Source organism: Tachyglossus aculeatus, chromosome X3, assembly GCF_015852505.1.
Source record: "Tachyglossus aculeatus isolate mTacAcu1 chromosome X3, mTacAcu1.pri, whole genome shotgun sequence".
Lineage (NCBI taxonomy): Eukaryota > Metazoa > Chordata > Mammalia > Monotremata > Tachyglossidae > Tachyglossus > Tachyglossus aculeatus.
Window position 1 is genome coordinate 11,617,011 of NC_052099.1, and position 243,793 is coordinate 11,860,803.

The window sequence follows — 243,793 nt, forward strand, 5'->3', positions numbered from 1 at the left end:
TCCAGCTCCTGGCCCTGCCCTCCCTCCCGGGAGCCATCTCTTGTCCCTTCGGAGCCCTTGGAGGTAGTGATTCTACTTCCACTTTCAAAGCCTCATTGAAGGCACATCTCTTCCAAGAGGCCTTCCCTGACAAAGTCCTCATTTCTCCCACTCCCTTCTGTGTCACCCTTGCACTTGAATTTGCTCTTTTTAGTCACCCCTTCTTCAGCCCCATGGCACTTATGTACATATCTGCAATTGAATTTTTTATGTTAATGTCTGTCTCCTCCTCTAGACTGTCAGCTCGTTGTGGGCAGGGAACATGTCTACCGATTCCATTATATTGTGCTCTCCCAAGCACACAGCAAGCCCTCAATAAATTTGATTGATGGATCGACTGACCCAGTGAGACACTATATGTTGCCTGATCATCTTCACCATATCAATCAGTCAATCAGTGGTATTTATTGAGTGCTTACTGTGTGCGGAGCACTATACCTAATGCTTGGGAGAGTACAATACAACAGAGTTGGTAGACCCATTCCCTTTCCACAAGGAGCTTATGGCTAGTTTTTCTGACGCCGTTCATATGTCATACAAACTCTGGAAGACGGTCTGCAGCCTTACCCCTTTCTGGGATTTCTCCTCTCTCTGATTTGCCATTCACAACGCCTTATTTTCTTGGCTCTTTTTATGTTCAGGTTCATCTGTTCAACTGGCCCTCGGCCTACTCCCAGAGCGATAAGCCAGTTTCAAGCGACTGGTGGCTCACAGGACTCTCCGAGAGCCATGTTTTCTGCAGGGAATCCCAATGTCACAGGAAGGCCTCATGGAACACTCCAGTACTTCTGTGCCATCCGGTCACATCAGAGGAAAGGAGGATACAGGAAGCTTGGAGATGCCAAGCGGACAGATCGCATAATGGTAGGAAATGAGAAATTTTGTTACAATAACATGTGAGTGCCAACAGGGTACATCAGAGTTCAACTGACCTGCACTGCAGGTGAAAAAGCAGCTTAACTCTAGGCTCGATGGGCTTTTTCTCTGGTTCTGGGACAGTGAAGAGCAAGTCAAGGAAAACTATATTAGTTATTGATAATGATTATGATACTTGTCAAGTGCTTCCTAAACTAAGCTCGTTGTGGGCAGGGAATGTGTCCACCATCTCTGTTATGTGGTGAGATTGTACTTTCCCAAGCGCATAGTACAGAGCTCTGAACACAGTAACTGCTCAATAAATGTGATTGATGTTTCAAGCACTATTCTTAGCTCTGGGATAGGTACAAGTTTAAACAGGTCGGACACAGTCCCTGTCCTACGGGGGCTCACAGTTTAAGTAGGAGTGCTTAGTACAGTGCTCTGCACACAGTAAGCGCTCAATAAAAATGATTGAATGAAGTAGGAGGGAGAACACATATTGAATCCCTGTTGTACAGCTGAGGAAACTGGCAGGCTGCTGTGTGACCTTAGGCAAGTCACTTCACTTCTCCGTGCCTTCAGTTACCTCATCTGTAAAATGGAGTTTATGATGTGAGCCCTATGTGGGACATACACTATGTCCAACCTGATTATATATCATAAATAACTTTTTTATTCTTATTAATGTCCGTCTCCCCCTCTAGACTGTAGGTTTGTTACGGGCAATCAATCAATCAATCAATCAATCATATTTATTGAGTGCTTACTGTGTGCAGAGCACTGTACTGAGCGCTTAAAAAAAATAAGCGCTTACTATGTGCAAAGCACTGTTCTAAGTGCTGGGGGGAATACAAGGAGATGAGGTTGTCCCACGTGGGGCTCACAGTCTTAATCCCCATTTTCCAGATGAGGGAACTGAGGCCCAGAGAAGTGAAGTGACTTGCCCAAGGTCACACAGCAGACATGTGGGGGATCAGGATTTGAACCCGTGACCTCTGACTCCCGAGCCTGCACTCTTTCCACTGAGCCATGCTGGGCAGGGAGCGTGTCTGCTAATTCTGTTCAATCGTACCGTCCTAAGCACTTAGTACAGTACTCTGCACATATTAAGCGCTCAGCAAATACCACTGATTGATTGATTAACTTGTATCTAACCCAGCATTAGAACAGTGTCTGGCGCATAGAAGCACTTAACAAGTACCGAAAAAAAAAAAAGTGGCAAATCCAGGATTAGAACCCAGGTCGTCTAACTCTCAGGCCCATGCTCTTTTCACTAGGCCATGCTGCTTCATGGCCTAGTGGAAAAGACTCAGATTCATTATTCTTACTAGAAATCATGAGCCACCTCCTCAAAATTAAGTTTGGAACACATAAAGCGATGTTTATTGACCTCCATCGGTCTGCCATATCGACAGTTATCAGTACTTTGGGGTTCAGGCAGTATCACCTATGGAGAAGCAATGTAGCCTAGTGGATGGACCTGAATTCTAATTCAGGTTCCACCACTTACCTGCTGTGTGAGCCCACTGTTGGGTAGGGACTGTCTCTATATGTTGCCAGCTTGTACATCCCAAGCGCTTAGTACAGTGCTCTGCACACAGTAAGCGCTCAATAAATACGATTGATCAATTGATTGTGTGACCTTGGTCAAGTCACTTAACTTCTCTGAGCCTCAGTTCCCTCAGCTGCAAAATGGAGATTCAATACCTATTCTATCTCCTACTTAGACTGTGAACCCCACTTGGGAGCAGATGATCTTGTATCTAGCCCAGTGCTTGGCGCATAATAGGCACTTAACAATCATCACAATTATTATCACCTACTGATTGAACTCATGCTTCAAATTCAGGAATTCCTTTACAATGCAATAATGGATGCTGACATGTTCACTAAATCTCTGGACAAAGGTGCAAAATCAATCAACCAATGGTACATATTGATCCTTACTGTGTACAGCGCATTGTACTAAGCATTTGGGGAGAGTACAAAGCAATAGAGTTGATAGACATGATCCCTGCCCTCAAGGAGTTTACAATCAGCAAGCCCAGAATTGCCTATTCTGGTTGGGAAGGACCATGTCTGTCTTTGGCCAACAAGGAAGCAGTTGGCAGCAAAAGATCTTCCCCAAAAGATTTGAACATCCCTTCCTTAGTGCATTATTTTCTGAAAATGTTTATTTAAGTTGTCATCAGGGGTATTTATTGAGCACTTACTGTGTGCAGAGCACTGTACTAAGCTCGTGGGAGAGTACAGTATAACAATAAACAGACACATTCCCTGCCCATAATGAGCTTACAGTCTAGAAGGGGAGACAGATTTTAATATAAAGAAATAAATGACAGATATGTACATAAGTGCTGTGGGACTGGGAGGGGAGGATGAATAAAGGGAGCAAGTCAGGGTGATGCAAGGGGGACTGGGAAAAAAGGAGGCACAGTCAGGGAAGGCCTCTTGGAGGAGACATGCCTTCAATAAGGTAATGATTGATCTGTATCTACCCCAGCACTTAGAACAGTTCTTGACATACTAAGCACTTAATAAATGCCACTAAAAAAAATAAAAAATAAATAAACATATCTGGGTCTTTGCTCTCCCCATGTGTAAAGCTCGCTTGTTCAAAAAGGATATAGAGATGTACAGATGAAAGAGGCCGTGAAAGTGATGATTTTTGCCTCGCATCGACTTGGGGATGCTGGTCAACGGACACTCCCTGAAAAAAGGATTCATAAAGAGAGTGGCCATCATTACCACGGCAATATTAAGTATTCATTTGACAGACTTTGGTTGCCATGATTCACTAGCATTTCCAGTTGTTTCAGTCATGAGACTCATGATTGCTTCTGGGCACTGGCTAATACTTTCTAATCATCATGGGGTATGCACGCTTTGGGTCTTTTGGATTTTTTTGGTTTTTTTTAAATGAGCATAGCACGAACTCAATTAGATAATTGAACGGTTTTAAGAAGGTATTGAATTTTGCCATGTGTAAATCGGCTCATAATTGCTTTCAGGATGACGGACTGTACATTCACCCTGGCCTCTGCCTCAGAGCAGGTGGAACAGAATTTCTTGGGGCCATTTTCTAATTAACCTGGTTGTGCAGTCTAAACAGAATAGGAAAACTAGCTGTGAAGATCCCTTGAAAACTTTCATTTGGACTTGGGACACACCATCCAATCAGAGCCCAGATGAATAAATAGGAGGGTGATTGGAGCAGTTTGCTGCACTTCATAATAATGCAGTATTTACTTTTCACCCCAAAAATACTTCGAAGAAGATTCTATTCCTAAAAGGACAAAGTCAGAATGGGCAGGGACTGTACATCATCTGGAATGTAATGGAAACTTACTATTAATTGAGGAAGAGAAGCCATCTAGGCATTTTTGCACCAAAAGTAAAGTTTGTCTAACTTGTGCTCAAAGTGTCCAGCTTGGCAGGGAGGGCAGGGTGCTGATTTATTCATTCATTCATTCGATTGTATTTATTAATAATAATAATAATGATGGCATTTGTTAAGCACTTACTATGTGCGAAGCACTGTTCTAAGTGCTGGGGAGGGTACAAGGTGATCATGTTGTCCCACGTGGGGCTCACAGTCTTAATCCCCATTTTACAGATGAGGTAACTGAGGCTCCGAGAAGTTAAGTGACTTGCCCAAGGTCACACAGCAGACATGTGGGGGAGCTGGGATTAGAACCCATGACCTCTGATTCCCAAGCCCATGCTCTTTCCACTGAGCCACACTGCTTTGAGTGCTTACCATGTGCAGAGCACTGTACTAAGCGCTTGGGAGAGTACAATACAACAGTAAACAGACACATTCCCTGCCCACACAAGCTTACAATCCAGATGGAGGAACACGGACATCAAAACAAGGGACATCAAAACAAATAAAATTACAGATATGTACATGAGTGCTATGGAGCTGGGAAGAGGGAAGAGCAAAAGGAGCAAGTCAAGGGAGTGGGAGAAGAGGAAAAGAGGGACTTAGTCTGGGAAGGCCTCACGGAGGAGATGGGCCTTCAATAAGGCTTTGAAGTGGGGGAGAGTCATTCTCAGACTTGAGGAGGGAGGGCGTTCCAGGCCAGAGGCAGGACGTGGGTGAGGGGTGGGTGGTGAGACACGCGAGATGGAGGTCCAGTGAGAGGGTTAGCACTAGAGAAGGGAAGTGTGTCAGCTGGGTTGTAGAAGGAGAGAAGAGAAGCGAAGTTGGAGGGGGAAAGGTGGTGGAGTGCTTTTTAAAGCCAATGGTGAGGAATTTTTTATTTGATGCAGAGGTGGATGGGCAACCACTGGTGTTTTTTAAGGAGCGGGGTGATATGTCCTGAATGTTTTTGTAGAAAAATGATCTGGGCAGCAGAGTGAAGTATGGCCTGAAGTGGGGAGAGATAGGAGGCTGGGAGGTCAGCAAGGAGGCTGATGAAGTAATCCAGGCAGGATAGGATGAGTGATTGCATTAACGTGGTAGCAGGATTCGCTCCTCCCCTGCTCCTTCCTGGAACAATCAATCGGCAGTGTGGGTACTGCCCCCAAACTCCTAGACTTCCTTGGACATGAGTTCTGGCAGCTTGGCTATTTCTGAGTGCCAGGCCTCTATGTTCCACATGTAAATGGGACTTTATTGCCACAGCTTCCTGATAGCCCAACATTGTGCTCTCTTGACACTGGGGAGGGGAGACCCCAAGCCTATATCCTGCCCTCGAGCCTATGGAGGGGTTGTTCCTTCACAATGCAATTTGGCAGAGCTAATCCAAAAATAAGGCTGAGCCAAACCAATTCAACTTTACCCACCCAATTAGCATCCCAGGTGGCCAGGCTAAGTAAAACAAGCTCTTGGTCCATAATAAGCTTGAGCCTTCATTTCCTCCCTCCCCCACCTTTACCCTAGGGATCCCTCCCCCAGGGAAACTTATGTTTGGTGGCCAATGACTAGCAATTAAGACACCCTCAGGAGGCAGGCCAGATGGAGGTGAGCGGCAGGAAACCTAACGCAACAATGGGGGAAGAGGTGCCAGGACACAAATGTCAACATGAGTCAAAAACCGGTAGGCTAGGAAGAGGCTCACCTCTTGCAAAAAATAAAAATAAAAATACCTGTTCTCCCTTCATCTTAGATTGTGGGGCCCATGAGGGACAAGGGCCTGTGTAGAATCCATATATCTTGTACCGGCCCCATTGTTTAGCATAGTGCTTGGAGCATTGTCAGAGCTTAATAAATATCACTATTATCATTGTGATTAATGGCAGAGGGAGCTGATTTGTGCCAGAAGGAGATGCTTTGAAAAATCAGTATAATCAATATAATATGATCAATAATAATTATAGTATTATATTATATATAATATATTGTATATATAATGATTATAATATAATCAATCCCCAGCTTGATTTCAAGATGCCTGGGCTATGCCCCAAAGCCAAGCCTAGAGTAAAAGGCAGAGGTGGGGATTTAACAATAACAATAACAACTGTGGTATTTGTCAAGCATTTACTGTGTGCCTGGCACTGTACTAAGCGCTGAGAAGGATACCAGCAAATCTGGTTGGACACAGTCCCTCTCCCATGTGGGGCTCACAGTCTCAATCCCCATTTTATGGATGAGGTAACTGAGGCCCAGAGAAGTGAAGAGATTTGACCGAGGTCACACAGCAGACAAGTGGCAGAACTGGGATTAGAACACATGACCTTCTAACTCCCAGGCCTGTGCTCTATCCACTATGGCATACTGCTTTGCCTAACTCCACTCTTGGCACCAAAATATTGTCATCGATAGTAGTAATAATAATGATGGCATTTATTAAGCACTTACTATGTGCAAAGCACTGTTCTAAGTGCTGGGAAGGTTACAGGGTGATCAGGTTGTCCCACGGGGGGCTCACAGTCTTAATCCCCATTTTACAGATGAGGTAACTGAGGCACAGAGAAGTTAAGTGACTTGCCCAAAGTCACACAACTGCCAAGTGGTGGAGCCGGATTTGAACTCATGACCTCCGACTCCAAAGCCCATGCTCTTTTCACTGACCCACGCTGCTTCTCTGAGTAGTAGTAGTAATAATATTAAGCACTTACTGTGTGCAGGGCATTGTACTGAGAGAATGCACAAGAGGGAATTAGATATAATAATACAAATAACTGTGGTATTATTACAATACAAGCACTGGGGGGAAACAAGCAAATTGGGTTGAACATATTCCCTGTCCCACTTTGGGCTCACAGTCTTAATCCCCATTTTGCAGATGAGGTAACTGAGGCACAGAGAAGTGAAGCAACTCGCCCAAGGTCACACAATAGTCAAGTGGCGGAGCCAGGATTAGAGCCCATGTTCTTCTGCCTCTCAGGCCATGCTACTTCTCATGGCCTCCCTCCATCTGGGGGCTCACAGTCCAAGGCAATTTGATGGCACCCAGCTTGATTAGGATGCTTAGTATGGGATAAGCAGGGATTTTTTATTACTCTATTTTATTTGTGCAAATTTATTACTCTAATTTATGATGTGTATATAGCTATAATTCTATTTATTCTGATGGTACTGACACCCATCTAATTGTTTTGTTTTGTTGTCGGTCTCCCCCTTCTAGACTGTAAACCCATTGTTGGGTAGGGACCGTCTCTGTATGTTGCCGATTTGTACTTCCCAAGCACTTAGTACAGTGCTCTGCACACAGTAAGCACTCAATAAATATGACTGAATGAATGAATGAATTTTAGAGGCCAGTATATACTGCAAAGGCTGAATTTACATTTGGCTTCCTCACCAATTTAGAGTAGTGACACAGGTGCATAGGAAGCTGCTGTGGTGTCCCAGTCTGCCTTGGAGTTACCCAGAAGAGACTTCAGGTCCCAACAAGTTGGTTTTTTTAATGGTATTTGTAAAGTGCTCACTATATGCCAGGCACTGTATGGGGTAGATACAAGCTAGTCAGGTTGGATACAGATCCTATCCCGCATAGGGCTCACAGTCTTAATCCCTATTTTACAGGTGAGAAGAAGACAGAGCCAATGACTGAGGCACCTGCTACTACTTTTTTTTTGTAGTGGCATTTGTTAAGCGCTTACTATGTGCCAGACACTGAACTAAGCACTGGTGTAGATAGAAGCGCGTCAGGTTGGACACAGTCCATGTCCCACATGGGCCCCACAGTCTTAATCTCCATTTTACAGATGAGGTAGCTGAGGCCTAGAGAAATTAAATGCCTTGCCCAAGGTCACAATGCAGACAAGTGGTAGAGCCAAGATTAAAACCCAATAATAATAAGTAATAGCAATTCTTTCACTAAGGTTCGCTACTCAGTGTAAGGTTCTACACTCACTCCCTTGGTGACCTCATTCGCTCCCACGGCTTCAACTATCATCTCTACGCTGATGACACCCAAATCTACATCTCTGCCCCTGCTCTCTCCCTCTCCCTCCAGGCTCGCATCTCCTCCTGCCTTCGGGACATATCCATCTGGATGTCTGCCCGTCACCTAAAACTCAACATGTCCAAGACTGAACTCCTTGTCTTCCCTCCCAAACCCTGCCCTCTCCCTGACTTGCCCATCACTGTTGACGGCACTACCATCCTTCCCGTCTCACAAGCCCGCAACCTCGGTGTCATCCTCGACTCCGCTCTCTCATTCACCCCTCACATCCAAGCCGTCACCATAACCTGCCGGTCTCAGCTCCGCAACATTGCCAAGATCCGCCCTTTCCTCTCCATCCAAACCGCTACCCTGCTCGTTCAAGCTCTCATCCTATCCCGTCTGGACTACTGCATCAGCCTTCTCTCTGATCTCCCATCCTCGTGTCTCTCCCCACTTCAATCCATACTTCATACTGCTGCCCGGATTGTCTTTGTCCAGAAACGCTCTGGGCATGTTACTCCCCTCCTCAAAAATCTCCAGTGGCTACCAATCAATCTGCGCATCAGGCAGAAACTCCTCACCCTCGGCTTCAAGGCTCTCCATCACCTCGCCCCCTCCTACCTCACCTCCCTTCTCTCCTTCTACAGCTCAGCCCGCACCCTCCGCTCCTCTGCTGCTAATCTCCTCACCGCCCCTCGTTCTCGCCTGTCCCGCTGTCGACCCCCGGCCCACGTCATCCCCCTGGCCTGGAATGCCCTCCCTCTGCCCATCCGCCAAGCTAGCTCTCTTCCTCCCTTCAAGGCCCTACTGAGAGCTCACCTCCTCCAGGAGGCCTTCCCAGACTGAGCCCCCTCCTTCCTCTCCCCATCGTCCCCCTCTCCATCCCCCCGTCTTACCTCCTTCCCTTCCCCACAGCACCTGTATATATGTATATATGTTTGTACATATTTATTACTCTATTTATTTTACTTGTACATATCTATTCTATTTATTTTATTTTGTTAATATGTTTTGTTTTGTTCTCTGTCTCCCCCTTCTAGACTGTGAGCCCACTGTTGGGTAGGGACTGTCTCTATATGTTGCCAACTTGTATTTCCCAAGCGCTTAGTACAGTGCTCTGCACACAGTAAGTGCTCAATAAATATGATTGATTGATTGATTACTCAGCAGTGGTTTTCCAGGAAATAAAGAAAAGGAAGGGCGTTTCATCCCTAACTTGTCACTGCTTAGGAGCTCAAGGCCTAGAGACAGACAGTGAACAACAGCTGGTGCCTGCCCAGCTTGGATGCCTCTAATCCCTACCTCACTTTCATCTGCACTGAAATCACACTTGCCCATATAATTTCAGGTCACAAAACTGCTGAAAGAAATGGTTCGCCCGGCCAGCACTTTCTGATTTTGCAGAACCTTTGACAAGCCTTTTCAGATAATTACATTGCCTCTGCCAACAATTGGAGTGTTTTTACAAAGAGGCACTGATAAATCCAGGACAATTATAATACATCCCTAGGAGCCAAACTCTTGTCACCTTTGCTTTGGGGGGGTTTTTTTTTTGAGAAAGTGTGATCACTCAGGGCTTTATCATGATGGCCAAAAGGAAAGGAATGTGTATAGCGATTAGAACCGAGGCAGGGAAAGGAATTCTGGGTGTTTCTATTTTATTGCCAGCTCTTTTTATGGCCAGAATACTTCATTTCACTATGGAGGCTTCATTACCTATAAAATAGGAAGGATATTTTCAGACTCTCCTGGGAAGACTAGGGTTAATATTTCTAAATCTGTTTTTATCAGAAAGGAAGCAAACAGAGAAAGGAAACAATTGGCAGTCAACCAAAGTTCCAGCCTTAGAAAATGCAGCACATTGTTGGGGTTATTGGCAGGAATTAGCAGTCAGAGGCAAGGTGCCTTGGGGAAGATGCATTTCTTGTTTTTTCAAATGTGTTGAGTTACTTAATAGTGGTGCTAATAATTGTTAGTCCAGTAGCAAAGACAAAAATAAAAAAGAAACAATGCACTAACAACAATCTCAAATTTCCTATTTTTTTCTGGTGGAGTGGCTTTAATGACTGTTTCATTTGGTTTCCCCATAGGAGGCTCAGTCCTTACAAATTTCCACAAAATATTGTACGCTCCTACAGAACAGGGCACCAGTACCACCTCAAAGTAGAAAAGCTAAAATTTCTCAAAAGAGCCTTGGAAGAGAGAGAGAGAGAGAGAGAGAGAGAGAGAGAGAGAGAGAGAGAAAGAGAGAGAGAGAGAGAGAGAGAGAGAGAGTGTGTGTGTGTGTGTGTGTGTGTACGTACACATTTATTGTAACGCATCACAGCTGTGAAGTATCTGAAAAACTTTTCTCCAGTCATAGGGGCTGTGTGATTAATCACTGCTATCAAGTCAGTGCTGACAAAAAAAAAAACGAGGCTTTATTGAGCTGTTCCCTCCCCCACATCCCTCCCCCCCACCTTGCTCAAAGAGATTTCTATTAATAATTCAGTAGATGTTCTGGCATTCTGGGAGCCAGCCTAAAGCGCCAAGGTTACTTTTCTGGTTCCTAAGGATATTCAAGTGCAAAGCACAAGGGAATTTAAATTCAGCACATATTGACTGGATTAATAGATTAGTAGTACTAATCATTTCATTTTTGTCTCTGACTGGATAATAATAATAATAATAACAATAATGATATTTGTTAAGCACTATGTGCCAAGCACTGTTCTAAGTGCTGGGTGGGATGTACAAGGTAATCAGGTTGTCCCTCTTGGGGCTCACAGTCAATCTCCATTTTACAGATGAGGTAACAGGCACAGAGAAGTTAAGTGATTTGCCTAAAGTCACACCGCTGACAAGTGGCAGGGCCGGTATTAAAACCCATGACCCATGCTCTTTCCACTGCGCCACGCTGCTCCTCTGCTTCACTGGATATGCTGGGAGTCCACTGGTGGCACCGAATCAGAAAAACACTACTCCCAAATAGTACATTTTTGTCTGTGCAATCAATAACTTTGGAGCAGGATCCCCTCCGCTGCAGAAAACCCAAGTCACAGATTGGTAACCTCCTCTCTCTTCATGGATACCAAACACAGGGAGCGAATAAAAACAAGAAATCCTCTGCCTGAGCCAATGGACTGAAAAGGGAGAGACTGGCTGCGGGGAGGAGGTGGGGGGAAGGGTGACACCAAAAATCTTTGGGAACTTGAAGGAATGTCCAAAAAGAAATAAAACTAGCCTGCACTGACCAAACCGAATGCGGTAACTTGCACTTCGAAGTCAATGATTCGAAGGCCTACAACTATTTGATAGTGTGCTGGTCTTATACTGCCCCCTGGTGGCTGTAGCCACACCTTCCCACCCTGCCGGAGAGGGTCTTTTTTAGATTAGTATTCATTCAGGAATCTCTTTGCAGCACTAGTTTTAGGGGTTGGATTTTCTGTCAGAACTCCAAAACGTCAGTCATTCCATGGCAGAAACCAGCTCTGACACAAGGCCTGGGTTATTCGCAGTAAATCTCCCTGTAGTCTGTCTATCCATATGGCGTAGTTGCACAAACCATCTTATTCATTAATAATTTTCCTTCTTTTAGCCAAACTTACATTCAAGGAAACGTGAAGGCAAAAATCAGTGAACTAGACACAGAAGGCCAACTCGAGAGAAAAAGAAAATAGCTTCGAAGAGAATGAAAATGAGTTGCTTCACCCCAGAAAGACACAGGATTTTCAAGGAACGTTCTTTAAGGTCAGAGCTACTTTAATCAATGGGCAGTGGTCTCGAGTCCAATGCTGTCTTTATGGTCCACCATAACCCTGACAGTATCATGCCTCCCCAATCCCATTTGGACCCCTGGCGAGGCTGCTAGCACAGCTGAGTTCTTGTAAAATGGGGGAGAGCCAGACTGTAAGCTCCTTGTGGGCAGGGAACGCGTCTACCAACTCTATTGTACTGTATTCATTCAATCGTATTTATTGAACACTTAATGTGGTCATATCACAGTACTAAGCACTTGGGGGAGTACAATACAACCATAAATACTAGAAAAATAACTGGATAATTCAACCAAAAAATACCAAAAAAGTAGCCAGAATATATATGGAAACTTAATTTTTCAGGAGAATTGGTGAGATGAATCCCCACAGTATTCTTTGTTCATGGGTTCGAATCCTGTGTGACTTTGTGTGTCAGCTGTAAGAGAAGCAGTGTGGCTCAGTGGAGAGAGCAAGGGCTTGGTAGCCAGAGGTCATGGGTTCTAATCCCGACTCCACCATTTGTCAGCTGTGTGACTTTGAGGCCCAGAGAAGTTAAGTGACTTGCTCAGTTACCTCATCTGTAAAATAGGAATTAAAACTGTGAGCCCCACGTGGGACAGCCTGATCACCTTGTATCCCCCCCAGCACTTAGAACAGTGCTTTGCACATAGTAAGTGCATTAACAAATGCCATTATTATTAGTAGTAGTATGTGGTTATTATTATTACCTGATTACCTTGTATCTACCCCAGCGCTTAGAACAGTGCTTGGCATATAGTAAGTACTTAACAAATACCATCATTCTTCTTATTATTTGACAGATGAGAGACCTGAGGCCCAGAGAAGTGAAGTGACTTGCCCAAGGTCACACAGCAGACAAGTGGAGCAGAATTAGAACCCACGTCCTCTGCTGGGGGCCCCATGTGGGATAGGGACTGTGTCCAACCCCATTCGCTTGTATCTACCCCAGCGCTTACTACAGTGCCTGGTACAAAGTAAGCCCTTAACGAATACCGTAACAATAATGGTGATTCCTGTTCGAAGTTCGGGTCCTGCCCCAAGACGCCGCCGGTGCCGAGCGACTAGAAGGGCTGTGTTGCCCCCCGGCCACGAGGGGGCAGCAGAGGAAGGCTCTTGGGGCTAGAAGCTTTGGTACAGTCCGACCGTGCACCGCCCCCCTCCCCCCGGATTTGAAAGCAATGGATCGTCCCGGTCCGATAGAAAAGCATTGTGAGACACCCCCACCCTTCTTTTGCGGGCGGGCGAGTGCGCTTGCCGCTCAGCGGGGCTGTTCGCTCCGTCTCCGCCGGTAGGTCTCCGGGAAGACGGGGACGCGTCGGAAGTTGCGCCGATCGCGTAGTGATCGCGTACGCGGGGCGGTTGGGGAATGGGGGGTGGGACCGAATCGAGGCACGTGGGGAAAGTATTCGAGCGGTTGCGCCCCTTTTAATGGTATTTGTAAGCGTAGCGTGGCTCAGTGGAAAGAGCATGGGCTTGGGAGTCAGGTCGTGCATTCGAATTCCGACTCAGCTATTCGTCAGCTGTGTGATCTTGGGTAAGCCATCTGAACCAGTTACCTCATCTGGAAAATGGGGGTTAAGACTGAGCCCCACGTGGGACAACCTGATCGCCTTGTATCCCCCCCAGCGCCTAGAACAGTGTTTCGCACATAGTATGCGTTTAACAAATACCACTATTATCATTATTAGGTGCCAGGCACTGTACCAAGCGCTGGGTGGATCCAAGCAAATCAGGTTGGACGCAGTCTCTGTCCCACGTGGGCTCACCGCCTCACTCCCCGTTTTACAGATGAGGGAAGCGAGGCCCAGAGAAGTGACTTGTCCAAGGTCACACGGCAGACAAAGGAGGCGGGGTTAGAACCCAGGACCTTCTGACTCGCAGGCCTGGGCTCTACCCATTACGCCATTATGCTTCTCGCTACTACTCTGGGGTAGCTAGCTAGGCGTCTAGTTACGGTCAGTCTTAACCTTAGGGAAGTGAGCCAACTTTCCGAGAAGTTGCACCTGCAGCTCCGAGAAGCAGCGGGGTCTGAAGGGGAGAGCACGGGCCTGGTGGGGCAGAGGACCTAGGTAATAATAATGATGGCATTTATTAAGTGCTTACTACGTGCAAAGCACTGTTCCAAGTGCTCGGCTCTGCCAGTGGCCGCAGTATGACCTTGGGCAGCTCACTTGACAAATCTGTGCCGCAGTTACCATGTCTGGAAAATGGGGATTAAATGCTGCTCCCTCATACCTATTTGCTGAGCCCCATGTTGGGCAGAGATGCTATCCAATGTGATTGCCTTCTATCTACCCCAGTCTTTGGCATAGTTAGCGCTTAAGTGTGGTCATTAATTATTTTATTGTTTAACTTCCGTTCCTCAGTTACTCCATCTGCAAAACGGAGTCCCATGTGGGACAGGATCTCTGTCCACCCTAATTAACTTGAATCTACCCAGTGCTTAGTACAGCTTCCCACACATAGTAAGTGCTTAACAAATGCCCTTAAATCCCTGGGACTTCCCGGTGCCGTATGGCATTCATTAAGCACTTCTTTTGTGCCAGACACCGTGCAAACCAAAAAGGTCGGACTCAGTGTAAGCAGGAAAACAGGCACTGAATCCCCAGGCACAGAGAAGTCATTTCGCTTTCCCGAGTGCCAGCTCCCGTTGCGATTCGTCACCGTGAAGCAGTCTGCTAACCCGCGCGTTGCCTTTTGTGTTGCCCGTTCACTTTTGGCTGCTAGTGAATGTGGTGTCAAAAAAGGCGCAAATTAAACTTTTGGCAGCCGTATTTTCACTCTGGAGTCTATTCCTGTGGTGTACTTGCTGCACAGGAACATCACATGTCAGGTGTGGGGTGCTGGGTACAAAGCTGCCCCACGTGGGTGTGGTTATATTTGATTATCAAAATAAGGTTTCCCCATTTGTCTTTCTAGTTATCGAAAATGGACAGAAGGTGAAGGTATACTTGCCCAGGATGACTCAAGGTAGGTGTTGTGACTTTCTCCAGAGACATTGTTCTGGGTTGGATTTGTGCTGACTCTGGGTGTGCAAGTGGAAAAGTAGCCTTTGCTTATGTGGGTGTTTTGTCAGTTTGCTTGAAAAGCCACAAAGCCTTTGGGATTTCATTGTATCAAGTGCTCAGTACAGTGCTCAATGCATTATCAACCATTGATAGATTGGTTATTAATTTGCCTTTGTGTTGCCCATTCATTTGTTATGGTAATGACTGGGGTGTCAAAAGAGGCATAAATTATATGCTCTGCAGCATGTTTGATTTTTAGGAGTTGCTTCCTTTCTTCTCTTGCTGCTTTTGAGGGACATTGCTGTGGCTTGTGTAGGTAGTTTATCACTGAAATAGCTATCCAGCATCCCCAAGGGGAATCTGAAAATGGCTCTTCCCTGTGGCTCTTTCTCCATCACCATCTATGTTTGGTCTGGACCCCTTGCTGATTCCTACAGATTGGGCCTACTTGTGTCCTGCCAGCCCCAGCTTTGGAGTGCACAGTGGGAGGTGGGGGAGGGCTGCTTCACTTAGCACAACTGGAGAATTCAGGAAGTGGTTAGGAATGCTAAACTGCTCAAACTGAATATCTCCTTTTCTCTCTAGGATCCGATCGACTCCTGTGAAGAGATCTGCAAGAACTTGTAGTCACAGTGGTAGGTGTGTTATGCTTCCCTCCAGCAGAGTAGGGGGAAACAGTGAGGTATCTTTTAGGACCTGGTGGGCTTTGTAGGTGGGGGTGGTTTTCTGGAATAGTGCTGTGTTGCATAAGTGAAGGGTTTGCTTCCCTCTTGTATGCATTGGATTTTTTTCTGCCATCAGTGACCAACTCATTGCCCCTGTGGCTTCAACTGCCATAATAGTAATAAATGATGATGGCATTTATGAAGCGCTTACTATGTGCAGTGCACTCTTCTAAGTGCTGGGGAGGTTACGAGGTGATCAGGTTATCCCAAGAGGGGGGGCTCACAGTTTTAGTCCCCATTTTACAGATGAAGTAACTGAGGCCCAGAGAAGTTAAGTGACTTGCCCAAAGTCACACAGGTGACAATTGGCAGTCAGAATTTGAACCCATGACCTCTGACTCCAAAGCCCATGCTCTTTTCCACTGAGCCACTCTGCTTCTCTGTCTTTATGCAGATGATTCCCAAATCCTGATCTCCTCTCCTATAGTCTAATCACATTTAGAGAAGCAGCATGGTTTAGTGGAAAGAGCACAGGCTTGGGAGTCTTAGGTCATGGGTTCGAATCCTGCCTCCACTGCTCAACTGTGTGACTTTGGGCAAGTCACTTAACTTCTGTGCCTCAGTTACCAAATCTGTAAAATGGGGATTAAGACAGCCCCATGTGGGACATCCTGATTACCCCTAGAGCTTAGAACAGTACTCAAGTCCATAGTAAGCGCTTAACAAATGCCACTATTGTCTAGTTCCAAAGGCTTTCCCCATGCTATTCCCTCTCCCTTTATTATCACTAGTGCATTTGGACCTTTTACCTTTGATAGCCGCTCCACCCTCACCACTTCATCTTTATGCTGATGACACCCAAATCTACATCTCTGCTCCTGCTCTCTCCCCCTCCCTCCAGGCTTGCATCTCCTCATGCCTTCAGGACATCTCCATCTGGATGTCTGCCTGCCACCTAAAACTCAACATGTCCAAGACTGAACTCCTTGTCTTCCCTCCCAAACCCTGCCCTCTCCCTGACTTTCCCATCACTGTTGACGGCACTACCATCCTTCCCATCTCACAAGCCCGCAACCTTGGTGTCATCCTCGACTCCACTCTCTCATTCACCCCTCACATCTAAGCCGTCACCAAAACCTGCTGGTCCAAGATCCACCCATTCCTCTCCATCCAAACTGCTACCCTGCTCGTTCAAGCTCTCATCCTATCCCGTCTGGACTACTGCATCAGCCTTCTCTGATCTCCCATCCTTGTGTCTCCCCACTTCAATCCATACTTCATGCTGCTGCCCGGATTGTCTTTGTCCAGAAATGCTCTGGGCATGTTACTCCCCTCCTCAAAAATCTCCAGTGGCTACCAATCAATCTGCACATCAGGCAGAAACCCCTCACCCTCGGCTTCAAGGCTCTCCATCACCTCGCCCCCTCCTACCTCACCTCCCTTCTCTCCTTCTACAGCCCAGCCCGCACCCTCCACTCCTCTGCTGCTAATCTCCTCACCATGCCTCATTCTCCCCTGTCTCGCCATTGACCCCCCCCCGGCCCACATCATCCCCCTGGCCTGGAATGCCCTTCCTCCAAGGCCCTACTGAGAGCTCACCTCCTCCAGGAGGCCTTTCCAGACTGAGTCCCCTCCTTCCTCTCCCCCTCGTCCCCCTCTCCATCTCCCCCACCTCACCTCCTTCCCTTCCCCACAGCACCTGTATATATGTTTGTACATATTTTTAACTCTATTTTACTTGTACATATCTATTCTATTTATTTTATTTTGTTAATATGTTTGGTTTTGTTCTCTGTCTCCCCCTTCTAGACTGTGAGCCCACTGTTGGGTAGGGACTGTTGCTATATGTCGCCCACTTGTACTTCCCAAGCGCTTAGTACAGTGTTCTGTACACAGTAAGCGCTCAATAAATACGATTGATTGATTTACCTAGATACAATATATGAGTTCTGGATGTCTCCTTTGTATTGTACTCTCCTAAGCACTTAGTACAGTGCTGTGCACATTGTAAGCACTCAATAAATTTTTCCTTTCAAAACAAAGCTGTTGTGAGCATTATTGATCCTTTTTGCTTTTTCAGTAGAAGCTGAATGCCCAAGGGTCCCACAGATTCTGAGGGGGGGGAAAAAGCCAAGCAGTAACTAGCTGTGAGTCATTTTTACCTTTATCAAACACAAAGAGAAGGGCACTTGAAATTAAAAGGTAATACATTTAAAAAACGTTCTTTACAACATTTGTAAATGACCTGCAGAATGCACTACCATAAGGTAGATTTTTAAAGAGACTTAACATTTATAGGAACAAACATCTAGACCAAGTGACAGGAGGTTTCCATCTGTCCTCAAGCAGCAGGCAGGGGTTGAGCACCAGCTGGGATGTCAAGGTTGCCTGTTGCAGATTCGGGGGGGGGCGGGGGTTTACACTTCTGAAGCACTAACTGCCAGTGGACACAGGACATTCAAGGCAATATTCAAAGTTGAACCTGAAGATTCCAGTAGGGTAGCACCAAGTTGATGGGATGTCAAAACTGCCAATTTCAAGCAACTGGTGCCAGCGGGGGGGACACCGCAGTTTTTAAATATCAAGAGGAAATTAATGACTGATACTTATCAGACTTTTGACACTTGATTTGTTACATAATTCACAGTTTCAAAGGAATCGTGGCATCTGTCATAGGAATCAAGTCTCTATCTTGAGGCGGGGTACTTGTATAGTCTTTATTGTCTTTGCACTGTGCTTCCCATCCAGTGTAGTTGTAGACGTTCGAGATTTTTCTTCTATCAGGCTGTCTTTAGACCCATTTCTTTTCTAAAATGAGAACAGGACATTAATCTGCTGAAACACTCTACTGCCAGTTCAGCTGTTGCTGGCCAAGTAGCAATGACATAAAGCCATAATGAGGAAACGTGTTGACGCTTGAATTCCAGAAGAAAGCTCTTCTAGAGATTTGAACTAATGGGCATCTCGCCAAAGCCTCAGTGGCTGGCTGGTGAAGAAGCCATAGCCCTGGCTCACCACTCACTAACCTGATGAGAGGTAGGCGCATTGGCACACTGAGCATCTGCAGAGCGAGTCACAGGGAGAGGAGGCACAAGGTCAGTTTTTGCACTGCGGAACAAAGGCATGGTTAGATCCTAAGCTGGGGGGACAAGGAGGCATAGCTGTGGTAGGTCTGAATTTCAACTCGAGTCAAACGATTGGCTAAACTAAACCTCATGCAACAGCTCATAGGAAGATTGGCCTTGTTATTCTCTTGTCACACTGGCTCCTTCCCTCTTGGGCTTGTTTCCCAGTTTCCCTCCCGTTCTGTGTTTTTTCACTTCCTTTATTCAGAGTCTCACTACCCGCCTCAGCGTCACAGAATGATGGTAGAAACAAGCAGAAACTTGAAGCCAGCTGTAGAGCTTGAGAACTTTCCAGAGTCAGGTTCTTTGACCCTCCCTGCAGGAAACAGCTTCTGGGTGGGGATCATGTCTACTAAAACCAGTACTCACCCAGGTGCTAAATACAGGATTCTGCACACAATAAGCACTCAAAAAGATACCATTCTGATTCAACAGCTGCTGCTGCTGACCGTGACTTCATTCAATCGTATTTATTGAGCACTTACTGCATACAGAGCACTGTACTAAGCGCTTGGGAGAGTACAGTACAATGGACACATTCCTTGCCCACAAGGAGAATCTGGGGAAACAGTGTGGCTTAGTGAATGATGCACGGACCTGGGAATCAAAAGGAATTAGGTTCTAATCCCTGCTCCACCATTTGTCTGCTCTGTGACCTGAGCAGACAGCTGCCCAGTTACCTCAATTTACTAAGTGCCCAGCACTGTTCTAAGCACAGGTGTAAATACAAGGTAATCAGGTTGTCCCACGTGGGGCTCAATCTTAATCCCCATTTTACAGATGAGGTAACAGGCACAGAGAAGTTAAGTGACTTGCCCAAAGTCACACAGCCAATAAGTGGCGGAGCAGGGATTAGAACCCATGACCTCTGACTCCCAAGCCGGAGCTTTCTTTCCACTAAGCTACACAGTGTGTACAAATACCATACTACCACGAAGGGTCTCCAGACTCTTCCCAGTGTAGATGGGGTTTCTTCCTCCATGGCTAGCCAGAGGGCAAGGAAGTGTGGGAAAAACAACCCAATTTGGGTCTAATGACTTACTTCACTTCAGACAGAACGGACCTCTCCCCATCAGAACACTGGGACCGGCGATATTGGCGGTAGCTTCGTGGGGAGTGAGAGTGCCTGATGCGGATCGGGTCTCCTTGAGTCCTAAACAAGCAATTAAAAATGAGTCAAACAAGATCTAGGGTATCCTGATCCAGTGGTCAGGCCAGAAAAACTTATTTCCAGGAGGAGTCTCCCAAGATGGGCATTCTCGGAGCTGGACCTGAACATAGCACTTTTCTATAGCTGGAAAAAATTAGGGGAAAACAATTGCAAAAGACTTGCATTTTGGGGGGGTGGAGCTGATGTAAGTAGACAGCCTCTTCTACATGCTTGATGCCCATGGGCAACAGCCTGGCAGTGAACCTAGTCAAGTCTGCTTTACAAGCTTTACAGTCAATGAAAAACAGGGCAGGGATTTGTACTGTCCCTTCCTAGTGCCCGAGGGTGAAGTGGAACATCCCAGAAGGCATCAGAACCGCCGACTGAAAGTTCTAGGAGTTAAGGGAAAAAAACAATCCAGTTTTCTAACAAGGGGAGGGGCTTGCTAGAAAAACAAAGATGCTTTCTATGTCTCTCTCCACTTCAGATCCAAAGTTCAAATTAGAAAGGATGTCCAGCATCCTGCCCGGGGGAGGAAAAAAGGATTTGCAATAGGTGATAAACTTACTCTATTTTGGTATAAGGAATCTCTTTCAGTTGTTCTTCCGACAGGCCTGATGGATCCACTAGTTCCTTCCTAGAAAGAAATAGACAAGGCCTGGGTATTGGTGATGACATGGGCCAGGAAATAAGCCAAATGCTCCATCTTGGTTTCTCCCCACCACTGGCTCAGTGTGGAGTTACAGATGTGACATGTTGGCCATATTAAAGTAAGTACCAGGAGACACTCACTATTTAGGCACTTTACTTGGGACACTGGCCCCACCGCCCTCTTTCCCCTGCACCTCCCTGTCTCTGTATCGGGATTTTGTACAGCCACGGCAGGTTGTGGAGGTTTTATAAATGCCAAGCATTGAATCAAGAGGATAACCTGATTCTTCATTTTCCCAAGGCTGATTCATATTCGTACTTGCATGTTTCACCCCATTCTCTGGGATTATAATTTATAATCTGTTTTAATAACAATACTCACTGAATGTGTTTCCATAACTCTTCCTTTGCTTGAATATCTGGGCTTCTCCTTTAAAGACAGTAAACAAGATTCAACTTCACAGATTTCACCTAAAGCACCACTGTTGAGCACTTCATCAGAAGCCCGGATAAAGTGGTAATGCCAAATGATTACTAAAGTGTCCAAGCTGGGGAAGGATACCTGACACTTCATTCCCATCAGTCAATGGTATTTACTGAGCACTTATATGCAGAGCACTCTACTAAGCACTTGGAAGAGAACAATACAAGGGAGTTAGCAGACAAGTTCCCTGCCCAGAACGAGCTTACGGTCTAGATCCCATCACTACAGATTGTTAACGGCTGAAGCCATGATAAAAATGAGGGTGAGCTGTATCGAAGGGGAAATGAGGCATGCTTAAACTGGCTATGAGCAGGATTATGTAATCTTGTGCTCACAAGCTGGTAGAGGCAGAGGTTTTGTGTTTCATGAAAATGATCCTAAACCTGCCTGCCAGGGAGCTAGCCTCTATTTACCCCCGTCTCCTTTAGCGAGAAGCAATGTGGCCTAGTGGATAGAGCATGGGCCTGGGAGTCAGAACCTGGGTTCTAATCTCGGCTCTGCCACTTGTCAGCTGTTTGACTTTGGGCAAGCCACTTCATTTACCTGGGCTTCAGTTACCTCATCTATAAAACAGGGATTGAGACTGAACCCCATGTGCATGTGGGTCAGGCACTGTGTCCAATCCGATTTGCATGTATCCATCCCAGCGCTTAAAACAGCACCAGGCACATAGTGAGAGCTTAACAAATGCCACTATTATTATTTGCCCCCTACCCCCTGCCAAGTTTCCTGGCTGGTTCAGGGGGCTTGTCTGGACAACCAGGTGGACTGGGAATCAAATTAGAACTGCACTGCTTTTGCTGCAGCCCAATTTTTCCCCACCCCCAGCAGGGAAATAGTGCTGAGCCTTAAGCGTAGGGGGAAAAGTATGACTTCCTGGAAGCCGCTTGGGACTGAAATTTCCCATTCCTGAGCCAATCGGTGGCCCAAAACCTTAGAAGACAGAACTGTAGAGCTGTCTTAACAATGGGCCATGTGATTGTATTATATATGTAGGCCCTGTTACAGCTGATTTTCGCCCTCAACGAGTGCTATTTATTTCAAGATTTCACCTATATCTGCAACTGAAAAGACTTCATAAACTCTAGGACAACAAACCCTATCTGGTTGTTCTTCTACAGCTCTCCACAGGATCCAAGTACAGAGCTCTGGGTACAGTGGGCACTTAGATGCTGTTGATTATCAGGCAATTTTTACTAAACAATTCATTTTATGACTATCTAGGAATTACTCTTCTGAAATACCTGTATCCCCAGATTATTCCTATTTCAGTACAACCAGTAGCAAATATTTGGAGAGTTCTTAGGCAAGGGACAAAGCTAAGGAAATCAGATACAAATTTCCATCAATGTGTAGACCACCTGTGTTTTACAAACTTAAACTGCCTCCGGTGCTAATAAGGAATATGACTTTTATGCCTGCATCTGCACCCATTAATAATCTGTGTGAATTCATGATTTGATGCTCAGTAACATTTTTTTACTTAAAAACAGCTGTGCAATTTTAATAACCATTCTTAGTTTGAAAAAAGGGTTCTTTAAAAGAGCTGCTATGCTTTATTTGTGCCCATAGAAAAAAAAACCTATGAAATCAGGGCTTGGAGCCTTCTTCATTCATTCATTCATTCAATCATATTTATTGAGCGCTTACTGTGTGCACAGCACCGTACTAAGCACTTGGGAAGTACAAGTTGGCAACATATAGAGATGGTCCCTACCCAACAGCGGGCTCACAGTCTAGAAGGGGGAGACAGACAACAAAACAAAACATTAACAAAATAAAATAAATAGAATAGTAAATATGTACAAGTAAAATAGAGTAATAAATCTGTACAAACATATATACAGGTGCTGTGGGGAGGGGAAGGAGGTAGGGCAGGGGGGATGGGGAGGGGGAGAGGAATAGGGGGGCTCAGTCTGGGAAGGCCTCTTGGAGGAGGTGAGCTCTCAGTAGGGCTTTGAAGGGAGGAAGAGAGCTAGCTTGGCGGATGTGTGGAGGGAGGGCATTCCAGGCCAGGGGGAGGACGTGGGCCGGGGGTCGATGGCAGGACAGGCAAGAATGAGGCACAGTGAGGAGGTTAGCAGCAGAGGAGCGGAGGGTGCAGGCGGGGCTGTAGAAGGAAAGAAGGGAGGTGAGGTAGGAGGGGGCGAGGTGATGGAGAGCCTTGAAGCCGAAAGTGAGGAGTTTTTGCCTGAATAAACCTCTTCATTTACTATTGCTATAACACTCCCCTCCCTCCCCCCACAACACATACATAGAGCTGTGCTTTGAATCAAAACACGTATGAACAGAAGCAATATCATTACTGGGTCAGGCCATCCAAGCCCAGGATCAAAAATGATGCCATAAAGAGAAATGCATGATCCAATACATTATTCAAAAACTCTTCTGATCCCCCACACCAAACCACCTCTTCCCCACCACACCCTCTGTTGTTCAGTTTCCCAGAAATTGGGTGAGTGACCATTAGGGCTGAAGTTTGTGATCGATCAGCAATCCCAACAGAGTCTCATAAATGTTACTTTACTGTGTCTCCTTAAATGCTCCCCAAACTCCCAACCTGAAACATCCATATAGAGATTCAACTTTTTTCCTGGAAGGGCCTGCCCCCATTTTGATCAATCAATGGTATTTATTATTTGCCCATCCACCTCCGCATCAAACTCCTTACCATTGACTTTAAAGCACTTAATCTCCTTGAACCATCCTATCTTACCTCACTGATTTCCTACTACAACCCAGCACGCTCACCTCCTCCTCTAACACCAACCTACTCACCATAACTCAATCTCATCTTGGTCACTGCTGACCCCTCTCCCACATTCTGCCTCTGGCCTGGAACACCTTCTCCCGAGTGCTTTGCACAGTGCTCTGCACACAGTAGGTACTCAATAAATACTACTGATTGCTTACTTTGTACCCATAGAAAAAAACCTATGAAATCAGGGCTTGGAGCCTTCTTCATTTACAGAGTTGGTAGACACGATCCCTGCCCTCAAAGAGTTTACAGTCCAGTGGAGGCTCATGATGTCAGAAGAGCCAAGTTGCATGGTGGAAATACCAGGGAAGGGTTAGGGAGTTGGAAGGAGGGGAGTTCCCTCAGTTTCCCTGGCTCTCAGTTGTAGAGGCAGTAACAACCAGGCCTGCCACCACCCCTGACCCAACTATCCACCGCCCCTGCTGTTCTCTGAGGGGCGGCTGCTACCTGCAGCCATTTAGGGGGCTCCAACACAGGCCAAAGCCCCCCAGAGGCTGAACAGCTATGAATAAGAACACTAAAGACCTGGATGACTGCCCTCACAACTATCTTTATATCAAACAATCTACAGTCAAGCCTCACTTTTTCAATTTGTACTTGCCTGCTTGCCCTCCTTGCATTTAATTAGCCCCAAAGGAGGCAACACTATTTACTTGAAAGAGGGCTGGGAGTCAAACCATGGGTTCTATCCCCTACTCTGTCACTGATCTGCAGTGTGACCATGGGTAAACTGATAATACCTGTGTTTCCCTACCTCTTAGGGTTGTTGTGAAGATAAATTGAGATAATGGTTGGGAAAATGCTTTGGAAAAAAAAAACCACTAAATACTAAAACCTTCGTACGGTACTATTATTATTTTTCGGTTCCTCGAAAGAGAAGTGCTATAAGGTATGTTATTAATGAGAGTCTAGGTTGCCAAAGTAGTCCAAGATGGCTTTACAGCCATTTCCCTAACCTTCCCTCTCTCCTTTTGACCAACTGGGGACAAGCCCTGGGGTCGGGGGGGAACTGGGCCCACCTGGGTCCCAATGTGGGTCCCTGACAGGGCTGAGACTGGTGCTCAATTTCAGTGGCTCTGCCTGCTGAAGCCCATCTTGAGGCGCCAGAGGCTCTCTCCGGTCTGTGTCTTTAATCCCACCATCCCAAAATGGGGGAGCAGCCTTAGGGAAAACAGAAAAGGAAACGGCCTGCATGTATGGCAAGGGCTATGTCTTCTCACCAGAGGGCGCCCCTGCCATCTCCTGAATGCAACAGAAATAAATACTCTGCTCCTCTTTCCTCAAGCAGTCCAAATAGATAGCCTCCTGGAAAACAACATGCACCAGAAAGCAGGCCTTTCTCCCCATGGTTGGAACCAGAAGAACAGCACCTGTGTGTGGCCTATTATGCAATGAGGATCCTGGGTGGGGCTCTCTATTCAATAGAGAGCCACACATTTTTATGCATCGCCACCTGGAATGCAAGCCTCACATTTCAACAGTACTTTCTCCAGAAAGGGATTCCTCCCACTCGCTCCCTTAACTCATTGTGGGGGCTTAATAAGTGTCACAGGAATAACAATAATCAAGATCTTGTCATTTTTCTTTTTAGTTTAGAGAGAAAGAATGGGCACATGATTCCCAGTGGCTGTTTTTTCACACTCTACAGGAATACAAGAGTACAAGTAAAGGAGAGGAGGGCGGGGCCCATATAAAACAAGATACATTTGTAGCTAATAAAATGACATATGTGCGTAATTCAGGAAAATCTGGTAATCATTTCCCTCAAGCGTAGCCTCAACCACATCATTCCCATCCCCAAATCCCTGAAAAGGGTAATAATAATAACAGTATTTGTTAAGCGCTTACTATGATCCAAGCACTGTACTAAGCGCAGGGGTAGATACAAGTTAATCGGGTCAGACACAGTCTGTCCCACATGGGGCTCACAGTCTAAGAAGGAAGGGTGATCCTCTCTGGTCTAGAACACCTTCCCTCTTCATATCCACAGACCACCACTCTCCCCACCTTCAAAGCCTTATTAAAACACATCTCCAAGAGGCCTTCCATGACTAAGCCCTCGTTTCCTCTGCTCCCACTCCCTTCATCATCATCATCAATCGTATTTATTGAGCGCTTACTGTGTGCAGAGCACTGTACTAAGCGCTTGGGAAGTACAAGTTGGCAACATATAGAGACAGTCCCTACCCAACAGTGGGCTCACAGTCTAAAAGGGGGAGACAGAGAACAAAACCAAACATACTAACAAAATAAAATAAATAGAATAGATATGTACCTTCCTTCTGTGTCACCCTTGCACTTGGATTTGCACCCCTTTATTCACCCCTCCCTCAGCCCTCTAGACTGTAAAATCGTGGGCAGGGAATGTGTCTACCAACTCTGTTTTACTGTATTCTCCCAATCGCTTACTACAGTGCTCTACACACAATAGGTGCTCAATAAATACAATTGATTGAATCAAAGGTATACTGTGCTTTATTGCTTTACTTTCATTTTACTTTTCCAACCAGCTAGTTATTCTCCTTAGGAACCCTGTAAAGCAGGGAGGGACAGTTTTTATTATCCTTATTTTACAAAGGAAGAAACTAAGACCAAAATAGTTAAGTAACGGAGCTAAGGTCAGTTGTAGAGAATTCATTTAGCTCACCGGTCAAATATATTCCTAAATGAGTTTTTCCTTTAGGACAGCTTACAACACCAATTATTTTAATTCTGTTAGGCAGCTTTAGATATAGTTTTTTTTTTACCTCAAACTCACATTTCTGATTTGCCAGAATTCTACTTTTAATTCCCGTTTCTCTAAGAGGATAAGGAAAAAAGCACTGACGAGCAAAATCCCTCATCATGTGGGACAGGGACAGTTTCTGACCTGCTTATCTTGTGTCTACCCCAGCACTTAGAAGAGTGCTTGGCACACAGTAAATGCTTAACAAATAATAATAATGATACCAATTATGGTACTTATTAAGCACTTACTGTGTGCCAAGCAGTGTTCTAAGTGCTAGGGATAGATACAAGTTAGGCTAATCAAGTTAAAAATACCATTATTATTATTATTATCATTGTTATTATGGTACAAAATTATTCTCTCAAAAATGGTGATGAAGTGAAACTAAAAAAGTGTCTGTGGCAAGAGATTCACACAAAATTGATTTCAATTATGAAAGCGTTATGAGGTTAAAAACTTTGACAATAATGACAAGAAATATACCTGACAGCACCTATAAATCTTCTAGCCTAAAGGGAATATACATGCCTCAGGATGAATACCTGTCAACATAAAGGATAACCTGTTTGGTTATATTTTTTTTTTCGTCTCACACCATAAAGGTTCTGGTACACAGAGGCATGGAGGGCAGTGGTTTCATTTCTTGATGATCAGATTACTGCTCTCAACTCTACCCTTTCTACTCAGCTAGAATCACTCGCTCCCCTTTCCCTTCGCCGCTCTCGTACCACTAACCCACAGCCCTGGATCACTGCCACTGTCCGCCTCCTTCACTCTTATGCTCGAGCTGCCGAACGCTGCTGGCAAAAGTCTAAACACCATGCCAACCTCGTTCACTTCAAGTTTATCCTTTCCTGCCTTAACTCAGCCCTCTCCTCTGTCAGACAAAACTATTTCTCCTCCCTTATTGACACCCATGCCCATCATCCCCGTCAGCTCTTCCGTACATTCAACTCCCTTCTTGGGCCCCCGGTTCCTCCCCCTCCTCTTTCCCTCACCCCCAACAATCTGGCCTCCTACTTCATTAATAAAATTAAATCCATCAGGTCTGACCTCCCCAAAGTCACCCCCGCCCCTTCTCCAAGCCCCCGGCTCTCAACACTCTCTGCTACTCTCCCATCCTTCCCAGCAGTCTCCTCAGAGGAGCTCTCCTCCCTCCTCTCAAGTGCTACTCCGGCCACCTGTGCTTCTGACCCCATTCCCTCTCATCTCATGAAATCTCTCGCTCCGTCCCTTCTCCCCTCCTTAACTTCCATCTTCAACCGCTCACTCTCCACTGGTCCCTTCCCCTCTGCCTTCAAACATGCCCATGTCTCTCCCATCCTAAAAAAACCCTCTCTTGACCCCACCTCACCTTCTAGTTATCGCCCCATCTCCCTCCTACCATTCCTTTCCAAACTCCTTGAACGAGTCATCTACACGCACTGCCTCGAATTCCTCAACACCAACTCTCTCCTCGACCCCCTCCAGTCTGGCTTCCGTCCCCTACATTCCACGGAAACTGCCCTCTCAAAGGTCACCAATGACCTCCTGCTTGCCAAATCCAACGGCTCATACTCTATCCTAATCCTCCTCGACCTCTCAGCTGCCTTCGACACTGTGGACCACCCCCTTCTCCTCTACACGCAATCCAACCTTGGCTTCACAGACTCCATCCTCTCCTGGTTCTCCTCTTATCTCTCCAGTCGTTCATTCTCAATCTCTTTTGCAGGCTCCTCCTCCCCCTCCCATCCCCTTACTGTGGGGGTTCCCCAAGGTTCAGCTCTTGGTCCCCTTCTGTTCTCGATCTACATTCACTCCCTTGGTGACCTCATTCACTCCCACGGCTTCAACTATCATCTCTACGCTGATGACACCCAAATCTACATCTCTGCCCCTGCTCTCTCCCCCTTCCTCCAGGCTTGCATCTCCTCCTGCCTACAGGACATCTCCATCTGGATGTCTACCCGCCACCTAAAACTCAACATGTCCAAGACTGAACTCCTTGTCTTCCCTCCCAAACCCTGCCCTCTCCCTGACTTTCCCATCTCTGTTGACGGCACTACCATCCTTCCCGTCTTACAAGCCCGCAACCCTGGTGTCATCCTCAACTCCGCTCTCTCATTCACCCCTCACATCCAATCCATCACCAAAACCTGCCGGTCTCAGCTCCGCAACATTGCCAAGATCCGCCCTTTCCTCTCCATCCAAACCGCTACCCTGCTCGTTCAAGCTCTCATCCTATCCCGTCTGGACTACTGCATCAGCCTCCTCTCCGATCTCCCATCCTCGTGTCTCTCCCCACTCCAATCCATACTTCATGCCGCTGCCCGGATTGTCTTTGTCCAGAAACGCTCTGGGCATGTTACTCCCCTCCTCAAAAATCTCCAGTGGCTACCAATCAATCTGCACCTCAGGCAGAAACTCCTCACCCTCGGCTTCAAGGCTCTCCATCACCTCGCTCCCTCCTACCTCACCTCCCTTCTCTCCTTCTACAGCCCAGCCCGCACCCTCCGCTCCTCTGCTGCCAATCTCCTCACCGTGCCTCGTTCTCCCGTCTCGCCGTCGACCCCCAGCCCACATCATCCCCCTGGCCTGGAATGCCCTCCCTTCCCACATCTGCCAAGCTAGCTCTCTTCCTCCCTTCAAGGCCCTACTGAGAGCTCACCTCCTCCAGGAGGCCTTCCCAGACTGAGCCCCCTCCTTCCTCTCCCCCTCGTCCCCCCTCTGCATCCCCACCGTCTTACCTCCTTCCCTTCCCCACAGCACCTGTATTTATGTATATATGTTTGTACATATTTATTACTCTATTTATTTTACTTGTACATATCTATTCTATTTATTTTATTTTGTTAATATGTTTGGTTTTGTTCTCTGTCTCCCCCTTCTAGGCTGTGAGCCCACTGTTGGGTAGGGACTGTCTCTATATGTTGCCAACTTGTGCTTCCCCAGTGTTTAGTACAGTGCTCTGCACACAGTAAGCGCTCAATAAAATACGATTGATTGATTGATTTCATTCAATAGCATCCTTTCTGCCCAGATCCTCTCCAACTCCCACCATCAGCCTTCCTCTGTGGGCTACTTGCTCTCCCCTTAACGGCCCCCTCCATGAGTAATGCCAGACCTCCAGCCACTTCAGGGACACAGAGAAATCACCAGTTTTCCGAGTTCTCTTCAAAGAACTCTCTGCTCCCTGGGCCCCAGAGCCCAGATGGGGCACAGATTAAGAAAAAAAAACCCTATTTTTATCAGCTCAAGGACAATTAATTTTGGGAACTGGCAATCTCCCTGGGCAAGGGTACAGACCTAGGGCATTGCTTAGCAACCCCATGAGCACTCAAACACTGGAGTGTAATGAATCATTCACTGACAACTGCTTACAAATGGTAATTTGATGGGAAGATATTAGCATCTGGTTCAATCTGGAAGAACATTTGATAGGTTCTGCTGTCGGAAATGGAGTTATGCCGCTATTTTCCCAGTAACACCCACCTAGCACAAAGGAAACAATTCCTAGAAGTGCTTAGTACAGTACTCTACATGCAGTAAGTGCTCAATAAATATAAGTGATTGATTGATTTGTAGAATATGCTCTGGGGAAAAAATTCAAGTTGGGGGGTGGGGGGGAGTGAGGGCATTGGGGTTGGTGTGCTTTGATTGTGCTGTAACCCAGAAATTATGTCCAACACAGTAAAATAAGCAGGATTTATGAGTGGATTTGGGGTTGTCACTAAAATAATAATAATAATGATGGCATTTATTAAGCACATACTATGTGCAAAGCACTGTTCTAAGTGCTGGGAAGGTTACAAGGTGATCAGGTTGTCCCACGGGGGGGCTCACAGTTTTAATCCCCATTTTACAGATGAGGTAACTGAGGCACAGAGAAGTTAAGTGCCTTGCCCAAAGTCACACAGTTGACAATTGGCAGAGCCAGGATTTGAGCCCCTGACCTCTGACTCCAAAGCCTGTGCTCTTTCCACTGAGCCACCCAGAGACAGCTCGTTGCGGGCAGGGAACACGTCTACCAACTCTGTTATATTATGTCATACTTTCCCAAGCACTCAGTTCTGTGCTCTGCACACAGTAAGCGCGAAACAGACACGATTGATTGATGGAACTGCCTGTTGAACTACAATCTCAGTTTTTATAAACATGATATAGGAATAATTCACGTACGAGCGAGATCTGTGTCTGGATCTTCTGTTGTTGGGATCAGCTTGGTTTTTTTCCTTCTGCCGCCTCAAAACTGCTTCCCACTGAGGAGCTGAATCAACCATATCATTCTCCTGCCGGATTCTGAAAGAAAAGCGTATCGCCCAAAGTTACATCACCTTGAGACCTTGTTCTTAGATTCATGATATACTTGTTTCGTAAGTAATTTCTAAAGGAGGAATCCCAACATTATTATTGTGGTATTTGTTAAGCATGTGTCGAGTACTATTCTAAGCACTGGGACAGATACAGGTTAATCAGGTTCTGGAGGAGATATCTCTCTGTCTCTCTCTCTCTGTGTCACATGCAGCATGACATCTTTACACCACACATCACATGGGATCCCTGCAAAATCAACCGGCCCTGGGCCCATGTGGAGCTTAATCCAGGTCAACACACACCTCTTTGCCAAACCTCCCTCCACCCCTCTCCCTCAGTACTAGACAGGGGACAGACTATCTGAAAACTGCATGAATGGGCAAAAAAAATGGGACCCAAGCAGTCCCTGATTTTCAGACACCCAAACAAATCAATGGTATTTATCGGGCACTTACTTTGTGCAGAGCATTGTACAAAGCACTTGGGAGACTACAACAGAATTAGCAGACACATTCCTTGCCCATAATGAACAAATCTGGTATCCTTAGTAAAGTCGGCCATAATCATTTGCGCTACCTGATCATTTACTCTATTTCCAATAATTCAGCTGTGTGGATAATATAGTGCATTAAAATGTAGTGGAAAATGACCCAAGTGCCTGTTATTTATTAGGTTCATTTGAACACAATTTGTTTAACTGCTTCAAAAAGCAGAGTGACAGTGGTTTTCATTCCATGAACTAAAACCCAAATTCTCTAGGACACTATCTTTCAGCAGCCTTTTGTGTTGACCAAATCACTGTCCACAGTTATGTAATCATCATCATCATCAATCGTATTTATTGAGCGCTTACTATGTGCAGAGCACTGTACTAAGCGCTTGGGAAGTACAAATTGGCAACATATAGAGACAGTCCCTACCCAACAGTGGGATCACAGTCTAAAAGTGGGCTCACAGTCTAAAAATGTAATGTGATTTGGTCAGCACAAAAGGCAAAGCTAAAAAAGAACAACTCCAAAGACTTCATCTTCTGAGTAAGGTCTGTTTGGATTGCCCTGTTTTAGCCTTTAGACAACACTCAGGGTGATGTGTGTTTAAACTGGCTCACATCCCCAAGTCAGTGAACCAAAGGCAATGATTCATTTCATATACTAGTCCAAGTAGCCTTTGGTTGGCTATTGAAACAGACAAAACTACAGGAAAATTAATGATGAAAAAGACGCTATCTGACTGAAGTGAGAGGGAGGGAGTAAGAGGGGGGAAGGAGAGGAACTATTTAAATCTGTCTGGATTAAAAGGGGAAATGCATTAAGTGTAAAAAAAACTGTGAGACCCATTTCAAGTCTTTGAATTGTGTCTATTTCCTCCTTTGGGTTTCATTTTTTAAAGAGCTATTATTTGGTGATTAACGGGACAGTGTCACGGTATTTTTCATAGATTCAACAATATCTTTTTCTCTTTCATGGTGATTTCCCCCTCGTCAAGCATGGAGGGACTGGAAATCACATTTATAGCACGAAGAGTCAAACTAGAAATGCTCCAAGAGGGAAAAGTTATTATACAAATGAGGAGATGCACCACTTAGAGTCACATGAATAGATCCTCCCACAGACTGGGCCTACACTCTCCTGTTGAAAATAAGGCACTATACATGTCTGTGTCTCTCTGTGGCCAATATGCTTTAGAAAGAAAAAAAAATCTTGACAGATTTGATTCTCTCATTCTTGAAACCAATGTGGACGACTGATGCAATTTCAACTGGGAAACACTTTCCCTACAATACTGAAAAGACAGCAGAAACAGAAATATGTCCCTTTCCTGCGAACCCTATTTCTAGGGCTACTTTCACTTGGAGATGGCTATAGCAGGAGGGAAAGGCCCTGGGGTGGTTATTATTATTATAATTATTACATCATTAATCGTGGTATTTCGTTCATTCATTCAATTATATTTATTAAGTGCTTACTGTGCGCAGAGCATTGTACTAAGTGGTTGGGAAAGTACCATACAACAATAAACAGTGACAATCCCTGCCTACAACAACCTCACAGTCTAGAAGCAGCGAGGCGTAGTGGATAGAGCACGGGCCTGGGAGTCAGAAGGTCGTGGGTTCTAATCCCGGCTCTGCCATGTGACCTTGGGCAAGTCACTTTACTTCTCTGGGCCTCAGTTACTTCACCTGCAAAATGGGGATTGAGACTGTGAACCCCACATGGACAGGGACTGTGTCCAACTCAATTTGCCTGTATCCACCCCACTGCTTAGTACAGTGTCTGGCTCATAATAAGCACTTAATAAATATCATTATTACTATTATTATTATTATTATTATTTTTACAGGGAGTATTTGTTAGGCATGTGCTATGTGCCAGTTACTGTTCGATGGGCTGTGAATACAAGCAAATCAGGTTGGACACAGTCCCTGTCCCACATGGGGCTCACAATCTTAACCCCTATTTTGAAGTAACTGATTAGATAAAGTAATGAAGCATTGAGAAGGTAAGTGACTTGCCCAAGGCTACAAAGCAGACACGTGGTGGAGCTGAATTAGAACTGAGTTCCTTCTGACTCCCAGGCCCATGCACCATGCACTAGACCACTAGAAACCAGGATGATTTACATGTCCCATGCCAAAAAGAACAGGCTAAAGTGGATAATTTTGCTTTTCTCATATTTAAGCACAAACCCAGAGAATCTGAAGGATTTCCTCTTAATACTACACACCTTAATTGACATTGTCTGAAAGGTCAAGAAGTCTCAGTTGTAATACCTGTTCCCTCTAGGCAGAAATAAACAGAATCACTCACAATTGAGACTATTCTTGTGCTCAATTCGCACCACATAAGCTGTGTCTGCAGGTTGTGTATATCCATAAACACCTAAATTGGCATTCCTGTTTTTCAAAATTCAAGATGCAGACACTCTTGAGAGACAACTGATTAGGTTAATTAGCCCTGTGACCTGCAGATAGATAGGGCTGAGGGGGAAGCAGTTTAATAGCAAACCTTTCACAGACAAACTGTGGTTTTCAGCTCAAACAGGTCTCAGCCACACCTCTGTGAGATTCCCAGCCGCACTCAAACAATGGTATTTGTTGAGTGCTTACTGTGTGCAGAGCACTGCTAAGCGCTTGGGAAAGTACACTACTACAGAGTTGGGAGATGCAGTTGACAGTCTGCAGCAAAGGACTGCTCCTTTCTCAGGGAAACATGTAACTGCAGTGCAGGCCCAGCTTCTCCAGGCACTCCCACCGTGAAATCAATAGAGGGTGTGTCATGATGATGATGGTATTTGCTGAGCGTTTACTATGAGTCAGGCACTGGACTAAGCACTGGGGTGGATACAAGCAAATGGAGCTGGACACAGTCCGTTCCATGTGGGGACTCGCAGTATCTTAAAGTATTTTACAGGTGAGGCACAGAGAAGTGAATTAACTTGCCCAAGGTCACATAGCAGACAAGTGGCGGAGCCAGGATTAGAACCCATAACCTCTGACTCCCAGATCCAACTTCACCACCTCCTCAGGGCCTCAACACTGACCAGGCCCCCACTACAAGCCATTCAATCTTGAATTGCATTTATCCTATAATTAAGGTTTGCAACGGGCTTTGAAGGTGGTGATGGGCTGGGTAATAGTTTAATAGCAATAATAATAATGATGGTAATTAATAAGACCATCCCAAGTCTCCCAATTATTGTTTTATTTCATCAGCAAAACTGCACCATGTTACTAAATGGATCATCCTAGACAGCCCTTGGGATTCACCTTATCTCCTCCTTCCACCTGGGCTTTTTTTAAAAAATGATATTTGTTAAGCACTTACTATGTGCCAGGCACTGTACTAAGTTCTGGGGTAGATACAACATGATCAGGTTGGACACAGGCCCTGTCCCACAAAGGGCTCACAGTCTTACACCCCGTTTTACAGATGGGTTTGGTTTTGCTCATAAATTGCTTCCTTAAGATAGCCTGGCAAATTCTTTAGTCACAGATCATTAACTCATATTAAGAAGTAGCAGTATGGCCTAGTGGAGAGAATACGGGCCTGAAAATCAGAAGCACCTGTATTCTAATCCCGGCTCTGCCACTTGTCTTCCGTGTGACCTTGGACAAGTCACTTAACTTCTCTGGGCCTCAGTTACCCCATCTGTAAAATGGGAATTAAGACTGTGAGCCCCATGTGGGACATGGACTCTGTCCATCCTGGTTATCTTGTATCTACCCCAATGCTTAGAACAGTGCCTGGCACATAGTAAGCGCTTAACAAATGCACTGGGGCAAAAAAAAAATCATGTTCAATATCAATGCCATTGGAGCAGTCTTTGGCAGGGGGAAGAGCAAAATAAATCTTTCTCAAAGTCTGTGAGCTCTACCATTCTGCTTCCTAAACCTGGCCGATCTGTGGAGCACACATTCAGACTTGAAATGTTTCCCTAGTCTTTCCCAGCCCATTCTTTCTCTGGTCTTCACACTGCTCAATGTGAAATTCCAGGTCCCATCAGACTCCAGATTTCAGTTTCTCTTCGACAGTTCTGATTTTCGGATTACCTGTTCAATGGAAACCTGATTTCTTTCTGTTTTTTTTCTTCTCGTGGGAAATTTATGCTGGCTTCAGGCATCTGTCCACATGCTCCCCTGAGAACACTAAGGCAAAGAATTCATTTGCCTTTCCTACTCCCCCAACCTCCACCATAAATAAATTATTTTAGCTTTCTCTTTAAGGTGCCACTGTCTCTTTCCCTTGTTCCTCGATCCTTCCATACTAACGGCGCCATTATTTGTTGCCACCCTTGGTGCAATTTTCCTTTCATACTATATCTCTGCTTCTGCCTCTTTAAAAGTAGATTTGAAATGCTTTTTAACCTGCTTTTGCTCTCATTCAACCAGCAATCTGCCAGCATTCCTCCATTCCTGAGACTTTGTACTTCACATTCATTTCTTTGTTAACTCAGATTCCTCTTTGTGCCTCCTGACTCATCAAGAGCATCAGTTTTTTCTGAGACTGAATACGTGGGATAGAGGCTTTCCCCAATTAAGCCATCCTTTCTCTGGCTCCCTCTCCCTTCTGTGTCATCTAATACACTAGGACCTTTAGGCAATTGGTATTCACCTCACCCTCAGCCCCAAAGCAGTTATGTACATATCTATAAATTATATAGTATCAGTTATCAGGCATTTATATTAATTTCTACATAGCCCTCTAGACTATAAGCATGTTGTAGGCAGAGAATGTGTCTTTCAACTCTGTTCTATTGTACTCTCCCAAGCACTCAGTACACTGCTCTGCACCCAGTAAGTGCGCAGTAAATACCACTAAATGTTTGACTGTGGGATTTTCTTGGGTTCACAATGGCTCTTCTCAACCCTCTCCCTCCCCATCATCTGCCCCTCCACTGATCTTGCATCCGATTTCCTTCACTACATCCCACAACCGTTACATGTCCACTCTCTTTGGAAGGGAAAAACCCGGCATAGAGCATTCCAGGAGGCATGAAACTAAAACAGGTTTTTAGTGTGCAGCTAAAAACAACACACCACTACAGCTTCCCACAGGATAATCTCTACCCACATCTCTTAATGCATAAGCTTTGAAAAGATCCATCATAATTCTGCACATCCCTTTCCTGAAAAACATTCTCTTTACCTGGAGTATGGTCTCCCCCTGTGGAATGATGGAATGATGAGAGATGAGCCTGGGTCCTGATAATTCAGGATGGAGAACCGGCACAAAGGAATAGCCAGTAATGTTCCCAGTGGCGCCTGGAGTGCCGCAGGCGAGTAGGTAGGCAGGGATGCTGCACACTGTGAAATGCACGCCAAGGTTTTTTTACAAGCAGAACCCATTTATGGCTGAAGTAACCGCAGCATAGTGACACTGCTGTGCTGAAGCAACAGAGCCTGGCAGACGCCGCTGCCGTGTTTGCTGTCCATACCAGACAAGGTCAGTATCAGGTTTCTCGCTGGACCCGTCCACTTCAAAGAATGCCCCAACTGGTTCTTCAGTCAGAAACCCTCACCACTGTTGGCACAACTGGTTCTAGAACCAGGTCTCCCGATTCCCAGAACGGTGCTCTTTCCACTGGACCCATAGCAGGGCTATTATCAAAGGGTTATAATGGTGTTCTCACACATTTAAGGGTACCCAACGCAGCCAATATGCTGTTATCCAAATGTCACTCCAAGAGGCCTCCAAAACAGAAACAAATTTTAATCTTGGAGGCAATCAAATTAAGAGCTGCAAAGCCCGTGTTGTTGGAAAATACTGATTTCCTTTCAGTTCACAAAATGAATCAATAAACAGTCTCTCACTCTTTCAGCTGCTGTGTTCTCATTGATCTGAATATTCTGGGCACATGGGCCACATTTATTTAAAATTCACACTTCATAAAAGAAAAGCACGATGAAGTTCAAACTGCTAAATCATTCACCCCGCTCACCAGTCTATGTTGCAGAACATCCTTCTCTGGGGTTCAAAACAACGGCCAGTTTATGACCTCGACAGGCCAGCTGACCAACAGCTGGCATCACAGAAATCCACCCGAGTTCAGATTTTAAATGTGGATTCCCAAAAGTTATTGGTTCACAAGACTAACCCTCCACAACAGTGCTTCATTTGGGCCTCGGCACCTCAGTTTTGGCAGTTGCATTGTCACTGCTAATCATAAAACCTAACACCCCCACCGCCTTCCTGTCTCTCAAGCCCACATCCTTGGCAATATCCTTGACTCCTCCCTCTCTATAAATCCGCAACTCAGTCAGTCACCAAATCCTGTCCATTGTACCTTCACAAGATCTCTAGATTCTGCAGTCAAGGTGGTCCAGGAACCTGTCACAACCCAACTTGACTAAAGCATCAAACTCTTTGCCAACTTCCTTGGCTCCAGCCGCTCCCCTCTCCATCCCATACATCATTCCGGTATCAGGAGGCCTTCCCTGATTGATTTACTAAACACCCCACTTTATATCCCCCAACTGCCACTTTTGGCATTTGGCACTTACATGCCATCTTGCCCATAACACTTATGTACCTAATTTCCAAACTCTGTTACTTCCTTCTATCTGTAACAGTGTCTGTTCGCCCACAAGAATGTAAGCTCCTTGAGGGCAGGAGTCATGTATACTAATTTCTACTGTACTCTCCCCAATGCAGAACAGCGCCCTGCACAGTAGAAACTCAATAAATATTATCGACTGAAGGGAATGTGTCTGTCATATCGTTCTTTCTCCCTCCATCGCTTAATACAGTGCTCTGCACACAGCAAGTGCACAACGAATACAATTGGCTGACTCACTGCACAGTCCAAGTCATTACAACCGTACTGTACTTTCCAAGGCAATTAGTACAGTGCTCTGCACCCAGTGAGTGCTCGATAAATGCCAATCAATCAATCATATTTATTGAGCGCTTACTGTGTGGAGAGTACTGTACTAAGCACTTGGGAGAGCACAATACAATAGGGTTGGTAATAATGTTCCCTGCCCACAAGGAGAAATAGAACTTGAAAATGTAAAATTCTGTATCACTTGGGCCTCAGCACCTCTTTCATCACAAAGTATGCACTGTTCAACAGGTTAGGTTTACCCAACCCCATCTTACTTCTTTCCCTCCTAATACAGAAGAAGGAAGTAGGCTATTTCTGGCTAGTCTTCTCCTATGAGACTAAAACTGCATGGAGCCCATGGTCTCTCAGGATCACTGATCAAGCTCAGGCGGTCTTGGAGGCAAATTAGGTCAAAAATTCCCATCAGAAAACTGACCTGTCACTTTCCTGACCTATCGGCAAGCTGAGTTTGGATATTGGGAATCTGTTGCCTCTAGGCTCTTCTCTCCTTCTTTTAATCATGCCAGCATTATATTCACTTTCACTAAACATACACAAGGCTGCTTTTAACTTGATTTCCCAGTTCCAAATAGCACAGCAGATCAAAGCTAACGATAAGCAATCCAGAGTCTGATTTCCAGAGACAGAGGATATTCTACAGGCAGGGCTCTCTGAAGGTGAAGACTGGTTTCAAAACACATTTTTTTTTTCATTCAAAGCTTGGTTGGGAAAGGCTCTATGAATAAATGACCTGGATTCAAGAGTTGTGGGCAGGGAATGTCACTGTTTATTGTTGTGTTGTACTTATCAAGTCCTTAGTAAGATGCTCTGCACACAGTAAGTGCTTAACAAATACAATTCCATCAATGAACAGTTCTCCCTGAAGTCAAAGAACACCCTCTCCCACCCATTACCCTGGCAGGGATCCTTGGCCCTAAGGTGGCCCTTTTTTTTTCTTTTTTAATAGTATCTGTTAAGCATTTACATTATGCCAGGCACTGTACTAAGTGCTGTAGTACATCCAAGCTAATCAGATTGAACCCAGTCTATGCCAGACATGGGGCTCACAGCCTTAATCCTCATTTTACAACTGAGGTAACTGAGGCACAGAGAAGTTAAGTGACTTGCCCAAGGTTACACAGCAGACGAGTGGCAGAGCTGGAATTAGAATTCAGGTCCTCTGACTCCCAGGCCCGTGCTCTTTCATTCATTCATTCAGTCTTATTTATTGAGTACTTACTGTGTGCAAAGCACTGTCGACTTTCCACTAGGAAACATTGCTTCCCATTTCTCAAAAGTACATCTCTCCTGCCTCTACTCAATCTTCCTGTGAGGAAGCCAGCACCTCCAAAAAAACTGGACAGAGTGTGTCAACTCAAAGTAACCAAATAACCCCTGACATTGGATGATGCATGTTATCTGGGGCCTTTTGTTTTGTAAATCACAAGGAGAAGGACCAAGATATTAATGAGGTGGATTTCCATTTTTTGCTTCTACAACAGAAGCTCATTAGAGTGCAAATTTCTTGAGGAAAGGGACCTTGCCTTATTTTCTTTTCCCAAGTGCTTGGTACAGGCCTACACACAAAAGTATGTGGTCAAAAAATACTACTGACTGATTGATTGTGATTCTTCTGAGCACCTAGTTCAGCTCACCAAGCAAGTGCTCAATAAGTTGTAAGCTTGTTATGGGTAGGGAACTTGTCTGCTAATTCTGTTATATTTTACTCTCCCAAGTGCTTCAGACAATGCTCTGCACATAGTAAGTGCTCGATAAATACCACTGATTGATTGATTGATAAGCTGAGGTCTGGGAGGAGGGGAAGAAGAGGAGGACTGAAGGCAGAGAAGAAAAGAAAATGGAGAACTATATTGTGTGATTCTTAAATCTCCCAGAAGTTCCATGCTGAAATGTTTCTGGCCTTCAGAGGGGACTTACATCTCTTTCTTGGTATGTAGTTACCAGAATCTAGGGTAAGTATCTGGTAAAGCACACTGCCAGCACCAAACTCTCTCTCTAAAAAATGGACCACCACAGTTTTTTTTCTATAACTCTTTGACTAAAGGTCAAAAATTCCAATACCTCATGATCCTGAATGCCTACTGACCTGCTTAGTGGCCTAATTTGAAAGAGCAAACAAATCCTGCTCAGATACCAGCCTGTCAATCAATCAACGGCATTTATTGAGCACTTACTGTGTGCCGAGCACTGTACAAACACTTGGGAGAGTACAACATAGTAGACACATTCCCTGCCCACAAAGAGCTTACAGTCTGTAGGGGGCCCTGTCCAGGTGTCCCTCCCTGAACCACACGACTCTTTCCAATTTATCGCCCCATCTCCCTCCTACCATTCCTCTCCAGCTGCTACCTCCATTTCCCTCCTTGACCCCCCTCCAATCTGGCTTCCACCTCCTCCACTCCACAGAAACTTCCCTCTCAAAGGTCACCAATGATCTCCTTTTTGCCAAATTTAATGCCCTCTCTGCCATCCCAATCCTCCTCGATCTTTCAGCTGGCTTCAACACTGTGGACCACCCCCTTCTCCTGGAAACATCCACCCTTGGTTTCACTGACACTGTCCTCTCCTGGTTCTCCTCCTATTTTTCTGGCCACTCATTCTCAGTCTCTTTTGCAGGTTCCTCCCCTGCCTCCCATCCCTTAATTGGGGGAGTCTCTCAAGGTTCAGTTCTGGGTCCCCTTCTCTTCTCCAGCTGCACCCACTCCATTGGAGAAATGTTTTGCTCCCAAGGCCTGAACTAGCATCTCTATGCAGATGATCCCCTGATTTCCCTCCTCCTCTGCAGCCTTATATTTCCTCCTGCCTTCAGGACACTGTCCTCTCCTGGTTCTCCTCCTATTTTTCTGGCCACTCATTCTCAGTCGCTTTTGCAGGTTCCTCCCCTGCCTCCCACCCCCTAATTGGGGGAGTCTCTCAAGGTTCAGTTCTGGGTCCCCTTCTCTTCTCCAGCTGCACCCACTCCCTTGGAGAAATGTTTTGCTCCCAAGGCCTGAAATACCATCTCTATGCAGATAATCCCCTGATTTCCCTCCTCCTCTGCAGCCTTATATTTCCTCCTGCCTTCAGGACATCTGTACTCGTTTGTCCCACTGACATCTCAAACTAAACGTGTCTAAAACAGAATTCATCATCCCCCCGAAACCCTGCCCTCCCCTGACTTTCCCATCACTAGACAGCTCCATCATCCCCCCCATCTCACAACCTGTAACCTCGACATTATTCTTGACTCATCTCTCTCATTTACCCCATATATTCAATCTGTCACTAATTCCTGTCCATTTTACCTTCCCATCACTAAAATCCACCCTTTCCTCTCCATCCAATTCATTCATTCATTCAATCACATTTATTGAGCGCTTACTGTGTGCAGAGCACTGTACTAAGAGCTTGGAAAGTACAATTTGGCAACAGATAGAGACAATCCCTACCCAACAACGGGCTCATAGTCTAGGAGGGGGAGACAGACAACAAAACAGAACAAGTAGACAGGCATCAATAGCATCAAATTGCTACTACCCTGATCCAAACACATAGATTCCACTTTGACTACTGCATCAGCCTCCTTAATATCCTCTCTGCCTCCTGTCTCTCCCCACTCCAGTCCATTCACTCTGCTACCCAGATGATTCTTCTAATAAAACACTCAGGCCATGTTTCCCCGTTCCTCAAGAGCCTCCAGTGGTTGCCCAACCACCTCCGCATCAAACAGAAACTCCTTACTTTTGGCTTTAAAGCACTCAATCACCGTGTCCCCTTTTCTCTCACCTCCCTGATTTCCTACTAAAACCCAGCAAGCTAACTTCACTTCTCTAATGCCAACATACTCATTGGACCTCGATCATCTCTATCACACCGCCAACCCCTCGCCCACATCCCTCCTCTGGTTTGGAACTCCCTCCCCCTTCACATCCAATAGACTATCACTGTCCCCAGCTTCAAAGCCTTATTTAAAAAAATCACATTTCCTCTAAGCAGCCTTCCCCCATTCATTTCCCCTACACCTTCTCCCTTCTGTATCACTCTTGTACTTGGATTTGTACCCTTTAATCACTTGATATTCACCTCTCCCTCAGGACTACAGCATTTAGGTACGTATTTGCAATTTATTTCAGTGTCTGTTTCCCCCTCTGGACTGTAAGCTCCTTGTGGGCAGGAAACATGTCTACCATATCTGCTGTACTGTACTCTCCCAAGTGCTTTGTACTGTGGTGCTCTACACATCGTAAGCACTCAATAAATACGGTGGGTTGGTTGATGGATTGTCCTCTCATGATGGGCTGTTTGGGAGCTAGCCACTGTTTGATTAATTCAACAGTGAGTGTGTAAACAAGCATTCCTGGGCCAAAGCTTCAGCGATGCAATTGTGCCTTCCAGGCAGAATGTGACTCTGTAGCATCATACTCTTTTCTAATAAGCTAGAAAGGTCCTGATGCTCTCATTGGCCTTTCATGGGGCGTGTAGTTTGGTAATTCTACAAAGGAGGACAATAGAAGCTGCTGCTGTAAAGAAACTGCTTCAGGCAAGATGCAACATTAAAGGAATTTGAACACAAAGTGTAGGTTTTGTTAAAAAGCATAGGAGTCCAATCCTAATGGGAAGTGTTTCCTAACAAGTCGATAAAAGAGAGGCTTTGAAAGAAAATGCAGTCTTTTGTGGCCACATTAGGAAGCCCAAGATAGCACTCAATCTCCACAGAGCAAAATGGTTTACAAATCCAAGGGTTCTCCAATTTCCACAGCTTGTCTCATGATTCCCAACTCACTCCAGGAAGCAACACAGCAAGCCAAAGACCCCAACAGGGACACTTGTTCAATATGCCTTATTCCTGTGGCTAATCACGGTTCAACCGAATCTCTTGGGTTCAGTCCAGGGCTCCTGCTGGTCCCACCAAATGGTGCTCTGAAATCAGTCAGCCACTCATATTTATTGAATGCTTACTGTGTGCAGAGCCCTATACTAAGACCTTGGGATAGTACAATAGACCAATATAACAGATTCAATCCCTGCCCACAATGAGCTTTCAGTCTAGAGAACTGACCCAGACCTCCAGCAGACCCTCCACACAAAACCAGAACCTCTGTGGCAAACGTTATGTTGGCACCACCCCCTTCAGGAATTGGAGTGGGGGCAAGCACAAACAGCAGGCTGGGTGAATGTGCCCACACTATCTTAGAATATGGGCCCCTTTGCTGGGGGGTTGAGCAAGAACAGCATGAGGATGATTCTGCCTTTCCCCACTCTGTTACCAGCTCTCTTGCAGAGTGGTCACCATTAATAATAAAAATAATAATAACAATTATGGTACTTGTTAAGCACTTACTATGTGCCAAGCACTGCCCAGCACTGGAGTAGATACAAGTTAATCAGGTTGGACACATTCTCTGCCCCACATGGGGCTCTCAGTCTTAATCCCCATTTTACAAGACAAAGTAACTGAGGCTCAAAGAAGTGAAATGACTTGGCCAAGGTCACACAGCAGGCATGTGGCAGAACTGGGATTAGAAACCAGGTCCTTCTGACTCTCAGGCCCGTGCTCTTTCCACTAGGCCAGGCTGCTTCCCCTCCCCTTCTTAAGGTCTCTGAGGGTGAAACAGGAGGGAGTTGCAGCAAGGCAGGTACAGTATTGTTAGAGATCTGTGATCTGTGATGTGGACATCAAGACATGCTTGTTCCTGGTGGAACACTGGAACTACCAAGTCCCAGCAGCCTGTGGGGTCAACTGTTACATGCACAACACACTACGTGTATCAGGCAGCCCTTTCTGAAAGTGAGGCCCGAGCCTCTGAAGTATCAACTGGGCCCAGACCTGCCCATAATGCAGAGGTACCACAGCTCAGCTCAGACTCAGCCAGAGATTTTTCAGCCTCTACTATGTCCAGGGTGCTGCTCAGCTTGATTACTGAGGGCACTTCCATTAGACCCCAAGGATTCCACCCCATTGGTGTGGGAAAGTGACATTTTCAAGGCTGCATTAAAAACAACAAGCAAACTCTCAACCGCTAAAAATGTACCAAAAGGGCTAATAATTGAGAGGAAGCCAAATTAACTCTCAGCTCGCACATCTCCCGACCCCCTAGACAACCCTGGGCAAGTCTGTGGCTTGCTTTCTATCACTGCAAAATGGTGATAATATTTTTCATTTAAAGTACTCCGAATTCCTTGTGTGGAATGATCAGCAGAGTAGATCACATATATTAGTTTTTCTTATTGACAATCTTAACTGCACACTGCAATTTCCATCCTGGGAATTTCCCTTCTCCCACAGGACACTTTTTTCACCCAGATCAAAGAGAATCATTCTGAACAGGCATTTGTTTTGGGGTGTGGTAAGAAATCCCCAAGGGAAGGAAGATTTGAATGAAATGATGAAGTCACTGAAACTGAGTTAGTAATGAGTCCTTTCCCCATCAGATGGCCATCTTGAAATGGTGTTAGGTTTTCAACAACAAATGCCACTCTGCACTGGGGCAGCCAACAAGCAAAACTCTGAAATGCACTTCTCCCCACTGCCCCCCACCATCCCTACCTCTGAGTGCCAGGAAGAAGGAGGATTAAAAATGCAAACACAAAGCAGGCAAGAATACCACATGGGACAAGCCAGTCAAAGTACAGAATTAATGTACAAAGGCTGGGATGTGACAGGAGCTTATAATAAAAATTCCATAGTTCCCCTCTAATGCCTACAGATGTGTTCTTAAGGGAATGTGCTATTAACAAAACCGGTATTTGAGAGCTACTGATGGCTTCGTCGTGAAATTTGAGAATGCGCCCCAACCCCTTCCACCAAACTTCCTATCATTCCCATTCATACAGAGGGTGACAAAGACAACTGATACTTTGAAACAGATGTCACTTATAAAAGGTATAGTGACATAATAATGTGAAATAAGGTGCCTTCCCTTGGGAAAATATGGAGTTATACATGATTTTTTTAGAAGCAGAGTGCTGCTTTTAGGGATGGAAAGTGCCAAAAGTCCAATACTATCCTGAAAGGCAAATACAATTTCATGGAACACTCATTCCCCCCACACTACACACATACAAACACACAAAAATGCATATTTCTTGGTGAGCTCTCATTTCACACAAATACATCTCGTTGGCTTTTCTAAGCAACAGGATAAGAAACCATACAAGTTGCTTCTCCAATGCCACTGATGCACATGTTGGACAGGGCACCATTACAATTCTTGGCATTTTTTTTCAACTCTTTTCATGCTTTTGATTTTTTCTCCTTTTTAATCCATTCCATGTGAATCTTCCTCAGTAAGCGTGACTTTCTGCTGTTTGGCTGCAAAATGGGTGATAGACTGGTTTTTGTGAGGGGCTGGACTACACATTGGGTGGTTGAGTAGAACAGTAGAAGGATAGTTATCCTGTGCTGAGGATGGCTCAGATAATAACGATAATAATGAAAAAGATTGAATAATTGAGGAAAAATTGGCATGTACCTTCTGAGAGAGTCAATTCTCATTTTTGTCCAGTTATCTAAACGTTTGATTAGCTGAACTCGTCAGCCCCAATTAACTCAGGTAATTGGCTTTCTACTGAAATAGGTTTCCTTTGAGAGATTAAGTCAGAAAATGTGAAGCACAGGGAGAGGTCTTCAGTTCTGGCTGTGATTCCGGTCCTTAGGGTCACTCTTCAGAGCCCTGCCAGTCAGGGGAATAACCTGCTATTGAAATTTTTTCTCTCTTCCACAAAAGCTTGTGCTTGGATGCATTTCCCTTTGGTTGGAGAGGGGTAAATAAGAGGAGGAAGGAAGAAGACAGAAGGGGTGAGGCCACAGAGGGAGGTTTAGGGAGGCCATTATTGCACTGAGTGCTGGGTCCAGCATGGTGTCTGAGGCTTGGGAAGAGCCCCCTCTGTCTCCTGGAAGCAGCAGCCCCACTGCTGCACTACACGCAATAGAAGCTTTGCTCCTGACCCTAGATTGAAGACAATCATATTTATTGAGTGCTTACTATGTACAGAGCACTGTACTCAGAACTTGGGAGAGTACAATATATCCATATAACAATATAACAGACATTCCCTACCCACAGTGAGCTTATAGTCTAGAGGGGGAGACAAGCAGCGTAGCTCCGTGGAAAGAGCCTGGGCTTTGGAGTCAGAGGTCATGGGTTCAAATCCCGGCTCCACCATTTGTCAGCTGTGTGACTTTGGGCAAGTCACTTCACTTCTCTGTGCCTCCGTTACCTCATCTGTAAAATGGGGATGAAGACTGTGAGCCCCATGTGGGGCAACCTGATTACCTTGTATCCCGCCCAGCGCTTAGAACAGTGCTTTGTACATAATAAGCGCTTAATAAATGCCATTGTTATTATTATTATTATTATTAAATATGTGATGTGGGGCTGGGCGGGGGGGGGGAATAAAGGGAGCAAATCAGAGTGACGCAGAAGGGAGTGGGAGAGAAGGAAATGAGGGCTTAGCCTGGGAAGGCTTCTTGGAGGAGATGCGGCTTCAATCAGTAGACTCTAGACTGTAAGTTTGCTGTAGGCAGGGACTGTGTCTACCAACTCTGTTGTACTCTCCCAAGTACTTAGTACAGTGCTCCGCACACAGTAAGTTCTCAATAAATACCACCGATTGACCCAAGTTCAGTGGCAGGACAGGGCCCGGGGGGTGGAGGCTTTCCCTCCCAGTAATTCTCCCCCTTGTCCTTCCCTCTCTTCCACCATCCCTTTGGTCCTACCTGAGGGGACCATATTTTTTTATGTCCCTCTCTTTTCTCTCTCTCTGTATAATTTCCCCTTTTGTGTCTGTCCATTTTGGCTCTCTAGCTTTCTACCCTTCAGGCTGCTTTGGTCCAGCACCTGGTCTTTAAAAACCTGATCTCCTTAGCTTAATCCTACCTCTTCCATTTCAACCCCCTCTGGGACACTTACTACTTATTCCAGAGTGGGATGGCGCTGGGAAGAGCCAGTATAAACCTCAGTCATCAGTGTCATTTTTTGATCACCACTAGATACCATCATGAGCTATTCATTCATTCATTTGATCGTATTTATTGCGTGCTTAGTGTGTGCAGAGCACTGTACTAAGTGCTTGGAAAGTACAATTCAGCAACAGAGACAATCCCTTCCCACAACAGGCTCCCACTTGCTGAATGTATTCACCACAAACCTAAACAATTTCCTTACACACAGACACACACACATGACCTATTTTCTTACATGGAAACTTGAGCCCAAAAGGAACTCATACGTTGGGTCACAGATCCAGTGACTTCTCGGGGAGGACAAGAAGGGCTTCTATGAAACAGTAACTAAAAAGCCGTTTAGTTACAAACACTAACTATTCGATTTTGGAATTTCAATGACTACAGCCTTCAAGCTTTACCTGTTTCTCTTTTTCCGGTGTTCCCGATTCGAATTTTCAGATTCACTTCCACTGCTTGTGTTACAACGGGATCGTGATCTAGGGAAGAAATGAGGTCCCCCACCCCCCACCCCCAAATCACATTTTGGACAAGTAAAAATTGTTGGCGATGGAGAACATTGCGTCTGAGAAATCCCTCTCCCAAGGGAATGACTGAAAACTGAAAAGCATTTTAGTTCATTTCCCAAGTCAGTACTCCCACAAATCAAGGCAGGAGACTGAATAAATTTCTAACCCAAGGGAGCAAAAAGCAGGAGTGAAGGCTGAGGCACACTGGGAAATTCCACTGTGCTGCTATATAGAGCCGCAAAAACAAGCCTGTTCCCCCCAAAAGCTCTGCCACGGAAAAGCCCTTAAATGTTATCAGCAGCCACATTTGAGAGAACGAAAAAACAGAAAATTATAAAGCCAGGAACTTTAAAAGGGTGACACTTGGCACATTTTCAAATGCTTTAATTTTTTTTAATGGAGGTAGTGGGAAAATTTGTGAAAGATGAAAAAGAGATTTGATGGATTCCTGAAGACCTTATAATGGGCAACATTATGTGTTCTCGGAAGAGTTTATTTTTTCAATTAAAATAGAAAAAGCTACCAGCATGCCTCCTGTGGCTTCTGCTTCTCTTCCTTCAAGAGAGAGATTGAAGGGTGGGGAGTGAGAAAGGAGGCGATAAAGAACATGGCTAAGAATTGTAGTCATCATAGGATGACTGGCATGCCTACATCTCACGCAGGCAGACAAGCATGTGGGACTCAGAGTTGGGGGGTAAAGTGCCGGGGTGCCATTTCACTGGGTTCCAGCAGAAAAAAAGCCACAAATCTACCACCATTCTGTTCCCCCTTCCCTCTCTGCTTGCACTCCAGGATTTTCCAGAATATATTTTTCCCAGGAATCTCCTTTCACTCTCTCTTTGCCTCATCCAAAAGTTTTACCTCCTTCTTTGCTTCAGGTCTGAGTCTTCACCACTGTTTGGGGCCTTCCTGTGGAAGAAAAATGCCCGAGGGAATGAAATAGAACAAATGAAGGTCACCATCTAAGAAGAAAAAAAGCCCTAAGCTTAATGTGCATTTTTTAAAATAAATGGCATTTGTTAAGAGCTTACTAAGCGCTAGGGTAGATGCGATATTGTACTCTTCCAAACTCTTAGTACAGTGCTCTGCACACAGCATTCATTCATTCAATCGCATTTATTGAGTGCTTACTGGAATAAACATGACTGATTGATGGCACGCTCATCTCTGTAAGTAAGAAGCCAGTGCATAAAATCACTCAAGGGAGATGAACCTCAGCTTTTTTATGGTATTTGTTAAGGATTTACTATGTGCTAGGTACTGTACTAAACACTGGGCAGCTACAAGGTAATCAGGTTGGACAAAGTCCTATATGGGGCTCACAGTTTTAATCAATCCCTGTTTTACAGACGAGGCAACTGAAGCACAGAGAAGTGAAGTGACTTGCCCAAGGTCACACAGCAGACAAGTGGTGGAACCGGGATTAGAACCCAGGTCCTTCTGACTTCCAGGCCCGTGCCCTATCCACTAGGCCACCTGTTTCTCTGTCAGGATTCCTCTTCCTCCCCCTGGGTTGTGAAAGTCATATCCCTGCTAGGTTGAACTACTCAAAAGATCCCTTTTCCATACCCTACATTTCCTTCCCTGTGTCTTAGCCCCAGCCCCGGCGATGAAGCAAGCAGGTACGCTGAAACCCCACTTGAGTGCAGGAGCTACTCGAAAGAGGAACGTGGAAATGTGTCTCCTGTATACCCGGAATTACTAAGTGCCTTCTGACGATTGTAGTGAAACTGATTAAAGGGGTAAAAAATAATAAAAATAATAAAAAATAAAGCATTGAAGTATACTGAAGATTAGACCAACTGTATGCCCAGCACGTTTAATCATATTTAGTGAGTAGAAACAGTATATTATCATCATCAACAATGGCATTTATTGAGCACTTACTGAGCACTGTATTAAGCCCGTGGGGAGTACAATACAACAGAGTTGGTAGATACGTTCCCTGGCCACAACGAGCTTATATTATTCCCTGTAAAAAGCCCAGCAACAAGATCACAAAGAGGACTAACTTGAAAAGAGAGCTCAATCTGTAAAAAAAAAAAAAAAAAAGCAAAAAGGCACATCGGCTCCTATTATATACCTTCATTCAAAGCTGAGCCCTGATTCTGACACACGAGGAGGACTGCTGCTTTGTTTAGAGCTGGCTTGTTGGGGCAGGGGGAGATACTTGTAGGCCACTAGCAGAGGGCCCTGGGAGATGGCTGAATTTCGACCCCGCCTGTGCATTTTAGCTTTTGCCGCCCCTGAGGTGGCTCCCTCCCATTCACAGGATGGAGGTGGGGCTGTTGGGGAAGCCTCGAAAAATCGCATGACCCCCGGCCTTCGACCCAAGAACAGCATATGGGGCTATCTGATTCATGCTCCCGGAAGTGGGCATCTCAGGCTGGGAAGCTGCTGCCATTCCTCACCCAGATAATCTGGCCTTGACTCACTTAACCTTTTGTCAGGTCAACTTGGTTATAAGAGTTCCTGGTCTGAGTTTTCACTGAGATCCCAAAGCCTAAGCTAATTCTGAACTTCTTATGAGGCGATCCTCTTAAATTAAGCAAACAAAATTGGGGGAGAACACTTTTTGGAAAAGGTTCTGTGGCTACAAGGCAGTTTTACAAATGTATTTTGATTCTCTGCTGGTGTCACGCTATCCATCCAGTTTATTCAGGTCAGCACAATTTGTAAAGACAAGTCAGTTGGAAGAGGTCTCTGAACAGGGTTTAGAACAACCGTCGACCAATCCTATGTCTGCTTTGACATGAGATCTTTTATGCTACTGTAAAATAAAACCAGACTGCTAGTGAACTCAGCTTTGTTTTGAGGGGGCATAAATTAAATCTAGGGCTTGGCCTGTTTTTAAAGAATAGCAGGAGACAACCATGTCATTTCCTTTTGCTCATGAATGTCCGCCTGGCACTTCAAATTCCACACGTGTCAAACTGAACTCCTCACCTTTCTTTTTTATGGTATTTGTTAAGCGCCTGGCACTGTATTGAGTGCTGGGATAGATACAAGCTCATCAGGTTAGACGCAGTCCCTGCCCACTTGGGGCTCACAGTCCTAATCTCCATTTTACACATGAGGTAACTGAGGCACAAAGAAGTGAAGTGACTTGCCCAAGGTCACACAGCAGATAAGTGGTGGAGCTGGAATTAGATCCCAGTTCCTCCTGACTCCCAGACCCATACTCTATCCACTAGGTCACACTGCTTCCCCTTCTCCTCTCCCTAAATTTTTCGTCTCTGTCGAAAACACTGCCCCACAAGACTGCTACCTTTTGCATTTCACATTCAAGTGCTAATTCACAGCAGACACATTCCCTGCCTTCTACCGACTTTCCCCATTTTCCATATCAGTTCTCTTCACCTACCACATTCCAGTTCACACCCACTCATGGTGTTCTCACCTCTGGCCCCTTGCTCTCACTATTCCCCTGCCTGGACCACCCCTCAACATTCAGCTCTGTCCACTTTCAAAGCCCTCCTAGAAGCTCATCTCTTTCTTCCCTGATTAATTCCCTCTGCCCTAAGACAGGCTATCCCAAAGCCCCCTGTATCAGCATGCATTTATAGCCCTACCCTCAGGACTTATGTATGTTTCGACCAGTCTGGTTCTGCTGCAATCTCAGAGTGCATTATATAGTAATGTAAATTTAGTGTTCCTGTATATAATGATGAAAGGGTTTCATCTCCTAACAGTAGATGATAAAGTTTTGACAATCACAAAGGATTTTCATCAACTCTTCAGGTCCCAATTTGACACACCTGTGAAGCCCAACTTCGAATGATCTAAAATCCATCAACTGTTCTCTGAAAATGTAAAACTGCATCTCCTCTGCAAATCTCAGTTTCAATTAAAAACCCAAGCCCTCAGTTCCCTGAAGCATTGGGCTGGAGAGAAGGAAGGAAGGTATAGAAAAAGAGTCACAGCGGTAGATGGTGAATGTAAACAAAAAAACCAAAAACATTTGTGGTCAATCGAAATTGAAGTGGGTCTGGATTCTGCTTACCTCCTCCTAACAGGCTGCCCAGATTCGTTGTCACTTCCACCTGATGGATTTCGTCGGCGAGAGTAAGGGAACTTTGGTGATTTATTTCGGTCACTGGGAGAACTGTACAGCCCACTGGAGTTAAAGAGCAACAGTCAACAACTCATCTTGAAGTACTGAGAAAATTAAAAATTCCTAGTGATATTCTAAATACACATCTAGATCATTTTTTAAAAGCAATGTGATGGCTCTTGTGAAGATACTGAGCACCAAAGGCACAGGCAACTTGGATTCTAATCTCGGCTCTGCCACTTGTTGGTTGTGTGACCTTGGGCAAGTCACTTAACTTCTCTGTGTCTCAGTTGCCTCATCTGTAAAATGGAGATTAAGGCTGTGAGCCCCATGTGGGACATGCCTGGCGTCCAACTTGAGTAGCTTGTATCTACCCCAGTGCTTAGTACAGTGTCTGGCACATAGCACTTAAATACCATTAAAAATAATATCATTCTCCATATGACCGGGGATGTTTTTTTGAAAGCAAACAGACATGAAAGAATCTGGGTGAGTGGAGTTTAAAGATGTTATTCCCGGGCAGGAATTGATCGATTGCCATCACCCCAGAAAATGACAGGCACAAAAACCACTAGGAGTCAGACAGCAGGACTCAATGCAGCACTGTCAGTGCTTGAACAGCTTATGAACAGCCGGAGACCAAGCCCGAGTCTGGTGGTAAAGGCAGCCACTGTCAATTGGTTGCAGCTTACAGTCAAACTTTCAACTGAAAATGTTTTCTTGAAAAGGCTTTTAAAAAAGGGAATTCCTTTTCCTGCTAGGCGTATTTTCACTCTGGATGGATCTACAACTACCTTTAAGACTAATTTACTTGATACAGGCTCATCTTCAGCACTACCCTACTATCAGCAAGTGTATTTATATCAAAACTAGCTCCCTAGATCTGTACATTGGAAATTTCTGGCACTTAAATGTAAGAATCAAACCACTTTATCAACTGTGTGCCCGGGACCAGTTGACACGGCAACTAGATTCCACTGATCACAGGACTCATTACCCTGCCTTGTTGAAGACTGTGTGTGATTGACAAATACCAGGATTACTTTACCTCTGAGGGCTATTTTCTTCCCATGGTGCACTTGTTTTGCTTCTTTGGGTTTCGGGGCTATTTTCATTTTTTGCCTTCTTAAAGCTTTGATTGAAAAGGAAAAAGGAAAAGATTACACAGACTGAACAGGGCAAAAAAACCCAAAACAACACTCCATTTCCATGTTAGGCCACTGGCATTGCGATTTCCGTGTCAAAACAATGGCCTGGCCCATCCAGCCCAGGATTCTGTCTTCACCTGTGCCAACAGGATTCTTGGAAGAAACGTGCGATAGTGCCTCAACCTGGTCATCCATCCTCATGGTCAGAGCTCTGTTTTTTGAACCGAGCATAGTCGAGAAAATGGGAGGTGTTAAAGTACTCATTTCTTCAGCAACCCGGCATTTCCATCGGAATAAGCTCATCCCCAGTGTAATTTTCCTGGCTATAATGCTCCAACCCTACAAAGGTCAGATCATTAATTACCCTTGGAGCTCCTGGGATAGCACAAGGAAACCATGTACATGCCTTACCTACCCAAGCCACAGAGGAGAGCGGACCAGATTGACTAATCTCTCGGGGCTGAGTGTCCCAGTTCGCCTACATCACTCGCTCTTGATTTGTTTTTGCCCAGTTCCTCTCCCTAACTCCCAGCCTTTCTTTGCCACTAAGGTTCTTTCGAGGACACAGGAACTGGATCAAAGAAAGCCCCAGCAGGGCTCCCGCACATCCCTGTCAAGGACATTTCAAGGGCTAAAGTGGCAGAGGACTAGGTGGGCAGAGGGAGATGAGGAAAACAGGGTTGGGGGGGGGGTGAGTAGAGCAGGCACAAAGGACAGAAGTGAGGTCAATACTGAGTTCTCTCTTCCAGGGGACAGTTCAGACTACAGCATAAAAGTTCTCAGCTGGATCGGGCCTTAAGTGACAAGGGTAGCCCAATGACTACCTCTTCCACTCCCCCTTCCAGGAGACCAGGCTGCAGCTTGACACTGGGCAAGCTTTAAGCGGGCAAGTTTTCCATGTCCCAAATTGATATTCAATCCCAACAAGTGATTTGAGAAAGTGAGGTGGGGGGAGAGGGGAAATGGAGGGGCAGAAGGAAGGAAAGAGGGCAGAGAGGGACCGGGAGGGAAAGGGAGAAGGGGGAGTTGGAGGGAGGGAGGAAGGGGGAGGAAAGGAAGGAGAGGGGAATGAAGGAAACAGACCCAGAAGCCACAGGGAAAAATGTGTTACCTCCCTGACATTCTCGCCTTTAGGAAGGGCATACAGCTATATAACTCCTAATCCATTTTAAATCCAGCATTCTAACAAATCCCCAAAGCAATTGTAGAGTGTATCTGAACAGAGATCTTCATCCCAGCCAAACAAGGAGACAAAATAAAATAAAATAAAAATTAGACGAGGTCATTTCAGAAAAAGGAAATCCATTTCCTTAGCTGTATGTCCCCAGTTACTGTGCCAAATGTGCCTAACAGAACCTCAGACATGAAACCCACAGCACCACAGTACAATACTGAGCAAATACACTCTGAATCCAATCTCGGCTCTTTATTGTTGAAGAGTCCCTTCACTTTGGGAGATCAGCCAACTACCTATGCAAAAGTCTCTCAGGGCAATGTTAGCATTATAGGAAGATGTAAATACACGCTGATTACATTACTAAAACACAGAGAAACAGAATGGGTAGGAGATAGATGGAAAGGAGACAAAAGGAGCATGGAGGTAGGGGGAGGGGAGAGATGGGACAAGATAGGGGAAAATGTGTGCGTCTGTCTGTGTGGTGATTTGATTCAGATTGCTAAGCCATTTCTCCTTTACAGCAGAGACCCACTTTTAGAGCTGGAGTGGTGGCACAAGGCAACACAGTACCTACCAGTATCAAATGGCAGGGATGCAATTGCAAAGAGGATTCAATTCACTCTGCACCTTTTCAAAAGGCATAGGAGATGACTCTCCTTTCTGGCTTCCCACAAATACATGCAGGGTCAACTGGCTGCTTCAGCAGTGAATGAATCGCTAAACTAAAGCGCCTTAAACCAGCATTGCTGCAAGAAGATGCCTTCCATGCACTCCTACACAATAAGGCTGAAAGTGGGCCACTTATAAGAGAAGCTGCCCAAAGAGTCGAATGATGACAGTGCCTAACTCTCGCTGAGCATGGAAAGGAAGACGTGGAAATTATTATTCTTCCTTGGAAAGCGTGGGCTATAGGGGAGAGGGAAGAGGAAGGGCACTCATGGAGAAGAGAAGCAATTTCTTGACCAGGAGATCCTTCAGATTTTGGTAATGTTTTCCCAAAGAAGAGGTGCAAATTTCTTTCCTTGATCGAGCTAAGCCCAAGCTGGAGAAAGACAAGACGGAGGATATCATGGGCTGAATATGCCCTCAGACATCTCTCTAGCTTTGATTTTTCAGACTGTGGATTTCTCCATGAAGTGGAACATGCCTCTTGAAAGACTTTAGGCCTTGTCTTCAATCAACAAAAGGGAGCAGGGAGCTGCAAGGTTCTTATCGTACCCACTGAGGCACTATGAGCAGAGTTGAGGAGAGGAGAAAAAAAGCTCTGATACAATTCTTTGGGAAGGAACACAATGCTGAGCTTTCAGGGAAAACAAGCCGTGAAATGTATCTAGTGGAGGTTTTGATCACTGGGAATGCTGAAAACGGAATCAATGCAGAAAACCATGGTATCTACTCATACATATGCAATCAACTGCCCTTGAGAAGCGCTGGATCCAATAAATTCAATCAATCCTCTGGTGAGTGCCACAGTAGAGTGGTCTACTGTCATGAGCCTGGTACATTTACATGAACAGCATCGTCTTTATTTCAAACATCCTGATAGCCTGTTATTTTAAAAATTACACGTTCCCTGTAGCTGGAAATAACACAGATAAAAATAATGATTCCATCAAATGGTGGAAATAAATTAGTTCAAGCCTGATCATTATTTTCTGTGTCATTGCAGACCTGGTTCACTCCCCTGTGCTTAACCAATCTGACTCACCTCGTCTCCAGGGCCGAATTTGAGTTCTTTTGGCTCAGCTGTGGGTTTTGGGGGGAGTTTTTTGCCTCACCCATCAGAACCAAAAATGAGTTTCCTCCATAGTTCCTCCCAGAATTTGAAATCGGTTTACTGATGCTTAGGTAAACCCATCTACCAGAAATATTGGTTTTCAAAATGAGAGAACAGAATCTTACTCTGTCTCATGCTTAAAACACTTGTTTTCCCAGCAGGTATCTTATCAAGCCAGAATCAAGTCAACTCTCAATTCCCCAAACCAACTCGGGCAGGGATGTATATGGTAAAAGTCAGGAGTGGAGACCAAGTGCCACTCCAGTCCGAGTATTTCCGAGACAGGCCTTTTAACATTCTCTGGTTGGGGGACAGCGTGATTAGCACTGTATATACAGATATAACTTAAGAGGAATAGAGCGAGAGAGACATCTTTACTTTTCAAAGACAAAGCTACTGATGGTGGGATCCTATCCATGAGTGTGGGTGAGGCTGAAAAGACTGATGCATGACCAATATTCCCTTTGGCATTGAGTGTCTGTAAAGACGGTTCCTTGCTGTGATGCTGTCTCACTTTTCAAGCCTGCCTCTGGATATCCCCATCTTCACAAAGCCTTTGCTCAAGGCGAGTGATTCTTTTGCTGTTTTGTTTTTTCCTACGATTGCTACAGCTGGGCCGGACATCACACTACCATCCATTCTTCTTCACGGGTCTGGGCCCAGTGAGGCTGACTGCCAACGGTGAGGTCTTGGATGCCAATGTTGTCCTGTGGTACTGCTGGGTCACCAAAGCGAGACTGCGTGTCTCCATTGTGACCAGTGGCTCTCAGTGGAACAGCCCTTCTAATGGCCCTGAATTTCCACGTGTGCCCAGCTGGGACTGGAGCCTTTTCCCCACAGATAAGGGAAGCTGCCCGAGAGAGCTTGACGGGCAGAAGGTGTGTGAATGATCTCGGGAGGGTTCTGCATGGGTGTTTTTCAGGCAACCACACTAACCTTTTTATTGGTGAAGGTGCAATAATTTTAGTGGTTCCTTCATTTTCTCCATTTTCCATGTTTGCAGTAACCCGGTTTATGCTGTTTGAGCCTAGTGATAAAGGATGAGAGGGAAGAAGAAAAAGCAGAGGAAGAAAACAGGGTAAAGGAGTGGAATTAAAAAAAAGAACATTTTAGGGACAGTCTGCTGCATTTCAGCATTTTACAGTCATTTCAAATAAACACTGGATTCTCACATTACATATGTGGCATCATTTTGAAAGTCTTTGGAGCTATATAATAGCGTATAAATAAAAATCCATGTTTATAAGCCCTTAATTGCACCATTACGTGGTTCACTTAAAGACCTAGTAGCATCATCTCTGCAACGAAGGCAAGTTACCATTGCTCGGAGAGGCATAACTTTGTCTTGTCCAAAACAAACCGTAAATCCCTGGCAATTAACTCGAAGTTCATTTCAAGCTTGGAAATTTTCCTGCCATAAAAGGGATTTTTACAAAGACCTGAGCAATTGAAAAAAATTGCGAACAATGGAAACATAACATATAATAATATGAAGAAAAACCCAACAAAACAGGAACACCCTCTCCTTTTCAAATCTTTTAAAGTAAACATTACAAGATACTTGTTCTGGAACACTATCGAATCTGGTTGCTCTAAAACCCAAACTAAAACTACTGCTCTTTTGGCTTGCTGCCCCTCTATGTTACTTACCTCTTGTTACAGACCTCCTGATTTCATTGAGAACTTGGAACAAAATCCAGACATGTTCAGTGAAAAAGTACTTGACATACCCAAGTTGAGCAATCAATGGGATTGACTGAGCACTAACTGTGTGCAGAGCACTGTGCTAAACTCTTAGGAGAACATAATACAATGGACATCAATGCTGCAATCAACTTTTGGGCGTATCTTTCCAAAAGTGCTCAGATTTCTTGAGTCAAAGATCTGGAACCTGAGCCAGGGTTGCACTGATAAGAAATGCACTGTTACCCAAATCAGATTGCAACTGAGACTTGTTTTAGCCTCCACCACGTGTCTGCTGGTAACAATATCAGGGACAGAATCAACAGATTTCAGTACCTCTTAGGGTCTCCAAATGGAAGAGTAGGGGCCAGAGGAGTTTGGGTATGAATGGCTTTCTGGCTCCCAAGATCAAGAACCCATTCAAATGAGGATTCTTTTCACACTTGGATGGGTTGACACCTAAAACACTTGTGACAGTTAAAGAAACATTGGGCTCTAGGCTTTGTGTATTTTTTACACTATAATGGAGAGATGCAATGTTGTAGCCTAATGATTTTCTGGTTCCCCAAGGGCACACAGCCAATATGTACATTGCTGATTGAAAAGTCCAGAATTGTGAACCCTGGAGTAAGAACCTCTTTAATCTGAAGGAAAATAATACTTCAAGATTTTAATAGTAAGCGATAGGAGTTTGGGAAGCACAAGCCACATCACTGGACATTACAGAATGAGTTGAATTTGGGAATCTAATGCACCAAGACACAAAGTTGAAGGCTGAAGCAATCAATTAATAGTATTTACTGAGGGCTTATAGTGTGAAGAGCACTGTATTAAATGCTTGTAAGAGTACGATCCCACAGAGTTGGTAGAAACGTTCCCTGGCCACAGAAAGTTTACAGTCTAGAGGAGGATATTAAAAAGAAGCTGGATAGTTTTGTAAACAGTAGCTCCGTCAAGAATACTGAAAAATCCACGTTTCTGATGGAAGTAGCATTCAGTCTAGGAAGGAATTTTTCCTTTTCCTCTCCAGGGTACTGGCGAGATGCTGAAGACTCATTTTCCCATTAATCTGGACCATCAGAGAAGACTCCATGGCTGGGGCTGTCAGGCCTAAAAAAGACTCAAGTTTGGAAATTCCTAAGAAGTGAGACCTGGGCCCTTTTCCGACTGAATCCAGGTTAAATCCCAAAGCCAAAGTTTCATGACTGGAATCTGGTGGGGAGGAAACCAGGTAGATTGAAGGCTAGACCCCACTTTCTTCTCTAAGGAACAGCACACATTCCTCAGTTTCCATTTTCTAACCCACTAAATAGTAACCAAGACCCTGAAGTTGGGTCTAGTGAGGTCCATGTCAGCAATGAAAAAAGGGATGGAAGTTAAAAAAAGGGAAAAACTGCTCCACAGCCCTGCAATGTAAACTTGGTAGAAACTTTGCAACTCCCAAAGCCTTTCTAAATAAAGTGGACCCACTGAGGGTTGGGAAAGCAGATTATATCCTTGTGCTGCTCAATGAGCCAGATCCTGGTTGTGACCTGTGATAACCCTTGCATTCAACATTTCTTTATTCCAAAGCTTTCCCAGACATTATCACACCCCATTTTTCCTCAGTTGCACAGCAGTTAATGGTACATTACTTACTCAATCGCATGATGCCCAGTAGGGCTTTGTTTCTTTAAAAAAAAGTCTTGGAATGTTGACCTTCTGGTCCAAGTGAAAAGATGAGATAGGTTGGGCAGTTTGATTCCTCTTGCACTGTGGTCCCTGGAGTTGGGGGGGGCTCTGAGTAACTGCTAATTAGTAGCCCAGATGAAGAGGCTCTTTTTATAATAATAACTCTGTTAAGCACTAACTATGTGCCAGGCACTGTACTAAGCACTGGGGTATTCATTCATTCATTCATTCAATTGTATTTATTGAACGCTTACTGTGTGCAGAGCACTGTACTAAGCGCTTGGGAAGTACAAGTTGGCAACATATAGAGATGGTCCCTACCCAACAGCAGGCTCACAGTCTAGAAGGGGGAGACAGACAACAAAACATATTAACAAAGTAAAATAAATAGAATAAATGTGCTCTGCACATAGTAAGCGCTCAATAAATACGATTGATGATGTACAAGTAAAATAAATAGAGTAATAAATATGTACAAACATATATACATATATACAGGTGCTGTGGGGACGGGAAGGAGGTAAGGAGGGGGGATGGGGAGGGGGGTAAGGGGGAGAGGAAGGAGGGGCTTAGTCTGGGAAGGCCTCCTGGAGGAGGTGAGCTCTCAGTAGGGCTCTCAGTAGGGGTAGAAACAGATTAATTAGGTTGGACACATCCCTGTCCCACAAGGGACTCCCAGTCTATGTGGGTGGGAGAACAGGTACTGAATCCCCATTTTACAGATGAGGAAACTGTGCCATAGAGCAATTAAATGACTTGCCCAAAGTCACAGAGCAGGCTGGAGGTGGAGTCAGGATTAGAACCCAGGTTCTCTGTCTCCCAGGTCCGTGTTCTTTCGGCTAGACCACGCTGATTCCCAAAACCCTCTTCCCTCTACTTATTTTTGCCTTAGCCTAAGAGTTTTGCCCTCCTGGGGTCCTCCCTTTGTTGTTGACTATTTAAGTGAGTCCCCGACATGAACTTGTATTCCTACATGATAAAAAACCAAAACCAAACAAAAAACACACTTAAGCCGAAGGTCAGAGACTGCTAACTGGCCGAACGGTCCTCAGCTAGGATTACTGTTCTGTTTGAACACTTGAGCATCTCAGAGTTTATGCTTTTACTTATCTTGTCTTTGTTCATAAAGAGTAACGGACAGTATTTTAGTCTACTTTATCAGGGGCTTCCAGCACGATTTTTTTTTAAAAACCCCAAAAACATCTTTATGATGCAAATAAATGAAACTATATTAAAATCAGATATATAATACATATCTAACGTAGCTAATAAACTATCAGTTGCCTCATTGATCTTCCTGCCTCCAGTCCATACTTCATTCTGCTGCTCGGAGCACTTTTCTAAAATGTTGTTCTACACACATTTCCTCACCCCTCAAAACTCTTCGATGGTTGCCCATTCTTCTCCACATCAAGCAGAAACTCCTGTTTCTGTCTCCCTTTTACCTATTCACTCTGTCCCCTTACTCTCCACTCCCCGCAAGCTCACCTGCTCATTGTGCCTCTTTCTCAACTCTCCCACCTTCATCCCCTGATTCTCTGCCTCCTGCCTGGAATTCCCTTTCCCTTCAAATCTCTGCCAGACCTCAAATCTCCCCATCTTTAAAGTCCTTCTGAAATTCCACCTCCTCGAAAAGGTCCCCTTGATTCTTCTTCTTCTCGCCAGGTCATTTCCTCTCTACTGGCATTTCAACACTTTTGCATCATCTCAGCCCTTATGTACTCACTACTTCTTGTAACGTTTTTTAACATACCAGGTTTCATACTCTACTATTTGAGCACCTTGTTTTATTGGTTATTCATTTTATGTCTGTCTCCCCCATCAGATTGTGGGATCCTTGTGGGGAGGGATCGCATGTTATGTATTGCACACTCCCAAGCACTTAGCACAGTGCTTGCGCACAGAAGGTGCTCGCTAAGTATGGATAAAATAAAACATAAAAATACACTAAATTTGAATAATATTCTGAGTCTGATGTAATCCTTAACTGATGTCTGGAATTTGCCAATTTGACTTCATTTGAATGTCACTTTTATATTTAACTTGCTGGTTGGGGAAGGAGTGAGATCAAAAGAAAAAAAATCTCATGGGAGAAAAACAACTCATTATATGTTATTTACATAGAAACAGCAACTGGATAAGGTGAGTCCAGTCACTGCATTTAGCCTGGATAACCAATTTCATTTCTAAATTTAAGGGAACCCCAGACGATCTTAAAACTGTTCACTTTTATATATGACCTTCTCCAATATACATCCACAATTCAATTCATAAAGGCAGATTAAAGAATTGTTTCCTGAAATATAATATCTTTTCAACCTTTGACGCACAGATGTTCTTTCATTCACTATAACTAATTGGAGGAAATATCCTAAGAGGGAATCGGAGAGTGGTGTTAAAATTAGGAGACCTAATAGCTCTGAACAGCTTTTGACATAGCACTGCCTCTCTGGATCTTAATTTTCCCACCTGCAGAGTTGGGAAAATAATAATTTTCACAGAGGGAACTGGGACATTGATTGAGAACACCACCATCATAATGATTTCCAACACTTAGAACAGTGCTTGGCACATAGTAAGTGCTTAACAAATACCATTACTATTATTTCTGAGTTGATATAAGAAAAAAGGACCAAATAATACTCCAGTAATTACAGTTGCTCATCCTCTAGAATGTGAGCTCGGTATGGGCAGAGATTGTCACTCTTTATTGTTGTATTATACTTTCCCAAGCACTTAGTACAGTGCTCTGCACACGGTAAGTGCTTAATAAATACGATTGAATGAATTAATAAACTAGTAACAGAGCTAGACTCCCCCAAGAGGCACAAAGGGGGATCCCAATGACCTGACAGCCTAAGCAGCCCAAGGTGACTGGATTTTAAATCCTTTATGGCCTACTCAAACTTTGGAGACTCCACCTTCCAGACCACGACAGGGGAACCGAGTTAACTACTTTTTTTTTTTAATGGTATTTGTTCAGTGCTTACTGAGTGCCAGGCACTGTACTAAGTGCTGGGGTAGATCCCTCGCTAGCTCTCTTCCTCCCTTCAAGACCCTACTGAGAGCTCACCTCCTCCAGGAGGCCTTCCCAGACTGAGCCCCTTCCTTCCTCTCCCCCTCTCCATCCCCCCCATCTTACCTCCTTCCCTTCCCCACAGCACCTGTATATATGTATATATGTTTGTACATATTTCTCTATTTATTTATTTATTTTACTTGTACATATCTATTCTATTTATTTTATTAGTATGTTTGGTTTTGTTCTCTGTCTCCCCCTTTTAGACTGTGAGCCCACTGTTGGGTAGGGACTGTCTCTATATGTTGTCAACTTGTACTTCCCAAGTGCTTAGTACAGTGCTCTGCACACAGTAAGCGCTCAATAAATACGATTGATTGATTGATTGATTGAAGTTAATCAGGTTGGAAAGGGTGAACCTCCCAAATGGGGCTCAAAGTTTTTAAATCCTCATTTTACAGATGAGGTGACTGAGGCACAGAGAAGCTTGCCCAAGGACATGCAGCAGACAAGTGGCCCAGCTGGGAGTAGAATCCAGGTTCCTCTGACTCCCAGGCCCGTGCTCTTTTCACTAAACCATGCTACTTTCACCGTGGCAGGGAAGGACTGCCTATGTTGATCACAGTTGGCCTTTGTCTTGGGGCTTCTGATGTGACAGTCTGTAAGCTCATTTAGGACAGGGAATGTGTCTACCAACTCTGTTGTAATGCACTCTCCCAAGCTCTTAGTACAGTGCTCTGCACCCAATAAGCACTCAATAAATAGCCCTGATTGATTGATTGACAAGGCTGTGGTGGGTAGACTCTGGCTGCTTTATAATCAAGCAAAGGGAGTCTTAGAGGACAAACTGAGATGTCCTGGAGCTTCGATGATGAGCACACCATTACTGTACTCCTAAAGAAATACCAAGTAAGTCCTGAGGTATTTCCCCTAAAAATAGCAAGGTCTACAGGGCAAAGGGGTTGCCACACTGGAATCCAGAAACCAGATCAAGTTTCTCATTCCAGATTAGGGAGGATTCTAAATGGAAAATTACTTAGTCAATAAATACTCTCCAGTGAGTAAATATTAACTATTGGATTCAAGCAAAGGCCATCTACTTCTCCCTGGGCAGGTCAAAAGGATACATTCCCCACTCTTGCAAGATGGTAAAGGCCACATCTCTGCACTTCCTGCAGCTGGAGAAAATGCTTCATAGGGATCTCTCATATTTATTGAGCGCTTACTGTGTGCAGAGCACTGTACTGAAGGCTTGGGAGAGTACAATATAGCAATAAACAAGATACATTCCCAGCCTGCAGGTTGACCTCCTGTAGCCCCAGCTGGGAGGGAGCAGAGTCTTAATTATTTCTAGCATAAGGACAACTAATAATGCCCCCAAATATCGGTGTCTTTGGCAAATATGGCACCTGAGGATACTGTCATCCACTCTCATACATAGAGACCCCAGTCACTGGTTTAGTGATAAAAACCCTATTGATCCACACACCGACGTGAGCAGGGGTCTCACAAAACAATGGTGCCTGGGGTGGATGATGGCAATCATCAGGCCTGTTGCTGAAAAAGACACGTAGAGATCACCCACTCTCATCCACAGGGCAAGGTCACACAGTTGGATTGCAATCAAATCAAATATATAAATATATATTTAATGGTATTTGTTAAGCACTTACTATGTGCCAGGAACTACACTAAGCGCTGGAGTAGATACAAGTTAATCACTCTGGACACAGTCTATGTCTCACATGAGCCTCACAGTCTTAATCCCTACTTTTCAGATGAGGTAACCGAGGCACAGAGAAGTAAAGTGACTTGCCCAAGGCCACCCGGCAGACAAGTGGCAGAGTCAGAATTAGAACCTAGGTCCTTCTAACTCCCAGGGCCGCCCGAACTACACCACTCCTCATGTCTCCCCTAACTACAGCCACACATTCAGTAACCAAAGCTGGGGCACAGGGTTTCGCTGCTTCCCTAATTTCCGGCTGGGTACTGATCTGGGACCAACTCAAAGGCAGGAAGGCTCCTCCCTCTGCCCTCAAGCAAGATTATAATTAATCATCGGCTGGAATTAGCCTCTCCCCGCCCCTCCCTTCCTCAAATGATTTGGGCCTAAAAATGGAGTAATGATCAGCAAGTGAGATGTGCAGAGCCAATTTAGTGCAGCTAAAAGATGACCTGGAATTAATCTATGTGTACACTGCGGTCCATACTTTACATTTTAAAAAATGTTTTGGAAGGTGCATTTGGAATATGAAAACTCTTCCCTCAGAAGTAACTTAAACCTTTTAGACCAAATGAGAGATTGATGTCACTGTATATTAAATGTGCCTTCAAAGAATGAAAATAAATTGCTTGAAACCAGAGTAAAAAAGTATGCTTCATCTGCTTCTGCACCCAGGCCAGGACCAGGCTGGTTTGAGCCACTTCAAATTCATCTTTATCCCCTCTTTTTTTTTTAAATGCTGTTAGTAAAGCGCTGGGGCAGATAGGTACAAGGTAATCAGTTTGCACATGGTTCCAGTCCTATATAGGCCTCATAGGCTTAATCCCCATTTTACAGATGAGGTAACTGAGGCACAGAGAAGTTAAATGATGGATAAGGTCAAACAGCAGGTACATGGTAGAGCTGGAATTAGAACGCAGTCCGCTGACTCACAGGCCTGTGCTCTACTAGGCCACTCTGTCTCCCCCAATCACTTAGTACAGTGCTCTGTACACAGTAAACACTCAATAAATAGCACTGATTGATTGGAACACTCCTTTCTCCTGTCTGACCTTGGTTTTATTGATGCAGTTCTCTTATTTTGTTCTCCTCTTACCTCTCTGACCAATCTTTCTCAGTCTCCTTTGTCGGCTCTTCCTCTGCTTCTCAATCAATCAATTAATGGTATTTTATTGAGTAATTTACAATTTGCAGATCATGTACTAAGCACTTGGGAGAGCACGATACAACAAAGTTGGCAGGCGCATTCCTGGCCCTCTGTCTCTCGGCACGATCCTTGACCCGTCCCCTTCCTTAAACTCTCATATTCAGTCTGTCATTATATCCCATTGGTTTTTCCTCCAAAACATACCCAGGCTCTTCCCCTTCCTCTCCATCCAAATGACCACCATGATGGTCCGGGAACTTTTTTTTCCACTCTGGCTTGACTACTATATTAGCCTACTGATTGGTCTCCTTTTTTAAATGGTATTTGTTAAGCACTTACTATGTGCTAGGCACTGTGCTAAGCACTGGATTAGACTGGACACAGTCCATGTCCCACATGGGGCTCACAGTCTTAATCCCCATTTTACAAATGGGATAACTGAGGCCCAGAGAAGCTAAGTGACTCGCCCAAGGTCATGCAGCAAACAAGAGGCAGAGCCAGAATTAGAACCCAGGTCCTTTTGACTCCCAGGCCCATGCTCTAGCCACTAGGCTACACTGCTTCCCCACCTCCCGTCTCACCCTGCACCAGTGCATACATCACTCTGCTGCCTGGATCATTACTCTAAAATGTCATTCATTATACATCTCCACACTCCTCAAAAATGGTCAATGGTTAACCATTCCTCCTCGCATTGTTACTTATTGCTTCATCTGACAGCTGTTCTATGAAACCTATGCTTCCTTCCATTTTGCCGTTTTAGTCCCGGTGATCACATTTCCCTCCCAGATAAAGGCAGAATGATCAGATCCCACACACGAGAAACGCCCCTGCCTAGAGAAGCCAAGGAAGCCCCAAACTGCATAAGACGGACCCTAAAAATGTGCATGCAGTATCTCAAAGCCCTAAAAACACAGGTTTTAAATTCCCTTGATAAACTGTACAATGGCTCTGCCCATGCCCTGCATGAAAAATTTCACTCCGCTTCAGTGACAAGACAGGTAGAGGCATAAAAGCTGGTCTCAGATTTACTAGGAAAGTGACAACATGCCACCACTAACACCATGCACAGACTTGACAATTAGACAAAGAAGATGAGGAAGATTCTGAAACCATCTGCTCAAAGGATCAGCTCCCACACTAGATCTTATGCAGTTGGCAGACAACCCCAAAAGTAAAAGGCAAAAATAGGAAAAAGGAGTTGGCGTGGGAAGGGAGGAGAGGAGAGATGAGCAGGAGAGGAGGAGAACAGGTAGACAGGACTCGGCGGTGAGCAAAAACAAGGTGCATCAAGATCTCACCTCCGTTTCTAAAAGTACAGGCCAAGTCAAGAGGAGACTAGTCTCCGTCGTTATGTACACACATGACCCTGCCAATCACGTAAAGCTGTGCCAAAACCTGTTCAGGGAAGGAGTGCCTCCTTTCATATGAACCTATTACCTACTGCCAGTTATCAAAATAAAAATACATTAAAAAAAATAAAAATATCAATCATATTTATTGAGCACTTACTGTGTGCCGGGCACTATACTAAGCACTTGGAATGGTACAACACAACAATATGGCAGACATACTCCCTGCCCATAATGAGCTTACAGTAGAAGAATATGTGGATTTGAGCAACGGGGGTGGATTCCAACCCAAATACTGCTGGATGTTTCATTTGAACTGTTCCTTCAAATTATGAAGCCTGTTTGCACTCTTTAATTAAACGGCTTGGAGGAAGACACTTTCCAATCTCAGGAACATCTAGTTATGAATCAGAAGCTTAGCACTGTCATGTCTGATGCTTCTCATTATGAGGAGCACAGTCCATTGAAAATGGAGTTATTCATTCATGTGATTCTATAAACATATAGGCCTCCAGTTTGTAGTGCATTAAATTCACTGGTTGCAAAAGGTCTATGCTAAATCTACAGGACACTTCTGTCTGTACAATGAAATGCAGATTTTTCCACTAAAAAATCAATCCCTCATTTTAATAGGATGGTACTGAAACAAAATTTCAACTGGTTAAACTTGAGGCACACAAAATAATCACTACAAGGATGTTCTGCGGGTCTATAGCATTTTCACTGAATCTTGAACTGAAGAAATTTTGTTTTCCCAAAGCTCTTGCTTTTCAGCATTCCTCTTGGAGCCAAAAGCATATCAAAGAGCATAGTGAGCTTAGTAATCCTGCCATCAATTCTGTAAATGATCTATGTTATAGCCATGGCCAATTAAAGGTGCCCTCTGGCTCGCTGACATTTCCAGTCACTGACTATACCAACAAATTGCAATTTTCCTCCCCTGTTCCACTTCTTCATACATCAGGCCAGCCTTTCTTTTTCCCTCCCTTACGGATTCACCCATTCTCTGTTTTGAAACCACTAGCCACTTCTCCTGAAAAAGGATGTGAATACACTTCATTTCTAATCACACAAAGGGGTAGAAATGCCTCACTCTCTGACACCAAATGATGGACTGGAGAAGAGTCACCTAAAGCTATTGCGTTTTCCATTGGGAGAAAGGGTTCATTCCGGTCTTTACTTGAAGCACAATTGCAGCTCTACACCATATGTTGTCCAAAGGTCTTAGTTTCTTTTCTGTAATAATAATAATAATAATAATAATAATAATAACGATGTAATTGTGGTATTTGTATGCATCAATCACCCCTGCCACCTGCTGTGTGTAGGTAACAGCTCCTTCTGCAGTGGGGATGGCAGCCTTCCATCCAGCGGAACTGGGTCCTAATCCAAATTTCCTCCTCTCACCCTAGCCCTCTCTTCACCTTCCACCCTTGTAACACAACACAACGTGGTCTCAATCTGCCCTTCAGGAGGCACCAGACCAGCTAATGGAGTTCCATTCCTAATGGAGTAGTTTGTAGCCTCTCTGGCCTTCCCGGTGATAGCCCACACTCCCTCAAAGAATATCCCGTAAAAGTTGATGTTTGCCCCAACAATTATTCATCCAAAGTGATGGCCTCACCTGACATTTTTCTCGCTGCTGATTATGGCCATCATCCAGACTACTCTGCTTCTACTTGACTCTCCGTTATCACAGCCACTCTACCAACAGAAAGTCCACGTTCCGCTTGCCAGAATGTTTTCAGTGAGGAATGTACAAAGATGCCTTTGCCTTCTCAATTCCTCTGCTCCTACTTCACCCCAGGCCCTGCCTTGGCAACTACAATCTATTTGGAATGCTCTGGCTGGCTGCCCCACAGTTGAACTCCAGCGGGTGCTCTGGGGGAGGGCTCCCAACTCAGGAATTTGTTTCCTCTTGCAGGGTGCCAAGGCCCAAGTTTGGCGGCTTTGTACAAAATGGGCCCGTTCGACCTGTTAGCCACCTGAGGGTTCCAATCTGAGCTGACAGCTGGGCACGCTTCAACGGGCAGAGCTGGGGATGTGGGCTAGAAAACACAGACCTGCTGCTTCGCTCTGTGTTAACTTCTGTATAAATATCCCTCAAAACAACAGCAGGCACAGGCTGTAGATGAAAAGTACTGAGCAGACCAGTGTTTGTTAAGCAAAGATTTCCCTTCTGTTCCAACTTCTGTCCAGTAATAACCTCTACCTGGAGAGAAGATTGTAAGGTGATATTTTATAAAACACGCTTAGTATAGTGCTCTGCACACAGTAAGTGCTCAATAAATACGACAATGAATTTTAGCCCCAAATTTAACTTCAACAGACGCAACACCTGAAAAAATTAATCCTGGTTTGTCTTAGTAGTGAGAAAAGGGGCTGTAACAATCTACAGTTGGTTCATTTTCTTCATCGGCTACCATTTAGTATTAGAAGCTCTTAATGGATCTAAGTCCCTTTGTCAGTGAAAGCCCTCCATCAATGAAGAATGAAATGTCATAAGGCAGACATCACCGCTACAAAGGTAAAAAATTGAAGATTGGCGATCCAGGTCTCCAGTCAAATTGTGAAATTGATGACTGATCAAAAACCTGGAGAATTTTGGTGGGAAGGAGACTCTTTCAACAGAATCATCCCAAAAATTGTGGCTATAAAAATCTTTCTCCTTAGACTAACGATAGAGGTGCAAGCAAAGATCTTCATGAAACTATCAGGTTCAAAAACAAAGAGTATAGAAAATGAAGAACAATCTAATAATAATAATAATGGTGGTATTTGTTAAGTGCTTACTATGTACCAAGCATTGTTCTAAGCACTGGTGTAGATAGAAGGTAATCAGGTTGTCCCACATGGGGCTCACAGTCAATCCCCATTTTACAGATAAGGTAACTGAGGCACAGAGAAGTGAAGTAGCTTGCCCAAGGTAGTTAATGTAGGTAGTTAATACTGTAGGAGAGGTGCTGAGCAGAAGCAGAAAATGGTAGTGATGATCTTTATGTTTTATGTCAGTGGAGGGGGCAGAGGAGACTTCCCAGACTTGGGAAGGGTTCCTGGGCCAGTTGTGGTTCAGGAAGTGTGGCAGTTACTTGCTCCAACTCCCAGGCTCACATCACAACCCCAGCTGCAGTAGACTCTGCCACCATAGAATGCCTGGGAAGGGGCCAATTAGCCTGGACTCCATGCCCTAGAGGACTCTGAGGGCTTTTCTTTTTTATGGTATTTGTTAAGTGCTTACTATGTGTCAAGTACTGTTCTAAGCACTGGGGTAATAATAATAATGGTATAGATACCATTACAATAAAGGGGTAGATACAAGTAAATCAGGATGGACACAGTCCCTCAATCGTATTTATTGTGTGTCTACTGTGTGCAGAACACCTAACAAAGCACTTGGGAGAGTACAACACAACAGTATATCAGACATATCCCTACCCAATGGGGCTCACAGTCTAAGTGAAGGGAAGAACAGGTATTGATGAATCCCCATTTTTTCAGTTGAGGAGACTGAGGCACAGAGAAATTAAGTGACTAAAGTGAGAAGCAGCATGGCCTACTGAATAGAGCATGGGCCTGGGAGTCAGGAAGTTCTAAACCCAGCTCCGCCAATTGTCTGCTGTGTGATCTTGGGCAAATCACTTAACTTCTCTGTGTCTCAGTGCCCTCATCTGTAAAATGGGGATTAAGACTGTGAGCCTCATGTGGGATGTGGATGGTGTCCAACCAGATGAGCTTGTATCTACCCCAGCATTTAGTACAGTGCCTGGGACATAGTACGTGCTTAACAAATACCATAAAAAAAATACTTGCCCCAAGTCACTAAGCAGGCAACCGGCAGAGGCCGGATTAGAACCCGGATCCTCTGACTTCCAGGCCCATGTTCTTTCCACTGGGCCACACTGCTTCCCCTCCCACTTCCACCCATTCCCGGTAAGCGGGACTCTGGACGGCTGCCACCCAGGGCCATGAGAGGGGTGTTGAAGGGCTCGCACCTGAGTCACTAACATCCCCAACTTGCTCCTGCATGTCCCAGACAACTTACCCCTTACCCCATGCTGCCCTACATTCATTCATTCAAGCGTATTTATTGAGCGCTTACTGTGTGCAGAGCACTGTACAAGTTGGCAACATATAAAGACGGTCCCTACCCAACGAGCTCACAGTCTAGAAGGGGGAGACAGACAACAAAACAAAACATGTGGACAGGTGTCAAGTCGTCAGAACAAATAGAACTTGACCGGCAGCTCTCGAGTCCTGCTTGCCAAGAGAGCTGAGTGTCTCACAGGCCCCACCACTGTACAATGCCGGTCTCGGGGAGGGATTTCAGGATGGAATTTCCGCTCTTGAAGCTGCCTCCCCTAACCCCATCCTGCCGGCAACATCATGCTTCAGATTAAACCGAGCAGTCGCGGTGTCCATCTATCAGACGTGATATTAACTGTGAAACCTGGACCTACCACAGACATCTCACGCAACTTGTAGAGCAGTAAGGGGCAAGATAGCAGCACAATTAAGATCTGAGACTGTACCGGCTGTAGCAGCACTCTGAAATACAGGGACCATGGCCTGACGGGGCCGGGGAACTTCTTTCACGTCTCTCCATGCTGGGGAGAAGGTGGGGTGAGAATTGCACAGGCCAGACTTGCTCTTATCCCTCCCCCAACCCCTGCCCTGGGGAAATCCACCAGCAGAAAGTGCACCTACTGGGGCCAGTGCACAATGCCAGCAATATCATTTGGGGCACAAAACTGGGCTTTTTTCTGGGCCTGTTTTACACAGTGCCGTAGCACTTCACAATAAGTTGCTAGGGAGAAGGGACGATACCTGTTTGGCTTTGCTTAAGTCAAAGCACAGTGCCACAAGCGGATGGGTGCTCTAAAGCTTTTTGTGTGAGATGCTTCATCGCAAAGAACACTCTCATCACTGCTAAGGACTGCATTAGGATTTCCACTTTGTAGAGATAGAAACGGAGGCGGGAAGGCCCACAGGTCAGTAATAATCACTGTCGAAAACTTGCAAGGCTCTCATTCAGCTAGCACTCAAGTCACTTAGCAACACTGCTGCTCCTAGGCACTTGGGACGTTTTAATGTGACAGACAATTTAGCCAGTGTGATTTTAACAGAATGACTAGAGGAAACCTAGGGCAATTCTACCGGACCTAGAAGTAGCAACCCCTCCTTTACACCACCCCCTAAATAGGAAAACATCATAAAATGGAGGAAGACAGTTAGGAGAGGAAGAGCAGAGAGAGTGGAGTGTTTTCCCGAGGAGAATCATTGCTGCGAAACGAGGCACAAGAATCACCGAATCGGGGTTAGTGTTTATTACAAACTGATTCAGCCCCGTTCTCAATCCCATCTCATTTGCATCAATCAAAAGGAATACTACATTTAGTAGTAGTAGTAGGTGGTCTTTATGAACAGAAACCTTCCTCAAATAATTCAGACTAGGACAGAGGAAGGTTGAGGATCAATAAGATCATTTTCAGAAATTGCTGATTCAGCCCCTGCTCTCCCGCTGCCCCAAGCCTAGAGAAGCAGGGAACACAGACCAGAGTCGTCGGTTTCATCGGACAAAGTGTTTCACATCTCCTGGGTCCAAGAGTAAATGCTGGGTGGCACATAATAGTTTGGGGGACGTGGGACTTACCTGATGGCTGGGCTTGGGCTGCTCTTTTAGGGTAAGTCTTACTCCGACTCCTTTCCACATTCTGATCCGGCCGGGGAAGCTGAATGGAAACATCTCGGCTCATTTGCAAAGCTGTTCGGCCACTGGAAGACGCATCGTGTTGAAAAAAGGCAAAAACCACAAAAGGAAGCTTTAAAGAGATGCAGTGAAAATCTCTTTCAAGTAACCAGGGCCAGGTATGCAGACCAAAGCAGAGAAGGGTACAGAATGATTTGAGTAACTTCTGGTATAGAGAGAACTTTTTATCCAGAGGGCAGTGACTGCTTTCCCTCTCCCCTGAGGAGAAAGAGAGGGAAAATTAAGGTAAATAGGAATTTAGTGCCAACAGAACACAGAAGGGGCTGTCAAATGCCAAAACAAATTACCACCAGAAGATTTTAGTTTAGTTTTTGTCCTGCCTCCCCTTCCAACCCTGTGATTCTAAAAAAAAAAAAAGAAAAATTAGAGAAACAATGTTGGGCTAAAAGAGTGCCTGGCGGGGCAGGGGAAGGAGGGGTAGAAGAGAGAAGGGGGAGTAGAGAGGAAATAAGTTTATTTGACTTTTCACCCAGGGGGAGAAGCTTAATTCAACTTTTTATTTGCCTGTTTACACGGCAAATTGCAAAGCATTCTCCACAGTGCTATTCGGCCTTGGCACAGCTAAGCGCAATTCATGCCAACCACGTCAAGGCTTGGGATTCTGCCAGGGGAGGGGAAGGCGCAGCCCTGGAACCCACCCGGAATGCTGCTTTATTAAAGATTAAAAGTAGCCAAGTGGCCTGGCCTGTGCTAACCTTCTGGTACATAATTTACTTAAATAATTGGTTCTAATTTTATTTCCCGAAGCTCAAGGGCCATTCATCATGTTAAAATTCATATTCCACACTGCTGAGACCGAACCAATGGGAATAACAAAGGGAACCTGACTGGACACCTCAAGGGACTGGGATAAAAAAGATTCACTAATGGTCTGAAATCAAAGGCAGAACTTAGAACTGCCCTACATTTCTGCAAAGGATCCTGGTGGTTCACTATAGAATAGGGCATAAAATAAAATTCCCTTTACCACATCATCTAGTAAAAACTCCCTCCTCACTGTTGCCCCCCTCAAACCTCCTTTCTGGAAGTTGAGGGGTCTCCCTGGAGAGATGGAGGTGCAATTTGCATAAGAGACATTTGGTTGGCTTATAAATGTGTCTAGGGTCCTATCGGTTCTATCACTCCCCAGGTGAAGAGGTTAAACTACAGTCCAGTGTGGAGCCTCCTCCCATCTGACAGTCATCTGATGCAATCTGATGCATTCATCCCCCCTCCCAGCCTCACAGCACTAATGTCCATATCTCTAATTAACGTCTGTCTCCCCCTCTAGACTGTAAGCTCATTGTGGGTATGAAATGTATCTGTTTATTATTTTGTATTCCCCCAAGCGCTCAGTACAGAGCTCTACCCTGTACTAAGTGCCCCCTCCTTCCTCTCCCCCTCCCTTCCCCCCTGCCCTACCTCCTTCCCCTCCCAACACCTGTATATATGTTTGTACAGTTTTATTACTCTGTTTTACTTGTACATATTTACTATTCTATTTATTTTGTTAATGATGTGCATCTAGCTTTACTTCTATTTATTCTGATGACTTGACACCTGACCACATGTTTTGTTTTGTTGTCTGTCTCCCCCTTCTAGACTGTGAGCCCATTGTTGGGTAGGGACCATCTCTATATATTGCCAACTTGTACTTTCCAAGTGCTTAGTACAGTGCTCTGCACACAATAAGCGCTCAATAAATACGATTGAATGAATGAATGAAAGTGCTCAGTGAATATGACTGACTGACTGGACCATCCGTGGCAACAGCAAGAGGAAGCAGAGGAAAAGCCAAAGTGGCTCTGCCCCAGCCCTCCCAGCCAGGAGAGCTGCCTTTGGCACCACCCTCGCAGCAACTCTCCACACCAAACTGGTCCAAAGCCGCTTCAGTATTTCCTCTGCCTCCTCTCTGCAGAAGCCCAGATGGGGGGGATACTAAGTAGGACACAAGCACCCTGGTCACTTCCCCGCCCCCACAATCTACACATGTCCCCAGACATATTCTGTCCCCCCCATCCCTGCTGCAGGGGCAGCTCTGGGGAAGAGGGCTCGTAGCAGGGCGCAAACCCCTAACCCCCACTCCCCACAATCCACCTGCGTCCCCTGATGGACTCCGTCCCCCCATCTCTGGGGTCAGCTCCGGGGGAAAGTCCCGCTTCCCTCTCCCTCGGTGCTGACCCCTGCGAGGAAGGTCAGATGACTTCATAATTTAAACTCTGCAGATGCCAAAGCAAAAGACGCTATAAATCACTCCTTTATGGGATCCTCGTGCAAGATTTCACCTGATTACACTTCGGCAGCACAAACATGCCTATCCATTTGTGAAACTGTTCAAAGCAATTCTGGCATAATAGGGGTTTTCACTGTGTGTTTTGTCTAGACCATTGTTAGGAAATTAGGGGTCATTTGTCAGATAATGCAAACCTGTTTGCATACAGTGGGCCACAGTGTTGGAAGAAATGTTCTTAGTGATAACAATAATAGTAATAGCTGTATTTGTTAAGTGTTTACAATGTGCCGAACACTGTGCTAGATACAACACAAGTCCCTGTCTCTCATGGGGCTTTCAGTCTATCCAGGAGGGAGAACAGGTACTTAATTCCCAATTCATAGATGAGGAAACTGAGGTACAGAGAAGATAGGTGATTTGCTCAAAGTCTCACAGCAAGCCAGAGGCAGAAGTGGGATTAGAACCCTGGTCTCCTGACTCCTAGTTCTGTGCTCTTTCCACTACACCACACTGCTCCTCAGCACAAAATGTTTTGTGTACTCCCATGTGTCCAGGTAAGTGGCACTGGACACAATGAGTACTACAAGTTTTCTTTAATGCTGAGTTTTCCAAGAGCCCTACCCCCAAGCTATAGGAGAACTGTGTGTACAAAAAAGGTGACTTTTCCTAGAGCACAGGCTTTGGAGTCAGAGGTCATGGGTTCAAACCCTGGCTCTGCCCATTGTCAGCTGTGTGACTTTGGGCAAGTCACTTAACTTCTCTGTGCCTCAGTTACCTCATCTGTAAAATGGGGATTAAGACTGTGAGCCCCACATGGGAAAACCTCATCGCCTTGTAAGCGCTTAGAACAGTGCTTTGCACATAGTAAGCTCTTAATAAATGCCATCATTATTATTATTAGCATGGGGTTCTGCAAGATTGCAACCCCTGCGTTACATAAGAACTGACTGTGTGGGATTTCTCACACTTCATGCATAGTGCACTGACCCTCACACACTCTCATTTTACAGATGGAGAAATTGTGGGCCAGAGAGACTACATGCCTTGCCAGAGGTAAATTGAGTCGGATGCAGATCGAGAATGAAATCCAGTGCATTCTGATATCTCATGCATTCTTTTTCCACTAGACTATTGCTTCTCACCTAGTTTGGGTTGGGGCACATATTATACCAACAAGAGAATTAGGAAGAGGAGAAGAGAGATGCATAGGCGAACTCTCGCTCTTTCACTACCCACACTCCCCCTGACAGGGCCCTGCACCAAGCCCAACATCTGCCCTGTAGACAGCCCAAGTGCGAGTTTGGCATTTCTCCCCCAATCCCACTGCACCCAACAAACCTTAGGCTGTTTAAGGACTCTGCAGGCATGGGTATGTGCCCCATGAAAAGGCGGTGGGAAGGCTCAAGCCTTCCCTGTCCAGCTGCAGATGAAATGAAGAGCTGTAACACTGCTCATCTCAGGTGAGAAGCAGCATGGCTAGTAGTAAACCACGGGTAAACCCACTCCTGCTCAGCTCCTGCTTCCCAGTGCACTCTCAGGATGCTCCAGAAGAGGAAAAAGCACATACCTTGCTAGCACAGGTGTATCTTTGCCTCTCTCCTTTCAGCTGCAAAGCCAGCAGAGAAAGCGGCTACAAGAAATTCTCCCCTCTAGTCAAGATAGCCACCTCTGCACATGCAAGAGGGAGAATGGGGCTCCATACAGACTAAACTGATACCACCAGGAATGGAAATGAAACCTTTGATTAAGCTTTTTTGAAAAAAAAAATGCTACTCCAATGCAAAATTCAACATATAGATCTCCTGGTTCTCAAGAATTGCAACATCTGCACTGCACCATATTTTTTCAAACTCAGATATGCCGGAACAAGCTTAGGTCAAATATGCCATATGTTAAATGGCATAGTAACAGTTTGAGTTATGTGACTATAGTCCATAGGGACAGATTCTTTTTTTGCTAGCCGTGTTGATTTTTTTGCTATTCCTTCCTATTTCAAGGCATATATCTCCACATATAATCGTCCTTCATTTTCCAAGATGACTCTACTAACCCTACCTTCAAGTGTGACTGATAAGACCAAAGCATGGCCAATGCTCTTCCACACTGTTTGCCTGGCTAAGCCCCAGCCTGTGCAAGTTCCTTATTAGCCCAACCAACATCCTGAAAATAAAATTCCCAATAATCACCAACAGCTATTCAGGAATGATTTTCATGTCATGAAATTAGATTTTCTTGCAAGGTACTATTCAACAAATGAACGAGTTACGCTTTAAGGTTAAGTTTGAAAGGGTCGGGCCGGGCCCATCATCAAAGGTGTTCTGGCAGGCTGGGGATCGTTAACTGGTGAGCAGAAGAATGTCAGTCTTGGACAACACAGTTTTTACAGGCTGGAGAGAAGCTTTTCCCCATGCAACTTTGACCCTGCTAGCCTTGCCTGCCACCTCATTCAAAGCTCTGATGCTTGGTGGGTTACCAGTTCCATGGCAATGACTAGGCACTCTTCTGGTTTTCCCTTGGGCTCCATGGCAGAAGTTAGACTTGACTGCTACTCCATGCCAACAAATAGAAATACAGGAGGGTCTAAAAATCTGGGCATTCTCTTAAGATCCCCTGAGGAACGGTGTGACCTAGTGTATGGACCTTAGAATCAGAGGACTTGGGTATTAATCTCATATCAGCCACTCATCTGCTATGTGACCTTGGTTAGGACACAACTTCTCTGGGCCTCAATTTCCTCATCTGAAAAATGGAGATTCAATGCCTGTTCTTCCTCCCCCTTAGTCTGTGAGCCCCATGTGGGACAGGGACAGTGTCTGACCTGATTATCTTGTATCTACCTTAACACTTAGAACAATCCTTGGAATATAGTATGTGCTTAATACACACCACTATTATTAGTGTTACTAATAACAGTAATAATAAGAATTTTGACAGTAATGCTACGTAATAAGTAATACAGTAACAATTAATACCAATGTAGTATCATTTTTCAGTGTATGGTGTGAGAACTGGGGAAGGATAGAGTTGATCTTGGCTACGAATAATATGAAATTTTCCTAATAAACACAGAATAATTCAAACACAGGGCAATTAGTGGGCTCTCAACTGAAAGACCCTCAGGAGATTGGAGACTGCATTTCTTAATATGAAAACTGAACATATATAAGCACACACACTACACACACACACACACACACACACACACACACACCCCTCTCCCTCCGCACCCACCCCCCCACTTTCAAAATGTTCTTGGGATTGAAATGTTTCCTATAATAGCATTTTTAAAAATAAGAACTGACTGTATGCGGAGCAATTTCTAGAGACCATAAACCAAGAGATATAAATGCATTTTGAGAAACATAGAAGTTATGCATTGCTTTCCCCAATTGATCTAAGAAGAACATGACCTAAAAATTTCAACATAATGGAGATAAGGGGTAGGGAATTATATTAGCAAATTTGAAAAAGGAACAACCAAGCCACTGGGGGTTATAAAAATGTAGACGTATTTCCCAAATAGGGTAAAAATAAGTTTACCTGTATCGGTGTTTATAACTCATGGAGCCAAACTTGCTGAGTTTTCGCGACAAAGAATTTGACTCATTTTCTGGCATTCTGTGGAATTTTAAAAATAAAGTAAAACAAATGAGGTTATATAAACACAGACAATTTTGCATTAACTAATCACCAAGATATGCACAGCAAGTACCACAGCATAACAATACTCAGAAGAGATGGTCATATCCTTCCAATCCATAAACAATTAAGGGAATAAAACCTTGTTGTTTTAAGCCAAAAAATTCCCCCTCTTCTCAATGGTCAGGGTTCCTTTTAAGAGAGATAGTTTAAATATTGGAATCACAGAATAACAATGGTGAAAATTGGAGCCTTAAAATACTATGACCAAGAATATAGTCTTATCCTTCTTTATCTAAAGAATCAATCGATTAATCGTATGTAAAGCCCTGCATGTCAAAATATCAAAACACCCTTAAAAAGCTCTCTCTCGGTGATTAGGTATTACACATTCCTGTTCAGGCTTAGTTTATCCTGAATCTTGATTATCTACAGGAAGAGAAGGAATGTGGCTTAATGGCAAGAGCCTGGGCTTGGGAGTCAGAGGATGTGGGTTCTAATCCTGGCTCCGCCACTTGTCACTGTGTGAACTTGGGCAAGCCACTTAACTTCTCTGTGCCTCAGTTCCCTCATCTGTAAAATGAGGATTAAGACTGGGAGCTCCAAGTGGGACAACCTGATTACCTTGTATCTATCCCAGTGCTTAGAACAGTGCTTGACAAACACCATAATTATTATTATTACAGGAAGAGGACAAAATTGTGGATTTTCACAAGGGATGGCAGAAACTCCTCACCCTGGGCTTCAAGGCTCTCTATCACCTCGCCCCCTCCTACCTCACCTCCCTTCTCTCCTTCTATAGCCCAGCCCGCACCCTCCGCTCCTCCGCCACTAATCTCCTCACCGTACCTCGCTCTCGCCTGTCCCGCCATCGACCCCCGGCCCACATCATCCCCCGGGCCTGGAATGCCCTCCCTCTGCCCATCCGCCAAGCTAGCTCTCTTCCTCCCTTCAAGGCCCTGCTGAGAGCTCACCTCCTCCAGGAGGCCTTCCCAGACTGAGCCCCTTCCTTCCTCTCCCCCTCGTCCCCCTCTCCATCCTCCCCATCTTACCTCCTTCCCTTCCCCACAGCACCTGTATATATGCATATATGTTTGTACATATTTATTACTCTATTTATTTATTTATTTTATTTGTACATATCTATTCTATTTATTTTATTTTGTTAGTATGTTTGGTTTTGTTCTCTGTCTCCCCCTTTTAGACTGTGAGCCCACTGTTGGGTAGGGACTGTCTCTATATGTTTCCAATCTGTACTTCCCAAGCGCTTAGTACAGTGCTCTGCACATAGTAAGCGCTCAATATGATTGGTGATGATGATGATGGGAATCTGAATCCCAGGAATTTGATTACCCTGGATAGAACAGAGAGGGTCAAGGAGATTATACAGAAAGAGGACGTGGAGAAAAGAAAAAGGAGGAGAGGGAGGAGAAAGGACGGGGGCAGGGCTAAAGGGAAAACATGGGGAGGGGAGGGAAGGGAGGAATCAATCAATCAATGGTGCTTATTGAGTGCTCACTGTGTGCAGGGCACAGCACTAAGTGCTTGGGAGAGTCAAATACAACAGAGTTGGTAGGCACATTCCCTGACCACCAGGAGTCTACTGTCTGGATGGAAAGACAAACAATAAAATAAGTTACAGATGTGTACATAAGTGCTGTGGGGGTGAGGTGAATATCAAACACTTAAAGGGTATGGAATTGACTACATAGGTGATGCAGAGGGAGAGGGAGTATGGGAAATGAGGGCTTAGTTGGAGAAGGCCTCTTGGAGGAGATGTAATTTTAGTAAGGCTTTGAAGGAGGGGAGAGTGGTGGTGGTCTGTTGTACATGAAAGGGGAGGGAGTTTCAGGTCAGAGGGAGGACAAAGGCAAAGGATCTGTGGCAAGACAGATGAGATTGAGGTATAGTGAGTAGGATGGTGTTAGAAGAGTGGAGTGTGTGGGTTGGGTTGTAGTAGGAGGTCAGCGAGTTAAGGAGGAGGGGGCGAGCTGATTGAGCACTTTGAAGCCAACAGTAGAGTTCCTGTTAGATGCAGAGGTGGATGAGTAACCACCGGAAGTTCTTGAGGAGTGGGGAGACATGGACTGAACTTTTTTTAGAAAATTGATCTGGGCAGCAGAGTGAAGTATGGACTGGAGTGGGGAGAGACAGGAGGCAGGATGGTCAGCAAGGAAGCTGATGCAGGGAGGAGTGCAGAGGAAAAGATATAGAAGTGAGGAGGTGAGGTTTTACCTCCATCTCTTCCCCCCTCCACTCCTTGCCATTCACTGTACTTCACTTAGTTACCCATTTCTACCCAGACCAGAGGGCAGAGCAGTCACTGCTGCCCACTCGCATTTTTTCCACCCAGGCCAGCTGCAGGCAGCAGTGAGTGGCAGTAGGTGACGAGAAATGGCAAAAGGTAGATGAGAATGGTGACAGGCAACAAGCACTTCCAAGTGGCGATATGCAGCTTCAGCCATCAAGCCTAACCCAAATCTACCCAGAGAGGCCCGTTCTGTCACGGCAATGGCTCTTCCTTTTCTTCAGAACGGCAACAGCAGACACTGCCACCACTAGCACAACTGTGAGGTTCTGGAGCGGTGTGATGGAACCTCAAAAGTTGAGAATGACCTGCCCCAACTGGGACATCTGGTCCCCATCAAGCTGAACGAGCCCCTTACCATACAAACAGAACCCGAGGAAAATTGCACGGTGTCTCTTTGTCAGTGGCCCCTAACAAACCCAACTGAGTCACTCAGGTGACCTAACCCACTTCAGCTCAAGAATGAACTAATGGTTTTATTTTCCTCAGGATCTAATTTCAACCTTTTGAATGAGCAAAGTCTGCCTACCGGCTCCAAAAATAACTTTAAGCTTGCCACATTTTATATTGTCTTAATAATTTCTTTATATTTCCACTTTTCCTTCGACTTCACCAATGGCATGGATTGAGTGCCTGTATGCAGAGAGTGCTGCCCCATGTGGCTGGGGAAGATTTGGAATACCAGAAGACGTGATACCTGCCTTCAGGGAATCTCTCGATCTAACGGGGAAGGCAAACAGAGGAACTGACAAATACATAATACAGGCAAAAGAACTTGGAAGGTGATATAAATAACAGATATAAATGGATAAACAAATCAATAGCAAAAAAACCAGGTAAGAACAGGAGTGTTGAAGAGGAAGGCACAACTGGGCAAGTGGAGAATTCAATTAAAATCTCAAGTCTGTGCTATAAAAGTCAATTGATTCTGCCTATCCAGAAACACTGCACTCTCAAGCTGTTGGCCAATGTTCAATTTTTCCCATTTGATATTTCAGGGGAATCTTTTGCCTCTCACTTTACAAAAAAAAGGGAGCAAGGCCAGCATTGAAAGACTAATTCAGTATGCACTCAGTGGGCTCTCAAAAAATACTTGTTGTCCAGTTGACTGCTGGATTGATGAAAACAGTCAAAGTCTTTCAGAACACTGTCAGGCACATTGTGCCTGTGACCTCACTACAAGAGTAACCAAATAAATACCTTTGGCCGACCCTCCGGGAGCCAAAGGAATCTGGGCTTCAGTGAAACTCCGGGCTACTCTTTAAATCAGATCCCACACAGAGCCTAAATTTTCCACCAGTTTGGGGTTTTCCCTTATACTGAGGTTTCCACAGTTGGTTACACATATTCTTCCGGCCGTTTACAGTGGCTTTCATGCAGGCCTTGTTAGATCTACATTATGCTCAAATGGCAACTCCCCTCCCAGGCTGCCAAGCCCTGGTTCCTAAGGAAGGAAGCAATGCATTTGCTATCCTGAGTCACATCATACTTCAGACCCAGAATATGAAATGGATTTTGAGCCTTGAGGAGAATTCCCCTTATCCCCTGAATGCTGCATGTAAACATGAAGGGACAGAGTGTGGTTCAATGCTAACAGTCACAGGCACTGCAGCTGTGTCAGGTTCACACTGGAACAGGAAAGCCGGATATTGTTTCTTGTTTCTTCATGCCATTCCTTAGAATGTTCTACTTCCTCAACAGCAAAAAATGGCTCTGTACCCTCTCTTCTAACACAATTGCCTTTTTTTCTCCCAGAAGATTTCTATTTTGAAAGAATTTCCAATAGCGTGCTGAGTGAGAGAGCATTTAAGGGACTCAAATTAAAAAAGGAAATTTCCAAAGAAATCAAAAGGACTTGAAGCTGTATGTCTCCTAACCACCAATGAGACAGGATCCTTGTCACAAAAGAAATATTCATATTTTATCATTTCTACTAATAAAATCTTCAAACTTTTAGCAATAGTCACCTAAAAAATGTATGATGTTCAACACAGCATTTCCATAGATGCTTGCAGGTGATTTTGCTTCGTGCTTCAAAGAAGAATGAGGTTTCATTGCACTGGGGGGGGGGGGAAAAAAGAGATGACAAATTATTCAACATTAAAGCTCAACCTCCCATTATTATCAATGCTTACTGTTCTAAATTCTGAGCAGAGGCTTGGGAGTCAGAGGACCTGGGTTCTAATCCCGGCTCCGCCATTTGTCTGCTGAGAGAATTTGGACAAATCTCTTAACTTCTCTGTGCCTCATTTATCTCATCCGTACAATGGGGATTAAATTCTCTGTCTAGTTTAGACTGTGAGACCCATGTGGGACAGGGACTGCGTCCAACCTATCTTGTATCTATTCCAGCACTTAGTACAGCACCTGACACATACGAAGCACTTAACAAGTACCATAAAAAATCGATTTTCCCCTTATAAATGCTCAAATAATTAGTAATGACAAAACCAGTAAAAAGTGTGAGAAAAAATTTGAATGAGATGTTTTCTGCTTTTGTGTGTTTGTACCTATTATGGTAATTTAAGCAAGATTTTTAAAAATTAGCACAATAAAACCAACATGGTTTTCTTGGAATATGTTGGTTTCACTTTCTCATAGTATCCTTCTGAAAAAAGAAATGAGTTTTAGGGGAATACACACAATTACTTTTCATATTTTGGTAAAAATGGAGATCACCAATATTTTAAAACAATGTAAATACAAAAGAAAATCTGTAAATTTAGGAATTTGGTCATGTTCCACAATGAAGCAAACATTAAAATTGTACTTGTTTCTATTTCATTTGAGGCAACCTATAAACTCCAGCTCAAATATAACAGGATTACAGGTTAATTAATAACGAAATGGTTCACTGGGCTATAGGCTGAACATGCCAGATTATACTTCCAAACTCTATACATTGTCCAGCTCTAAAGGGAAAAAAAAGCCACCACCTTCCTCTGGCTTCATTTGTAAATAATTGCTGTTCCCCATTAAAATGCATGTACACATCTCATAGCACAGAGCAATGTGTTCCCACACCATCTTCTCTATCCAACAAACTAAAAAAAGCTTTCTGCTCTTGGAATTTTTTTAAGCAAATTTAGCTCATTAAAAGGCCTCACTTGACAGCTCTAAGGAATTATAGATCCACACATGCAGCACAGGTAAAGCTATAAAACAGGCTTCTCCCTCTGATTACAATAATTAACTGATACTAAATTCTTTGTAGAAGACAAGAATTTGAAGCAAAGCAGCATCTGCACACTTATCACCTGCTTAGGCGCAAAAAACCTCACAGCACATAGAGAAGTGCCAGTAATTTCAGATCTTAACAGCATTACTTCTCTGCGGCTGAAAGCACTCCTGAACTGACATCTAAAGAGCTTCCCTAATGATTGGAGGCTGTGTGGATTAAAAACAGTGTACAGCTAACAAAGGCAGTGCCGAAAATCTTTCTTCTTTCCCAGCAGATCTTATCTAACAAATGGTCAGAAAGCCCGGCTCACACCAAAAAAACCACAAAAACCAATATGTGTGCTAAAACAATAAACCAGAAGTCTTCTGATGACGTTACCACTATTGTAGCTAGACTGAATCAAAAACAGGAAAGAGTACAAGTCTGAATCACAGAAACAAGCACTAGGGCGGGGAATCTATCAAACCTTTCTAAAATTCCCAAATGAGAAGGTTTGAAGGCAAAGAGAACCCCCCTCATGGATTTCAGACCTTCATTTCCTTTAGACAACAATAAGAGATGTTGAACACATTAATGCATAGCTGAATAATGGAGCATAAATTAGGGAGTACAATTCTGCACACAGAGGAAAATGCTTGTTTCCCCCCTCCTTGTTCACCTCCTGCCTACTGCTCTTCTTACAGTCCATCTCCAAGGCTGAACTGCTTAAGGCTGCTCCCATCCCCATGCCACCAGGATTCCCAGAAGCCTCCGCTCCAGCTCAAGGAGGACTCAAATACCAGCAGCAGTGTGATCTGTCCACTATTTTCCCTAGAGCCAACCACCGGGGCCCAACTGTGTGGTTGAGAGGCTGCCCCACTCCATCAGCCCCTGCCCTAGCCTGGGAAGGACACTGACAGTTCAAGATGTTTCAACTTTTAGGGTGCTGAGAAGGTCACCACCACAACCACAGCTGTGACTTCTGTGACTGTAATTCTGTAACAGTAATTCTCTAGTCCCTCTATGAAGTTTCCAAGTTAGAAGAAGTACTAACTTAATTAACAATTGACAAACCTACAGAAACCTTTGGGCAGAGAGGTGAGCACACCTAAAAGTCTGGGTACATCTGGTCCTTTTCTCTTCTCAAATAAATACACCACTGAAGGTGGTTATTAGTGAGACAACTTGAAAGCATAAATCAGTGGTGTTTATTGAATGCCTGGGTACTGAGCACTGACATCCTGTGAGCAACAAGAGCTACCATCTTGACTCCCCATCAACCCCTTTTCCACTCAAAGGGGTGGGGTGGCCCAGCTGCTTCCTGCCTAGATTTTTTTTTTCCTGTGGAGGCAAAACTAGTGGCATCACCCTTAAGGTTCTGAGTCTGTGGGTGGGCCCCTAAACGCAAGAGCCACATTTGATTCCAAGAAGAGCCAGATGTGGCTACCGAGCCATAGGTTCCAGACCCCTGCTCTAATACAATATGGTGAAAGCCGCTTTTAGTCCCTTTATTAGTTCCATTTTGTGGCAGATTGTTCAGGCCTCTAAATAGCCAGACAAAAAACTCAGGCAATTAAATGAACAAGCCAATATAAAACACCCACTTGTGCTTGAATCAGCCCAGGGTTTTTGTTTAACTCTCCACAGAACTGCATTATTCTCCTTTTGGGAGGTGGGGGGAGCAAGGGGGCTAGTGGAGACCTGACCATTGTGTGCTGATGCTGTTGTTCAACCAACAGTGTAAAGGGGTTTAGAAGTATGAAAGGTGTTTCACAGTGGTAAGAATTCCAGTTTTCCACCCCACCTTGGGTGCAAATGGTCTAAGGGAACAAAAGAGTCTCCCAATTTCTCCTAATTACAACTAGCATGTTCAAATGACTAGTCCATTCACATACAAGTTTTTAACCAGCTTACTGTTTGTTGTTTATCCAACTACTGTCTGAGGGTCCCAAATGCTAAATGAAGGGCAAAAAAGACAGATATTGGGCAGCAACCATCTGCTTCATAATCCCTCCCAGAGTAAATGGCAGGAGTGGTCTGAGGATCCACAGCTGATAGGGTAGGATTGGGGGGGAGGTGGGCTTGGCCTTTTACCACTGTTTTACCAGCAGCCCAGCCCACTTCCTCCAACACGCTACACCGATTCATACTCAGATTACCAAATTCATACAAAGCCATCAGCCTTCTCTAGCATTTACGTACTTAGTTCTACTCCGCCTCAGGACTTATGCATCTATGTTTATTCCAATGTGTATTTCTTAATCATTTCCTTTCTTTTGGAAATACTTACATGCCTGCCTCCCCCTATTAGAATATAGGTTATTCATAACTTACACCATCAAGTCTTACATTCTCTGTCTACCCCATTCCACCAGCTCACCCAAATAGTTGATAGAATATTATCAAGCCCAAAGAAGAGTAGCATTAATAGTCTCCCCCTGTAAACTGTAAGCTTGCTGTGGGGCAGGGAAGTGGTTGTATTGTACTCTTCCAAGTGCTTAGTATAGTGCTCTGCACAATATACACTCAATAAATAACATTGATTGATTGATTAATAATGCCCAAGGAACACTGATGTAAAATGTTTTCCCCTCTAAAGACATTCATCTAAACAACACCTTTGCTACACAATTTACAGGACAGAGTACTGAGCATTTGCAGAAAAAGTTGTTCATGTAGTTATGAGTTTGAATTCTACTCTTTGCACTTGATAATTAAACACCCCACTACTACTGATAGAGGGTGAAGAAGTTAAGTGGTGTGCGAGATGATGGGTGAGAGGGGAGTGAAGGATAAAAGTTCAGAATAAGACACTTCATGTTATCTCAAACAGGGTCTCCCATTCAGTGAGCACACAGGCTTGTACGCATCAAACGTGAAAAATTCAGACAGCACAGTGGGTGGTTGACAGGTTCCTGGTGAGTGAGCTACAAAGGAGTAGAGAGAAAGTAGTGCAAAATGAGATTTGCTAAACTCTTGCTGGGACTTTAATTTTAGTCTCTTTCTTCCCTTTCTCAGAGCAGTTAATACAAATCCCTTTTGACCCAGAAAGGTTACGAGTTCTTCTGCATCGCTAAATTCCCTGGTGATGTGTTTAGGGGCCCAAGCCCCCTTTGGAACAGCTGGGTTACAGGTTTTATTGGCAATACCATCAGCACTAGAAAGGAGGTAGTGAATGTCCCTAAATAAAAAGTTTGTCAAGTCCCCGTAACAGCTTAAGCCCCCTCTTGCCGTACCCATCTCATGCCTATGATGGTGAGCCGCCATCCTTCAACCTTCCACCCCAGCAAAGGACTGCAACCATTGCCACCTATGTATATTTTTGCAATGGTTTGCTCACGGTAAGCACTTAATACAATCACCATATATAGCTGCATAGCTTAAAGAGTTCTGCAAACACTCTTCCCCTCTTTTATTTGGCAAAAAGAAGGTTTATTTCCATGGATTCACACACACCATCTTTCTCAGAACTTGACCCCAGTGTAAAGAGAGAGAGAGAGAACTCTTCCTATGTGCCAGGTGATTTGATATTTAGACAGTGGGAGGACTATCAATCAGTTGATCAATATATTCATTTAGCACTTACTGTGGGTCCAGCACTATACTAGGCACTTTGGAGAGTACAATATAACAGAGTTAGTAGACATGTTCCCTATCCACAAGGACCTAAGTCTAGAGGGGAGACAGGCATTAATATAAATGAATTACGGATATGTACGTAAGTGCTGTGAGGCCGAGGGTGGGGTGAATAAAGGATACAAATCCACGTGCAAGGTCGATGCAGAAGGGAGAGGGAGTTGGGGAAAGGAGGGCTTAGTCGGGGAGGGCCTCTTGGAGGAGATGTGGTTTTAACAATGAAAGTGGGGATAGTGATCGTCTGTTGGATATGAAGGGGAAAGGGGTTCCAGGACATAGGCAAGGGATCGGTGGCAAGATAGACGAGATCGTGGTATGGTGAGTAGGTTGGTGTTAGAGAAGCAAAGAGAACATGCTGGGTGGTAGTAGGGAATAAGCAAGATGAGATAGGAAGGAGAAACATGATAGAGTGCTTTAAAGCCGATAGTAAGCAGTTCCTGTTTGATGCGGAGGTGGATGGGTAACCACTGGAGATCCTTAAGGAATTGGGGAGATGTGGACTGGGCTTTTTGAAAAAAAAAATCTGGGTAACAGAGTGAAACATGGACTGGGGTGGAGAGAAACAGGAAGCAGGGAGCCCAGTAAGGAGGTTGATGCAGTAGTCAAGGCGGGATAGGATAGGTACTTGGCTCCACATGGTAGCAGGTAGCATGGTAGCAGGCAAAACTGACAGGATTTGGTGACACTATGTGGGTTGAAGAGAGAGATGAGTTTAGGATAATGCCAAGGTTATGGGCTTGAGAGAAAGGGAGGATGGTGGAGTTATCTACAGTGAAGGGAAAGTCAGGGGGAGGACAGGTTTTGGGTGGGAAGATGAGGAGTTCTGTTAAGTTGGAGGTGTTGGTGGGACATCCAATTAGAGAGGTCCTGAAGGCAGGAGGAAATATGAGACTGCAGAATCATCAGGCCTGGGAATCATCTGCACAGAGATGGTAGTTGAAGCCCTGAGAGCAAGTGAGATCTCCAAGGGAGTGGATGGAGATGGAGAATAGAGGGGGACCCAAAACTGAGCCTTGAAGAACTCCCACAATTATGGGGTGGGAGGCAGAGGAGGGGCCTGTGAAAAAGACTGAGAATGAGCAGACTATTGAGAAATGGTCCACTTTCCTGTTATGAGATGCACATGTTTTGGTCATCCAAATTTCCCTTCCATTTATTTTATCCTGCAGCCTGTAATAAGGATTCAATTCATACTGGCTAGTAAATTCAAAGCCCATCTCTTAACAAACCACTGCCAATTCCAACAGAAATGATGCCAAATGGAAACAAAGATAGTTTATAAAATGTGAAGGTGGTGTTTCTGGAAATATTCATGGCCCCCAAATACATGCATTTGTGAGGCTCACTTGATTTGTTTCACTAAATTTTCATTCCATATTTCAACATAGTACTTGAAAAGTAAAAATATAAATCATTCAAAAATTTAAAAAATCTACTCCATCCCAACAACCCACTGATGAATGCATTGGACTCGCTTATTAAGGTGCCATGAAACCAACAAAATGCTAGAATTCTACCCTTATCCAGTGTTGTATAAACAGAAGCACATTCACCACATTCCCTTCACCCACCACTGTAATTCAACTACCTGCAGGGTGGAGCATAAGAACTATTTATCATCTGTAATGAAATGTTCCCCTCAGCAGTTCTAAGGAGTGAAGGAATTTGGTCAGAAAAATTCTTGTCTAGCCACTAATGGATTACCAACTTTTACAGACTGTCTACAACAGAGTTAAAAATCTCCCCAGCTTACCTGCTTCCCTACCTTCTCCCGGAGTGTAGTATTTGTAGTATGAGGCTAAGAAACCTCCTCTCCCTACCTCCTAGATCATGAGCCCAGTGTGGGACAGGAACTCTATTTGAGCTGACTGTATCTTCCCCAGTGCTGAGTAAGGTGTTTGACACCTCTAAGAAGCCTTCCCTGCCTAAACCCTCATTTCCCCTCTCCCTCTCCCTTCTGCATCACCTATGCCCTTGGATCTGTCCCCTTTAAGCACTTGATACTCACCCCACCCTTAGTCCCACAGCACTTAAGTCCGTATCTGTAATTTATTTTAATGCCTGTCTTCCCCTCTAGACCGTGAGCTCCCTGTAGGCAGAGAAAAGGTCTTCCAATTCTGTTGTACTCACCTTAGCACTTGGTACAGTGTTCTGCACACAGTCAGCGTTCACTTAATAAATACCATTATCATCACCTACACTTTCTCCTCCAATGCAAATAGCAGAAGCAATTTGAAAGGGTATGTATTCACCAGAAACTTCCCTGCGGAGCTGCTTGGGCTGGGGGGGTGGGGGGGACAGGTACTGTGGCTGAGCCAGACAATTCCAGGCGGCAACACTGAGCTGCATTTGACAGCATTCCTTGGTTCGGCGGTTTAAGCTACATCAGGTTTCCTCTGCCATTCTGTCATATTTACATGTGCAAGTTTTTTTTTCACTTTAAACAGTTCATTGTATTTAAATCTGTTTTTAATTATTTTACTCTTCAATAACATTCTGCGTTAGGACACTTTTGGACTACAATTTGCAACAGGAACTACCAGAGTTGAAAATGAATACCCACAAAACAATTGTTTTTAGCTTTTGAAATAGCCTGGTGGAAGGTTAAATCAATCAATCAATCAATCGTATTTATTGAGCGCTTACTATGTGCAGAGTACTGTACTAAGCGCTTGGGAAGTACAAATTGGCATCACATAGAGACAGTCCCTGCCCAACAGTGGGCTCACAGTCTAAAAGGGGGAGACAGAGAACAGAACCAAACATACCAACAAGATAAAATAAGTAGGCTAGAAATGTACAAGTAAAATAAATAAATAAATAAATAAATAGAGTAATAAATATGTACAACCATATATACATATATACAGGTGCTGTGGAGAAGGGAAGGAGGTAAGATGGGGGGATGGAGAGGGGGACGAGGGGGACAGGAAAGAAGGGGCTCAGTCTGGGAAGGCCTCCTGGAGGAGGTGAGCTCTCAGCAGGGCCTTGAAGGGAGGAAGAGAGCTAGCTTGGCAGATGGGCAGAGGGAGGGCATTCCAGGCCCGGGGGATGACGTGGGCCGGGGGTCGATAGCGGGACAGGCGAGAGCGAGGTACAGTGAGGAGATTAGTGGTGGAGGAGCGGAGGGTGCGGGCTGGGCAGTAGAAGGAGAGAAGGGAGGTGAGGTAGGAGGGGGCGAGGTGATGGAGAGCCTTGAAGCCCAGGGTGAGGAGTTTCTGCCTGATGCGCAGATTGATCGGTAGCCATTGGAGGTTTTTGAGGAGGGGAGTAATATGTCCAGAGCGTTTCTGGACAAAGATAATCCGGGCAGCAGCATGAAGTATGGATTGAAGTGGAGAGAGACACGAGGATGGGAGATCAGAGAGAAGGCTAGTGCAGTAGTCCAGACGGGATAGGATGAGAGCTTGAATTAGCAGGGTAGCGGTTTGGATGGAGAGGAAAGGGCGGATCTTGGCAATGTTGCGGAGCTGAGACCGGCAGGTTTTGGTGACGGCTTGGATGTGAGGGGTGAACGAGAGAGCGGAGTCGAGGATGACGCCAAGGTTGCGGGCTTGTGAGACGGGAAGGATGGTAGTGCCGTCAACAGAGATGGGAAAGTCAGGGAGAGGACAAGGTTTGGGAGGGAAGACAAGGAGCTCAGTCTTCGACATGTTGAGCTTTAGGTGGCGGGCGGACATCCAGATGGAGATGTCCTGAAGGCAGGAGGAGATGCGAGCCTGGAGGGAGGGGGAGAGAGCAGGGGCAGAGATGTAAATCTGGGTGTCATCAGCATAGAGATGATAGTTGAAGCCGTGGGAGCGAATGAGGTCACCAAGGGAGTGAGTGTATATTGAGAACAGAAGGGGACCAAGCACTGAACCTTGGGGAACCCCCACAGTAAGAGGATGGGAGGGGGAGGAGGAGCCTGCAAAAGAGACTGAGAAAGAACGACCGGAGAGATAAGAGGAGAACCAGGAGAGGACGGAGTCTGTGAAGCCAAGGTCAGATAACATGTTGAGGAGAAGGGGGTGGTCCACAGTGTCAAAGGCAGCTGAGAGGTCGAGGAGGATTAGGACAGAGTATGAGCCGTTGGATTTGGCAAGCAGGAGGTCATTGGTGACCTTTGAGAGCGCAGTTTCCTTGGAATGAAGGGGACGGAAGCCAGACTGGAGGGGGTCGAGGAGAGAGTTGTTGTTGAGGAATTCTAGGCAGCGCGTGTAGACAACTCGTTCAAGGAGTTTGGAAAGGAATGGTAGGAGGGATATGGGACGATAACTAGAAGGTGAGGTGGGGTCAAGAGAGGGTTTTTTTAGGATGGGAGAGACATGGGCATGTTTGAAGGCAGAGGGGAAGGAACCAGTGGAGAGTGAGCGGTTGAAGATGGAAGTTAAGGAGGGGAGAAGGGATGGAGCGAGAGATTTCATAAGATGAGAGGGAATGGGGTCAGAAGCACAGGTGGCCGGAGTAGCACTTGAGAGGAGGGAGGAGAGTTCCTCTGAGGATACCGCTGGGAAGGATGGGAGAGTAGCAGAGAGTGTTGAGAGCCGGGGGGTTGGAGAAAGGGGGGAAGAGACTTTGGGGAGGTCGGACCTGATGGATTTAATTTTGTTAATGAAGTAGGAGGCCAGATCGTTGGGGGTGAGGGAAGGAGGAGGGGGAGGAACCGGGGGCCTGAGAAGGGAGTTGAATGTACGGAAGAGCTGGCGGGGGTGATGGGCATGGGTGTCAATAAGGGAGGAGAAATAGTTTTGTCTGGCAGAAGAGAGGGCTGAGTTAAGGCAGGAAAGGATAAACTTGAAGTGAACGAGGTTGGCATGGTGTTTAGACTTTCGCCAGCAGCGTTCGGCAGCTCGAGCATAAGAGCGAAGGAGGCGGACAGTGGCAGTGATCCAGGGCTGTGGGTTAGTGGTGCGAGAGCGGCGAAGGGAAAGGGGCCCTGTCCCAAACCCTCCCTGTCACCACAGAAAGCAAAAAAACAACTATGAATTCAAGATGTGAATTACCAACAGCAAAGTTGCTGGACTGTCATTCAATCCTATTCAAGCTTATAGCCTAGAGGAGAAGACAGAAATGAATATAAGTAAATAAATTACAGAGGTGTAAATAAGTGCTGAGGAGCTGCGAGGGGGGATTCATTCATTCATTCATTCAATTGTATTTATTGAGCGCTTACTGTGTGCAGAGCACTGTACTAAGCGCTTGGGAAGTACAAGTTGGCAACATATAGAGATGGTCCCTACCCAACAGTGGGCTCACAGTCTAGAAGGGGGAGACAGAGAACAAAACATATTAACAAAATAAAACAGAGTACGTACAAGTAAAATAAATAGAGTAATAAATACGTACAAACATATATAGATATATAGAGGTGCTGTGGGGAAGGGAAGGTGGTATGGCGGGGGGGATGGAGAGGGGGAGAGGGGGAAGAGGAAGGAGGGGGCTCAGTCTGGAGGAGGTGAGCTCTCAGTAGGGCCTTGAAGGGAGGAAGAGAGCTAGCTTGGCGGATGGGCAGAGGGAGGGCATTCCAGGCCACGGGGAGGACGTGGGCCGGGGGTCAATGGCGGGACAGGCAAGAACGAGGCACGGTGAGGAGATTAGCGGGAGAGGAGCGGAGGGTGCAGGCTGGGCTGTGGAAGGAGAGAAGGGAGGTGAGGTAGGAGGGGGCGAGGTGATGGAGAGCCTTGAAGCCGAGGGTGAGGAGTTTCTGCCTGATGCGTAGGTTGATTGGTAGCCACTGGAGATTTTTGAGGAGGGGAGTAACATGCCCAGAGTGTTTCTGGACAAAGAATCAGGGCAGCGGCGTGAAGTATGGATTGAAGTGGGGAGAGACAGGAGGATGCGAGATCGGAGAGGAGGCTGATACAGTAATCCAGATGGGATAGGATGAGAGCTTGAACAAGCAGGGTAGCGGTTTGGATGGAGAGGAAAGGGCGGATCTTGGCAATGTTGCGGAGGTGAAACCGGCAGGTTTTGGTGATGGCTTGGGTGTGAGGGGTGAATGAGAGAGCGGAGTCGAGGATGACACCAAGGTTGCGGGCTTGTGAGATGGGAAGGATGGTAGTGCCGTCAACAGTGATGGGAAAGTCAGGAAGAGGGCAGAGTTTGGGAGGGAAGACAAGGAGTTCAGTCTTGGACATGTTGAGTTTTAGGTGGCGGGCAGACATCCAGATGGAGATGTCCTGAAGGCAGGAGGAGATGCAAGCCTGGAGGGAGGGAGAGAGAGCAGGGGCAGAGATGTAGATTTGGGTGTCATCAGCGTAGAGATTATAGTTGAAGCCGTGGGAGCGAATGAGGTCACCAATGGAGTGAATGTAGATTGAGAACAGAAGGGGACCAAGAACTGAACCTTGAGGAACCCCTACAGTAAGGGGATGGGAGGGGGAGGAGAAGCCTGCAAAAGAGAACTGAGAATGAACGACTGGAGAGATAAGAGGAGAACCAGGAGAGGACGGAGTCTGTGAAGCCAAGGTTGGATAGTGTGTTGAGGAGAAGGGGGTGGTTCACAGTGTTGAAGGCAGCTGAGAGGTCGAGGAGGATTAGGATAGAGTATGAGCCGTTGGATTTGGCAAGCAGGTCATTGGTGACCTTTGAGAGGGCAGTTTCCGAGGAATGTAGGGGATGGAGGCCAGACTGGAGGGGGTCGAGGAGAGAGTTGGTGCTGAGGAATTCGAGGCAGCGCGTGTAGATGACTCGTTCTAGGAATTTGGAAAGGAAAGGTAGGAGGGCGATGGGGCAATAACTAGAAGGTGAGGTGGGGTCAAGAGAGGTTTTTTTTAGGATGGGAGAGACATGGGCATGTTTGAAGGCAGAGAGGAAGGAACCAGTGGAGAGTGAGCGGTTGAAGATGGAAGATGGGGATGACTAAAGGGAGCAAGTCAGGGCAACGCAGAAGGGAGTGGGAGAAGAAGAAAGGGAGGCTTAGTCAGGAAAGGCCTCTTGGAGGAGATGTGCCTTCAATAAGGCTTTGAAGGGGGAGGAGAGTAATTGTCTGTGGGATTTGAGGAGGGAGGGCGTTTCAGGCCAGAGGGAGGACGTGGGTAAAGGGTTGGCAGCGAGATGGGTGAGATTGAGGTAAATGAGAAGGTTAGCATTAGATGAGCCAAGTGTGCAGGCTGGATTGTAATAGGAGTTGTGAGGTGAGCTAGGAGGGGGCAAGGTGACTGAGTGCTTTAAAACCAATGATGAGGAGTTTTTGTTGATGAGGAGGTGGATGGGCAACCACTGGAGCTTCTTGAGGAGTGGGAAAACATGTCCTAAATGTTTTTGTAGAAAAATGATCTGGGCATCAGACAGGGAACATGTCTACCAACTCTGTCATACTGCACTCTCCCAAGCACTTAGTACAGTGCTCTACCCATAGTAAGCATTCAATAAATATGATTGATTAGTTCACACTCTCCCTGACAAGGTACATCATGTCAACCCCTATCTTCACCCTCACTCACATTCCTTTCCTATGACTTTCCCACCCATAGTCTGAACCCAATTTAATCTCCCCTTTTCTCTAGCCTTCCCACCCCCTGTGACTTTTCTTTCTATCTCAGAGGGCCACTGGGACAAGGGAAGTAAGAGAATGCCTGAAGGGGTTGGTGGTGAGGAAGCTGTGAGTTGGGAATGCAAGCGGGGAAGGTGGGGCCAAACTTTATGGCTGGGGAATCCATTATGATGGATGCCACGGGAATGTCACTTCATCAGGAAGTCAAATTGCCACGGAGTTGTGGAACCTTGCCAGCAGTTTCTTTGGCAGCCAAGGAATGGTGAGGATTGGGGTTAGAAAAGTCAAAATTGTTAATAAGTGAGCCTGTTGTGATTGTATTTTTTGATGAAAACAAATAGGTTGAGATGGTCATCATCATCATGGAGAAGCAAGATTTAAAAAATCAATTGTATTGGTGCTGTATTTCCTCTGGCGACATTGTATGAATTTTATTACACAAGCTATAGCAGGGGAAGAGAATTAGGAGACCCCAGTCTCTCTTTATGCCACTGTGACTTAAAAAAAATATACTGGTGGTTTTAGTCCACCTGGCAATCAGCTTCCCCATCTCTACAACAAATATAAGATTTAACATGTTCCGATCTTATGAGGGTTAACGAGATGTGTGCTAAGAGCTTTTTAAAACAAAAGAGCTTTATGCATACACAGTTGCCTTTCATTTTTGAAGGTGATGTCACTGATTGTGATCATAATCTTTGTGTGTGGGCGTGGCTGAAACATGACCTCTCCCATACTGCAGAGGCAGTAAAGATAGTCCTGTGACCACAGCCACTGCTTGGTAGGGTTGGCACTCTGTTTCAACTCAGTCCAATTTTTAAGTCACGTTATCCTATCCAATCATTTAAGCAATCCATTCTCTCCCATGTAAACAAATCCTGTGGGGTTCAGATGAGTCCACAGATTTCTCTGTTTGCTATCCTGAGCCCAGCTCTAGATAGCAGAGATGCAGGTGTCAAGAGCATTATTGAACTCCAGAGGTCATGAAGTCCACATGACTGACTACTGTCCAAAGCCTTAGGAAACCAATTTAAGTAAGGGCTGCAGTAGATTGAGGTAGGTAGTTTGGCAAGGAGCACATTCACCCCAAAGAAATCCTCCCCACCAAAAAGGTAGCCTGCTTGTAAACTTTCCAATATTTCAAATTAATTGTATTTACTGAGCGCTTACTGTGTGCAGAGCACTGTACAAAGCACTTGGGAGAGTAAAACACAACAACAGAACAGACACATCCCCTGCCCACAAGGAAATTCTCCTGGATTTTTAATGTCATGAATGACTCTCTGGATGGGAAGTTTTGTTTTCTTAAAAAAACCAACTTCCTGGTAATATGTCAAATTTGGTGGCAGATTACATTTCTTGAGCGCTTCCTGTGTGCAGAGCACTGTACTACATTCTTGGGACAAACTTAAACAGGTCTATTCCTTGTGTGTCTACTCACACGTGTACGAGAATAACCGTGCTTATGTTTTATAACAAATATTTAATTAGAAAGTAAGATAGGTCAGCCTTCAGTCTTTGTAGTGGAGAAAACATCAAGTACTGAACACAAAAGGGAATTTTCATTTACCTCCCTATAAACATTTGGATTACAGTAATAGGACTTCAAGGGAACATTATCTTCAGAGGTAGATTAAAAGAAACTCTCACACCCATGCATTCTTTTGCCCAGTTTCCTAAAAATTACCTGTCAAGGCATGAAACGTCTAGTCTAGGACCTATTGAATACCAGGCCCATTACCAGCACAGTCTTGAAAGGCCTTGCAACACCGAGGAGGCAAATGTCAGCATTTTCATTCTGCAGTCTTCCGTTTCCATTCCAAAATTCCCTCCCACCCCAGTCCAACCCCCACTCCCTCCACCCTGTTAACAGTTGAAAGAGCGCCAAGCAATTTACGGTGCTATTTGCTCAATGGACACGCCCTCAAACAGCCAATGTGCTCTCTCTTCCTTGCTGCTTCATTTGCTTTAAAGGAAAAATTAGGATTCGTTTGTACATGAATCTGCATCTTTCTAATATTCCAATTACCAGCCTCACTGACAGCTCAGGAGAGATAATTACATTAAGAAAGGTTATCAGCCTCCACTCCTCTCTGCCCTAAAAGAGTTTTCCAGTTCTGGTTAAAAAGGCTTTTCTCCATTTGCCATTCTTCATCCCACTGTTTCACCCTCAACCTACTCCCCACTTCCCCTCCCACAAAGCAGAGATGCTCTCAGGAATCAATTAACATGCACAGATGTTTTCTGCACCTCATGAGCTTCATTTCACAATGTGTTTGGGGCTGCAAATGATCAGACAGGCTTGGAGACATGTTCTCTCACTCTAGGTGTTAAAATGCACACTTACATCCTTTCCCAGCACTCTGAGTTCAAACTGCGTTTCCTTGAAGTGAACCTTTGTAATCCGAGGCCTGAAAATAAGAGACACGTTTTAAAAGACTCAACTTTCAAAGGAAAAGGACTGAGTAATGTTGATTTTAACATAGTTCACTATAGTAATTGTTCAGTGTCCCAGAATACTCCACATTCTCTTTGCATGATCCTTAGGGTTTTGTTCTTGACCCCCCACCCCTGCAACCTTTCTTCACAGTCCTCTGGCAGGAAGCTTTCACCTTCCCTAATGTACAGGAGGTCTTCCCTTTTAGATAGCTCTCAGATTCTTTCTCTAGGCTTCAATCTCTTTAAATCATAACTCCAACTACTTGCTTATATCCAGCTCACATGAGGAGAATTTGATTCTAGTACTTTGCGATTCAATTCAGTAATAATAATAATAATATTCATATTTGTTAAGCGTTTACTATGTGCCAAGCACTGTTCTAAGCGCTGGGGTGGTTACAAGGTGATCAGGTTGTCCCACGGTGGGGCTCACAGTCTTAATCCCCATTTTACAGGTAAGGTAACTAAGGCCCATCTCCCCCTCATCCCCCTCTCCATCCCCCCCGTCTTACCACCTTCCCTTCCCCACAGCACCTGTATATATGTATGTATGTTTGTACATATTTATTACTCTATTTATTTTACTTGTACATATCTATTCTATTTATTTTATTGATATGTTTGGTTTTGTTCTCTGTCTCCCCCTTCTAGACTGTGAGCCCACTGTTGGGTAGGGACTGTCTCTATATGTTGCCAACTTGTACATCCCAAGCACTTAGTACAGTGCTCTGCACACAGTAAACACTCAATAAATACGATTGATTGATTAAGTGACTTGCCCAAAGTCACACAGTTGACAAGTGGCAGAGCCGGGATTTGAACCCATGACCTCTGACTCCAAAGCCCGTGCTCTTTCCACTGAGCCACGCTGCTTCTCTGTGATTGTGATTGCGGTACTGTGATTAAGGTCATAACAGCATAATAACTGGGTCAAACCACAATCAGTCGATCAGTGGTATTTATGGAGCACTTACTGTGTGCAGAGCACTGTACTAAGAGCTTGAGGGAGTACAATGCAGCAGGGTTGGCACATTCAGCCCATTCATGACTCCAACAGTGGGTGGATGATTTGGAGGAACATCCCTCTTGTCTATACTCTGAAATAATGTCAGTCTGTCTTTCCAGATTGAAGCAATGACAGCTCAATCTATAGACAGAAGGCACCACACTCTGTCTTCCAAGCCCATGATGTTGGCATTATCCTCAACTCCTCCCTCTCAACTTCCATATCCACTCTTTGCCAAATCCTGCCAGTTTCTCCACAACAATTCAAGAGCCCAGACTGCGATCCTCTTCTTCTAGATTGCCACTACGCCGCTCCAGGCACTCATCATATCCTGGCTAGACTACTGCGCCGGCCTTCTCATTAGTCTCCGTGTCTTCAGCCTGTCCCCTCTCTCTCTGGTCCATATTTCACTCTGGTGCCCAGATCATTTCTCCTAAGATATCTTTCTGCACACGTCTCTCCACTCTTCAAAAATCTCCAATGGTTACACATCCATCTCTGCATCAAGCAGAAACTCCTGACCACTTGCTTTAAGGTGCTCAATCAGCTCTCTTCCCCCATATCTATCTTCACTCCTCTCTCACTCCACCCCAGCTCTCACATGCCACTCTTTTCAAGCCAACCTAGCCACTGTGCCTCATCCTTGTCTCTCCCACCATCCCTTCAGCCTGGAACTTCCTTCTGCTTCGTATCTGGCAGACCACTGCTCTCCCCACCTTCAAAGCCCTCCTGAAATCAAATCTCCTCCAGGAGGCCTTCCCTGATTAGTCTCATCACCCCACCCTCATTCTTTTGGCACTTCCACATCACCTAAATAGTTGTGTACTCACCCCACCCCCCCCATTCCTGATACCCTCTAAGTACACATATCTTTTCACTCCATTGAATCGTCTTGTTTGTTATTTATTTTGGTGTCTGGATCAACTACTAAATTCTAAATTTGCTGGGGGGTGGGGGGAAGACCGATCATAGCTCCTAAATCCATCAAACTCTCCTAAATGCTTAATAAAGCATTCTGCTTGGAGTAAGCACTCAATAAATACCACTGATTGAAAAGGCTTGCTGGTAATGAACGGTCAAACCTGAACAATTTGAAAATTCTGGACCTATACTTTCTTCTCCAACTGAGTCACTCAAATAGTGTAAGCATTCCCAAAGTATATTTTTTAATGGTATTTGTTAAGTGCTTACTTTATGTCAGGCACTGGGTAGACAAAAGCTTATCAGCTTGGACACAGTTCATGTACCACATGAGACCCAGAGTCTTAATCTCCATTTTACAAATGGGCATGGAGAAGTGAAGTGACTTGCTAAAGGTCACACAGCAGACAAGTGGCAGAGCCAGAATTAGAATCCAGGTCCTTCTGATTCCCAGTACTGTGCTCTATCCATTAAGCCATGCTGCTTCACTTTATATTTGCAAACAAGTAGCACTGAAGAGAGAGTCATTCTCTGCCTGTACATAGATTCTGCAATTGAAGTCCTCTAGACTATAAACTCCTTGTGGGAGTTCCCTGGAACATGTCTACCAACTCTGTTACATTGCACTCTCCCAAGTACAGTAGTCTGCACACAGTAAATGCTCAGTAAATACGATTGATTGTGACTGGATTGAAGAATCTCAGCTGTATATTTAGGTCCCAGTACCAGTCACTGACTCACTTGAGCCATGGTTTGGTAGCTTAGTGGCACATAGAGGCTGGTTTAGGTGGGGCAGGGCTCTAAACAGGCTCATTCATCACTCCTATCCTGGTACTTCACATTTCCCAAAATACTTGTACTGTGTCCTGAGTAGGTTCATCTATCTCTTGTCTCTTGAGAAGCAGCATGGCCTAGTGGAAACAGCACGGGCCTGGGAGTCAGAGGACCTAGGTTCTAATCCCAGTTCCACCACTTGTCTGTTGTGTGACCTTGGGCAAGTCACTTCACTTCTCTGTGCCTCAGGTACCTCATCTGAAGAGTGAGGATTAAGACAGTGGGGCATGGACTAATCAATCAATGGTAATTATTGAGTGCTTACTTTGTACAGAGACAGCACTGTACTAAGCGCTGGAGAGAGGACAATACAATAGGGTTTGATGATCCCTGCATCAATAACATCAAGAGCAAGTAAACAGATAAGGCCATAAGAGTGCTGAGGTAGCTTCGGGGATGGTATGAATGGGAAAATGGAACTTCAGGTACCTCATCTGAAAAGTGGGGATTAAGACAGTGGGGCATAGACTGTGCCCAGCCTGATTATCTTGTAGCTACCCCAGCACTTAGTACAGTGCATGGCACACAGGAGGGGTTAACAAATACCATAGGGATAAAACAATGAAGTCCACAAAATGAATGCTGTCTGGTTCAATTGTCAGGAAACTGATTCAACAAAAATTTGTCTGAAAGCAATTGAGGAAAAAAAAAACAGTGAATATACTGTACTCTCAGTTGCACTTACCAGAAATACTTCCCTACTTGTTTTTTATTCTTGTAGACAACAACACCCACAGGAGTTAAGCCTAAGAAATATTCAGACTTGCTTTCTCCCTGCAAACACAAATACTTTGTTATTTACACTCAACTCATACATTATTTTGAAAGTCAGTTCTGCAAGCCGTGTGTCAGAGTGAGGAACTTCACAGAGGTAGCTTGCCAGAAACTGTTCAAAGGCTGCAAAAAAGTTATTTAAACCAAGACTCCAGACATCTTCACTTTAATGCTTATATGTGGGTGTTGCTGTGCTTTACGGCAATTTCACAAAGCCATCTAAGAGGATACCAACATGATCACTGAATGTACCCTCCAAATTGTTAACCCCAATTCAGTGATGGCTACTAAGAACTGACATCCCCCCACCCCCTGCCCACCTAAACTAAGAGCAAGAAATACATTATTCTCCAGACATTTGCATTTATTTGGGGGTTTTAAGAGTCAGGAGCTATTTAGACATTTTATTCATAAGGGGAAAAATCATATGGACCCACAGGAGAAATTTCAGTGACTGACCAACACTACTGGATGTTCTAATTTGATTTTAGAGCTGAGCACTCAAGCCTTTGGTTTTGGAATGATTGCTGAATTTTCAAACAGAGGCTGGAGGCTTGAGATTCTGAGAGAGAGAGAGAGAGAGAGAGAGAGAGAGAGAGAGAGAGAGAGAGAGCACATGCGCAAGAGAGCAGTCTCTTTGCGTCAAAAAGATGTGTTATGCCTTTGCATATATTTGCTCACTGAATGTCAATTTCCTTTTTGGAGATGATCTTCTCTTACAGCATGTATGTCTCAGTCTGTGTGTGTGTCTCTATGTTCAAGGCAATACTTTTGTCCACCTTTTGCGGGGGGGAAAAGAAGGGGGAAGAAAGAGGGAGGGAGAGAGAGAAAAAGAGAGAGTCTCTCTCCTGGGAATGTCTACGCCCCACCCCTTGAAAACTCTAGCCCCAAATCTGTCCCCCCTTGAAATGAAAAGCTAGCACTCCTGGCCAGAGGTGGGTTTTCTTCTCAGTTTGGGAACGTTTTGAAATACCCGGCACGGATATGCAGTACTAATCTTAAATTGAATTAAAAATATAAAGAGGGACATTCAAGCCTTCTCTGTCAGATTACAGGAGGAAGGGCCATTAGGATGATTAATTAATAGGGTGAAGGAACAGAACTACCCCCAAGAATGTGTTGTAGATCCAGATGTGCATATTTACTCAAATCTCTTGCTGATCAAACAATCCCTCAAATTCTGTTCAAGCCTGAAGAAAATATGCAGTTATCCACCACTCCTTCAGAACCTGAACTTTGAAAAGTAAATGACCTGTTTTTCTAGAGGCTGCAGCTCACCTGCTCTACATTTATTAAATGACTTTTTTGAATATTTTTTAGCCACCGAGTCACCCTCTCAAAGTATTTTCATATTTTCTGTCTGAGGACAATCAAGTATAATCAGATTTTATCTGGTATTGAATCTGTTAGAGCTGTTATCCAGATTATGTTTCCAAGCCCAGTTGTCTGCCACAAGTGGAAATATAATCATGCTTCCATGCAAAACTCATTAAAATTCCTTAGTTAAGAATCAGTTTAGTGCCAGTTCTCATAGGCAAACTCTGTTCTGAATTTGGTTAACAGAGGTGTAAAAACATCATCTGAATTTTAAACAGCCTAAACACAGTGTTCCTTTTTTATATCATCATCAATGTTATTTAGGGTCTTACTCTGGGCAGGGCACTGAACTAGACCCCTAGGGTGAATACACTCTGTTGCGGGTAGGGAATATGTCTGTTTATTATTATATTGCACTCTCCCAAGTGCTTAATACAGTGCTCTGCACACAATAAGCACTTAATAAATAAAACTGAATGAACGAATACAGAATAAAAAACACAAAGGATTCAATCTCTGCCCTTAAAGAGCTTACAACCTAATGGGAGAAAACAACCAGCAATAAACAAGTATTAGAATATGAAAACAAATGCAAATAATACACACAAGTGGGTAAATAATCAATCAATGGTAGTTATTGAGTGCTTACTTTGTACAGAGGACTAAGCCCTGGAGAGAGGACAATACAATAGGGTTGGTAGACATGATCCCTGCATCAATTAACATTAAGAGCAAGTAAACAGATAGGCCTTAAAGAGTGCTGAGGCAGCTTCGGGAATGGTATGAATGGGAAGATGGAAGAATTAATTAAGGAATTCTTCCTGAAGGAAATGGTTTTTGGGAAGGGCTTCGGTGGCAGAGAGGGGCAAGTTTTGCTGAAACCTAGAGAGGAGAGTGTTCCAGGTGGGGGGAACAAAGGGTCTTTAGCTTAAAATGTTTACATGAGATGTTACTCACATAGACAGGGTGAAGATCAACACCATACATTTCTAAGGTCTTGGCAGTTCCCAGGTAATTCATTTCAGCCTCAGAAGGAACCTGGCCCCTGTAAACAGGATAGGAAAGAAATTGTAATTTTCTCATGTCACTGAAATCGACCATCTTAATCCCTGTCACATGGATGACACTGAATATTCCCTTCCCCCCATGAATTAAAACTCAAGTCTTTCCACTGAAAATGTTCTTTTCTTGGACTTCCAGGTAAGGCAGAGTGCTTTTCACTGAAATATTTTTATAGGTCACATTATGGAGCTGAATTTCTGCAAACTTCAGTTTCTAAATCTTTCCTTGCCCAAGCACACATAATAAATCCTAAGGCCTAAAACACCTAAAGGTGGTGGTTGTAGAATTTTTTGGTGTGGTTTTTTTCACAGCCACAAATTTACCATCAAATTGCTGAAAAACAGGGAAGAGCAGATTGGAACAACTCTGGGGAGGAGGGGGATGGGAGAGAATTGATTTGTCAGCAGTTAGACAATTTAGGGGACAAGGTGTACAGATCCTGAGGCATATCAGCAATAAGTGTTGGACTGTGAGCCCCATGTGGGACAGAGACTGTGCCCAACCTGATTAACTTGCATCTATCCCAGCACTTAGAACAGTGCCTGACGTATATTAAGTGCTTAACAAATACCATCATTATTATGACATACCTCCGGATTTATGTTTTATAGAGTGGACGTAACCTTGAGTATGCCTGTAGGTTTCTTCTTCCCTTTGAAATAAAGGCTCCCGAGAGCCTTGAAATCTGCCCCCAAAACCACACACAGTCCATGTGAGGAGGCTAAATCTGTCTCTGATCCCTCGGGGTCACCCAAAGGGAACTGGAGCCATGCAGATAGTCATTTGGCATAATGCGGACTCCCCTCTCAAAACAAAAACCAACCCAAACATCTCTTCCACAGTTATCTGGATAATTTCAGCTAAAGAAACTCTGTCGCTCTACTTCCCACCCCAGATCATATGGATAAGCACAATGATATAAACTCGGTCTATTCTTTTTCGGTTAGCTATTTAATGGAAAGGAGAGAAGGCCAAGAGGTGAACTTAGAATGGTCTTCATAGAGAGGATGGTGACCAACTGTTCTCCACGTTCAAGTGGAACAAGAGGAAATGAACTGGTGTTGCCATAAAAAGGATTAAGTTCGACATAAGAAAGAATCTCGTTAATAACAAGGGTGGATAAACACCGGAATGGGTTTCCTGGGATGGGAGGGGAGAACTAGAATCTCCTTCTTTGAAGGACTTGCAAAACAAGTGGGACCTTATCCAGGTAGAACCACACCAAGAGGAGTCCCTTCCTGTTTGATATTTCTTCATTAGCACTCTAAGAAATGGGAGCTTTTGGATAAGGTGCACTTAAAAGGGGGAGGTGCTGGCAGTGCTAAAAGCTCTTCCTTCATAAAAATGTAAGGTGAAAGAACAGGATTGGCAAACTCTTCTTCCTGAAACTTGACTTCTCCTTATGGTGAAGCCTCATTAAATGACCCTCTTATTCTTGCTGATGGATAGGCTGGGTCAACCCTGGATTAAGCTTCATTTGGGTCTACAGAAGCTCATGGGAGAAAGCAGTCACCTAAGGCTCCATTTCTTCATCTTTCCCTTTCCTTGTTAATTGAGGGAGATGGTCTCCCTGGCTCACAGCAGTAAGTCATGGTTGAAGAAGGTGATATTTAAAAGCTGCCTAGAATCTTCCAGTCCCTAAAGATTCAAGCTGAGGGACAAGACCGAAGTCTACAAAATCACATTGGGTTTAAAAAGGATGAACACAGAACTGTTGTTCACCTAATCCCACAATACCAGGATAGAGTAGGGTCAAAATAAACAAAAGATAACACCTCATCACACTGAGGGTGATAAGCTTATGAAATTCATTCCCACAGGAAGTAGTGTAAGCGGAAAGTGTCAATAGCTTCAAGAGGAGTTTGGATAAATTCATGGATGAGAGATCTGGGAATGGGTTACTAGAGGGAAGTTAGGGTTGTAGAGGGGAAAGGTAGGGATGGGAGATGGTAATTGTGAAGATGGAAGGCAAGAGGGGCTGCCATCACACATTGCCCAAGTACCCTGTTGCCACTGACAAAGACAGAATCCTGGGTTGTATGAGCCATTGGTCTGACCTACACCGCATTTAGCTCTTTGAACTAGTTCCGAGTGGAAAAAAATACTAGACGAAGTGCTGTTTCTCACAAAGGATGCAAGGTGCACTACCAAGATTAAGAAATTGAGGATCTTAAAGTCCTCAATTTACATATCTGCTAATTCTGTTGTACTGCAGTCTCCCAAGTGCTTAGTACAGTGCTCTGCACATGGAAAGCACCAATAAATATTAAGTGGATTGATGAAGAAAGTCTGCAACTACATAAATATATTGAAAACCCCCAAAAGTATAGTTTCATGCTCAAATAGTTCCACAACAGGGTAATTGACTTCTACGTCAGTGGAAGTGAAATACCTATGTCGATCCCCTTGTCGTCTCTGGCTGGTGACCATGTAACCCTGCCTTCGCCCTCCCTTTTGCCCTCTCCTGCCCCCTCCTCCCCCCCGCTCACCCCATTTCGAACTCCCTCTCACCTTCCTGGAAATTATAAAATGGTTTACCCTACTCCCCCATACTCCCCCAGTTTCCATCCCTGCACCTGTTGTCACTCTCAAAATTATTTTTTATAAAACTTGTTTCACCATTGTGGCCACAGAAAGTCCCTTCCTGGCTTGCAACTCCTGAGATCACCACAGATACAGGAATCGAGCCAAACTGGAATGGGGAAGGAGACCTGAGAGAGGACTGCTTCCACCATTAACATCTCCCCCCAGCCCCGCCTCCCCCCCCCCCCCCCCCCCCCCCCCCCCCCCGCCAATCCCATCCTAAAACCCGCAGAGGTGGCAGTCCCAGGAGTTACAGTTGGGAAGTTTTTGACAAGTTTTTAAAAGAAATTTTCAAACTAGCTTTCGGTAAGGTGGGCACTGAGGATGGCCTGTAAGAGATGCAGGGGGGGGATTTGGGGAGGGAGGGTTAAACAGGTGTGGTGAGGAAATGGAAAAAAATGTAAATGGTCATGACAGGGAGAAGACTTGAGAAAGTGATGGGGCAGGATTACCTGATTGCCAGAAAGAAGCGCCAGGGAAAGATAAGATTACTGTACTTACACTGAATAATAACAATAATCATGGTATTTGTTAAGCGCTTAATATGTGCCAAGCACTGTTCTAAGCACTGGGTTCGATACAAGGTAATCATGTTGTCCCAAATGGGGCTCACAGTCTTAATCCCCATTTTACAGATGAGGTAACTGAAGCACAGAGAAGTTAAGTGGCTTGCCCAAGGTCACACAGCAGACAAGTGGCAGAGCCAGGATTAGAACCCACGACCTCTGACTCCCAAGCCCGTGCTTTTTCCACTAAGTCACGCTGCTTCTCTAAGTATGAGCCAGTCCTCTGTCACACCACTAACCAAAGAGTTACCTCAGAGTAAGAAAGTGTGATAAATACTTGCACTAAAATTCAATAGTGCTATCACATAAAAGGACACTATAACTGGGAATTCATTCATTCAATCATATTTATTGAGTGCTTACTGTGTGCAGAGCACTGTACTAAGTGCTTGGGAAGTACAAGTTGGCAACATATAGAGACAGTCCCTACCCAACAGTGGGCTCACAGACTAGAAGAATTCCAGGAATGACAATATCTTCTGTTCTTATGTTACACATTTTTCTGTCCTTGGTCATGAGGCGGAGTGGCTTAGTGGAAAGAGCATGGGCCTGGGAGTCAGAGGACCTGAGTTCTAATCCCTTATCTGCCACTTGTCTGTTTTGTGACCTTGGGCAACTCCCTTCACTTCTCTGTACCTTGGTTACCTCATCTGTAAAAGGGGGATTAAGACTGTGAGTCCTATGTGGGAAAGGGACTGTGACTAACCTGATTATCTCATGTCTACCCCAGTGCTTAGTACAGGTGTAAGCACTTAACAAATATCATTTTAAAAAAAAAGGTAAATGGTTTTCTCTTATACCTAATACATGAGTTTGACCACCACCCTTTTTCTATGATACTAAAAATTACACAGGGTTTGTGTAATTTCACAATTCTGATTCAACAATTTACTCAACTCAGACTCCCTCAGGCCCTGCTGAGAATAAGTCCACCAAGGGGCTAAAATCTATCTTACCCTAACTCCTCAGAAGAAAGCCACCAAAGAGTTAAGGCAGGCACTGAAGAGACCCGCTCTGTAAGATGTCAAGGAAATGGACCTGGCAGGGAGAAGCTGCCCTCCCATTGTTTCCTGAACCTCCTCTGACCCTCTGTGCTGGATAATTGAAATCTTTCACTGCATAAACCCAATGATATTAGTTTTTTTTAAGTATCAGATCTTTTTCCACAAGATAATTTCATAATACAGCACTGTTCCAAAACTTCTGCCAGGATTATCTTTCTCAAACACCCTAACCTCATTAACCTCTATAATGCTATAACAAGCACACTCTAACATCCACTTCAAGAGAGACGGTGAAATGAAGGACTTCATAATCAGGGTGGAGTGGATTCTGGCACACACTGACACAAGATGGAGAGCCTGGCTTTCCTGATTGCCATTCACCAATTAAATCCTAGTTCTACCCACTGAAATGGATCCTTTAAGCAAATACTTTCTTTGACCAGATTAACTTTGCATTTTTTCTTACACAGTAATTGATCTGAAGCCAATTAAATTCAGAAGGGAATGATACCAAAAAAGCAATAAAACAAACTTAATCAGTGTTGAGGCTTTAACCAAGATAACTGTAATTAAATTACAACTGTAAAACATAGGCTGTTAATTAAGAACTTAAGCAGCGCCATTACTGGATCAGCCCAATAGTCCAGTCATCCCAGTTCTGTCTTCAACAGTGACAACAGGCAGCTTGCAGGAATAGGATGATGGTTTTCCTCCTTGATATCCAGCTTAATGGTGGGACACAGACCCTCTAATGTCCCCACCTTGTTATTCAATCGTATTTATTGAGCATTTACTGTAGGCAGAGCACTGTATTTAGTGCTTGGAAAGTACAATTCAGCAATAGAGACAGTCCCTGCCCACACCGGGTTTACCCCTCCACATTTCTAACTTTCCCTCTAGAAACCCATTAGTAACTTCTCATCCATGAATTTATCAAAATCCCTCATGAATCTCCTGATTATTTTCAGTCTGCACAATTTCCTATGGGAATGAATGCCATCTGCTTATCCCAGGCTGTGGGAAGAAGTGTTTCTTTGTTCAGAACCAAACCCACCTTCATGCTTCACAAGGTGGCCCCTCATCCCAGGGTGTGGGATTTGTGAATGACAATTCTCTATTTGCCCTGTCCACACACAACCTTCGTGATTTTATAGATTTACCACATGTCCCCCCTTAGCCTTCATCTTTCTAGACTTAAAAGGTCCGATCCATTATGCTTGTTCCTCATAGGGAATTGGTGCATATGTGTGTGTGGTGTATGTTTTCTAAAGTCCAGGTGGTGATTGGCCGACAGGATGATGGTGCCGTCACCTTGTCTGGCTAGTCGCCACTAAACCTGGGCAAACTGACAAGCAGATAACTCCAAAAGGTTTCAAATGTGAAAATTCAGGAAAAGAGAATACCGGTTAAAAAAAAAGTGCTAAAAAAGGAGTGTGGGGATTTCAAATGAATGAGAAGATTAGCATTTTGCAATTGAGTCCTATGTAGGCACTCACATAGACTTCTTGTATGATGGGTTAATCTTAATATAAACATACAACACTTTACTATTCTTACATTAGCGTTTTATGTATCCGTTCTATGGCATCTTCCAGCTCCTCCTTCTGATCTGGAACAAAACGATACTCTGACACATATCCTGCGGTATGCTTATATGGATCGTAGTCACCAAGTTCAGCTAGGAAAAGAGAAATAGTCATTTATTTATCTTTTCATTTCTAGAACCCCTTACAAAAAGGTTCAGGTGCCACCTAAGACTTCCTGGAGGACCTTCCAAAACTGAAGGAGTAAAAAACAGATGGAGGGAAGAGGCAGCACCTACTCAAGTCTGGTGGTCAATGGGGAAGATGGATAGCTTCCTCAATGGAACAAACTTCAGAGGGAGAAGAGGGGATGTGAAAAATTTGAAGCTGGACAGCTCCTTATCCGAATGAGATGAAGGAGAGAACTACCTAACCCATCCAGACAGGAGGAAAACTTTTTCCCTGCCTGTCTCTTTAAGAAAAGTGTGGTGGAGAAAAGATGAAACCAAATGGCCAGCACGAGGGGAGGAAAGGATTTGGGAAGTTTTAATATGAGCAAAGGGGACATGAAAGTGCATGCTAGGGAGAGTGAACAGAGGGCAGTGGACAAGATCCAATTTTTTCAGTCTGGCAAGCTGCCTTTCATTTCTAAGTTCTTAAAAATCTTTAATGAGATTGTCCAAATAATCTTATACTTATAAATATGAATGAGAGATCGCATTACTGTAACCTGAGATGGAAGGGAACAGGATGCATCAGAATATAGACTCTGTGTGTGTGTGTGTCTGTGTGTGTGTGAGTGTTTGAGAGAGAGAGAGAGAGAGAGAGAGAGAGAGAGAGAGAGAGAGAGAGAGAGAGAGAAAGATTTTGCATTTGTTTCTGACTTGGGAGAAACATCAAAATGTATTACAAGGATTAAATAAAACCGATGCTGTTATTTTCAATAAAACAGTCAAATCGAGCTTTGAAAGTTTTCTCTCCTGGAGTGCCATTTAATCACACTTCGATACACAACAAGAGGCTAAATTGCTTGATCCTTGCCTACACCAGGGAGATTTGTAATTCAATTATTGGACACTGGATCTGCATTATAATGCTATCAGGCAATAATAAAAGATATTTTCTCAGTAAAGATCTCTCTAACAACACAACTACACTAGCTTTCATTTATTGGAAACAAAGCCCATACAGCCTTAATATAAAATGCATGGAATTGGTTCTAGATTGTCTATTCCAAAAGCAGCATCAATTTAAAATTCACTTAATTCCACATTTTCTTTTCCCTAACAAAAATGCCATTTGAACAGAGGCACATAAATTCAAAGGCTTCTCTGGAGAGAGAAAGATTTGAAATATACTGATGTCAAGAACTATTGAAAAAATGGGCCAGTACCATGCATTAGGAATACCTACACTGAATAGCATATGCTCCCAGCTGAGCAGCAATGTTGACAGGACAGGGCATGCGTCCTTGCAGGACATCTTGTTTAACCTGCAAAAAAAACTGATATCTGGAAAAAAAAATGGAACAGTACATTAACCTGATAGCCCTCACTCTTATTTGGTTTTAGACTGTCTGAAAAGCAAGGGTTTACAAAATTCTCCTCATCACCTTCCCCTCTTTACAGACTGAAAAGGCAGTCAAATAAGGCAGCACAGGAAACTGATTAATTCAGGAAGCTTTGGACTGGGACGAGTCACTGACGTCTAATCAGGAGGCTTTTGTCCCCAAAACTCCCTCTGTGGCAGAAGCAAATGTTTAGAAGCCAAAGTGGAAACATAGAGTGGGTCCAATTCCCATGGGAAGACCTTGCTCCTCACAATAAAATGCACCAAGTTAGTACCGGCTAAAGTGACTGATTACTGTAAGAAAGGATATCAACACCTAGGGTTGAGCAAGAATTCATTTTGCCACCTTTACTTTCAGAAAACATTGACTCCAACTCTACCTCATTCCTAGAGGAGTGATTGGGGGTAAGGGTGTGTAGTTATAAGCAATGGAGAGGATTGGCCCCCTTATCCCACTCATATGAGCACTGTTCCTATGTGTCACCGGATCATGCAGACACCAACAAGGGTCAGGGGAACAGAGTTTCCATAGTAGAATGACACAAATATCTCTCCCTAGCAGCTTTGTGGCAGATGCAATCTACCCTTGTTTGAAGGGAATGCAGGGAAAGTCTGACCTATTCAAAGCTTAAGCATTCTTCTGAAATTCTCTCCTCCAAGTGTGAAACGGAATGGAGGGGAGAATATTATTGTGATTATTTTTATGGTACTTGTTAAGCGCTTTCTATGTGCCAAACACTTTTCTAAGTGCTGGGGGTAGATACAAGTTAATCAGGTTAGACACAGTCACTGTCGCACATGAGGCTTACAATCTAAGTAGAAGGGAGTAGGATTCAAGCCCCACTCAACAGAGGAGGTAACTGAGGTATGGAGAAGTTAGGTGACTTCCCAAGGTAACACAGCAGACACATGGCAGAACAGGAATTATAACCCAGGTCCTCTGACTCCCAAGCCCATGTTCTTTCCACTAGGCCACAGTGCTTCTCTACTGAGGAAGTTGCCCCCCAGGCCTGCAAAAATCAAGGCATATCTTATTAGTCTGCTTTCCAAGTCCAGGAGAGTCAGAGCTAGTGCCTCCTTGTACACCAACACAAGAATAGAGCACAGCCAGTCTCTATTTCAGTCTCAGTCTCTCTCGTCTATGTTGCTCCCATATCAGAGCAAAAGCACATATACCACAGTATCCCTTTCAGCTGCACATGGAAGATAATACCTACATTGAACCTGTATAGACCAAAATTCTGGAAATTTAATAAGTAATTATTCTTCCTCAGATGCTCAACCCACGGAGACAAATGTATCTACAACAATAAATTAAGAGTGGCATTTGGAATAAAATGATGACCATCTAAAGAAATGTGTCAGATGAGTTTGACCATTATTTTGGCTCATTTTCAGTTAATACTTGCAAACATCCAGCTGCATGACAACCTGCATTTTCACTTCACCAGGAAAAGTGTAAATTGTATCCACCCCAGTACTTAGTACAGTGCCTGGCACGTAACAAGTGCTTAACAAATACCATAATTTATTTTTATTTTTTATTACTGGATCCACCCCTAAGCTTTCTTGCCCTCCAAAGTCCCACTTAAACAGCAACACCATTATAGGATGTGAAACAAAGATAAGTGGAGAGTTTTGGTGATTATCTGGATTAATTTAGACCCTAAAACTACTGAAGGAGATTTTAGGTCCAAATTTTCCAGACTGGCTGCCAGACTTGGTGAAGTTCCTTAGACAACTGCTCTAATCTCCTCATTATGTTGAACCCATCAATCAATCATATTTATTGAGTGCTTACTGTGTGCAGACCACTGTACTTAGTGCTTGGGATAGCAAAATAGAATAAAGTTGACAGACACAATCCCTGCCCACCATGAGTTTTCCGTCTGGAGGAGGAGATTTTAATATAAATACATAAATTATGGATGTGTACATAAGTGTTGTGGGGCTGAGTGGGGGGGTGGGGGTATAATGGGAGCAAATCATGACAATGCAGAAGGGAGTGGGAGAAAAGGAAATGAAGGTTTAGTCAGGGAAGGCCTTTTGTAAGAGATGTTGCATGTGTAGATTCACTTTATACAAAAGATTTGAGTTTAAAATGACAGACTTCTCTAAGTCTTCTCAAGGTCTGTGATTCTGTCCTTCATTTCTTTATATGATGCTACACAGCTGCAGCTAACCATTACCGGATCAAAATGAGAAGCAGTGTGGCTCAGTGGAAAGAGCATGGGCTTTGGAGTCAGAGGTCATGGGTTCAAATCCCAGCTCTGCCAATTGTCAGCTGTGTGACTTTGGGCAAGTCGCCTAACTTCTCTGGGCCTCAGTTACCTCATCTGTAAAATGGGGATTAAGACTGTGAGCTCCCCGTGGGACAACCTGATTACCTTGTATCCTCCCCAGTGCTTAGAACAGTGCTTTGCACATAGTAAGTGCTTAATAAATGCCATTATTATTATTATTTATTATTAATGTACAGTCAAATGCCTCAGCCATCCCTGGTGGTGAATGTGGTCGATGAAGGCTTTATTGATTCTCTACAACCAGAGCAAAGTATTCCCACCATAAATTTCATTTTTACATTTGCTTCACTGTTGTTTTGCAGATGTGATCTAAGAGTGCTGAAGTAAGCATTCTGTTTATGTAGGCACAGATTTCAAGAGAGCTATGAAAAATAAGCCTTTGTTCAATACTACAAACTAAGTGCACCATAGCTAGATTCCATTTAATGCTACACAATACAAAAAAACCCATATGTCATGATGCTAATCCACATTTAATAGACCATACCCCTTGAAATGAAATGGAATTTACAGAAATATGACTGGATGTAGTCATGGCAAGCGGAGAGCCAAACAATTATGTGGGGAATTTAATCAACATATAAAGTTAATCTCAATCATTTCAGTCAACACCTCTTCCCTCAATAAAAGGGTGTTGGTTTGTTTCCACTGAATTACCCAGTGAACAGACTTAATTCTCCATCTCAGGCAAAGTGTTTTGTTTGTCCCCTTAGGTCTCCACAGCTAGATGAAGAATCTATTTCAATTCTAGGGGCTTCTAAAATCATCAGGACATCACCAGGGAAGGTGTGGGCCACAATCAGCCTGGAGATTTGGGTAGTCCAGGAGATGCAGAGCTCATTCATTATGGACACACGCTCTTTTGATAATCCAACTGTTCCCCGGTGGGGATGATGTTAGAAACTATGTTCTGCTCCAAGCTTGTTTATTATTCCTGACCACATCATCTAAACAATCCAGGTCTCAAAATAGACTGTGGGCACTGCAATAGCTAGATATTTCAGGTTGATAGATTTGTCTAGTTTTATACTCTTTCAAAAATGGTATTTGTTAAGTACTTACTATGTGTCAAACACTATTTTAAGTGCTAGGTAGATACAATTACATTGGACACAGTCCTTGTCCCATATGGGGCTCACAGTTTAGGAGGGAGAACAGGAGGACTGAGGCACAGAGAAGTTAAGTGACTTGTCCAAAGTCACACAGCAAGCATTTGGCAGAGCCAGGATTAGAACCCAGGTCCTCTGTCTCCCAGGCCCATGCTCTTTCCATTAAGCCATGCACCTTGTCGCACTACCTACATAAGCAGGCTTTCTTCAGACGGATGGAATTCTTAGATGGCACTCACTAGTTTCTTCCGGGAGTACAAAATTTACCAAATAGCTCTAATTTCTAATACTAACATTCTGTTATTACTTCAAATTATAATAACAACAGCAACAATAATAGTATTTGTTAAGCGCTTATTGTGTGCCAAGTACTAAGTACTAAGCACTGGGGTTCTAAAAAATCATCAGTTTGGACACAGTACCTGTCCCACATGGGGGCCACAGTCTAAATAGGAAGGAGAACAGGTATTTAATCCCCATTTTACAGATGAGGAAATTGAGGCACAGAGAACTAAGTGACTTGTCTGCTGTGTGATTTCCATTTCCTTTACCCAAACACATCTTCCCCAGTACACGACTCACCGCCCCCCCACACATCTTTCTGTAGAAAGCTTACACCTAGCTTTAAATTTAATACATACAAGTGTAAAGAACAAATCATAACAAAACAACATTCAAGATCAGCATAATTGTATGGGCGAAATTAACTGCATCTGAGAACACAGGAATTCTATTTCCACATCTGCTCCTGACTTGCTGGGTTACTAAATGTGTGATCCTTGGCAAGACACCTAACTCTTATCTCAATGCCTTTAGGACGTGCCTACAAAAATGTTCTTTTGGAAAGGCTGAACTGACTGCATTGTTCTCAGAGCTGGAAAAAGAGAATCTGCTAAAAGGCTATTAAATAAAAACCAGGGATGGGATGAGAGAACATCCATGTAAATACCTTCCCAAAGAATGCATTATATCTCCAAAAATATTCCCAAATGTAGCACTTTCATTTGAGCCAGCAGCTAAAAAAACCCCCAATAAGTTATTACTTATTATTTTGCAGAATTTGAATAAAGTGTTTGTGTGGCACCTGGAGGACTCTGAGTTTAAAGCTCTTCCAAATGTCAAAAAAAGGATTATTTATCCCAGACCTACATCCAGTTAAAAGAGGCAAAAAACATGAATGAATCTGATTTATCCAGATAATAACATGAAAGGGGAAGCCTAAGGTATGCAGATAGTCCAGTTAATTTACCCCAAGTTCATTAAATCATCGACACCTTTCTACTTCATTTTCTGCAGGGTTACTTTGCAATAACAATTTTGTATCGCTGGCTCATATGAAAACCTTTAGTACCTCCCCTGTTTATGTAGAGGAAAAAATGTGAGCATGGTAATTTCAAGGGTAATAAATTAATCACCTCAAATTTAACAAAATACTCGAAATTGAAATTGCCACATTGCTCCTTTACCACTTCAGCATGAGTTTATGCACGCACATTAACCAGATAAATTTGGTCCCAAAATACATTCTAGCTTGAAATATCGAGATAATTGAGGACAGATTGTATTTTCTGGGCTGCACTTATGTGTATAATCTGTATGCACACACAGAGTCATGGTTCAATTTTCTGAATGTAGGAATGATACCTGAAGACAGTGTGATGTAAAATGTCATAACCATTCAGTAAGAATCAGAATGCCTGGGTTTAAGCATTCCAGAGTGTTTACATTGGAAAGCTCATGAAAATAAAGCTGAATTATACCATAAAATTAAAAAAAAATTAACTCCCATGAAACCCCATAGCTACCTCTCAGGCTTTAAAGGACTTTCAGACTTTATAATAATGATGGTATTTGTTAAACAATTACTTTAAACTGTAAGCTCTTTGTGGGCAGGGAATGTGTCTACCAGCTCTGTTATATTGTACTCTCAATCAATCATATTTATTAAATGATTACTGTGTGGAGAGCACTGTACTAAGCGCTTGGGAGAGTATAGTATAATAGAGTTGGTACACACGTTCAAGCGCTTAGTACAGTGCTCTACACACAGTAAGTGCTCAATAAATATGACATTGACAATGTCCAAGGGCACTGGGGGCAGTCTCAGTAAACCTGCTGGTTGCCCCAGAGGTCCACAGTTAGTTAACTGGATCTGTTCACTAGACAGAAATGGGAATAACATGGTTCTCCTCTGGGGCAGAAATTCAGGGGAGTAGAGATGAGGCAGACACCCTCCCAGGCTGGCTTTTCACAGTCAAAGTGAAGCAGAAGGTTAGGCAGTGCAGGGGAAGTAAGGAAAACAAAATCAATCAATCAATGGTATTTATTGAGCACTAATTGTGGATAGAGCACTGTACTACCCACTTCGGAGAGTACAATACAGCATAGTTGGTAGACATGTTCCCTGCCCACAGTGAGCTCAGAGTCAGTAGCTAATTAGTCATTTGCCACTTAGATGATGATGTTACTTCTCAGTTTTGTGAAACTATTCTTTTTATCAAAGGGGGCTGTTATGCCTTAAAGGCAGGCACAAGAAAGCACACAGAAATCCCCCTGAATTCACTGAATAATCCTAAGCTTCACTTTGGCTATATAGATCTGGCCTTAGAGACCATCTGCAGGATTTGCTCCCCCAACACTGAACAGTCTCTTTGGAATCATAGTCTCAATAAGGACATGGAGCCCCAGCCATAATGAAATCGCCAAACTCATATTTTTTAGACTTGGAGAATTTTTATCCATTGACGAAGGTAACTCAAAAGATACATTAGGAAGAAATGCACCAAGCACTTTTGAAAGATCTTCCTAGAATGTGCTATAGCACCAAGTTTGTTAACTCTAAGAATGATCATTCATTTCTAAAGTGATCAATGGAAATGCACTGAACATTTCATTAGTGGGCATATGTAACTAAAATGCACATTCAGGAAAGCAGTGTGCCCTAATGGAAACAGCACAGGCCTGGGAGTCAGAGAACCTGGGTCCTAATCCCGGACTCTGCCAATTGCTTGCTGTGTGATCTCGGGCAGGTCACTAAACTTCTCTGTGCCTCAGTTTCCTCACATGGGGATTAAATCCTATTCCCTCAAATTCAGATTGTGAGCCAGCCCCATGTGGGACAGGGAATGTGTCAGTTTATCGTTGTACTCTCCCAAGCACTTAGTACAGTGCTCTGTAAACAGTAAGTACTCATTAAATACAGCTGAATTGAATCAATGAATCTACCCCATGGATGCCAGAGTACCTGCATTCTCTGCCAAGTTCATCTAGCCACAGCAAGGAAAGTCCCTCTGAATAGAAAACACCCACAAAGCATTCAAAGCAATCATTTAGCAGCTGCTTCAACTGAACAGATTTAAAAAATGATTTTTGATGCAGAGATGTGAAGAAAAAAAATCTATTCAGACTCACAAATTAAGAACAAAAAAAATCAAGGGATGATTCAGCAGTGTGATTAGCCAATTTTATTGGCTTCCACAAATTCTTTGCTTAAGGAGGAAAAAAAAGGAGTGGAGGTTTTACACATGAAACTACAGAAAAGAACCATTCACAGAGAAATAAAACCACTGAGATTGAAGGCAAAAATCAAAGAAAATACTAGTTTAATTGGGTTTTCACGGTCAGGTTTTTGAAAAAGGCTTTGCTGTATGTGCAAGACCTTCTTCTCAGATCCAAGAGCCTGTGAGATTTAACCCTGATTTAGACTCAGGCTTTAGAGCTATCTAGGGGAAAAGCTGAAAGACTTTCCGAATGTTCTTTACATTAAGTTTATTCTTAGAGGGGCTCAACTTATGACCCCCCAGAAATAAATGTTCAGACACAAATGAGTCCATTAAATCACAGGCATTCTTAGATCTGTGCAGTTGTTCTCATGCTTCTTTATTTCACATACATTCTCCACCCAGTTTTCTAACAAGCATATTGATTTGTGCACACAAACTCCAAGCGCTCACAAAGTTCGGAGAAAATTGCAAGGCACTGCTCTGGATATGAACTTTAGCAATGAAGCCAAACCTTTACTTTCTATGCACATTCTGAATGCAACCTAGAGAGAATTTAGCCTCTGATTTCCAGCTACCAGATACGTTACACCTCTTTACTGCCTCCCCCTTGCACTCCCCCCACCCCCCCCACCCCCACCCCACAATAAGGAAAGTTAAAAGTAGGTCTTCGAAAGCACAGGAAAACTTGCAAGGAAACCGGGGGAACTGTAAAGTAGCTTACTTGACTTCATTTTGGGTAGTCGAATTACAGTAGTAGTAGTGGGAATTTCTTAGCCCAATTAATAAATTTCAAATCATCAGTCCCTTCGGAGGGCATAAAATACCACTGCCTATCTGGAGGGGGAAATCGTCTATCATCAAATTACAGGTAAAAGTATCTGCCAGTTTTCTGTCCCTATCTTCCAGAAATTCAATAAAGGAGAGGAAATTTTTACTTCAGAGAAAACATGATATAATATTCAGGGCATACTTCCAAGTTTCTTAGGTATAAATCTAAAGTATGACAATAAAATATATACAGTTAATAACCTATTACTCTCATTACACATGGGCAAATATTTCCAACTGTTCAACTAAGACAGTCTCCATGAAAATGTTAGAAAGTTGCCTTTTTGAGAATTAAATTTATAATAATAATAATAATAATTTTGGTATTTGTTAAACGTTTACTATGTGCAAAGCACTGTTCTAAGTGCTGGGGATGATACAAGGTGATCAGGTTGTCCCTTGTGGGGCTCACAATCTTAATTCCCATTTTACAGATGAGGTAACTGAGGCCCAGAGAAGTGAACTGACTTGCCCAAAGTCACACAGCTGACAAGCAGCGGAGCTGGGATTTGAACCCATGACCTCTGACTCCAGAGCCCGGGATCTTTCCACTGAGCCATGCTGCTTCCCCTTAAAGGGGGGAGGAGTGTGAGTGAGGAGGCAGGTGAGAAGGTTATAATCAGAGAGAGGGATTTCAGAGTTGGTGAGGGTGGAGATAGTGAAGCGGTAGGTGATGATGAGGTCGAGGGTGTGACCAAGTTGGTGAGTGGGCGAGGTGGGGTGGAGCAGGAGTTTGGCGGACTCAAAGAGTGATAGAAGGCGGGTAGCAGAGGAGTCACTGGCGACATCCATGTGGATGTTGAGGTCTGCAAGGATCAGAGTGGGCATGAAAAAAAGAGAGAAGGAAGGTGATAAAGGGGTCAGAATGGTCAAAGAAGTTGGAGGTGGGACCAGGGGGGCGGTGGAGGGCAGCTATTAGAATCTGGAGGGGTTGACGGGGGAGGCGGGATAGTGCAAAACCACACTGGGGTGCAAGAAGGAAACCAACACCTCCTCCTTTTCCAGTGAGTCTGGGGGAGTGGGAGAAGAAGAGGCCTCTGCTGGAGAGAGCAGCAGAAGAGACTGTGTCATCCAGAGTGAGCCATGTTTCCGTTAGGGAGGTTAGGGAGGAGAGAGCTGGAAAGGAACAGGTCAAGGATACTGTTGTTATGATCAAAACTGCCTAATTTTCTTTAGGAGGGAATTTCCAAAATGAGAATTTCTTCAGAATTGAATGGTTTGAGTTACACCTGAAGGCTGCCCTTCATGTCTGATGAAATTAGATTCTCATTTCCCATCTTCTATAAGGATACAAAAGTACCTGCTTAGAGTGTGAATTAAGCTATGACCAATTAACGGGAAAATGAACCGTTCTCCATATATGGATCTAAAATCCTTCCTTGAGGCAGATTGGGTTGGCACTTTCTAAGTCCTCAATTGCTTGAACAGACAAGAAAACCTGCTCTATAATGATGAGGCTGAATTCTAACACACTCTGCAGCTATGAAATCCATCACCGCATAACATAAATTCATTCCCATTTTACCAAAGGTTCAATCACCGGTCACTGATTTGCATTCAATAATGTACATCATAGATGGAGCTCTCCCTTGAGTTACATGACACTTGCAAAAGACAGATTCATATGCAAAAGGGAAGACAGGCAATTTTCATCTGCATGCTTGATCTGAATTCGAGCTACTTTAGGGAATCAGCCACCCCTCATGCATCAGTTTTAAAGTTTCATTCATTTCATACCTGGTTATTTCTTCTTTGAGTTTACATGGATCTTCTGCATAGAATTTAACACCAAAATACAAAGTGTATGGAGGTCCAGCTAAGAGGAGGGGAAAAAAAGAAAATTAAATACAAAGGAATATAAAAATAATCATTGCAAATTCCTGTTCACCTTTTCATATGGACTGCCCTATATTTTTTCCCCATAGGAGTAGTTTGTTTTTTAAACAAAATATTCAAATGAAGTCTTTGAGAAGTTGAGTCCTGTCTAATGTTTAAATCCTTAATCATTAAATAGAATATTTTCATTTTATACTCAATTTTCCACTTAAAGCCTCATTTCCATAAGCATCCCATACCAGTAAAAAACATGTCATAGAAGCATGTAATGAAAAGGAAACAAATAGTGATGATAATAATAACTGGGATATTTGCTAGCATTTATTTTGTGCCAAGCATTGTTCTAAGCACTGGGGCAGATACAATACAATGAGATCAGATAAAGTCCCTGGCCCACATGGGGTTCACAGTCTAAGGGGGAGAAAATGCAGATATATAATCCCCATTTTACAGCTGATGAAACTAAGGCACGGAGAGGTTAAGTGACTTGCCCAAGGTCATAGAGCAGGCAAGTGATGGAGCCAGAATTAAAACGCAGGCCTCTTGACTCCCAATCCTGTGCTCTTTCTACTACACCACACTGATTCCCAAATACATCTTTAAACTAAGAGCTGAGTGTGCAGAAAACCTCAAGACTATCTTGTCCTTAAAATTTTTATAATTCCACAATTTCTTCACTACTTAAAGCTGCACAGAAAGGGCAGATGTCCACAGGAATCAAGAGAGACACTACTTGTGATTTTTGTCTATACAGATCCTGTACAGAAGGTGGGTTGAGGCACTTAAGTTAATTTTAAGCTAAAAAAAATGCAATATTTTAGCCTGGATTATCTAGAATACTTGTTGTAATCAATCAATGGCATTTGTTGAGAGCTTACTGTGTGCAGAGCACTATACTCAGTGCTTGGGAGTGTACAATTTAGCCCACAAGGAGTTTACTGACTAGCAGGAGTGAACAAAACTCCTCTACTTCCTTTTCAAATGTATTTGTCATTTGAAGTCTATTCATATCATCTAGTCAAGCCAACTCAACACATCACCCATTCTAGAACTAAAATTTGACAATTTTGTTTTAAACCAGAGCTTTCTTCTTCAAGAATGAAAGCATTTATGTGACGCTCCCAACTCAGTGCAGCTCGGTATAAATACTGCTCTGTGTGGGATCCAGTGGTCTGTGACAGCAAGACGGTGAGATCACAAAAGAAATCCAAAAATCCCATTCTTTTTTTCAGACTGAGAAAAAGCATGGTATTTGAACGTAATGGCATGACTGATGACCAGTGGAGAGAAAATCAAACCAAAAGTCAAAAGGATCAGAAGAGCAAGTTGAAAAATAAAAGATGTGGCTTTATTTTGAACATTATACTTCTGTTTATGGTATGTCATTTAAAATTCACTTTACATTTGGGCATATGCATGGGGAATGCAAAGCATATTAAATATTTAGAAGAGGAAGGTTCAACCTTCCGGATCACTTAGACTTTTGTGCGATGGTACAGCTGGGGCTGTGCTGCCCCTCTGTCTCCTAAGATCAAATCTATGGCCCATTACTGCTAACACCCCAGCTGATCCCTACAGCCCAGAAGGGGCCCAGGGAGAGAAGTCCTGATCTCGATTTTATTACTATGAGACCTGATAAACTGCACTATAGTCCCTAAACCTAACAGCCTCCACCTAGTTAACAAAGGAGAGGGTTGAAAAAAACGCCCCAAGCACCCATTAGGGTCATTTAACTGTGATGAACTTTCTTGAAAGGTTTTTAGCCTACCACACTGGTAGACCCTCTGTTCCTAAATAAAACCACTTTTGTGAATGCTCAAGAAGAATGGGCAGTCAAAAACGACTCAAAGGGGAATTGTACTCCAGAGGCTATGTCCAAGAGGGTCTCCTTCTTGCCTTCAGGGTTTACCCAGATGCCCAAGCCTTCTGGTTCAAAGTTCAGGCACTGACCCATGGAATTACTGGGCTATTGTTGCCTTGAAATGCTCATATCGTCCTGCTGGGCAGCCAGCCAACACTGCCTTTCATGAACCATCAAGGGAGGCTAAGCTCATATTTTCTCATGAAGGCCAAATATGCAACTGCCAGAAACTGGGCATTCCCTAATTTCCCTTCAATGAAAAACAGGAATTGGAGCATTTGGGGGATACTGGCTATGGAAAAGCCACACAAAGATTTAAACAGATATTACCGGGTCTGCTCAGAGACAGGCGAGAAATCAACAACCTAAATCTTGTGACTGGCAAATGTTTTCTCCATGTCGACCTAAAGGCCCTTTGGCTAATCACATGGATGAAAAAAAAATCAGGAGTCATTTTTCTAATTTCCAGATAAAAACGTGACACAAAACTTTCAAAATACACGGCTTGAATACTCCATTTGGTTGTAACTTGGAATAATATTTTTCTAATTTTTCCTTTTCTGTGATATTCTACCTCAGTATCAATGATCTCAAAATCTTAAGAAAAAAAATAGGGGATGCTTTTACTTCATGATGTCATTTTTATTTGTCATGGTATTTCAGTCCCTGGGGAAAAATAGGCATTTTTAACGGCTCCTGTGCATTTTACGTATCTGGCATTATATATAATTTTAAGTAACACCATTTTCTTCATCAATTTGCTAAATGGTTTCAATTTACTTTTTAAAAACTTATGAAAAGTAAGAGTTTTGGAAACATTTTTACCATGCCAATTGACAATTAGGTGAAATGTGATATTATGCAGTAGAAGAATCCAAATTTATTACATACTTGTGCAGGGCAGAAATTGGGATTTTGCCTTCAGGGTTGCCTTGAATCTATTTGAGGATGTCCAGCTCTCCAGGTCTTACCTAAATTTAGCTGACCTCTTGTTTATGCAGAATTTCCTTTATTTACATAAGCCAATTGGAAGATGTTTCTCCATTCAATAATTTCTAGATACTACTCTGTGCCTGTACTTCCATGCTCAGTAACTGCATTAGCTCTGGCCTTCAAATTCAACATTTTGCCTTTATGGAGACCAATCTCAGAAGAGGCCCTTGATTAACCAGACTGCCTATTAACCTGACTCAAATTCACTGGTTAATTGCCAGACAAAATGAAGGGACGAGCTGAATTAGGTCAGAATAGACCATCTATCTGGATAAATCAAAAGGAAAAAAAAAATCGGTCCCTTCCTCCTAGGAGTCCCTGTGTAAAATTTAGTTGAATATCACTAGATTCCCCAAGAGCTTAAACTTGTGAGTGAGATGGATACTTTAGGGAGCTGCACTGACTCGTTCAGTTCGGAAACTACTTTTTCCGGGCATTGAGTGAAATCTTATTGGCCTGAAGGCATTGGGTGCCTGGCTACTTCCAAATTGTACTTCTCCTTAGGAAAATCTGGCTCATAAAAGGAAACACTATGAGCAAACACAAATGCCAAAAGTAGCATCTAGGTGTCAGATATTGCTACTTTCCCTCATGGCTCTAGCTTTTCAAGCAGCCTGATCATCACCTCCACCCCCAGGGCCTTGCCATATTATTTTGACTACTTGGGCCTCTGATTGGGGATAGGACATCAAGTCAGGAATGGAACCCAGAAGGCACAGTGAGAGCCACACACACACACACAAAAAAAATAATAATAATAAAAGAAATAACCCAACATATTCAGCCTATGGCTCTTTTACAGTGCTCTGCACACAGTAAGCACTCAATAAATATGATTGAATGAATGAATGAATCTCCTACCTCCTTCACCTGTCCAGAGTCAGGCCTGACTGACACACATCACATTTGGGCTGCAAGTCATTTTCAAATAGTTGCCAAAATAACTTAAAACTAGGTACATACTATTTATCAGTTCCTTGTGTTCTGCGAGGGTCTTTGAAGGATCCAGCCAATACTGTTGAGGAGGAAAAAGACAGTTATAAGAATTAATCACTTGACATGCGATCACGAGAAGAGAATTTCTTTCAAATGACACCTGCAGACTAAGGGATTCATTCAAATTAATTTATGAAAATAAAACCACAATGCCTGGGATGTAGCTGCCAAAACGTCTATGGCTTTAGAACACAGCAGCTTGGGGTTCAAGTTCTTTCCTCCTACTATTAGTCCTGACACCAGGGGGCCAGTTAGGTTTTTCATTTAGAGAAATCAAGGTGCTTGTTTTCTTTGAGTAATTGTGTCAGGCCTCAGGTGATGAGCTCTACCCTTTAGTAAAAATGCCTCTGATATCTCCTAGTCCTGCATCTCACACTAGAGAGACACTAAATGATCACCTGTCGGGTGCCTGGCTTTAGGTCCTGCTGGGATCCCTTGCCAAGGAACCAAGAGAAGCAGCATGGCCTAGTGGATAGATTCAGAAGGACCTGGGTTCTAATTCTGGCTCTGCCGTGTGTCGGCTGGGTGACCTTGGGCAAGTCAGTTAATTTCTCTGTGCCTCAGTTATCTCATCTCTTAAATGGGGATTAAGACTATGCATCCCATGTGGGACAGAGATTGTGTCCAACCTGATAAGCTTGTATCTACGCAGCACTTAGTTCAGTTCCTGGCACATATTAAGCACTTAACAAATGCCATAAAAATAACCCTTATCAAGCCCTCACTGTGGTCTTAGCACTTTCCCCATTAGCATCATTAGCACCTTGCCCCCATTCTTATATATATATGTATATATATGTATATATGTTTGTAAATATTTATTACTCTATTTATTTATTTATTTTACTTGTACGTATCTATTCTATTTATTTTATTTTGTTAATATGCTTGGTTTTGTTCTCTGTCTCCCCCTTTCAGACTGTGAGCCCACTGTTGGGTAGGGACTGTCTCTATGTGTCTCTATGTGTTGCCAACTTGTACTTCCCAAGCGCTTAGTACAGTGCTCTGCACACAATAAGTGCTCAATAAATACGATTGATGATGATTCTTCTAACAAAAGATGTTCGCTTCATTTTCCTGCTCCAACATTATGGAAATTCTTGACTCGCTTTCCTGTGTGGTGCTCTCTCACCACTTCCTTCTCTCTCTTCTTATTTTGAATATCACAATGTCAGTCTTTACCACTCTCTACCTTAGTAGTTGCCGTTATCTACCATGCTCCCAGTCCTTCCTCTGTCTTTCTTGCTGATTTTGATGCTCTTCTTACCTTCCTACTTCCACTCCTCTCTCCTCCTCTGATCCTTGGAGACTTCAACCTCCATTGTCAATAAACCCACTGGACCTGTCCCACCCACCAGACATCTACTTCCTTTCTCTACTCAACTCTGCTGCCCTCACGCTCCACTTCGCCCATTACAAATTCACCCTACCCGGCTACAGTTCAGCTGCTTTCTACTTGACAGCTCTACTGTTCATCCTTCCCATGTCCTCAAGCCCCACCCACTTTTCCAAACCTTCAGCTACCTCCTGAAGTCCCCAGTCCCCAAATGCCCAGAGGTATCTCAAGTTGGGGGTCTCCCACTTGCTCTAAATCCATCCCTTTTACTTATGTCTCTGGTCCTGTCCCCTCTGACTTCCCCAAAACACTGACTCTAATTCTCCTCCCCTCCTTCACTGCTATTTTCAACTTCTCACTCTCTGATGGCTCCTTCCCTCCTGCCTTCAAACATTCTCAAGTATCCCACATTTTGAAAAAAAAGCCTTCTCTCAATCCACAGTCCTCACAGCGATCATCCCATTCCCATCCAAACTCCTGGAACAGGCCTCTTGGAGTAGATATGATTTTAATAAGGCTTTGAAGACAAGGAGAGTGGCGGTTTGAGTCAAGTGAGTGGGCTGGATTATAGTAGGAGATCAGCAACGTAAGATAGGAGGGAGAAAGTTCCCTGATTGAGTGCCTTAAAGGTGATAGAATGGAGTTTCTGTTTGATGTGGAGATGGATGAGCAACCATTGGAAGTTTCTAATGAGCCGGGAGATGTGGAATGAAAGGCTTTTTTTAATTAAAAAAAAAAGATCTAGGCGGCAGAGTGTATGGACTTGAGTGGGATGAGACAGGAGGCAGGGAGGTCAGCAATGAAGTGAAGTGAAGGTAGTGAAGGTGGGATCAGATTAATGCTTGGACCAGCATAGAAGCATTTTGGATGGAGAGGGTGGGGCAGATTCTAGATATGTTGTGAAGGTAGAACTGACAGGATTTTGTGACAGAATGAAAATGTGGGTTGAATGAGAGAGATGAGTTGAGGACAATGCCAAGGTTACATAGGTTTGCGAGACAGGGAGGATAGTGGTGTTGTTCACAGTGATGTAAAAGTCTAGGAAGTGTATATTCAAGGAGGAGAAAGGAGACTGCAATAATTATAATAATAAATGTGGTATTTGTTAAGTGCTTATTATGTGCTAAGTACTGTTCTAAGAACTAAAGTAGACACAAGATCCTCATGTCCAACATGGGGCTCACATTTTAATTAGGAAGGAGAACAGTATTGAATCCTGATTTTACAGACGACAGAACTGAGGCACAGAGAAGTTAAGTTACTTGCCCCAGCAGGTAAGTGGCAGAGCCGGGATGAGAACTCAGGTCCTCTGAACCCCTGGCCCATGCTCCTTCCACCAGGACACACTGCTTCATAACTGAGATCTAAAAAGTTTTAGAACAGTGTTTGAAAGCATTTAAATCTTGCAATGACTAGCAAGGATTTAAATTTTAAAAGCCGGTCAGAGCTAACATATTTCTACAAAACAATCAAATTGATCATGAAACAAGTCCGGAGGACAAGACTGCATACTAATTGAGCCAGGTGAATTCATTCATTCATTCATTCAATCGTATTTCTTGAGTGCCTACTGTGTGCAGAGCACTGTACTAAGCACTTGGGAAGTACAAGTTGGCCACATATAGAGATGGTCCCTACCCAACAGCGGGCTCACAGTCTAGAAGGGGGAGACAGACAACAAAATAAAACATATTAACAAAATAAAATAAATAGAATAGTAAATATGTACAAGTAAAATAGAGTAATAAATATGTACAAACATATATACAGATGCTGTGGGGAAGGGAAGGAGGTAGGGCGGGGGGATAGGGAGGAGGGGGAGAGGAAGGAGGGGGCTAAGTCTGGGAAGGCCTCCTGGAGGAGGTGAGCTCTCAGTAGGGCTTTGAAGGGAGGAAGAGAGCTAGCTTGGCGGATGTGCGGAGGGAGGGCATTCCAGGCCAGGGGGAGGACGTGGGCCGGGTGTCGACGGCGGGACAGGTGAGAACGAGGCACAGTGAGGAGGTTAGCAGCAGAGGAGCGGAGGGTGCGGGCTGGGCTGTAGAAGGAAAGAAGGGAGGTGAGGTAGGAGGGGGCAAGGCGATGGAGAGCCTTGAAGCCGAGAGTGAGGAGTTTTTGCCTGATGCGTAGGTTGATTGGTAGCCATTGGAGATTTTTGAGGAGGGGAGTAACATGCCCAGAGCGTTTCTGCACAAAGATGGTCTGGGCAGCAGTATGAAGTATACTTGAAGCGGGGAGAGACAGGAGGAGGGGAGATCAAAGAGGAGGCCGATGCAGTAATCCAGTCGGGATAGGATGAGAGATTGAACCAGCAGGGTAGCGGTTTGGATGGAGAGGAAAGGGCGGATCTTGGCGATGTTTTGGAGGTGAGACTGGCAGGTTTTGGTGATGGATTGGATGTGAGGGGTGAATGAGAGAGTGGAGTCAAGGATGACACCAAGGTAAATGAGTTAGAAACAGACACCCTACTAGATAATCCTAACTTCATTTGGAGCATGTCTCTCTTTCTGTTCCATTCCCCCAGGAATCTGGAGTGCCCATTTTGATCTCTGCTGCTGCCAGGGGTGGGGCGGGGGGGACGGGACATTTGGGGGATTGCTAGTCTCGAAGCAGGGCTGTCAAGGAGCCATTCAATCAACCAGGGTCCTATTCCATCAAATAATTCTGCACTAGAATTGATCCTGTGGGAGCTGGCAGTTACCATGGTAAAAATACCTCAAAACCCCTATCATAAACAGGAACCACCCCTACCAATTTTAAACCTATCATTCTGCTACCAAAGGTGGAAACCTATCACCCTCCTAAAGAAGCATCACTACTCATCTTACATCTCCTGTAAACCCTCTAATGGCTTCCCATTCCTCTCCATATGAAGCAAGAGCCCCTCCTAATCAGCTTCGACCTTCTCCACCAAGTTTCGCCATCCTACACATCAGCCCTCTTCACTGGCTACTACCTAGCTCCCGCTCTTTGTTCCTCCCCAGCCCCTCCTTCTAACCGAACCCCACTCTTGACTCTCCTATTTCTGTCCCTCGTTCAGGCTATTCCTCCATCCTGAAAATCTCTTCCCAGCCTAATCTGCCAGGACACAGTTCTTCCCAAATTTAAAGCCCCCTTAAAAACCCACCTCCTCTGATAAGCCTTCCCTGATTCCCACTACCCTGAGTTACAGCAACCCATCAGCCACCTCTAGCATCTACATGTTCATTCCCTCCCTCAGCACTTAGGTATGTGTGCATAATCAATTGTACAGTCAATCTATTAATGATGATTACCCAATCTGTAAACATTTTATGGCTGTCACTATTAGAATATGAACTCCTTGTGGTCAGGGTATATGTCTCGCACTTCTTTTGTACTTTCTCAAACACTTAGTATAGTGCATTGCCCTTAGTGGGTACCCAATCAATCAACTGTATTGAGCACTTACAATGTGCAGAGCACTGTTATTAAGTGCTTAGGAGAGCACAATACAACAGAATTAGCAGACACATTCCCTGCCCCAATGAATTCCTTACTACTACTACTATTTATCAGTCGGCATTACCAACAAGAGACCCAACGTGGCACCTTTTTGATCATTTTTTTCTCAACTGTGAAGCAGGAAAGGCGATGTCTCCCAGTTTTACTAACTACCGGGATTGTGTCTTTAATACCAAGTGCCTCATGTGACTTCTGGATACTTTATTCCCTCTTCCTGATGAGGAGCCAGTGAGTTAAGATGGTGCTAATCACAAACAAATTTCTTGATTCTTCCTGTAGCTCTCTTCCTCCCTTCAAAGCCCTACTGAGAGCTCACCTCCTCCAGGAGGCCTTCCCAGACAGAGCCCCCTTTTTCCTCTCCCCCTCCCCATCCCCCCACCCTACCTCCTTCCCCTCCCCACAGCACCTGTATATATGTTTGTACAGATTTTTTACTCTATTTATTCTACTTGTACATATTTACTATTCTATTTATTTCATCAGTGACGTGCATCTAGCTTTACTTCTATTTATTCTGATGACTTGACACCTGACCACATGTTTTGTTTTGTTGTCTGTCTCCCCCTTCTAGACTGTGAGCCCATTGTTGGGTAGGTACCGCCTCTATATGTTGCCAACTTGTACTTCCCAAGCGCTTAGTACAGTGCTGTGCTCACAGTCAGCACTCAATAAATACGATTGAATGAATGAATGAATTCCATTGGTCATTGCAACAGGATATTCCATTGCTAGAGTTTGTGTTAGGATTTAAAGAGCTTCAGAACTTCTATTTTTTTATTAGCACTGTTTATTTAAGCATACACAGGACTCCTCTATCCATAGGATATTCTCAGTGACACTGAGGCTCTGTGGAGACCCACTTCAGTATATTCTCTTTCCCTTACCTTCACTGCACTGCCAATTCCCATCTAAGAATATTCCAGAGTGCTGGAGAGGGGAGGATGCAAGCACGCTTCATAGTGAGGACAGCATGGCCTAGTGGAAAGAGCATGGGCCAGGGAGTCAGAGGACCTGGGTTCTAATCCCAGCTCTGCCAGTTGCCTGCTTTGTGACCTTGGGCAAGTTACTTAACTTCTCTGTGCCTCAGTTTCCTTACCTGCAAAATCGGGATTTAATATCTGTTCTTCCTCCCACTTAGACCGTGAGCCCCATGTGCATATCCTAATTAACTTATATCTATCCCAGCGCTTACAACAGTGCTTGACACATAGTACGTGCTTAAACACTGTTATAATAAAATAATATAAAATGGCAGGGATTGAGCAAGCTTTGGTTTCCACAGCCTTAGCACTGGAATGTTTATTTGTTTTTCACTAGAATGGTGCACAATAGATCAATTAAATACATGTGAAATCAAGGCACCCCTGATTGAACTGTTCTCTTGATAACAGCTCCTACAGAGATTCCCTGACTACAACTGCTCTTATAAAGGTGAAAAAAGAAAGGGAGACCAGGGAAGTAAATTAAGGTTTTTGTATTTATTGACCAACGTAAGTGAAGGGAGTGGGGAGGCACTTGCATGACTGGCATTTCATGCTCAGATTTCCCTGAGGATTGCAGAGATTTAAAATCCCAGAAGATCCCTGGGGATTACCAAGCATGCGTGCACTGGCTGTATGGCGCCCTCCCCTGCCATGCAAGAGCAGCTAAAACAGGGGAGGCATAGACCAACCTGCCCCAGCCTGAATTTGAAGCCAGGCCAGCGAGGACTCAGGCCAATGTGGGGCTATAGTTTCTGCCACCCAACTCGCTTGTTCGGCACGGAACGTGTGGAAATTTGGCAATGGCGATGAGCATGCTGAAACTGTTGCTACCATATTACCATATACCAGACGTACCATATCTCAGCGCCCCCACGGACGCCCCCCCTGCTTCCACCCCCCCCCCCCCCCCATTTAGGAGGCCTTCCGTAAAGTGCCCCTCATCCCCCCCCCCTTCCCGGTCTGGTCCTGACTGACTCTCCCCCCGCCCGACCCCAGGTAAAAAGCCATTGTTAGCACCTTGTTAGCACCATGTTAGCACCATGTTACATGTTACATTAACGACAACCTCATTCACACCTCCTCAGCCCTCCCATGCTAGTTGACTGTTCGCTCCCCTCCCCAGGTATCTCTGCTCCCTGACCCCCCCTTAACTGGCCCACCCTACTCCAGCTCTTAATAGTTTGTATCTGCTCTCTGTGGCATCATTGTCTGCCAATTCTATTATTGCCATAGCATATTGATTGCTCAACTACACCCTGTGATGCCATCGCCTACTTTTATCATTGCTACTGTTTTATTGCTTCTGCATCTCAATTGTTAACCCCCCCGCGGTACTGTCACTCGCCCTGCTGACCTCACCATGAACTTTCAGTTCCCTTGCTCCCAACTGCCATTCCCATTCCTCACCTTCCCCTTCCCCTCTCCCACCCAGCTGTTTCCCTCCCTCTCACCCACCAAGACCGCTCCCCCTCAACCCCTACCAAGGATTCCTCTGTACCAGCGCAGGTCCTCCGCTTCTCCCTCCCAGCCCCCCTCCTCCCCTTCTCCCCGCCCCCACCCCATCCCAGTTCTCCTTTCCCATCGCCACCCCCCTTCCCACTCTCCCCGCCCAGGCCCCCGCCAACTCATCCCAATCCAAACCCTCCCCACCCCTCGCACCCTTCCCCCTCCCTCCCCACCCTCGACAGCTGATGCCAAGTGTGGCCTCTGGAACCCCCGCTCCGTTTTAAGTAAGATCCCTTTCATCCTGGACCTTTTCCTTTCCAGTTCTCTACTCCTCCTCGCCCTAACTGAAACATGGCTGTCGCCGGACGACACGGTCTCTTCTGCCGCTCTCTGCAGTGCAGGCCTCTTCTTCTCCCACTCCCCCAGACTCACCGGAAAAGGAGGAGGTGTCGGTTTCCTTCTCGCCCCCCAATGTCGCTTTCGCACTATCCCTCCTCCCCCTTCCCTTTCCTTCCCTTCCTTTGAAGCCCACATTATTCGCCTCTACCACCCCCTCCAGATTCTTGTAGCCGTCATCTACCGCCCTCCAGGCCCCACTTCCAACTTCTTTAACGACTTTGACCCCTTCCTCACATTCCTTCTCTCCTTCTCCATGCCCACTCTGATCCTCGGAGACTTCAATATCCACATGGATATCCCTAACGACTCCTCTGCCGCCCGCCTTCTATCTCTCCTTGACGCTGCTAACCTCTTCCTCCACCCCACCTCACCCACTCACCAACTTGGTCATACCCTCGACCTCATCATCTCCTACCACTGCACTGTGTCCACCCTCACCAACTCTGTGATCCCTCTCTCTGATCATAATCTTCTCACCTGCCTCCTCACTCACACTCCTTTCCCCTGTAAATCCGTATTACTCCCTCACAGAGATCTCCGCTCTCTGGACCCCACCCATCTTTCGGAGCGCCTCACACCCCACCTCGCTGCCCTCTCCTCTCTACCCAGTCTTGATGATCAGATTACTGCTCTCAACTCTACCCTTTCTACTCAGCTAGACTCGCTCGCTCCCCTTTCCCTTCGCCGTTCTCGCACCACTAACCCACAGCCCTGGATCACTGCCACTGTCCGCCTCCTTCGCTCTTATGCTCGAGCTGCCGAACGCTGCTGGCGAAAGTCTAAACACCATGCCAACCTCGTTCACTTCAAGTTTATCCTTTCCTGCCTTAACTCAGCCCTCTCTTCTGCCAGACAAAACTATTTCTCCTCCCTTATTGACACCCATGCCCATCACCCCCGCCAGCTCTTCCGTACATTCAACTCCCTTCTCAGGCCCCCGGTTCCTCCCCCTCCTCCTTCCCTCACCCCCAACGATCTGGCCTCCTACTTCATTAACAAAATTAAATCCATCAGGTCCGACCTCCCCAAAGTCTCTTCCCCCCTTTCTCCAACCCCCCGGCTCTCAACACTCTCTGCTACTCTCCCATCCTTCCCAGCGGTATCCTCAGAGGAACTCTCCTCCCTCCTCTCAAGTGCTACTCCGGCCACCTGTGCTTCTGACCCCATTCCCTCTCATCTTATGAAATCTCTCGCTCCATCCCTTCTCCCCTCCTTAACTTCCATCTTCAACCGCTCACTCTCCACTGGTTCCTTCCCCTCTGCCTTCAAACATGCCCATGTCTCTCCCATCCTAAAAAAAACCCTCTCTTGACCCCACCTCACCTTCTAGTTATCGTCCCATATCCCTCCTACCATTCCTTTCCAAACTCCTTGAACGAGTTGTCTACACGCGCTGCCTAGAATTCCTCAACAACAACTCTCTCCTCGACCCCCTCCAGTCTGGCTTCCGTCCCCTTCATTCCACGGAAACTGCGCTCTCAAAGGTCACCAATGACCTCCTGCTTGCCAAATCCAACGGCTCATACTCTGTCCTAATCCTCCTCGACCTCTCAGCTGCCTTTGACACTGTGGACCACCCCCTTCTCCTCAACATGTTATCTGACCTTGGCTTCACAGACTCCGTCCTCTCCTGGTTCTCCTCTTATCTCTCCGGTCGTTCTTTCTCAGTCTCTTTTGCAGGCTCCTCCTCCCCCTCCCATCCTCTTACTGTGGGGGTTCCCCAAGGTTCAGTGCTTGGTCCCCTTCTGTTCTCAATATACACTCACTCCCTTGGTGACCTCATTCGCTCCCACGGCTTCAACTATCATCTCTATGCTGATGACACCCAGATTTACATCTCTGCCCCTGCTCTCTCCCCCTCCCTCCAGGCTCGCATCTCCTCCTGCCTTCAGGACATCTCCATCTGGATGTCCGCCCGCCACCTAAAGCTCAACATGTCGAAGACTGAGCTCCTTGTCTTCCCTCCCAAACCTTGTCCTCTCCCTGACTTTCCCATCTCTGTTGACGGCACTACCATCCTTCCCGTCTCACAAGCCCGCAACCTTGGTGTCATCCTCGACTCCGCTCTCTCGTTCACCCCTCACATCCAAGCCGTCACCAAAACCTGCCGGTCTCAGCTCCGCAACATTGCCAAGATCCGCCCTTTCCTCTCCATCCAAACCGCTACCCTGCTAATTCAAGCTCTCATCCTATCCCGTCTGGACTACTGCACTAGCCTTCTCTCTGATCTCCCATCCTCGTGTCTCTCTCCACTTCAATCCATACTTCATGCTGCTGCCCGGATTATCTTTGTCCAGAAACGCTCTGGACATATTACTCCCCTCCTCAAAATCCTCCAATGGCTACCGATCAATCTGCGCATCAGGCAGAAACTCCTCACCCTGGGCTTCAAGGCTCTCCATCACCTCGCCCCCTCCTACCTCACCTCCCTTCTCTCCTTCTACTGCCCAGCCCGCACCCTCCGCTCCTCCACCACTAATCTCCTCACTGTACCTCGCTCTCGCCTGTCCCGCCATCGACCCCCGGCCCACGTCATCCCCCGGGCCTGGAATGCCCTCCCTCTGCCCATCTGCCAAGCTAGCTCTCTTCCTCCCTTCAAGGCCCTGCTGAGAGCTCACCTCCTCCAGGAGGCCTTCCCAGACTGAGCCCCTTCTTTCCTGTCCCCCTCGTCCCCCTCTCCATCCCCCCATCTTACCTCTTTCCCTTCCCCACAGCACCTGTATATATGTATATATGGTTGTACATATTTATTACTCTATTTATTTATTTATTTTACTTGTACATTTCTAGCCTACTTATTTTATCTTGTTGGTATGTTTGGTTCTGTTCTCTGTCTCCCCCTTTTAGACTGTGAGCCCACTGTTGGGCAGGGACTGTCTCTATGTGATGCTTGTACTTCCCAAGCGCTTAGTACAGTGCTCTGCACATAGTAAGCGCTCAATAAATACGATTGATTGATTGATTGATTGATTCCCTGAGGTCTCCTAGATGGCGGCCAGAATATTTAGAATAGATTCTGGACTCCCTGGGCAAATTCCAGATCAAGGTAGAACTACCCTTGCTACCACCCACCTAAGACTTTTGTATCCCTTCCAATCTTACTGGTATCCCCCACACCCCAAAAATAGACCATGTGCTTCCTCATTTACCTTGCTGATCTCAGACAAAATAATCTGAAACATAGCTAGCCATAGTTGGCAAAAAACTGGGAGAAAAACAGAAAAATCCTGTAATGTGAATTCACAGAAACTTTCATATATTTATGGGATTAATCCACTTTATGGCTAGATATACGATCATATCATGATACATCTATCGGATGATCCAAATCATCCCATCTGATCCTCGAGCGTTAGACAATCTCACGGGCCAAGAACCATTTAACTGGTGCCTGAATTCTCCCCTAACCAGAAGAGCACTGATCTGATTCCTCCATATTTAGAATTGACAAATTAACTTGAATTTTTGATCCTGTCAATTTTCATGCACTTGATGGTTCTTGGTTGTCTGAATGTAATGTCTGGCATATATTCTGAAGGTCTTATTCTTGTTAATAAAGACACAGCGTCTGCCTGTTGGACTACATTTTTGAAGGAAAGAACTTCCAAGTCACCACCAACAGTCCAGGGCCAGAATGATGTAGAGGCTTTAGGGTCAAGGGTACTGTGGGGAGGGGATCCTGCTGTGCTGTATTCTCCCAAGGGCTTAGTACAATGCCCTGCACGTAGTACGCGCTCAATAAATACCGTTGATTGATTCATTGTAGCACAGAGCCACTTGACTAGAGTCACAATCACTTAAGAAGGCAACTGTGCTCCTTCTGGACAAGGATCGCCTACCAACTCTATCACATTGTACATCCCAAGTGCTTAATACAGTGCACTGCGCACAGTAAGCATTCACTAAATACCACTAATAGATTGCTTGTTTCTCCTGACCCTACCAAGATGGCCACCTTTTGGGACATTTTTAGGTGATATTCTAGCAGACTTGCTAAAATGGCTGCCACATACATGCAATGTCAGACGTGGCAGGGCAGTGCTCGAGCTCACATGCAGTCCCTGCTACCCATCATTTCCTCCTTCCGTCTCAATAAATACGACAATGAATGAATGACATAGTCCCTGTCCCACGTAGGGCTCACAGTCTCAATCTCCATTTTACAGATGAGGTAACTGAGGAACAGGGAAGGGAAGTGACTTACTCAAGGTCACAAAGCAGACAAGTGGCTGCAGTGATAATGCAGTAAACTGAGTTAGGGCATGGGTGAATATTAAAGGGGGTGTTAGTTCTTACAAGGTGGCATGTATGGAGTGTGGGACAAGGGGATGAGGGTATGATAACTGTAGCAACTTGCCTACTTTGGTATTAGTTAATGCACATGCAAAGTTCTTTTTTTAAAAAAAACTGTTAACCTGCAATACTGCCATAAAACATAAATAAGATGATATAAGAAGACCTGGAAGTCTCAAATAAAATAGCAGTAACAGTAGTCATTGAGAACCCTCTGGGTTCAATGCATTGTTTTAAACTCTTGTTAAAGTACAGCTCAGAGAAGCTCCAGAGGGGATGCCACACCTGGGATAAAGCAGCCAGAGCAGCCCATGCATTCTTTACTCTCTCACCTCATCCTGCCTAAAAATACTTAACTGCTTTTTCCTTGTCAAATCTAATTCCATACTCTTCTTCAAAACTCTTCTCAAAACTCACTTTCTCCCAAGAGCCTCCCCAGATTAATCTCAGCTAATTCCACTCACTTCAGTGACCGCTCTCGGTCCTTTAAGAGTCTCTCTTCTCTTCACATGTAAGTGGGAATTTCTGCGTGGCTGTAGCTTCCCACCCAAACCCTGTCTTCTCCCTCACTTTCCCATCAATGTAGATGGCAGCACCATCTTTCCTGTCTCACAAGAAGAGAAGCAGTGTGGCTCAGTGGAAAGAGCACGGTCATGGGTTCAAATCCCGGCTCCGCCAATTGTCAGCTGTGTGACTTTGGGCAAGTCACTTAACTTCTCTGGGCCTCAGTTACCTCATCTGTAAAATGGGGATTGAGTGTGAGCCCCCCGTGGAACAACATGATCACCCTATAGCCTCCCCAGCACTTAGAACAGTGCTTTGCACATAGTAAGAGCTTAAAAAAATGCCATCATTATTATTATTACAAGCCTGTAGCCTTGGTGTTTTCCTTGACTCCTCTCTCTCATTTAACCCACATACTCAATCCATCACTCCATCGATAAAATCTGCCCTTTCCTCCCCATTCAAATTGCTACCATGTTAATAATACAATCACTCATCCTATGTTACACTCAAATACAATTGAATGAATGAATGGAACTCTACATTTCTGTGTTGTTTACACTTATAGGCATTGTATTTATGCTTTTTACTAACTCCTTCATTAGAATGGAAGCCTCCTTGAGGGCATAGACCAAATCATCTTTTTTTTGTCATAACCCACAGTTATAACATGTTCTACACACCTGGGACACACAGTAAATCCTGCTGAGTGATACAAATGCAAAAGTCATGGAGCATTTTCATGAAACAATGTTTCCCTAGAGAAACTGTTAAAAAAAAAAAACCCTCAGCTCTTTTCCCTCTTTATTCCATTTATTTCTTCGGTGTAAAGGGAATGAAGTGAATTCTCACATTAACTTGGACCCCACTAATCGGGAATTCATAGTAATTCAAGCATCGTATTAACCCCATTTCCTCCCTTTATCCTATCTACTGCTGCCAAAGAAAGGTTATACTTGGTTAAAGTTTCATTAATCTAAAAGCCCAATGGACTACTGGAGGATAAGCAGAAGATTCAGTTGGTGATAAAGCATCTCCTACCAACCCAGCTGCCCTTTTATCCAAATTAGGAGGCAAATAAAGACAAACCAGCAAAAGAAAATCAAGGTAAGGCATGTGGTGACCCCAACAAACACAGGGAGACAAATATACATGGTAACAAAACTTCCATTAAAAAAAAAATGTGTCAACACCTCAGAAGTCTCACTAGTTCATTCACCTCCCAACCCCATAGCTGAAATTATGGAATGAAACATTTTACCTAAAAGCCACGAGGACAAGAATGTGAGCTCCAATCTGTCCTAATCCTCCCTGATCTTTTGGCCATATGACACAACGTCTCCCTCTCATAGAAATCCTATCTGGTCTTGGTTTCGCTGACATAGTAGTCATGCTCCCCTGTTCTCCACCCGCTCTGACCGTTCTTTTTCTAGCTCATTTGCTGGCTCTTCTTCCGTCTCTCCTACCCTCTCTGTGCGTGTCCCACTGGGTTCTGGGTTCTTAATCTTCTCACCCTTCGCTAACTCCCTCGGCTTCAGCAACTACCTTAATCCAGACGACTCCCAAATGTACCTCTCAAGCCCCAACCTTTCTCCTGTTGTGTTGCATTTCCTCTTACGTCAAGGGCATCTCCACATGGGTGTCTCACCAGCACCCTAAATCAAATTTGACTAAAACTGCACACTTCATCTTCTCTCCTAAACCTATTCCTCCTAACGATGTCTTCTTTGACTCCCTGTTGTCTTTTGATTATCATATTCAGTCCTTCATTAAATCCTGCTGATTTTTCCTCCACAATGTTTCTCAGATCTGCCCCTTAGTAGTAGAAGTGCCTAGTGGGTGCAAAGCATTACACTAAGCTCTGGGGAAAAATACACAGGTGAGAAATAGACGTACCCCTAGCCCTCAAGGGGCTCACAATCTAAAACTAAAGGGATGGTGGTTTGGTGACGGGCACATAAAGAAAGACTCAAATGATGCCAACACAAAATCGACATGAAAGACAAGGCTCAGAGTCCCAAAGGCCGGGTGGTAAAAGGAACTGCCAAGGACTTCATTGTGTTGTTGCCCAGGCCATCCACAGTCCAATCACAACTGAAGTTTTCTCATCGTTCTAAATTGAGCGGAGGCTGTACATTGCCATGGTTTGAGTGTCTCTCACCCTTTCAGGCCCAAGGACCGCCTCCTTTCCAGCCAACAGCCACCATCCTGATTCAAGCTCTCACGATGTCATGACTAGATGATGCTATCAACCTCTTTTCTGGTCTCCCCATCTCCATCCTCTCCCTTCTTCAATCCATTCTACACTCTACTGCACTGAGCAGTCTTCTAAAATGGCGTTCAAGCCATGTCTCTCCATTCCTCAAAATTCTCCAGTAGCATCCTGTTCCCCTCTGCTTCAAGCAGAAATTCGTGACCATTGCCTTCAAGTCTCTCTGCCAGCTTTATTTGCTGGATTTGCAAATAAAAAAATTTCCATTTGAATTTCAATATTATTGTTACTATATTTATTAAATGCTTACAATGTACAAAGCACTGCACTAAGTGCAAGGATAAAATACATTCAGAATGCAGCTTTTTTTTAAAAAAAGGAATATGCTAAATGCTTATTCTGTGCCAGGCACTGAACTAAGCGCCAAGGTGGATACACAGGTTGGACACAGTCCATGTCCCACTTGGGGTTTGCAGTCAATCTCCATTTTTTTTTTTTTTTTACAGATGAGGTAACAGACACAAAGAAGTTAAATGACTTGCCCAAGGTCACACAGCAGACAAGTGGTAGAGTCAGGGTTAGAACTCAGGTCCTCCAACTACCAGGTACATGCTCTATCCACTTGCCCACACTCCTTTTTGGCAACATCCATCCGAGTGCTCACCACGTTAAAATAACTCATCTTGACAGCCCTCCTAACTGCTCATTTTAAAATCTTCTATGTATTACATTAAAAAGCATTAACTAACCACAAACTCCAAATTGTTACAAGTAATGTCAAGTGGCCCATTATATATCTCCTAGCAAGAACTTCTTCTGAAAAAAGTTAATAAACACCAAGCTTACTACTCCTTTTATAAAACTAATAACCTTTGTTGGAGTTCACTTACTTTTTATTTATTTTCTTTGCAGAGTTAAAAAATGGCAATAAGGACCAAGCCAGATAGTTGAGCCTTCTAAGCAAGGTCTGACATTCCAGACAAGGTCAGGGCACTGTAATTTTGCTCTCTTGGGAGAAATGTTATTTCAAAAATATGAATGTGTCATGCAAGATATCTGGGGGCCACCTTGACTGGAGTCAAACAGTAGGGATTTCCAGCCCTGCAATAGTTGACTTAAACACTCAAGAGAAGGCTAAGGGCAGGTTCAGGTGGAATTCAGTTTGTTTACTTAAAAAGCATTTTGAATTTGACCTTGAATATAGTTGAACTTCCTCCCTGGAAAGAGGAGATTTAATAAACAGAGGAAAATGATTCCTTTCAGCATTCACCCACCCGACACCTTATGTTCCAGCCCCCCACCTGCTGAAAGAATCCTCTGAAAGAGGCAAAGCTCTGGAGCTAGTCAGAGGGAAATGGAAAGGTTATCGCCACTCAATAACATTCCTTTCAACTGGCTGTTCTCAGAGCAGAACGGCTGCCACCCAGCACATTCTTGTGGCTGGGACTGCCATTGAGGCCGACCCCTACCAGTGGTTTTTCCCAGAAGAGGGAACTCAATCTAAACTAACGAACAGGACCTGGGGAAACCTAAAGGGGGAAAGAAGAAGAGCTGGAGTGTTTTGCCCCATTTTGACATGAACAAGCACAAAATTTGATGCCACTACCCCTTCTTTATATTTTCAAATCCCAAAGTTGGGACCCTTTTAAGCTGCACACACTGCAGCATATCACCTTCACGGGAGATCTTCCCTTCCCGCCTGCGCAAACGTCACCTGCCTGGGCCCCTCAACTTGTTGATGGCATACAGGAGGCTGCTTTTCCAGTCACCCGGAGCCAAAACACCCACTATAACAAATCCAGTGAGTTCCTCAATACAGTTCCAACAAATCTTAGGGATAGAAACTCTTAACTTGCTAATAATAAACCCAATTTTAACATTTAAACTCTTACAACCACCTGAAAACATCATTTTTTCTTGGTTCATCTTTTACTCTCCTCATTGGTTTTCCAGTAATATTCATTCATTCATTCAATCATATTTATTCAGTGCTTACTGTGTGCAGAGCACTGTACTAAGCGCTTGGGAAGTACAAGTTGGCAACATATAGAGATGGTCCCTACCCAACAGTGGGCTCACAGTCTAGATAATAAAACACAGTCTATACAGCTAATTTATTCCTAAGGATCTCAAAAGCCTTTACCTATTACCCACTCCATCTCCCCCATTCTCTTTTTTTTTTTAATGGTACTAAGCTCGGGGGCAGATACAAGCCAATCAGGCTGGATACAGTCCATGTCCACAAGGTGTTCACAGTCTTAATCCCCGTTTTACAGCTGAAGTAACTGAGGCATGGAGAAATTACTTGCCCAAGTTCACAAAGCAGACATGGCAGAGCTGGGGTTAGAACCCAGGACCTTCTGACTCCCAGGCCCATGCTCTATCCACTAGGCAACACTGCTTATTTTTCCCTTGCAAAGATAAATTTTGAGGTATTGGGAAACAAAGTTAAAGATCCTTCTAACCCAGAAACTGAGTTCTGTCCTGGGTTCTCCCCGACTATGCAAAATTCCTGCAGAGATTAAAAAATTGATTTTCCTTGGACCAACATTGAGAAGTACATTTTTCAGTTCCAGAAAATTTAACAAAACTAAGTGTGTCAGGAAGCAACAGGGTGAAGATCGCAACTGGAAAAATATGTGAGCCCTCTTACTCACCGTCTGATGGCTTCTGTCACAGTAACGCAGTCCGAAGTAATCTATCTCCACTAGGTTTATGTGACGGAATACGTAGTCGAGGACAACAGAACCTTTCGTTGACTTCTGCAGGAAAGAATTTACAGAATCTTTTCACAAAGATGACTTGTCTTTATCAGCTAGGCATGGCAGCAGCACTCGCGTGCTCAGTTTTGTCTAAAGCTGGGGCAGATTAATGGGTATAAAACAGTTGTATTTTATCAGGGCCACAATTACAATAAGAAAAATATGACTTGTTTGCATTTGCAAATACATGGTATGGCAAAAAATATTTTGAAATTTTGGTTATTTTCATGGGCATGTTCCTTTAATGAGTGTTAATCAACCTCACTTTTTTAAAATTTTAACCCAACAGCTTTAGGGATAAGTTCTTCTCATGGCTCTACTAAATTCTTTTTTATTCACAAAGAATGTCTACCTACCCTGTGAGAATAGAATTCATCGAAATCCATTTGTATCCAGTTTTATAAAGCTATTTCTCACTTATAAGCCTTTCAAGAGAGTTTTTTTTTTAAGAAATAGAATAAAATTTGGGCAGCATTATATTTCACCACTCAACTTATACATCAACTATTACAATGCACACAATACAGTCATTCAAGAATTTTTACACGTAACTACTGTGCACTGGGTACTGTTAGTTTCAACAGACAGAAAAGCCTGTGGAAGAATTTGCCGTTCTCTCTCTCACAAAAAAAGAAAACAATTTCACATGAAGGTATGTAAAGCACAGCTATAAACTGATTGCTAATGTTAAACAAAAACATTAACTTCTCTTGAGTCTCTACTACCTGAAATTATTTTTTCAATAACATTTTCCACACTATCAATCAGTGTGGACTACTGAAAAGAGGACAGGCCTAGAAATCAGAGGACCTGGGTTCCAAGCTAAGCTCTGCCACTTGCCTGCTGTGTGACCTTGGGTAAGTCACTTCACTTCCCTGTGCCTCAGTTGCCTCATCTATAAAATGGGGGTTCAATACCTGTTTTCCCTCAGACTGTGAGCCCCATGTTGGACAGGGACTGCATCCAACCTATTAACCTACTATCTACCTCACTGCTTAGAACAATGCTTGACACATAATAAATGCTTGCTATAATAACAATCATCATCACCACCAAAAGTATTTGAGTGCTTATTGGGTGCAGATCACTATACTAAGCCCTTGGGAGAGTGCCACCTCAAGGAGCTTATCAGTGGCTAAAGTATGGGTCTGGGACTCAGAGGACCCAGGTTCTAATCAAACTCCATCACTTGTCTACCGTGGAACCTTGGACAAGTCACTTAACTTATCTGTACCTAGATTACCTCATCTGTAAAATGGGAACTAAGATTGTGAGCCCCAGTGCTCAGTGCCTGGCACATAGTAATAGCTCACTTGAGGAGTTTGGGAAGGAATGATAGGAGGCAGGCGGGGTGATAATTGGAGGATGACAGGACGATAACCAGAGGATTTGGGGGGGGGGGGGGGGGGGGGCGGTGTTGTAGGGAGTGGTGTTAAGGGAAATGTTTTTTTAGTAGAGGAGATACATGAGTACCCATTACCATCTAATGACCTTTAACTATGCAACATTATTTCTACAGACTGTTAATTTCAAATCACGAGAATTGACCATGTGTGTAAAGATGCCTTTCTTTCCCTTGCAGATTTATTGGTAAAGAATCCCTGAAGATGTACATCTGGAGAATAAAGTCTTTTTTCTGGTATTAGTTATTTAGTTTTTTTAAGCATTTGTTAGGCACTTATGTGTCAAGCACTGTTCTAAATACTGGGGTAGATATAACTTGGTCAGGTTGGATGAAGTCCCTGACCCACATGAGGCTCACCATCTAAGTAGGAGGGTTCTAAGTTTACACTTGAGGAAACTGAGGCACAGAGAAGTTAAGTGACTTCCCTAAAGTCACATAACAAGCAGTTGGCAGAGCCAGGATTAGAAACCCAGGTCCTCTGACTCCCAGGCCCGTGCTCTTTCCACTAGGCCATGTTGCTTCTCATGCTTTTCATTTTTGTTCAGTTGCTTCAGGATCTTAGAGGATTAACTCTTATATGTATATAATAATAATAATTATGGTATTTGTTAAGTGCTTACTATGTGTGAGGCACTGTTCTAAGCACTGGGGTAGATACAAGGTAATCAGGTAGTGCCCTGTGGGGCTCACAATCTCAATCCCCATTTTACAGATGGGGTAACTGAGGCACAGAGAAGTTAAGTGGCTTGCCCAAAGTCACACAGCAGAGAAGCAGCAAAGCTGGATTTAAAACCCACATCCTCTGATTCCCAAGCCCATGCTGTTTCTACTAAGCCATGCTGCTTCTCTACTTACAAGATTCAAGAAATGGAGATTTGAAAAAAGAAAAAAAATTCTCCCTCATTTTCAAGATCTATCCTCCTCCTTAGCAAACATCAGCAGCGTTTATTTTCTATTAAATGCAAAGGAAAATATGAGATGAAGACTCTTTAGTGAAGTTGTTGACATTTGACAGCCTCCCATCCCACTTGGATCACGTTTACCTGATTTGATTGCTTATCCTTTCAAACTTTACTCAAGTGGAAGTTCAGGGGACTGAAGGCATGTTTGAATATTTGTGTTGATTTCCATTCTTCTCTCCTTCGGGAGGGAGGGAGAGGGAAAGAGAGAGAGGGAAAGAGAGAGAGGGAAAGAGAGAGAGGGAAAGAGAGAGAGGGAAAGAGGGAGGGAGGGGGAGAGGGGGGGAGAGAGAGAGAGAGAGAGAGAGAGAGAGAGAGAGAGCGCAAACAAGAGGGAGAGCCCCTTTTGGAAAAGAAGAGGAAAGAACTTCTTTCTCCATCCCCAGGCCAATGTGTAACTTGGTGATGCTCCTTACACAGCAGGGTTGAAGATATTCATCCCTGTGAGTTCTGGGCAGGGGAGGGGGAAGGCTCAAGCTATAGTGGGGCCCTTTCTTCCCTCCATTTCAGGATTCCTCAGGAGAAACTAGTTTCCCAGCAACCATGGTGAATGGATACCAATGCCAATACAAATCCATTTGGTCACTAGGCCTATAATTCCCAGCAGCTCCCCAAAGAGGTATGCCTAAGGCATTTCTCCAGTGCCTTCCAACCGCTGTCTCCCCCCCTCCCCTCAGGGAGAGAGTCTAGCTGATGCTGTTCCTGCAGAATAAACCAACTGCATGCTTACGGAAAATACTCGGCAGTTTAGGCAGTTTGTAACTCAGAAAACCTGATCTCTTTCATATAACACAAGTGTCATTCATGGTCACGAATGGCATCCAAGAAAGGGAGAGCCCATCCACCAATGTGGGTGTAACTGAAAAAACCGATGCATTCTATTTCATACTGAGGACATGGAAAGATTGTCCTTTGCCTTGCTGATGTATTTGCCGCTTGCAGCACCTGCTGCTGTCTTTAAAATTTGCCTTTTGGTCCCTGAGGCCTCGGCTGACAAAGAGCAAACCGTCCCTTGCTTGGCTCAACCCAGGCGTATCTGCCTAACCTCAGGGTCTTGCTTCATTGTACTTCCCAAGCACTTAGTACAGTGCTCTGCACACAGTAAGCGCTCAATAAATACGATTGATTGATTGATCTCTGAGGCTGTGCTTTACCCCCCATAGACCATTTGTTTTGCCCTCACTGTTTCCCTTACCCCAATTCAGTTCATCATGCAACACCTGCTACTGCCCGTTTCCCTCACATGCCCCACTCAGAGAAGCTCTATGGCCATGAGCATTGCCTCCTAGCTGGTGAACCTGATTGTTGGATATCCAGTCTTGCCCTTTGATGTCAAGAATGACTCCTAGGTCACAGTAGGTCTGCTTTGATGCCAAGATCAGGTCTACCATTCTGGGTTTTGGTCTGAAGCCCATTAAAATTCAGGCAGCACATAGTTAATCCTGTTTTTCAGAAGCTTCCTAGAATCATTTTGGCTAGAATCTTGTTGGCAATGGGAAATAAGACACCCCAGGTATTTCCACAGTCAGCTTGCTCACCTTTCTTCTTGAAGATGATGCTACGATATAATCTTTGAAGCCCTGAGGCACTTCTTCAGTGCACCACAGGGTGTGTGTTTCTATGGTATTTGCTAAGCTCTATGTGCCAGGCATTGTACTAAGTGCTGGGGTAGATACCAGGTTGGGCACAGTCCATGTCCCACATGGGGCTCACATTCTCAATCTCCATTTTACAGATGAGGTAACTGAGGCCCAGAGAAGTGAAGGGACTTGCTCAAAGTCACACAGCAGAGAAGTGGTGGAGCCAAGATTAGAACCCAGGTCCTCTGATTCCCAGGCCTGTGCTATGTCCACTAAGCCATACCGCTTGCCTAGATAAATGAAAAACCCAGTAAGATCATCAATCAACAGTATTTATTGAGCACTTACTGTGTGCAGAGCACTGTACTAAGCATGTGGGAAAGTCCAGAGTTGTTAGGTTCCCGGCCCACAGTGAGCTTACAGTCTAGAGATAACAACAATAATAATCAGGCAGAAACTCCTCACCCTCAGCTTCAAGGCTCTCCATCACCTCGCCCCCCTCCTACCTCATCTCCCTTCTCTCCTTCTACAGCCCAGCCCACACCCTCTGCTCCTCTGCCGCTAATCTCCTCACCGTGCCTCGTTCTCGCCTGTCCCGCCATCGACCCCCGGCCCACGTCATCCCCCTGGACTGGAATGCCCTCCCTCCCCACATCCACCAAGCTAGCTCTCTTCCTCCCTTCAAGGCCCTACTGAGAGCTCACCTCCTCCAGGAGGCCTTCCCAGACTGAGCCCCCTCCTTCCTCTCCCTCACCTCCCCCTCTCCACCCCCCAGCCTTACCTCCTTCCCTTCCCCACAGCACCTGTATATATGTATATATGTATGTACGTATTTATTACTGTATTTATTTTACTTGTACTTATCTATTCTATTTATTTTATTTTGTTAATATGCTTTGTTTTGTTCTCTGTCTCCCCCTTCTAGACTGTGAGCCCACTGTTGGGTAGGGACTGTCTGAATATGTTGCCAACTTGTACTTCCCAAGCGCTTAGTACAGTGCTCTGCACACAGTAAGTGCTCAATAAATACGATTGATTGATTGATACTAGCTAAGCACATACTGTGAGCCAAGCACTGTTCTAAGCACTGGGGTAGACACAAGATCATCAGGTTGAACACAATGCTTTAAGATTTCTCTAGGACTAGTATCAAGTTCAGATGTTTCACTAGCGTTCACGGCTTCGACTGCGATAGTGACTTCCTCAAAATTTGGAGTTACGCCTAGGTACCACCTCCATGGAGGCAAGGGGGTTTTTATTTTAATGTCTGTCTCCCTCTGTAGATGGTGAGCTTCTTGAGTGCAGGGATGGTGTCTGCTAACTCTGTGGTACCGTATCCTCAAGTACTGCGTACGCTGCTCTGAACAGTAAGTGGCTCAATAAATATCATCAATCGACTGATTAATTTCCCTCACAGCAATTTGAGCGGGACTCCCAGCCTTGTTTATTTTTTTTTTATCATGGGTCTCTGACAAGGACTGCAAGTTTCTAATCAGGGATGAAAAGACACAGAATGGTGACTTACTGGACTGTCCCCTCCCAGCCCTCAGATTCTTTGGCTCCACATCCCTGTCCACCTCCCCCCCACCCACCAAAATACATACAAAGTGAAAATTTGGCAACTGGGTAACTAAGGCCACACCTTCACACATAGGCTAGTTCTCTACGCATTTCGCCCTTGATAGTGGAAGACAAAATTAGAAGATCGCAAAAATGATACTGTCATTTCTATTTGTGATAGGGGTAGAGCCATCTGTGTCTCTCAACAATACGCTCCCTGTGACAGTGTTGTACAGGGCCATATAGCTTGTAAAAGTGATGAGTAAAAGTCCCCGGTTTGGCAGCTGTTAGCATAGCCCTGGATCTCTTCAGTCAAGTGGCACATGTTCCTCAGCTTGATCGGCAGGTCATGTGTAGGTTTTCCTAGGCCTCCCTTTTGTCATAATCATGAGTGGCTTCAAGGTGGTGACAATGTATATATTGCTTTTCTGCAAGTAACTTTTAATCTCAGAGTCATTTTCCTTCAACCAGTTGGCGGCACCACCTTGCCAATACACTCCCCCAATCATTCACTCACTTGTATAGACTACCAACTACTACTCCACCCCATACTATCATGAAAGTTCTTAGATCAGATTGGAGAAACTTCCTCTTAACTGTATTTTTGCTATAAATGCTGAGTTTCTGTGGCTAAGCCTGTTTTCCCAACATTATCTTTTTTAAAATGGTATTTAAGTGCTTACTATGTGCCAGGCACTGTATTAAGCACTGAGGTAGATTCAAGCTAATCAGTTTGGAAACAGTCCACAGTTCACAAGGGGCTCACTGCCTTAATCCCCATTTTATAGTCTTAATCCCCATTTTACAGATGACGTAGCTGATGCACAGAGAAGTGAAGTGACTCAACCAAGGTCACCCAGAAACAGATGGTGAAGCCGGAATTAGAACCCATGACATCTGACTCCCAGGCCATGTTCTTTCCACGAGGCTGAGCTACTTGTTCCAGATAATGTTGGAAAAACATGCTTAGCTGGTGTCACAGAAACACCTCCCAAAAGGAATACAAAGCACCAAGTGTCAAACAATAAGACTATACCTATTCTTTTCCTCCTGCTCCACTGTATTTATGCAATTTATTTCTGCCTGTCTGACCTAATAGATTATAAGCTACTCAAGGGCAGGACTGGCTTTTATTTTTATTGCACTGACCAAACCACTAGCATTATAATTAACATCTTTACACAGGTCCTCAGGCCTAAAGTCTTCATGACTGTACCAAGATTCATGAGTCATTTATGACAGGAGGTTCCATCATCCTCCTCCCCCCACCCCAAGTGCTTAGCACAGCAGTCCACACATAATAGGCATTCAAATATCGTTGAATGAAACTATATGAAAAATTGCTGACCTTGGAGAGAGGAATTATGCCTCCTGATCACTAGAGGTGTGTCCCCACATGCCCTGGGTATCAGAAATATAGCACTAGGATTTTGTATCCTCCTGTATCTCCCAGTGGGCCCATTCTGGAAGAGAGAGCTGTAGGCAGAGGTTTTTTACAGTTAAACCCAACAATCTTCCTATCCCACTTCTAGCACTTCTTCCTGAAGTTCCTCAAGTTTTTTTTTTTTAAAAAAACAAATAAACAGAAATAACTCTCAGTCTCTTCTCCTCAAGCTGGATCCCTGGGCACAGATCCCCAGGAGAGATCCTCTTCTATTATTTAAAAAAAATACCACTTCCCCCCTGACCAAAGAGCTAGTAAGCACCATTTCATTGCAGAGAGCTTAATGAGTGGAAAACCTTTGGCCAAAGGACCTTGTACAAGTGATGAATATGCAAATCTTTTAGGCAGGTTTCGAGAATATGTAATCTTCAAGGGGACTGATTCTTTCAAGTTTGAGCAGCTAAAGGAGTTTGAAAGTTCGAACAGCATCCGAACTCCTGCTCTGGCAATAATGCACCCGTCATGTCAGTTCGGGTCTCGCTTGAGTGTTACTTTGAATGATTTGAGCTTCTGTAGGATTTCAGTTTGGCAAGGGTTTTGTTTGGACTGGACACATTTTGTTATTAAATTACTTCTATCATGCCTCGAAATAACAAAAAATGAGCCTGCAGTATAAAGCCCCTGTGAGAGATGCCAAAGATGTACAGAGATCAAAACCTAAAATGCCCAGGTTACAGTAGTTCCATTGCCCCACTGAAATAGAAATGGCATCAGTTTTCCAGGGATGTGCATCTTTCTGAGGGGTTGGGGAGGGCTTAGGTCAGAATAATAATGATGGTATTTGTTAAGCGCTTAATATGTGCCAAGCACTGCTCTAAGCGCTGGGGTTATCAGGTTGTCCCATGTGGGGCTCACAGTCTTAATTCCCATTTTACAGGTGAGGTAACTGAGGCACGGAGAAGTTAAGTAACTTGCCCAAGGTCACACAGCTGACAAGTGGCAGGGTCAGGATTCAAACCCATGGCCTCCAATTCCCAAGCCCCTGCTCTTTCTGCTGTCAGCTGTTCCCAATGGTCATGTACTTCATTTTCTTCAGTCTCAGCTGCCCCTGCAGGGATAGCGAGCCAAGCCCTCACTTCCCTCTTTTTTTTTTTCTTTATGGTATTTGTTCATTCATTCATTCAACTGTATTTATTGCAAACTTTCTGTGTGCAAAAGACTGTACTAAGTGCTTGGGAGAGTACAATATAACACCAGACACATTCCCTGCCCACAACGAGCTTACAGTCTAGAGGGGGAAACTTAGGAGTCGTGGGATCAAGGGAGGGTTGTTTTTTTTTTAGGATAGGAGAGACATAAGCAGGTTTGAAAGTAGCGGGGAAGAAGCCATTGGAGAGTGAACCGTTGAAGATGGCAGTCAGGGAGAGAAGAAGGGGGAGGCAAGCCTTTAGATAAGGTGTGACGGGATGGAGTCAGAGGCGCAGGTTGGAGAAGGTGGATTTTGAGAGCAGGCGGGGTATCTCATCTTGAGATACTGCTGGGAAAGATGGTAGAATTCAAGAAGGGGATGGAGGAGGGAGGGCCTGGAGAGGAACAGGGGAGATTTTAGGGAGATCACACCTGATGGTTTCAATTTTTTCCATAAAGTACATGGCCAGGTCATTAAGGGCAAGAGATTGGGGGGGTGGGGGCAGTGGGTTTGAGAAGGGAGTTAAACATCTGAAACAACTTTTAACTGATTAACAATCCACTCAGAGGCCTAGGAAAAACTGCTATGGTTCAAGTGGAAAACTCAGAAACCAGCATATGACATGACCATAAGGAAAGCTCAGGACCCAGGAAAGCTCAGTCAGTGAGTTATGAGGGAATTCTGTGCAGAAGCCCTTAGTTGCTAGGAATTCAGCAGTGAAGAAAGTCTAGTTGGACCAGGTTGGACCCTGTTCCTCAATGGGCTCACATTCTTATTTTCCATTTTTTTATAGATGAGGTAACAGAGGCACAGTGAAGTTACGTGACTTGCTCAAGGTCACACAGCAGACAAGTAGTGGAGCCAGGATTAGAACTCATGACCTTCTGACTCCCAGGCCCATGTTCTATCCACTATACCATGCTGTTTCTCATATATAATATGTATTTTTATATAAATTGAGCATTTATTGTGCACACAGCACTGTACTCAGCACTTGGGAAAGTATAATACAACAAAATTGATAGACATGATCGTTGACTTATCTTCAGACTTACTTGTGCCCAACATGGTACTAAGCACTTGGGAGGGTGTAATCGAGGAGGTAGCCATGATCCCTGCCGCTGAGGAATTTACAAGCTGGTAGAGAGACGGGTTCAGGGCGAGCGGATGCTTAGTGGAGCTGCATCAGGAGCAGAGCTAGAGGAATTCCAGAACACAGATGAATCTGGGAAGTACTCAGGAGCACCGTTGGGATCGTGGGCTCTCAGCAGGCAGAGTGTTGGCCAGCGTGGTGGTCAATGTGGAGCCGGGGCACAGTGGCACACTGGGTCAGATCCAAGTCCACCTGCCAGCCTGAATCAACCTGATTCATGGGCACTTGAGTCCCTTAAAACCCACAATCCTTCCTGAGCTCAAGCATATCTCTGTTGCCATACTGGATCATTTACTATCCTGTTCTACTTAGATGAAAAAGTTTAGGAGAAAAAGTGGAAATGGTAAAGCCAAACAAGCTCATCCTGTCTTTGCAACACACACACACACACACACACACACACACAGAGAGATAAAAGAAGTTGAAGAAAGGCAGAACTTGAAATCTGGACAGTGGGGCTCCATGAAGTTTGGCTTTCTAATCCATTCTTTCATTGGCCTTCCCTTCCCTTTGATCAATAGGTCCATTTTGATGGGTAGAGAAGATGGATGGATTCGTTTTTGCTGACGCACAACAGATTCAAGAGCTATTCAATTTGTTTTCAATTAAAACCACACTTTTTGGTATTGGTGATGTCTAATTCCAACAAAAATCAATATAGCTTAGGGACGGCATTCTGAATGAGGTTTCTATGGTTCAAATTTATGGGTGTGAAAAGCAAAGGATCTGATTTAAATTTATCAAGCTACCCTTTTCATTGTTAAAAACCAAATTTACAGGGCTTCTCTTTTTTCATCCTGCAATAAATCTGGTGGAAATATAGGTTTCCACATCCAGGAGCAAATATATGTAATGAGTAGGAAAGGAAGAAAAGGCAGACATACTTTCTACAGGGATTATTTATTTATTTGCCCAAATTCAGACAGGGCAAAATTAACATCAGGCACCAATTTGGAATTAGTGGGAATCGTGCTGCGGAGACAAGACAGAAGTGTTTGAAGTCTCACCTCTGAGCTTGCTTCAGAAATTTTGCATCATCTAGCAGACAGTATTTGGGGCTTTTTCACCTCCCAGCCTTACTCCTTCCATCTGCATTCCAACAGGCTGGTGGCAAGATAAGAGTAATTCCAGGAACTTCCAGCCCTCTAAGGAAACTGCTGTCAGTCAGAGACTGCCTGCTAATAGAGGTTTATACAGATATTTCTCCATTCTTTCATCAGTAATTATTAAGCATCTATGGGACTTAAAGCACTATACATTGTCTTGGCTCCTTGTCTAGGCTGCAAGCTCCTTGTGGGCAAGGATCACAGCTACCAACTCTGTTATACTCTCCCAAGCACTTATGGTGCTCTGCGCACAGTAAGCGCTCAATAAATATCCCTAATGAGGATGAGGCATAGTTTCCAGTCTCCTTGGGGTTCACAATCTTAGATTTAAGGGGGGGAAGGGATGGTGACAGACAAATGAAGACTGTGAGCCCCATATGGAACAGAGACTGTGTCCAACCTGGTGAGCTTGGATCTACCCTGGTGCTTAGAACAGTGCTTGGCACATAGTAGGTGCTCAACAAATACCATCATCATCACATAAGGACTGATCAAACCAACACATGAAACCAGAAACATGATATAAGATGCCATTACAGTCTAGAAGATTGTACGGAAGACAGTATCCTACTGTCATCCATCTTAAACACTTGTTCCATCCAGCAAGATTGTGCCAAGATGAGCATAACATCAATGTTTGTAGACTGACTTCATTCTAGCATTTTATTGTTTGTGACGCCTGCCTTGCTACGTGGTGTAGGGCCAGTGAGTGACATCGACGCAACTGTTGAAGGAGGAGTATGTGGTTTGGGTCTCACAACCACAGATGAAGCACTGTGGCCTAGTGGATAGAACACAGGCCTGGGAGTCAGAAGGACCTGGGTTCTAGTCCCAACTCTGTCATTTGTCTGCTGTTTGACCTTGGGCAAGTCATTTTACTTCTCTGTGACTCAGTCACTTCATCTGTAAAATGGGGATTAAGACTGTGAAGCTCCAGATGGGACATGGACTGTGTCCAACCTGATTAGTCTGTATCTGCCCCAGCACTTAGAACAGTTCCTGGCACCTAATAAGCACTTAACAAATACCATAAAAAAAATGGGCAGCATTCCAGCTCCATAGACCTTCATTTTGGTCTGAAACCTAATGCCCATTGCCACCACACTCTACCTGAGAATCTTCCCAACGATATGCTGACCTTCTTAATTAGATGTTCTACTGCCTTATTCCTCACTGTATTGTTCAGCAGTGTTTTCGGTTCCCTCTGTCAACCTACGATATAGTAGATGAGACGTTACTGTTTAGATCGTAGACTCTAGATAATGTTGATGATCCCAAGGGGGTGCATGGCATACCCAAGTAGAGAAGCTCATTAGTTACCAATACCATGGGATCCCAATGGCTCCCCTCCTCCTCCATACTTGGACAATGGAATCTCCATGACAGTTTGTCAGAAGTAGTACCCCTAAAGTGAGTCAACCTAAATCTTTTGTCAAATCAGTTGCTTTGAAGTTTATCAGCTTGGACACACATGCTAATGACGGTGGCAAAACATTTTGTTTCAGGATCATACTGTAGCATCTGTTGGTCTCTGGGAAGATTTCAATTGTACAAGCTTAACAGTTGCTTGATTGTGAGTCCAACTCCGGAGAGCCACCGCTTTATGGGGGGAAGACTTCTCCGGGAAAGGGTATCTGGCACCTGTCTCTTTGGGCTGTCCATTAGGAAGTCTAGTTTGGTTTAACTCTAGGGATCTAGCCAGCTTATCTGCAACAACTGCTGTCTTTCTATCCAGGCATCTTAATGTTCCATGACATGATGGTTATTTTTCTAGTGCTATATCTTACTTTAGGAACGTACCATGTAACATTCTTAACTTTTTCCCACTAGTAATCCATTATGGATCTCTCATCCATGAATGTATCCAAGCTCTTCTGAAGCTACTGATATTTTTGGCCTGGACAGCTTCTTGTGGTAATAAATCCCATATGTTTACCACCTGCCTGTAAAGAAGAGTTGATTTCCAGCTTACTTTGAACCTACTACTTTCAAGTTTCAATGGTTGCCCCCCTCATCAATCTTTACATGGTTAAGTATTTAAAATGTGCAGGGCACACTGGGGAGAAATATAAAGACATCGATTCAGGTACATTCTCTGACCCATAGGAGGCTCACAGTCTAAACGGGGAAGACAAACAGAAAAAACAACTGGCTACAATTCTGCAATTTAAAAATTGCAACTGTAAAGATAAGCAATTCATCCTTGTGTGTGGGATTTGGTGAACAATAATTCCATCACCTTCATGATTTTGTAGGCTCAATCATGTCCCTGCTTACAGAATCTCTCCAGACTGTAGAGTCCTAGTTTGTGTGTGTGTTTGTAGTTTACATATACATACATACTGTAAGAGGGAACATGATTTTATATTTATATATTGCACAAACACACATATATGAGGATATAGATATATATATATATATTATGTGTGTGTATATTTGTATGTGTGTGTGTGTATATGTGTGTGTGTGCATGGCATCCTCTTATGGCAGTGTCTCTATTACCGTAACCATGTTTGTTGCCCTTCTATGTATCTTCTCCAGATTTTTTTTTTATGTCTTTCCAAGAAGCAGCGACCAGAACAGCACACAGTAGTCTCGGTTCAGGCATGTCATGATTCTATATAGTGGCAAAACTATGCAATCAATTAATAGTATTTATTGAGTGTCCAAACACAGAACATTGTACTAAGTACTTAGGAAAGTACAATGGATTTAAAAGACACAGTCTTGCCCCACAAATGGTTTATAATCTAATGGAATAGAGGAAAAAGAAGTATCACTGGTAAGGGTAAGAGCAGGGAAAGAATAAATAATGGATATATGAGTAAATGAGTGGACTACATAGCTCAATATAATAAGTGCTAATGCAGCTGTTATGACATGACCTGAGATCAATCACTGGCATTTATTGAGTGCTTATTGTGTGCAGAGCACTTTACTAAGCACTTGGGAGAGTAATAATAATAATAATGATGGTATTTGTTAAACGCTTACTATGTGCCAAGCACTGTTCTAAGCGGTGGTAGATACAAGGCAATCAGGTTGTCCCATATGGGGCTCACAGTCTAAATCCCCATTTTACAGATGAGGTAACAGGAACAGAGAAGTTAGGTGATTTGCCCAAGGTCACACAGCAGACAAGTGGAGGAGCCAGGATTAGAACCCATGACCTCTAACTCCCAAGCCCGGGCTCTTTCCACTGAACCATGCTGCACAATACAACAGAGTTGGTAGACACATTCCCTGCCCACAACTAGCTTACAGTCTAGAAGAGACAGAGACATTAATATAAATTACAGAAATGTGCTCGTGGGGCTGAAGGTTGGGTGAATACCAAGTGCCCTAAGGGTACAGATCCAAGTCCCCACTTCAGTCTATACTTCAAGCTGCTGCCCGGATCATCTTTGTGCAGAAATGCTCTGGACATGTTACTCCCCTCCTCAAAAATCTTCAGTGGCTGCCTATCAACCTACGCATCAAGCAAAAACTCCTCACTCTCGGCTTCAAGGCTCTCCATCACCTCGCCCCCTCCTACCTCACCTCCCTTCTCTCCTTCTACAGCCCAGACTGCACCCTCCACCGCTAACCTCCTCACTGTACCTCGTTCTCACCTGTCCCTCCATCGACCCCCGGCCCACGTCCTCCCCCTGGCCTGGAATGCCCTCCCTCCATACATCTGCCAAGCTAGCTCTCTTCCTCCCTTCAAAGCCCTACTGAGAGCTCACCTCCTCCAAGAGGCCTTCCCAGATTGAGCCCCCTTTTTCCTCTCCTCCTCCCCATCCCCCCACCCTACCTCCTCCCTCCCCACAGCACCTGTAAATATGTTTGTACAGATTTATTACTCTATTTATTTTACTTGTACATATTTACTATTCTATTTATTTTGTTAATGATGTGCGTTTAGCTTTAATTCTGTTTGTTCTGACGACTTGACACCTGTCCACATGTTTTGGTTTGTTGTCTGCCTCCCCCTTCTAGACTGTAAGCCCATTGTTGGGTAGGGACCGTCTCTATACGTTGCCAACTTGTACTTCCCAAGCGCTTAGTACAGTGCTCTGCACACAGTAAATGCTCAATGAATACAATTGAATGAATGAATGAATGAATGAATGAACAAGCCGGTGCTAGAGGAGTGAAGTGTGCAGGCTGGGCTGTAATAGGAAATCAGCGAGGTAAGATAGGAGGGGACAGGGTAATTGAGTGCTTTAAAGCCAATGGTAAGGAATTTCTGTGTGATGTGAAGGTGGATAGGCAACCACCGGAAGTTCCTGAGGAGTGAGGAAACATGGACAAAAAATGATTCGGGCATCAGAGTGAAATATGAAGCCACTGGAAAGTGAACAGTTGAAGATGGCAGTCAAGGAGGGGGCAAGTGCTTTGATAAGGTGAGACAGGATGGGGTCGGAGGCACAGGTGGAGGGGGTAGATTTTGAGAATACGCGAGAGCTCTTGAGATACTGCCGGGAATATTTGGAGAGTTGAAGAGGGTGGAGGAGGGAGGGACTGAACAGGAGCAGGGGAGATTTTAGGGAGAGCACACCTGATGAAAATGAATAAAAGGAGAACTTCCCGGAGGAAGTGAGATTTCAGTAGGGCTTTGAAGACTGAGTTGTGGATCGGTACATTTGAAAGGGGAGGCAGTGCCAGGAATGGGAAAGGGCACGAATAAGTAGTTGGAGATGGGAGAGTCTAGAATGAGGCACAGTGAAAAAGGTAACTTGGGAGGAGTGAAGAGTCCGAGCTGGGGAGTGGCAAGTGAAGGGAGCAGACAGGTTTGAAGGAGAGAGAGCTGGGAAGCAAATGAGGCCCAACACAAAAATGCCCTGCCTGCACCAGCTTACAGCTAATACTTTTTAGTTTTAAAACCTCTTTTGCCAATTACACATATCTATACAGGCTTGAATCCTCCTAACTTTAGCTGGCTAACAAGGGAGCACCAGACATTCACTGACTTCCTGAATGTTTTTAAGCCAAATAATGGCTTGCCCTATGTGGACATGGCCCGAGAGTAAGGGAAGAAAGGTGAAATGAGGGAGAAAGTAGGAGAGTGGAGGGAGTTTGGGGCTATTTAAAATGAATGCTATGTTCAGTTGGACCCTGAATATGGAAACTCAAAAAAAAAAATTCAACATTATGGGCTAACTTGAAATAAATCAAACAAAAAAAGAAATTCCAGGGTAGACTTATAATGTGGGAAACACCTAACTTTCTCAGGGTAGGCAGAGATTACAATCAAGGTTACAGACAGACCATCTGTGTTGCAAAACTATCAGACCTACCAGAGAGGAGAACTCCAGGTTGAACAAGTTTATTCGAAAATACCATTAACAAAGCTTTCAACAGAGAACAAAGAATTGTTCAAATGAGTAATAACACCTTCCGAGATTAACAGTGTGACATTATAAACCAGAAAGGCAGGTTTTTACTGGCTCCAGAGATTGACAACTAGCACCTTCAAAAAAGATATTTTATTTTATTTCTTGACAAAAAGGAAAGCAAGCCTTTAAAATACAACCACTATATGGGTTGATCGATTCAAGGTCCTCTAATGAAATTTTAGTTTCCAGATATTCACCATTTTATAACTTTTTTTTTGGGGGGGGGGGAGAGCTTAAGAAAATGTCTTTGTGAATTTTTCTTGAGCCAAGCACAGACAATGATGATAATAACTACGGTATTTGTTAAGTGCTTACTATGGTGTCAAGCACTGTTCTAAGAACTGGAGTAGATAAAAGATAATCAGGTCAGATCAGAGTCCCTGTCCCACATGGGACACACAGTCTAAATAGGAGGGAGAACGGGTATTGAATCTCCATCTCACAGGTGAAGAAACTGAGGCAAAGAGAAGTTAAGTGACTCGCCAATGGTCACCCGGCAGGCAGGTGGCAACATAGAAGCAGTATGGCCTAGAGGAGAAACCCCGGGCCTGGGAACCAGAGGACCTGGATCCTAATCCCGGCTTTGTCAGTTGCCCGCTGTGCGACCCTGGGCAAGTCACTTCACTTCTCAGTGCTTCAGTTGCCTCATCTGTAAAACGAGGATTGAATATACCTTTTCTCCCTCCTACTTGAATTGTGAGTCCCATGACCCATCTGATTAACTTGTATTGACCCCAGTGCTTAGAACAGTGCCTGAAACATAGTAAGTGCTTAACAAATTCTATTTTTAAAAAATGGTGGAGCCGGAATTAGAACCCAGGTCCTATAGCCTCTGCCAAAGAATGCAGCCATCAAACAATATCTGAACAGTTGTAGTACCCTCAGAGTTAGACTGTGGAGCAGTTATACAAATATGGTCAAATTATGAGGTATCTGTCACAGATTTACTTATCTGTTCATTCTTTTGAATGCACATTAAGAACTCCCAATTTCTTTCGAACTGTTGATGACCAAGCTTACTGACAGTGTTCTTTCTGTATCAACATACTGGATACATTACCTTGAAAATATATTTGTTTTAATTCATTTTTCACTCTGCCAAGCCTAGCCTTTTCCTCCATTTCTTATTCAACTGTGGCATAACCCATACAGGTCCACTTTAGACCCAAGGCCCAAATGTAACCTTTATTTAATCTTTTCTGATACCCACCTTTGCTATTTTGTAATTTTTTTTCCTACAACTTAAGAAATGGCAGCATGCCTCAGTCATATTTCCACATTCAATAATTTTTTTATCAACTTTTCATACTTTGTTACAAATAACTATCAATAAAACATTTTGCTTCAGATTGTACTGACTCATCATAGATCTACTTAAGTATCTTGCATTTACCCCTACACTTAGTGTTTAGCACTTAGTAGGCACCTGAGAATACCATTATTATTGCTAAGATGATGAAAGTAATAGTCTTTCCTACTCACCTGATACAAATTGTACTTTCCCAGGTAAGTGGCTATTTGCAAGTCTCATTACCGTGAATAAGTTTTGTTTTCAATCTGTCTGTTTTTCGTATGCAGATGACATCACACTTTTCACAGATTACAATACATAAATTGTTTTGGTTATAACTTGGGGGTGATGACTCACATGCCACAGTCCTGTTTGAGATCTGAAAAACTAGGCTCCAAAATATCCTCTTTTTTTCCCCAAAAGAACACTTGTAAGCATAGCAGGTTTTGGTTTATAGCTACAAATGGGTTTAATCCATTAACTGAGGCTCTGCAAAACCATTTTTAAAGCTTCTTTATGTGTCTCAGGGGCTTTCCAAACTATCCAGTTTCATTCATGTACTGAATCTCACTCATCTTTCTATTATTTTGTCTTTTCACCAGAAAGAATGGACCCATCAAATTGAACAGATATACTGTTCATATCCACTGTTACAGGTCCGAACATGGAATTAATACCGGTGCATTCAGCAACTCAAAAAGCCCTCCACAACCACCACTTCATCTTCCCTCTACCCGGGGCCAGAAACCCAGAGGAACATGTAGCCCTGAAATCATTTCTGAACCACTCTCAAACATTCTTTCCTTTTCCCCTACATCACTCATTAAACCTGGGCAAGAGTAAAATAACAGAGGCTGGGCCACAGTGATCTATGTTTTAATAAACCCAGTGCCTCTTCAGAGGCAGATAATCGGTTAAACTTTAATTTGAATGACACAAAGGTTAAGCCTGAGACTCTTTAAATTATCATACCATGTACAGTCATTTTCATAAAAACTAATAGTTCTGGGTCATATTATTACATTCTTGATTCTGTCTAATATATTTAAGGCACAAATTCACAATCAGGTCCTGAAATGCACTCCTCTCTCATTCAATGTTCCCTGAGAGGAAACACACCGAATTTGATCTCAGCCTGTCACCTCAGATTCTCAGGAAGAGGTGACAGGCCACCCCCCACCCCCACCCCTTCCTTCACCTCCCTGCTCCTGCTACACTGAACGTTACAAGGGAGATGAACCTGGTTTCACAACATTATTTCCAATTACAGGGAAACCCTCACTACCCTTATTCTCTACTGGCAGTTCTTTCTGTCTTTGTCTATTGTCTAGGGATGTTCTTTGAAGCTTATCCACAGATACAAATGTGAAACTACCTTGTTCCTCTGAGCACCGAGGGGCCATTGTTAACATGGTAAATATTTGATTTTCCTTAGCTGGAAATTCCTTTCGGTACACAATGGGTTTCTTTCCTGGGTGGTATTTTGGTTAGGAGACTCACACTGTTGCTCCATCATATTACTGCATACAAATCCTTGTTTAGTTTGGGATTGTAAAAAATTGCCAGGTTGGGGGGGGGGGGGGGAATATGGAGAAAAAGACTTTCATCTTTGTTATCCTCATTAATAGCACTGTTTTGAGTTGCAAAAAATCCCTATATTGCAATTCTCTAGGAAAACAGAGAGAGGTAAAATCATAGGGCAATAAAGTCCATTCGAACAAAAATGTCAAGGTCACAAAGCTGTGTGGAGGCTGGAACATTTTGCCCTCCTTATGATAGAGCAAAATTCCATTAATGGCAAAATAAATAATAACAATCCCTTGATCCAGTTCGCTTTTATGAAATTTAATCTGCAATCATCGGTGATTTTCTTTTTTTTTTTTTTTAAAAAAAAAAAGGCTCTGAGGTCAGACCGAGTTGTTCATTAAGCTGGAGATGCCATACATATAGCACTTACTGTACAAACACACAAGGGAAAAAATAAAACATGATACAACATCTTATGATGTGCTCTGATTTGTTTCAGATGTTTAATTTCAACTATTTCAACAAATTCAATTCCTTACTGGCTTGGTTTTGTTTTTCTCATAATTTATGAATTTTAGAAATACTTTTTTATGGTATTTTTTTAAGTGCTTATTATGTGCCAGGCAGTGTACTAAGTGCTGGGGTAGATACAAACTAATCAGGTTGGACACAGATCAGGGCTCACAGTCTTAATCCCCATTTTACAGATGAGGTAACTGAGGCACAGAGAAGTGACTTGCCCAAGGTCACACAGCAGATGGGTGGCAGAGCCAGGATTAGAAGCCAGTTCCTCCAACTTCTGGGCGCAGACTCTTTCCACTAGGCCAAGGCGCTTCTCATAATGTGCTTTGTTTACTCCGAAAGGAAACACTAGCCTTCCAGCACTAAACATCCAAGCTTCTCAGTTCTTCCTCCATATCAGCTCCCAGATCCATCCCCTCCTCCACCCAAACAGCCACCACCTTGGTTCAATCTCTTGTCATATCACGGTAACAGTACTAAATTTGCCCCTGCCACCCCACCCATTTCAGTCCATACTCCATGCTGCTGCCTGGACTGTCACCTTCAAGTGTTACTCGGCAAACATTTCTCCTCTCTTCAAAAATCTCCAGTGGTTGCCATTTCCCTTTGCATCAAAACAAAATCTCCTAAAACTTCTTACCAGTGACTTCAAAGCTCTCCACTAGCCTTCTTCATCTTACATTTCAGCTCTCTTTACCCACTAGTTCCCAGCTTGCACTATTCACCCTAACCAAGTTAACCTTCAAACTGTACCTCACTCTGGACTCCCACCTCTCACTTACGCTGCTCCCCTCTCCTGGAATACCCTCCCTGCTCAAATCCACCAGGCCACAGTTCTCCCCATTTTCAAAACCTTCTTAAATTTCCATCTCATCCAGAAAAACTTCCCCGATTAATTCACAACATCCCAACTCACATCAATCCAGCAGTCACCCTTAGCACTTCAGCATTCCATTCTAAATTTCAGCAATTTATGTACATTGGTATATTTCTTTGTATATTCGTTTATTTAGCTATTTCATCCTGATACATTTGTACTACTATTTGTTATATCTGTGTTCTCTTCCTTCTGATCCACCTAATTGCAATGTGTCTGTCTCACATTAGAAACAATTCCTTCAGGGCAGGAAACTTGTGTTTTTTTCCTTCTGCTCTACTCTTCCGAGTCCTTCGCACAGTGCTTTGCACTCAGTAGATCTCAGGAAATACCACTGATTGATCAATCAAATGTATAGCCATAGTCTCCCAAGCCCCAGAGTGACTGTACAGTCCGGGACTTATTTTACCATTGCCATTGTAGTGACTGCCTTTTTTTTTTTTTTAAGAGGGGCTGGGGGAAAGAACAGTCTTTTAATAAGCAAAACAAAAGCCTCATGGTTTTATCAATCTGTCTGCTTTTTAAACTTTGGCTGAAATATGAAGTGGCAAAAATAACCACTTGCTCCAGCCTCAATGAGGTAGATAGTACTGGGTGTTAAATTTTTTTTTTTTTTAGTGAAAAAACTGACACAAAAATATTCACTGTGGGGAAAGATAGATTTTTCTCCAAGGTCAAAGAAACTGTCCCATGCTGAGCTCCCAGCAGGCTTCATATAGAATTTCCTGCCTGCCGAACAAAAGAAACATTGAATATTCATGACGGGGCCAGGGCAAGCTCAGCCATCTGAAGATTTTCCAATGGGTCTTGGCAAATCAGGACTGCCAATCTGTGATTGGGTTGAGCTCAAGGACTATAGATTACTGACCAGGGAGGGTACTCGTTTTAGTGCCAAGCAAGGTGAGGCTAGACTGTATGCTCCTTGTGGGCAGGAAATGTGTCTACCAACTCTGTTGTATAACAGTCTCCCAAGCACTTAGTGCAGTGCTCTGCCCACAGTAAGCACTCAATAAATACCATTGATTGAGGTAAGCCAAGGGTGGTAAACAAGTAGCATTGTCTGTATGCCTTGGTGGGTGGGGGTCGGGAGAGCAAGGAGGCAGCTTTGGCACACACCTTGGGTGTGCAGAGGAGACAACACCCAATCAAGTGATTTGGCATACACCATGGAAAACATGTGACATCTGACCAAAGTATGCCCTGAAGCGTGGTAGTGGTACTTGCCAACTGGTTACCAGGATTTAAAGACAAAACAAAACAAAAAAATGACGACCTTTTAGTGTTACTTGGGAATGAATATGCTGCTTCTGTTTAATAAAATTCCTATAGCCTAGATTTAGACAATAGAAGTGGGATTCTTGAGTTCTCCTCTCCCCACCAAAGAATGAAGTGGCAGGTGTTTGCTCTGGAAAATTTCCCTGCTCTCCCCTGTTGTTGAAGGGAAGGAACGAAGGAACGTGAACTCCCCTAATTTCCTTACTCTTTCCCCTCCCCAGGCTCACTTGTTCCATTTTATTTATTCATTCATTCAGTCGTGTTTATTGAGTACTTACTGTGTGCCAAGGATTTTAAAATCTTTCCTATTAAAGAATGGCTGAGAGTTCATCTACTCGATGATTCAAAGGGGAAGATTGTTCAATAGTGGTAGTAGAAGTAATAGTAAAGAGTATTTATTGAGCGAGCATGCATGTGAGGAAAAGTACAACAGAAGCAAAAGACGTATGTCCTGCCCATTAGGAACTTACAATCAACAACTCTCACCTTTTCCTTCACATGTAGCAAGACTGCTATGTTTAAATCCACCTACTCTTGGCCCTTACCATCCTTTATGGTAAAGAGTCAGTAGGTGAGGAAAGCAGAAGAAAGTGAGGAAAGAAAGGGGGGGAAGGAAAAGAGGGAAAAGGGAGAGTGAAGAGAGGGAGGAAAACAGAAGGGGAGAGAGAAGGAGAAAAGGGGGAGAAAGGGGAAGGAGGCTGTGAGGAAGTTAATCTCCTGGATAAAATAAGGTCACAAGATTATCTGCAGGTTTCACTTATCCACTGATCCCATCTCCTATTATCACAGATTAAGTGCAAATTGGTCCTCCTCTGTTAGGAGGATGAGCCAAAATTCCCTCTCCTGTCTGCTTCCTGTGCTAAGCCACCCTTCCTGCCCAGCTGGAGGATGCTGAAGATCATGAGCAAATCTTAAAATGCTCACCACTCAGCTGATGGGAAAATGTATGTTCCAGGTATAAAAAAACAAAAACAAAATTTAAAAAAAGGTAAGACAGAAGTTCTTACACGAGCTTGCTTAATAAAATGTGGGGTTTGATCACCAGTGCATATTCATCAGGAGTTCCCTTCTGTCAATCAGATCACAGCTTTCCCGACAGCTTGGTATATACACACTTAAACCCGTGACAAGCTTTCAAATGGTTTTTAGAGTATTGTCTTAATAACCCCAAATTATTTTGAGAAACTATGAAAACCAGAAGTCCAGAAATGCCAAGAATATAAACTGTGTAGGAGCTAGGGTATCAGACAACAGCTCGCTTTCAAGCTCTTTTTTTTCCCCTCTCTGAAACTGACGTGCCTCTTCTCACAGGATTTCTCAAGTATTAAGCTCAGGCTGGGCTTTCTGAAGAGAGGGGCACCACCATCGAGCAGGGCTGCTCGTTCCAACCAGGCTCTTAATTCCGGGGTGGGGGGGGATGGGGTGTGTGAGTGTGTGTCTGTCTGTCTGTCTCCAATCCCTGGGGAAGATGGGACGGCTACAGAAGAGGAATCCAGAGTCCTGTGGTGCTGACCCTTCTCGCTAATTAAGGAGAGGTGCTGCTGGCTTCCCCAGGAAGTGGTAGCCAGATCTCAGCTGGAAAGATAATGATTGTGACATTGAGCTTCTGGAGGTGGGGAATTAAGAATATGAAACGACACACACACAGTCCTCAAAAGCAGAGGTGACCCAGGCGCCTATATTTCCAGTTCCATTCTGGAAATTAAAAGGCTCTTCCAATAAATTAGGGAGACTATCTTCCTTAAATAAAGAGCAACACTGTAAGAAGCAGCATCGACAGACTTGCTATAATAGTTTTCCTCTCTTCTTTGCCTTACCAGGATGGCACAGTTTATTCCTTTCCCTCCTTCCCTGATGCTTTTCAAATAGCTGATCTGAAGTTGCCTTTACTAGAACATTTTCATTTTGCCTATATGCTTCTTTGCCAAAATGGCCGTCAGCCAGGCAGCATCCCAGATTAGCCACAAAAGATGTCACCCTGGGTTGTTCCACATTCACACACAACGGTGTTACCACAATTTCTCTGTTTAATTGTGCAGTGAACCCTGGGCTCCTAAAGAAGTGCTGCTCCTCTGCAGCCTGCGAAGGATTTATCCTGGCCAACAGGACCTCCTACAGCTGAACTTCTCGTGCCACAGTCACTTGTGGCTAAAATTTGCTCCCTCAGCATTCAGGGTGGGGCACATCTCAAGGCAGAGACCCGCAACTACCCTGAGGAGAAAGGGGGGCAGGAGGGCTCTATAGAGCTGGGAACTTGGTTCCCACCAGCTTTGTTCCACCCACAGGCTTCCAAACTCAACCAGGATGGGCAGCATGGCCTGACGGACACCACACTGGACTAGGAATCCAGGACCCTAGGTTCAAAGACTCGGTGATCTTGGGATAGTCACTGGCTTTACTTTTGTTATATACTCCCAAGCAGCTAGATCAGTGTTCTGCACACTTTAGGTACACAGTGCATACTGCTGAATGAGAATGGTGATGGGTAGAGAAGGAGACTGAGGAATGGGACTGGTAATAGTAGTTGGACCAGAGCAATGTCATTTTAGGAATGTGGTCGATGAAAGCAAAGGAATGTCTTTGTATCCAGCTCTCAAGCCCAGTGATAACTTAAGAGCCAGTCCAGCCCCCCAAAAGTCATTTTTATATATTCATCAAGGAGAACCTTAAGAGAAATAGCCATGCAACTTTCTTCGGCAAGAATTTCCCTTTGTCCTAAGAATCGGGACAGTTATTCCACTGGTGCTATAGTCAATATACCCTGATTCAAAGCAGTGATGAAAAATGCATTACCTTTCAGTAACAGCAACTCCAGACCCAAGGGGTTAATTAAAAATGAAAGGCTCAAGGCATGTTAGCTTTTTCTAAATTTCTGGTATTTGGAAAATTATATTTGCCTTTGCAAACCTGCTTATTTATATTCTCTTCCATCTGCTGAAAGGTTCTAAACACTGAAGTGGCATTTTTGCATAATGTAGACTAAGGTAAAGATTCCAGTAATTGGCAGTGAAAATGCCCTTTTATAGGATTAGAAGGCCAAACCATAATCAAAGAAATAGCTCCCTTTTAGACTGTGAGCCCACTGTTGGGTAGGGACTGTCTCTATGTGTTGCCAATTTGTACTTCCCAAGCGCTTAGTACAGTGCTCTGCACATAGTAAGCGCTCAATAAATACGATTGATTGATTGATTGATCGACTGATTGCTAAGGGACAAGAGAAATACATCTACTTTCTTTTCCCCAATTTTTGCATTATAGATAGAAAAAGAAGGGAGGAGTCTAAAAGGAACAAAATTTTATTTAATACTGTACACCTGGATGCAGGCCACATGAATCATGCAGTTTGCTGACTGTTCAGGCTTGAGGGGATGAGAAGAAAAAAGCTATTAAATGGCATCAGCTCTGATTATATCATGGCCAGGAAAGCCTTCAAACAATAAGTACTTACTGAGTACCAACTGTGCTCAGAGCACTGTAATAACCATGTGCCAGGCACTATACTAAGCGCTGGGGTGGACACAAGCAAATTGAGTTGGACAAACTCCCTGTCCCACTTGGAGAGCTGAGCCTCAACCTCCATCTTAGAGATGAGTTAACAGACACAGAGAAGTAAAGTGAGTTCCCCACGGTCACACAACAGACAAGTGGCGGAGCCAGAATTGGAACCCCTGATCTGCTCATCGTGGGCAGGGAACGTGTCTGCTAATTCTGTTGTATTGTGCTTTTCCAAGTACTTAGGACAGTACTCTGCACATAGTAAGCGCTCAATAAATACAATGGATATGTTGCGGATAAAACCTACAAGATTTGCTGACAATATAGAGGTTGTAAAAGAGGGAGGAGTCAAGGAATTTGGCAAGTTTGAGGGCTTTAGATACAGGGAGCCCTCTACTGAGTAAAGGAGCCCAGAACTTGTTTATCCAGTGGACAAGGCTTCCCTCATGAGAGGAACGCATCGAAGCGCCAACTGTCAATGCAGCTTATGCCATATTCATTCATTCATTCAATTGTATTTATTGAGTGCTTACCTTGTGCAGAGCACTGTACTAAGCACTTGGGAAAGTACAATAAAACAATAACCAGTCACATTCTGCCCATAATAAGTTTACAGCCTAGAGCCGGGGGTGGGGGAGGCAGATGTCAATACAAATAAATAAAATGACAGATATGTCCATAATGCTGTGGGGCTGGGTGGGAGGGGGAAGAGCAAAGGGAGCAAGTCAGGGTGACACAGAAAGGAGTGGGAGATGAGGAAAAGTGGGGCTTAGTCTGGGAAGGCCTCTTAGAGGAGCTGTGCCTTCAATAAGGCTTTGAAGGTGGGGAGAGTAACTGTCGGATTAGAGGAGGGAAGGTGTTCCAGGCCAGAGGCAGGACGTGAGCTAGGGGTCAGCGGCAAAACAGGCAAGAATGAGGCACAATGAGAAGGTTGGCATTACAGGAGTGAAGTGTGCGGGATGGGTAGTAGAAGGAGAGATGTGAGGTGAGGTAGGAGGGGGCAGGGTGGAGTACTTTAAAGCCAACGGCAGACAGGTGGCCACTACTGAGTCATGCCCTTTGACAGGATAATCAGAAATCTGCTTCATCCCAAGGCTCCTGCTCAGGGTAATACACTCCATCCAGCTGACAGGGCTATGCAGGAGGAGCTACTTCTCGCTCTTGAGCTGCCCATCACTTGACTGGATGATCGGTTAGATCGGTGTTCTGCACACTGGAGGTTCACAATGGATACTGGTGAATGAGAACGATGATGAGTGGAGGGTGGAGGAGGAGACTGAGGAATGCAAGGAGGTACAAAAGCTCCCGTTCTCCTGTCCTGCTCCTGCTCCACTGACTATGTATTTGGTTGAACCCATGTGTCCACAGCAAACTGGAGACCAAAAACGTCTTGAGGTTATTGTCCAGATTACCTTACCCAAAAACGTGGATCATCTGAGCACAGGTTGAAGATTTGGGGTAGGGGGTGGGGGAGTTAGCTGACTTTCACGGACTAGTGTCTCAACCGTCTTTGTTCCGGCCATAGAGGCTGACTCACAGTCTACCTTAATGGAAGCTCCCAACAGGAGTGACAGATGAGAGCCTCAATCTGGAGTTTTCAGGGCTGAGAGCCTGCACAAAGAAACTGACTTTAACACTGACACTCATGTACTTGTCAGTCATGTGTTTTTTTTATTGTATTTGTTCAGTGCTTACTATGTGCCAGACTCTGTACTAAGTGCTGGGGTAGATGGAAGTTAATTAGGTTGGACACAGTCCCTATCCCAGATGAGGCTCACAGTCCTGATCCCCAACTGACAGTTGAGGTAACTGAGGCACAGAGAAGTGAAGTGACTGGCCCAAGGTCACACAACAGACAAGCAGAAGGACCCAGGTCCTTCTGACTCCCAGGCCCGTGCTACACTGTTCCTGCTGAAACCCAGAGTTCAGTCAGAAAGGAGGCAGGCAGGGTTGAGGCGCACTGCATACGCAGTCTTTGATCATGTTAGCTACTGAAAGAATCAGGACTAGAACCCAGCGGTCCTGATTCCCAGAACAATGCTATTTCCCCTGAACTAACAACAGGGCTTGACAGTATGCCTACAGACCAGGTGTCCACAGCAGTCATGTGGAGGATGGGTAAATTCAGCCAGGGTAGACAGTGAATCTGGATAGACTGGACAAAACATGGGAAAGCTAAGAGTTTACTGCACTCTCCCAAGAGCTCAGTACAGTGTTCAATAAATGATTGATTGTCCTCAGTTGGTCATTCTAGAGCAAAGCAATTTTGAAACTTAGAATATAGTGGAAATCCCACTGCAGCCATCTTCCTATCTCCTTATTCCAAAAGTACACATCTTTTTTGACACCTACCATATTCATTCACAGATTTTCATAATTACACTTAATCAGTGTCATGAAAAATGAGTTGGAGTCAAGTCTCCAGGGACTTTATTCTAAAAACAATGAATGATCGAGTTTTGCAATAAACTTCCCACCCTCCCGAAAACAAGGTAATGGCCAACTCAAATCTTGCCTGCAACAACAAACATTGTGGTATTGTGGAAAAGCCAGTCATATTTCAAACAAAAAAACCACAATCGTTGTCATACCCTACCTCCCTCCACCCATGTGCAGGCATGCGCGCACACACACAGCTGAATTCCAGTTAAACTAAAATAGGTTCTGAAGCATTCCATTCCTTAAACCGAGATAAGCTAATTCTTGATTCTTGAATGCCGCCTCTTTGGAAATCTTACCACTGAAGTTTTGTCCTTCAGATTTGGGAATTGAAGACATATGGTTATGTCATTTTTGTGGGTGCAAAGGTAAGAAAACATTTACAAACACAGTACTGTTCATTGCCTTCAAAGTACCTAAGCTTCCTTTGCCTGGGGAATGCAGTGGTAAATAAAAATGGGGGAAGAAAATGAAAGTCTTTGGGGGCCTCCGACCTCCAGGCTTTCGGTGAAATCCTATCTTGTGTACATTGCATACCATGCCTTAAACAATTAGACTTTAGTTGTATTGGTTACTAATGTGCATGCTCTTACAAGCAGGTTGGAGCAACTAAACAAAGGTTGTTCTATGCTCTTCAATTGGGTAATACCTAGGTTTTAACAGAAGACAATTCACATGGACCAGCATTGTTGAAAACATATAGTACTCTAGAATGGACACATTTAATCTAAATTACTTTTAAAATTTAAATATTTTAAAAATATCTTCCCAATTAATGCTGTTGTATATATATGTATATGGGAATATGACTATCTCTGTGTATAAAAAAAATATACACGAACATTTTGGTTGTGTCTCCATAACAAACACTTCCCAACATTATATTATTTGACTCAAAATATTTTCTCTATAATTGGTCTACACAAAATTAGAAAGGGTGCCATTAATAAAGCAGGGTATAAATCCAACCATCATGAGCTTACATCTGGGAATCTAACTGAATGTGATTGACATCATAATAATAATAATTATGGTATTTGTTAAGTACTTACTCTGTGCCAGGAACTGTTCTAAGTGCTGGGGAAGATATAAAATTGGATTGGATACATTCCCTATCCCACTCGGGGCTCACAGTCTTAATTCCCATTTTACAGATGAGGGAACTGGGGCATGGACAAAGTACAGTGACTTGCACAAGGTCACACAGCAGACAGGTAGTGGAGCTAGGATTAGAAGGCATGGCTTAGTGGAAAGAGCATGGGCTTGGGAGTCAGGGGTCATGGGTTCTAATCCCAGCTTCCCCACTTATCAGCTGTGTGACTTTGGGCAAGTCACTTCTGTGCCTCAGTTAAGGTAATTTAACTGTAAAATCCCCATCTGTAAAATGGGGATGAAGACTGTGAGCCCCATGTGGGATAACCTGGTTACCTTGTACCTCCCCCAGCGCTTAGAACGGTGCTTGGCACATAGTAAGTGCTTAATACCATCATCATCATTATTATTATTTCAACTCCCAAGCCCGTGCTCTATCCACTAGGCCATGCTGCTTCTCAATCAAACTCTCCTCAACATGGCAGACTACAAATGGAATCAAAGATTTGGAGGCAACACTTTGTAGTGAACTGGATCCCCCTAGGGTCAGGATAAAGGTCAATCCTACAGTTCCCAACTCTGAGCCCCACCTTCATGCCTGAGGACTGACTGAAGGGCCATGAGCACCGATGAGTGACAGTGCGTTCATGTCTTGTCTATATGCCCATGACACCACACATCTCACCAGACAGTGTAGCCTAGTGGAAAGAGCTCAGGCCTAGGAGTCAAAGGACCTGGGTACTAATTACGGATCTGCCAGCTGTCTGCTGTGTGACCTTGGGCAAGTCACTTCACTTCTCTGTGCCTTAGTTTATCTGTAAAATGGGGATTCAATGCCTGTTCTCCCCTCCTCAGACTATGAGCCCAAGTGTGTCCAACCCGATCTTCTTTTATCCACTCCAGCACTTAGAATAGTGCTTGACACATAGTAAGCACATAAATACAAGAGTAACATGCAACAAACATGCTGAAGTAATGGGCTTAGCTGTATTAACGCAGAGGCAAATAGAAAAATGGGAGAGGGAGGTGAAGACTGGCTGCCCCAGCCCTTCCCTGGCTTCCCACCTAGTGGGTAGAGGAAAGACTCCTCCTTGCTTCTCCCCCAACCAAGAGGGGGCCTTACCTCCCTCCCTATTCTCCAGCACCCAGAATGGCTCTCTGTCACAACCCAGGGGGAAACACAGGTTTGAATTTGAAATTTGGGTCACGGAAGTGTTGAGGTCTAGGTTTACCTCTCCCACTTAAACCCAAAGTCTCCTTCCTCCTCTCCCCATCTTGTCATCCCTCCAGAGGAAAATCCCCAATCAGCTTCTACCTGGAACATCTCCCCAGTTCCCACCCTGGGCACCCCACAACCGCAGCTTAAAGGCAAACAGTGGCGGTAGGAGGGAGGGCGGAAGAAGAAAACCAGTGAGCCGCTGTCACCTTCTTTACTTTGGAAACACTGTGATCGCAGCCTTGGTAACTGTGCCTAGATTTTGCAATCCCCTCGTGGGTCAAGTTGGTCACAGCTGTGTGGGACAGATGCTCACCCTTGCAAGTAATTCCATTCTGGCACTAATCTTTTTTTATGGGAACTCTGTTCCAGAGAGTTCCACTTTGCTTTCATTCATTCAATCACCTTTATTGAGCACTTACTGTGTGCAAAGTACTGTACTGAAACCTTGGGAGAGTACAATACAATGATAAACAGACACATTTCCTGCCCACAACGAGCTTACAGTCTAGAGGAACTGTCACCCATTGGCATCCTTTACCTTTACCCAGACCACTTTAACCCAACCATGGAACCCATGTCCTCTGACTCTCAGGCCCACACTCTCTGTATTCATTTAGTCCACACCCTTCAATCACATCCCCTTTCAGTCATCATCTTTCAAGATTAAAGGGTCATAATAGTTCCAGCATATTTTCATATGGAAGTTCCTCTCCCCATCATGATGATAATGGTATTTGTTAAGCACTTACTATCCAAGCGCTGTCTTGGTTGCTGTTCTCTGTCCTTTCTTGGGCTCTATTTCATCCTTCCTGAGATACCCACAGTATCCAGATGTGGGGCTGTCTTTTGTTTTGCTTTTTGTATCCCCTTCCTGATGGTGCCCAGCACATCATGGACTCACACAAACACAAATAGGTGTGGCATACATTGCAGCAGCAGGCATCAGTTAGGGCAAACACGGAATCAGTTCGGGCAACTGCAGGCATCAATTAAGGCAATCACACAAAGGCAAGATAGGAGCCTTGTTTACGTACTGCTTTACGTTGGATATAGTCCAGCTTTTTCCTTCCCCTCCCCCTTGCAAATGAGCAGAGATCCACCAGCCCTTTGGCTCTTAACTTACTAAGTATAATCGGAATGCATCACCATGGGCTCATTGCCACGGTGATAATGAAACTTATTTTATTCATTTTCCTGGTCAGCACTTGATCGGAACCCCAGCAAGGTATTCCACTAACGAGGGGGAAAAACTGAAAATAAGCAATGTGGAATTGCAGAAAGAGGTTTCCGTAGCTGTCATCGTATCCCCATTAGGAATCTCTTGCATTTTTCATGTGGTTCATTAGTTGTCACTGCTGAAAACAAAAATCAGTAAACCTGTTTCAGATGGAAAAAATAGCCATCAACAATTATCTAGTACATGTTGATGCTCTCTGTGTGGACAATGGGGGGTGGGGAGGGCTGCCAACCCCATAAAGGGGAGAAACAGTAAATTAATGTCCAAATATATTTGCTTTTTGACTGTTACTCCCTTTTGATCTTTGGACTGCTCTAGGCAGGAAAAAAAAAGCACCTTGTTCTTCATTATCTAATAGAAAAGTCTGATCTGGATTTTGTCCCTCAACACATTATATAACCATCACGTTTTCCTTTTTTCTCATCTGTAGACTTTTTAAGAGAGAAAACCTATTTCCAGGTCTGAAGACAAAATATGAAACAATCAATATGGCAAAAGTATTACAACAGCATGAAGTTCCATTTATACTGCTTTAGAGACATTTTGAAGCATCTCTGGATGCATTTGCTTCCGTGTTATTAATGGCATGCAGTTTGGTTATCTTACCTGCATCTAGTTCATGTTTTATTCAGGTTTTAACCCTAAAGCTACTCCTGTGTAAGTGTCAAATTTAGACTCCATTTCAAAAGTGTTTATTCAGCCCTAATCTTATTCACGATATTTGGATACACCTCTAGCTTTTCGTTCAGCTGTCACTTAGGAAACTGCAACGAGATACAATAGTTCACTCCTTGCCTCTATTACATGAGGTTCTTAGGGGAACAGGTGTTTCAAAACTCCACTGGCATGACTGATCAGGTATCTACTTGAGTGAGGAAAGTTCTTTGTACACAGCTTCAGAGTTCATTGTGTTTGTTCTCTACCAGCTAACACAGTACTGAAAAGTGATCTATCTAGACATTCATGTAGCTCAGACTTTTCATTGAATCAAACATCCTGATGAGTCATATCGGGTGGCAAGAGGAAATAATTCTTCTATTCTAGATCTGCCTTATCCTGCAAAGTGCACGTCTTACAGCTAAGATAGGAAGCCCGTGGCTCCAAGTGAAATCTCCTCCTCAATTTTAACCAAGTATTTCACTTGGGAAACCGGAACACACCACTTTTCACCCTGCCATCCACATGACATCTCGTGACTAAACCCGAACGACAGAGAACAAATACTTTAAGCAGTTAATACTTCAGCCCAAATGGACCCATGAAATTGCACAGATCTATTCTGCCCAAAAATGCAGGAGAGAGAGGGCTAAGCAGTGTTAGATGTGACGCCTTCTCAGACCACGAAGCTCTTCTGAGGCTTAGCCACAGTCTAAATAGGTATTCCTTTCTGAGGCTGCATTAATATAGTAACTACCTAAACCAGACCTCATTAGGTAAGGGTTCTTTCAAAACCATGCGCACACACACACACAAATAAAATTCATTATATTCCAAAGTGGACCATATTGATGGTGAGATACTAATTATGTCCATGCGTGTGATTGAAAAAGCCTGTGTGCTCATAAAGATTGTCCATTATCATACTAATGTGTCTGCTACTTGCAGCACCTGCCTCCACTTCAAATCAGCCTCTGAGGCTCTTGATCTTTCTAAACCCACCATTTACAGAGCACAGCCCTCCTCCAGACCGCCACATTCCAGTCTGTCCAACTCTGTGATATAAAGGCCTTTGTATGTGCTTCGCAATGTGCAGAGCCCTGGGCCACATACACACTCAGCGCATTTTGTGCTTGAGCTGGAAGGTGACTCATAGAGACAAACGAGGTTGAGTGGCACTGTACAAAACTGCTATCACCATCATTACTTCCTTCAGCAGATTCTCAGGCCTGAAGTCTCAAAACCAAGGTTCATCCATCATCCTCAACAGGAGATCCATCATCATCAATTTCTGCTACCCCTGCTTGGAAGTCCCACTAGACTGTATGCTCAGAGACTGTGTCCACCAAGTCTATTGTACTCTCCCAGTAATAACAATTGTGGCATTTATTGAGCACTTATTGTGTGCAGAGCACTGTATTAATCACGGACCTAGAAACAGGATAATCAGGATGGAAACAGTCCCTGTCCCACTTGGGATTCACAGTCTAAGTAGGAGGGGGAACAAATCCCCATTTTACAGATGTGGAAAGTGAGGCACAGGGAAGTTAAGTGACTCGCCCAAGGGTCATCCAGCAGGCAAGTGGCAGATCTGGGATTAAAACCCAAGTCCTCTGATTTCCAGGTCCCAGCTCTTTTTTTTTAGTAGGCCAGGCTGCTTCACAAGCACTTAGTACAGTGCTCTGCAAAGAGTACGCTTGCAAATGTCCAATCTCTTCCTATAACCTGACCTGCAAAATCTCATTGCCATCAACATTCTTTGACGCCTCCTATACTGTAGTCATTCATTCAATCATATTTATTGAGTGCTTACTGTATGCAAAGCACTGTACTAAGCGCTTGGGAAGTACAAGTATCTGAAGGTCTTACAAAAGCATTTAACACCACCAATGGGCCTGGACTCTTACAGGTCCCAAGCAAATTTGGCTTCTTTGAGAACCCTATCAAGATACTTGGGCTACTCTATGACAGTCAGAATTGATGATGCCCTCTCTGATCTTTTCCCTATCACAATTGGAATAAACCAGGTCTGGGTTGCAAATATAGCCCTGTTCAACTTCAACTAGTACTCTGAAGACATAACAGAAAACTCTTCCAACTCAGCAGACTACAAGCACTATCAGAAATCTTTGACATGGTCAGTCAACCAAAAATGCTTTAGAAGCACATACACAGGAAGACAAGCTCGTGATTACACCAAGTTAGTGTGACTCTGTGGATTTAAAATAAACCTGATGTAGACTGAGTTGACATAAAAAAAGATCTACCAAGAGTTGGAGCAGGAAGGAGGGAGGCGGGCAGAAGGCAGAGTTAAATGAAGGTGGGCTAGCATGAGTTTGGTCAGGCTAGCAAATATTCCTAATCTTTCTGTGACTTTGCAATAGCATCTTACAAGGGTTCTGGTTCTTGCCAGCTTTGAATAGTGTTAATGCCAAACTGAATCACCTTCCTTCCATATGCAAGCTTTTGTTTAATGAAGATGTCACTCCTAAAGCATTCTCAGTGATCATGGCAGCACAAAAACCCAAGATCAAAAGTCCTACTCTTAAACCCAACAACTAATACTAGACAAGAACCACTGAGAAATGGCACAAGGCATAATCATAACATGTAAAAATCTGGTGAGTCACTGAATAGTGTGTTTTCTATGCTAATGGATTAATCTACCACATTTGGTGCTAATTGGGGCACATTTTCAGTTTCAGCAGATTGGAAGGGTTCAGAGTCAATAAAATCATCATCAACAGTATTTAAGTGCTTCCTCTGGATAGAGCCCTGAATTAAGTACTGTGAACAATTTCAAAAGGAGATGGTGATATCCTCCCTGCCCTCAAGTGTTTGCAATTGAATGAGAAAAACTGGACCAACACAAATACCCACAAAATTGCAAACACTAGGCTATGTGGATGGTTAGTAGTGAGATATTGTGTATATATAATTCTATGTATTTATTTTGATGCTATTGATGTCTCTCTGTTTTGTCTTTTCTGTCTCTCCCTTTCTAGACTGTGAGCCTGTTGTTGGGTAGGGATTGTCTCTGTTGCCGAACTGTATTTTCCAAGCACTTAGTACAGTGCTCTGTACACAGAAAGTGCTCAATAAATACGACTGAATGAATGAAAGGAAGAACAGAGGCCTGGCTCATCGTTTCACTTGAAACTACTGTTCTAGAGACCAGGCAACCCTTCAGTGGCAAGAACTAAGAAGCTGATTCCACATTAAGTTTTGAAGTGAAATAAAAGGCCAGGGAAGAACCCTTGTACACTCAGAGTTGGAAAAATATATAACTACCCCAATCAGTGATAAGAAGAAGAACATTGCTGTGACAGCCAGCAGGCAGTGAGGAAGTGCTGGGGGAAGACACTGTAAGCAACAGTCTGGTTCTCAGGGATTGGCCATGTAAATATCCATGCTGCAGAGAAGCAGTGTGGCCTGGTGGAAAGATCACGGGCCAGGGAGCCAGAGGACTTGGGTTCATATCCCGGCTCTGCTATCGTCTGCTCTGTGACTTTGGGCAACTTCTTAATTTCTCTGTGCCTCAGTTCCCTCATCTGCAAAATGGGGATCCAATACCTGTTCTGCTTAGTCTGTAAGCCCTATGTGGGACCTGATTATCTGGTATCTACCCCAGCACTTAGTACAGTGCTTAGCACATAGTAAGCACTTAAATACCACAATTATTATTCTCCACATTGACTCATTCAATCATATTTATTGAGTGCTTACTGTGCTTTGCACTGTATTAAGCACTTGGGAGAGTACAATATAACAATCAACAGATACATCCCCTGCCCACAATGAGCTTCCAGGCTAGGGTCTGGGTGGAGACAAGAGATAAAGAAGGAAAGGGAGATAGCAACTAAAGCCAGTCCATTTTTTAGCTAGTTAGAAGGGCTGGTAAAAGGCTGAAACTATTAGCTAAATAATCTGAATTATCTATAGATTGGAATGATCCATGCGGCTCCTGTCCTCCACATAAAATATACCTGGTTTCAGGTCTATTCAGGTCTGTTTCAGAGGAGACCCCTGCCCCACCCGCTCTATATGCATATAGTGAAACTGCCCATGCTCCCACACTGGCCATGATATGAGTTTTGGAGATAGTTCCAGGGTTATGCCTAGGTCCTAGTATGGCCCCACTCTGCATACCTCCTGACACAAATTTTCAAGTGCCAGGCTGCCCAGCTAGATAGCACACCCTGGATCAAATGTACCCATGTTGGGAAACAGCTTGGCCTAGTGGATAGAGCACAGGCCTGGGAGTCAGAAGGACCTGGGTTCTAATCCTGCTCTGCCACTTGTCTGCTGTGTGACCTTGGACAAGTCACTCCACTTTCCTTTGCCTCAGAGAAAAGTGGGGATTAAGACTGTGATCCCCATGTGGGACAGGGACTGTGTCCAACCTGATTAGCCTGTATCTACCCTAGTACTTAGAACAGTGCTTGATGCATCATAATAATAATAATAATAATTATGGTATTTGTTAGGCGCTTACTATATGCCAGGTGCTGTACTAAGATACAAGGTAATCGGCTTAGACACAATCCTTGTCCCACACTGGGCTCACAGTCTTAACCCCCTCCCCCCCACCCTTGTACAGATGATATAACTGAGGCCCAGAGAAGTCGTGACTTGCCCAAGGTCACACAGCAGAATCATGGCAGAGCCGAGATTACAAGCCAGGTCCTTCAGACTCCCAGGCCCGTGCTATATCCACTAAACCACACTGCTTCCCAATAGTAAGTGCTTAACAAATATCATTATTATTATACCAACAGCAGGTTTGGAGGGTCCAAAATCATATCCCAAGGATACAGAAAATGGAGGTTGTGCCAATTATGGCCTATTCCCTTTAGAAAATGAACTATTCTCAGTTTGTCTGGCACCAATCACTGTCCCTGCCAATAGTGTGGTAATTCAGACACAGTAGTCATAATTTGCTGTCAATTTCATTAAATAATTTTAACTGCATCTTCAGGACCAAAGAGCCCATTCAAAAGGATGGTATTTGTTAAGCGCTCATCATGGGCCAAGCACTGTATTAAGTGCTGTGGTAGAGATAAGATCACTAAGCGAGACACAGTCCCTGTCCTATCTGAGGTTCACAGTCTAATCAATCAATCGTATTTATTGAGCGCTTACTGTGTGCAGAGCACTGTACTAAGCGCTTGGGAAGTACAAGTTGGCAGCATATAGAGACAGTCCCTACCCAACAGTGGGCTCACAGTCTAGAAGGAGGAGACAGAGAACAAAACAAAACATATTAACAAAATAAAATAAATAGAATAGACATGTACAAGTAAAATAAATAGAGTAATAAATATGTACAAACATATATACATATATACAGTCTAAGTGGGAGGAAGAAAGGTATGGAGAAGCAGCGTGGCTTAGTGGAAAGAGCCCGGGCTTGGGAGTCGGAGGTCATGGGTTCTAATCCCAGCTCCGCCACTTATGAGCTGTGTGACTTTAGGCAAGTCACTTAACTTCTCTGTGCCTCAGTTACCTTATCTGTAAAATGAGGATTAAGACTGCGAGCCCCATGTGGAACAACTTGATTACCTTGCTTGGCACATAGTAAGCGCTTAACAAATACCATCACTATTCTTATTGTTATTATTATTATTGAATCCCCATTTTACTGATGCGGGAACTGAGGCACAGAGAAGTGACTTGTCCAATGTCACACACAGCAGGCAAGTGGCAGAGCTGGGATTAGAAGCCAGGTCCTCTGACTTCTGGGCCTGTGCTCCTTCCACTAGGCCATGCTGCTTTCCAAAATGTCACTGTTCCTTTCTTCAGACCATGCCCCTTGGTAGAGTTTACAGATAGCCTGTGGTTCCTCATTTTGGGAGGTCCATTTTTTTTTTCTACTTCCCACCATTATGGCAGCATATCCAGTAGGTGGTTTGTGATTGTCAGAATTCTGAGGCAGGTTTTGAATTAAGTTGTTACGCTTTTCATAATGTGCAGAGTAATATTTCTCAGAACCCAAAGAAGATTAAACTAGATACCAGATGATGCATTTTATACAGAATGGGTTTTCAAAATCTCTCTCCCCCCCCCCCAACTTTTCCATGAGGCATAAGTGACTAAATGAAAATGCCAGGGTTTGAAATGTAGCTTGTAGCAATGCATTCCATTTTACAGGAACTGACATGCAGCGTAGTAATTCTTCCTTCACAAAGCGTGAGGAGGACGCTGGGAAATGGCAAGCAGGTGACTTTACAGAATAGTAATACTTTCCATTTCAATAGTGCCTTTCATTAAGGGTTTTGAAAGTGCTTTGCAAGCATTAATTAATTCCATTCTTACAACACTTCTGTAAGGTACAAAGTAGAATCCAGCTTCATTATCTCCCTGCTTATTAAGCCACAAACTTCCCAGCATTTAAAAAAAAATTAGCACCCCTAATGGATTTCCTATTTCCATCATTTGCACCAATAACCTTACAATTTCCCTAAACTCACTTCTTGACACTTGGAGAGCAGTCTTGGATTGGGGTAGAGGGCTAAATAATGAGGGAAGGCTTTATATTCATTTCACAGATGGGCAAACTGAGAAACACAGTGATTAATTAACTTGCCCAGAGTCAGTTAGTAAAGACACTGGGAATAACATTAATACTTGCAACAATAACGCTTCATGATGATATACTTGCCTCGTCAAAAAAAGCTCCCAGTAGTTTACAAGACACATCATTTATCCACCCCAAAGTTCCCACAAGGGAGGTAGATGTAAATTTCTATAAAACACATGCTAAAGAAGGCTCCCCACTCCCCCCGCCCCCCTTTGGATTAGTAGCAAGATTTTTACCCACCACAAGAAAAGAAAAACTAAGAGACAAAGAACTAAAGACATCTCTCAGTTTTTGTTTGTTTTTGATTTTTTTGTTTGTGTGTGTGGCATTTGTTAAGCGCTTACTATGTTCCAGGCACTGAATTAAGCACTGGGGTAGATACAAGCTAAGCAGGTTGGACACGGTTCATGTCCCAAATGGGGCTCACAGCCCAAGACGACACAAAGCGGGCTATTATTATGCTTGTTGTAGTTATCACAGTATTTCACAAGTGCTCACTATGTGTCAAGCACTCTTCTAAGCACTGGGGTAGATACAAGCTAAGCAGGTTGGACACAGTTCATATTCCACACGGGGCTCACAGTCAATCCCCATTTTACAGATGAGGGAACCGAGGCCCAGAGAAGTGAAATGACTTGCCCAAAGACCAGCAGCAGACAACTGGCAGAGCTGGGCTTAAAATCCAGGTTCTTCTGACTTCCAAGCCTGTGCTCTATCCACTACGCCATGCTGCTTCATAGTACACTCATGGTTGATTAACTGGGGCTCTGGGAGGAAATCGGGAGATATGGAAAATTCAGACCTGTAACCTTAAGGTGGAAGATATTTTACCCCATTAGCTACCTATCATTGTGAGTATCTTGGAAATTCCTAATAGCTAATGTAGATCAGGGCAAATAGAGACAGACATATAGCCATGGCACATTAGTCCTTAGACTGTGAGCCTCATGTGGGACAAGGACTAAGTCCAACCGGATTAACTTGTATCTACCCCAGTGCTTAGACGAGCGCTTGACACATAGTAAGCACTTGTGAAATAATGTGATAACTACAACAATAATAATAATAGTCCGCTTTGTGGCTTCTTGGACCAAGCCAGAAGTCAAAACACACTACCTACAAATAACTTTGTGCCACCTTACTTTTATGCTTTGGGCGAGTCCGGGCAAAATGAAGCTAGAAAGTGGGCAGCAATGCTAAAACTCATAGGCTGGATCTATAAGTCATTTGTGTGCCTCAAGTAGGAGGATTTAGTCTAGAGGCTACATCCCCAAGTTGGAGACGTTGTCTATCGCAGGATTACTTTGCTTCTTGAGTTACCGAGCTGGGTAAGGAGTTGTCCTCTGTGCACAGCTATTGACCCACTGACTCAATCAATTAATGGTATTTATTGAGCTTTTACTGTGTGCAGAGCACTATACTAGGCACTTGGGAGAGTACAACACAACAATATAATAGACACATTCACTGCCCACAGTGAGCGTACAGTCTAGAAGAGGGGACAGATATTATTAAAAATAAATTATGGATATGTATATGGGTGCTGTGGGGTGAATAAAGGGAGCAAGTCAGGGTGACTCAGAAGAAAGTGGAAAAAGAGGAAATGAGGCCTTTCTTGGAAGAAATGTGCTTTCAACAGGGCTTTGGAAGTGGGGAGAGTAATTGTCTGTTGGATGTGCAGACAGAGGACATTACAGGCCAGAGGCAGGATGTGGGTGAGAGGTCGGCAGCGAGACAGACGACAGTATGTCGGCATTAGAGAAGCAAAGTGGGCAGACGGGGTTGTAGTAGGAGAGCAGCAAGGTGAGGTAGGAGGGGGCAAGGTTATTGAGTGCTTTAAAGCCTATGGGAAGGAGTTTCTGTTTGATGCGGAGGGGGATGGGCAACAACCGGAGGTTCTAGAGAAGTGGGGAAACATGAACTGAACGTTTTTGTAGAAAAATGATCTGGGCAGCAGAGTGAAGTATGGACTCTTCTCTAGTTTTTGTCCACTTAAATTCTTTCAGCACCTCAACCAAAAGGTAGGCAACTCTAGTCTCAGCAAATGCGGATGGCTTAACCAGAGGGGAGGACTGTTGGACTAGCCATACCCTCTATTAATCAGTTTATACGGTGGGTCTAAAAAGAAGATACCAAAATGCTGTGAAGCAGCAGGTCTTTCCTGGCTGAGATGAAGTGGCTCATTTGGAATAAAGGGTAACGTGCACCTCATGAAACAAGGGGCAAAAAATCACTCCAGGTTCTCTCAAACAGGTGTATTCAGAGTGGATCCATCTTCCTAGCTTAAAGGAGACATATGTGCTTTCAGCCCTGTTAGACTAAAGGCTCCTAGAAAGCTACAACTGTGAAATCTTTGTGTTCTGTAATCCACCAAACCAAGGCTCCCAAACGGCTTAATTCAAGGCCACACATTGAACTGAACCCAGACAGCCTCAAGAGCGGTAGAAAGGTCCTTGCTGAGAGGGAAAACACTGTGCCCTTATAACACCATATAATGAGTCAAGATCACTGGTTTCTGGTGCAGTTAGAAACAAAACAGCTTGGGTACAGAAGATAAGAGGTGGTTACATTAAAGGGCACTTGATGTTAAAGGTGAAAAGTACAAATGGCTTGTTCTGTCTTACCGCTCATCAAACAACAAACCTGACATTTCTTTCTATTTGGCCCTTCATGAAAAATTTCCCTTCAAAGGCAGAGATTTTACATCTGGGCTGATAAATCTCATATTTTATGTGGGAGGAAAGGTGTCAAGTTCTGTGTAATAAGATTCAGACCAATGCTAAGCAACAAAATTCATTCAGAGTTGAAAGGAGAACCAAGAGAAACACCCCAAGCTTTGAAAATGTGAGTCACAGTCACTGGAAATGATGGTTGGCCACAGAACAGAATATGAGTTAACAGAAGATGGGCTTTTTTCCTGAATTTCCCCATTAGCCATCTATTCACCCAAATACATCCTTACTCTATAAACTTTGGTTACTTCCCCTTTCCCCCCAAAAAACTGTATGTTTCTGGGTGAATTCAGTTCTTATACACCCATCCAGCATAGATGGACTGGGAATAAAAACATCCTTACCTAATTAGGTTCCAGCCCACTTCACAAAAACCAACCTTCCCTCCACAAACTGAAAAGATTTTCCTTATGATTCATCATTAAATCTGGCTCAAACCTGTCTTAATTGATCCTGCAATCCCTGCCAACCACATGCCAGGACCTAACTGGCACACCCCTTTTCATTTGTGTTTTTCACTGGGGCTTTTACACATCTCGGGGGTTAAGGAGATGTTTAGTAAGCATCGTTAAATTGGGCGAGAAACTGGATTGCTATTTATGACGCAAAAAGGAACTATTTTGAAAATTTGATTTTGGGATGGATCCCAAAGGTAAAAAAAAAGAAAAAAGAGAAGGAAAAATAATTTTGAAACTGGACAGGAGAGAGAGAAAAGCGATGAGGGGAAGAGATATTTGGGATTGGGAGTTGGGAGAAGGCGAAGAAATACTATCAAGGATAGTGTCCCGTGCCGCCGCAAAGGATTTCCTTCCTAGGCCTTCACATAAGAATGATTGCCCCCTTCCTCTGGGCCTTTGCTGTCACATTGTGAATGGCACTCATTTTTCTTCTACTGTCAACATGGAAAAAGTCTATCAGCGCTGATAACATGTACGTAGCTACATATAAACTATTTAAGGTATGTGAACCAGGAACTAAAAGTTATTTCAAAGTTCAATAATTCAATGTGCAGTCTCATTCACTGAATCTAAACAAATGTAGACTACACAAATTAGAAGTTTCAGATGAACCCACTAATCCGACTATCATCATAAAAGTGGTCCTTTCGCTTCAATTCCATTGTCTGACAACTCACAGGAAGACAATGTAGGCACAGGTTGCTAGCTAGTTCTCATAAACAACATGTTCAAAGGTACACACCCCACTTCCCCAAGAGTCTGTCTCACACTTCAAAATGATTTTTCACACAACTCTGTAGTGTTAAGTGTGTTTATGTATGAACACAAATTGAGTTTCACGCTCAGAAACAAGATTTCCAGGAAAATGAAGCTCACTTTCAGATACTGTGTGAATTTGGCCTGAGGCCATTAGAAATGTGTGAAATACACAGTCTCTCACCCTCTCGTAATCATAGCGCCACACATACACTGTATGGAGACTTCCCTTCTCTGCACAGAGTCATCATGGTAGTCAAGGAATGGTGCAAGATGGAAGTCTTTCACCTGGTTTCCTAGCATGCCTTCTTTCATTTCCTGCTTATTTTCACTCAGCATAAGCACTACTCACTCTGTTGCTTCTCTGGTATAGTTATGAAGCAAATGTGATTAGAGTTCAGACTCTGTTTGCTTTCCTTTTCTTTCCCAGGGAAAGCGCTCTTAATCCTTTCTTTGCAGTGCTAAAAGTTGCTTTGAAATTTGTCATTAAACTCTCAGCTTGGGTTGGAAGCAATGGCATTCAAATGGCTTCCCTTTTGAATTGGCTTTTGGGAAATGCTACAAGTCCAGCCATTCCTGATGGAGATGTGCCTGTTGGATACACTTTGGGAAAGTGTGGTGATGGGTGTCTGAGGCTTGCAATCTTGGCATTTTCCTTGACTCCTCCCTCTCTTTCAATGCTCCAGCATTCAAATCTGTTGTTGAATCTTGTCAGTTTTTCCTCCAGAATCTGCCCCACTGTCTCCATCCAAACTGCCACTACACTGGTTCAGGCACCTGTGAGATCCCAGCTTGACTTCTATCAGTCTCTTTGCTGATCTCCCAGTCTCCAGTCTCTCCTTTATCAAGTCAAACTTCACTCTGCTACCTGGATCGTATTTCTACACAAAATTTCTCTCCACTCCTCAAAAACCATCAATAATTGCCAATTCCCTTCTACATCAAGTAGAAACTTCTGACTAGTTGCTTTAAAGCACTCAGTCAGCATTCTCCTTCATATTCATCCACTCTCCTCTCACTCTTCCGTCCTCTTAAACTAACCTATGGCTCATTGTCATCTATCCCACCCTCAACTTCTTGGCCAGCCCTCTCCTTCCTGCCTGGAACTCCCTCCCTCCTCATATTTGACAGACCACAGTTCTCCCCATTTCCAAAGCTCTTCTAAAAAAAATAATCACACCTCCTCCGGGACGCCTTCTCTGATTAATTTATAATCTTCCCTTGTTGATCTCCTCCCTGCTGCCTGTCTGGCACTTCTGCACCACTTAAGCACTGAAGTACTCAAAACCTCTCATTTCATTTTTGTACAGATCTTACATACCCTATTACTTAACCACTAATTTATGTACTCTACTATTCCACCTCTCAATCTATCATATTTATTGAGCACTTACTATGTGCAGAGTACTGCAGTAAGTGCTTGGGAGAGTACAAAACAACAGAGTTGGTAATCACGTGCCCTACCCACAAGTAGCTTACAGTTTAATGTCCATCTCCTCCTATACAGACTGTAAGCTCCTGGTGGGCACGGAACATATCTACTAGCTCTGTTGTATTGTAGTTTCCCAAAAACTTAATGCAGTGCTCTGCACACAATAAGTGTTCAATAAACACCATTGATACTGATGTACAAATCTCCTTTTCCTTCTTCTTCCTATCAATGGTATTTATTGAGCACTTACTGTGTGGAGAGCACTGTATTAAGCACTTGCAAGAGTACAACATAACAGAGTTGATAGACACATTCCCTGACCACAGTGGTGAGCTCACGGTCCAGAGGGGGAGAGACATTAATATAAGAGAAGCAGCATGGATGGCATAGTGGAGAGAGCACGGGTCTTCTGGTGTCTAACCCTGACTGCACCACTTGTCTGCTGTGTGACCTTGTGCAAGTCACTTCATTTCTTTTCTTTATGCCTCAGTTACCTCATTTGTAAAATGGGAATTGAGACTGTGAGCCCCAATGTGGGACAGGGACTGTGTCCACCCTGATTTCCTTAGAACAGTCCCTGGCACATAGTAGGCATTTAATAAATACCATAATTATAATTATTAAATTACAGATATGTATATAAGTGCTGTAGTGGTAATGTGGGGGGGGGAGGTGAATAAAGGAAATATAGTTTAGTTTCTGTCTCCCCTATTAGTTAGGAAGCTCCTTGAGGGCAGGGATAATGTCTAATTCTTTAGTACTCTACCCAATTAGCATAGTGTTCTGCACACAGTAGGCACTCAAGAAATACTACTGATCTGATTGATGAGGGGGAGAAGAATAATTGGAAGATTTACTGCAAAGGTAACTAAGAACTTTCTGTGAACTTCAAAGTGAATGTTTAATTCTTCAGCAGACACTCACAAAATTCTAGCAAAAGAACCTTCAGTTGCATAGACTCAAACACACTTTTAAATAAGTCTGGTTTTCTGGGGAGGTGATACCTCTCAATTCAGTTAAAGGGGAAACGCGGAATGGCCTAGTGGATAGAACACAGGCCTGAGATTCAGAAGGACGTGGGTTCTAGTCCCAGCTCTGCCAATTGTCTTTTGTCCTCAAATTGTCCAACTGTCCTCATAAATCTCCAGTGGCTACCAATCAATCTGCGCATCAGGCAGAAACTCCTCACCCTCGGCTTCAAGGCTCTCCACCACCTCGCCCCCTCCTACCTCACCTCCCTTCTCTCCTTCTACAGCCCAGCCTGCACCCTCTGCTCCTCTGCCACTAATCTCCTCACCGTGCCTCATTCTCGCTTGTCCCGCCGTCGACCCCCGGCCCACGTCATCCCCCTGGACTGGAATGCCCTCCCTCCCCACATCCGCCAAGCTAGCTCTCTTCCTCCCTTCAAGGCCCTACTGAGAGCTCACCTCGTCCAGGAGGCCTTCCCAGATTGAGCCCCCTCCTTCCTCTCCCCCTCGTCCCCCTCTCCATCCCCACCGTCTTACCTCCTTCCCTTCCCGACAGCACCTGTATATATATATATATATTTATACATATGTTTGTACATATTTATTACTCTATTTATTTTACTTGTACATATCTATACTATTTATTTTATTTTGTTAATATGTTTGGTTTTGTTCTCTGTCTCCCCCTTCTAGACTGTGAGCCCACTGTTGGGTAGGGACTGTCTCTATATGTTGCCAACTTGTACTTCAAAAGCGCTTAGTACAGTGCTCTGCACACAGTAAGCACTCAATAGATATGATTGATTGACTGATTTTGTGTGACCATGGGCAAGTCACTTCTCTTCTCTGGGCCTCAGTTCCATCAACTGCCAAACAGGGATTAAGACTGTAAGCCCCATCTGGGACAGGGACTGTGTCTAACCTGATTAGCTTGAATCTACCACAGTGCTTAGAACAGTGCTTGGCATACAGTAAGCACTTAACATTAAAAAATACATCAGTAAAACATTTTCTAAATCAATAGCCTTCTGATACTGAATTGTTATCAATCAATCAATGGTATTTATTGAACGCATCCTGTGTGCAGAGTTGGTAGAAACGTTCCCTGCCCACAACGAGCTTACAGTCTAGAGGGAGAGACTGACATTAATATAAATAAATTAGGGATAATAATAGTAAAAATAATAATGATGGTATTTGTTAAGCCCTTACTATGTGCCAAGCACTGTTCTAAGAATCTGTACACAAGTTGAGTGGGGTGAATATCATATGCCCAAAAGGCATTTCACCACTTTGCTATTCACCCCAGTCCCACAGCACTTATTTACATATCCTTATACTTTGCTATTTCCTCCATTTGTAATTTTAATGTCTTTCTCCCCCTGTGGACCATAAGCTCACTGTGTGAAGTTATTGTATCTGCCAACTCAGTTGCACTGTACATTCAAGTGCTTAGTACAGTGCTCTGCACACAGTAAGAGCTCAATAAATACCACTGATTACCAGTAACACCATGCCTAAAGATATTTGGGGTTTGAAACTGCAACTTATGCACTCAATTTCAAGGAAAAGTGGAAGAACTAAATTCTACTTTCAACCTTAGAGAGGTTTCTAGTGAGTTTCATTGGCAAAAAATCTTTAATTTGAGAGTCTCTAAGGATACTGAAGATAGGAGCTCATCAAAACTCAAAATCCCCTGCTGAGATGCCTAGTGAGGAGGCAACAACAAAGACAATAAAATTTACTGTATAGAAACAAGGCAGTAAAGGATATCTAATCATATTTTTACAAAAATTAGAGAAAATGGGAGTGCCCCATATTGAAAAACTTTACCCTGTTTAAACACTGGTAAGGGAGAGTGGTCCAGGAAAATGATTGCACAGATTATTAACCAAAGTGAAATGTTCTATGAAGTTAATTTATTAAACAAACACAGCATTAGTGTTAAAATTCAAACACAACTCTGCCCTTTGTTTAACATTTGTAGAGAGGACATGTGAACACCAATGATTACCCTGCAAAAGCTCCTTAGGGGGAGTTGAAAGGGCCTGTGACAGTCATTTAAAATTATTTGAATAATTATCAACAGGAGGGTCTTAATCCAAACTATCTTCTTTGAATTAAACTGTCCCACCTAAAATGGTTTCCCTTGGAAAAATAATGAATTTGAGGAAAGGATTTATGTATCAAAGATTTAAAGAACTCACTTTAGAAAAAAATATAGCTTAATGATGTTTCTAAGGAGGTAGATGGTGGTTTTATCTTTATATTTGATGGTTCCGAGGTTTACAAGATCCCCTACACTGTAGTGAAACAGATTAAGCTATCCTAGAGTAAATGTTATTGGACATCAGAATTATAGCCATACCAATGGCAATATCATGCCCTAGATTTACTTCTAATAACATGTAATCCAACATAAATGACATTTTTCATCCTTTGCTCTATCCTCCCCAAGTTCAAGAAGGCTTAAGAAGTAGGGGTGGGTGGGTGGGGGGATAGCAAATATTACCCCCTTACCAGTGTGACATATCCACTGGGAAAGGGATAAGAGCAGCTAAGAGTCCCCCATGCTACACTTGCATGACTTAAGGACAAAAGTTTTTAAGGGTAAACACATTAAGGGTTTCTTTTTTCATCCAGCATAACATTCAACTTGACCCGAAAAAAACCTGCTAGATGGTCTGCTCCACTGTGCAATATGCAAAATTCTATGTTTCTTAAATACATTTCTCATGCTAATGTTCCCTCACAATTTGCAGTTTAAATTTCCCCAAGCAGTAAGAACTTAAGCTGCAAGCAGAAACATTAACTCTCCCACAGGTAACATTTGAATTGCAAGTTCGATTTCTAAGAGATATGTCCCGTATGTGCTGTGCTGTGACAGCATTTTAGCTGGAGGTAAAATAAGCAAGATGATGCAAACCTTAACTTCAAGAAAAATCTACTCTTACAAAACTCTCATTAATTTTGTACTTCAAAAGACTTTACAAGGAGGATTGTGTGATTTGATTTTATCTGATCGAAGACAGTGGTTTTTCTGTGATTACTCTGTCTTAGAGACTTTCCATGACCAGCCCAACTTTGTTGTCAGAAAAAAAAAGTCCACAAAATAATAGCAGAAAGATATCCAACAACAGTCTCTTCACCTGTTTCTATGAAGTATTACATACCTTATTTCTTTCTATCCATCTGGCCTGGAATCACATAAGTGAAACATAATTTTTGCACAAATCTTGCAACATGGTAATGCTATTCTCCTCAACCCCTTGGGTATTGAAAAAATACTTTCATTCGCATGTTTCTAATAATTAAGTCTTCCCTATTTAATAACAACCCAGCTATCATTAAAAGAAGGCAATTTCACCTCTGTATGCTTCTGGAAACGTGTCGGATTTCCAAATGTTTGGTTAACATATTCCTACATTCCCCAGTTGGCCAAAAAATGAAATGCAGTTGCTAGATATCACAGAAGGGAAGGCTGACAGGAAATAAGAAACTATCACACTCTTTGTCCACATACACACATGCACACAGAAATATATGCCCTTTATAGTCAAAGACAACAAAGATGAAGAAAATAACTGGGGAGAGAGGGGAGGAGGGACTCAAGTTTGTATGTGCTCATTACTTATTTTTGACCTCTATAAATATTTTTTATATCTGACTCCCCCATTAGAGCATAAGCCCCTTGTGGACAGGGACTGCATCACTACTTTACTTCCCAAGCACTTAGGACAGTGCACAGCAGTAAGTGGGTGTTCAATGAACACTATTTTAGGAAAGCCACTAGGAACAGGAAGGGGCAAAGAGGTGGAGGTTAAGGAGGGATATCCTATGTAATTGTCATTCACTTCAGGGCTTGGCTCTATTGACAAGTCTGGCTCTGAAGAGGAACCCAAGGAGCAGAGTGGCCTAATGGATAGAGCATGGGCCTGGAAGCCACCTCCGTTCTAGTCTTGGCTCTGCCCCTTGTCTGCTGTGTGACCTTGGGCAAGTCACTTAACTTTTCTGTGCCTCCATCACCTCGGGATTATGACTGTGAGCCCCATTTGGGCCATGGACTGTGCCCAAGCTGATTAGTTTGTATCTACCCCGGCGCTTAGAACAGTGCCTGGCACATAGCAAGTGCTTAACAAATATGTCTGTCTCCTCCTCTCTAGTCTGTAATCTCATTGTGGGCAGGGAATCTCACTTTATTGTTGTGTTGTACTTTCCCAAGTACTTATTACAGTGCTCTGCACACAGTAAGCACTCAAATACAACAATGAATGAAATACCATAAAAAAAGTTCTATGAGAAAATGTATCCCACAATGCAGCCATTCATGATACACTCACATTTTGAAGAACAAGAACATCACCTGGGGCATTCTGAGATATGTTTGTTGAAGAGGAAGTCCTTGCTTGCAGTGTCACCATCTCCCAATTGTTTCAGGGTCAGACATTAAGGTACCAAACAGCTGCTGTACTACAGCAATTCAGTCAGAACTAGGAAGGGTCTGGGCCTAGCTGGTTTTCGGAGAGGCCCCCCAAAACAGATAAAAAGAGGAACACCTTGATGTGGTATCAAGTTCCAGTAATTCCGCTGCCAGAGCCTTCAAGTTATTCTATAAGAGAACTCTTTTTCTCCTCCACAGGAAATTTGCCACAGACTAATGAAACTGATTGAATCTCATTTTGGTGTTGAGCATTTGTGGAGGGAAAGTGGACTGTCCTTTCATGACTAGTCAATGATCCAGTCCATGGCAAAAGTGTTTCCTTTCATCTTTCACCTCAACATCTCAAGGCCTAGGTGTCTCTTATGTCTAATGCATTCCCAAAGTTTAAATCTGACAATATTTCTGAGATAACCTAATGGCCATTATCAAAATTCATCAATAAGCAGAACCCCTCTCACAAAACTTCTCTCTCTCTCTAAATGGCTAAGAGAATAGATTGTGATCCCTTGGTGGGCAGGGATTGTCTCTATATTTGTTGCTGAATTGTACTTTCTAAATGCTTAGTACAGTGCTCTGCACACAGTAAGCGCTCAATAAATATGAATGAATGAATGAAAATTGGGTTCTAGGTAATCATTCATTCAATCATATAATAATTATGGTACTTGTTAAGTGCTTACTGTGTGCCAAGCACTGTTCTAAGTGCTGGGGTAGATACAAGTTAGTCAGGTTGGACACAGTCCCTGTCCCACATGGGGCTCACACCCTAATCTCCACTTTACAGACAAGAAGTGAAGTGATTTACCCAAGGTCACACAGCAGACATGTGGTGGAACGAGGATTAGAATCCAGGTCCTTTTGATTCCCAGGCCTGTGCTCTTTCCACTAAGCCATGCTGCTTCTCAATTAAAATTTTACCTAATTAATTAGGTAAAATATGTATAAAAGCCCATAAGTAACTTGGCTTGAAAAGTAATTTGGCAAAGGAGGAGGTGAGATTGTCTGGGGTGAGAAAGGGGGAAAAATTTTTTTTTAAAAATCAGCCTCTCACTCAATTCGTTAGTTTGTACCAAAAACCTTGGGAGCCAGCTTTTGCAGAAATCTGCCTCTACTAAGTGGTCTTCAGTAGAACACATATATGGGAATTGTCAAACAGCTGCTTTCAGAGAAGCCTCAATTTTTTTCATTTTTTCATTCCAGCCTTTTTCATTCCAGCAGTTTAATTATGAAAATCTCCCACTGCTAACATTCTGACCAGGTTGGATTAAAGGATGTGCATTTGAGTGGTGAGTAGGCGGGTGGGGGGAGGGGGAAAGGAGGGGAACCGAGGTGGGGAGATGGGCACATGGGGATCTCGGTGTAATTAAACCAGGCACTGGGAATTTTATTTTCAGCACAACTGTAATAAAATATAAATGCCATTTATAAAGCCTCCCTGACTGTTCATGATGTATTTGCACCTCAGAAATGAGGAGTGAGCGTTTCCTAACACATCATTTACATAACTACTTTTCCATAATCAACAGTGGCACCACAAATAATTCCTCTACAGTGACTGCTCAGTGAAGATGAAGTGTTCTGGTCCTTCAGTTTACACCTCTTTGAAAGCATTAGGGATTAAACGGCGTGAGGCTCCAGCTGATCCTCGAATATCAGAGTGTGGAAGCCTGCTGTCCAAGAGACCTAGCAGATAGAGCACAGGTCTGGGAGTCTGAAGGATTTGGGTTCTAATGTTGGCTTCACCACTTGTCTGCTACATAATCTTGGGCAAGTCACTTCATTTCTATATGCCTCAGTTACCTCATCTGTAAAATGGGGATTAAGGCTGAGAGCCCCACCTGACTAGCTCGGCGCTAAGTACAGTGCCTGGCACAAAGTAAGCACTTACCAAATACCATTTAAAAAAAAAAAAAAAGACACGCCACAGCCACCCATCCCACCTCACAATCCACAACTCCCATCCTGCCTTTGGTGAAAACCAGTGGCAACATGAGTCCTGCACAGAGTATGCACTCAAATTCTATGTTGGTTGATGCCCTGGTCTTTTCATGACTTTTTTTTAATCGTATTTGTTTAGCACTTACTGTGCGTCAAATACTGTTCCAAGCACTGAGATAGGTACAAATTAATTAGATTGGACACAGTCCCTGTCCTGTATGGAGCTCAAAGTCTAAGTAGGACATAGAACAGGTATTCCCATTTTACAGTGGAGCCACAGAGAAGTTAAGAGACTTGCCCAAGGGTCACACAGCAGACAAGTGGTGGAGCCGGGATTATTACCCAGGTCCTTCTGACTCCCAGGCCTGTGAACTCTCCATTAGGCAAGGCTGCTTATCAAAAATTTTTTTAAAAAAGCTTTTCGGGGAGCTCTCACCTTGGGGCAACCCAAACAGAATTTAATTCTGACAACAGATATGGATCTTCCTTTCAAAACTGAACACCTCACAGAAACCCTCAGAAAAGTAGCTCTTATGCTTTCACCACTTCAGTCTTTCCTTACGTGTCTGTTGCCAACTTTCTTAGATTGTGAGCTCCCTGGGGACCAAGGGATCATGCCTCTCATCTCTGTATTTTTCCCCCAGTAAGGCACTTTGCAGGCCATAGCTGCTCAGTAAATACTATCCAATGAATGAAATGGGTATGCGCATGTTCATGCACATTATCTCTGTCTGCCTAAGATCAGTTACCCTTTTATAACTTTAGTTACAAAAGGGCTGGAAGTTGAAGGAATATATTTGTTTACTTGTCAAGTATTATTTAGCTTTTGGGATTGGGAGTCAACAATGTGATTGATGAAATGCATTCCAGTGCAAGTGAGACAAAGGTCTTAACCAGTAACCACAAAAAAAGATTTGTGACAAAAAAAACCCCTCAAACATTGAAAAATAGGTGAATGAAATTTTGAAAATGTACATTTTTTTCCCAATGTATTGACTTTCAGGTCTAGTTTATTTTCACAGAAAGTTAAACTTTCACTCAATCCTGTTCTTTTTAATAACAATAATTATACAAGTATTTTTTACAGTATTTGTTAAGTGCTTACTATGTGCAAGGCACTGTACTAAGCACTGGGGTAGATACTAGTTAATCTGGGTGGACAATCTCTGTCCCACATGGAGCTCATAGTCTTAATCCCCATTTTACAGATGAGGGAACTGAGCACAGAGAAGTGAAGTGACTTGCCCAAGTTCACACAGAAGACAAGTGGCAGAGCTGGTATTAGAACCTAGGTCCTTCTGATGCCCAGGATAGAACGGTCTATCCATTAGACCATGTTGCTTCTCATTGTATGTGTCAAGTACTTAACTATGCACCAAACAGTGTAGTACCCACTGGGTAGATACCAGATGATCAGCTCAGACACAGTCCCTTTCCTAGAGGGGGCTCACAGTCTAAGGTGAGGACAAACACATATTTGGCTCCCATTTTGCAAACGAGGAGACTGAGGCCCTGGGAAGTTAAGTGTCTTGCCCAAGGTCACAGAGCAGGCAGGTGGCAGAGCTGGAATTAGAACCCAGGTCCTTTGATTCCAAGGTCCATGCTCTTTCCACCAGGTCATGCTGCCTTTTTTTTTCTTTAAGGAATATCTCCAAAATTGGAAAGACAATTGCAGCCCTCGTCCTTCAGTGTTAACTCGGGCAAAAATCTCTCACCACAGAAACATCAGAAACTTCACTTAAAGAGAGTACCCGCTTTTCTTAAATTTTCTTTTATCGAGGAGAAATATTCAAGTGGATTTTTTTGTGGTTTCTCTAATTGTGCAATTCTGGATGACTATATAAGCCTCTTGCTTTTAGCATGTTTCCAGCAGTTTTGGATTACTTCCAAAAACTCCGATTAATACCTGGAGACAAGAAAACATTCATTTTTCTCTTTAGACAAAATGAATGTATGAAAAGGAAAGAGCAGTTCACGCACACACTTGTCAGTTCTGCTACAGTAAAACACTGCAGGGCAAAAACTCTGCCTCTTCCATCAGAAGTTTCTCTAGAAATTATGAATAGAAGGAAAGGGAATTCTGTATCCTGGGTTAAACAGCAGAGTCCTCCATGGGGAATAATTCAGGTTCCCCGTTCAGGCTGGGATGCTGACCTTACAATTTATAAACCTTCTTTCTTAACAATTAAGTATGGGTTTCCCTCAAGTTGGTAATGCAGGAGGAAATCAAGCCCACAAGTTCTTTCATTAGCTAAACAATCCCAAGTTAAGCTGCTATATTACTCCAAGTTGCCAGAAATTCCTATGCAAGCACTAGCAGTTTTAACAATCTATATCTGTCCTGCCACTTCCTACTGAAAAACGGCAGACGGTGGTCTGGCGAAGCAGGAGAGCTTCAGGAAGGGGTGGCTAACTCCTGGGCTCGAAGGGGGAGACCACGACTGGAGTCCTGCCTCTTCTCCCCAAATTTCCTGGGCCAGCTTTCTTGAGCTGCCTTTCCCACCACCAACCCTCTCCAACTGACAGGGTAGAGCCTGGGCTTGGGAGTAAGAGGACATGGGTTCTAATCCTGACTCCACCACTTGTCACTGTGTGACCTTGGGCAAGATGCTTAACGTCTCTGTGCCTCAATGACCTCATCTGTAAAATGGGGATTAAGACTGTGAGCCCCATGTGGGACGTATTAACCCTGTATCTACTCCAGTTTAGAACAGTGCTTGGCATATAGTAAGTGCTTAAATACCATGATGATGATGATGATGATTATCATCATCCTTATTCTAGCCTGTGCCTGGACACCTGACCCCAAAGTGCTAACTCAGCCTCTTCAGGGGCCTCGGGGTGAGATTGCAGGAATCACACCCACACACATGGATTTAGTCCCAGAGTGGCTCGCCCTGACCTCTGGAGAGGAAGAAGTGAGGTCTACAGGGATTTTCCTCCTCCCACTTGGTGGTGATTCATACTAAAATATTACCCTCGCCCAAACACCTAAATGTTATGACAATAGGCGCTTCATCGACCTGGAAGCAGGTGAATACTCTGAGGAGTCTATGCCTCCTTGCTCTGCTCTTCCCACCTGCCACACTCTCACCCCACACTCTGATCCAATTCCAGCTTAACTAAACCAAAACCAGGATGGCTCTGAGGGGTCTAGGCAACCCATAGACTCCTCAGTTCTGAAGATTCACGGAAGGCAAGGTTGGAGCCAAAATCAGTAGACCACAGACTGCAGTGGGATTGCCCTGCCTCTTTTAGACTTTCATTCACAGTCCTGAATCAAATCTCCTGAGGTGCCTCCAGATCAGAGGACCCTCTCTGGTATACCCTACAGCTGAACCAGGCCAGCCTCTAAAGATTTGGGGCTCAGGCAACATTCAGCAAGAGAAGCAGTGTGGCCTAGTGGAAAGAGCACGAGTCTGGAAATAGGAGGGCTTGGGTTCTAATCCCAGCTCCTCCACTTGTCTCCTGTGTGACTTTGTGCAACATCTCTCCGCCTCAGTTTCTTCATCTATAAAACGGTGATTCAGACTGGGAGTCCTCCTCTAATCAATCGCATTTATTGAGCGCTTACTGTGTGCAGAGCACTGTACTAAGCGCTTGGGAAGTACAAGTTGGCAACATATAGAGACAGTCCCTACCCAACAGTGGGCTCACAGTCTAGAAGACAGACAACCACTCTCCCCTGCTTCAAAGCCTTATTGAAGGCACATCTCCTCCAAGAAGCCTTCCCAGACTAAGCCCCACTTTTCCTCATCTCCCACTCCCTTCTGCATTGCCCTGACTTGCTCTCTTTGCTCTTCCTCCCCCCAAGCCCCAAAGTACTTATATCCAACCTGATTAGCTCTTATCTACCCCAGCACTTAGTATAATGTCTGGCACACAGTAAGCACTTAAGTACCATTTTTTTTTAAAAAGCCACTCATCCCAGGATGTTCATTCATCCATTCAATTCAATCGTATTTGTTGAGTGCTTACTGTGTGGGAAGTACAAATCGGCAACATATAGAGACAGACCCTTCCCAACAATGGGCTCACAGTCTAGAAGGGGGAGACAGACAAAAAAAACGCCAAACAAGTAGGCAGGTGTCAATACCAACAGAATAAATAGAATTATAGCTATATACACATTATTAATAAAATAGAGCAATAAATATGTACAAATATACACAAGTGCTTGTGGGGAGGGGAAGGGGGATGGGGAGGGGAGGAGGAGATGAAAAGTGGGGGGGGGGGCAGTCTGGGAAGGCCCCTTGGAGGAGGTGAGCTCTCAGCAGGGCTTTGAAGGGAGGAAGAGAGCTAGTTTGGCGGATGTGTGGAGGGAAGGCATTGTAGACCAGAGGGAGGATGTGGGCCAGGGGTCAACGGTGGGACAAGTGAGAACGAGGCACAATGAGGCGGTTAGCGGCAGAGGAGCAGACTGTGTGGGCTGGGATGTAGAAGGAGAGAAGGGAGGTGAGTTTGAGGGGGTGAGGTGATGGAGAGCTTTGAGGGGGCGAGGTGATGGAGAGCTTTGAAGCTGAGAGTGAGGAGTTTTTGCTTGAGTCGAAGGTTGATAGGCAACCACTGGAGATTCAGTTCAGGTTAAAGCCAGCCAGGCATCCAAATTTATTGAGCGCCTATTGCGGGCAGAGCATGGGCACCAGGAAGTTAAGAGCACACAATAAAAATGAATAGACCTAGTTTTTCATAGTTATTCACACTCTTTATTTTCCACCACCCAATGCCAACCTTCCTCATTCCAGATTACAAGAAAGAGTCCAAAACTGGAGAGAGTTCTTAGTACAGTGCCAGGCACATTGTAAACGTTTAACAATTATCATAATAATAATAATAATGGACAGGGTGCAATCGATTTGGATCATTGGTTAACCTGGGAGGAAAACACAAGAATGTAGCGCAGCTCTGAGTGGGAACCAGGGTGGACTAGGTTGCCTGGCACAGAATCCAGCCCTCTTCCTTAGACTCAGCTCCTCTGCCATTCAATTCTCACAATCCCCGCCTCCCCCCGCAAACAACCTCTCAATCACCCAATTGGAAGGAGGCAGGTGCCATGGAGCTGGCACTTGACAGAGGCAGCTGGCAAGAGAGGGTCCCAAAATCCTCAGGAGAGGGTCCAGGAAGAGCAGTCTGCTGGCGCTACCAGCAGCGGATACCAAAAAGGAGAAGAAAATGAAAAAAGAACCAAAAAATCTTTCACGAGGGTTCCTGGCCCGCTAAACTGTTGCTTTCAGAGGGTAACAATTACTTGGACACAAACATCAAATGCGTTCTCTTGGATTTTTAATTTATAGACCAATTTAACCCCATCTTTGAACAATTTTAAAATTGAGCAAACATTTTGTTCATGATTCCTAGGTCCCCACCAATTTAATTGTATTCAACCCAGACTGGGTACCCTGCAGCTATGTCAAAACAGATTGTTTCCAAGGTGATGCTCACCCTAACATTAGCTCTCAAGCCTGTTAGGAACCACAGATGAACAACCAATAGCCATTTTGCCATTCTGTTACTTTGTTGCATCCCATCCATTACAGCCATGCTGCATGCAATGTACCCATGCTTCACTGCACTGGGCATGCACGCACACACACACACACACACACACCCCTTCTGCACCATTTGTCACCCAAACTCTGTAGATTGGAAAATAACTACTGCTGCTAACTCTCCTCAGCTTCCTTCAACAAACCCCCTTCTTCCCAGCTGAGCTATAAAATTCCCAATTGCCTTCTCATCATTCCCTTCACACTTTCTGCTCAGAAAGAAAATTACTTTGTAAAAGTCAGAAAAAAAGTCTTATACTGAACAGCCCAATTGACTTCACACTTTAATCCTCTAAAAAGACTGTCCTCCCTCAGGGTGATAAACAGGCCACCACAGAACAGAAACTGCTAGACATATCAACTTTTCTTAAAAGGGTCTCCATGGCGTCTTCCTGGCTACATTCCTAAATTTTCTTCATGGCCACTCGGTCCCCTTAATCCTCTCTTGGTAGTGAAGGTGGCTGACCGTTCCCTATCCTGTAGGCCACTCCATAAATGAGGCTCCAATTTGCCAGGATTACTGACAATTTTGCCCCTTCAAGATCTACCCTCCTTTTAACTCTTGAGGTCACATAGAACAAGAAATGAATAAATTAATAAGAAAAGAAAGCACATCTCGTGAAAGAAGAAATAGGGAGCTGGTGAAACATCAATAGAATTGACTTAGCTAAGAGTAAATTTAATTAACTTGGCAAAATTCAAATTCTATTGTGAGCCCCGTATGGGACACGGATGGTGTCCAACCTGATTGTCCTGGACCTACCCTGGTGCTCAGTACAGTGCTTGACACATAGTAAGCTCTTAAAAAGTACCATAGTTATTGTGTGGATTTTCTGCAGTGGGCAAAAGCTATCTTTACTTGCTCTGTAGAATTTAATACAATTGATTTCTAGTCGAAATTTTCAAGTTCGGTTTTACAAATGTTTTCAAATTAAGCAATTCAGTCCTGAAACGGGAAGTCTAGCACAGATTGAACATGGGGCTAGGTGTTGGGAAGCTGGTATTTAATCTGGGCTCCACCATATATAGTCTAAATGGCACACTGGACTAGTCCTAGTCACATCTTCTTTTCCCCAACATGAGAGAAATAATCCTGGATTTTTATCTGGGATGAGTTAGTTGTGGTCCATCTGGATGGACTAATAACAATAATTAATAATTATGGTATTTGTTAAGCACTTACTATACTTAACTTGAGGTCACATAGAACAAGAAATGACATAGAACAAGAATATAGCACTTACTATATGCCTAGCACTGTTCCAAGCTCGGGTAGATACAAGATAAACGGGATGGACATGGCTCCTGTCAATCCCCATTTTACAGATAAGGGAACTCAGGCACAGAGAAGTTAAGTGACCTGCTCAAGGTCACACAACAGACAAGTGGTGGAACCAGGATTAGAACCCATGACCTTCTGACTTCTAGGCCCGTGCTCTATCCACTAGAGCCATGCTGCTTCTGATGAAAATCCCTGAGCCATCAGCAATCCCCTACCCACATTTCAGAAAGAACATTCCAAGAAACCCAGCTTGGAACTCCAAACCCCACCATCTAAGACACCCCCAAACTCCCGCCATTCTCCCACCATACCAGAAGTCTGAGTTTCCTTCTGCCCATTCCACCATTCCTGGTCCCCCTATTTAGTCTAGCAAAGGAATATGAAAACATTGCCAATGTCTGATCTTTCCTATGTTTTAAAAACCTTCAGAATAAGAGAATCCTCAACTTCCCTCAGTCATCAATTACACTCACAGCCCCACTCTGGGATGTTCTAACAGGCATCAGGATGCTTGGAGGATTCATTTGACGGTTGCTCTCCTGGACACCCATCCTCATGATTAGGGATAGAAAAGTCAACCATCAGCAGCATGGCTCAGTGGAAAGAGCACGGGCTTGGGAGTCAGAAGTCATGGGTTCTAATCCCTGCTCCACCACTTGTCAGCTGTGTGACTTTGATCAAATCACTTTTCTCTGCGCCTCAGTTCCCTCATCTGTAAAATGGAGATTAATGAGAAGCAGCGTGGCTCAGTGGAAAAAGCCCGAGCTTTGGAGTCAGAGGTCATGGGTTCGAATCCCGGCTCTGTCACATGTCTGCTGTGTGACCTTGGGCAAGTCATTTAACTTCTCTGAGCCTCAGTTACCTTATCTGTAAAATGGGGATTAAGACTGTGAGCCCCACGTGGGACAACCTGATCACCCTGTATCCCCCCAGCGCTTAGAACAGTGCTTTGCACACAGTAAGCACTTAACAAATGCTATTATTATTATTATTAAGACTGTGAGCCCCACGTGGGACAACCTGATTACCTTGTATCCCCCCCAGTGCTTAGAACAGTGCTTGTCACACAGTAAGCGCTTAACAAATACCATCATTATTATTATTATTATTATTATTATTATTATAACTTTCCCTCTACTAACCCATCATGGGATGCTCATCCACAGATATATGCAAACCCTTCTGGAACCTAATGGTTTTTTTCTGGCCTCCACAATCCATGCAGCAGTTTAAGTTCATGTCCTTTTGTTCAGTCCTCAGAGGATTTGTAGAACAAGTAGTAACCACTGTGCATTGGAAAACCTACCACCTAGATCTTGAAATTGTGGAATTTATCCATAGACCGGTAACTCCATCTCTACAAGTATTTAAATATCCTATGAAATAGTATTGCTTGTTTACTTTCACCTCCAAACTAAAAACTTAAAATCTGGCCTCCTGATTGCCAAACCAAATGAAAAGGTGATCTATTTTCAAATTAGAAATGGCCATTTCATTCTGGTAAGATTGACAGTGGCTACCTCATTAACTCTTTGAGACTCTGACCTAAGGTCCATGATAAATGTTAGCACTGGAAATTAGAACTGGAGACTTGGCAATACCCCTAGAATGTTCCTGAGCCTGCTGAGCCTAAACTTCCTCCTCCTTCCCCCTCCTTCCTCTCCCCCTCCCCCTCCCCCTACCCTACCTCTTTCCCCTCCCCACAGCACCTGAATATATGTTTGTACATATTTATTACTCTATTTATTTTATTTGTACATATTTACTATCCTATTTATTTTATTTTGTTAATATGTTTTGTTTTGTTGTCTGTCTCCCCTTTCTAGACTGTGAGCCCGCTGTTGGGTAGGGACCATCTCTATATGTTGCCGACTTGTACTTCCCAAGCGCTTAGTACAGTGATCTGCACACAGTAAGCACTCAATAAATATGATTGAATGAATAAATGAATAAACTTAATTGCAGTGTGCCAAAATTCAATTAGTTACTGCAACCCTAATGTATATTACAAGACAGGAAATTTTTCAGCTGCCTACGATCCAAAGCACTGACCTTGTCAGATCAAAGTGAGCAATTTTAAGGAAATGAAGAGCTACACAATTCCACAATTTTACAATCTTTAAGCATGTCATCAACCTAGTTATAACTGAAAAACTTTCCTAAATTGAGAAAAGACCTGTGCAATTTAGATATAATACCGCTTCCAAACAGAGCAGTTCCTACATCTGTCACTGACTTGTACAAAATAGTCAATTGCTTGTGCCTCAGTTTCCCCATCTGAAAATGGGAATACTACCATCTGCTCCATAGTGAATCAATATCATTTATTGAACTCCTGATGCTTGGAAGACACCAAAAGTGTAAAACCCACATTCAGAATAAAAGTAATAGCACAAAATCAATGGCATTTGAGTCCTCTAGACTCAGTACATTCCTCTAGACTCTAAGATCATTGTGGGCAGGGACAATTCTGTTGTACTCTCCCAAGCATTTAGTACAGTGCTTTGCCCACAGTAAGCACTTAGTAAACATAGTAAACTGCGACTTAATAGACTGTGAGCCCGTTGTTGGGTAGGGACCATCTCTATATGTTGCTGACTTGTACTTCCCAAGCGCTTAGTACAATGCTCTGCACACAGTAAGCGCTCAATAAATATGATTGAATGAATAATGATGATGATTCGAGCATTTCCTATGGCAGAGGGCTGTATTAAGCACTTGGAAGAATAGGGTTGAGTTAGTAGACAATCCCCTGCTCACAAGGAGCTTACAGTCTAGAGGGGGAGACAGATAAGATAAATTATGGAAAGGGAAATAGAAGGCTATAAGGATAGATAGGTGGGCAAGGGGTCGACAGTGAGATAGATGAGAGCTTTAGAAGTGCATTTGGGGTCCTGATGTAACCTGCTGGTGGATATCCTGGCCCCTTTATAAGGAAGATCTTGCTGGTGACAGAAATTCCCTGCCTAACAAGGAAGTTTCCTTAGGGAGGAAGAAACACATTTTCACTAGAAAAATAAATCTCAGCAAAATGGCCTCTAGAAAAAGGCCCATAGGTGCACAGCAATACTCGGGAATGCAGCAAAGGCGGTGAAGTCAATAGCATCAATTTTCATGCAAAACATTACCTTGCAGTTCTAAAATTAGCAACCTTACCGATGTTTCCCCACATTTTAATACCTTTCCCATCTCCATGAAGAAATGAAAAGGTTATGAAAGGTATCATCACAGCAGGTATAATTTCAGGCAGTTTTTTCCAATGAGCAGTCAAACCATTACAGAACGGGGCAGATAAACTTAGACGTTTCGAAAATGCATTCTGACAGGCTGGTTTAAATGGGGTTCCGTGTCAGCTGTGTTGCATTTGAAAGAGGCAACAGAATCTTCAAAATTGATTTCTAAATTACATAGGTGGTGTGAGTATTGCTTAGAAGCCCCCCTTCTATCTGATCAGGCTGGAAAAAAAATGCATAGCAAGGTAGGATATTGCCACGAGAAGGGGTTTGGGGTGTCTGTGGGCCAGAACCCCTCAGCCATGGAGGCACTGGCAGTAATGGCTGTTGAAAAAGAGGAGGCCGCAAAGTCCCCGCCACCTTTCGGGGCGTCATGATTGCCTCTACTGCTAAACTGGCCCTCAGGACCACGTAGAGTACAATGCATTTCTGTCCATGCTGGAAACTGACTTTCATGGTCTTTAAGATTGGTTTAAGCCTGGCTGGGTGCTCAGAGTTGAGGCCTTATGGGTCCCACCCCACCCCACCCCACCCCACCCCCACCACAGCCTGGTTTGGGCACAACTGCTGGAGGTAGATGATAGAGGGGAAGGGGGAAGTCCCCTTTATCTCTTCTTGCTACCTCCCTCCCCTCCTCTTCTATTAATAATTAATAATAATTATGGCATTTAAGCACTTACTATGTGCCAGGCACTGTTCTAAGCGCTGTGGTAGATACAAGCAAATCAGGGTGGACACAGTCCCTGTTTCACGTTGGGCTCACTATCTCAATCTCCATTATACAGACGAGGTAACAGGCACAGAGAAGTTAAGTGACTTCCCAAGGTCACACAGCAGACAAGCAGAAGAGCCGGAATTAAAACCCAAGACCTTTGGACTCCCAGGCCCGTGCCATGCTGATTCTACTCCCTCCATTGCCCTCCAGTCCTCCCTTTCTCACTTCCCCTCATCTTTTAATCAACGGAACTTAGTGTGTGCAGAGCACTGTACTCAGCATTTGGGAGAGCACAGTAGAATGGAGTTGGCTGACAGGTTCTTTAAGGATTCTCCTTTTTTGAGCCCTGTCCCTTTTGGATCCCATTCAGTCCGACTTGGAACCTTCTGGCCCCCCACCCAAAATCTGATCACCTTCAGTGTAGAGGCATCGAAGGCAGCTATACTCCTCACTACAAAGTAATACATATTAACCTCCCAACATGTTACTAAATATATATTAAGCCACAGGATTGTGACATCCACCAGAGAAAACAGGGCCCTGGGTCTTGTTTCAGATAGTCTTCTCTACTTCCAATCTCCAGGATTCTTTGATTGGTTCAGTGACCTGCCTGGCTTTGAAGTGATGATCTCATCCTTCACCCAGACAGAAGGATGGGGCTTTGTCTGTCCTAATAATCCAGGCCTGACAATATTCACAATCTCAACCTGCATCCTTCTACCTCAACCTGTTCCTTTCTGAAAATAGAAAAATAATGACAGTTTAGAAGCAACAATACTTATTTGGGTCCCATGGGGCACTAATTGCACTAAATGTATTCTTAATTGATTATAAGAAGTTATGGCATTTGTTAATCACTTTCTATGTGCCAAAGCACTGTACTAAAAGCTGGTGTAAATATGTCCCTGTGTCAGATGGGGCTCACAGCCTAAGATGTAGGGAAAGCAGTTATCTTAGCCCCATTTTACAGTTGAGGAAACAGGCATAGAGAGGTTAAATGACTTTCCCAAGATTTCAAAGGAAGCCAGTGGCAGATATGGGACTAGATACCAGGTCTCCCGATTCTTTGCCTCATGCTCTTTTCATTAGGCCAAGAGAGCCCTTCAATTCGCAGGCAAAACAGTCAATGAAATCCCAGCTGCAGAAAGAAAGCTGCATCTAGATCAATGCTTCCCAACTTTCTTGCCTCCTCCTACCACGGCCCTTATCGAAAACGTCAAGGGAGGGGGAAGACTGGTGCCAAAGGTTTCCAGTTTGGTACACCACCATCTCTTATTTCACCATTCCACTGGACCTAGTCCCAGTTATAAAAACAATGACCTAGATCCTAGGACACAATACAAAATGGATAAGAATTCTGGAAAAGAAATATGAAGACACTGCTATGCCAAAAGCAGCTTGTAGTTTCCTTAAAAAAAAAAAGATGAAATGAGCATTACCCCTCTTTCCTACTACCACTCATTCCACATCTTGCCAAGGAGGCAGGTGTACAGAGAAACACAGAAGAATCAAAACTTCTGAAACATGCACTGCAAAGTTGAGGTTGGAATTAAGTCTTAAGTAATCACTACAAAATAAAACACAGAGCCACAGTGCATCAATCTGCTTTGATAGACGGCACCTCCAGTAGAAATTTCCATCTCTGCCAAAAGGCAGTTCAGTTTCCTGGGACGGATGCCTTCAGGCTATGGAAACACTACAAGGGACTCCATCTTCGGCCTAGCCATGTGGAAGAATCTGGAGTGCTTAGTATGTCGTATATTTTACATCAGAAACCTCTATTGTGGTTTTGTTTTGAGTGCTACCGTAGATGGTGTGCAGGGTAATGGCTGGGAAACTAAGTAATTTTTTTAAATGAAATACTACTCCAGAGAAACAGACACCAGATATTTTATGGTTGATTTATCACCAGGAATAATTAGTATCTCCTGGTGAAATATCTGTTTCTTCAAATGAAGAAATGTGAGAAAACACGACTTTTTTCAAAGAAAAATATCAGATGATTACTACACTTTTACTTATCTCATCAGAAACACTGCCAGCAATTTAAAAATAGCTTCCCTATCAGCTCCCTGCAAGAAACTGCCAGATGTAACCAAACACTGAAGAGGGGAAATTATTTGTTTGCTGCCCTCTGAAGCAATTGGTTCTTGAATTAGTCTAATGAACTGTGAACATCTGCTGGAGTACCATGCGGGCCTAAGTTTCTTTCCTCTGTGGCATTCCATTAGCATGGATACTTTCAAAAGTGGTTGAAGAGAGCTGGAGGGGGCAGAGAAGAAAGGGAACCAAGTGGCAGCTAACATTTAAAGGAAATGCTTCAAACATGGCACTGGGTAAACAATTTGTGGTTTAAGGGGACGAAAGTCACAGGGAAGGTCCTGGGCTCGTGATGGGGCTACCTACCGGCAGAAGATAACTACGTGTCTGTCTGTTGTATTGTACACTCTCAAGCACTTAGTACAGAGCTTTGCACGCAGTAAGCGTCAATAAATACAACTAACTCCCTGTCTCCCAGACCAGCTCAAAGTCTAATAAAGATCCAGCCAATAACTCACTGGGGCATCATCATCCCAAGATGCATGAAATGCAGTGGTATCCCCACTTTAGGGAAGAGTCACTGAGAAACACTTTTACTTAATGAGATAAGATATGAAGAATTTAAAACATACACCCTGTACAGCAATGCACAGCCACCCAAAAGTTCTCTGGTTACACTCATCACCTTCCCAAGCACTTTCTTCTTTTTAGCAGAAAATGAACATTTTGTATGTCTTCTACAGCATCGATGAATTGAAGACTGAATTCTCTTCCCAGCACCACCCTCTATTCCCTCCCTTTGAAGTCCTCAAAATGGCTGTGCAATTTAGCGCCACTAAACTACGCCAGGTTCACATTTTTATCCTACCAGCTTTGACTTTCTATAGATCAATCCTTGGAACTTTGACTACAACCAGCAGCTCACCTCCTCTCTGTGCCTCATCCTTGACCATCCCACCTCTGACACCTGGCTCATGTCCTTCCACCTGCCTGGTTCACCCTCTGCCTTCAAACATCTCAGCTTTCTCCTTCTTTGGAGCCCTCCTGAAATCCAACCTCCTCCGGGATGCTTTCCTCAGTCTATATTTCTTCTCCCCAGTTTGTATTCTACCAACTATCATCTCAGTATTTATGTACTTGTATAAATGTGCACTATGCATATTCATCCTCTTGTACTGCTTTTTGTTTACGTTGATTTACATACTCTAATAATGATTGTGGTATTTGTTAAGCACTACTATGTGCCAAGCAATGTACTAAGCACTGGGGTGGGTACAAGGAAATCAGGTTGGATGTAGTCCCTGTCCCACATGGGGCTCAGTCTCAATCCCCATTTTTATAGATGAGGGAACTAAGGCACAGAGAAGTGAAGTGACTTGCCCAAGGTCATACAGCAGATAAGTGGTGGAGTCAGAATTAGGACCTAGGACCTTCTGACTCCCAGGCCCATGCTCCATCCACTACACCAAGAAAGGGACGTGACCAACGTGGCTCTGCCCTCTGGACAAGGCTCACCTGAACCGTGGGTAATAATATGAGCCTGGGTGCAGGGCAAGGGCAATAAACTCAGCTCTTTTCACACAATGGATGCCTTTTGCTGTTGGCTAACCGGGGAACGAGTAGTTGGAGAGATGAACTAACGATGCAATCTGCTCCCTGTTCGGACTTAAAACCACAGGCATCGCTTGCTAATTTTGGAAACAGGAGAGGAGCGGCTTGGGGTTCTGGGGGCCATCCTAGACCCAGAGCCTGAACACTTGAGGAAGGCCTGGAAATAAGAGGATTCTCAGGACTGAGAATAAGCAGAATCACCCAGAGTCGCTTGAGCTCAAGCTGATAGGTGCAGACCCTTCTAGGGGAGCCTTTGCTGGACTAGTTCCAATCCAAACGAGTTTCGATGGAACCAATCTTCCTTGGAATTGTAGAGCCAAACGGCAATTGGTTGTATCTCCTGCTCCTTTTTGGACAACTGGAATCATCTCAATCACAGAACACTCAAGACCCCAGCTCTGCACTAGTTTTCCCCTGAGTTCCAGGCAATGAGTGAAAAAAACTGTCTTTCACTGGCACAACGCAGTTCAGGCACTGCATCCAATTTGGCTTCTTGCCTTCATTTCTGTTCTAGCTTTCCAGCATTACTTTCCCTCCACTCACTGGTCCACGATGGGTACTCTGCTCAGTAGATTAATCGCATTAGCTATAGAGCCAAGCTGTTGTGCCTTTGATCGTCTCCAAAGTGGCAAAAGCTGGATTCTGCCCAAAAGGACATAAAGCAGTATGCCTGCTGCTTTCGATTTCCCCAGCCAAGAGAGAGCTGCAAGGGCCCCCAGACCTAGTGGCAGGAGGAAAGAGAAAGGAGGAAAAATGTGTAAATAGCTTTCAAAAAATGAGTAAATAGCCTCAGGGCAGTCCTTCTGGCTATTGGTTGCTGCACTCTACCACATAATCCCAAAAAATAAACTGAGTCAAGCCATAAATAAGGAGATAGAGGGTGGTAAAAATTAATTACACATTAGCACTGGGTCACATATAAAGTATGCCGAGGCAGAGGTGCCAGTTGACTGTCCTGATTAATGGGCACCTTCTTGTCTCGGTGAAAATATGTCATGGAAGCAGTTGAGTTCTTGGGGGCTTGTGGGATACACGCCTTCACACGTCAAGATCATAGGTATTTCACAGCCTAGACTATCACTGAGTTCTTCTTTACATCTAGGCTTAAACTTTCTTGTGGCAATTTAAATTCCCACCCTAAGTTTTGACCTCACAGGATACTGAGTGGATAAAGCATGGGACTGAGAGATGGGAAACCCAGGTTCTAGTCCCAGCTCTGCCACTGGCCAACTGCATGACCTTGAATAAGTCACTTACCTCTTTAGGCTTCAGTTTCCTCATCTGTAAAATGGGGATAGAATAGGTTGTGAGCCCCGTGTGGAACGGGGATTGTGTCCAACCTGATAGCCTTGATTCTATCCCAGTGCTTACTACATAGGAAGCACTTAAATGCCATAATTAACACTATTATTATTATTGTTTTTTTCCAATGACTGCTGGTAAACCACTCTAGAGCCTTCATTCATATCCATCCCAATTATCTTGTATTTACCCTAGCACTTACTACAGTGGTTGGCATATAGTAAGCGCTGACAGAGAAACTATTTTATTTGCACGCCGTGTTTACAATAAGTGTAGCAATCATCTGATATTTTTTTCTTAGAAATATCAGTGCTTAATACCAGAATTATCCCTCCAACCTAATCATTCTAATTTCATTCACTGTTCCTCAGGTTTTCCTGGCTACTTAATGCTTCATTCATTTGTGCTGTTTTCCCAAGTTCTTTTGTAGTATGTATTGTTCTCCTTGTCTTTTATATGGTTTTATCCTTCTTTATGTGTCTGTCACCAATTCCCTTTTCCCTCCCTTATTTTTAGTCTGAACTAAGCAAGCACTTAATACATTAATAAAGAAATTACTACTATTGCTATTTCAAATCCTCAATCTCTCCCAAGCCCTTGCTGTGGTGGGGAACTCTAAATTAAGGGCCCTAATAAAGGAATAATAGAGTGGATTGGAAGGTCTGATTTGCAGAGTTCCTTCACATTATACCTCCAGACTATGAGCTCATTGTGGGCAGGGAATGTGTCTACTGATGTATTGTACTCTCCCAAGCACTTAGTACAGTGCTTTGCGCACAGTACGTGCCCAATAAATACAATTGAATGAATGAATTGTACTCTCTCTGATTACAACCTAAAATCATGCTCGAGTTTGTATGTTTGTTTCAAAAAGCCTGATTACATTTCTGAGTCACTCTCAGCGTGTTGTTCCCTAGGTTGCTTGGGTGTGTTTCTTCCATGCCTGTTCCTTGACATTTCCCAGCTCGTATTTTTGACATTTGCTTATCCTCCTTCCCTTCTTTCCCCTCCCAACTACCCCTGCATAGCCCTATTGGACGTCATTCTAACACTGATCATTTTTTCAGCTTGTCAATGAGTTGAAACCCTCTGAAAGAACACATCCATATCATAAAGATATTCGAGCCATGACAGGTAAACAAATGCCTACCTTTCTGGAAGGGTCCCAGGAGATCAGGAATATCCACCTAGAGCCTTGGCCTTTAAAGCTTTCGTCCAAGGTCGAGGAGTGGGAACGGGGCCTCTGCCCATTGGATTGATCCCAGAAAGTGTGACCCGCAGCTGAAGATCAAAAAATTAAACCAATGCCTCCATCTGGAATCACACTCCAGATTTTAGTTTGGAAAAAAAAAATAGTTACACACAAAGTGTTGTGGGATTTTGGTTTCCTAATCCAGACATCATAATAACAGCCAGTAAAGTAGTGGTCAAAAGAAGGATCGTGAATACTCAGTCAAGAATTTAGACCACGTGGCTCAGTGGAAAGAGCACGGGCTCTGTAGTCAGAGGTCATGGGCTCAAATCCCAGCTCCACCAACTGTCAGCTGTGTGACTTTGGGCAAGTCACTTAACTTCTCTGTGCCTCGGTTACCTCATCTGTAAAATGGGGATTAAAACTGTGAGCCCCCTGTGGGACAACCTGATCACCTTGTAACCTCCCCAGCGCTTAGAACAGTGCTTTGCACACAGTAAGCGCTTAACAAATACCATCACTATTACTTTACATCTAGCCTTAAACCTTCTTCCCATAATTTGTAATTTCAATTCACTCCCTAATTTTTGACCTCATAATGCATGGAGAGAAATGGTCCACCTACCATATCTGGCCTAGTGGAAAGAACATGGGACTAGGAGTCAGAAGACCTGGGTTCTAGTCAAAAGAAGCATAGAGTCTAAAATACTTTCACTTGGAAAAGAGTCTCTCCACCTGGTTGGGGCATTTGTTAGCAGCACAGTTATGAATCTGCCCAGAATCCTACACCAAAAATTGTCCTGGAAAGTAATGAATTAGTTTGTTGTCCCTTCCTGCCTACAGATACCAGGCTCTAGCTAGGGATGATGACTCCCAGGATCCTTTGCAGGGGGTTGGAGTTAAGTGAATGTAGGTTTGGACTAACAGAAGCACAGGAGCCCTGACAATCAGGATACAGAGAAATTGCTAATTATTTTTTAAGACTGCCTCAGAGTTCCCCAAAAGGTCTCTTTGGCCCAGCATGCTCCCTCTCATCTCCACTCTACCTGAAAGCAACAATTTTAAGCACCTGGCCCCAACCTACCTAGTCTGCCTCAATGGAGTTTGAGCTAAGATGTTGGAGATTGTAATCATTTATTAGTTTAGTATAGTCCCTGAAGTGAAAACCATCCAAATGTTCTCCTGGGCAGTGGGTGAAGGCAGGGTGGCCACTGCCCAACACTTGAGGGTATCAGAGATAACATTTGGACTGTTGTCACTTCACAGGTAGAAATTTGTAACTAAATGCTATATAACAAATTGCTGTCCTGTGAAATGATGGCACACAACTGGGTGGCCTTCTAGTAGGCTTTGATATGCTAAAATGAGTTTGTGAGATAATCACTTGCATGTGGTAGTTCAGGTTTTTTTGTGTTTTGGTTTTTATGGTATTTGTTAAATGCTTATGATATGCCAGACACTCTACTAAGCAATGAGGGCAGATTCAAGCTACTCAGGTTGGTTACGGCCCATGTCCCACATGGAGTTCACAGCCTTCATCCCCATTTTACAGATGAGGTTACTGAGGCCCAGAGAAATGAAGTGACTTGCACCCTGCAGACAAGTGGCAGAGCCAGGATTAGAATCCAGGTCCTTCTGTCTCCCAGGCCCATGTATCCATTAGGCCACACTGCTTCTTGTGTGGCACCCAAGTTTTAGGAATTTGGGTGTCACGCAACAAAGTCATTAATAATTCCTTCCAAAATACATTCCCTGCCTTGCCTCTGATAGGTCTGTTTTATTTGGAGGGGGGGAGGGGGGGAAAGGAGGAGAGGGAGGGGAAACAGGCATACTTTCCTAGAAGAAACAGCATGACGCATAGTGGATAGAGCATGGGCCTGGGAGTCAAAAGGTCATGGATTCTAATCTGGTTCCACCACTTGCCTGGTATGTGACCTTGGACAAGTCACTTTAGTTCTCTGTGCCTCAGTTACCTCATCTGTAAAATGGGGTTGAAGACTGTGAGCCCCATGTGAGACAGGGACTGTGTCCAACCTGATTTGCTTGTACCCACTCCAGTGCTTAGTACAGTGCCTGGAACATAGTATGCACTTAAATACCATAATTATTAATTATTATTAGAAACATCCTGTGACCTTCTGAGGCAAGCTATTTGTTGTCTAGCATTATTTGGCTCAGGACTTTTTAGACTGTGAGCCCACTATCGGGTAGGGACTGTCTCTATGTGATGCCAATTTGTACTTCCCAAGCGCTTAGTACAGTGCTCTGCACATAGTAAGCGCTCAATAAATACGATTGATTGATTGATTGATTGACTCTACCCTCCCTACTCTGCCTGACCCCATCCCTGGACATTTCCTAATGCTAGAGAACAGAATTTACAAGCACTTCCAAGAGACTGACCCAGCACCTGTTTATGATATCCAGCCAACTCTTGATTAGCCCATGGCTATAGGGAATGCCTGGGTATTTAAAACCTAGAAGCTTCGTTTTAGCAAAAAATTCCCTCGTGAACCTTTAACCACCTTACAGATACTGCATCTTTTTTGAGAGGAAAAAAATGTTTATGTTCTACAGATCCCTTAAATATCCTATTTTACCCATTTCTATGCAGACTGAAGAGTCCTACCAACCTGTCTGCAAAGAAATGGGTAATTAAACTTCCCTCACAAGAGAACAGTTGTCCTCCAGTGAAGGCCTATTATCTTTTAGGTTTTCTCTAAAATGTTCCCCTGTATTCCACTAGCCACTCCTTTAGGATCAGCAGATACATTTTTTCATCTTATGCACACTAATTGCCCTACAAGTGTCTGTGTCCACAGAGAGAAGTAAATCCTGTGCTGTTTTTGGTGATACGGTGAAACTCTGATTGCTCTGTTCTAAAACAAGGGTTTAGCTCTTTGCTCTGAATTGTCAATTTTACTCCTTTTCCTGTGCTCAGAAATAATCTAAGAACCATCAATCTAATCAAATTAACAAAATGGTGGCATTGGATTTGCCAAATAGGTAAGCTTCTCTCTATTTGTAAAATCAAAAATGTATGTGAATTGTATAGAACAGAACCCGGCCTTTAAAAGGCCTTCATCTTTGAGCAGCATGTAATTCAAAACACTCCAGCTCTCCTAAATTGTTTTCACTCACCGTTTTCTGTTAATGATATTAAGAGACAGTAAACTCAATCTATATGGTGGCATTTTAGATTCAATTATAAACCAAGATGACAAAATGAATTCTGCTGTAGAGAAAACCCTAAACGAAATGCCTTAATTCCCTCATTTTAACTCACCTTCAGCCCCATTGCAAGTGGGTGGCCTAGAGGAAAGAGTCTGGGAGTCAGAGGACCTGGGTTCCAATCCCAGCCGTGCCACTTGCCTGCAGGGTGACCTTGGACAAGTCACTTAACTTCTCAGTGCCTCAGTTTCCTTATCTGTACAAATGGGATTAAAGCTGGGAGCCCCAAGTAGGACAAAGACTGGGTCCAACATGATTAGCTTGTGTCTACCCAGTGTTTAGGACAGTGCCTGGCACACATTAAGCCATTAACAAACCAAATGAAAACAATTTAATGATATTTACTTTTGTCTTTTACTTTCTGTTTCTTCTTTTTCCTTTCTTCTGTATCTACTGTCAAACCCTCTTTTCCCCAGCCAGCCCCACCCCTATTCTTAGATTGTGAGTTCCTTGAGGGGCAGGGATCTTGTTACTTTTAGCCAAGATAGAGAGGTAGTATTGCCTAGTGGAATGAGCATGAGCCTGGGAGTCAAAGGACCTGGGTTCTAATCCTGGGCTTTGCCAATTGCTTGCTGTGACCTTGGGCCTCTGCCTCAGTTCTCTCCTGTTCTCCCTCCTACTTAGTAAATGCTATTTTTATACTAATTACCATGGATGATAATTATCACAAACAATTGCACCTGGGCCTCCTCTTCCCCCTTCTATGCTGTAAAAAACAGACAAGAGACAAGAAAAAGAGCTAAAATGGCTAAATCAAGAAGCAAGGCTATTGACTTCAAAACCAGACTGCACTGCTACCACTGGGAGTTCACACAGATGTTTAAAAATCAAAATCTGTCTCAGGAATTCAATCAGATGCAGACAACTGCATTTTGAGGTACAGCTGCTGATTCAAAATACATAAAAGCTAAGTGAAATATCACAATTCCATTTCCATAACTAATCCAGATTATTTTCACAGGATAGTTAAATTCAAGTCACCCGGTTGCGAGTCCGCTTGTGACCCTGTGGTCATCAGTATACAACTAAATGGGACTATGGCTTCTTTTGTAACTCTGCTCAACACTTAATATAGTGCTTTTGCATCAATAAGGTGCTAAATAAATGGCTTTTTATATTTAGGTGCCAATACCTCCAGTGACATTTCAAAACAGTTTTTATTACAAAGTAATAAAGTAGAGAAGCCTCATGGCTTGGGCAAGTCACTTCACTTCTCTGTGCCTCAATTACCTGATCTGTAAAATGAGGATTAAGATTGTGAGTCCTATTTGGGACAGGGTCCAACCTGATTATCTTCTGTCTATCCCAATGCTTAGTTTAGTGCCTGGCATATAGCAAACACTTAAATATCATTTAAAAAGTCTGTTTCAGGGCAAAAATAGTCCTTACATTATGTAGCATATACTTCCCCCCCACCCCTGACAACTGTGGGAAATAAGTGTTTGAAGTTTCAGGAAAGAGAGCAAGAGAATTTGGAGAGAGCTGAACACAGGATTGGATGATAGATCGAGGCAAAAGTCAATCAGTGATGATGATGGCATTTGTTAAGCCCTTACTATGTGCAAAGCACTGTTCTAAGCGTTGGGGAGGATACAAGGTGATCAGGTTGTCCCACATGGGGCTCAAAGTCATAATCCCCATTTTACAGATGAGGATTATGCACAGAGAAGTTAGGTGACTTGTCCAAAGTCACGCAGCTGACAAGAGCTGCGCAGTTGACCCTGTCCCAAATAGGACTCACAATCTTAATCCTCATTTTACAGATCACGTAATTGAGGCACAGAGAAGTGAAGTGACTTGCCCAAGCCATGAGGCTTCTCTATTACTTCTTTGTAATAAAAACTGTTTTGAAATGTCACTGGAGGTATTGGCATCTAAATATAAAAAGCCATTTACTGAGCACCTTATTGATGCAAAAGCACTATACTAAGTGTTGAGCGGAGTTACAAGAGTCGGGATTTGAACCCATGACCTCTGACTCCCAAGCCCATGCTCTTTCCACTGAGCCACGCTGCTTCTCTTCATGAATACCCAGATGTTTAAAAATCAAAATCTGTCTCAGGAATTCAAACAAATGCAGACAACTACATTTTGAGGCACAGCTGCCTCAATGGTATTCATTGAGCACTTCCTGAGTACAGAGCACTGTATTAAGCCCTTGGGAGAGTACAACATCTTATAAATAGCATAGGAATTTAATTCTTATTTTGGGGTTAATAAATTCTAAAGTGGTTGAGGCGGAATAAGAATAATTGTAGAATTTGCTAAGTGCTTACTATGTGCCAAGCACTGTACTGGGCACTGAGATAGATCATTAATAACAACAACACAACTTTGGTATTTGTTAAGCACTTACTATGTGTGCCAGGTACTGTACTAAGTGCTGGGATGCATACAAGCAAATTGGGTTGGAAACAGTTCCTGTCCCACAAAGGGCTCATGGTCTCAATCCCCATTTTACAGATAAGGTAACTGAGGCACAGAGAAGTGAAGTGACTTGCTCAAGGCCACACAGCAGACAAGTGGCAGAGGTGGAATTAGAACCTATTACCTTCTGACTGCCAGGCCTGTGCTTTATCCACTATGCCGTGCTGCTTCCAAGATTATACAAGATCATCAGGTCCTATATGGGGCTCACAGTCTATGCAGGAGGGTGAACAGGTATTGAATCTCCATTTTACAGATGAAGGAACTGAAGCACAGAGAAGTTAAGTGACTTTCCCAAGGTCCCATAGCAGGTATGTGGCACAGCAGAATTAGAACCCAGGTCCTTTGCTTCCCAGGGCCGTGCTCTTTCCACTAAGCCCTGTAGAAATAAACGATGTATAACTGGGAAAAGCATTCAATGGGCCCAACGTATTTTGATTCATTATGCCCAACAGTCAGTTTGTGTACCATGGGTCTGATTTCACGGATCTGTTCTCTGATCGTCATCAAACCACCGATACCACTGTTTCCATGACACTGGCTTCCTCCACATGTCACGGTGCAAATGGGACCAGGACTTCTTCAAAGGGAATCTCATCCATCAAAAGGAAGTCCTTCGGGGGTTCCTCGACTAAAGAGTTCAGATAATAATAGTTTCTTTACCACGGTTCACAAGACCCCCAAACTAGGACCATTCAATTCGCACAAAGGCTGCCTCATCACCAACTTAGCTTCTAAGCCCCTCTTTTTTCCGAGGGGTCTGATCAGCCATACCACGCCTACTGCTTTAGAGAGGGGGGAAAAAAATTTCACCCTATCTCTCCAGCTGTCTCACTCTTAAGTTGGCCACTGGACCACTATGCCCTGGGTAGAATCTTAAAAAGTAATTCCAGCCAGTCAACTAGATCACACCATCCACATTCTTGAAGAATGCCTCCAACATGTGATCGATGCTCTCTAAATATAATTTAGCTATTTCCGCTAGGCAATTTGACCAGGCTGATCTTAACGACTGCTTCCACCTAAGATCTACCGGTTACACAAAGAGATTTGCTTTCACCTTTAACCTTCAACAACCTTCACTAGTACCGTTACACTAAACAGAACAGGATGGTGAGAGGCAACCTCCATTCACGAGACACTGGCTGGGGTAGTCAGGAGTTGCACTTGGATTTGCTCCCTTTATTCACTCCTCCCTCAGCCCCGTGGCACTTCTGTACATACCCATAATTCATTTATTTGTATTAATGCTTGTCTCCCCGTCTAGCCTGTAAGCTTGTTGTGGGTAGGGAATGTGTCTACCAATCTGTTATATTGCATTCTCCCAAGCGCCTATTACAGTGCTCCGCACACAGTAAGCAAATATGACCAATTGATTAGATCTGCCTCTCTCTCCGGAGTTCTCCACTGCAAAGAACAAACACACATGCACTTTATCAGTGAATGTCAGGTAATGGCACTTCTACCTGCTAATTCCAAAAACATTCCCAACAGTCTCAATCAACGGTATTTATTGAGGACTTACTGTGTGCAGAACGGTGCACTAAGTGCTCAGCAAAGTACAATATAACAGAGTTGGTAGACACAATCCTTGCCCACAAGGAGCTTCCCATCTACAGTCTACAATCCTATGCCATTCTCATTCCCCAAGGCAGGATTCCAAGAGACCCTACCATGAAGGACCATCGCATGAAGGCGAGGTTAGGGTGGTGTGGACCCATGACTAAGATGAAGCTAGAGCTTCCACTTCCCCACGGCAGCCATTCCCACATACTCCTGTGATAGCTCAACCTAAAAGTTTTGTGTTGTTTCCCCCAAGATAAATCCTGTTTTGCCAATCCCTTGACACCTTGGAGCCCGCTCAACTTCTACCTTCAGGTACTGGCTGTGAGAGATGAAGAGAGATCTGTCCCATCAAAAATAAAAAGGAGCTACCTTGAATAGACTTTATCAATAAGCCCCTGTAAACAAAAATCAAAAGGACCCAGGCAATCATCAGCAACAAAGACAGAAAGTCCATTAGCCTCCTACCAGACTCACCCACATCTGAAGCTTTTCAAGGACAGAACAATTACCTCTCCCCACCTCTCTTCCCTCCCTCCTTTCTTTAGGTGCTAAGGAAACCGTTATCTGGCACTGCACACCAAAGTACAGACTCCGAGAGAGATCCCTCTGCTTCCTAGTCTTTTACTTTAGCTAAAGAAGCATTTTCCAAAATGCCAAGATATGAATATTTCATACAATAGGCAGAAAAGAAACTCCACAGTAACAGATTTTTCACTGCAGCTAGAAAGCCTGTTTGCTCATGAAAACAACAGTGCAGATTAACGTAAACTGATTTGCTCAGAGTCTAAGAGGTAATCTGGCCAGGCTTCAGGTGGTCTGAAAATCTTAATAAACTCTCTCATTCCCCCATTCCATCAGCTCCCTGCCTTTCTCTCTTCCACATTCTTTTCCTGCCCTTCACACTCAAGCATTCTGCTTTGGAAAAAAAAAAAAAAACAACCCAAAAAACTATGATCGTGTCTTCCCCACCTTTCCTTCTTGTAATTTTTCATTCAGCGTTTGGGGAAATGTGCCTGGGTAGATAAATCCTGAGTGCATATAGCTGTACATTCAGGTGTGTTCACTTGGCTTAATGTTCCCGGAAAGAGGAAGAAGCTTTGGAGAGTAACTCCGGTAAATGTGGGCTGAGCTGATAAAACTTTTCCAAACAGGAACGAGGCTGTATTAAGCATTCCAGATTCTGGCATCAATCAGCAAGGGAACAGCAGTGCAGAGGGCCTTCCCTCACGATACTGTTAGACTGGGCCTATCACTAGGTAGCACTCAATCTTCAACCCTTATAACAAAGGTACTTACTAAATGCTCACTGTGTGTTAAGCACTGTCGTAGACACAAGAGAATCGGATCAGGCCCAGTCCCTATTCCAACTGGGACTCACAATCGAAGAGGGAAGGACAGGAGGCATCTTATCTCATTCTACAAATGAAGGAACTGAGGCACAGAGAGGCTAAGTGACTCACCTAAGGTTACACAGCAGGTCAGTGGTAGAGCCAAAACTAGAATCCAGGTCTTCTGGCTCTCGGTTCCATGCTCTTTCCACCTTACCGCCCCTTTAGCCATCATCTTGAAATCTTTATATTTCCAAGGTAATGAAACTTGGATGATAGTGAGATAAGTGACACTGTGGTCTTACTTTTTTTTTTCCTAAATTTTGTGCAGTTTCAGCCATTGCAGACTCAGCCTGAGTTACTGAATGCTGCTATCACTTAATCCCAAAACAGCCTTTTCCAAGCTCACCACAGACTATTGAAGTACTTTCCTGATACTCATCTAAAGACAGAGTTGAAACCTAACCTGTGAGCATCCTCCAGACTGTAAGCACATTGTGGCCAGGGAACGTATCTACCAGCTCCGGTGTATTGTACTCTCCCAAGTGTTGAGTACAGTGCTCTGTATATGGTAAGCACTCAATAAATACCACTGATGATGATTCTCTCTCATGCCTCCCTGGTGCACCAGTTTCGAGGGGAAAGCCAACAAGTTTCCACCCAGAAGCCGTGAGAAAGGAAATCCTAGGACCGGAGGTCACGTTGCCTTAAATCGACCCTGTGAGAAAAACAGCTCAAAGATCAAAACAGTTGACCCAGCATGGGGCCAAGGAGTCTAGGCCTGGACCAACCCAACCTGCGCTCTCAGTCTCAAGAGCCACAACGTCAACTCCTCATCCCTAACCAGATCTCCATCCCTTCTGCCTTGTTTCCCATAGCTCCGCTGCTGCCCCACTTTTTTTCCCTTCGAGGGCTATTTCCCCTTTCATCAGTCGACTTCTGGGACCCGACTGTCCTTTCTCCTCCTCCTTTCAGTTCGCATGCTCCATGTCTCTTCTTTTCCTTCTCCTCCCCACCATTTCCCATGCTTTTTCCTCCCTCTCTCCTTTTAGCATCCCACCACCCTCAGCTGGCCCCTGGCAACACCACATGTCCATTTGGCTGTAATGTGGCTGCTTACAGACAGAATGGATGGCACTGAAAGTGAACACAGCTGCTTCTAAAGCAGCACCAACAGGAGGGTTGTGAACATTATTTATGTGGCAGGATTCCAGGCACAGAGTCATGCCATAGATGAGGCTGAGCTAAACACAAAGCATTAAGTCCCTGCCTGGAGGAACTTGCAGTGTCAGGCACTAGCAGACAAACCCTAATTTGCAGGGCCTGTCATAACTGGAACACTTTACAGGAAGAAGAGCGTAAAAACAAACAGATTGTTTCAAAGCTGTGCTCTGCCCTAAGCTCTGAAACTAACTAGTCTGGGTGTAAAATAAGGTTAAAATGTGTTTGGACAAAGGGTTCTGACAGATCTCATTCTGTTATCCAACTAAAGGGGTATCACCTTTACGTTTTTAAAGACCTAAATTGGGCTGGGTCTTACAAACCCTATCTCGATTATTGCCACTTACGTTGCACAGCAAACATCCCCACGTCGCTTAAAATCCACAAAATTAATACTCAGAGCAGAGGGCCTGAGGGGGAAAAGAGTGCAAATAAAATAAGTTGTTGTGCTACTCTATTTTTCCTGCTAAAAACTTCTAACCAGCTATTCAGCAGTTCAGTACGTGCGAATTTGCCTGCAGCCACGCGTTTTCCACCCATTGTATGAGTACGGATTAGAGTATCTTGGCAACAGACTTTTCACAATCAGATTCACCTTATTCTTTTGGTCTTTTTAAACCAATAAATCTTGTCCTGCACCCTTCTCTCTCCAATAACTGCTGACACTCATTTTCACTTGGTTTTCATATTTCACCTTGCTCAGTTAACAAGAGTTAGGAGTTGGACTGAAGTTAGCTGCTTTGACTAGGACATGCTGCTGTTCTTCACAGTGAAAAATGACACGGATTTGCTGTTGGCAACAGCACAGACAAAAAGGCAGACCCAGCCGTCCTTTCCATAGTGTCTGTCCATCCTCTGGTTAACGATTCGGGTCTAGGTTTATGGACTTGTCTCTTGAGCCCACAAGCTGTATAACAAAGTACCATGAAATTACACAAATAAAATTGTAGCTGAAACCCTTTATCCTCTGAATATTTGCAAAGAGATTTAGATCTTTAAAAAAAATGTCAAGAACATACATACTGTATTGTGCCTAATGTTCTAGACCCACTGTTTATTAGCCAACCCCATGGAAAGGGAATCCTTTGGATACCAACATTTGGAAAAATGTTTTCAAAATGGCACAAAGAATTCTTTTTCATTTCTAGCTGCCTCAGGAAATGTCTGCTCAAAACCCCAAAACTGAGTAACCTGGTAATGTTATTTCATAAACCACAGGATGATTAAGAGGTAACTTCATTTAAAAGTTAATGGGTTTCTGTCTTGCTGTCATATTGGTTTCATTAATTTAGTTAAGGGCACCTGGGGAAAAGAAAGTGTCTCCGCATTCATTTATTAAGTGGTTATTCCTTGGAGGACCAAAAAATTGCTGGTCTCATCTGTAGAGACTGAGGCAAAATTACTAATCTATTTCAAATAGGTGACGGGAATTCTGTGGACTACTTAGTTTACCTCAAGTTAAATGAAGTCCTTTGTCCTGTAACCCTTCATCACCAAATAATACCCATTGGGAGAGGGCTCACGCCATATTCAAAGAATTTAATCAACCCTGATCCGGCCATATTATTTTAGGCCAGTGAGATTCCAAAGAAACACGGGGTTTTATGTGTATGGTTTTATTTTAAATTCAAAATAAAAGCTTTGTTGTTCCGTGTTTCAAATCAATATTTACTGAGCACTTACTGTGTGCAGAGCGCTGTACTGAGCACTTGGAATCAATGTTTATTCTTCACAGGAAAGCATCTTGCCTTTTATTGTGTTTTGGAAACAATTTCTACTGCAAAACAATTGAAAAGGAAGCTAGGCTATCCATTAAAGGATAATGTTAAGGATATTAGTAAACTCCTGCATGGTCATTAAAAGCTGTTTATCAATAGCCAGAAGAACAGAAATAGCATTTAAGCACAATTTTGATGGGCTTTAAAAAGTATAAAAAGGACATGCATAAGATGCTTTGTACACACTCATGCCAGTGATGAGTACAAATATGTTGCCAATTTGTACTTCCCAAGCGCTTAGTACAGTGCTCTGCACATAGTAAGCACTCAATAAATACGATTGATGATGATGATGATGATGATGATGAGAATGACACTGATGACAAATATAAATATACAACTTATTGTCATTCGCAAATCCCTTTCAAAAGGCTTAATGTACTCTTAAAAGCACATAAAGAATCTTCATTGAAACAGTTTAGCAGATGCTAAAGTAATTTTCAAATCTTAAACCAGGGTAGGCAAGAATTTTGATTTTATAAAAGTGAAAGCAGCAAGCATAAGAAACCAGTTGTCACAACACCCTGTCCCTATAATCAATCACTGATTATTAGCATCAATTATAAAACTACACCTTGCATGCCATGCTACTTACAGGCTAGTTATACAGTATAATGACCAATGCTACCAAGGACTGGAAAACTATAAACTAGCCTGTTTAACTTTTCCTTAGTGGTGTTTCACAGTGAAAATAGTTAGTGCTCTTGGTTTATGGATTAGGGGATGCTTATTCCCCACTGAAATTAAGTGTAATTATTTCATGCAAGTGTTAACCCAAGTTGCAGAGAGTGATATGCAACCGTGTAACTCTCCCACATGAAGTCCTACTGCCTTCAAGGCAGCTCCATGAACAAAAGAGACATGGGATAAAGGAGAAAAAAAACTAAGGAACTGTCCAAGTAGAAAAGATGCATCATCTTCTTACCTTCTATGAATGGGACTAGCAAGTACTCAATGAGTTTAATTCTCGCATATTTAGAATGGTGTGGAACAAAGTGGTGACTTCTGCCTCACAGCTGAATTTACAATTTCTCTGAATTTGGGGGAGTCGGGCTCAATATTTGGTTTCAGTAGAGTGGCATGGATATTTATTTTTCTTTAATTACCAAGTGCTGTTATTTCTACAGTCTCCTGAGGCTGTATGGATCCCATCTGTCCATGGAAAATGACGGGGCCACATCCATCTTCTGAGGCCTGCAAATTACAAGGCTTCGTGGCAGACCTTCCCCTTGAAAATGAAAACCCCAGGCTTTTAGCCCAAAGCCACACTGGAGGTCAGTGGCAGAACCAGGAGAGGGACTCTCAGTTTCCAGTCTGTTGTACAACCGCCACCCTGGGCACCACCCCAAAGTAATGAAGCTGCTCAGCATACAGCCATAAAGGGAAAATTGACTTGGGCTACAAGGAGTTCACATTAGTCATAAGAAGTGAACATTCTGACATAACGTTGGGAGTCCCAGAACGGAGGAAGAAGATTGTAGTTCCTTCCCTACAGCTCTGTGAATCAACCACCATCTGGACCTGGGATGGTTTAGATACAGCCCTGCTGGGAGGCAAGAGGAGCTATTGGAGCCTCCTACCCTCCCTAGGAAATGCCTTGTCTGCAATATTCCCTAGAGTTCTAACAAAAGATGTTGACAAAGCCAGGTGACAATGATTACACCATAACAACATGAAATGATAAAAACCTGATGAAGTGTCTTAGGAAATATTAGAAGGGTTTCAGACTGATTTAAAAGAGGGTTTTCCCAAGCCTTTCTCATTTTCAGTTAAGGGTAAAAGTCTGCTGTTCAAATCAAATTCTAATTATGGGTAGCAATTATCTCATTTTGAAAAGTCAGAAGAAGAACCGGCATAATTTATGGTTAATATAAAATCAAGTGTCATTTTCGCTCACCTCTGAAACTTCCAAGATTAAAAAGAAAAAAAGTATGCATTCGACCCAAAGAAATGATGTCCATGCTACTGAAAATGCACACTAAGTTGTATGCCAATCACCAATAAGCATTTTGATGCAGTTCAGAAGATGACCATGAACCAAATGTTATTTCCAAAGAAGGCACATCACAGATAAACACAAGATTGAGGTCTCTCTCTCCAAGCCATAAAGTGCTATATAAATATTTTAAAAATAGAACATCAAAATGCCCTGATCACACGCATGGAACACCAAGGTGTTAATGTGGTAAGCTCAGACATTCACGAGGAACAAAAAGTCAAAAAAGAAATGTAGCAACCTTATGATGCTAGCCTGTTCTGAATTTGTAGTTTTCGTGAACAAGCCAATTCAAAATATTGAATATGGCAACCAATTTTAAACGTGAGGAAGCTATGATATGGTGTTTGTCAAGTGCTCACTATGTATTAAGCACTATTAAGCACTGGGGGTAGATACAAGATAATCATGTCCCAAGTGGGGCTCACAGTCCAAGTAGGAGGGAGAATAGACATGGCATCCCCATTTCACAGATGAGGGAACTGAGCCACAGAGAAGTTACATGAGCTACCCAAAGTCACACAGCAGACATGTGGCAGAGCCGGGACTATAACCCACGTCCTCTGACTACCGGGCCCGTGATCTTTCCACTAGACCACACTGCTTCTCACACTGTTGGTTTAAAACACAAGTTAATGAAAAAGTTAGAAAAATGTATTCCCAGGTTAATGTCTTACTAAACTTACTCTATTGAATCTTGCTTTACTGAGGCTTTCTACGGTTCACCTTGCTCATTTTGACACTTATGGGACTCACTAGCTGCAATGAAAGTGCATTTGTAAAGATTGGGGTGCTTTTCTCATTGGCCCTGCATGATAAATGTATTCTCAAGATTCACTACTTTGAGAAAAAACAAGTGCACTTAGCTTTCCTCTAACCATAAAAGCAAAAAATAATGAATTCTTAAAACAGCAAATAATTTGAGAATTACCTTGAACAAAAGACACCAATTTCACTAGCACTCTATTTTCAACACAATAAAGCTCAGTTGATATTGGCATCACTTTTTGCTTTTGTTTTCACTGGTGAGAAGTGCTCAACTGTATCATTACCCACTTTACAAGGAATAAAAACTACAATAGTAGCTACTAGCTGCTAAACTTCAAATTGCTGCTACCAACTTCACTTAAAGGCTAGCATATTTCAATTGTGACCAGTAAGAATGATACACATGAAGTCTAAACAGAATTTTAAAAGGAACAGGAGGGGGAAAAAGTTATACAGCACCTCATACCACAACCTGGATGGATGGGCTTTCAATAAATAATGACGGCTATATAAGTTTTATTATAGACATCTGTGTTATGTCACTGTTGATTGTTGTCTTGTACTTCCCAAGCGCTTAGTACAGTGCTCTGCACAGGGTAAGCACTCATTAAATATGACTGAATGGATGTGTGGCCAAACTAACTGTGACACGCTTTTGTGAACCCAGAACATGCTAAGCCTGTTGGGAACTGATTACTTCCAATAAAAACCCGTTTAAACCGTTGTTTATATATATGGCAAATATCTAAAATAACAGTATTATTAAAAGTGGTTATTGTCTTTGAATCACCAAACCACCCCCAAGCCACGATAAGTGCCATGAGGTTTTTAAAAACCCATTACCAAACGGGCTATTAGTCTCAGACTCCTGTTCCTGTCACAATTTTTTCCCCCCGACTCGAAACCAATGTCCTTACACCTGATAGTGCAACATATACCAACTAGAGGTATACCCCTCTGGAATGTAAACTCAGTATGGGCCAGGAACGTGTCCTCTAGCGTTGTTATACTGTACTCTCCCAAGTGCTTAGTACAGTGCTTGGCGCATAGTAAGCTATCAATAAATACCACTGACTGATTGAGGTGACACTCAACACGCTATAGTTTGGGCAAAACAGCAAGCTCATCCTCTGGATAACTTGGGACTTTCGACTAAGAAGATATTTCCTTTTTGTTTTTTGATTGCAGGAGAGTTATCTTCCCCCAAATTAGCTCCCCCCACACACAAACACAGTTTAAAAAAAAATCTAGGCTCAATTAGGGATTCTTCTGATCTTTATCTACCCAGTAGACCAGAGTGCTCCTCCACTCTGAAGTCTACCTTTTCATCTCAACTGAGTCCTCCTCTTTTGAAACAAAGAAAAAATGATACATTAAAAAAACCTCAAAGAAAACTTGCTTTGTTGGCTTGTAAGGAGTAACTCCAAATGAAACTCTAAATGCCAGAAGCAGCTCTTTCATTATAATAATCAGAATACTTTCAGTAAAGGTCAGGGCAATATGACTGGAGCCATTGATGTCTCTCTAAATTGCTGGTAGCCATGATCAGACCTGGGTATATTTGAATCATGTTCATAAATCACGGCAAGATCAAAGCCTTACAGTTAGCTTGGAGAAACCATCCTATCTTCCCTAGCAGGCAAGAGCTAGGCATCTAGGTTGCTATGGGACTGATTCTTCCCGGAGGTAAGCGTCACCAAATTGCTCAGGACTTAACCACCCCAGGAGGCTGAACTTCATTCAAGTAAAGCACAGTAGTGGATTTAAGGAAAATTTTCACTTCTCAGAAATTGATGTGCTCTATTAAAAATGGCATTTTCTCTCCCCAGGTCGTTCAGTAATGGTACATTATTCTAAAAGTCAACTGACAGACCGACAACAGCGTCTCTGTGTAAAGTTGTAGGAAAAAAAAAAAAGCCAAACCCCACACTGCTGGAATTGTAGTAGAAACACTGTTGCAAGACCAAACACATGTGAGCATAGAACTGTTGACAATTTACATCTGGAAAGCAGACATATGGCTTGGCTATCATCCCTAATCAACCGGATTTCCTTCATGGACACCTAGCCTTTTTTTTTTTGGGGGGGGGGGGTGTCAGAAGGAGGGAATGAAGGAGAAGATTCTGCAACGGTAGCTGCATTTTAATGACTTCCAACCAGAGGAAAGTCATTTCTGAGTCACTCCCGATGATGTTAAACATGATGGGAAAGAAAACCAGTTCTCTCGTTACAAGACGAAGATCTCTACGTCAAATGTTGGGTTGCTCCAACACCGCAGTTCAATAAAACGCAATTGCCCCCTCCCCGCACCACGATCTGACGTCCTGGATGTTCCCCTTTCGGGGGCTTGACAAGAGGGTGGGAGAGGAAGGATTTGTTTATATTTGCAGATAAGAGCTTATTGATTTTTTTGGAAGGGAGAAGGATAGAAGTTTTCATCTTGAGAAAAAGTGTATGGCGGGGGAGCCCTAATAAAGCGCACTGGTCACCCCATCTCCCTCCCCACCGTTAAGGCTGCAGACAAAGCCACTGTCCCGAGCCCTTCTTACCTTGATCCCCTGCTGCTGGGTGGTCAGAGGCAACTTGGACTCATCCAGGAGCAAAACTTCGCAATAAAATTCTTCCGGGACCGCACAGAAACAGCCCATGTCGACGAGAGAGAGAGAGAGAGAGAGAGAGAGAGAGAGAGAGAGAGAAGGGGGGGCGGGGGCGGCCCCGGGAGGATGTGTGGCCAAAGGACAGCCCGGCGGCGCCGGCCGTCAGGCCCCGGCCCGCGCCGCTACAGCCGAGCCCCAAGGCCGCTCCGCTCCGCGCATCCTGCGCTTCCCTTCCGCGACCTGGACGAGAAACGAGACGCGGAGGGAGCGGGAGACAAGTGGCCGGTCCAGATGTGTCTGGCCTCCGCCGCCCCTCCCTTCTCGCAGCCCCAGCGCACCAGGGCTCCTCCTCCTCCTCCTCCAGCCGCCGCCCCCCGCCCTTGCCCCGGCAGGTCACCCCGCAGAGGAGATGTCTTTGTGTGAGCGGACCCTCCCTCCGAGGAGCAACACGGCCACCCCCAAAAGGCGATGGGGGGAGAGGAGCGGCTCCTCTGCCTCCCCTAGGCCCCCCACCAGAACCCTGCGCTCCCGAGCCGGCAGGAGGATAGTTAACTGGGGGGTGGGGGGTACAAAGTCTGCTCGCCCCAGGCAAAGGAAACGTCTTTTCGGCTTCTGCTTCGGAAAGCGGAGGAATCAGAGTTCCCCATGAACCTGCGGCCGCCGCCCGATCCCCGGGAAAGTTGCTGCGATCGCCACCTGCTCGGCCAAGGGCGGGGGGGGAGTGGATCGGAAGGAGGGGGGACCACCCGAAGGGGAGAGGAAAAGAGAGGGGGTGGGGGGCTCACTCCAGGTCGGAACCACGAGCCAGTCGGGCTTGCTCCACCTGAGCCGGGTTGCGGGCCATCGGGCCGCTCAGGTGGTTCGGAGGCGGGACCATCGAGGCGGCAGTGACCCCTACTGGGTCCCGACATCCGTACACCCAAAGCCCCCCAGAGATGATATTAATAATAATAGCATTTGTTATGCGCCAAGCACTGTTCTAAGCGCTGGGGTAGGCACAGGGTAATCAGGTTGTCCCACGTGGGGCTCACACTTTTTAATCCCCATTTGACAGATGAGGTCGCAGGCCCAGAGAAGTTAAGTGACTTGCCCAAGGTCACACAGCAGACATGTGGCAGAGTCGGGATTGGAACCCACATCCTCTGACTCCCAAACCCGTGCTCTTTTCCACTAAGCCACGCTGCTTCGCATCCTCAGAGACCCCGTTCCCCATCTGCTTTCCTCGGTTCTTTGGGGGATACTCGACCTAGAAGAAATCCCCCTCCCCCCCTCAAGACTTTAAGATCCCTGCGGGCAGGGAATGTGTTTATTATCGTGGTGTATTCTCCCGGGCGCTTACTACAGTGCCCTTCCCAGGGTAAGAGCTCGGTAAATACGATCGAACCAAGAGATCTTGCTCATGAAAATGGGGTCCGTGGCTCAAACGCCGAACGAGTCATCCAGAAAATCCAAAGCAATCTTGATTTGCATCTAACCCATGACAGTCAGGGTTGACCCTTCCCCACCCCAGTCGGTCCATAGTCCCACTGGGACCCAGGTCTACGGCTTGAATTTATAAAGCAAAATAGAAACCTAGGCAACCAGTACCGTTTCGCTGAAACTACTTTCTTAACTTTGGCATGGCCTTGATGATTGTTCACTTAGAACAGCACTTGTTTTCGTTTGTCTTCAGGTGAATAATCTAGGTTTAGTTAATGGCTTAATACAGTTAACTGCCATATCTGGTTTAAGGACATAACCTAGTAATCTATTCCCTGCCCCCAGAGAGCTGAGGTGGATTATCAAGTGTTTATGCTCAACTTGATTAGGCAAATTGGAGCTTTGGACAAGAGAATCACGTGGGAACCCTTAAAGCCTTATTTTTGATGATCTAGATGGACTCTAGTCACAGGCATGGAAAAGAACCCAGCTTGTAATAAGCTACAGAAAGAAAGTTTGAACATTCTGCTTGATTCTGGGTTCACTGTCCCTAACGGCTCTTGGAAATCATCTGACTTGCCCTCCCTTGAGACAGCTACAGGGTACCAGCAATAATAATTTCAGTATTTGTTAAGCACTTAGTATGTGCCAGGCACTTTACTAAGCACTGGGTAGATACAAACTAATCAGGTTGGACACGGTCCCTATCCCACATGAGGCTCACAGTCTTAATCCCCATTTTACAGATGAGGGAACTGAGGCAGAGGGAAGTTAAGTGACTCACCCAAAGTCACACAGCAGGCAAGTAGCAGAGCTGGGATTAGAACCCAAGTCCTTCTGACTCCTGGACCCATACTCTATCCAGTAGGCCATGCTGCTGCTTCTACGGGGTGTGTTTTCAATGCCATGGATTTCATAGTCCCATGCTTTCTTCATTTTGACTATGAGTAGCAGCATAGGTGCCAACTCTTCATTTAAGTTCACAGGCACATTTTGGGCAGGGCTTTTAGGAAGCAGGGGACTTTGAGGGGGGAAAGAGACAGTGGGGGAAAAAGAGGCAGAGTAGTCTAACAAGAGTGTGAGAACCTCCCCACTTAAGTATCAGAGGCATGTACTAGTTGTCACTGGCCTGCTTAACAATATATCTTTCTGTCACTGTCAGCTGGTATCCAGGTAAACCATTAAAACTTTTTTTTTCTCTCTCTCTTCCCCTGACCACTATGGCCCTTTGAACTTGTGTCCCTGTCATGGGTTCTCCCTTGATTCTATTTCCCTGTACCCCCAAACTTCTACACAGTAAAAATATCACTGACAAATAAAAGGTAAGGTAATGTATTGCTCAAAGTAGTCAGGTAAAATATCCATACTCACTGAAAGAAGCCCCCTTTGGTCTGTCAGTGATATTTTCACTGTGAAATGTTGGTAGTGTTGGTGAAACAATAGTTATTCCAGAAATAAATTAAATGCTTTTAACACTGAGGGCTGTTTTTTTTTTTAACCCATGCACAGCATAATTTAATCATGTGTAAAGTTGAGAAGAAGCTTGACCTAGTGGATAGAGCACAGGCCTGGGAGTCAGAGGACATGAGTTCTAATCCCAACTTTGCCACTTGTCTGATATGTGATCTTGGGCAAATCACTCAACTTCTCTGTACCTTCAGTTGCCTCATCTATAAAATGGGGATTAAGACAGAGTCCCATGTGGGACAGGGACTGTGTCCAACCTGATTGTCTTGCATTTACCATAAGCACTTGACAAATACCATTTTTAAAAAGCCATATTTTATGCTTTGATCTCTTTGGGGATAATTTGTAATGTCTTTTCTGGTCAAGATAACATTTTGTCATTACAAGTCTATGTAAATGAAGCCAAACTCCAAACACATTGAGCCTAGTTATGGAAAAATCTGCATGGTGTCCTACTGCTAATGAGAAGGATCTTATTTTGCATAAACCATTCTTTCTAACCCCTTTGCTGTCACATGCACTTCAAGTTATCTTGCCCCAAAGTATTTTTGAGGTAGGGTGTTCTCATTAGGATAGTTCATTTAAATGACATATGTCACCTGTCATCTTTATATTCTCATACTCTAGAAAATGTAAACTTAGTAAAAAAAAAAAAAACCACTGTTAAAACCATAAGCCACAAGGGGGCCAAGAATTTAATTCTAAAAAGAATTGAGAAGCAGCGTGGTCTGGTGGAAAAGAGCATGGGCCCGGGGATTCGGAGGACCTGAGTTCTAATCCTAGCTCTGCCACTGTCTGCTGGGTGACCTTGGGCAAGTCTCTTCACTTCTCTGTGCCTCGGTTACCTCATCTGTAAAATGGGGATTAAGACTATGAGCCCTACATAGGATATGGACTGTGTCCAACCTCATTAGCTTGTATCTACCCCTGTGCGTAGTACAGTGCCCGGCACATAATAAGCGCTTTACAAATGCCATTTAAAAAAAAAGTAGTCCTTAGGGAGTGACTTTTCCAAGGGAAAATGCAAATACCTTGTAAATCAGCAATAAAACTAGAACTGGAGGAGGCTTTAGGTACAATAATAGGTAGGTAAAATGGCCCACCCTAAGAGGTACGATTGTGAAGTTGAAATACATTTATAGAGTTACCGCCAACCTTAGGCCACACCAGTCAGAAGCGATATCCTTCTGGAGGGTGGAGTGGGGTGGGGAGCTAATTCCCTTCCTCTGGTTTTTTCCACCTCCACCCCTAACTCCTTGTTGAAACAATAGCAAGGAGGAACCAACCTCGGAAGTAATGGGAAGACTTTGAGGATCCAGGCACTAGCCACTTGGGAGAGCCCCCTCCCTATATCAAATGTCCCCCCCCCCCCCCATCCCCCTTCTGGCACTTCTGTGTTTGAGCACTCAGTTGTGAAAGTAAAAATAAAGTCTGTTTTAGGTTTGTAAACACCTAGCCCTCACACAGCACAACACTAGTAATAATAATGATGGCATTTATTAAGTGCTTACTATGTGCAAAGCACTGTTCTAAGCACTGGGGAGGTTACTAGGTGATCAGGTTGTCCCATGGGGGGCTCACAGTCTTAATTCCCATTTTCCAGATGAGGTAACTGAGGCCCAGAGAAGTTAAGTGACTTGCCCAAAGTCACACAGCTGACAATTGGCAGAGTCAGGATTTGAACCCATGACCTCTAACTCCAAAGCCCGTGCTCTTTCCACTGAGCCATGTGCTTCACTAGTAGACTTCTCTTCCTGATACTTGCTTATGGCCATATATGAGGCAGAGTTGTTGTCATTGGTACCCATGATAACACCTTCCACTACACATTCAAGTCATTCATTACCAATTTAAAATATACAGTTACATCATTGTCTGAGCGCCAGTACCTCTTTCATTACAAATTAAGCACTACTCAGCACAATAACATAGTTTACTAATACTGGTAACAGACAGCTTTCACTCGGCATTATCACCTAATGCTATTTCTACCTCATTGAAGGCTTTGCCAAATAAAAATCGAGTCACTTTCCTAGGGCATTATTAATTTTGATCTGTTGTCCCAACATAGTTGAAAATCATAATAATCTGTTGGAATTGTAATAATGATTGCATTACTATGTGCCGAGCACTGTTCTAAGCGCTGGGGTAGATACAATATAATCAGGTTGTCCCAATTGGGACTTACAGTCTTAGTCCCCATTTTCCAGATGAGGTAATGGAGGAACAGAGAAGTTAAGTGGCTCACCCAAGGTCACACAGCAGACAATTGGTGGAGCCAGAATTAGAGCCCACGTCCTCTGACTCCCAAGCCCGTGCTCTTCCCACTAAGCCATGCTGCTTCTCAAGAAAGCTTCTGTAGAAAGCCTTGCTTTTCTAAACCCTCATATTCAAGCTGTCCCCAAATCCTGTCATTGCTACCTTCCCAACATCTCTAGAAACTGCCCGTTCCTCTCCATCCAAACAGCTACTGTGCTGATTCAGGCACTTACCATATAACACCTTGACTACTGCATTGGCCTCCTCACTGACCTCCTTGCCTCCTGTCTCCATCCACTTCAGTCCTTCATGCTGCTGACTAGATCATTTTTCAGTTTTCATGCCTCCCCACTCCTCAAAAAATCTCCAGTGGTTGCCCATCCACCTACATACCAAACAGAAACGCCTCTTTCTTCTTCCGATGCCGTCGAGTTGTTTCCACCCATAGCGACTCCATGGGCGCACCCTCTTCAGAACTTCCCTTCTCTCTCAAAGTCATTCTGGTATGTGTATCCACAGAAACTCCTTACCATCGGCTTTAAAGCATTCAATCAGCTTGCCCCCTCCTAAGTTACCTCACTTCTTCCCTATTACAACCCAGTTCACATGTGTTGTTCCTCTAATGCCAACCTATTCGCTATACCTCAAGCTCATCCACCTCGCCCACATCCTCCTTCTGGCCTGGAACTCCTTCCCCCTTCGTATATATGACAGACCACCTCTCTCCCCACCTTCAAAGCCTTATTAAAATCACACCTCCTCCAAGAAGTCTTCCCCGACTAAGCCTGCATTTCCCCCACTCCCTCTCCCTTCTGCATCACCTGTGCTCTTAAGTACAGCCCTTAAGTACATACCTGTAACTTATATTGTCTGTCTCCTGTAAACTGTAAGCTCCTGGTTGGCAGTGAACGTATTGACCTATTGTATTGTACTCTCGCAAGTGCTGAATACAGTTCTCTGCACACAGTAAGCACTCAAATGCCATCGATTGATAGCTTTTACATCAGTTATATCATCTGTCCTCATAACATTCCTATGACATAAGGCAAGATGGGTATTCATTTTCCCGTTTTGTAGATGAAACAGGGGCCCAAAACTGGTCAGTAACTTCGAGCAGCCTCACTAGAGTAACCTCTGAACTACACTCAACATCGAATGGATAGTCAGGATCATCAAAAGTAGGTCCTGGAGTACTGTCAGCATTGAGACAATGCACACAACATAACTTTGCCCACATTAGACATGTGAAAATAATGGATGGTAGCAGTATTCCCAAGCAGCTGCTCTTTGGTGAACTGAAATGAAGGACAAATGCTTAGTACAGTGCTTTGCACACAGTAAGCACTCAATAAATATGATTGAATGAGGACATGAAAGTGAAGGGGGGGAGGAGGTAGTGAGGACAAATTTAAAGACGTGTTTGGCCTCCAGCTTTTGATATAATAATAATAATAATTAGTATTATTACTGTTGTATTTGTTAAGCCCTTACTATGTGCCAGGCACTGTACTAAGTGCTGGGGTAGAAACAAAATAATTGGGTTGGACTCAGTCCCTGTCCCACATAGGGCTCACCATCTTAATCCCCATTTGCAGATGAGAAAACTGAGAAACAGAGAAGTCAAGTGACTTGCCCAAGGTCACACAGCAGACAAGTGGTGGAGCCAGGATTCAAACCTAGGTCCTCTGACTCCCAGGCCCAAGCTCTTCCTACTAGGCCATGCTGCTTCTCTCCATCTTCACATCTCCTCAAAGAGGTCTTCTCCAATTGATTTCTAATCTCCCTACTTTATATCTCCCAACTGAAACTTCAACATTTCCATGTCACCTAAGCACTTAAGGACTCACAAGTCCCTATAGTACTTATGTACATACCTTTATGCTCTATTACTTCCTCCTATCTGTAACGTATCTTACTTTCTGTCTCCTCTGATAGACTGTAAGGTCCTTGAGGGCAGGATTCATGTGTACTAGTTTTACTGCAGTCTCCTAAGCACTTATTACAGGGTTCTGCCTACAGCAGACACTCAATTGGTTGCATGGCCTTAGTGGGAAGAGCATGGGCCTGGGAGTCAGAGGAGCTGTAGTCTAATTCCAGCTCGGCCACTTGCCTGCCGTGTGACCTTGGGGAAATCACTTCACTTCTCAGGACCTCAGTTTCCTCCTCTATAAAATGGGGATACAATATCTGTTCTCTCTCCTACTTAGACAGTGAGCCCTATGTGGGACAGGGACTGTGCCTGACCTGATTATTTTGCAGCTACCCCAGCGCTTAATACAGTGTTTGGCACATAGTAAGTGCTTAACAAATACTACAATTACATCATTATTATTGATTTAACCTTCCTCTACAGACTACTCTTGGACCTATCTGATTTTCTGTTAATATCTGATCTGCCACTCTTTATGGATTTTCCTGTCATCCTTATTTGGGTGAACTTTCCATTTTTGAATGAATGGCCTTTCCCTCTGCTGCCCTTTCCACCCTTGCCAGTTAGTCATGCAGCAGGCGGGGTAGGGAGGGGCTTCTGTTTAATTGATTGATTTTTTTTTTTGAACTGTACCAACCATTTTATCTGAGAGTCTTAATTTTTAAGTCTTGAGGGGTCTAGTTTCAATTTTTGGATGAGCCCTACATTCCTGTTGCCTGTTTACTTGTTTTGATGTCTGTCTCCCCGCTTCTAGACTGTATGCCCGGTGTTATCTCTCCTTATTGCTGAATTACACTTTCCAAGCGCTTAGTACAGTGCTCTGCACACAGTAAGCACTCAATAAATATGACTGAATGAACGAATGAATGAGCACAATGCCCTGTTAGTTTGCATACCTCTGTGACCATCTCTCTGCAGTGGTAGAATAACCTACTAACTCTTTGGCCTTGGGTCCTGGGTCTGATTTTGGCTGTGCCACTGCAAATGGGCCCAGAGTGCCCCAAGGAGTTCTGTCTTTTCTTCTGTCTTTCTCTACCTCTCCTTCCAGCACTTAGAACAGTGCTTGGCACGTAGTAAGTGCTTAATACAATAATTATTATTGTTTCAATTTCTCTAATTTTCACTGTCTTTATCTCTCCAGCTATCGCTGTCACTTCTTTTCATTGAACCAGCAATTCCTGTTTCTGTTCCTCAGTCTTTCTCTGGATCTGTCTCTATCTCTGTCAGTCTCTTTCTGTTCTCTGTCTTTCCTTCTGTGTTTGCCCTATAATTATTCTGGAGGTCTCTGGCGGTCTCTGTCCCTCTATGACGCTCTCTCTCTACTGAAAGGGCTCAATCTAGGGTGCTATGACTCCCCCACAATTCCCAAAGTTTGCAAACATATTCGACTCCCACGGCCCATATCCAGAGGTCATGGCACGTACCCTTCTCACTTGGTGGCAAACCACCCAATACTCATATCACCAACCTCCGCTCCCTTCCACCCATATAACCACTCTGTCTGCTCTACTAGGCTGGAAGGGATTAAGGCTAGGTTTACCCCAGAACTAAGCACATAATAAAAGCTTAAAATACAATTTTTAAGCTATTATTATCATCAATAAAATGCCAGGGCCCAAGGAACAATTGGAAAATGTAGTCTTAACTCTTCCAAGACACCACACATAGAGCAGTTAGTGGCACAATATTAGTATTGTTAAGATTTCAAAGACAACATGAACCTTCCTTTGTAAGAGGCTCTGCAGCCAGACCTACCTAGGGAGAGCAAAATGCATGATTGAGCAATTATACAGTGAATCTGGGACAATCCGTGCCACCAATCTAGATAATTTAGCCAGATAATAAAACCCTCTTGTAGTACCTGAATTACCCTGATTGACTGCAAGAAAAGACCATTCCAAATTCACCACGTGAGTGGTGATCTTCTTTTGGGTTTGAGGTGGATGTCAGTGATTTAGTGAAAAGGATTTTTGAAAGAAATGAAGTGAAGGTTCTGTATTGCCCTTTCTTCTAGAAACGCTGCCTCTATATGCCATTTTAGGTCTGAGAACGTCTGTCCCAAATCCCTTCATCCTGGGGCAGATCTAAGCAAATGTGAGATTCCTGTTCTATGCAAAGGGCGGCGGGGAGGGGGGTTTACAAAAGATTAAGTGCATTGTGAATGCTTTCAGTCCTTTCTGCTTGTTTGAGCTGATGATGGCCATACACAGCACCCACCCAGGCAGGATGGCAGCTTGTTGGCCACACGAAAGTCTCACGTGACTGGCAGCCGGTGGCCTCCGCTGGTGACTGGGAAAACATATGGTATCCAGTTCAATATCTGGTTTCATTTGATGAGTGAGGTGTTTTATTTACTCTGGGAGCAAAATCCTTTTATTCCCTGCCTGGATTACTGGTTATCCCAGTGCCTCGGGAAAACTACTTTCAGCCAGCACTAGCCAACACATAATGCATGGTTTCCAGACTTGTGCTTTCCAGGCCCTAGTACAAACTTATTGTTTATTCAGCCGACCTCTGAGGCATCTTTTATGTATTAGTGAGGGGGAGGCTGATTGGGAAATGCTGCTATTCTTTGCATTCTTGGCAGGAAGTAGAACTAAGGACAACTTCTACCTCTTCAAATTCACCCTTTCTTGCTATAACGCTGCCCTCTCTTCTGCTCAACAACATTACTTCTGCTCCTTCACTGACTCCCATGCCCACTGCCCCCACCAATTACCCCAGGCCTTAAACTCCCTTATGAGGTCCCTAGTCCCTCCTACCTCCTCTCTTAACCCCAATGGCCATGCCAACCGCTCTGTTAACAAAATTGAAACCATCAAGTGTGAGGTCCCCAAAGTCCCTCCGTCATCTCTCCAACTCTGTCCAGGGCCTACTTCTACTCGCTCATTCTTTCCAGCCATCTCTCAAGAGATCTCTTGCCTGCTCTCAAAAATCTACTCCCTCTGCCTGTGCCTCTGACCCCATCCACTACTGACTCTTTGTTCCCGTCCTTCTTCCCTCTGTAATCGCCACCTTCCATCGCTCACTCTGCTGATTCCTTTCTGACTTCAAATATCTCCAAGTCTCCTCTGTACTAAAAAAGCCGGTACCCTGTGACTATCACCCCTTTCCTTGTTACCATTCCCATCCAAACTCTTGCAATGGGGTATATAAACCTATTTCCTCCACTTCTTCTTCCCACGTTCTCTTCTTGATCCACTAAAATCTAGTTTTCACCTCCTTCACTCCACTGAGACTGCATTCTCTAAGGTCACCAGTGACCTTTTCCTCACCAAATTTAATAGTCTCTAGTCTTTTCTAATCCTTCTTGACCTCACAGTCACCCTTAACACAGTGGACCACTCCCATCTCCTGGAAACCTCATCTAATCTTGGTTTTGTCAGGGCACTTCTCTCCTGCCTCTCTGGATACTCTTTTTCAGTCTTCTCTTCTGCTTCTCACTCCCTGACTGAGGATGCCCCTCCAGGTTCTGTTCTCAGTCTTCTGTGATACTCATTTCCTTGAGAAACATATCCACTCCCTTGGCTTCAACTACCACTTCTATGCGAGTGACTCCAGAATCTATCTTGTTAGGCCTGATGTCTCTCTGACCTCTCTCTCCATTTGCAATCTAGCATTTCCTCTTGCCTTTTACTGGAACCTCACTCTGCGCACATCTCCCCACTCCTCAAAAACCTCCAATGGATGACCACCCATCTCTGCATCAAACAGAAACTCCTGGCCATTGACCTTACGGCACTTAATCAGCTCTCTCCCTCCTACCTAACCTCAGTCCTCTCCCACTATAACTCAGCCCACACACTTTACCCCTCTAAAACAACCTACTCTCTGTATCTCAATCCTCTCTCTCTTGCCACTGACTCCTTGCTCACGCCCTCTCTCCTGCCTGGAGCAACCTCCCCCTTCAAATCCAACAGATCACCACTCTCACCATATTCAAAGCCCCACTAAAACTATAACTCCCCCAGAAAGCCTTCCCTGACTAACCCCTCATCACCCCACACAATTCTCCCTCCCTTCTGTGTCACCTAAGCACTTGGGTCTGTACCCCTTAAGTACTTCAATACCCCACCTCCAGCCCCTCAGCATTTATGTACATATTTTTAAACTCTGCTACTTTCTCAACCTGTAATTTATTTTAATGTCTGCCTCTCCTACTAGATTGTAAACTCCTTGAGGAATGTCCACCAACTCTACTGTACTCTTCCTGGCCCATGCTCTTTCCACCAGGCCACACTGCTCCATATGTATACACAACACACACACTTCCAACACATCACTCCATTCCTCAAAAAAGCTTTATGTACTGAACTGCTAATATTCTAAGTCATCAAAATTGGTTCCATGCAAATGACTCAAATGAAAAAGTCTACTTACAGCAGAGTTAGTGCACAAGGGCATTTTGTGTCATCCCAGAATTGGCTCCAAGTGGCTCCCATCTTATCACAGTCAAGGAAAAAATCTGGAAAAGATGACAAGAACATTTCAATATTTTCCTCAACTCACCTTTCATTATTGAAGATGAGGCTCTTTGAAACTTAAGAAAACTCTCCAAAGCATACCTAAGACACAGCACTTGTCCCAACAAGAAGCAGCATGACCTAGTGGATAGAGCATGAGCTTGGGAGTCAGAAGAACTTGGGTTCTAATCCCAGCTCTACCGCTTGCCTGCTGTGGGACTTCTCTGTGCCTGTGTTCCCTCTTCTGTAAAATGAGGATTAAGACTGTGAGCCCCATGTGACTTTGGGCAAGTCACTTAACTTCTCCGTGCCTCAATTACCTTCTCTGTCAAATGGGGATTAAGACTGTGAGACCCACGTAGGACAACCTGATTACCTTGTATCTACCTCAGTGCTTAGAACAGTGCTCGGCACTTAGTAAGCGCTTAACAAATACCATTATTATTATTATTACATTATAGGGACTATGTCCCACCTGATTTGCTTGTATCCACCCCAGCACTTAATGCAGTGCCTGGCACATAGTAAGTGCTTAACAATTACCACAATTATTATTATTAAGTCCTTCCGAGTCCCAGACCCATGCTCTATCCCCTAGCTCTCACTGCTTCTCTCATCTTACAACCCTTCCTCATCCGTTACTGAATCTTCTAGGGTTGGCTGCTGCTGCTGCTGCTACCGCCTTCTCTTGATATCAATCAGGGCTAATGAATGATCATTAGCACTGGCCTCCCTCTCCTGTATTAGCCTACCCTTAGGCTTGACAGTGACTTGTCAATGAATGCTAATGGCTGTTCATTAGTGTGCACTGATGCACCTCCTCCTCCACCCCATCTCTTTGAGAAGGTGTCTCAGGCTTGGCTGTTTGCCACAATCTAAGTCAGTCAATCATATTTATTGAGCATTTCTTTTGTGCACAGCACTGTACTAAGCTCTTGGGAGAGAACAATATAACAGACACATTTCCTGCCCTCAAGGAGCTTACAGTCTAGAGGAGGAGACAGACATCAACATAAATAAATAAATGACAGATGTGTACATAAGTGCTGTGGGGCTGGAAGGGGGGATGAATAAAGAGAACAAGTCAAGGCGATGCAGGAGGGAGTGGGAGAAGAGGAAAGGAGGACTTAGGGAAGGCCTCTCGGAGGAGATGTGCCTTCAATAAGGTTCTGATGGCAGGGGGAGAGTCCTTGCCAAATCTAAGATTTGGAGATTTGGGAGCCTGGCAAAACAAAAGGGAGTGGGGAAAAGGAGGGCTGAAGAGATACAGCTCAGTAAGTACGATGTCATCTGAGACACCCAGCCCATTAGTGGCCTAGCAAGTCCATTTCTGGGCCCTGATACCAAGAGCTCAGGGACTGCACTTGCGAAGGGCTTTCTGTTGGGTCACACACCAGGTATCCAGCCCGATTATCAGGTACTTTGTTGGAACTATCTGACTGAAGTACCTGACTTACATAAAAAAGCCAGTAATACCAATCAATCGATCATATTTATTGAGCACTAACTGTGAGCAGAGCAGTGTTCTAAGTGCTTAGGAGAGTACAATATTACAACAGATATATTCCCAGCCCACAGCAAGCTTGCAGTCCAGCAGGGGAGACAGACATTAATATAACCAAAAACTAAATAGGAGGGAGAATTACAGACTAAAGAAGCCCTGTTTTCATTTTCCCTCTTGCTTCTCTTTAGTACTGAGCCAACCCAAAGCCGTTTATAAAAATCACCACTAATGCCACTCAAGGATTCGGCATTCCCCACAGAGCCCTACACAGGCTTCGGTCACATGCCAGGTCTTGGGTGAAAGTTCAGACGGGGCCAGGTACATTCACTCCCACCCGGAGTCTCCTCCAGCTCCTCTGGACTCCCACCCAGCATGGCATGGAAAAAAATCCCACATGCACAGCTCACTGTTAAGCTCAAATCCCAGTGGAACTGAGGGACAGCATCACATGCACACGGTAACTGCAAGGGCAGCGCTCAGAAATGAAGGAAAGACTTCCTCGCTTGGAGCGTGATAAGCATATGGAATATGTTATTAAGAGACATTGCGCAGGCTGAATTATATCAGCAGTTTCAAGAGGGGTCTGAATCAATACATCAGTGACTAGAACACAAAGGATTGCTAGAGAGAAAATGAGGGACGCCAGCTGGTACATCTATAACATTCAGGCAGGCAACCAGTAGTTCTGTCCAAAACCCAATTCCTCATCTTTCCTCCCAAACTCTGCCCTCCCCATGACCTTCCCATCACTGTGGAAAGCACCACCATCCTCCCTGTCTCACAAGGCCATAACCTCCTGACCTTGGGCAAGTCATGTAAGTTCTCTGGGCCTCAGTTATCTCATCTGTAAAATGGGGCTAAGAGTGTGAGCCCTATGTGGGACAGGGAGTGTGTCCAACCTGATTAACTTCTATCTACCGCTGCACTTAGAACAGTGCTTGGCACATAGTAAGTGCTTAAAAAGTACCATTAGATGAATTCGGCTGAGGGATTATGCAAATTGTACCAAAGCAAATACCCAGTCTAGCAACTCAGACAACTGGATTTGGGGGATTAAATGCTAAGGTAACCAAGTTCAATTCCATTTCTATTTACACTGAGCCACCCAGCTCTGTCATATTTGCCTATGATCATTTTAGGCAAACTTGTTTCCTAGTAGACAAAGGGGCATTGTTTCCTGGTTTATTACCAAATACCAGAATGAAGTCATGATGATCTTGCCCTGCTGGGTTTTATTGCCAAATGCAGTGAGAAAGGAAGCCAACTAACCTTAGGTAAAGAGGTAGAGCCAAAATTTCAAATTCAACTTTAAAACTGCATGGTCTTTATCTGTGTCATCCACCTGTTCAAATTTTTCATTCAAAAATAACATTTTTGAACCCAGCTCTCTCCATATGGTCCGCTTACCGCTGACGTCATTCAAGGTCAGAATCCTTTCTTGCAAAGTCACTTGAGAAGCAGCATGGCCTAGTGGATAGAGCACCAGCCTGGGAGCCAGAAGGACCTGGGTTCTAATCCTGTCTCTGCCACTTGTCTGTTGTGGGACCTTGGGAAAGTCACTTCACTTCTCTATGCCTCTGTTACCTCACCTGTAAAATGGGGATTAAGACTGTGAGCCCCATGTGAGGCATGGACTGTGTCCAACTTGGTTAGCTTGTATCTATGCCAGTGCTTAGACTGCAGCTCATTGTGGGCAGAGAATGTGTGTTAATTGTTGTATTGTACTCTCCCAAGCATTTAGTACAGTGCTCTGCACACAGTAAGCGCTCAATAAACATGACTGACTGGCTTAGTACAGTGCCTGGCACATAGTAAGTGCTTAATAAATACCATTAAAAAATCACTTTCTCTTTCCAGGTTTCCTCTACTCTTGGAAGATCTGATTTATGTATTTTGCACAAATCTTATATTTGGGGGGCCAAATTACATGGAAAATTCCTTGAATGGGCAAACTGGTGACCCCAGAGCCACCAAACTTTGTGGGTCCCCAACTTTTCACTACCAAGGTGAGATTTCCAAGCCTTGAAATCGATCTTCTAATTCACTGTTCCAAGCACGTTCCTTTAAGCCAGAAACCTGGATTATAAGGCTAAATTCAACTAATATGCAAAACAGTTCTTCAAACTCTGCTTAATCACCATAAAATTTCCATGCCAATGAAGTTTATCAACTTTCTAGCAATAATAAATGAACTTGGAGCACCATCAATTAACAATGAGAATTTCCTTTGGCTCAAAGTCACTTTCAATGCGAGGTTGAAACACTTTGCCATGTAACAGCATTGAATGCTTTCCCCATATTGCACATCAAATAATGTGATGTCCATGCAGAAGTACGCGTTTCTGTAGCAGTTTCGGGCTGTTACAGGATTTTAATTCCCAGTAGGGACTTGGCTTGGGTCTGCCCCTTTCACCTTTTCTAATGCCAATCTCAAAATTACCGTGCACTGTAGGCATTCTTAGTCATCACCTATGTCACTTCGCTTATAATTTGTTTTGTTCGAGACTGTATCTGTTTATTAGTCATTATGCCTTAAGAGACATCTGGGCACTTTTAGAAGCAATTTTAGGACTAAAAACTCCAATCTTTTGCCTTGGCCTCTTTTGCCTATCTCTCCACCGACCTCCTGGCCATATTCTGCCTCTGCCCTGGAACGCCCTCCCTCCTCAAATCAGGCTGGTGATTACTCTCCCCACCTTCAAAGCCTTACTGAAGTCCCATCTCCTCCAAGAGGCTCTCCCTAAGTCCCCCTTTCTCTTCTCCCACTCCCTTCTGTGTTGCCCTGAATTGCTCCCTTTGTTCTTCCCCCACCCAGCCCCACAGCATTTATGTACATATCTGCAATTTATTTATTTATATTAAGTCTGTCTCTCCCTCCCCCAACCCCAGACCGTAAGCTTGTTGTGGGCAGGGAATGTGTCTGTTTATTGTTGTACTCTGCCAAGTGCCTAGCACAGTGCTCTTTACACAGTAAACACTCAATAAACACAACAGAATGAATGAATGAATGAATGAATGAATGAATAAACCTTCCTGGAATTCACACTGAGAGCTGGAACCATCTGGGCAGGGGTTACCTAAATGATTCTGAAATAGACACTCCACCATTTCACCAGCCTTGCAGTTACATTCTTAATTTACTAAAGATGAAGCATCAGAAGTGAATCCAGAGAAGGAAAAAGAGAGCAGAGAATTGCCTAAGGAAATATGCTTGTTGTCTATTTGACAACTCTATTGTTTTGTACTCTCCCAAGCGCTTAGTACAGCGCTGTCCAGTGGTTACCCATCCACTTCTGCATCAAATAGGGACTCCTTACCATCGGTTTTAAGGCATTCAATCAGCTTGCCCCCCCCCCCACCCCCGCATCTTACCTCAATGATCTTCTCCTACAGCCCAGCCCATACATTTTGCTCCTCTACCATCAGTTTGCCCACTGTGCCCTGGTCTCATCTATCTCACCACTGACCCCTTTCCCACATCCCCCCCTTAGCCTAGAACTCCCTCCTCCTTCATATACCCCACCCTCATCCCCAGAAACTTACGTACATTTGTTTATGTACATCTAAATTTGTTTATTTTAATGTCTGTCTCCCTGTCTAGACTGTAAGCTCATTATAGGCAGAGAACGTCTACCAATTCTGTTGAACTGTAGTTTCCCAAGCGCTTAGTACAATTCTCTGCACACAGTACAGATTGATTATTTAATTGAAAGACTAACAAATAGCAAAAAAAACCAAACCAAAGCAAAAAAAGAAACTTTGGACAAGAGGTTAATTCACTAGAAGATTAAGCTCTTTCTCTCCAAACTGCCATTTTCCTCAAGCCTCTGGGAAAGTTCACAAGTGCCAGAGTACAGTGAACAGTAGTGACCTTAGGGGCAGGCAAATCAGCATGGCCTAGTGGAAAAAGTCTGGACAGGGGAGCCAGAGGACCTGGGTTCTAATTCTGGCTCTACCAATTGCTTGCTGTGTGACCTTGGACGGGTCACTTAACTTCTCTGTACCTCAGTTTCCTCAACTGAAAAATGGGGATTCAATACCTGCTGTCCCTCCCTGCTGGGCTGTGAATCCCAAGTGGGACAGGGACAGAGACTGGGTCCAACCTGATTAACTTGTATCTACCCCAGTGCTTGGAACAGTGCCTGACACAAATTAGTGCTTAACAAATATAATAACAATAATAATAATAAATCAGAAAAACCACCATTCATTCATTCATTCAATCGTATTTATTGAGCGCTTCCTGTGTGCAGAGCACTGTACTAAGCACTTGGGACAGTACAAATCAGCAACATATAGAGACGGTCCCTACCCTGTAGGGATATTGACCCTAGAATCAGTCGAGCTCAAAGTTCAATCTCCTTTTGCCGCCAACTTATTACAATAATAATAATAATAATAATGACATTTATTAAGTGCTTACTATGTGCAAAGCACTGTTCTAAGTGCTGGGGAGGTTACAAGGTGATCAGGTTGTCCCACGGGGGGCTCACAGTCTTAATCCCCATTTTACAGATGAGGTAACTGAGGCACAGAGAAGTTAAGTGACTTGCCCAAAGTCACACAGCTGACAAATGGCAGAGTCGGGATTTGAACCCCTGACCTCTGACTCCAAAGCCCGGGCTCTTTCCACTGAGCCATGCTGATTCTCCAACAAACTGGGTCTTCCTTAAACAACAGTTGGGCAAAGGCAAATGGAAAGGCAAAATGTCCAATTTGCCTTTAGATCACCCCAATTCAGCCTCCCAAGGAGCCTGACTCCCCCTGCTTACAGCCCCTGCAACCCAAAAGCCCGCACTGCTCCTAGTTGCAAACCTCCTGAGAGGCTTGCCTCACAGTTTCGAGAGAGCAAAATCTTTGGATATAAGGCCTAATGTGCAAAATAGCTTTAGGGTGCTGAATACATTTGAAAAGGAGAAAATGCTGCACCCATGGCTTCACATCATGATATGCAGCCTACTATCAAAGGGAAAAAGTGAAATGTGGATGGGAGTGGGGAGAGGCAGGAGGCTGGGTGGTCAGTGAGGAGGCTGATGGAGTAATCAGGGCGGGATAGGATAAGAGCTTGTATCAATCAACATGATAGCAGTTTGGGTGGAGGGAAAAGGACAATTCTAGAGATGCTGTGACAGGATTTGGAGACAGACTGAATAGGTGGGTTGAATGAGAGAGATGATTGAGGAGGATGCCAAAGTTATGGACCCTTGAGGCAAGGAGGA

General features: G+C 44.0%; 1 protein-coding gene and 2 non-coding genes across 5 annotated transcripts; 2 read left to right on the forward strand and 1 right to left on the reverse strand.

Moving 5' to 3' along the window:
* Nucleotides 1–14,689: 14,689 nt before the first annotated feature.
* Nucleotides 14,690–14,823, forward strand: LOC119948972. The gene has a single exon (XR_005457071.1). It is a non-coding gene; the product is annotated as a small nucleolar RNA SNORA13 (small nucleolar RNA).
* Nucleotides 14,824–15,173: 350 nt separating this feature from the next.
* LOC119948983 lies at nucleotides 15,174–15,307 on the forward strand. Its single transcript, XR_005457082.1, has one exon. It is a non-coding gene; the product is annotated as a small nucleolar RNA SNORA13 (small nucleolar RNA).
* A 2,632-nt stretch (nucleotides 15,308–17,939) lies between these two features.
* EPB41L4A (erythrocyte membrane protein band 4.1 like 4A) lies at nucleotides 17,940–237,043 on the reverse strand. Of its 3 annotated transcripts, none has more exons than XM_038770473.1 (23): nucleotides 236,988–237,043; nucleotides 140,945–141,049; nucleotides 123,602–123,653; nucleotides 119,686–119,764; nucleotides 110,050–110,147; nucleotides 108,671–108,791; nucleotides 102,856–102,943; nucleotides 100,493–100,581; nucleotides 96,955–97,018; nucleotides 82,302–82,393; nucleotides 77,928–78,005; nucleotides 72,059–72,180; nucleotides 56,750–56,840; nucleotides 52,760–52,843; nucleotides 51,661–51,774; nucleotides 48,519–48,566; nucleotides 47,550–47,627; nucleotides 30,726–30,845; nucleotides 20,980–21,027; nucleotides 20,515–20,583; nucleotides 19,839–19,949; nucleotides 18,698–18,779; nucleotides 17,940–18,479 (listed from the first exon to the last, which is right to left on the reverse strand). In XM_038770473.1, the coding sequence occupies exons 1-23, from the start codon at nucleotides 237,009–237,011 to the stop codon at nucleotides 18,351–18,353; spliced, it is 1,986 nt and encodes a 661-aa protein (XP_038626401.1). In that variant the 5' UTR covers nucleotides 237,012–237,043; the 3' UTR covers nucleotides 17,940–18,350. The 3 variants fall into 3 exon arrangements, with proteins under 3 accessions (XP_038626401.1, XP_038626400.1, XP_038626402.1); XM_038770472.1 differs by lacking the exon at nucleotides 236,988–237,043 and adding an exon at nucleotides 225,485–225,784; XM_038770474.1 differs by lacking the exons at nucleotides 47,550–47,627; nucleotides 48,519–48,566; nucleotides 236,988–237,043 and adding an exon at nucleotides 225,485–225,784.
* Between the last annotated feature and the right edge of the window lie 6,750 nt (nucleotides 237,044–243,793).

Coding starts and splice junctions, on each gene's coding strand:
- EPB41L4A (XM_038770472.1), bottom strand. CDS start 225,583: ATGGGCTGTTTCTGTGCGGTCCCGGAAGAATTTTATTGCGAAGTTTTG. Junction 100,582..102,855: donor TTGATCTTCACCCTGTCTAT/GTGAGTAACATC, acceptor TTGTGTTTGCAG/GGAGAAAGCAAGTCTGAATA. Junction 51,775..52,759: donor GAAGAAAATAGCCCTCAGAG/GTAAAGTAATCC, acceptor CTTTAACTCCAG/TGGGCTGTACAGTTCTCCCA.